This window comes from Anolis sagrei (assembly GCF_037176765.1).
Source record: "Anolis sagrei isolate rAnoSag1 chromosome 6 unlocalized genomic scaffold, rAnoSag1.mat SUPER_6_unloc_1, whole genome shotgun sequence".
Lineage (NCBI taxonomy): Eukaryota > Metazoa > Chordata > Lepidosauria > Squamata > Dactyloidae > Anolis > Anolis sagrei.
The window spans coordinates 625286-876708 of NW_027118836.1; the positions used below are offsets into that span (position 1 = coordinate 625286).

A 251423-nucleotide genomic window follows, 5' to 3' on the forward strand; every position below is an offset into this window, starting at 1 on the left:
ATGGGCACTTCCCTGGCGTTTTTTTTTTTTACTTTGTTGTGGATCATTTTATTTGTTTCCTTTATTATTCTTTTCCAATAGACTTGCACCAGTTCACAAGACCACCATACAGGAAAGAAAGTCACTTTCTTTGCTTTGCACCTCCAACAGGAACCTGATTTTGAGTTGTCCATTTTGGCTAGGAGGGCTGGGGTCATGTAGCATCTGTAGAACATTTGATATACATTGTCTCGAATTGAAGCTGCCACTGTCAATTTAAAGCCATTGTTCCACAGGTTTTCCCAGATGTCCAAATCTATGCTTCCCCCTAAATCTTTTGCCCATGAGATCATGGAAGTTTTAACACGATTATCTTCCAAGTTGGAATGTAGGATATATTTGTACAGTCTGGCTATTAAGCCTTTGTCCCCTTTGTCTAATATAGTTTCCAGATCTGATTTTTTTTGAAGAAAATCTCCTCTTCTCGTCTTTTTTAAACTTTTCATATAATTGATGATATCGAAACCAGTCTTTAATACCCAGTTCATCTCTCCCCCTCAGTGCCCATTGACAAATTTGGATTTGTCTTTATTGATTTTGAAAGCTGAAACCTCTCCATACAATTTGATTACCTCTAATAATTTTGGAAGGCTCTGTGTTGGATTAGATAGGATACAAACCATATCGTCTGCATATGTTCTGGTTTTGATTTCCTAGCCTCTTTCTTTGAACCCTTCAATTTCAGTGTCCTAATTCTTATTCTCAAAATTTCCAATCCCAGAATGAATAGTAATGGTGAAAGAGGGCAGCCTTGTCCACTCCCTTTCTGTATATCTATAGCTCTTGTCAGCTGTCCATTTATTTTTATCTTAGCGGATTGCTTAAAATGTATTGCCCCCACTGGTTATGATAGAAATGAATGGCAAAATGGAGCTTGGCAGCCCCTGGGGTTCCCAAAGCAGCTAGGAAGTGGCCATGGGGCTTGGGGCAGTTATGAGGGGCTATCCGGTGGAAGACGTCACGAATTGGCCCTGTCCCAGGGCTTTGGAGGGCTGTGGAGGGCCGCAGAGGGCCCTGGGCCATGTGGCCCGGTCCGTTGCCAGCACAGCTGAGGAATGCTGAAGTGAAGGAGAAAGGCCCATGGAGGTGAACGGAGACACAGAGAGTCAAAAGATAAGGATAACTTCATTTTATTAGTGTTAAAAAGTAAGAAAAGTGTCTTCTCCAGGTGCTGGTGGCTGCTGCAGGATCTCTTGACATTTAGAAATGGTAATGTTCCTTCGTTTTTTTTTTTCCAAGGTAAATTGGAAGATGTGTGGGTAGATGTTGTTGATGTGGGCCAGGAACTTGTTTGGTTTTTCTTCCCCACGGCTCCAAATGATGAAGGTATCATGCACATATCAGAACTATAGATGGGCTCTTTGGTGCTTCTTTCTAGGACTTGTTTCTCCAAGCGTTCCATGGAAAATTAGCATGACAGGCTTAAGAGGGCTCCCTGTGTCTACCCCATCTTTCTGTTCAAAGAATTCATCATCCCACTGGAAGTAGCTTGTGGTGAGGCGGTTTTGAAGCAGGGCTGTGAGGTCTTTTGGGAATTTCCCGTGAATGAGCGTGATGGTAAATAGAGAAACCACATCAAGGCTTGGTTTTTCTGGTGCTTTGGTTGGTTGGGTGCTTTTTCAGTTTTCTGTATGTTGTGGGATCCAGGAGTTCTGATTTTTTCTCCCTCTTTGTATTGTTCTGTTTTCATGATTACCGTGGCATTCCTCTTGCCTGCTGGGAGAAGGATGATTTCTGGATCTGAACTGAGGTCTTTGATGGCTTTGCGTTCTTTTCTTCTTTTGTTGCTGGAGGGAAGTTTTGCTTCCTCAGGATCCTCACTTTTCCCCTCTAACTTCTGCCGCTTCTTCCTAGGCGGATGATCAACCACTCATGCAAGATTGGCAGTGATGTTTTCTATTGGAATCATGCTGGTAACAGCAAAATTGCCTCCTTTTGCTAAGATGGATATATCGCCACCAAAGAGTTGCCTCTCGGTCAGAGCGGTCAGGGTCCGCCACATTTCTCTTTCAGATCACCGTTGGTAGACGGCGAGGCCAGGGCACTGCAGGAAGGCAGGGCTTCAAAGTTTTTGCCGGAGGAAGCTGTGGATCTGCTCGAGGTAGGGGAATACCTTTCCCTGGGCTCCAGTCTTCTCTTTGGAGGGTTGTGGAGGGCCGCAGTGGGCCGTGGGCCATGAGGAATGCTGAAATGAAGGAAAAAGGCCCATGGAGGTGAACGGAGACACAGAGAGGCAAAAGATAAGGGTAACTTCATTTTATTAGAGTTGAAAAGGAAGAAAAGGGTCTCCTCCAGGTGCCGGTGGCTGCTGCAGGATCTCTCCACACCTCCAGATGCTTGCACAATTCTTCTTGACATCTAGAAATGGTAATGTTCCTTCGTTTTCTTTTTCCAAGGTAAATTGGAAGATGTTTGGGTAGACGTTGTTGATGTGGGAAAGGAACTTGTTCGGTTTTTTTTCCCCCACGGGTCCAAATGGTGAAGGTACCATGCACATATCAGAACTACAGATGGTCTCTTTGGTGCTTCTTTCCAGGACTTGTTTCTCCAAGTGTTCCATGGAAAATTAGCATGACAGGCTTAAGAGGGCTCCCTGTGTCTACCCCATTTTTCTGTTCAAAGAATTCATCGTCCCACTGGAAGTAGCTTGTGGTGAGGCGGTGTTGAAGCAGGGCTGTGAGGTCCTTTGGGAAATTCCCGTGAATGAGCGTGATGGTGAATAGAGACACCACATCAAGGCTTGGTTTTTCTGGTGCTTTTTTCTGGTTGGGTGCTTTTCAGTTTTCTGTATGTTGTGGGATCCAGTTCTGATTTTTTTCCTCTTTGTATTGTTCTGTTTTCATGATTACCGTGGCATTCCTCTTGCCTGCTGGGAGAAGGATGATTTCTGGATCTGAACTGAGGTCTTTGATGGCTTTGAGTTCTTTTCCTCTTTTGTTGCTGGAGGGAAGTTTTGCTTCCTCAGGATCCTCACTTTTCCCCTCTAACTTCTGCCGCTTCTTCCTAGGGGGATGATCAACCACTCATGGAAGATGGGCAGTGTTGTTTTCTATTGGGATCGTGCTGGTAATAGCAAAATTGCCTCCTTTTGCTATGTTGCATCTCGGTCAGAGCGGTCAAGGTCCGCAACGTCTCTCTTTCAGATCTTTGGTAGACGGCGAGGCTGGGGCACTGCAGGAATGCAGGGCTTGAAAGTTTTTGCCGGAGGAAGCCGTGGACCTGCTCGAGGCAGGGGAATAGCTTTCCCTGGGCTCCAGTCTTCAACATTCAGCTTCGGCAGGAAGGACTGCTGCCTCCTCAGTTCAGCCTCTTCGATCTTGGCTGGCCGGTGAGCAAATCCAGCATAGCGAAGCTTCTCCTCTGTGGACTGGGGCCGTGGGGGTGAGGAATGCTGGCTCTTCTGCCTTGGTAGGACGAGGGGCTCCTGCTGTGGCCGCCTGCGGACCTTCTTTTCCTGGACCTTTGTCCTCTGAAGTTCTGCTTCTGCGGCTTTGGGAGGAGCCATTTCCCGCAAGGGGCGCCTCTGCCTGCTTGGCTGCTGCTGCTGCTGCCGCTGCCGAATTGGTGGAACTGGCCACGTGACGGGCACTTCTTGAGATTCGGGGGCCCTTAAATAAATGACCCAAATCTCAGGAAGCACCATGCCAAAATTCAATAGGTCGTATGCATCCATTGCACTTCCCAAACGCCCCCCCCCCCAAAAAAAACAAAAATAAAAAATACAACCAAACAACCGAAACCTGAAGTAAAGGAAAGAGTGTCAACAAAATAAAAAATATATAACAATACAAAGAAACAAAAAAGGAAAAAAATACAATAAATATATTCTATATTTTAGAAACTAAGAAAAATAATAAATATCTAAATCTCTAACTAACCTAATAAGAAGAAGAATAAACAACTAACACTATTAATATATATATATTCAAACACCAACACACTCAATAACAAACACTCTGCACACTAAACACTAAACTATTATAAAAACAAATAAGAAAAACAACAACAACAACAACTACTACTACTACTACTACTACTACTCTTACTACTACTATAATAAGTAAACCAATCAACACAAACCAAACACAACAACCGGGAGGCGCAAGTGGATGTAAGGACCGAGGCAAAGGCAGGGCAGGGCAGGGCAGCGAAGAGGCAGGGACTGAGGGCAGAAGGGGACTGAGAGGCAGCAACAGTTCAGTCGCCGGGGGAGCCATTGTGACCTCAGAAGGAGTCAGAGGAGGAGGGAGGGGCACCGTGACATCACCGGGGGGGGGGGGTAGGAGGACTCTTGGCGGGGGGGGGGATGCCCTGGGGAGATGATGGTGGAAAAGGAGAAGAGTGGAACGGGGGGGGGGGGGGGGATGCTGGGAGGCTTCTTAAGAGGAAGGTTGCCATCTTTGCCTTCTTCTGAATCGGAGAGTGGGACTTTGCCCCGGGGGCTTCATCTTCATGATCAAGCCAGTTTCAGAGTATGTCTTGATATTACATCAATAAAAAAAAAAACAAGAATGGGAGCAGGCAACAAAGTACTCTCTTATGTCAAGAGCTTTCTGACTATTTTACTGTTCCCTCAAGTTGAAGCAGGATATGTTTTATTTATTTATTTGTCTTTTTAAGTCCCTTCGGCTGTGTTTTCCAGTATTTTTAGGAGTGATGGTCACTCATTGGCCTGAGAGGGGTCTTGTGTCCAAATTTGGTGTCAATTTGCCCAGTGGTTTTTGAGTTCTTTTAATCCCACAAACGAACCCTTGCAGATGATCTGGAGGTGTAGACTCAGTGTAGATCGTGGAAAACAGGGCAGTGTAGATCCAGCCTACGACAACCAGAAACTACATTGATCTGAAATCTACCAATCCCCATGAGAGTCTACTGTATATCTTTCATTTCTACTTTCAGGGCAACTCTTTCTTGTATACAACAAAGCTTCCAGATTTGAGGCCAGTGACATTCATGCACATTTCCTTTTTCCTCCCCAGTTTACAACACCAGTGGTGTCATGCTGCCCTGCAGAATTCTCCCCAGATACCGGCGGAAAGAAGGAAAGACTACAAGAATACCATGCCGTTCTGGAAGACACAACTCTTTTCCCAGAAGGTGAAGGACAGGTCACATTTATTGTTCTTGCTCAGATTTAGGATGGAATGTGTTCAGTGAGCTGTAACGTAACAATAACAACAATAACAACAACAACAACAACAATAACAACAACCCATATTTTCTCTTGAGGTGGGATGCAACATGGCTAAAACAGAGACGATAAATACAAAACTATTGAAATACATATGACAAGATGCACACAGTTAAAATGCAGGTTAAAATTCACTGATGAAATGCAGATTAAAATTCACAAGTTAAAACTGAGACGATATATATTTCTTAATGCATTAATTGGGGTTCACAGTGAGCTGTGTTTGAAACCAAGGTCCCATCTACACTGCCATATCATGCAGTCTACACTGACTATATGATGAATGAGTCTACACTTACTTACTTAGGCGATCCCTCGTTGGACGAGTAAGATGGTCTTCCATTATGGATTTCCTTGTGGGTCCGTATGTGGCTGTGGAGCCCTATTCTTGCTCTGCATCTTCTTCCGCAGTGAGGGCACTGGTTTCCAGGTGGAAGGCGGTCTCGGTCGGGGTTGGCTTGACGCGCCTTCCTCCTGGCACGTTTCACTCTTTCACCCTCCACTCGTGCCTCCTCAAATTCTGCAGCACTGCTGGTCACAGCTGTCCTCCAGCTGGAGCGCTCAAGGGCCAGGGCTTCCCAGTTCTCAGTGTCTATGCCAGAGCTTTTAAGGTTGGCTTTGAGCCCATCTTTAAATCTCTTTTCCTGTCCACCAACGTTCCGTTTTCCATTCTTAAGTTCGGAGTAGAGCAACTGCTTTGGGAGACGGTGGTCAGGCATCCGGACAACGTGGCCGGCCCAGCGGAGTTGATGTTGGAGTACCATCGCTTCAGTGCTGGTGGTCTTTGCTTCTTCCAGCACACTGACGTTTGTCCGCTCGTCTTCCCAGGAGATTTGCAGGATTTTCCGGAGGCAGCGCTGATGGAAACGTTCCAGGAGCTGCATGTGACGTCTGTAGACAGTCCACGTCTCACAGGCATAGAGCAGGGTTGGGAGGACAATAGCTTTATAGACAAGCACCTTGGTCTCCCTGCGGATGTCCCGGTCCTCAAACACTCTCTGCTTCATTCTGGAAAATGCTTCACTTGCAGAGCTCAGGCGGTGTTGTATTTCGGTGTCGATGTTGACTTTGGTGGAGAGGTGGCTGCCAAGGTAGCGGAAATGATCAACATTTTCTAATGCTACACCATTAAGCTGTATCACTGGCATTGGAGAGGGGTTGGCTGGTGCCTGCTGGAAAAGCACCTTGGTTTTTTCAATGTTCAATGACAGGCCGAGCTTCTCGTACGCTTCTGCGAAGGTGTTTAGAGTGGCTTGTAGATCTTCTTCTGAATGCGCACAGACGACATTGTCATCAGCATACTGGAGTTCTATAACAGATGTTGTTGTAACCTTGGTTTTGGCTTTCAGTCTGCTGAGGTTGAATAGCTTGCCATCTGTCCGATAGATTATTTCCACTCCGGTGGGAAGCTTCCCATCAACAAGGTGAAGTATGATAGCGATGAAGATGGAGAATAGAGTTGGGGCAATAACACATCCCTGTTTGACACCGGATTCCACTTTAAATGGGTCACTTTGGGAGCCACTGCTGTCCAGGACTGTTGCCATCATGTCATCATGGAGGAGCCGCAGGATGTCCACAAATTTGTTTGGGCACCCGATTTTTTGGAGGATGGTCCAGAGAGTGCTGCGATTCACTGTGTCAAATGCCTTTGCAAGGTCGATGAATGCCATGTACAGAGATTGGTTTTGTTCCCTGCGTTTTTCTTGGAGCTGTCGTGCAGTGAAGATCATGTCCACGGTTCCTCTGGAGGGGCGGAAGCCATTCTGGGATTCTGGGAGGGTGTCTTCTGAGAGGGGCAGAAGGCGGTTTGCAAGGATTCTTGCGAGGATTTTCCCAGCAGAGGTTAGAAGGGAGATACCTCGATAGTTTCCGCAGTCTGTTCTTTCCCCTTTTTTGAAGAGGGTGATGATGGTGGCATCCTTGAAGTCTGCTGGGATTTTCTCGGTCACCCACACTTTTTCTATGAGCTGGTGGAGTTGGTGTGTCAGCTCAGGTCCTCCCACTTTAAAGATTTCAGCAGGGATCCCGTCTGGTCCACTGGCTTTGTTATTCTTCTGTTGGCTGATGGCATTGCTGACTTCTTCCAAACTAGGCAGTGCTGCAAGCTCATCCCTGGTTTGTTGTTGTGGGATTTGTGAGAGGACCTCTTCGGCCACATTGGAGCTGCGGTTCAGGAGGCTTTGGTAGTGTTCTTTCCAACGTAGTGCAATTGAGTTTTGGTCCTTCAGGAGTTTGGTTCCATCTGATGAGCGTAGAGGCTGTATGCCATGGTTTCTTGGTCCGTAGATGACCTTTGTGGCTTTGAAAAATCCCTGAGCATTATGGGTATCTGCCAGGTGTTGGATTTCTTCGGCCTTCTTTGTCCACCAGATGTTCTTGAGCTCTCTTGTCCTTCTTTGGACCTCAGCTTTTGCACTGGCATAGATCTTTTTCTTAGCAGCACAGTTGATGTCTCTCTGCCATGCTTGGAAGGCTTTCCTTTTCTTGTCAATTAGCTGTTGGATCTCGATGTCATTTTCATCAAACCAGTCTTGATGTTTCTTGGCTTGGTATCCAATAGTTTCTTCGCAGGCTTGGATGATGGAGGTCTTCAGTTTGTTCCAATGTTCCTCAACATTTTCGGGGTGTACTGTGGGTAGATGGTTCTTGAGTGCTGTTTGGAGATGGGCTCGTCTGGAGGGCTCCTGAAGGGCTTGGGTGTTCATTTTGCGCCTTGTCTTCCTTCCTTGGAGTCTGCGCTTGGGAGCGATCTTGATAGCCATCGAGGATCGAATTAGCCTGTGGTCAGTCCAGCAGTCGTCAGCACCTGTCATGGCTCTTGTGAGGAGCACGTCACGGCGGTCTCTGGCGCGTGTGATTACATAGTCTAAGAGGTGCCAATGCTTTGACCGGGGATGCTTCCATGATGTCTTGAACTTGTTTTTCTGGCGGAAGAGCGTGTTGGTGATGACAAGGTTGTGCTCCGCACATTTGGTGAGAAGCAGGATGCCATTTGAGTTGCTGTTTCCAACCCCGTCTTTTCCTATGGTCCCTGGCCACAGGCCGAAGTCTCGCCCGACTCTTGCATTGAAGTCCCCCAGGAGGATGATTTTGTCCTCCTTAGGTATCCCCGATAGGACGGTATCCAGCTGACAGTAGAATTTCTCCTTGATGTCTTCGTCAGCATCTAGTGTTGGTGCATAGGCACTTATGATGGTTGCCCGTTGGTTTTTGGCAAGATCGATTCGGAGGGTTGAGAGTCGTTCGTTGATGCCAGTGGGTGCTTCGGACAGATGTTTCATCAGATCATTTCTGATGGCGAAGCCAACTCCGTGCATTCTTTGGTCTTTTTCGGGCAGTCCCTTCCAGAAGAAGGTGTAGCCTCCTTTTTCTTCCTTCAGCTGTCCCTCTCCTGCTCTCCGGGTCTCCTGAAGGGCTGCTATGTCGATGTTAAAGCATCCCAGCTCCCTTGCAATGATGGCAGTTCTGCGTTCGGGGCGTTCACTGCCGCTGTTGTCCATCAGAGTCCGTACGTTCCACGTACCGAAGTTCATTTTTCTTTTTTGGCCGCAGGGTGGTGACCCCACTGGACGCGGCAGTCCAGTCAGGGATAAGTGAGGCAGACTATGTTTAGGGCACCTTTTCTAGCCCCCTCCCCATGTGGGGTGAGCAGAGTGGGTCCTAAAAAGGGCTGCTCAGTCGCGGATACAGCTGCCGAACTACTCAACTGCCTCGGACCTTGAGGTAGAACGACTGAGTCCGTACCCACCGCCCATGTGCCAGTCTGTGACTAGGGGCTTCCAGATTTCACAGTCCTGCCCCCGTCGCCACTCGCTGATCGCCATGGGGCTTTGGTTGCTTGGTTTTTATTTTCTTTGGAAGACGCCTGTTCGTGGGTTTTTTTAATGTGTGGAGGTCAGTGCACAACTGATCAACACACAGACTTCACAGAGTGAGGTTCCACTGGTGATGTAGTTTAACACAATGACCGTGGCTTCTCAGTCTGTTGCAGCCTTCTTCCGCCTTCGCAGCCGTTGTAACATGTACCATGTTATCCTCCGCCTGCTCCGCCGTTGAGGTCTTTGGGTCTTCGGACTGTGCTTGGTCTGGGACCTCCCCCGCAGCCACTCCTGGGAGTGCACGACTCCAGTTGTTGTGCCTACAGGTTCATCGGAACGCGCAAGCCCCCTCACCACGACAAGGTGACAGTCCATCGAGGGGGGAGTCTACACTAACCATATGATGAATCTTCTAATTGCATGATATGGCAGTGTAGATGGTCATTGCTCATCTGGTGGTTCTGAAGATCTGAGTTCGTGTTCCTTATATTTAATATCTATCAGTGTTATTTCCATTCCATATGTTTAAGTGTGCCATTGTAAACCTATTTCCTACGAGGGAACCAACTCTTCTGAATACATGAATATGATTGGACTATATCACTCTGAATCCCTTTGGATATTTTATTACACAAATATATACACCCACAAAACATATATACACAAAATGCGTGGCAGGGGACAACTCGTAAATAAATGAATTTTGCATATTATAACCAAGATGGATATGCTAAATTCCCAAAAATAGGCTGCGGCGATCGCTCTTCTGGACTGTAGAGGCTTAACTTGCTGGCATGGACCTGTTTGGCAGGATCGAACTGCGAGGAGGGCTTTGTTTTGCCTTTACCTGGAAGGAAAGGGGTTTTATTTATTTATCGTGTCAGGAGCAACCAAACAATTGTATTACCTTTTTAACAAACAAATAAAACATAACGTTTGCAAGCTTGGTAGTTGATTAAATGTCCTTTGACCAGTAGCTGGCCACTTGGAGTGCCTCTGGTGTTACTATAAGAAGGTCCTCCATTGTGCATGTAGCAAGGCTCAGGTTGCATTGCAGCCAGTGGTCTGTAGTTTGCTCTTCTCCACACTCGCATGTCGTGGATTCCACTTTGTAGCCCCATTTCCTAAGGTTGGCTCTGCATCTCGTGGTGCCAGAGCGCAGTCTGTTCAGCGCCTACCAAGTTGACCAGTTTTCTGTGTGCTCGGGGGGAGTCTCTCATTTGGTTTCAGCCATTGATTGAGGATCTGGGTTTGAGCCTGCCACATTTGGACTCTCGCTTGCTGAGGTGTTCCAGCGAGTGTCTCTGTAGATCTTAGAAAACTATTTCTTGATTTAGGTCGTCGACATGCTCGCTGATACCCAAACAAGGGATGAGCTGGAGATGTCACTGCCTTGGTCCTTTCACGATTGGCTGCTACTTCCCGGCGGATGTCAGGTGGTGCAATACCGGCTAAACAGTGTAATTTCTCCAGTGGTGAAGGGTGCAGACACCCCGTGATAATGCGGCATGTCTCATTAAGAGCCACAGCCACTGTTTTAGCATGGTGAGATGTGTTCCACACTGGGCATGCATACTCAGCAGCAGAGTAGCATAGCACAAGGACAGATGCCTTCACTGTGTCTGCTTGTGACCCCCAGATTGTGCCAGTCAGCTTTCGTATGATATTGTTTCTAGCACCCACTTTTTGCTTGATGTTCAGGCAGTGCTTCTGGTAGGTCAGAGCACAGTCCAGAGTGACTCCCAGGTATTTGGGTGTGTTACAATGCTCCAGTGGGATTCCTTCCCAGGTAATCCTTAGAACTCGGGATGTTGCCTATTCTTAAGGTGAAAAGCACATGTCTGTGTTTTAGATGGGTTAGGGATCTCTCTGGTTGTTCTAATCTATCTCTGAATATCCCTAATAGGCACTTCCCTGGCGTTTTTTTTTTTTACTTTGTTGTGGATCATTTTATTTGTTTCCTTTATTATTCTTTTCCAATAGACTTGCACCAGTTCACAAGACCACCATACATGAAAGAAAGTCACTTTCTTTGCTTTGCACCTCCAACAGGAACCTGATTTTGAGTTGTCCATTTTGGCTAGGAGGGCTGGGGTCATGTAGCATCTGTAGAACATTTGATATACATTGTCTCGAATTGAAGCTGCCACTGTAAATTTAAAGCCATTGTCACTCAGAGTTTCCCAGATGTCCAAATCTATGCTTCCCCCTAAATCTTTTGCCCATGAGATCATGGAAGTTTTAACACGATTATCTTCCAAGTTGGAATGTAGGATATATTTGTACAGTTTGGCTATTAAGCCTTTGTCCCCTTTGTCTAATATAGTTTCCAGATCTGATTTTTTTTTTTGAAGAAAATCCCATCTTCTCGTCTTTTTTAAACCTTTCATATAATTGATGATATCGAAACCAGTCTTTAATACCCAGTTCATCTCTCCCCCTCAGTGCCCATTGACAAATTTGGATTTGTCTTTATTGATTTTGAAAGCTGAAACCTCTCCATACAATTTGATTACCTCTAATAATTTTGGAAGGCTCTGTGTTGGATTAGATAGGATACAAACCATATCGTCTGCATATGTTCTGGTTTTGATTTCCTAGCCTCTTTCTTTGAACCCTTCAATTTCAGTGTCCTAATTCTTATTCTCAAAATTTCCAATCTCAGAATGAATAGTAATGGTGAAAGAGGGAAGCCTTGTCCACTCCCTTTCTGGATATCTATAGCTCTTGTCAGCTGTCCATTTATTTTTATCTTAGCGGATTGCTTAAAATGTATTGCCCCCACTGGTTATGATAGAAATGAATGGCAAAATGGAGCTTGGCAGCCTGCTGGGGTTCCCAAAGCAGCTAGGAAGTGGCCATGGGGCTTGGGGCAGTTCTGAGGGGCTATCCGGTGGAAGACGTCACGAATTGGCCCTGTCCCAGGGCTTTGGAGGGCTGTGGAGGGCCGCAGAGGGCCCTGGGCCATGTGGCCCGGTCCGTTGCCAGCACAGCTGAGGAATGCTGAAGTGAAGGAGAAAGGCCCATGGAGGTGAACGGAGACACAAAGAGGCAAAGGATAAGGATAACTTCATTTTATTAGTGTTAAAAAGTAAGAAAAGTGTCTTCTCCAGGTGCCGGTGGCTGCTGCAGGATCTCTTGACATTTAGAAATGGTAATGTTCCTTCGGTTTTTTTTCCCCCAAGGTAAATTGGAAGATGTGTGGGTAGATGTTGTTGATGTGGGCCAGGAACTTGTTTGGTTTTTCTTCCCCACGGCTCCAAATGATGAAGGTATCATGCACATATCAAAACTATAGATGGGCTCTTTGGTGCTTCTTTCTAGGACTTGTTTCTCCAAGTGTTCCATGGAAAATTAGCATGACAGGCTTAAGAGGGCTCCCTGTGTCTACCCCATCTTTCTGTTCAAAGAATTCATCATCCCACTGGAAGTAGCTTGTGGTGAGGCGGTTTTGAAGCCGGGCTGTGAGGTCTTTTGGGAATTTCCCGTGAATGAGCGTGATGGTGAATAGAGAAACCACATCAAGGCTTGGTTTTTCTGGTGCTTTGGTTGGTTGGGTGCTTTTTCAGTTTTCTGTATGTTGTGGGATCCAGGAGTTCTGATTTTTTCCTCTCTCTTTGTATTGTTCTGTTTTCATGATTACCGTGGCATTCCTCTTGCCTGCTGGGAGAAGGATGATTTCTGGATCTGAACTGAGGTCTTTGATGGCTTTGCGTTCTTTTCTTCTTTTGTTGCTGGAGGGAGGTTTTGCTTCCTCAGGATCCTCACTTTTCCCTTCTAACTTCTGCCGCTTCTTCCTAGGCGGATGATCAACCACTCATGCAAGATTGGCAGTGATGTTTTCTATTGGAATCATGCTGGTAACAGCAAAATTGCCTCCTTTTGCTAAGATGGATATATCGCCACTAAAGAGTTGCCTCTCGGTCAGAGCGGTCAGGGTCCGCCACATTTCTCTTTCAAATCACCGTTGGTAGACGGTGAGGCCGGGGCACTGCAGGAAGGCAGGGCTTCAAAGTTTTTGCCGGAGGAAGCTGTGGATCTGCTCGAGGTAGGGGAATACCTTTCCCTGGGCTCCAATCTTCTCTTTGGAGGGTTGTGGAGGGCCGCAGTGGGCCGTGGGCCATGAGGAATGCTGAAGTGAAGAAAAAAGGCCCATGGAGGTGAACGGAGACACAGAGAGGCAAAAGATAAGGGTAACTTCATTTTATTAGAGTTGAAAAGGAAGAAAAGGGTCTCCTCCAGGTGCCGGTGGCTGCTGCAGGATCTCTCCACACCTCCAGATGCTTGCACAATTCTTCTTGACATCTAGAAATGGTAATGTTCCTTCGTTTTCTTTTTCCAAGGTAAATTGGAAGATGTTTGGGTAGACGTTGTTGATGTGGGAAAGGAACTTGTTCGGTTTTTTTTCCCCACGGGTCCAAATGGTGAAGGTACCATGCACATATCAGAACTACAGATGGTCTCTTTGGTGCTTCTTTCCAGGACTTGTTTCTCCAAGCGTTCCATGGAAAATTAGCGTGACAGGCTTAAGAGGGCTCCCTGTGTCTACCCCATCTTTCTGTTCAAAGAATTCATCGTCCCACTGGAAGTAGCTTGTGGTGAGGCGGTGTTGAAGCAGGGCTGTGAGGTCCTTTGGGAAATTCCCGAGAATGAGCGTGATGGTGAATAGAGACACCACATCAAGGCTTGGTTTTTCTGGTGCTTTTTTCTGGTTGGGTGCTTTTTCAGTTTTCTGTATGTTGTGGGATCCAGTTCTGATTTTTTTTCTCTTTGTATTGTTCTGTTTTCATGATTACCGTGGCATTCCTCTTGCCTGCTGGGAGAAGGATGATTTCTGGATCTGAACTGAGGTCTTTGATGGCTTTGCGTTCTTTTCCTCTTTTGTTGCTGGAGGGAAGTTTTGCTTTCTCAGGATCCTCACTTTTCCCCTCTAACTTCTGCCGCTTCTTCCTAGGGGGATGATCAACCACTCATGCAAGATGGGCAGTGTTGTTTTCTATTGGGATTGTGCTGGTAATAGCAAAATTGCCTCCTTTTGCTATGTTGCATCTCGGTCAGAGCGGTCAAGGTCCGCAACGTCTCTCTTTCAGATCTTTGGTAGACGGCGAGGCTGGGGCACTGCAGGAATGCAGGGCTTGAAAGTTTTTGCCGGAGGAAGCCGTGGACCTGCTCGAGGCAGGGGAATAGCTTTCCCTGGGCTCCAGTCTTCAACATTCAGCTTCGGCAGGAAGGACTGCTGCCTCCTCAGTTCAGCCTCTTCGACCTTGGCCGGCCGGTCAGCAAATCCAGCATAGCGAAGCTTCTCCTCTGTGGACTGGGGCCGTGGGGGTGAGGAATGCTGGCTCTTCTGCCTTGGTAGGACGAGGGGCTCCTGCTGTGGCCGCCTGCGGAGCTTCTTTTCCTGGACCTTTGTCCTCTGAAGTTCTGGTTCTGCGGCTTTGGGAGGAGCCATTTCCCGCAAGGGGCGCCTCTGCCTGCTTGGCTGCTGCTGCTGCTGCCGCTGCCGAATTGGTGGAACTGGCCACGTGACGGGAACTTCTTGGGATTCGGGGGCCCTTAAATAAATGACCCGAATCTCAGGAAGGACCATGCCAAAATTCAATAGGTCGTATGCATCCATTGCACTTCCCAAAAAATAAAAAAGATAAAAATAAAAAATACAAGCAGACAACAAAAACCTGAAGTAAATCCAACAAAAAAACAACCAAACTCTAAATCAAAGAGTGTCAACAAAATAAAAAATATATAACAATACAAAGAAACAAAAAAAGGAAAAATAATACAATAAATATATTCTATATTTTAGAAACTAAGAAAAATAATAAATATCTAAAGCCCTAACTAACCTAATAAGAAGAAGAATAAACAACTAACACTATTAATATATATATATTCAAACACCAACACACTCAATAACAAACACTCTGCACACTAAACTCTAAACTATTATAAAAACAAATAAGAAAAACAATAACAACAACAACAACAACAACTACTACTACTCTTACTACTACTATAATAAGTAAACCAATCAACTCAAACCGAACACAACAACCGGGAGGCGCAAGTGGAGGTAAGGACCGAGGCAAAGGCAGGGCAGGGCAGGGCAGCGAAGAGGCAGGGACTGAGGGCAGAAGGGGACTGAGAGGCAGCAACAGTTCAGTCGCCGGGGGAGACATTGTGACCTCAGAAGGAGGCAGAGGAGGAGGGAGGGGCACCGTGACATCACCGGGGGGGGGGGGGTAGGAGGACTCTTGGCGGGAGGGGGGGATGCCCTGGGGAGATGATGGTGGAAAAGGAGAAAAGTGGGGCCGGGGGGGGGGATGCTGGGAGGCTTCTTAAGAGGAAGGTTGCCATCTTTGCCTTCTTCTGAATCGGAGAGTGGGACTTTGCCCCGTGGGCTTCCGGTGGTAGAATATCACATCTCAGACCTTGTTTAGTTTGTAAAATTGATCATTGGCAACCATTCAAAAGCCCACAGGTGCATCCCAATCAGAGATACAGGTAGAAACGCAGGACCAGTACGGCTCCCCTCCTCCAGATATCCAAACTGGTCTGAAATTCAAAACAGTTCATGTGGTGGGCTGAGGGAGTGGCACCTTTACTTTCCCAGGGTTCACAAACTTTGTTTTTTGGAGTTTTCTTGAACAGATTTCTGCTTTTTTTATCTTAAATATTTTTTTATTTAAATATTTGACACAATCTCATATATAATCAGGAAATATCCATTCAGAAATAATTAAACATGTCTAGATCTGTATGTAGACGTCAACTTGTACAAAGTAAATATAACATATTATACCATTCACTCGAGTTTAAGTCACTTTTAAAGGAAAATCCATGCAGACTATTCCTAACTAGAACTGTTTCCATCTAGCTAACAGCAATAGTGCCATCAGCTACTCCCCCCCCCCCCATATCATATGCAAAAAAACTTAAAAAAATGATTCCTTACAAGGCAAGAAATACATCTTCATGATCAAGACAGTTTCACAGTATGTCTTGATATTACATCAATAAAAAAAAAACAAGAATGGGAGCAGGCAACAAAGTACTCTCTTATGTCAAGAGCTTTCTGACTATTTTACTGTTCCCTCAAGATGAAGCAGGATATGTTTTATTTATTTATTTGTCTTTTTAAGTCCCTTCGGCTGTGTTTTCCAGTATTTTTAGGAGTGATGGTCACTCATTGGCCTGAGAGGGGTCTTGTGTCCAAATTTGGTGTCAATTTACCCAGTGGTTTTTGAGTTCTTTTAATCCCACAAACGAACATGACATGTTTATTTCTCGAGAAAGAAAGATCGAGATCCACTCTTTGGAGCTTTGCCCCTTTGGTGAAGTGAAGGAAAGGCAGCTGGCCAATTCTGCCCCTCACCGGCCCCCGTAAGACTGGACGGAAGAAGCCAAGCGGCGTTGCTATTGGCCTTTGCGGACACTGGACTCGCCGGGCAATTCTTCCCATTGGAATCCTGGCGTTCAAGTGGCAGAGGGATTGCTGGCTCCAGCAGGTGCGGAAAGAAGGGAGCGAGGACCCTGATTGCCACTGTGAGGAGATGCCCGCCCAATAGAGAAACGATGGGCTGTGCCAGAAGGAGGAAGGAGGGAGCATAGCATGTGGCATAGTAATAGCCTGGATCTACACTGCCCTATATCCCAGGATCTGATCCCAGATCTTCTGCTTTGAACTGGAGGATATGAGCCTACACTGCCAGATAATCTGGGATAAGAAATTAATCTAGGATCAGATCCTGAAATATAGGTCAGGGTGGAAGGGACCCTAGTTAGGTCCCTTCTGCACTTCCATATAATCCAGATTATCAAAGGCGATAGCCCATATTAACTGCTTTGAACTGGATTATCTAAGGTCCTTTCCACACATCTGAATAAAATCCTACATTCTCTGCTTTGAACTGGGATATATGGCAGTGGACTCAAGGCCCTTCCACATAGCCATGTTACCCAGGAAATCAAGGCAGAAATCTCACAATATCTGCTTTGAACTGGGAAATCTGAGTCCACAGTTCAAAGCAGATAATATAGGATTTTAATCAGCTGTGCGGAAGGGGCCTCAGATAACCCAGTTCAAAGCCAATACTGTGGGCTATTTTGCCTTGATATTGTGAGTTAATATGGCTGTGTGGAAGGGTTCTGAGTCTGCACTGCCATATAATCCAGTTCAAAGCAGTTCATCTGTGTTTTCTATGGCAGTGTATTTTTAATACTGACTCTCAGGCTGGAGCTACGCTGCTCTATATCCCAGGATCTGATCCGAGATGATCTGCTTCTTGCAGATGATCTGGCAGTGTAGACTCAGTGTAGATCCTGGAATACAGGGCAGAGTAGATCCAGCCTACGACAACCAGAAACTACATTGATCTGAAATCTACCAATCCCCATGAGAGTCTACTGTTTATCTTTCATTTCTACTTTCAGGGCAACTCTTTCTTGTATACAAGAAGGCTTCCAGATTTGAGGCCAGTGACATTCATGCACATGTCCTTTTTCCTCCCCAGTTTACAACACGAGTGGTGTCATGCTGCCCTTCAGAATTCTCCCCAGAAACCGGCGGAAAGAAGGAAAGACTACAAGAATACCATGCCATTCTGGAAGACCCAATTCTTTTCCCAGAAGGTGGAGGTCAGGTAACATATATTGTTTTTGCTCAGATTTAGGATGGAATGTGTTCAATGAGCTGTAACATCATCATAATAATAGCAATAATAATAATAACAACAACAACAAGAACCCATATGTTCTCTTGAGGTGGGATGCAACATGGCTAAAACAGAGACGATAAATACAAGACTATTGAAATACATATGACAAGATGCACACAGTTAAAATGCAGGTTAAATTCACTGATGAAATGCAGATTAAAATTCACAAGTTCCAACTGAGACGATGTATATTTCTTAATGCATTAATTGGGGTTCACAGTGAGCCATGTTTGAAACCAAGGTCCCATCTACACTGCCATATCATGCAGTCTACACTGACTATATGATGAATAACTCTACGCTAACCATATGATGAATCTTCTAATTGCATGATATGGCAGTGTAGATGGTCATTGATCATCTGGTGGTTCTGAAGATCTGAGTTCGTGTTCCTTATATTTAATATCTATCTGTGCTATTTCCATTCCATATGTTTCAGTGTGCCATTGTAAACCTATTTTCTACGAGGGAATCAACTCTTCTGAATACATGAATATGATTGGACTATATCACTCTGAATCCCTTTGGATATTTTATATTATTATTATTATTATTATTATTATTATTATTATGTTTGGTCTATCTGGGGTAATTTTTTTTAGGTGTTGTGGTGGCAGTTTGAAAAAGTTTTGGTTCTAGGACCCTCCTTCAGAATGCAAAGAATGAGGAAGTACTTCATCAGTGTCACAAACGGAGGGTGAAGTGACAGCTCCCCTGGTGGCCAGAAGCTGGAATGTTAAATAGCCTCTGAGTGTCTGTCTATATATGTTGTTTGTCTATGGCTTTAAATGTTTGCCATGTATATGTACATCGTAATCCACCCTGAGTCCCCTGCGGGGTGAGAAGGGTGGAATAGAAATTCTGTTAATAAATAAATAAATAAACACCAGAGTCAATGGAGATCAAAACCCATTAGATACAATCATGTCTCTTCTATAAAACGGAAATATCAAGTTGTGGTTTTGGGATGACAAGACAGTCAGTCGCAAGGCCGAGCAGGGCATAGGGTTACAGCCTGTGCTAGATGGGGTCGCACTCCCCTTGAAGGCGCAGGTTCGCAGCTTGGGTGTGATCCTGGATTCATCGTTGAGCCTGGATCCCCAGGTTTCAGCGGTGACCAGGGGAGCATTTGCACAGCTTAGGCTCGTGCGCCAGCTGCGCCCGTACCTTGGGAAGTCTGACTTGGCCACGGTGGTACACGCTCTGGTCACATCCCGCCTCGACTACTGCAACGCTCTCTACGTGGGGCTGCCCTTGAAGACGGCCCGGAAGCTTCAGCTAGTCCAGCGCGCGGCAGCCATCTTACTAACAGGAGCAGGACGCAGGGAGCATACAACGCCCTTGTTGTCCCAGCTCCACTGGCTGCCGATTTGCTACCGGGCCCAATTTAAGGTGCTGCTGTTATCCTACAAAGCCCTAAACGGTTCTGGCCCAAAATACCTTTCGGACCGCATCTCGGCCTATGAGCCCACGAGGACCTTGAGATCGTCTGGGGAGGCCCTTCTCTCGATCCCGCCTGCCTCACAGGCACGCCTGGCGGCGACGAGGGAGAGGGCCTTCTCAGTGGTGGCCCCCCGGCTGTGGAACACCCTCCCTGTTGACATCAGACAGGCGCCCTCCCTTATGTCCTTCCGGAAGAGCCTGAAGACGTGGCTATTCGAGAAGGCCTTTAACTAAATGCTATAGTAACTGGAAATGACAACTGGAACGGAATGTAGACTACGAGATTGGTTATGATTCTATGACAAGAAGAAGTGGATTATTTTAATGTAATTAGATGATAGTGTACTAGTGACAGGTTGTTTTTGTTGTTGTAGTTTATTGTGAAATGTGTTTTTTACATGTTGTACACCGCCGCGAGTCACCCTAGGGCTGAGAGCGGTGGTTAACAAATGCAGCAAATAAATAAATAAATAAATAAATGTTGTATTTATATAGTGTCTAGATGTAAGGAAATCATAGCCCCACTCTATTCTGCTTTGGTCAGACCTCATCTGGAATACCGTGCCAAGTTCTGGGCACCACAATTCAAGAAGGATATTGACTTTTATTTTGGGGGTAATATTTTTAAGTCATGGGTAGTTGAATCTGTATATACAGAATCTGTTGATAAGGGGGGCTAACTGTATTTATACAATACAACGGAGTTCAGCTTGTCTTTCTCACTCATGTTTTTGATTGGTGCAACTGTATAATATTCCCTAGAAGTTGGGGTAGTAACATTGAGCCCTTGTCTTCAGCCAGATGACCGGGGACTCATGAATGGCATCCCAGTGCTTAGAGGCACCTGACAAGGCCCTGATGCTCTGCACTTCATCCAGACACCCCTTGAGCCTGGGAGCGAAGTGCAACTAGAGTTGGATTGGGACCGACGGTTTGATCACATGAGGCAGCGTTCAGGTAAACAACTGTTGATTGTGGCTACACTCCCAATCAATGCAGTTTGAACTGCATGATATGGTCAGCATAGACCATATGCACTTCAGATTGCATGATTTGGCAGTGTAGATCCAGGCTGTGGCACAGTTTGCATGGAACCCCCTGCTATGCCAGCTCCACTGGCTGCCCGTCCATCTCCGAGCCCAATTCAAAGTGCTGGTTTTGACCTATAAAGCTCTATACGGTTGTGGCCCAGCTTTCTTGTCAAAAACGCGTCCACCCCTTCGTCCCACCTCGTAATCTAAGATTATTCGGGGAGGCCCTGCTCATTTTGCTATAGTTTTTCTATGAATATCTCATTGAGTCTCAACCCATTCAACTTAGTTTGTGACAGGCAGAAAATGAAGTTTCTGGAGTATAACAATGACTTTCAAAGTGAGGAATGCACAATTAAACAGGAAATAACACTTTCAAGCCAGGAACAGAATAGTTCTCCAATTTTGTTATATAATTTAATTGTGCCATAAAATTGTGGTAGGATAAGGACGGCCTTGGTCTCCCAGCGCCTGGTGGTGCTGGGAGACTTTAACATCCACGCCGAGACCACTTTATCTGGCGCAGCTCAGGACTTTATGGCCACCATGACGGCCATAGGACTGTCACAGATAATATCTGGCCCCACGCATCAAGCTGGGCACACTCTCGACCTTGTCTTTGTGGCGGACGATGAATTGATCAGAGTGGAAGATCAAAACATCCTTCCAGTGTCATGGTCTGACCATCATCTGGTCACATTTCGACTTACTGCGACCCTAAACCTCCGCAGGGGTGGAGGACAAATTAAGATGGTCCGCCCTAGGAGACTGATGGATCCGGACGGATTCCTGAGGAATCTTAGGGTTCTTCCTGCCTTGGAGCCCGGCGATTCTATCGACGCCTTGGTAACTCTCTATAACGGGGAGATGGCCAGGGCGTTAGATACGATCGCACCCGAACGCCCCATCTCGTTGCGTCGTGACAGGCCATCTCCTTGGTTCACCGAGGAGCTGGCTGTGATGAAGCACACGAGAAGGGGGCTAGAGCGCAAATGGAGGAAATCTCGAGATGTATCTGATCGAACACGGGCTAGAGCCTCTCTTAAGGCATACTCCGTGGCCATACGGGCGGCCAGGAAGTCATTCACGACCGCTCGTATAGCATCTGCAGCAAATAGATCATCGGAGCTGTTTCGGGTCGTGGGAGAACTCCTCCACCCACCTGCGGTGGAGGATGTCCCTGACGACCCCGCAGCTCGGTGTCGCGATTTCGCACACCATTTTGCAGATAAAGTCGCCCAGATACGCCTCGAGCTCGACTCCAATTCCATCGCAGTGCCTGAAGAGGTGACGGAGGTACCTGCTTGTCCAATTTTGTGGGATTCTTTTAGGCATGTTCTTCCTGAAACCGTGGAGGAGATTCTTGGGGCTGTGAGAGCGACCACCTCATCTCTAGACCCATGCCCATCTTGGCTCATTAAATCAGCCAGGGAGGGGTTGGTTGACTGGTTTGTATTGATTATTAAGGCATCGTTGGAGCAAGGGATTTTTCCATCTGGTTTGAAACAGGCAGTGGTTCGTCCACTCCTCAAAAAAGCTTCCCTTGACTCCACGGTGCTGAGTAACTACAGACCGATCTCCAACCTCCCCTTTCTGGGCAAGGTGCTGCAGCGGGTGGTCGCCTCGCAGCTCCAGGGCTTCCTAGACGATACCAACTACCTAGATCAGGCACAGTCTGGTTTCAGGCCTGGCCATGGCACCGAGACAGCCTTGGTCGCCTTGGTGGATGACCTCCGCAGAGAGCTGGACAGGGGGAGTGTGACCCTGTTGGTTCTCCTGGACATCTCAGCGGCTTTCGATACCATCGATCATGGTATCCTTCTGGGTCGTCTCTCCGGGATGGGCCTTGGGGGCACGGTTCTGTCGTGGCTCCGGTCCTTCCTGGGGGGACGCACCCAGATGGTGAAGCTGGGAGACGCCTGCTCGGACCCCTGGCCTTTGACCTGTGGGGTCCCGCAAGGATCTATCTTGTCGCCCATGCTCTTCAACATCTACATGAAACCGCTGGGAGAGGTCATCCGGAGTTTTGGAGTTGGGTGCCATCTCTACGCGGATGACGCACAACTCTACTACTCCTTTCCACCTAATTCCAAGGAGGCTTCTCGGGTGCTGGACGAGTGCCTGGCCGCTGTGTCGATCTGGATGAGGAAGAACAAGCTGAAGATCAATCCCGACAAGACAGAGGTCCTCCTGGTCGATCGTAAACCGGATCGGGGTATAGGGTGGCAACCTGTGTTGGATGGGGTTACACTCCCCCTGAAGCCACAGGTCCGCAGTTTGGGTGTCCTCCTGGATTCTTCGCTTACACTTGAGGCTCAGGTGTCGGCGGTATCCGGGAGGGCCTTTGCACAACTGAGACTTGTGCGCCAGCTGCGACCGTACCTCGTGAAGGCAGATCTGGCCGGGGTGGTCCACGCCTTGGTCACCTCTAGAATGGACTACTGCAATGCGCTCTACGTGGGGCTGCCCTTGAAGACGGCTCGGAAACTACAATTGGTCCAGCGGGCAGCAGCCAGGATGCTAACTGGAGCTCATTATCAAGAGAGGTCAACCCTCTTGTTCAAGGAGCTCCACTGGCTGCCATTTATTTTCCGGGCCCAATTCAAGGTGCAGGTGCTCACCTACAAAGCCCTGAACGGTTTGGGACCACCCTACCTGCGTGACCGCATTTCCATCTACGAACCCACACGCTCACTCCGGTCATCTGGGGAGGCCCTGCTCGTGATCCCACCTACGTCGCAAGCACGCTTGGTGGGGACGCGAGACAGGGCCTTCTCTGTGGCGGCCCCCCGACTTTGGAATGCCCTTCCAAAAGAGCTTCGTCAGGCCCCTACTCTGGCAGTTTTCAGAAGGAACCTAAAAACTTGGCTGTTCCGATGTGCCTTCGCAGATTAGGAATCCCCATCCCAAGTCCTAGATGCACTTTAGCACAACTAATGTTGCTGCACACCGCACCTAATCCCACGTTCCTCCTGCCATCTCAGCACTTTTAACCCTGTACCCCATTGCGCTGGCCGAACCAATTTTAATAGTGTCTTGTTGTATTGTCATTGTGGTTATTTTGCTTAATTGTTTGATTTGCTTGTTTATTGTTGTGTTATGTTTTCTATTGTATTGTGTTTTGTGGCTTCGGCCCATGTAAGCCGCATCGAGTCCTGCGGGAGATGCTAGCGGGGTACAAATAAAGTTAATAATAATAATAATAATAATAATAATAATAATAATAATAATAACAGAGTACTTGCCGGTTTTTCACACTGGTAAAAATCCTCTGCTTCACAAAGTACCGCAGAGGTAGTTCTTTGGGAATTGAGAATCTTGGCACCGACTTTCTTCTCACTTTTCTAATCTAGCCTTTTTTCGTGTCAGGAGCAACCTGAGAAACTGCAGGCCGCTTCTGGTGTGAGAGAATTGGCCGTCTGCAAGGACGTTGCCCAGGGGACACCCGGATGTTTTACCATCCTGCGGGATGCTTTTCACATATCCCCACATGAGAAGCTGGAGCTGACAGATGGGAGCTCACCCCACTCCCTGGATTTGAACTGTCGGCCGTTCGGTCAGCACTCCTGCCAGCACAAGGGTTCAACCATTGTGCCACCAGGGGCTCCAATGTAGCCTCGAAAGACTAATTTCTGTTTCGATCTTGCTAACGATTCCCTGTCTGCTCTTGATTGGTTATGGGAAGAAAATGGATAATTCTTCCATGCCGTTATTTCTTTCTCTTTCAGAACAACTTGAACCTATTGAGGGACTTGGCTGTCCTTACTGCACAGAGCTTCAAAGACAACATGGCTCAGGAGCTAGTGTTTGTACTGCACAGGTGAGGAAAAAGGTCACTCACTGCTAAGTACACATGAATATGGGATAAGCAAATTTGAGATACTTGCAAAAAGGGGGAACCCCCTTAAACTTTTCTCCCACAAAAGACTGCACTGATTAAGCATGTTGCTTCAAGAGGCATGTAACTTGACAGCGATCCTATGGATTTTCTTGGGTTTCTGTAGGCATGGCACATTCAGAGGTGGTTTGCCATTAGTTTCCTCTGAATATAACCTTCAGCATCTGATATTCCTTGGCAGTTGCTCATCCAAGGAATTAATAGGCCTGATGCTGTTTAGCTTCCAAGACAGGCAGGATCTGGTGCTTTGAGGATCTGCTGGACCTATCAGCAGCCTTCGATACCGTCGACCATGGTATCCCTCTGGGATGCCTCGCGGGAATGGGCCTTGGAGATACTGTCTTACAGTGATTCCGGTCCTTTCTGGGAGATAGCTGTTCAACCTCACAACCGTTGTCTTGTGGAGTTCCGCAAGACTCAATATTGTCCCCTATGTTGTTTAGCATCTACATGAAGCCACTGGGGACGATTGTCTGGAGTTTCAGGGTGAGGTGTAACCCATATGTAGATGACGTCCAACTCTGTCACTCCTTCCCACCTGCTACTAAGGAGGCTGTTCCAGTCCTGAACCAATGCTTGGCCACTGTGACGATCTGGATGAGGGAGAACAAATGGAAATTGGATCCAGACAAGACAGAGATACTCCTGGTCAGTTGAAAAGCCGAGCAAGGCATAGGGTTACAGCCTAGGTTGGACAGGGTGACACTCCCCCTGAAGACGCAGGTTTTCAGCTTGGGTGGGATCCTAGACTCATCCCTGAGCTTGGAACCCCAAGTTTCGGGGGTGACCAGGGGAGCATTTGAACAGTTAAAACTACTTGTGCACCAGCTGTGCCCGTACCTTGAGAAGTCTGACTTGGCCACGGTGGTCCATGCTCTTGCTACATCATGAATGCATTACTACAATGCGCACTATGTGGGGTTGCCTTTGAAGACTGTTCGGAAGTATTGTCGAAGGCTTTCATGTCTGAAATCACTCAGTTCTTCTGGGTTTTTTCGGGCTATATGGCCATGTTCTAGAGGCATTTTTCCTGACGTTTCGCCATAGATGCAGGTGAAACGTCAGGAGAAATGCCTCTAGAACATATTCATATAGCCCGAAAAAACCCACAAGAACTGACTGTTCGGTAGCTTCAAATGATCTAAAGGGCATCAGCTCCACTGGCTGCCAATTTGCTGCCGAGCACAATTCAAGGTGCTGGCTTTAGCGTATAAAGCCATAAACGATTATGACCCAACTTACCTGTCCGAACGTATCTACTCCTATGAACCATCTAGGAGCTTAAGAATGTCTGAGGAGACCCTGCTCTTGATCCGACCTGCTTCGCATGTGCAATTGGCAGAGACGAAGGACAGGACATTTTTAAAGTGTAACCACCCATATGTGTATATGTATATGTATATGTATATGTATATGTATATGTATATGTATATGTATATGTATATGTATATGTATATGTATGCAAGCTTTGAATAACATGGGGGAAGGTTAACACTCTTGTAGTGTTTTTTTTTTTTTTTTTTTGCTGTCTGCGCCCCTGCTCAGAAGATTTCATCTCACTTTCTGTCCATGTGATAATTGGATTTTGAAAAATGTGGCTTGTTGTGGAAACAAGGATTGTGATAAAAGCTTAAGTGGAGACAGCTTTTCCCCCATGAGAACTCTTTCAGGGGTGAATTTCCCTTCCGAGGGGTAGATTTCTCTCACTTCCTGTTGTCTCATCCCCATTTGTACCTCTTGAGCCATTTGTAAGTTGGATTTCTGTAACCCGAGGACTGTCTGTACTTGAATTGTGCCAAGTCACCACTGCGTAGGCTAGCTACTCCTGAAATAGTGATCAGGTGCAACTAGATCAGTGTTTCTCAACCTTCCTAATGCCGTGATCCCTTAATAAAGTTTCTCATGTTGTGGTGATCCCCAACCATAACATTATTTTCGTTGCTACTTCATAACTGTAATTTTGCTACTGTTATGAATCGTAATGTAAATATCTAATATGGAGGACATATTTTCATTCACTGGACCAAATTTGGCACAAATACCCAATACGCCCAAATTTTTTCTTTTGTCATTTGGGATTTGTAGTTCCTGGGATTTATACTCAGTCTACAATCAAAGAGCATTCTGAATCCCACCGACGATGGAATTGAACCAAACTTGGTGCACAGCACTCCCATGGCCAATAGAAAACACTGGAAGGATTTGGTGGGCATTGACCTTGTGTTTTGGAGTTGTAGTTCACCTACATCCAGAGAGCACTGTAGAGCAAACTTGGCACGAGGCTGGCAAAAAGGCGTTGTGTCAATATGGACCCACTCTGGCCGTTCACACCACTTGTGGGCCTTCTCCAGTGTCCACAGGAGGTGTGCACCCAGCAACTTGAGCAGCAAGTAAAAGCCCAGGGCAAAGCCAAACAGGAAGAAGGTTGTATTCATGTATTGCCGCAGGTTTGCATTGTAGATGGAACGGACATGCTCAAAAACCTCTGCCACCAACATCCCTGGTAAGTGGGGAAATCACATGATATTGACAAGTAATGCTTCTTCAGTGTCACCACTTGAGATTTGGAAGTAGACGTCCAAACTCTAGTCTTCTCAATTCCATTCGAACACTGAGACCATGCTGGTTCTCCAGTTGTCAAATAATGTAGTCTAAATCCTGCAAGTAGCCCCAACTAGAGGGGACTCACTGAATCAACGGGACCTTCGTCAATATTGATATGGAAAGTAAACATGTTCTATGTCAATACTTAGGAATGGTTCACTGACTTGTTGGATCATGAATGCATTACTGCTCAATGGGACACCCTTTTAAATCTTGAAACATTCTCATGTTCCCTCTCTACCTCCCTTTCTCCCAGCTAAACATCCCCCAGGAGGAAAGGAGGAAGGAAAAAGAGAAGAGAGGAAGGAAGGAAGAGAGGGGGAATCAGGGAGGAAAAAGGGAAGGATGAAAGAGTGGAAGGAAAGGAGGGATGGAGAAAGAGGGAAGGGAGAGTGGGAAGGAGGAAACAAAAAGAAGAAAGGAAAAGATGGCGAGAGAGAAGAGGGCCTGAGAAAAGACTCCTGGGTTTACTCATACCTGGTCTAAATCCTACCCAGTTAGCACTCCAACTAATTTACGTTAATTGTTCACTTAACATTCATAACTGATATAGTGGTTTCTGTGTATATTGTTGTTTATGCTTTGATGTTTTACATTTTAATGTTATGTTGTTTATTTTACTGCAACTTGTATGGTTGTATTTTAATTTGCCCACCTGAGCCTAGAACCCTCTGAAAGCGAGTTACTGATGTAGATGTAAAATACACAATATATGTCTTCTTAATGTATATATAAAAAACTACTTGGAATGGTCAAGGGAGGACTTCTGTAAGAGAGGTTTTATCACCACCCGCTTAAGGCATGACGGAAATTTCCCCTGGCCCAATGAAGCATTTATTATCGCAACAAACCATTCCAACATCCCCTCTCTGGCCAGCTTAACTAGCCAGGACGGGCAAGCATCCAGAGCGCAAGTGGTGGCTCTCACAAAAGGTGAGTTATAAACATCCAGAGTTACCATTCACAACATCTGGATGGCCACAAACCGCCTACCCCTTCCTTCCATTATTGGTTTGATGCCCTTAGTGTGAGTTATCTTTTGTGTATCCTAAAACAGGAATAAACCCTTTCCGTTTCTTTTGTTCTAGGCTCACATGATGAACTTCAATCTCCTTCCGCCTGCCTGGTTGTCGAGAAAGTTGTCAAGGGCTTGTTGAACTCAAACAACTCAAATCGTCTGTTCCTGAGACTATTATTATTATTATTATTATTATTAACTTTATTTGTACCCCGCTAGCATCTCCCGAAGGACTCGATGCGGCTTACAAAGGCCAAGGCCTCAACACAACATAACAATACAAACCTAAAGCAAAGTTGGTTTATTTTGAGAAATAAACATGCTGCTTTTGGATTTTTGTTTTCTACTCTTTGAATGGAAATACTTCCAGGTGACTTTGAATATGTGAATCACCTGTGCCTTGGGATCTTCGGGGATTTATTTAAACAATGTATGTGAATTTGTGTCCCAGCATTGAATGTTTGCTGTCTATATGCTGTGCTCCGCCCTGAGTCCCCTTCGGGGTGAGAAGGGCGGAATATCAATGTTTTAAATAAATAACAAACAAATAAATAAATAACAATCGATATCTTGTGTTCTTCCTGTTCCTTCTTTTGTGACCATTGGGTTTCCGGATGAAGCCGTCCCAGCTGATACAGTGAAATTAGAAGAAGTGTGTCTGGATGGTTGGCACGTGCCCACAAACAAGTCAAGCCTAAATACAACTGCTGATCCTCAAGGCTTGCCTGTTGAATCACATAAGGAACATCAGAGTTTTTTACATTATTCCAACTTGATGATCTGCATTTTGGGGCTTAGAAAGAAATACAACATTTTCAAATGATCCTTGGCCCTAAATGCTCCTAAGTGGGTTTGGGTATCCATTAAAAAAAAACTGCCAAGGCTCCATTAAACAAAATGGGAACAAAATAAGTTGGCTTCTGCAGCACAAATGATGCAAATTTAGATGGTCATCTTGTGCCTAATTTACACAGTTTATTTTTTCTAGTAGGGAGGCAGGCAGCAATACAGTGAATATTGAAAAGTCATCTACTTGAATTGACAAGACAGGGCTGGCAAACACTCATTCAAAAGAGCCTCAACTCACCTCTTCACAAAGGAAAAAGTCTAAAGTCATTGACTAGGTGGTGAATGGCTTTAGGAATCCAAAGGACTACATAGTTCAAAGATGGCCCTGCTCCAATGTCTCTTGTTCCATGTGGCCTGGGGTATGGATCACAATGGCTGGGTGATTTAGTCCATTGTTTATCAAGATGTAGCTCAGGGAGGTGGCTTGGAGGTGTCTCTGAGTGAAGACATGCCAACGGGAAAGATCACCATGATGGCTGGTTCACCAAAGTTTTACCTATATCTATCTCTATCTTTATCTCTATATCAATAAAATCGTAATGTTTGTTTGTGGGTTTAACATAACTCAAAAACCACTGGATAAATTGATACCAAATTTGGACATAAGATGCCAATCGGGCCAACGAGTGACCAACACTCATAAAAACATTGGAAAGCACAATGGAGGGGCTTCAAAAGCTAATTTTTTAATAAAAAAATACATTACAACGCATGCGTAAAACCACATATATACACAAACACACATATATACACATACACAAAGCAGATATACACAGACTGGGCCACAGCAAAGTGTGGCAGGGGACGGCTAGCATATATAATATTATAATATAATAACAATAATAATCTTCTATATATATAAAAATGCTCTGGTCATAATGAGTACCTTAAAAACAAAAGAACCAGTGAACAAAATCACACCAAATTTGGCAACAAACATCTCAAAACACAAGGAGTGACCATCACTCAGAACTCCCATGGTACACAGAACTCCCATGACCCACAGAAAATACTGAAAGTGTTTGGTGGGCATTGACCTTCAGTTTTGGAATTGTAGTTCACCTCCATCCAGAGAACGCTGTGGACTCAAACAATGATGGATCTGGACCAAACTCGGCACGAATATTCCATAGCCCCAAATATGAACACAGATGGAGTTTAAGGGAAATAACCTTGACATTTGGGAATTGTAGTTGCTGGGATTTTTCGTTCACCTACAATCAAAGAGCATTCTGAACTCCACCAATGATGGAATTGAACCAAACATGGCATACAGGACTTCCATGACCAACAGAACACACTGGAAGGGTTTGGTGGGCATTGACCTTGAGTTTGGGAGTTGTAGTTCACCTACATCCAGAGAGCACTGTGGACTCAAACAATGATGGATGTGGACCAAACTTGACACAAAAATTCCATATGCCCAAATATGAACACAGATGGAGTTTGGAGGAAATAGACCTTGATATTTGGGATTTGTAAAAAAAAGGTTGTCCCCTGACATTAAGTCCAGTCATGTCTGACTCTGGGGTGTGGTGCTCATCTCCATTTCTAAGCAGAAGAGCCGGCGTTGTCCATAGACACCTCCAAGGTCATGTGGCCGGGATTTGTAGTTACTGGGATTTATAGTTCACTACAATTAAAGAGCATTCTGAAACCCACAAACGACAGAAATGGGGCAAACTTCCCACACAGAACCCCCATGACCAACAGAAAATACTTAAGGCCATCCAGTCCAACTCTCTTCACCAGGGCAAGAAAATGTAATCAGAGCCCTCCTGACAAAGAGCCATCCAGTCATAAATATAGATAGATAGATATGATTCTCTCCCACACACACAGATGGTGTCGACAGCCCCCGCCCAGTAATTGCTCCGCACTGCAGTGGAGAGTTCCGCAGTTCCTGGTAGCCAAAATTGGGAAAAGTGGTGTAATGTGACCCAACAGGCAGCTCTGGCTGCGAATGCACTCAGCCTCCGTTACCTTCCCTCCGGCACTGACTTTGTATGTATTTTCGAATAGAGGCACTTCAGCTTTGCAACTTTTAACTTTTCCACTTGATACATTGTATCTTCCCCTGCCTCAAACTAACTCAAACCTGAACTAAAATCCTTTCTGGGCTCCGGGCAGCCGTGAGCCCGCCTGGGATGCTTTCTGGGCCACATTTGGACATAAGATACCAATCGGGCCAATGAGTGACCAACACTCATAAAAACAAAGAAAAACACAATGGAAGGGGCTTAAAAAGCAAAAATATATATATTAAAAATACATTACAACGCATGCGCAAAACCACATATATACACAAACACACATATATACACATACACAGAGCACATATACACAGACTGGGGCACAGCAAAGTGTGGCAGGGGACGGCTAGTATATATTATATTATAATAAAATAATAATAATATATATAAATAAAAGCGCAATGGTTGTTTGTGGCATTAACATAACTCAAAAACCACTGGACGAATTGACATCAAATTTGGACATAAGATACCAATCAGGCCAACAAGTGACCATCATTTATAAAAACACTAAAAATCTCAGCTGAAGACACTTAAAAGCAAAAACAATAACAACATTACAATGCATGCACAAAGCCACATTATATATTATAATTATACTATAAATATATATATTATACAACTATAATATTATTATAATTATGATTATTATATATACTATATAATAGTTATAATCATATGTAATTATATTATTATTATTATTACTACTACTACTACCTTTTTGCACCATTTTGATTCTTTGGTGGGATCCTTGACATGGAAGATGGGCAACAACAACAACAAATTATTATTATTATTATTATTATTATTATTATTATTATTATACACAAATATATACAACCACAAAACATATATACACAAACTGGGCCACAAAATGCGTGGCAGGGGACAACTCGTAAATAAATGAATTTTGCATATTATAACCAAGATGGATATGCTAAATTCCCAATAATAGGCTGCGGCGATCGCTCTTCTGGACTGTAGAGGCTTAACTTGCTGGCATGGACCTCTTTGGCAGGATCGAACTGCGAGGAGAGCTTTGTTTTGCCTTTACCTGGAAGGAAAGGGGTTTTATTTATTTATCGTGTCAGGAGCAACCAAACAATTGTATTACCTTTTTAAGAAACAAATAAAACATAACGTTTGCAAGCTTGGTAGTTGATTACATGTCCTTTGACCAGTAGCTGGCCACTTGGAGTGCCTCTGGTGTTACTATAAGAAGGTCCTCCATTGTGCATGTAGCAACGCTCAGGTTGCATTGCAGCCAGTGGTCTGCAGTTTGCTCTTTTCCACACTCGCATGTCATGGATTCCACTTTGTAGCCCCATTTCCTAAGGTTGGCTCTGCATCTCGTGGCTGATACCCAAACAAGGGATGAGCTGGAGATGTCACTGCCTTGGTCCTTTCACTATTGGCTGCTACTTCCCGGCGGATGTCAGGTGGTGCAATACCGGCTAAACAGTGTAATTTCTCCAGTGGTAAAGGGTGCAGACACCCCGTGATAATGCGGCATGTCTCATTAAGAGCCACGTCCACTGTTTTAGCATGGTGAGATGTGTTCCACACTGGGCATGCATACTCAGCAGCAGAGTAGCATAGCACAAGGACAGATGCCTTCACTGTGTCTGGTCGTGACCCCCAGATTGTGCCAGTCAGCTTTCGTATGATATTGTTTCTAGCACCCACTTTTTGCTTGATGTTCAGGCAGTGCTTCTGGTAGGTCAGAGCACAGTCCAGAGTGACTCCCAGGTATTTGGGTGTGTTACAATGCTCCCTCCAGCAAAGGATCGCCGCCTTGTCGGGGCGCTGGAGCTTGAGCACCTCAATGATGTCATGAGCGAAACCGTGAAGGGCCACCCAAGACGGGACGGTTGTGGCAGAGAGGTCAGACCAAGCGTGATCCCTGGGGAAGGCAATGGCAAACCACTCCAGTATCCTTGCCAAGAAAACTAAATGGACCAGTACAACCAGAGATATGTCGGTATGCCATTGGAAGATGGGACTCCCAGGTCGGAAGATGGCCAAAATGCTAACTGACCTTGAGGGAGCTGGGGGTGGTAACGGCCGACAGGGAGCTCTGGCGTAGGCTGGTCCATGAGGTCACGAAGAGTCAGAGACGACTGAACGAATGAACAACAACAACAACACAATGCTCCAGTGGGATTCCTTCCCAGGTAATCCTTAAAACTCGGGATGTTGCCTATTCTTAAGGTGAAAAGCACATGTCTGTGTTTTAGATGGGTTAGGGATCTCTCTGGTTGTTCTAATCTATTTCTGAATATCCCTAATAGGCACTTCCCTGGCGTTTTTTTTTTTTTTACTTTGTTGTGGATCATTTTATTTGTTTCCTTTATTATTCTTTTCCAATAGGCCTGCACCAGTTCACAAGACCACCATACATGAAAGAAAGTCACTTTCTTTGCTTTGCACCTCCAACAGGAACCTGATTTTGAGTTGTCCATTTTGGCTAGGAGGGCTGGGGTCATGTAGCATCTGTAGATCATTTGATATACATTGTCTCGAATTGAAGCTGCCACTGTCAATTTAAAGCCATTGTCACTCAGGTTTTCCCAGATGTCCAAATCTATGCTTCCCCCTAAATCTTTTGCCCATGAGATCATGGAAGTTTTAACACGATTATCTTCCAAGTTGGAATGTAGGATGTATTTGTACAGTCTGGCTATTAAGCCTTTGTCCCCTTTGTCTAATATAGTTTCCAGATCTGATTTTTTTTGAAGAAAATCCCATCTTCTCGTCTTTTTTAAACCTTTCATATAATTGATGATATCGAAACCAGTCTTTAATACCCAGTTCATCTCTCCCCCTCAGTGCACATTGACAAATTTGGATTTGTCTTTATTGATTTTGAAAGCTGAAACCTCTCCATACAATTTGATTACCTCTAATAATTTTGGAAGGCTCTGTGTTGGATTAGATAGGATACAAACCATATCGTCTGCAAATGTTCTGGTTTTGATTTCCTAGCCTCTTTCTTTGAACCCTTCAATTTCAGTGTCCTAATTCTTATTCTCAAAATTTCCAATCCCAGAATGAATAGTAATGGTGGAAGAGGGCAGCCTTGTCCACTCCCTTTCTGTATATCTATAGCTCTTGTCAGCTGTCCATTTATTTTTATCTTAGCGGATTGCTTAAAATGTATTGCCCCCACTGGTTATGATAGAAATGAATGGCAAAATGGAGCTTGGCAGCCTGCTGGGGTCCCCAAAGCGGCTAGGAAATGGCCATGGGGCTTGGGGCAGTTATGAGGGGCTATCCGGTGGAAGACGTCACGAATTGGCCCTGTCCCAGGGCTTTGGAGGGCTGTGGAGGGCCGCAGAGGGCCCTGGGCCATGTGGCCCGGTCCGTTGCCAGCACAGCTGAGGAATGCTGAAGTGAAGGAGAAAGGCCCATGGAGGTGAACGGAGACACAAAGAGGCAAAGGATAAGGATAACTTCATTTTATTAGTGTTAAAGAGTAAGAAAAGTGTCTTCTCCAGGTGCCGGTGGCTGCTGCAGGATCTCTTGACATTTAGAAATGGTAATGTTCCTTCGGTTTTTTTCCCCCAAGGTAAATTGGAAGATGTGTGGGTAGATGTTGTTGATGTGGGCCAGGAACTTGTTTGGTTTTTCTTCCCCACGGCTCCAAATGATGAAGGTATCATGCACATATCAGAACTATAGATGGGCTCTTTGGTGCTTCTTTCTAGGACTTGTTTCTCCAAGCGTTCCATGGAAAATTAGCATGACAGGCTTAAGAGGGCTCCCTGTGTCTACCCCATCTTTCTGTTCAAAGAATTCATCATCCCACTGGAAGTAGCTTGTGGTGAGGCGGTTTTGAAGCAGGGCTGTGAGGTCTTTTGGGAATTTCCCGTGAATGAGCGTGATGGTGAATAGAGAAACCACATCAAGGCTTGGTTTTTCTGGTGCTTTGGTTGGTTGGGTGCTTTTTCAGTTTTCTGTATGTTGTGGGATCCAGGAGTTCTGATTTTTTCTCTCTCTTTGTATTGTTCTGTTTTCATGATTACCGTGGCATTCCTCTTCCCTGCTGGGAGAAGGATGATTTCTGGATCTGAACTGAGGTCTTTGATGGCTTTGCGTTCTTTTCCTCTTTTGTTGCTGGAGGGAAGTTTTGCTTCCTCAGGATCCTCACTTTTCCCCTCTAACTTCTGCCGCTTCTTCCTAGGGGGATGATCAACCACTCATGGAAGATGGGCAGTGTTGTTTTCTATTGAGATCGTGCTGGTAATAGCAAAATTGCCTCCTTTTGCTATGTTGCCTCTCGGTCAGAGCGGTCAAGGTCCGCAACGTCTCTCTTTCAGATCTTTGGTAGACGGCGAGGCTGGGGCACTGCAGGAATGCAGGGCTTGAAAGTTTTTGCCGGAGGAAGCCGTGGACCTGCTCGAGGCAGGGGAATAGCTTTCCCTGGGCTCCAGTCTTCAACATTCAGCTTCGGCAGGAAGGACTGCTGCCTCCTCAGTTCAGCCTCTTCGACCTTGGCCGGCCGGTCAGCAAATCCAGCATAGCGAAGCTTCTCCTCTGTGGACTGGGGCCGTGGGGGTGAGGAATGCTGGCTCTTCTGCCTTGGTAGGACGAGGGGCTCCTGCTGTGGCCGCCTGCGGAGCTTCTTTTCCTGGACCTTTGTCCTCTGAAGTTCTGGTTCTGCGGCTTTGGGAGGAGCCATTTCCCGCAAGGGGCGCCTCTGCCTGCTTGGCTGCTGCTGCTGCTGCCGCTGCCGAATTGGTGGAACTGGCCACGTGACGGGAACTTCTTGGGATTCGGGGGCCCTTAAATAAATGACCCGAATCTCAGGAAGGACCATGCCAAAATTCAATAGGTCGTATGCATCCATTGCACTTCCCAAAAAATAAAAAAGATAAAAATAAAAAATACAAGCAGACAACAAAAACCTGAAGTAAATCCAACAAAAAAACAACCAAACTCTAAATCAAAGAGTGTCAACAAAATAAAAAATATATAACAATACAAAGAAACAAAAAAAGGAAAAATAATACAATAAATATATTCTATATTTTAGAAACTAAGAAAAATAATAAATATCTAAAGCCCTAACTAACCTAATAAGAAGAAGAATAAACAACTAACACTATTAATATATATATATTCAAACACCAACACACTCAATAACAAACACTCTGCACACTAAACTCTAAACTATTATAAAAACAAATAAGAAAAACAATAACAACAACAACAACAACTACTACTACTACTCTTACTACTACTATAATAAGTAAACCAATCAACTCAAACCGAACACAACAACCGGGAGGCGCAAGTGGAGGTAAGGACCGAGGCAAAGGCAGGGCAGGGCAGGGCAGCGAAGAGGCAGGGACTGAGGGCAGAAGGGGACTGAGAGGCAGCAACAGTTCAGTCGCCGGGGGAGACATTGTGACCTCAGAAGGAGGCAGAGGAGGAGGGAGGGGGACCGTGACATCACCGGGGGGGGGGGGTAGGAGGACTCTTGGCGGGAGGGGGGGATGCCCTGGGGAGATGATGGTGGAAAAGGAGAAGAGTGGGGCGGGGGGGGGGGGATGCTGGGAGGCTTCTTAAGAGGAAGGTTGCCATCTTTACCTTCTTCTGAATCGGAGAGTGGGACTTTGCCCCGGGGGCTTCCGGTGGTAGAATATCACATCTCAGACCTTGTTTAGTTTGTAAAATTGATCATTTGCAACCATTCAAAAGCCCACAGGTGCATCCCAATCAGAGATACAGGTAGAAACGCAGGACCAGTACGGCTCCCCTCCTCCAGATATCCAAACTGGTCTGAAATTCAAAACAGTTCATGTGGTGGGCTGAGGGAGTGGCACCTTTACTTTCCCAGGGTTCACAAACTTTGTTTTTTGGAGTTTTCTTGAACAGATTTCTGCTTTTTTATCTTAAATATTTTTTTATTTAAATATTTGACACAATCTCATATATAATCAGGAAATATCCATTCAGAAATAATTAAACATGTCTAGATCTGTATGTAGACGTCAACTTGTACAAAGTAAATATAACATATTATACCATTCACTCGAGTTTAAGTCACTTTTAAAGGAAAATCCATGCAGACTATTCCTAACTAGAACTGTTTCCATCTAGCTAACAGCAATAGTGCCATCAGCTACTCCCCCCCCCCATATCATATGCAAAAAAACTTAAAAAAATGATTCCTTACAAGGCAAGAAATACATCTTCATGATCAAGACAGTTTCACAGTATGTCTTGATATTACATCAATAAAAAAAAAACAAGAATGGGAGCAGGCAACAAAGTACTCTCTTATGTCAAGAGCTTTCTGACTATTTTACTGTTCCCTCAAGATGAAGCAGGATATGTTTTATTTATTTATTTGTCTTTTTAAGTCCCTTCGGCTGTGTTTTCCAGTATTTTTAGGAGTGATGGTCACTCATTGGCCTGAGAGGGGTCTTGTGTCCAAATTTGGTGTCAATTTGCCCAGTGGTTTTTGAGTTCTTTTAATCCCACAAACGAACATGACATGTTTATTTCTCGAGAAAGAAAGATCGAGATCCACTCTTTGGAGCTTTGCCCCTTTGGTGAAGTGAAGGAAAGGCAGCTGGCCAATTCTGCCCCTCACCGGCCCCCGTAAGACTGGACGGAAGAAGCCAAGCGGCGTTGCTATTGGCCTTTGCGGACACTGGACTCGCCGGGCAATTCTTCCCATTGGAATCCTGGCGTTCAAGTGGCAGAGGGATTGCTGGCTCCAGCAGGTGCGGAAAGAAGGGAGCGAGGACCCTGATTGCCACTGTGAGGAGATGCCCGCCCAATAGAGAAACGATGGGCTGTGCCAGAAGGAGGAAGGAGGGAGCATAGCATGTGGCATAGTAATAGCCTGGATCTACACTGCCCTATATCCCAGGATCTGATCCCAGATCTTCTGCTTTGAACTGGAGGATATGAGCCTACACTGCCAGATAATCTGGGATAAGAAATTAATCTAGGATGAGATCCTGAAATATAGGTCAGGGTGGAAGGGACCCTAGTTAGGTCCCTTCTGCACTTCCATATAATCCAGATTATCAAAGGCGATAGCCCATATTAACTGCTTTGAACTGGATTATCTAAGGTCCTTTCCACACATCTGAATAAAATCCTACATTCTCTGCTTTGAACTGGGATATATGGCAGTGGACTCAAGGCCCTTCCACATAGCCATGTTACCCAGGAAATCAAGGCAGAAATCTCACAATATCTGCTTTGAACTGGGAGATCTGAGTCCACACTACAAAGCAGATAATATAGGATTTTAATCAGCTGTGTGGAAGGGGGCTCAGATAAACCAGTTCAAAGCCAATATTGTGGGCTATTTTGCCTTGATATTCTGGGTTAATATGGCTGTGTGGAAGGGTCCTGAGTCTGCACTGCCATATAATCCAGTTCAAAGCAGTTCATCTGAGTTTTCTATGGCAGTGTATTTTTAATACTGACTCTCAGGCTGGAGCTACGCTGCTCTATATCCCAGGATCTGATCCGAGATGATCTGCTTCTTGCAGATGATCTGGCAGTGTAGACTCAGTGTAGATCCTGGAATACAGGGCAGAGTAGATCCAGCCTACGACAACCAGAAACTACATTGATCTGAAATCTACCAATCCCCATGAGAGTCTACTGTATATCTTTCATTTCTACTTTCAGGGCAAGTCTTTCTTGTATACAACAAGGCTTCCAGATTTGAGGCCAGTGACATTCATGCACATGTCCTTTTTCCTCCCCAGTTTACAACACGAGTGGTGTCATGCTGTCCTGCAGAATTCTCCCCAGAAACCGGCGGAAAGAAGGAAAGACTACAAGAATACCATGCCATTCTGGAAGACCCAATTCTTTTCCCAGAAGGTGGAGGTCAGGTAACATATATTGTTTTTGCTCAGATTTAGGATGGAATGTGTTCAATGAGCTGTAACATCATCATAATAATAGTAATAATAATAATAATAACAACAACAACAACCCATATGTTCTCTTGAGGTGGGATGCAACATGGCTAAAACAGAGACGATAAATACAAGACTATTGAAATACATATGACAAGATGCACACAGTTAAAATGCAGGTTAAAAATTCACTGATGAAATGCAGATTAAAATTCACAAGTTCCAACTGAGACGATGTATATTTCTTAATGCATTAATTGGGGTTCACAGTGAGCTGTGTTTGAAACCAAGGTCCCATCTACACTGCCATATCATGCAGTCTACACTGACTATATGATGAATAACTCTACGCTAACCATATGATGAATCTTCTAATTGCATGATATGGCAGTGTAGATGGTCATTGATCATCTGGTGGTTCTGAAGATCTGAGTTCGTGTTCCTTATATTTAATATCTATCTGTGCTATTTCCATTCCATATGTTTCAGTGTGCCATTGTAAACCTATTTCCTACGAGGGAACCAACTCTTCTGAATACATGAATATGATTGGACTATATCACTCTGAATCCCTTTGGGTATTTTATATTATTATTATTATTATTATTATTATTATTATTATTATTATACGTTTGGTAAATCTGGGGTAATTTTTTAGGTGTTGTGGTGGCAGTTTGAGAAAGTTTTGGTTCTAGGACCCTCCTTCAGAATGCAAAGAATGAGGAAGTACTTCATCAGTGTCACAAACGGACGGTGAAGTGACAGCTCCCCTGGTGGCCAGAAGCTGGAATGTTAAATAGCCTCTGAGTGTCTGTCTATATATGTTGTTTGTCTATGGCTTTGAATGTTTGCCATGTATATGTACATCGTAATCCACCCTGAGTCCCCTGCGGGGTGAGAAGGGTGGAATAGAAATTCTGTTAATAAATAAATAAATAAACACCAGAGTCAATGGAGATCAAAACCCATTAGATACAATCATGTCTCTTCTATAAAACGGAAATATCAAGTTGTGGTTTTGGGATGACAAGACAGTCAGTCGCAAGGCCAAGCAGGGTATAGGGTTACAGCCTGTGCTGGATGGGGTCGCACTCCCCTTGAAGGCGCAGGTTCGCAGCTTGGGTGTGATCCTGGATTCATCGTTGAGCCTGGATCCCCAGGTTTCAGCGGTGACCAGGAGAGCATTTGCACAGCTTAGGCTCGTGCGCCAGCTTAGGCTCGTGTATAATATTCCCTAGAAGTTGGGGTAGTAACATTGAGCCCTTGTCTTCAGCCAGATGACTGGGGACTCATGAATGGCATCCCAGTGCTTAGAGGCACCTAACAAGGCCCTGAGGCTCTGCACTTCATCCAGACACCCCTTGAGCCTGGGAGCGAAGTGCAACTAGAGTTGGATTGGGACCGACGGTTTGATCACATGAGGCAGCGTTCAGGTAAACAACTGTTGATTGTGGCTACACTCCCAATCAATGCAGTTTGAACTGCATGATATGGTCAGCGTAGACCATATGCACTTCAGATTGCATTATTTGGCAGTGTAGATCCAGGCTGTGGCACAGTTTGCATGGAACCCCCCTGCTATGCCAGCTCCACTGGCTGCCGGTCCATCTCCGAGCCCAATTCAAAGTGCTGGTTTTGACCTATAAAGCTCTATACGGTTGTGGCCCAGCTTTCTTGTCAAAAACGTGTCCACCCCTTCGTCCCACCTCGTAATCTAAGATCATTCGGGGAGGCCCTGCTCATTTTGCTATAGTTTTTCTATGATTATTTCATTGAGTCTCAACCCATTCAACTTAGTTTGTGACAGGCAGAAAATGAAGTTTCTGGAGTATAACAATGACTTTCAAAGTAAGGAATGCACAGTTAAACAGGAAATAACACTTTCAAGCCAGGAACAGAATAGTTCTCCAATTTTGTTATATAGTTCAATTGTGCCATAAAATTGTGGTAGGATAAGGAACAGAGTACTTGCCGGTTTTTCACACTGGTAAAAATCCTCTGCTTCACAAAGTACCCCAGAGGTAGTTCTTTGGGAATTGAGAATCTTGGCACCGACTTTCTTCTCACTTTTCTAATCTAGCCTTTTTTCGTGTCAGGAGCAACCTGAGAAACTGCAGGCCGCTTCTGGTGTGAGAGAATTGGCCGTCTGCAAGGACGTTGCCCAGGGGACACCCCGATGTTTTACCATCCTGCGGGAGGCTTTTCACATATCCCCACATGAGAAGCTGGAGCTGACAGATGGGAGCTCACTCTACTCCCTGGATTTGAACTGTCGACCTTTCGGTCAGCACTCCCATTGTGCTACCAGGGGCTCCAATGGAGCCTCGAAAGACTAATTTCTGTTTCGATCTTGCTAACGATTCCCTGTCTGCTCTTGATTGGTTATGGGAAGAAAATGGATAATTCTTCCATGCCGTTATTTCTTTCTCTTTCAGAACAACTTGAACTTATTGAGGGACTTGGCTGTCCTTACTGCACAGAGCTTCAAAGACAACATGGTTCAGGAGCTAGTGTTTGTATTACACAGGTGAGGAAAAAGGTCACTCACTGCTAAGTACACATGAATATGGGATAAGCAAATTTGAGATACTTGCAAAAAGGGGGAACCCCCTTAAATTTTTCTCCCACAAAAGACTGCACTGATTAAGCATGTTGCTTCAAGAGGCATGTAACTTGACAGCGATCCCATGGATTTTCTTGGGTTTCTGTAGGCATGGCACATTCAGAGGTGGTTTGCCATTAGTTTCCTCTGAATATAACCTTCAGCATCTGATATTCCTTGGCAGTTGTTCATCCAAGGAATTAATAGGCCTGATGCTGTTTAGCTTCCAAGACAGGCAGGATCTGGTGCTTTGAGGATCTGCTGGACCTATCAGCAGCCTTCGATACCGTCGACCATGGTATCCCTCTGGGATGCCTCGCAGGAATGGGCCTTGGAGATACTGTCTTACAGTGATTCCGGTCCTTTCTTGGAGACACCTGTTCAACCACACAACCGTTGTCTTGTGGAGTTCTGCAAGGCTCAATATTGTCCCCTATGTTGTTTAGCATCTACATGAAGCCATTGGGGAAGATCGTCCGGAGTGTCACCCGTATGTAGATGACGTCCATCTCTGTCACTCCTTCCCAGTCCACCTGCTACTAAGGAGGCTGTTCCAGTCCTGAACCAATGCTTGGCCTCTGTGACGATCTAGATGAGGGAGAACAAATTGAAATTGGTTTCAGACAAGACAGAGATACTCCTGGTCAGTTGAAAAGCCGAGCAAGGCATAGGGTTACAGCCTAGGTTGGACAGGATGACACTCCCCCTGAAGACGCAGGTTTTCAGCTTGGGTGGGATCCTAGACTCATCCCTGAGCTTGGAACACCAAGTTTCGGGGGTGACCAGGGGAGCATTTGAACAGTTAAAACAACTTGTGCACCAGCTGTGCCCGTACCTTGAGAAGTCTGACTTGGCCACGGTGGTCCATGCTCTTGTTACATCTTGAATGCATTACTGCAACGTGCACTACGTGGGGTTGACTTTGAAGATTGTTCGGAAGCTTCAAATGGTCCAAAGGGCATCAGCTCCACTGGTTGCCAATTTTCTACCGAGCACAATTCAAGGTGCTGGCTTTAGCCTATAAAGCCATAAACTATTACGGCCCAACTTACCTGTCCGAACGTATCTACTCCTATGAACGATCTAGGAGCTTAAGAATGTCTGAGGAGACCCTGCTCTCAATCCGACCTGCTTCGCATGTGCAATTGGCAGAGTCGAAGGACAGGACGTTTTTAAATTGTAACCACCCATATGTGTATATGTATATGTATATGTATATGTATGCAAGCTTTGAATAACATGGGGGAAGGTTAACACTCTTGTAGTGTTTGTTTTGCTGTCTGCGCCCCTGCTCAGAAGATTTCATCTCACTTTCTGTCCATGTGATAATTGGATTTTGAAAAATGTGGCTTGTAGTGGAAACAAGGATTGTGATAAAAGTTTAAGTGGAGACAGCTTTTCCCCCATGAGAACTCTTTCAGGGGTGAATTTCCCTTCCGAGGGGTAGATTTCTCTCACTTCCTGTTGTCTCATCCCCATTTGTACCTCTTGAGCCATTTGTAAGTTGGATTTCTGTAACCCGAGGACTGTCTGTACTTGAGTTGTGCCAAGTCACCACTGCGTAGGCTAGCTACTCTTGAAATAGTGATCAGGTGCAACTAGATCAGTGTTTCTCAACCTTCCTAATGCCACGACCCCTTAATAAAGTTTCTCATGTTGTGGTGATCCCCAACCATAACATTATTTTCGTTGCTACTTCATAACTGTAATTTTGCTACTGTTATGAATCCTAATGTAAATATCTAATATGCAGGACATATTTTCATTCACTGGACCAAATTTGGAACAAATACCCAATACGCCCAATTTTTTTTGTCATTTGGGATGTGTAGTTCCTGGGATTTATACTCAGTCTACAATCAAAGAGCATTCTGAATTCCACCGACGTTGGAATTGAACCAAACTTGGTGCACAGCACTCCCATGGCCAATAGAAAACACTGGAAGGATTTGGTGGGCATTGACCTTGTGCTTTGGAGTTGTAGTTCACCTACATCCAGAGAGCACTGTGGACTCAAGCAATGATGGATGTAGAGCAAACTTGGCATGAGGCTGGCAAAAGGCGTTGTGTCAATATGGACCCACTCTGGCCGTTCACACCACTTGTGGGCCTTCTCCAGTGTCCACAGGAGGTGTGCACCCAGCAACTTGAGCAGCAAGTAAAAGCCCAGGGCAAAGCCAAACAGGAAGAAGGTTGTATTCATGTATTGCCGCAGGTTTGCATTGTAGATGGAACGGACATGCTCAAAAACCTCTCCCACCAACATCCCTGGTAAGTGGGGAAATCACATGAAATTGACATGTTATGCTTCTTCAGTATCACCACTTGAGCTTTGGAAGTAGACGTCCAAACTCTAGTCTTCTCAATCCCATTCCAACACTGAGACCATGCTGGTTCTCCAGTTGTCAAATAATGTAGTCTAAATCCTGCAAGTAGCCCCAACTAGAGGGGACTCACTGAATCAACGGGACCTTTGTCAATATTGATATGGAAAGTAAACATGTTCTATGTCAATACTTAGGAATGGTTCACTGACTTGTTAGATCATGAATGCATTACTGCTCAATGGGACACCCTTTTAAATCTTGAAACATTCTCATGTTCCCTCTCTACCTCCCTTTCTCCCAGCTAAACATCCCCCAGGAGGAAAGGAGGAAGGAAAAAGAGAAGGAAGGAAGGAAGGAAGGAAGGGTGAAAGGGAATTGGTGGAGGAAAGAGAGAAGGAAGGAAAGACCAAAGGGAAGGAAGGGAGGAAGGAGAGAGGGGGAAGGAGGGAGGAAAAAGGAAAGGATGAAAGGGTGGAAGGAAAGGAGGGATGGAGAAAGAGGGAAGGGAGAGAGGGAAGGAGGAAACAAAGAGAAGGAAGGAAAAGATGGCGAAAGAGAAGACGGCCTGAGAAAAGAGCCCTGGGTTTACTCATACCTGGTCTAAATCCTACTCAATTAGCAGTCCACCTAATTTACGTTAAGTGTTCACTTAACATTCATAACTGATATAGTGGTTTCTGTGTATATTGTTGTTTATGCTTTGATGTTATACATTTTAATGTTATGTTGTTTATTTTACTGCAACTTGTATTGGTGTATTGTAATTTGTTGCTCGGGCTTGGTCCCATGTAATCCGCTCCGAGTCCCCGTTGGGGAGATGGTGGCGGGGTATAAATTGTTATTATTTCCCATAGTAGATAATCTCAATCATATTGCAAATCTCTCTCCCTGGACCCTTATGTGAAGTACCATGAAATATTCAGTACCGTATATTCCGGCATATAAGACGACTGGGCGTATAAGACGACCCCCAACTTTTCCAGTTAAAATATAGAGTTTGGGATATACTCGCCGTATAAGACCACCCCTCTTCCAATGCACACCAAATAAAAATTTTAAAAAATCAGATTTGAATTCAATGTGGTAATTTGAATTCAAATGCTTATGACATGCAGGCTCCTATGAGAGGGGCATTGTACCTTATATTGGACATTATAGTTGCTCTTCCTCCCTTGAATTTCATTTACGCTCTGGGTCATTTACATCATGCTGGCAAGTATGAAAGCAGACTTTAAATGGTTCAGATTACATGTATGTTGGCATAGAAGCTTGCACGCAAATAGAAGTCAGGCTTTGTAGGATGAGTACTGAGGTGAAGGCAAAGCATTTGTAGAATTTTTATCTATAAGCAGTCTTTAGAAATCAGGACCTCCTATCAGAAGAGAGGGGCAGATTGGACCCTCATCCTTCAGAAATGTAGCATTTGGCATGGCACATGTTTACTGGGTCACATCTTGACATGTCTTCATCCTTAAATCACCGTGACAGCTTGAATTGTTTTAGACTTTCTCAAGGACACAGCCAGGTGATGTTTAATTGTTAGAAGGGGAAAAGAGATCAGAAAAGAGGAAGGGGGACCCTGGGTCAAGAAGAGCTTTCCAGTTTGACTTCTGTCAAAAATGAAATGCAAAGATACAGGATGGGGGACGCGTGGCTTGAGAGCGGTATGTGTGAAAAAGATCTTGGGGTCCTTGTGGACAGCAAGTTAAACATGAGCCAACAATGTCATGCTGTGGGAAAAAAACAAAACAAAACAAAACAAAAAACCAATAGGATTTTGGCCTGCATCAATAGGAGCATAGTGTCTAGATCCAGGGAAGTCATGCTCCACATGCTCTATTCTGCCTTGGTTATACCAAACCTGGAACTACATTGTGTCCAATTCTGGGCACCACAACTGAAGGGAGATGTTGACAAGCTGGTATGTGTCCAGTGGAAGAGGGTGACTAAAATGATCAAGGGTCTGGAGAAAAAGCCCTATGAGGAGTGGCTTAAAGAGCTGGGTATGTTTACCTTGAAGAAGAGAAGGCTGAGAGGAGATATGATGAGACCTTGTGTAAATATGTGAGAGGAAGTCATAGGGAGGAGAGAGCAGATCAAAGGTCTGGAGAACAAGCCCTATGAGGAGTGGCTTAAAGAGCTGGATATGTTTAGTCTGAAGAAGAGAAGGCTGAGAGGAGACATGATGAGAGCCGTGTATAAATATGTGAGAAGAAGTCATAGGGAGGAGAGAGCAGATCAAGGGTCTGGAGAACAAGCCCTATGAGGAGCGGCTTAAAGAGCTGGATATGTTTAGCTTGAAGAAGAGAAGGCTGAGAGGAGACATGATGAGAGCCATGTATAAATATGTGAGAGGGAGGCATAGGGAGGAGAGAGCAGATCAAGGGTCGGGAGAACAAGCCCTATGAGGAGTGGCTTAAAGAGCTGGATATGTTTAGTCTGAAGAAGAGAAGGCTGAGAGGAGACATGATGAGAGCCATGTATAAATATGTGAGAGGAAGTCATAGGGAGGAGAGAGCAGATCAAGGGTCTGGAGAACAAGCCCTATGAGGAGTGGCTTAAAGAGCTGGATATGTTTAGTCTGAAGAAGAGAAGGCTGAGAGGAGACATGATGAGAGCCATGTATAAATATGTGAGAAGAAGTCATAGGGAGGAGAGAGCAGATCAAGGGTCTGGAGAACAAGCCCTATGAGGAGCGGCTTAAAGAGCTGGGTATGTTTAGTCTGAAGAAGAGAAGGCTGAGAGGAGACATGATGAGAGCCATGTATAAATATGTGAGAAGAAGTCATAGGGAGGAGAGAGCAGATCAAGGGTCTGGAGAACAAGCCCTATGAGGAGTGGCTTAAAGAGCTGGGTATGTTTAGCTTGAAGAAGAGAAGGCTGAGAGGAGACATGATGAGAGCCATGTATAAATATGTGAGAAGAAGTCATAGGGAGGAGAGAGCAGATCAAGGGTCTGGAGAACAAGCCCTATGAGGAGTGGCTTAAAGAGCTGGGTATGTTTACCTTGAAGAAGAGAAGGCTGAGAGGGGACATGATGAGAGCCATGTATAAATATGTGAGAGGGAGTCATAGGGAGGAGAGAGCAGATCAAGGGTCTGGAGAACAAGCCCTATGAGGAGCGGCTTAAAGAGCTGGGTATGTTTAGTCTGAAGAAGAGAAGGCTGAGAGGAGACATGATGAGAGCCATGTATAAATATGTGAGAGGAAGTCATAGGGAGGAGAGAGCAGATCAAGGGTCTGGAGAACAAGCCCTATGAGGAGTGGCTTAAAGAGCAGGGTATGTTTAGTCTGAAGAAGAGAAGGTTGAGAGGAGACATGATGAGAGCCATGTATAAATATGTGAGAGGAAGTCATAGGGAGGAGAGAGCAGATCAAGGGTCTGGAGAACAAGCCCTATGAGGAGTGGCTTAAAGAGCTGGGTATGTTTAGTCTGAAGAAGAGAAGGCTGAGAGGAGACATGATGAGAGCCATGTATAAATATGTGAGAAGGAGTCATAGGGAGGAGAGAGCAGATCAAGGGTCTGGAGAACAAGCCCTATGAGGAGTGCCTTAAAGAGCTGGGTATGTTTAGTCTGAAGAAGAGAAGGCTGAGAGGAGACATGATGAGAGCCATGTATAAATATGTGAGAAGAAGTCATAGGGAGGAGAGAGCAGATCAAGGGTCTGGAGAACAAGCCCTATGAGGAGTGCCTTAAAGAGCTGGATATGTTTAGCTTGAAGAAGAGAAGGCTGAGAGGAGACACGATGAGAGCCATGTATAAATATGTGAGAGGAAGTCATAGGGAGGAGAGAGCAGATCAAGGGTCTGGAGAACAAGCCCTATGAGGAGTGGCTTAAAGAGCTGGGTATGTATATCTTGAAGAAGAGAAGGCTGAGAGGAGATATGATGAGACCCTGTGTAAATATGTGAGAGGAAGTCATAGGGAGGAGAGAGCAGATAAAGGGTCTGGAGAACAAGCCCTATGAGGAGTGGTTTAAAGAGCTGGGTATGTTTAGCTTGAAGAAGAGAAGGCTGAGAGGAGACGTGATGAGAGCCATGTATAAATATGTGAGAGGAAGTCATAGGGAGGAGAGAGCAGATCAAGGATCTGGAGAACAAGCCCTATGAGGAGTGGCTTAAAGAGCTGGGTATGTTTAGCTTGAAGAAGAGAAGGCTGAGAGGAGACATGATGAGAGCCATGTATAAATATGTGAGAGGAAGTCATAGGGAGGAGAGAGCAGATCAAGGGTCTGGAGAACAAGCCCTATGAGGAGCGGCTTAAAGAGCTGGGTATGTTTAGTCTGAAGAAGAGAAGGCTGAGAGGAGACATGATGAGAGCCATGTATAAATATGTAAGAAGAAGTCATTGGGAGGAGAGAGCAGATCAAGGGTCTGGAGAACAAGCCCTATGAGGAGTGGCTTAAAGAGCTGGGTATGTTTACCTTGAAGAAGAGAAGGCTGAGAGGGGACATGATGAGAGCCATGTATAAATATGTGAGAGGAAGTCATAGGGAGGAGAGAGCAGATCAAGGGTCTGGAGAACAAGCCCTATGAGGAGCGGCTTAAAGAGCTGGGTATGTTTAGTCTGAAGAAGAGAAGGCTGAGAGGAGACATGATGAGAGCCATGTATGAATATGTGAGAGGAAGTCATAGGGAGGAGAGAGCAGATCAAGGGTCTGGAGAACAAGCCCTATGAGGAGTGGCTTAAAGAGCAGGGTATGTTTAGTCTGAAGAAGAGAAGGCTGAGAGGAGACATGATGAGAGCCATGTATAAATATGTGAAAAGAAGTCATAGGGAGGAGAGAGCAGATCAAGGGTCTGGAGAACAAGCCCTATGAGGAGTGGCTTAAAGAGCTGGGTATGTTTAGTCTGAAGAAGAGAAGGCTGAGAGGAGACATGATGAGAGCCATGTATAAATATGTGAGAAGGAGTCATAGGGAGGAGAGAGCAGATCAAGGGTCTGGAGAACAAGCCCTATGAGGAGTGCCTTAAAGAGCTGGATATGTTTAGCTTGAAGAAGAGAAGGCTGAGAGGAGACACGATGAGAGCCATGTATAAATATGTGAGAGGAAGTCATAGGGAGGAGAGAGCAGATCAAGGGTCTGGAGAACAAGCCCTATGAGGAGTGGCTTAAAGAGCTGGGTATGTATACCTTGAAGAAGAGAAGGCTGAGAGGAGATATGATGAGACCGTGTGTAAATATGTGAGAGGAAGTCATAGGGAGGAGAGAGCAGATCAAGGGTCTGGAGAACAAGCCCTATGAGGAGTGGCTTAAAGAGCTGGGTATGTTTAGCTTGAAGAAGAGAAGGCTGAGAGGAGACACGATGAGAGCCATGTATAAATATGTGAGAGGAAGTCATAGGGAGGAGAGAGCAGATCAAGGGTCTGGAGAACAAGCCCTATGAGGAGTGGCTTAAAGAGCTGGGTATGTTTAGCTTGAAGAAAAGAAGGCTGAGAGGAGATATGATGAGACCCTGTGTAAATATGTGAGAGGAAGTCATAGGGAGGAGAGAGCAGATCAAGGGTCTGGAGAACAAGCCCTATGAGGAGTGGCTTAAAGAGCTGGGTATGTATACCTTGAAGAAGAGGAGGCTGAGAGGAGATATGATGAGACCCTGTGTAAATATGTGAGAGGAAGTCATAGGGAGGAGAGAGCAGATCAGGGGTCTGGAGAACAAGCCCTATGAGGAGTGGCTTAAAGAGCTGGGTATGTTTAGCTTGAAGAAGAGAAGGCTGAGAGGAGATATGATGAGACCCTGTGTAAATATGTGAGAGGAAGTCATAGGGAGGAGAGAGCAGATCAAGGGTCTGGAGAACAAGCCCTATGAGGAGTGGCTTAAAGAGCTGGGTATGTTTAGCTTGAAGAAGAGAAGGCTGAGAGGAGACATGATGAGAGCCATGTATAAATATGGGAGAGGAAGTCATAGGGAGGAGAGAGCAGATCAAGGATCTGGAGAACTAGCCCTATGAGGAGTGGCTTAAAGAGCTGGGTATGTTTAGCTTGAAGAAGAGAAGGCTGAGAGGAAACATGATGAGAGCCATGTATTAATATGTGAGAGGAAGTCATAGGGAGGAGAGAGCAGATCAAGGGTCTGGAGAACAACCCCTATGAGGAGCGGCTTAAAGAGCTGGGTATGTTTACCTTGAAGAAGAGAATGCTGAGAGGAGATATGATGAGACCCTGTGTAAATATGTGAGAGGAAGTCATAGGGAGGAGAGAGCAGATCAAGGGTCTGGAGAACAAGCCCTATGAGGAGTGGCTTAAAGAGCTGGGTATGTTTAGCTTGAAGAAGAGAAGGCTGAGAGGAGATATGATGATGACCCTGTGTAAATATGTGAGAGGAAGTCATAGGAAGGAGAGAGCAGATCAAGGGTCTGGAGAACAAGCCCTATGAGGAGTGGCTTAAAGAGCTGGGTATGTTTAGCTTGAAGAAGAGAAGGCTGAGAGGAGATATGATGAGAGCCATGTATAAATATGTGAGAGGAAATCATAGGGAGGAGAGAGCATATCAAGGGTCTGGAGAACAAGCCCTATGAGGAGTGGCTTAAAGAGCTGGGTATGTTTAGCTTGAAGAAGAGAAGGCTGAGAGGAGACATGATGAGAGCCATGTATAAATATGTGAGAGGAAGTCATAGGGAGGAGAGAGCAGATCAAGGGTCTGGAGAACAAGCCCTATGAGGAGCGGCTTAAAGAGCTGGGTATGTTTACCTTGAAGAAGAGAAGGCTGAGAGAAGATATGATGAGACCCTGTGTAAATATGTGAGAGGAAGTCATAGGGAGGAGAGAGCAGATCAAGGGTCTGGAGAACAAGCCCTATGAGGAGTGGCTTAAAGAGCAGGGTATGTTTAGCTTGAAGAAGAGAAGGCTGAGAGGAGAAGTGATGAGAGCCATGTATAAATATGTGAGAGGAAGTCATAGGGAGGAGAGAGCAGATCAAGGATCTGGAGAACAAGCCCTATGAGGAGTGGCTTAAAGAGCTGGGTATGTTTAGCTTGAAGAAGAGAAGGCTGAGAGGAGACATGATGAGAGCCATGTATAAATATGTGAGAAGAAGTCATAGGGAGGAGAGAGCAGATCAAGGGTCTGGAGAACAAGCCCTATGAGGAGTGGCTTAAAGAGCTGGGTATGTTTACCTTGAAGAAGAGAAGGCTGAGAGGGGACATGATGAGAGCCATGTATAAATATGTGAGAGGGAGTCATAGGGAGGAGAGAGCAGATCAAGGGTCTGGAGAACAAGCCCTATGAGGAGCGGCTTAAAGAGCTGGGTATGTTTAGTCTGAAGAAGAGAAGGCTGAGAGGAGACATGATGAGAGCGATGTATAAATATGTGAGAAGAAGTCATAGGGAGGAGAGAGCAGATCAAGGGTCTGGAGAACAAGCCCTATGAGGAGTGGCTTAAAGAGCAGGGTATGTTTAGTCTGAAGAAGAGAAGGCTGAGAGGAGACATGATGAGAGCCATGTATAAATATGTGAAAAGAAGTCATAGGGAGGAGAGAGCAGATCAAGGGTCTGGAGAACAAGCCCTATGAGGAGTGGCTTAAAGAGCTGGGTATGTTTAGTCTGAAGAAGAGAAGGCTGAGAGGAGACATGATGAGAGCCATGTATAAATATGTGAGAAGGAGTCATAGGGAGGAGAGAGCAGATCAAGGGTCTGGAGAACAAGCCCTATGAGGAGTGCCTTAAAGAGCTGGATATGTTTAGCTTGAAGAAGAGAAGGCTGAGAGGAGACACGATCAGAGCCATGTATAAATATGTGAGAGGAAGTCATAGGGAGGAGAGAGCAGATCAAGGGTCTGGAGAACAAGCCCTATGAGGAGTGGCTTAAAGAGCTGGGTATGTATACCTTGAAGAAGAGAAGGCTGAGAGGAGATATGATGAGACCCTGTGTAAATATGTGAGAGGAAGTCATAGGGAGGAGAGAGCAGATCAAGGGTCTGGAGAACAAGCCCTATGAGGAGTGGCTTAAAGAGCTGGGTATGTTTAGCTTGAAGAAGAGAAGGCTGAGAGGAGATATGATGAGACCCTGTGTAAATATGTGAGAGGAAGTCATAGGGAGGAGAGAGCAGAGCAAGGGTCTGGAGAACAAGCCCTATGAGGAGTGGCTTAAAGAGCTGGGTATGTTTAGTCTGAAGAAGAGAAGGCTGAGAGGAGATATGATGAGACCCTGTGTAAATATGTGAGAGGAAGTCATAGGGAGGAGAGAGCAGATCAAGGGTCTGGAGAACAAGCCCTATGAGGAGTGGCTTAAAGAGCTGGGTATGTTTAGCTTGAAGAAGAGAAGGCTGAGAGGAGACATGATGAGAGCCAAGTATAAATATGTGAGAGGAAGTCATAGGGAGGAGAGAGCAGATCAGGGATCTGGAGAACAAGCCCTATGAGGAGTGGCTTAAAGAGCTGGGTATGTTTAGCTTGAAGAAGAGAAGGCTGAGAGGAAACATGATGAGACCCTGTATTAATATGTGAGAGGAAGTCATAGGGAGGAGAGAGCAGATCAAGGGTCTGGAGAACAAGCCCTATGAGGAGCGGCTTAAAGAGCTGGGTATGTTTACCTTGAAGAAGAGAAGGCTGAGAGGAGATATGATGAGACCCTGGGTAAATATGTGAGAGGAAGTCATAGGGAGGAGAGAGCAGATCAAGGGTCTGGAGAACAAGCCCTATGAGGAGTGGCTTAAAGAGCTGGGTATGTTTAGCTTGAAGAAGAGAAGGCTGAGAGGATATATGATGATGACCCTGTGTAAATATGTGAGAGGAAGTCATAGGGAGGAGAGAGCAGATCAAGGGTCTGGAGAACAAGCCCTATGAGGAGTGGCTTAAAGAGCTGGGTATGTTTAGCTTGAAGAAGAGAAGGCTGAGAGGAGACATGATGAGAGCCATGTATAAATATGTGAGAGGAAGTCATAGGGAGGAGAGAGCAGATAAAGGGTCTGGAGAACAAGCCCTATGAGGAGTGTCTTAAAGAGCTGGGTATGTTTAGCTTGAAGAAGAGAAGGCTGAGAGGAGATATGATGAGAGCCATGTATAAATATGTGAGAGGAAATCATAGGGAGGAGAGAGCAGATCAGGGGTCTGGAGAACAAGCCCTATGAGGAGTGGTTTAAAGAGCTGGGTATGTTTAGCTTGAAGAAGAGAAGGCTGAGAGGAGACATGATGAGAGCCATGTATAAATATGTGAGAGGAAGTCATAGGGAGGAGAGAGCAGATCAAGGGTCTGGAGAACAAGCCCTATGAGGAGCGGCTTAAAGAGCTGGGTATGTTTAGCTTGAAGAAGAGAAGGCTGAGAGGAGACGTGATGAGAGCCATGTATAAATATGTGAGAGGAAGTCATAGGGAGGAGAGAGCAGATCAAGGATCTGGAGAACAAGCCCTATGAGGAGTGGCTTAAAGAGCTGGGTATGTTTAGCTTGAAGAAGAGAAGGCTGAGAGGAGATATGATGAGACCCTGTGTAAATATGTGAGAGGAAGTCATAGGGAGGAGAGAGCAGATCAAGGGTCTGGAGAACAAGCCCTATGAGGAGTGGCTTAAAGAGCTGGGTATGTTTAGCTTGAAGAAGAGAAGGCTGAGAGGAGACGTGATGAGAGCCATGTATAAATATGTGAGAGGAAGTCATAGGGAGGAGAGAGCAGATCAAGGATCTGGAGAACAAGCCCTATGAGGAGTGGCTTAAAGAGCTGGGTATGTTTAGCTTGAAGAAGAGAAGGCTGAGAGGAGATATGATGAGACCCTGTGTAAATATGTGAGAGGAAGTCATAGGGAGGAGAGAGTAGATCAAGGGTCTGGAGAACAAGCCCTATGAGGAGTGGTTTAAAGAGCTGGGTATGTTTAGCTTGAAGAAGAGAAGGCTGAGAGGAGATATGATGATGACCCTGTGTAAATATGTGAGAGGAAGTCATAGGGAGGAGAGAGCAGATCAAGGGTCTGGAGAACAAGCCCTATGAGGAGTGGCTTAAAGAGCTGGGTATGTTTAGCTTGAAGAAGAGAAGGCTGAGAGGAGACATGATGAGAGCCATGTATAAATATGGGAGAGGAAGTCATAGGGAGGAGAGAGCAGATCAAGGGTCTGGAGAACAAGCCCTATGAGGAGTGACTTAAAGAGCTGGGTATGTTTAGCTTGAAGAAGAGAAGGCTGAGAGGAGACATGATGAGAGCCATGTATAAATATGTGAGAGGAAGTCATAGGGAGGAGAGAGCAGATAAAGGGTCTGGAGAACAAGCCCTATGAGGAGTGGCTTAAAGAGCTGGGTATGTTTAGCTTGAAGAAGAGAAGGCTGAGAGGAGATATGATGAGAGCCATGTATAAATATGTGAGAGGAAGTCATAGGGAGGAGAGAGCAGATAAAGGGTCTGGAGAACAAGCCCTATGAGGAGTGGCTTAAAGAGCTGGGTATGTTTAGCTTGAAGAAGAGAAGGCTGAGAGGAGATATGATGAGAGCCATGTATAAATATGTGAGAGGAAGTCATAGGGAGGAGAGAGCAGATCAAGGGTCTGGAGAACAAGCCCTATGAGGAGTGGCTTAAAGAGCTGGGTATGTTTAGCTTGAAGAAGAGAAGGCTGAGAGGAGACGTGATGAGAGCCATGTATAAATATGTGAGAGGAAGTCATAGGGAGGAGAGAGCAGATCAAGGATCTGGAGAACAAGCCCTATGAGGAGTGGCTTAAAGAGCTGGGTATGTTTAGCTTGAAGAAGAGAAGGCTGAGAGGAGACATGATGAGAGCCATGTATAAATATGTGAGAGGAAGTCATAGGGAGGAGAGAGCAGATCAAGCGTCTGGAGAACAAGCCCTATGAGGAGTGGCTTAAAGAGCTGGGTATGTTTAGCTTGAAGAAGAGAAGGCTGAGAGGAGACGTGATGAGAGCCATGTATAAATATGTGAGAGGAAGTCATAGGGAGGAGAGAGCAGATAAAGGATCTGGAGAACAAGCCCTATGAGGAGTGGCTTAAAGAGCTGGGTATGTTTAGCTTGAAGAAGAGAAGGCTGAGAGGAGACATGATGAGAGCCATGTATAAATATGTGAGAGGAAGTCATAGGGAGGAGAGAGCAGATCAAGGGTCTAGAGAACAAGCCCTATGAGGAGCGGCTTAAAGAGCTGGGTATGTTTACCTTGAAGAAGAGAAGGCTGAGAGGAGATATGATGAGACCCTGTGTAAATATGTGAGAGGAAGTCATAGGGAGGAGAGAGCAGATCAAGGGTCTGGAGAACAAGCCCTATGAGGAGTGGCTTAAAGAGCTGGGTATGTTTAGCTTGAAGAAGAGAAGGCTGAGAGGAGATATGATGAGACCCTGTGTAAATATGTGAGAGGAAGTCATAGGGAGGAGAGAGCAGATCAAGGGTCTGGAGAACAAGCCCTATGAGGAGTGGCTTAAAGAGCTGGGTATGTTTAGCTTGAAGAAGAGAAGGCTGAGAGGAGATATGATGAGACCCTGTGTAAATATGTGAGAGGAAGTCATAGGGACGAGAGAGCAGATCAAGGGTCTGGAGAACAAGCCCTATGAGGAGTGGCTTAAAGAGCTTGGTATGTTTAGCTTGAAGAAGAGAAGGCTGAGAGGAGATATGATGAGACCCTGTGTAAATATGTGAGAGGAAGTCATAGGGAGGAGAGAGCAGATCAAGGGTCTGGAGGACAAGCCCTATGAGGAGTGGCTTAAAGAGCTGGGTATGTTTAGCTTGAAGAAGAGAAGGCTGAGAGGAGACATGATGAGAGCCATGTATAAATATGTGAGAGGAAGTCATAGGGAGGAGAGAGCAGATCAAGGGTCTGGAGAACAAGCCCTATGAGGAGTGGCTTAAAGAGCTGGGTATGTTTACGTTGAAGAAGAGAAGGCTGAGAGGAGATATGATGAGACCCTGTGTAGATATGTGAGAGGAAGTCATAGGGAGGAGAGAGCAGATCAAGGGTCTGGAGAACAAGCCCTATGAGGAGTGGCTTAAAGAGCTGGGCATATTTAGCCTGAAGAAGAGAAGGCTGAGAGGAGACATGATGAGAGCCATGTATAAATATGTGAGAGGAAGTCATAGGGAGGAGAGAGCAGATCAAGGGTCTGGAGAACAAGCCCTATGAGGAGTGGCTTAAAGAGCTGGGTATGTTTAGCTTGAAGAAGAGAAGGCTGAGAGGAGATATGATGAGACCCTGTGTAAATATGTGAGAGGAAGTCATAGGGAGGAGAGAGCAGATCAAGGGTCTGGAGAACAAGCCCTATGAGGAGTGGCTTAAAGAGCTGGGTATGTTTACGTTGAAGAAGAGAAGGCTGAGAGGAGATATGATGAGACCCTGTGTAAATATGTGAGAGGAAGTCATAGGGAGGAGAGAGCAGATCAAGGGTCTGGAGAACAAGCCCTATGAGGAGTGGCTTAAAGAGCTGGGCATATTTAGCCTGAAGAAGAGAAGTCTGAGAGGAGATATGATGAGACCCTGTGTAAATATGTGAGAGGAAGTCATAGGGAGGAGAGAGCAGATCAAGGGTCTGGAGAACAAGCCCTATGAGGAGTGGCTTAAAGAGCTGGGTATGTTTAGCTTGAAGAAGAGAAGGCTGAGAGGAGATATGATGAGAGCCATGTATAAATATGTGAGAGGAAGTCATAGGGAGGAGAGAGCAGATCAAGGGTCTGGAGAACAAGCCCTATGAGGAGTGACTTAAAGAGCTGGGTATGTTTAGCTTGAAGAAGAGAAGGCTGAGAGGAGACATGATGAGAGCCATGTATAAATATGTGAGAGGAAGTCATAGGGAGGAGAGAGCAGATCAAGGATCTGGAGAACAAGCCCTATGGGGAGTGGCTTAAAGAGCTGGGTATGTTTAGCTTGAAGAAGAGAAGGCTGAGAGGAGACATGATGAGAGCCATGTATAAATATGTGAGAGGAAGTCATAGGGAGGAGAGAGCAGATCAAGGGTCTGGAGAACAAGCCCTATGAGGAGTGGCTTAAAGAGCTGGGTATGTTTAGCTTGAAGAAGAGAAGGCTGAGAGGAGATATGATGAGAGCCATGTATAAATATGTGAGAGGAAGTCATAGGGAGGAGAGAGCAGATCAAGGGTCTGGAGAACAAGCCCTATGAGGAGTGGCTTAAAGAGCTGGGTATGTTTAGCTTGAAGAAGAGAAGGCTGAGAGGAGACGTGATGAGAGCCATGTATAAATATGTGAGAGGAAGTCATAGGGAGGAGAGAGCAGATCAAGGATCTGGAGAACAAGCCCTATGAGGAGTGGCTTAAAGAGCTGGGTATGTTTAGCTTGAAGAAGAGAAGGCTGAGAGGAGACATGATGAGAGCCATGTATAAATATGTGAGAGGAAGTCATAGGGAGGAGAGAGCAGATCAAGCGTCTGGAGAACAAGCCCTATGAGGAGTGGCTTAAAGAGCTGGGTATGTTTAGCTTGAAGAAGAGAAGGCTGAGAGGAGACGTGATGAGAGCCATGTATAAATATGTGAGAGGAAGTCATAGGGAGGAGAGAGCAGATAAAGGATCTGGAGAACAAGCCCTATGAGGAGTGGCTTAAAGAGCTGGGTATGTTTAGCTTGAAGAAGAGAAGGCTGAGAGGAGACATGATTAGAGCCATGTATGAATATGTGAGAGGAAGTCATAGGGAGGAGAGAGCAGATCAAGGGTCTAGAGAACAAGCCCTATGAGGAGCGGCTTAAAGAGCTGGGTATGTTTACCTTGAAGAAGAGAAGGCTGAGAGGAGATATGATGAGACCCTGTGTAAATATGTGAGAGGAAGTCATAGGGAGGAGAGAGCAGATCAAGGGTCTGGAGAACAAGCCCTATGAGGAGTGGCTTAAAGAGCTGGGTATGTTTAGCTTGAAGAAGAGAAGGCTGAGAGGAGATATGATGAGACCCTGTGTAAATATGTGAGAGGAAGTCATAGGGAGGAGAGAGCAGATCAAGGGTCTGGAGAACAAGCCCTATGAGGAGTGGCTTAAAGAGCTGGGTATGTTTAGCTTGAAGAAGAGAAGGCTGAGAGGAGATATGATGAGAGCCATGTATAAATATGTGAGAGGAAGTCATAGGGAGGAGAGAGCAGATCAAGGATCTGGAGAACAAGCCCTATGAGGAGTGGCTTAAAGAGCTGGGTATGTTTAGCTTGAAGAAGAGAAGGCTGAGAGGAGACATGATGAGAGCCATGTATAAATATGTGAGAGGAAGTCATAGGGAGGAGAGAGCAGATCAAGCGTCTGGAGAACAAGCCCTATGAGGAGTGGCTTAAAGAGCTGGGAAAGTTTAGCTTGAAGAAGAGAAGGCTGAGAGGAGACGTGATGAGAGCCATGTATAAATATGTGAGAGGAAGTCATAGGGAGGAGAGAGCAGATAAAGGATCTGGAGAACAAGCCCTATGAGGAGTGGCTTAAAGAGCTGGGTATGTTTAGCTTGAAGAAGAGAAGGCTGAGAGGAGACATGATGAGAGCCATGTATAAATATGTGAGAGGAAGTCATAGGGAGGAGAGAGCAGATCAAGGGTCTAGAGAACAAGCCCTATGAGGAGCGGCTTAAAGAGCTGGGTATGTTTACCTTGAAGAAGAGAAGGCTGAGAGGAGATATGATGAGACCCTGTGTAAATATGTGAGAGGAAGTCATAGGGAGGAGAGAGCAGATCAAGGGTCTGGAGAACAAGCCCTATGAGGAGTGGCTTAAAGAGCTGGGGATGTTTAGCTTGAAGAAGAGAAGGCTGAGAGGAGATATGATGAGACCCTGTGTAAATATGTGAGAGGAAGTCATAGGGAGGAGAGAGCAGATCAAGGGTCTGGAGAACAAGCCCTATGAGGAGTGGCTTAAAGAGCTGGGTATGTTTAGCTTGAAGAAGAGAAGGCTGAGAGGAGATATGATGAGACCCTGTGTAAATATGTGAGAGGAAGTCATAGGGAGGAGAGAGCAGATCAAGGGTCTGGAGAACAAGCCCTATGAGGAGTGGCTTAAAGAGCTTGGTATGTTTAGCTTGAAGAAGAGAAGGCTGAGAGGAGATATGATGAGACCCTGTGTAAATATGTGAGAGGAAGTCATAGGGAGGAGAGAGCAGATCAAGGGTCTGGAGAACAAGCCCTATGAGGAGTGGCTTAAAGAGCTGGGTATGTTTAGCTTGAAGAAGAGAAGGCTGAGAGGAGACATGATGAGAGCCATGTATAAATATGTGAGAGGAAGTCATAGGGAGGAGAGAGCAGATCAAGGGTCTGGAGAACAAGCCCTATGAGGAGTGGCTTAAAGAGCTGGGTATGTTTAGCTTGAAGAAGAGAAGGCTGAAAGGAGACATGATGAGAGCCATGTATAAATATGTGAGAGGAAGTCATAGGGAGGAGAGAGCAGATCAAGGGTCTGGAGAACAAGCCCTATGAGGAGTGGCTTAAAGAGCTGGGTATGTTTAGCTTGAAGAAGAGAAGGCTGAGAGGAGATATGATGAGACCCTGTGTAAATATGTGAGAGGAAGTCATAGGGAGGAGAGAGCAGATCAAGGGTCTGGAGAACAAGCCCTATGAGGAGTGGCTTAAAGAGCTGGGTATGTTTAGCTTGAAGACGAGAAGGCTGAGAGGAGACATGATGAGAGCCATGTATAAATATGTGAGAGGAAGTCATAGGGAGGAGAGAGCAGATCAAGGGTCTGGAGAACAAGCCCTATGAGGAGTGGCTTAAAGAGCTGGGTATGTTTAGCTTGAAGAAGAGAAGGCTGAGAGGAGATATGATGAGACCCTGTGTAAATATGTGAGAGGAAGTCATAGGGAGGAGAGAGCAGATCAAGGCTCTGGAGAACAAGCCCTATGAGGAGTGGCTTAAAGAGCTGGGTATGTTTAGCTTGAAGAAGAGAAGGCTGAGAGGAGATATGATGAGACCCTGTGTAAATATGTGAGAGGAAGTCATAGGGAGGAGAGAGCAGATCAAGGGTCTGGAGAACAAGCCCTATGAGGAGTGGCTTAAAGAGCTGGGTATGTTTAGCTTGAAGAAGAGAAGGCTGAGAGGAGATATGATGAGACCCTGTGTAAATATGTGAGAGGAAGTCACAGGGAGGAGAGAGCAGATCAAGGGTCTGGAGAACAAGCCCTATGAGGAGTGGCTTAAAGAGCTGGGTATGTTTAGCTTGAAGAAGAGAAGGCTGAGAGGAGATATGATGAGACCCTGTGTAAATATGTGAGAGGAAGTCATAGGGAGGAGAGAGCAGATCAAGGCTCTGGAGAACAAGCCCTATGAGGAGTGGCTTAAAGAGCTGGGTATGTTTAGCTTGAAGAAGAGAAGGCTGAGAGGAGATATGATGAGACCCTGTGTAAATATGTGAGAGGAAGTCATAGGGAGGAGAGAGCAGATCAAGGGTCTGGAGAACAAGCCCTATGAGGAGTGGCTTAAAGAGCTGGGTATGTTTAGCTTGAAGAAGAGAAGGCTGAGAGGAGATATGATGAGACCCTGTGTAAATATGTGAGAGGAAGTCATAGGGAGGAGAGAGCAGATCAAGGGTCTGGAGAACAAGCCCTATGAGGAGTGGCTTAAAGAGCTGGGTATGTTTAGCTTGAAGAAGAGAAGGCTGAGAGGAGATATGATGAGACCCTGTGTAAATATGTGAGAGGAAGTCATAGGGAGGAGAGAGCAGATCAAGGGTCTGGAGAACAAGCCCTATCAGGAGTGGCTTAAAGAGCTGCGTATGTTTAGCTTGAAGAAGAGAAGACTGAGAGGAGATATGATGAGACCCTGTGTAAATATGTGAGAGGAAGTCACAGGGAGGAGAGAGCAGATCAAGGGTCTAGAGAACAAGCCCTATGAGGAGTGGCTTAAAGAGCTGGGTATGTTTAGCTTGAAGAAGAGAAGGCTGAGAGGAGATATGATGAGACCCTGTGTAAATATGTGAGAGGAAGTCATAGGGAGGAGAGAGCAGATCAAGGGTCTGGAGAACAAGCCCTATGAGGAGTGGCTTAAAGAGCTGGTTATGTTTAGCTTGAAGAAGAGAAGGCTGAGAGGAGACATGATGAGAGCCATGTATAAATTTGTGAGAGGAAGTCATAGGGAGGAGAGAGCAGATCAAGGGTCTGGAGAACAAGCCCTATGAGGAGTGGCTTAAAGAGCTGGGTATGTTTAGCTTGAAGAAGAGAAGGCTGAGAGGAGACATGATGAGAGCCATGTATAAATATGTGAGAGGAAGTCATAGGGAGGAGAGAGCAGATCAACGGTCTGGAGAACAAGCCCTATGAGGAGTGGCTTAAAGAGCTGGGTATGTTTAGCTTGAAGAAGAGAAGGCTGAGAGGAGACATGATGAGAGCCATGTATAAATATGTGAGAGGAAGTCATAGGGAGGAGAGAGCAGATCAAGGGTCTGGAGAACAAGCCCTATGAGGAGTGGCTTAAAGAGCTGGGTATGTTTAGCTTGAAGAAGAGAAGGCTGAGAGGAGACATGCTGAGAGCCATGTATAAATATGTGAGAGGAAGTCATAGGGAGGAGAGAGCAGATCAAGGGTCTGGAGAACAAGCCCTATGAGGAGTGGCTTAAAGAGCTGGGTATGTTTAGCTTGAAGAAGAGAAGGCTGAGAGGAGACATGATGAGAGCCATGTATAAATATGTGAGAGGAAGTCATAGGGAGGAGAGAGCAGATCAAGGGTCTGGAGAACAAGCCCTATGAGGAGTGGCTTAAAGAGCTGGGTATGTTTAGCTTGCAGAAGAGAAGGCTGAGAGGAGATATGATGAGACCCTGTGTAAATATGTGAGAGGAAGTCATAGGGAGGAGAGAGCAGATCAAGGGTCTGGAGAACAAGCCCTATGAGGAGTGGCTTAAAGAGCTGGGTATGTTTAGCTTGAAGAAGAGAAGGCTGAGAGGAGATATGATGAGACCCTGTGTAAATATGTGAGAGGAAGTCATAGGGAGGAGAGAGCAGATCAAGGGTCTGGAGAACAAGCCCTATGAGGAGTGGTTTAAAGAGCTGGGTATGTTTAGCTTGAAGAAGAGAAGGCTGAGAGGAGATATGATGAGACCCTGTGTAAATATGCGAGAGGAAGTCATAGGGAGGAGAGAGCAGATCAAGGGTCTGGAGAACAAGCCCTATGAGGAGTGGCTTAAAGAGCTGGGTATGTTTAGCTTGAAGAAGAGAAGGCTGAGAGGAGACATGATGAGAGCCATGTATAAGTATGTGAGAGGAAGTCATAGGGAGGAGAGAGCAGATCAAGGGTCTGGAGAACAAGCCCTATGAGGAGTGGCTTAAAGAGCTGGGTATGTTTAGTTTGAAGAAGAGAAGGCTGAGAGGAGACATGATGAGAGCCATGTATAAATATGTGAGAGGAAGTCATAGGGAGGAGAGAGCAGATCAAGGGTCTGGAGAACAAGCCCTATGAGGAGTGGCTTAAAGAGCTGGGTATGTTTAGCTTGAAGAAGAGAAGGCTGAGAGGAGATATGATGAGACCCTGTGTAAATATGTGAGAGGAAGTCATAGGGAGGAGAGAGCAGATCAAGAGTCTGGAGAACAAGCCCTATGAGGAGTGGCTTAAAGAGCTGGGTATGTTTAAGTTGAAGAAGAGAAGGCTGAGAGGAGACATGATGAGAGCCATGTATAAATATGTGAGAGGAAGTCATAGGGAGGAGAGAGAAGATCAAGGGTCTGGAGAACAAGGCCTATGAGGAGTGGCTTAAAGAGCTGGGTATGTTTAGCTTGAAGAAGAGAAGGCTGAGAGGAGATATGATGAGACCCTGTGTAAATATGTGAGAGGAAGTCATAGGGATGAGAGAGCAGATCAAGGGTCTGGAGAACAAGCCCTATGAGGAGTGGCTTAAAGAGCTGGGTATGTTTAGCTTGAAGAAGAGAAGGCTGAGAGGAGACATGATGAGAGCCATGTATAAATATGTGAGAGGAAGTCATAGGGAGGAGAGAGCAGATCAAGGGTCTGGAGAACAAGCCCTATGAGGAGTGGCTTAAAGAGCTGGGTATGTTTAGCTTGAAGAAGAGAAGGCTGAGAGGAGATATGATGAGACCCTGTGTAAATATGTGAGAGGAAGTCATAGGGAGGAGAGAGCAGATCAAGGGTCTGGAGAACAAGCCCTATGAGGAGTGGCTTAAAGAGCTGGGTATGTTTACCTTGAAGAAGAGAAGGCTGAGAGGAGACATGATGAGAGCCATGTATAAATATGTGAGAGGAAGTCACAGGGAGGAGAGAGCAGATCAAGGGTCTGGAGAACAAGCCCTATGAGGAGTGGCTTAAAGAGCTGGGTATGTTTAGCTTGAAGAAGAGAAGGCTGAGAGGAGATATGATGAGACCCTGTGTAAATATGTGAGAGGAAGTCATAGGGAGGGGAGAGCAGATCAAGGGTCTGGAGAACAAACCCTATGAGGAGTGGCTTAAAGAGCTGGGTATGTTTACCTTGAAGAAGAGAAGTCTGAGAGGAGACATGATGAGAGCCATGTATAAATATGTGAGAGGAAGTCATAGGGAGGAGAGAGCAGATCAAGGGTCTGGAGAACAAGCCCTATGAGGAGTGGCTTAAAGAGCTGGGTATGTTTAGCTTGAAGAAGAGAAGGCTGAGAGGAGATATGATGAGACCCTGTGTAAATATGTGAGAGGAAGTCATAGGGAGGAGAGAGCAGATCAAGGGTCTGGAGAACAAGCCCTATGAGGAGTGGCTTAAAGAGCTGGGTATGTTTAGCTTGAAGAAGAGAAGGCTGAGAGGAGACATGATGAGAGCCATGTATAAATATGTGAGAGGAAGTCATAGGGAGGAGAGAGCAGATCAAGGGTCTGGAGAACAAGCCCTATGAGGAGTGGCTTAAAGAGCTGGGTATGTTTAGCTTGAAGAAGAGAAGGCTGAGAGGAGATATGATGAGACCCTGTGTAAATATGTGAGAGGAAGTCATAGGGAGGGCGCAGGGAGGGAGGGGGCGAAGAGGAGGAGTGGCAGCCTTTGCTACCATTCTGTCAGCATGGTAGCCTACTGGGCTGTCTTCACCCTCGCAGGCATTGAGTTGGCTCCGCCTCCGGCCTCCATCTCAGAGCAGCTGCTGCAGGAGGGAGCCAAAGCCAGAGGGGCGGGGCCTCTGGCTGCTCCGCCCCGCCTCCGCAGAGGGCCCCGCCCCCCGCTTCCGCCCACCCCGCTCCGTCTTCAACTCCTGCTGCTTTACCAGGCCGGCGGGGGTGTTTGCATGCTATGCTGTGCTGTCCCCTCCGCCACTGGTCTGCTGCTAGCTCTGCCTCTGGCCTCAAAGTTCAGAGCAATTGCCGAGGGGACCAAAACCGGAGCGTGGGCGGGGCCGCGAGGGGCGGGGTCCTCTTCTCCCACTGCCTCCCTGCTCTGGGTTTGGTCCCCTCGGCAGTTGCTCTGGCTTTGAGGCCAGAGGCAGAGCTAGCAGCAAACCAGTGGCGGAGGGGACAGCACAGCATAGCATGCAAACACCCCCGCCGGCCTGGTAAAGCAGCAGGAGTTGAAGAAGGACGGGGGGGGGGACCGGGAGCGGGACCCTCCGTGGGGGGTTGGGCTGGAGTAGCCAGAGGCCCCGCCCCCACCCCTCCGGCATTGGCTCCTGCAGCACCTTTTCTGGGATTAGAGGGCGGAGGCGGAGCCCACTGAATGCCGGCGAGGATGAGGACAGCCCAGTAGGCTCCCATGCTGCCAGCTTGGTAGCGAAGCCTGCCTCTGCTCCTCCTCGCCCCTCCCTCCCTCCCTCCGCCCTCCCTCCCTCCCTCCCTCCGCCCTCCCTCCCTCCCTCCGCCCTCCCTCCTCCTCCTCAGGCTCCACCACGCGGGAACGCCAAGGGCGAGGGAGACGAGGGCAAAATGATCCAAAAAAAATTATGCCCGGGTACAAGACGACTCCCCACTTTTGAGATGATTTTCCGGGCTTAGAAAGTCGTCTTGTACCCCGGAATATACGGTAATTCTTTAACTCATCCTAGCAAACCATCACATAATTTCTGTATGGAATTTTTAAAATCTCATTTGCCCACCTGAGCCTAGAAGCCTCTGAAAGTGAGTTATTGATGTAGATGTAAAATACACAATATATGTCTTCTTGATGTATATAAAAAAAAACTACTTGGAATGGTCAAGGGAGGACTTAAGAGAGGTTTTATCACCACCCGCTTAAGGCATGACGGAAATTTCCCCTGGCCCAATGAAGCATTTATTATCGCAACAAACCATTCCAACATCCCCTCTCTGGCCAGCTTAACTAGCCAGGACGGGCAAGCATCCAGAGCGCAAGTGGTGGCTCTCACAAAAGGTGAGTTATAAACATCCAGAGTTACCATTCACAACATCTGGATGGCCACAAACCGCCTACCCCTTCCCTCCATTATTGATGGGATGCCCTTAGTGTGAGTTATCTTTTGTGTATCCTAAAACAAGAATAAACCCTTTCCGTTTCTTTTGTTCTAGGCTCACATGATGAACTTCAATCTCCTTCCGCCTGCCTGGTTGTCGAGAAAGTTGTCAAGGGCTTGTTGAACTCAAACAAGCCCTTCAATCGTCTGTTCCTGAGACTATTATTATTATTATTATTATTATTATCTTTATTTGTACCCCGCTAGCATCTCCTGAAGGACTCGATGCAGCTTACAAAGGCCAAGGCCTCAACACAACATAACAATACATAACAATACAAACCTAAAGCAAAGTTGGTTTATTTGGAGAAATAAACATGCTGCTTTTGGATTTTTGTTTTCTACTCTTTGAATGGAAATACTTCCCGGTGACTTTGAATATGTGAATCACCTGTGCCTTGGGATCTTCGGGGATTTATTTAAACAATGTATGTGAATTTGTGTCCCAGCATTGAATGTTTGCTGTGTATATGCTGTGCTCCGCCCTGAGTCCCCTTCGGGGTGAGAAGGGCAGAATATCAATGTTTTAAATAAATAACAAACAAATAAATAAATAACAATCGATATCTTGTGTTCTTCCTGTTCCTTCTTTTGTGACCAGTGGGTTTCCGGATGAAGCCGTCCCAGCTGATACAGTGAAATTAGAAGAAGTGTGTCTGGATGGTTGGCACGTGCCCACAAACAAGTCAAGCCTAAATACAACTGCTGATCCTCAAGGCTTGCCTGTTGAGTCACATAAGGAACATCAAAGTTTTTTACATTATTCCAACTTGATGATCTGCATTTTGGGGCTTAGAAAGAAATACAACATTTTCAAGTGATCCTTGGCCCTAAATGCTCCTAAGTGGGTTTGGGTATCCATTAAAAAAAACTGCCAAGGCTCCATTAAACAAAATGGGAACAAAATAAGTTGGCTTCTGCAGCACAAATGATGCAAATTTAGATGGTCATCTTGTGCCTAATTTACACAGTTTATTTTTTCTAGTAGGGAGGCAGGCAGCAATACAGTGAATATTGAAAAGTCATCGACTTGAATTGACAAGACAGGGCTGGCAAACACTCATTCAAAAGAGCCTCAACTCACCTCTTCACAAAGGAAAAAGTCTAAAGTCATTGACTGGGTGGTGAATGGCTTTAGGAATCCAAAGGACTACATAGTTCAAAGATGGCCCTGCTCCAATGTCTCTTGTTCCATGTGGCCTGGGGTATGGATCACAATGGCTGGGTGATTTAGTCCATTGTTTATCAAGATGTAGCTCAGGGAGGTGGCTTGGAGGTGTCTCTGAGTGAAGACATGCCAATTGGAAAGATCACCATGATGGCTGGTTCACCAAAGTTTTACCTATATCTATCTCTATCTTTATCTCTATATCAATAAAATCGTAATGTTTGTTTGTGGGTTTAACATAACTCAAAAACCACTGGATGAATTGATACCAAATTTGGACATAAGATGCCAATCGGGCCAACGAGTGACCAACACTCATAAAAACATTGAAAAGCACAATGGAGGGCCTTCAAAAGCTAATTTTTTAATAAAAAAATACATTACAACGCATGCGTAAAACCACATATATACACAAACACACATATATACACATACACAAAGCAGATATACACAGACTGGGCCACAGCAAAGTGTGGCAGGGGACGGCTAGCATATATAATATTATAATATAATAACAATAATAATCTTCTATATATATAAAAATGCTCTGGTCATAATGAGTACCTTAAAAACAAAAGAACCAGTGAACAAAATCACACCAAATTTGGCAACAAAACATCTCACAACACAAGAGTGACCATCACTCAGAACTCCCATGGTACACAGAACTCCCATGACCCACAGAAAATACTGAAAGTGTTTGGTGGGCATTGACCTTCAGTTTTGGAATTGTAGTTCGCCTCCATCCAGAGAACGCTGTGGACTCAAACAATGATGGATCTGGACCAAACTCGGCACGAATATTCCATAGCCCCAAATATGAACACAGATGGAGTTTAAGGGAAATAACCTTGACATTTGGGAGTTGTAGTTGCTGGGATTTTTAGTTCACCTACAATCAAAGAGCATTCTGAACTCCACCAATGATGGAATTGAACCAAACATGGCATACAGGACTTCCATGACCAACAGAACACACTGGAAGGGTTTGGTGGGCATTGACCTTGAGTTTGGGAGTTGTAGTTCACCTACATCCAGAGCACTGTGGACTCAAACAATGATGGATGTGGACCAAACTTGACACAAAAATTCCATATGCCCAAATATGAACACAGATGGAGTTTGGAGGAAATAGACCTTGATATTTGGGATTTGTAAAAAAAGGTTGTCCCCTGACATTAAGTCCAGTCATGTCTGACTCTGGGGTGTGGTGCTCATCTCCATTTCTAAGCAGAAGAGCCGGCGTTGTCCATAGACACCTCCAAGGTCATGTGACCGGGATTTGTAGTTACTGGGATTTATAGTTCACTACAATTAAAGAGCATTCTGAAACCCACAAACGACAGAAATGGGGCAAACTTCCCACACAGAACCCCCATGACCAACAGAAAATACTTAAAGTCATCCAGTCCAACTCTCTTCACCAGGGCAAGAAAATGTAATCAGAGCCCTCCTGACAAAGAGCCATCCAGTCATAAATATAGATAGATAGATATGATTCTCTCTCACACACACAGATGGTGTCGACAGCCCCCGCCCAGTAATTGCTCCGCACTGCAGCGGAGAGTTCCGCAGTTCCTGGTAGCCAAAATTGGAAAAAGTGGTGTAATGTGACCCAACAGGCAGCTCTGGCTGCGAATGCACTCAGCCTCTGTTACCCTCCCTCCGGCACTGACTTTGTATCTATTTTCGAATAGAGGCACTTCAGCTTGGCAACTTTTAACTTTTCCGCTTGATACATTGTATCTTCCCCTGCCTCAAACTAACTCAAACCTGAAATAAACTTCTTTCTGGGCTCTGGGCAGCCGTGAGGTGTTCCAGGACTGTCTCTGTAGATCTTAGAAAACTATTTCTTGATTTAGGTCGTTGACGTGCTGGCCGATACCCAAACAAGGGATGAGCTGGAGATGTCACTGCCTTGGTCCTTTCACTATTGGCTGCTACTTCCCGGCGGATGTCAGGTGGTGCAATACCGGCTAAACAGTGTAATTTCTCCAGTGGTGAAGGGTGCAGACACCCCGTGATAATGCGGCATGTCTCATTAAGAGCCACGTCCACTGTTTTAGCGTGGTGAAATGTGTTCCACACTGGGCATGCATACTCAGCAGCAGAGTAGCATAGCGCAAGGGCAGATGCCTTCACTGTGTCTGGTTGTGATCCCCAGATTGTGCCAGTCAGCTTTCGTATGATATTGTTTCTAGCACCCACTTTTTGCTTGATGTTCAGGCAGTGCTTCTGGTAGGTCAGAGCACGGTCCAGAGTGACTCCCAGGTATTTGGGTGCGCTGCAATGCTCCAGTGGGATTCCTTCCCAGGTAATCCTTAGAACTCGGGATGTTGCCTATTCTTAAGGTGAAAAGCACATGTCTGTGTTTTAGATGGGTAGGGATCTCTCTGGTTGTTCTAATCTATCTCTGAATATCCCTAATGGGCACTTCCCTGGTGTTTTTTTTTTTTAACTTTGTTGTGGATCATTTTATTTGTTTCCTTTATTATTCTTTTCCAATAGACCTGCACCAGTTCACAAGACCACCATACATGAAAGAAAGTCACTTTCTTTGCTTTGCACCTCCAACAGGAACCTGATTTTGAGTTGTCCATTTTGGCTAGGAGGGCTGGGGTCATGTAGCATCTGTAGATCATTTGATATACATTGTCTCGAATTGAAGCTGCCACTGTCAATTTAAAGCCATTGTTCCACAGGTTTTCCCAGATGTCCAAATCTATGCTTCCCCCTAAATCTTTTGCCCATGAGATCATGGAAGTTTTAACACGATTATCTTCCAAGTTGGAATGTAGGATATATTTGTACAGTCTGGCTATTAAGCCTTTTCCCCCTTTGTCTAATATAGTTTCCAGATCTGATTTTTTTTTGAAGAAAATCAAATCTTCTCATCTTTTTTAAACCTTTCATAGAATTGATGATATCGAAACCAGTCTTTAATACCCAGTTCATCTCTCCCCCTCAGTGCCCATTGGCCATTGAACCTGCTAAGGAGTTCCTTCTATGTTCTGACGTCATCTTTACAGGTAGGTCTCCCAATAGCTTCCATTGGCCTCAGCCACAGGGGTGTTTTTGGTTCCATCCCTAACTTGTATCTTTTCCAAACGTCTATTAGGCTTCCTCTAATTATTATATCTTTCTTAAACGCCTTATTTAATTTCTCTCCTTCATACCAAAGGTATGCATGCCATCCATATCTGATTCCATGTTCTTCTAAATTCAGTAGATTTATGTTCTGGAATTGAATCCAATCTCTGAGCCAGCTCATGCAGGCGGCTTCATAGCAGGTGTTTAAATCTGGTAAATTTAGCCCCCTCCCCGCTTCTTCTATTTTCCTAGTAATTTTGATGTCTATATTTTTTGTAATAAATTTGGATTTGTCTTTTTTGATTTTGAAAGCCGAAAGCTCTCCATACAATTTGATTACCTCTAATAATTTTGGAAGGCTCTGTGTTGGATTAGACAGGATACAAACCATATCGTTTGCATATGTTCTGGTTTTGATTTCCTAGCCTCTTTCTTTGAACCCTTCAATTTCAGTGTCCTAATTCTTATTCTCAAAATTTCCAATCCCAGAATGAATAGTAATGGTGAAAGAGGGCAGCCTTGTCCACTCCCTTTCTGTATATCTATAGCTCTTGTCAGCTGTCCATTTATTTTGATCTTAGCGGATTGCTTAAAATGTATTGCCCCCACTGGTTATGATAGAAATGAATGGCAAAATGGAGCTTGGCAGCCTGCTGGGGTCCCCAAAGCGGCTAGGAAGTGGCCATGGGGCTTGGGGCAGTTATGAGGGGCTATTCGGTGGAAGACGTCACGAATTGGCCCTGTCCCAGGGCTTTGGAGGGCTGTGGAGGGCCGCAGAGGGCCCTGGGCCATGTGGCCCGGTCCGTTGCCAGCACAGCTGAGGAATGCTGAAGTGAAGGAGAAAGGCCCATGGAGGTGAACGGAGACACAAAGAGGCAAAGGATAAGGATAACTTCATTTTATTAGTGTTAAAAAGTAAGAAAAGGGTCTTCTCCAGGTGCCGGTGGCTGCTGCAGGATCTCTTGACATTTAGAAATGGTAATGTTCCTTTGTTTTTTTTTTTCCAAGGTAAATTGGAAGATGTTTGGGAAGATGTTGTTGATGTGGGCCAGGAACTTGTTTGGTTTTCTTCCCCCCGGCTCCAAATGATGAAGGTATCATGCACATATCAGAACTATAGATGGGCTCTTTGGTGCTTCTTTCTAGGACTTGTTTCTCCAAGCGTTCCATGGAAAATTAGCGTGACAGGCTTAAGAGGGCTCCCTGTGTCTACCCCATTTTTCTGTTCAAAGAATTCATCGTCCCACTGGAAGTAGCTTGTGGTGAGGCGGTGTTGAAGCAGGGCTGTGAGGTCTTTTGGGAAATTCCCGAGAATGAGCGTGATGGTGAATAGAGACACCACATCAAGGCTTGGTTTTTCTGGTGCTTTTTTCTGGTTGGGTGCTTTTTCAGTTTTCTGTATGTTGTGGGATCCAGTTCTGATTTTTTTTCTCTTTGTATTGTTCTTTTTTCATGATTACCGTGGCATTCCTCTTGCCTGCTGGGAGAAGGATGATTTCTGGATCTGAACTGAGGTCTTTGATGGCTTTGAGTTCTTTTCCTCTTTTGTTGCTGGAGGGAAGTTTTGCTTCCTCAGGATCCTCACTTTTCCCCACTAACTTCTGCCGCTTCTTCCTAGGGGGATGATCAACCACTCATGGAAGATGGGCAGTGTTGTTTTCTATTGAGATCGAGCTGGTAACAGCAAAATTGCCTCCTTTTGCTATGTTGCCTCTCGGTCAGAGCGGTCAAGGTCCACAACGTCTCTCTTTCAGATCTTTGGTAGACGGCGAGGCTGGGGCACTGCCGGAATGCAGGGCTTGAAAGTTTTTGCCGGAGGAAGCCGTGGACCTGCTCGAGGCAGGGGAATAGCTTTCCCTGGGCTCCAGTCTTCAACATTCAGCTTCGGCAGGAAGGACTGCTGCCTCCTCAGTTCAGCCTCTTCGACCTTGGCCGGCCGGTGAGCAGATCCAGCATGGCGAAGCTTCTCCTCTGTGGACTGGGGCCGTGGGGGTGAGGAATGCTGGCTCTTCTGCTTTGGTAGGACGAGGGGCTCCTGCTGTGGCCGCCTGCGAAGCTTCTTTTCCTGGACCTTTGTCCTTTGAAGTTCTGGTTCTGCGGCTTTGGGAGGAGCCATTTCCCGCAAGGGGCGCCTCTGCCTGCTTGGCTGCTGCTGCTGCTGCCGCTGCCGAATTGGTGGAACTGGCCACGTGACGGGAACTTCTTGGGATTCGGGGGCCCTTAAATAAATGACCCGAATCTCAGGAAGCACCATGCCAAAATTCAATAGGTCGTATGCATCCATTGCACTTCCCAAAAAATAAAAAAAATAAAAATAAAAAATACAACCAGACAACAAAAACCTGAAGTAAATCCAACAAAAAAACAACCAAACTCTAAATCAAAGAGTGTCAACAAAATAAAAAAATATATAACAATACAAAGAAACAAAAAAGGAAAAATAATACAATAAATATATTCTATATTTTAGAAACTAAGAAAAATAATAAATATCTAAAGCCCTAACTAACCTAATAAGAAGAATAAACAACTAACACTATTAATATATATATATTCAAACACCAACACACTCAATAACAAACACTCTACACACTAAACACTAAACTATTATAAAAACAAATACGAAAGACAACAACAACTACTACTACTACTACAACTACTACTACTCTTACTACTAGTATAATAAGTAAACCAATCAACACAAACCGAACACAACAACCGGGAGGCGCAAGTCGAGGTAAGGACCGAGGCAAAGGCAGGGCAGGGCAGGGCAGCGAAGAGGCAGGGACTGAGGGCAGAAGGGGACTGAGAGGCAGCAACAGTTCAGTCGCCGGGGGGGAGACATTGTGACCTCAGAAGGAGGCAGGGGAGGGGGAGGGGGAGGGAGGGGGCACCGTGACATATAAAACAATACAAAGAAACAAAAAAAGGAAAAATAATACAATAAATATATTCTATATTTTAGAAACTAAGAAAAATAATAAATATCTAAAGCTCTGTCCTGGGGAGATGATGGCGGAAAAGGAGAAGAGTGGGGCGGAGGGGGGGGGGGGGATGCTGGGAGGCTTCTTAAGAGGAAGGTTGCCATCTTTGCCTTCCTCTGAATCGGAGAGTGGGACTTTGCCCCGGGGGCTTCCGGTGGTAGAATATCACATCTCAGACCTTGTTTAGTTTGTAAAATTGATCATTTGCAACCATTCAAAAGCCCACAGGTGCATCCCAATCATAGAAACGCAGGACCAGTACAGCTCCCCTCCTCCAGATATCCAAACTGGTCCGAAATTCAAAACAGTTCATGTGGTGGGCTGAGGGAGTGGCACCTTTACTTTCCCAGGGTTCACTAACTTTGTTTTTTGGAGTTTTCTTGGCCAGATTTCTGCTTTTTTTATCTTAAATATTTTTTTATTTAAATATTTGACACAATATCATATATAATCAGGAAATATCCGTTGAGAAATAATGAAACATGTCTAGATCTGTATGTAGACGTCAACTTGTACAAAGTAAATATAACATATTATAGCATTCACTCGAGTTTAAGTCACTTTTAAAGGAAAATCCATGCAGACTATTCCTAACTAGAACTGTTTCTATCTAGCTAACAGCAATAGTTCCATCAGCTACTCCCCCCCCCATATCATATGCAAAAAAAAAAAAAAAAACTTTAAAAAAAAGATTCCTTACAAGGCAAGAAATATATATTCATGATCAAGACAGTTTCACAGTATGTCTTGATATTACATCAATAAAAAAAAACAAGAATGGGAGCAGGCAACAAAGTACTCTCTTATGTCAAGAGCTTTCTGACTATTTTACTGTTCCCTCAAGTTGAAGCAGGATATTTTTTATTTATTTATTTGTCTTTTTAAGTCCCTTCGGCTGTGTTTTCCAGTATTTTTAGGAGTGATGGTCACTCATTGGCCTGAGAGGGGTCTTGTGTCCAAATTTGGTGTCAATTTGCCCAGTGGTTTTTGAGTTCTTTTAATCCCACAAACGAACATGACATGTTTATTTCTCGAGAAAGAAAGATCGAGATCCACTCTTTGGAGCTTGGCCCCTTTGGTGAAGTGAAAGAAAGGCGGACCCTGACCGCTCTGACCGAGAGGCAACTCTTTGGTGGCGATGTATCCATCTTAGCAAAAGGAGGCAATTTTGCTGTTACCAGCACGATTCCAATAGAAAACATCACTGCCAATCTTGCATGAGTGGTTGATCATCCCCCTAGGAAGAAGCGGCAGAAGTTAGAGGGGAAAAGTGAGGATCCTGAGGAAGCAAAACTTCCCTCCAGCAACAAAAGAGGAAAAGAACTCAAAGCCATCAAAGACCTCAGTTCAGATCCAGAAATCATCCTTCTCCCAGCAGGCAAGAGGAATGCCACGGTAATCATGAAAACAGAACAATACAAAGAGAAAAAAAATCAGAACTGGATCCCACAACATACAGAAAACTGAAAAAGCACCCAACCAACCAAAGCACCAGAAAAACCAAGCCTTGATGTGGTGTCTCTATTCACCATCACGCTCATTCACGGGAATTTCCCAAAAGACCTCACAGCCCTGCTTCAACACCGCCTCACCACAAGCTACTTCCAGTGGGACGATGAATTCTTTGAACAGAAAGATGGGGTAGACACAGGGAGCCCTCTTAAGCCTGTCATGCTAATTTTCCATGGAACGCTTGGAGAAACAAGTCCTGGAAAGAAGCACCAAAGAGCCCATCTATAGTTCTGATATGTGCATCACACCTTCATCATTTGGAGCCGTGGGGAAGAAAAACCGAACAAGTTCCTGGCCCACATCAACAACATCTACCCAAACATCTTCCAATTTACCTTGGGAAAAAAAAAACCGAAGGAACATTACCATTTCTAAATGTCAAGAGATCCTGCAGCAGCCACCGGCACCTGGAGAAGACCCTTTTCTTCCTTTTCAACACTAATAAAGTGAAGTTATCCTTATCCTTTGCCTCTTTGTGTCTCCGTTCACCTCCATGGGCCTTTCTCCTTCACTTCAGCATTCCTCAGCTGTGCTGGCAACGGACCGGGCCACATGGCCCAGGGCCCTCTGCGGCCCTCCACAGCCCTCCAAAGCCCTGGGACAGGGCCAATTCGTGACGTCTTCCACCGGATAGCCCCTCATAACTGCCCCAAGCCCCATGGCCACTTCCTAGCTGCTTTGGGAACCCCAGCAGGCTGCCAAGCTCCATTTTGCCATTCATTTCTATCATAACCAGTGGGGGCAATACATTCTAAGCAATCCGCTAAGATAAAAATAAATGGACAGCTGACAAAAGCTATAGATATACAGAAAGGGAGTGGACAAGGCTGCCCTCTTTCGCCATTACTATTCATTCTGGGACTGGAAATTTTGAGAACAAGAATTAGGACACTGAAATTGAAGGGTTCAAAGTAAGAGGCCAGGAAATCAAAACCAGAACATATGCAGACTATATGGTTTGTATCTTATGTAATCTAATGCTAACAAAAGCATCATACGATGCTAGCATCATAGTACAATCAAAATATCAAAAAATGAAACAACAATTTAAACAATTAATTAAGCACATCCATTAAAATCGAAATACAAAAACCAGTCCGGGTCAATTCATTGCCATAAGTTGTGTGATCTTCTTCCACTTGCTGCTCACTGATCAAATGCTTGGTCTCATAACCAGGTCTTGATTTTCCTTCTAAAAGACAAGGGGGAGGTGGCCAATCTGATATCTCTAGAGAGGGCATTCCATAGGCGGGGGGCCACTGCTGAGAAGTCCCTGTCACTAGTCCCCATCAATCGTGTGTGCGATAGTGGTGGGATCGAGAGCAGGGCCTCTCCTGAAGATCTTAAATTTTGTGATGGTTCGTGGCAGGAGATACGTTCGGACAGGTAGTCTGCTTGCTCCATCCATGTTCAACATTTACACAAATGACCAGTCACTGCCAGAAGGGACGGAGAGCTTCATCTATGCTGATGATCGTGCCATTACTTCTCAAGCAGGGAGCTTTGAGATGGTTGAACAGAAGCTCTCCGAAGCTCTAGGTGCTCTTACTACCTACTACAGGGAAAACCAGCTGATCCCCAACCCATCTAAAACACAGACATGTGCTTTTCACCTTAAGAACAGACAAACATCCCGAGCTCTGAGGATTACCTGGGAAGGAATCCCACTGGAGCACTGCAGCGCACCCAAATATCTGGGAGTCACTCTGGACCGTGCTCTGACCTATCCCTAAAATACCAACTCCAGGACTCACCCTCAATATTACAGAAGATTACAACAGATATCAAAAATATGTATAAATGAAACAACCTGGGATTTTCTAAACTGTGTTTTAAATAATGCTGGTAATCTTCAGAATAGTGTAAGAAAGAGTCTCTGTTGAATTAATTAATGCTTAAAAATTAAATAGCAGAGTCCTTCTTGGGATTTCTTATGTATAGAGAGGTTTTCAATTCAATCTTGATATTTTAGGTCACAAATCAATCCGAAATTTAAAACTCTCATTGAAATCTTAAGGACGTGGCATCATTTTTAGTTACAATTCTTAAGATCACTGAAACCTATGACAAGTTGAAAGTAGGTACCAAAATGTTTCAGAAGCTGCATATATTTCATGAGACTGTGAAATATCGAATTCTCTGGGGTGTAGCACAGATATGTCAAACTCGCAACATAAGATCTCTGAATACTTTTTTATTGTATGTGCTCTTTTATTATCAAAATAAATACAATGCCACAGTTGTCATTGTTCAGTAGATTCACATGAAGGATAAATCTTTCATCATGTTTCAGTCACCTAGGTCTATATCACATATCTTCTCACGTTCAAGTTCAAGTTCACTTTATTAGGGTCAATGACCAGCTCATGAGAAGAGGGACACAGTCCCACATATCTTCTCAACATCTAAGTAATTTACTTGAAGAAATATTTTACGTAGAAAGCAGAAACAATATCCCTGTAAGGAGTGTCTGAATCAGATTTGGTCCGAGGAATATGGCACAATCTACGGAAAGCAGGGGAGCGTAGCAGAAGGTTGTGTGAAAGGCCCATGAAACTTGATGATACCCAGTACAAAGCTATGGCCTGCAATAAAAAAGAATGAAATATTACTTTAAACAAAACCAAGATGTTGTTATGAAATAACATATCCCTCAGTAAATGGGTGTCGCCATTCTTTATTAGGAATATTCAATGTGAACATATGAATTTGCTCAATTATATTTTAGTCATTTTATCCCATCGGCCAAAGGATGTCAAGGTATTATATACGTTTGTTTCCCTCCATTTTATTCTAAAAACAAAGTCAGGTAGGCATAGGAGATTGTCACCCAACTCTGGTGGCCCAAGGAACATGTGAATCTGAATCTTAGTCAAGCACTAAAACTAAACACCTTATCTCAAAGCTAATATTCACACTGAAATGCACTGAAATGCTGTTAATTCATACCGGACCCCGAATGCCCCCCCCCCCCCCGTTACGTGTTTTTAATAATAATAATAATTATTATTATTATTATTATTATTATTATTATTATTTCTGGTATTTCTACCCCGTTCCTTCTCAACCCCCGAAGGGGGACTCAGGACGGCTTACATTTGGCAGCAATTCTATGCCACTACATATAACAAAGCAATATAATACATAGAACATTCATTACAAGCAATAAAACAGTAAAAACAGTTAAATATCATCATTCCAGTAGAATTCCATATCCAAAGTGCTATTTATGCCTGCTATCCAAAAGCCTGGTCCCAAAACTACGACTTCAATTTCTTGCGAAAAGGCAGGAGGGATGAAGCCGAACTTACTTCTGTGGGAAGTGAGTTCCATAGGCGGGGAGCCACAGGCAAGAAGGCTCTGTCTCTTGTCCCCGCCAGCCGCATTTGTGACGCTGGCGGGAGCGAGAGCAGGGCCTCCCCGGACAATCTTAAACTGCGAGCTGGGACGTAGAGGGAGATGTGTTTGGACACGTAAATACGAAAATGTACTTTATAAATAGCAAATAATGTATAAATGCATATTCACATGGAACAATAACAAAGAAAGAACAACTTTAGAAGCACAAAGATATGGTAGGGAAGCACAAAGAACAAAGTGAAGAGGCAGAATCACCTCCCCAAAAGAAACAGCACAGATACGGAAAATACTGTTGTGCATGCAGCATTCTGTCTTGAAAGGAAACTGTTTTACAGAGGCAATTTCAGACTCTCTGGAACAAAACTAAGGGTTTATTTCCAATGCATTTTCTGGTACACACCACAATTAAAAGACTTTCACGTTATTGTCCTGAATTACTTACTGAAGGCACCGTTGCAGCAACTGGGATCATAAATATAGATACCCCACGGAAGAAGTTTCTGGCATATCTCTGAAATCTGGAGGATTCTGTTTTGCATAAAGCAAAAATCTAGGGAGATAAATGTCACTTTTAAGAACTACAGGAAACAGACTGCTGTGAGGTCATGCAAATATGAGATTCGTAACAGGAACATTCAAGCCAAATAAATTAATAAGTTATGCAAGCAGTTCCCAGGTTACAAACAAGATAGGTTCTAAAGGTTGCTTCTAAATTGAATTTGTATGGAAGTCAGAACAGGTACATTTTTAAGTGTAACTCTAGCCAAACACACACACACACACAAGTTTTGGGTAGCATGGAGGTGGGTGGGTTTAACAGCACTGCAACATTTATTTCGCTAATTTTGCCCCTGTTCAAATTTTACCTCATTTTCTCTCCCTGTGACAATTGGATTTTGAAAAGTTTGCATTGTTGTGGAAAGAAACACTGGTGGTAAGCTTCAGTGGACACACATTTTTTCCATGATAACTTTTACAGGGGTGAATTTCCCTTCCTAGGGATAGATTTCCGTTCACTTCCCGTTGCCTTAACCTCCTTTGTAACTAAGAGTTGTATGTAACTCGGGGACTGCTTGTACCATATTTACACTTCATTGCATGTATGTATCTTCTCCAGTGTATATGTTAATGATTGGTGGGGATGAGAGACAGGGCCTTCTCGGTGATTGCTCCCCGGCTATGGAACTCCCTCCTTGGTGAGATCAGGTCAGCCCCCTCCCTCCTGTCCTTTAGAAGGATGGTAAAAACTTGGCCGTGGGACCAAGCTTTCGGGACAGGGCAATAAAACGGCAATAGGAAAGATGACCACGCCAATTAGACTTGACACGGATGACTAGGACGGTTTTAAATGGTGTATTTTAATATTTTGATAAATGTTTTTTTTTAATATTTAGTATGTGTATGTGAATTTGTGTCCTGGCATTGAATGTTTGCTGTATATATGCTGTGCTCCGCCCTGAGTCCACTTTGGAGTGAGAAGGGTGGAATATAAATATGATAAATAAATAAATAAATAAATATATAAATAAGCAATTTGCAGATACCCTGGCCTTTAGTTGGAAATTATTATGTGCTAGATCTGGGATTAACCTCACCTTTCGTTGGGCAGATGTACACTGATCTCTGATCCCAGGGCTTATGTGGCATGTTATCTAGGAGGCTGTAGAGACAGGTGGAAGTCCTGACCATTTAGCAGTACTGAGTCTAGTTTGGTGCTGCCACCTTTAGCATCCCTCCCTTTCTCTTGTCACAGTGGTCTCTGGGTGCGACATAGGTCCTGTCGGTCACTCATCACCTGGAATAACATGGGCCAGGGCACCAGAGCAATGGGAGAGGGAGGCCAGGAAGAATCGCCCCCTCTGTTCCTCCCTCTCTTCTCCAATCACTTCCTTGCTCCACCTGACATCATGGCAGGCAATAAGTGACCAGCAGGACCTATGTCACACCTGGAGTCAGCCACTATAAGGAGAATAGGAGGGCCATCTCATGTTCCTGGGCTACTTGAGCTCCTGGAACACGAGATGGCCATGGAAACAGTTGTGGCTGATTCCATCTCAGAACTAATTCAACTGGTTACATGGGCCAATCTTTGGTTAATACAGGTCAAGGCCAAGTTAAACTGAACCCATTCAGTTTGTAATTAGGCTGTCACAGTGTTTATTCAGATGTCCTTGTGCTAAACCTACGGGCTAAGAAAGGCGGTATACAAATACAATAAATAAATCTATATAAATAAAAATCTAATGTTCGTTTGTGGTATTCACAGAACTCAAAAACCACTGGAGGAATTGACACCAAATTTGGACACAAGACACCTAACAACCCAATATATGTCCTTCACTCAAAAAAAATTGATTTTGTCATTTGGGAGTTGTAGTTCCTGGGATTTATAGTTCACCTACAATCAAAGAGCATTCTGAACTCAACCAATGATGGAATTGAATTAAACTTGGCACACAGGACTCCCATGACCAACAGAAAACACTTGAAGGGTTTGGTGGGCAATGGTGTTGAGTTTGGGAGTTGTAGTTCACCTACATCCAGAGAACACTGTGGACACAAACAATGATGGATCTGGACCAAACGCTACACGAATACCCAATATGCCCAAATGTGAACACTGGTGGAGTTTGGGGAAAATAGAATCTTGACATTTGGGAGTTGCGGTTCCTGAGATTTATAGTTCACCTAAAATAACAGAACATTCTGAACCCCACCAACGATAGAATTGGGCCAAACCTCCCACACAGAACCCCCATGACCACCAAAGTGGGCCACAGCAACGCGTGGAAGGACGGCTAGTAAATAAATAAATAAATAAATGCATGGTGAGTGCTGATGTGCTCCCTGTCTCCTTGATGGGTAACTGCTTCCAAAAAAAAAGTGGTGGAAGTTTTCATTGTACTTATGAGATGATTTAGCACATCATCTATAACTGTGCTAGCAAGGCTGTAAAACCTATTCTGCTCCTGGCAGCATTTTTTCAGAAATTATCAGAAGCAAGCCAAGTTCACTATTTCCAAAATGAAGGCTACCTGGGCACTTGTAATATTATCACAAGAATGGCAACTGTTCATTTTCATCCATCTCTACTGCGGAATTGCTCTGCTATTTGCAATATAATTGCTGCAGCAAAATTTTGAATTTTTAAAAAACTTTCAAATACAGAAAACCAATCAGTTTTTAATTTGGCATTCTGAAGAAGGGAGGAAAAAACATGACAAATAGTTTCCTAAGGTAAAGGTTTTTTCCCCCCTAAGGGTACAGTGATTTGAACAACAATTTATGACTGCAAGTATTTACATAAAAACTCTGTTGATTTGCAATGAAATACAGCATTACATCATCATAAAACAGTAGATGTGGCCCTTAATGAGACATGCCGCATTATCACGGGGTGTCTGCGCCCTACACCACTGTCTAGCCGGTACTGCATCACCTGACATCTGCCGAGGAGTAGCAGCCAATAGTGAAAGGACCAAGGCAGTGACATCTCCAGCTCATCCCCTGTTTGGATATCATCCAGCACGTCAATGACTTAAATCAAGAAATAGTTTTCTAAGATCTACAGAGACACTTGCTGGAACACCTCAGCAAGCAAGAGTCCAAAAGTGGCAGGCTCAAACCCAAAACCTCAATCAATGGCTGATATCAAATGAGAGACTCCCTCCTGGGCACACAGAAAACTGGGCAACTTGGAAGGCACTGAGCAGACTGCGCTCTGGCACCACGGGATGCAGAGCCAACCTTAAGAAATGGGGCTACAAAATGGAATCCACGACATGCGAGTGTGGAGAAGAGCAAACCACAGACCACCTGCTGCAATGCAACCTGAGCCCTGCTACATGCACAATGGAGGACCTTCTTATAGTAACACCAGAGGCACTCCAAGTGGCCAGCTACTGGTCAAAGGACATCTAATAAATTACCAAGCTTGCAAACTTTGTGTTTTGTTTGTTTGTTAAAAAATGCAAAACAACTGTTTTGTTTGCTCCTGACACGATAAATAAATAAATCATCATAAAACAACCCCCAATATACATATTCATCAGGAATAATCCAGATAACAGGAAATTAACACAAAATTAGGTGCGAATATTTCGATGTAATAAGGACTGTTTCAGTTGGGGTTTTTTTCTAACTGCTTCTGTATCAGGCACAAGAAGGAATATCTCATCAGATGTTCTTCCACATTCCTTTGCTCATAAAGCTCTACTTTTCTAATTGCTTTGACAGATTGAGAAAACAGCTTGTCTTCTCTTTGTCCTTTAAAAAAAGATCTGTAAGTAGATATGGTGTGATCTATAAATACCTCCACTACCAGCAAATTGAGGACTTCAAGTGTGATTGGCATGATCTAAGTGGGGTCAGGTACAGTAAGATCTGGAAACCAAAGCAGGCCACCGGTGGAAAGTTGCTCCTGAATGAAAAGCCCTGTGGAAAACATACACATAAAAATAAAAGTGGCACATTTTATTACCTAGAAGGAGTATGAACATGTTTAGCAGAAGTGAGCACTGAATCAAGACCAAGGGAAATCACTGGTACATCCTTGGCCAACAGTTGGCAGCTGCCAAATTTTGGGCCCTCCCTAAGTGATTCAGTCTTGCAGCTTTTAAAAGTCAGCTGTAGCTCATGCTGATTTTTAAAAGCTGGAAACTTTCCAGGTTACATAATCCCAATGAGGGTTCCATAAACTACAGCAGTCTTAAATATTTTTCAACTACATAGAATGCTGCTAGATTCCTGCAGATTCAACTGGCTTGTTTAGAAGTCATCCCTTTATCTAATACTTCGTTTCAATGATTGAGATTAAGAAGCAGCTCTGAACTGTAAGATCCCAAATTTTCAAAGTCCAACAGCGACACCTACAAGAGACTTTGTGTAGCCAGAGTGTTGATTCGGGGGGGGGGGGGGGGGGGTCTGAGTCTGAGTGAAAGAGGGTCTATCCTAGCAAACTTTTTGTATCGTTACCCCAATACCCCCATGCATATGGGATATATATTGAGCATGGTGATCAGACCATGATATGAATAAACATAACAGTTTAAATAATGTACCAGTAAGGCTTACTCGCGGACCACCATGAGAATTTCGGGGGGGGAGGGGCTGAAGCCCCTCAAGCCCCCCCCCCCCCCCCCCGGCTACATGCCTGGCACTATGTGTCACTCAACTGTAGAGGATTCTGTCCCCTTTATTTTTCTTAAATAAATGCCTGGTTTGCACTAAATGTCACCTCTGTCCTCGGGAGTTTTTTTTGCAAAGAGACCGGGGTCTGAGTGACCACAATTTCCCCGCTGGAAGGAGAAAAATGGAGCATATGACTCAAATATTTTGCGTGGGGTTTGGGAAGGAACCCACTCACATAAACCTTCTGTCGTTTCAGACTTAAGTTGACACTGAGCGAGGACTGGGTAAATGACTTTGGAGAGCAGTATCCGTCCCCAGGGCCTTAGTTTAAGGACTCCTACTCTAATCACAAAAAGAGTCTATCATATAGCATGCTACTTTGCTTATGTCTATTTTGGGAACTCAAGAAGTGCTCAGACACGAATCAGGGAACATGAAAGGCACTGTGACTAATTCAACCAGAGAAGTCTGCTATAGTGGAGCACTTGATGAATCAACCTGAACACAGAATATTATTTGAGAACACAATTCTAGACCACTCTGGCAGACATTATGTCAGATTACACAGAGAAGCCATTGAAATCCACAAGCACCTGGGCAATTTCAACAGAAAGGAGGGAACCATGAAAATGAACAAAATCTGGTTACCATTATTAAAAAAAACCCAAAACACCAGAATCAAGACAGTAAATAAAGAACAAGACCCAGAAACAGGAAAACTCCAGACAGCAAACCATCATGTGCCGGTTAATACCTCCCAAACAGTGCCGGTTAACACCTCCAGGCAACAAAGCCCAGGTTACTGCTATGCAGATACTCTCACTGATTGACTTTACATGCTATTGAGCTTGCTAATTTGTAACAGCCACACTTTCTTTAACAGGCAAGGATTCTATCTCGCACCCCGACAGAATTTATTTATTTATTTATTTAAAACTTTTCTATCCCGATCTTCTCTACCTCCGTAGAGGGACTCAGACCAGCTAACAGCAAAAAGTCAATGCTAACAGTCAAAATCTAAAACATCATACAACAACAGTGAGTTAACAAATACATAAAGGATAAAATACATAAAAGCCATTCGTCAAGATAAAATCATCATGTCCAATTCAGTCCGTATATTGTGGTCAATACATTTGGTCAATTACTGACCTCAGCCATCATTCTGCAAAAGCCTTGTTCCAAATTGTATAGATGTTACAGGGGCAGGCAATTGGATATTATCAGGCCAAAGATTGCTGAATGTTGACTTTGTCCCCAGGATTTTTCTGCAAAGGGTCGGAGTGACCACAATTTCCCCACTTGACCCTAGAAGGAGAGAAATTTAGCATGTCAGTCAAATGTTAATTATTATCTCAAATCGGTAATAAAACAACATCCTCATAAACTTACCTTTAAATAAACTTACCTTTAAAGATACTCAAGATGAGCCAAATCCCTGCCCTGCCCTGCCCTGGCTTTGCCTCGGTCCTTACCTCCACTTGCGCCTCTGAGTGACCACAATTTCCCCACTTGACCCTAGAAGGAGAGAAATTAAGCATGTCAGTCAAATGTTAATTATTATCTCAAATTGGTAATAAAACAACATCCTCATAAACTTACCTTTAAATAAACTTACCTTTAAAGATACTCAAGATGAGCCAAATCCCTGCCCTGCCCTGCCCTGGCTTTGCCTCGGTCCTTACCTCCACTTGCGCCTCTGAGTGACCACAATTTCCCCACTTGACCCTAGAAGGAGAGAAATTAAGCATGTCAGCCAAATGTTAATTATTATCTCAAATTGGTAATAAAACAACATCCTCATAAACTTACCTTTAAATAAACTTACCTTTAAATAAACTTACCTTTAAAGATATTTTTGTTTTGTTTTTTGTTTTTGGGAAGTGAAATGGGTGAATACGACATATTGAATTTTGGCATGTTGCTTCCTAAGATTTGGGTCATTTATTTAAGAGCCCCCAAATCACAAGAAGCACTTGTCACCTGGCCAGTTCCACAAATTCGGCAGTGGCATCGGCAGCAGCCAAGCAGGCAGAGGCGACTCTTTCAGGAAATGGCTCCGCACAAAGCCTCAGAACCAGAACTTCAAAGGACAAAGGTCCAGGAAAAGAAGCTCCACAGGCGGCCACAGCAGGAGCCTCTGGTCCTACCAAGGCAGAAGAGCCAGCATTCCTCACCCCCATGGCCCAAGTCCACAGAGGAGAAGCTTCGCCATGTTGGATTTGCTCACCAGCTGGCCAAGGTTGAAGAGGCTGAACTGAGGAGGCAGCAGTCCTTCCTGCCGAAGCTGCCTCTGAATGTTGAAGACTGGAGCCCAGGGAAAGCTATTCCCCTGCCTCGAGCAGGTCCACGGCTTCCTCCAGCAAAAACTTTGAAGCCCTGCCTTCCTGCAGTGCCGCGGCCTCGCCGTCTACCAACGGTGATCTGAAAGAGATACATTGCGGACCGTGACGGCTCTGACCGATAGGCAACTCTTTGGTGGACGATGTATCCATCTTAGCAAAAGGAGGCAATTTTGCTGTTACCAGCACAATCCCAATAAAAAACATCACTGCCAATCTTGCATGAGTGGTTGATCATCCCCCTAGGAAGAAGCGGCAGAAGTTAGAGGGTAAAAGCCGCAGAACCCAGGACCCTCCCCAACAGACACCCTCCCCCTCTGATATCACTATGCCTACCTCCCCCTCCCTCCCCCTTCTCCTCCTCTGCTTCCTTCTGATGTTGCAATGTCTCCCCGGGCGACTGAACTGTTACTGCCTCTCAGCTTCATCAGTGCTTTCTCAGGCCTCCTTGTGCCCTCAGTCTCTGCCTCATCACTGCCCTGCCCTGCCCTTCCTTTTGCCTCTGTCCTTGCCTCCACTTGCGCTTCCTGGTATTTGTGTTCAGTTTTTGTTTATTGGTTTGCATTTTCTAGTAGTAGTATTTCTTATTTGTTTTTTATTGTTAGATTTGTTTGCATCTTTTATAGAACGTTTGTTCGTTGTTCTTGTTATTGAGTGTGTTGCTTTTTGTGGAAACCTGAAAAAATATTATTTATTTATAATTTTTTTGGTTTGTTTATATATTTTATTGAGTGTTTGTTAATTGTTTTTGTTATTAAGTGTGTTGTATTTTGAATCTATTTATTGATAGTGTATGTTATTTATTCTTATTATTAAGTTTGTTATTTTGAATATTAATTATTTTTGTTTTGTTTCTGAAATACAGACTAAACCACCCCCATGGCCCAAGGCCATGGAGAAGAAGCATCTTCATGTTGGGTTTGCCCACCGGCTGGCCAAGGTGGAAGAAGCCGAAGTAAGGAGGCACCACTCTTTCCTGCAAAAGCTGCCTCCAAATGGAGAGCAGTGGATCCCAGGAAAGACGATTCCCCTGCCTCCAGCTAAGCCAGTGACACAGCCTTGCCTTGTATTTATTATTTATTTTTATAATTGTTTGGTTTATTTGTATCTTTTATAGAGTATTTGTTAATTGTTTCTGTTATTGAGTGTGTTGTTTTTTAAAAAAAAATATTGGCTGATAGTGTTTGTGATTAATTAGAAATGGCATTTTCCTTCTCCCAATTTTGGAAAATTCCTGAAAAACAGATCGGGACAGAATTTTCCCGAATTGCACACCCCTAACATAAACCCATGTTGGAAAGCATGATCTCTGACATTGTATATGTTGTGGAAATTCAATAAAATACTTCTGTTAAAAAGGAAAAAGTGGAAAAAATAAAAACGGAAAGAGAAAAACGTCTCTTTTAAAATGTGTATTTATTAGAACTCTTTCAAAATAACATAAAAACAGGGGGAACATATCAGTGTATAGGAAAGTAGGAGATATAGGTGGGAAGTGGTTGCAGGGAGGTATAGGGAGTAGGTAAGGGAGGGTAGGATGGGGGTAGGATTGGAGCAAAGGATTGGATTTGGGTTGGGAAGGTTAGGGTGATGAGGGGCTTAGGTTGGGGTAGGAAAGTCTGGTTTGTCTTCCAGAGAATTGATCAATTTTCTTATTTTTTAGTATTTCTTAGGTGTTGTTGGAAGGTGTCATAAAAAAGGGCTAGTAGCAAATCCCAAGACCAGTGGAGGTAAAGAGAAAGATCCACAGCAGGAGCCCCCCACCAACCCAAGACTGAAAAGCCAAAGGTCACCATGCCCATGGCCCCAATCCATGGAGAATAGGGATCTTTGTGCTGGGTTTGCCTACCGGTTGGCCAAGGTAGAAGAGACCGAAGTAAGGAGGCAGCAGTCCTTCCTGCAGAAACTGCCTCCAAATGGAGAGCAGTGGATCCCAGGAAAGACGATTCCCCTGCCTCCAGCTAAGCCAGTGACACAGCCTTGCCTTGTATTTATTATTTATTTTTATAATTGTTTGGTTTATTTGTATCTTTTATAGAGTATTTGTTAATTGTTTCTGTTATTGAGTGTGTTGTTTTTTAAAAAAATATATTGGCTGATAGTGTTTGTTATTTATTCTTATTAAGTGTGTTAGAGTTTTGAATATTTATTTTTATTTTGTTTCTGAAATACAGACTAAACCACCCCCATGGCCCCAGGCCATGGAGAAGAAGCATCTTCATGCTGGGTTTGCGCACCGGCTGGCCAAGGTGGAAGAAGCCGAAGTAAGGAGGCACCAGTCTTTCCTGCAAAAGCTGTCTCCCAAAGGAGAGCAGTGGATCCCATGAAAGATGATTCCCCTGCCTCCTGTTGTCAAACACTAGGAACCCAAAACTCATGACTGAGGGGTCCTGATGGATGATCACGAAGGATCCCATAAACCAAAATCAAATAATAATTGTTTTCCCTTTCCCAGCCCTGTTCATGTCCCTTACACACTCACTCCTCTCCTCCTGGCTGGTTGCATCCTAAATAACGATGGCCTGGGACCCAACCCTTCTGCCCAATAATGAATCAATCTCCTCCTGCCTGAGAGCCCATCAAGACAGACACCTATGGCAGTGTCTTTGGACTTCATCAGAAAGAGCTGGGGGAAATGGCGGAAAGTGGGGCAAATTGTGTTCTTTGCATGTAGAATCATCTTCTTCATGTGGGCTTCTGTAACATACTGGCCTACTGTGCAGGCCTGGTGTTTGGTTCCTTAACAGCCAAAAACCAAGCAGCCATTTTCTTAGCTCAGAGCTGAAGGAGCGGAGCCAGCAGGCAGCCTTTAGGGTATATGGTGCCACCTGATTGGTCAATAGCCTTGGAGGAAGAAAGTGGGCGGAGCTAAGACAAGACGAGTAGACGAATTAAACATTTTAAGTCAGTTAGGATTTTGGATTTTGAAACTGTAGGAAGAAGGAAGGTTTGGGTTAGAAGTAAAAGTTCAGCTTGTGTTATATTCTTAAATAGTTACTTTGAGGAAGAACGATTGTTTTAAACAGACAGGAATCTGACATTTCACCGTCGGAAGCCCCTGGGGCAAAGTCCCACTCTCAGATTAAAAGGAAGGCAAAGATAGCAGTCTCCCTTTAAAGAAGCCTCCTGGCATGCCAGCCCCATGTCCCTTTCCACCATTCTCTCCCCAGGACACACCCCCCCAACAGACCCTCCTCCCCTTCTGATGTCACGATTTCTCCCCCTCCACCCCCTTTTGCCTCCTGATGTCACAATGTCTTCCCAGGGGACAAAACTTGCCTCCTTCCGACCTCAGCCTCTACCTCATCGCTGCCTTTCCCTTTTCTTGAATTTATTAATTGGTAGAGTTTGTTATTTATGCATATTCTCATTATTATGCTGGCTTGAGGGTCCCCAAACCAGCTTTTCTCTATGAATTGCTTCTCTTCAGTATCAAGCTTCAACCTGCATTATATTTCTTGTGTAGTACCATCGAATTGTGCCGTTTTGTAAACTGCCATGAGTCGCCCTCGGGCTGAGAATGGCGGTATAGAAGCGTAGTAAATAAATAAACAAATAAATACCACCTTCAATAATATTTTGGATAAATTATTAGGGGAAGTTAAGATTAACATTAATAAAATGGAAGATAGAGAATGGCATGAAAAATGAACAAAATCTGGTTACCAGTATTAAAAAACAAAACACCAAAGTCAAGACAGTAAATAAAGAACAACGCTCAGAAACATCAGACAGCAAACCATCAAGTGCCGATTAACACCTCCCAAACAGAGGATGCCTCCATGCAACAAAGCCATGTTACCTCTATGTAGATACTCTCACTGATTGACTTTACATGATATGGAGCTTGCTAATTTGTAATATTCACACTTGCTTTAACGGAAAAGGGTTTCATCTCCTGCACTGACAGAACCTTTGCAGATGCCTGCTACAGATGCAGTGGAAACATCAGGAGAGAATGCAACTGGGACATGGCCATACAGGCCAAAAAACTCATAGCAACACAGTGATTCCAGCCATGAAAGCTTTCTACAACACATTACACTTCTAGTGCCATATATCCCTGTTGCAAAGAGTAGGTGACATGACTAGCCTATCCTTGTGCAAGCATCACTTTTTTGTCACAGGAACAATGGTTTCTGGAATTTGTATGGATGTTACAGGGGCAGGCAATTGGATATCATCAGGCCAAAGACTGCATTTTTCAGTTCTTTGGACTCAGGCTTTTTTTGTTTTGTTTTGAAGGGATTTATACAAATCCTCATCTGATCAAATAGGACAGATGGCAAATGGGCTTGAAATGGCAACTGTGTACCCTAGAGATGGGGTCTAGGGGGTATTCACGGAAGACTATTGTTATCTCGAGGAGGCAAGCTAGGTGGGGTACACGGTCCTCCCATTTTTCTATACCCATTGCCCCTTTAAAAAAAATCCCTAAAGGAACGAAATCTGCTTTACAGGGAACATTGAAATTTTTCTTCCTTTCTTATGCCTACTTTCATTGTTAAGAGTGAATTGGGATGGAATTAGAGGGCGTACAGCTGGCTGATGTAAAACGGATGTGATTAATTAGAAATGGCATTTTCCTTCTCCCAATTTTGGAAAATTCCTGAAAAACAGATCGGGACAGAATTTTCCCGAATTGCACACCCCTAACATAAACCCATGTTGGAAAGCATGATCTCTGACATTGTATATGTTGTGGAAATTCAATAAAATACTTCTGTTAAAAAGGAAAAAGTGGAAAAAATAAAAACGGAAAGAGAAAAACGTCTCTTTTAAAATGTGTATTTATTAGAACTCTTTCAAAATAACATAAAAACAGAGGGAACATATCCGTGTATAGGAAAGTAGGAAATATAGGTGGGAAGTGGTTGCAGGGAGGAATAGGGAGTAGGTAAGGGAGGGTAGGATGGGGGTAGGATTGGAGCAAAGGATTGGATTTGGGTTGGGAAGGTTAGGGTGATGAGGGGCTTAGGTTGGGGTAGGAAAGTTTGGTTTGTCTTCCAAAGAATTGATCAATTTTCTTATTTTTTAGTATTTCTTAGGTGTTGTTGGAAGGTGTCATAAAAAAGGGCTAGTAGCAAATCCCAAGACCAGTGGAGGTAAAGAGAAAGATCCACAGCAGGAGCCCCCCACCAACCCAAGACTGAAAAGCCAAAGGTCACCACGCCCATGGCCCCAATCCATAGAGAATAGGGATCTCTGTGCTGGATTTGCCTACCGGTTGGCCAAGGTAGAAGAGACATAAAAGTAAGGAGGCAGCAGTCCTTCCTGCAGAAACTGCCTTCAAGTGCTGAGCAATGGAGCCCAGCAAAGATTATTTCCCCTTTAAAATATATTTATTGATAGTGTTTGTTATTTCTTCTTATTCTCATTATTATTTTTGTCTATTTTTAGAAATTCTAAGGAGAAAGGTCCAACCAGCGGAGGAAAAGAAAAAGATCCACAGCAGGAGCCCCCCACCAACTCAAGACTGAAAAACCAAAGGTCACCACCCCCACGGCCCCAGTCCATGGAGAATAGGGATCTCCGTACTGTGTTTTGACACCAGCTGGCCAAGGCTGAAGAGCCCGAAGTAAGAAGGCAACAGTCTTTCCTGCTTAAGCTGCCTCCGAGTGGAGCCCAGCAAAGATTATTCCCTTTTTTGAATATATTATGTTTGTTATTGATTCTTATTCTCATTATTATTTTTGTCTATTTTTAGTAAATTGATTTTTAGTATTTGTAGAGTTTTGAATATTCATTGTTTTGATTTATTTAAGGGGCCTTGAATGGGAAGACACCTCCATCCCCTGGCCAGTGTGGCCCATCCATCTGCAACACCAGTGACCGAGCAGACAGTGGTATCCCATGTGGGAAGTCGCTGCACACAAAGCTGCACAAGAAGAAATTCTAAGGAGAAAGGTCCAAGACCAGCGGAGGAAAAGAGGAAGATCCACAGCAGGAGCCCTCCACCAACTCAAGACTGAAAAGCCAATGGTCACCACCCCCACGGCCCTAGTCCATGGAGAATAGGGATTTCCGTAGTGTGTTTGCACACTGGCTGGCCAAGGTTGAAGAGCCCGAAGTAAGGAGGCAGCAGCCTTCCTGCTTAAGCTGCCTCCGAGTGGTGCCCAGCGAAGATTATTCCCTTTTTTGAATATATTATGTTTGTTATAGATTCTTATTCCCATTATTATTTTTGTCTGTTTTTAGTAAATTTATTTGTAGTATTTGTTAGAGTTTTGAATATTCATTGTTTTCTTTTGTTTCTGAAATATAGAATACATTTATTTCATTTTTTTTAGTTTTATTCATTTTTTGTATTTATTAAATTAAATATAAATATAATAAACTGAAGGTATGTATGTGTCAATGTCTGTGGTTCCCACTTCCAGAGATGCCCCTGACCCCCACTGATTATAGATCAGGACCAGGTTTGACACAGACCCCATATGACCAACAGAAAATACTAGAGAGGTGTTTTTTTTGGGGGGGGGGGGGCTTGACATGTTCTTTGAGAAGTATCAAGGATGTCAACTGACCTTTGCAAATTTCCAACTGAACATTGCTTGACAAACTCTCCCTCTTACCTGGAATCGGGGGGGGGGGGGGGGAGGTAAAGGAAACACTGAGCAGAATGTTGGGCTGATTATCTAGCTCCTGAGCTGCCAGTCAATGAAATCCCACAAGGGGCTAATAAACTCTGTAAGTAAATTGTGAAAATGTGTTGGGCACCAGCAAGAAATTACATCAGACTGCTTAGAAAAACAACCCTGTACTGAATATTCCTTTGTCATCAGCCCTCCAAAATATTTTATCTACTTGCTTTTTTAAAAAAGTGAAAATATGCCTGCACAGTCTTGGCCTAGTATAATGTTGTGGGTGGATAGTTTGACATGGGAGGTTGTCCACTATTTCGGACAGGCTTGTGTGTCAAGGTGTCTTTCCACTTCTTTGTACAAACTTGCTGTTTTAACTATTACTACTGTGAAGGAGTAGAATTTTCATTATGATTTGATGAGCTAACAGTGTTAACAAGGACATTTGTTAAGGGAATGAACAAAACTATCTAGTAGAAGTTTTTTCCTCCCTCTTGGATGCATGCTATGTGCCTTCAAGTTGTCTGTTGACTTACGGTGACCCCATGAATTTCACAAGGTTTTCTTAGGAAAGGAATACTCAGAGGTGATTTTGCCAGTTCCTACCTCTGGAATATAGCTGAACTTCAAACTTTTTAGCATTCATATTAAATATAGCTTCACTTTAACCTTTTTATAATCCACATTTTATCCCATGATATCACGATTGTGCCATATTCGTCATAATCACCACTATCCTCATCACCACCTAACATCTTCACTATCACAGATGCAAGGTTGTTGGCTTCAAAGCAGGCTGTGACTTCCATGTGCATTTACTATGGTCTAAAGTCATACCAGGGAGTCCCCGGTGGTGCAATGGGTTAAACCGCTGAGCTGTTGAGCTTGTCGACCGAAAGGTCGCAGGTTTGAATCCGGGGAGCGGCGTGAGCTTCTGCTGTCAGCCCCAGCCTTTGCCAACCTAGCAGTTTGAAAACATGCAAATGTGAGTAGATCAATAGGTACCTCTCAGGTGGGAAGTTAATGGCGCTCCATGCAGTCATGCTGGCCACATGACCTTGGAGGTGTCTAAGGACAATGCCGGCCTCTTCGGCTTAGAAATGGAGATGAGCACCACACTCCAGAGTCGGACATGACTGGACTTAATGTCAGGGGAAAACCTTGACCTTTACCCTTAAAGTCATACCAACAATTAAAATAAAACAACAATCAGGACCCAGATATGGTAACATAGTCCAAATATAAATTTGTAAATATAAGCCCCTTTTATAACACTGGAACAAGGGTCATTAGTCCCAAAACAATTTGCCAACTTCTAGACAGGTTTTTGTACAGAAGTGTATCACTGTGGGAAGAGTGCCACGGTCATGATTCTCTTGCCTCTGCTCTTCCAGGCGGCCGCCGCAGCGCTCAAGACCCTCTTCCTCTTCCTCTGAGGAAGAAGAAGAAAGGGGAGATGAGAAGAAGGGGAAAGTGGGAGAGACTGAAACAGGGAGAAAGAGAAAGAGCTTGAGTGGGAGACAGACAGAACAAAAGGAGCTCTGCGTTAGCAGCTAAGACTGATTCCACTGAGAGGGAGGTCTCCTCCTTGGCAGGCCAGATAAATGCCCTCAGCGGGCCACATCTAGCCCCCAGGCTGCAGTTTGAGGACCCCTGTTCTCATGGGAGCATTCCTAAAAAAAGAAAGGCAAAGGCTTACTTCTTGTAATAAACAGCATTACAAATCACCTAACCTGGGCATTGCAGTTATTGGTTTAGAAAGTATCTCTTTGGGTTTGGAGACCGCCATTTTTCCTGGGGTTGAGATCTCCATTTTGGAATCTCCCCTGCCTCCTTCAGTAGAGAAAAGAGCCTCAGATGTGCTGTTGGTCAGGCAGGTAGCTCTGAAAAACCATTGTGAAAACAATTGAGTTATAGATAGGTTAATTGAGAATTGAGTAACTGAATTATATAGATAGAAAGATAGAAGCATATTGAGATAATATTGAGTACTGAGATATAGAGAAGCCTATTGAGATACTATAGATATTGAGAAAAGAAATTGAGTTATTGAGAAATAGAGAGAAATAGTTATTGAGTACTATTGAGCATTACTTCATCTCCAACGCTAACCTTGAGCTTAGATAGTGGAAGACCTGTTCTTTCTAACCATAGCAGCTCAGGGTTAGGGTGAAAGTCCCAGGATTTTTTCTACCATTTGGGTAAAAGTTGCCTCAGTAACTGAAGGAAAAGGAAAGAAAGATCATCTCTATGGTTTCTCAGATTGACTGTTTGTGTTGTAACTTCTTCAAGCTGTGCCAAGTCCGCTAAGGACTTGGGAAATAAATATTCTGTTTGATGTTCCAAACCTGAAGTGGCCTCAGTTGCTGAGAATTTTTGAGCCTCTAAAGAAAGACCCCCCCCCCCCCCCGCAGTCCTTCCAGATAAAGAGAGAAGCACATCTTTGTTTTAATTTTATAGTGTCTAGGTGTGACGGCACAACCTGAGCTAGACAAAAAAGGAACAAAATGGTTTAAAAGCTAGCATAGCATAGTTTTTGGAAGATGTCATTTCACAAGGACTTTAGCCTCCTCTACCAAGGAGCGCTGGTACATGTGAAATGAAAAATCTATTGAAATGGCTTAGTCCTCGTAATGAAGGCTGTTTTTCCCTATGGTTCTTTCTCTCTCTATTATTGTCATTTGGGTTAAAGCCTTTATAGTCCTGAGTATTTCCTCTTCATCTTCCTTGAAGTATTCTACACATATTAATAAAATTATGTTTATATCCATGGAATGATTTTCTTCTCCACTAGCCAAGAAGCGGTCATTTGTGACAATGAGAGGATCATGATTAAGAAAAATAAATTTCCAATTATTACAAGTCCCAGAATCCATGTCTATAGAGAAAACCTTGCTTGCCAAGGACTGCTGCTGCAAGAGAAAGAATGATTATTCTCTGCGTTCCTTGTTCAGTCAGACAAGCAGGTGCACTCCCTCACTCCCTAAAATTCTTTCAGCCATGGGTAAGCAAACTTGCAGATAGATAAGCCACAGCTCAGGGTCAGACATTTCAACAGAATCATTCATAGGCTTTGACGTTAGAAACAGAAGAACCAACCAGAAGTTGCTTACGTGTTGTTTTTACCAGTTTGATATAAAAACTTGTTAAGTGCGCCACAAAGGGGGGGGGGGCAGTTCTTTGTTCTTTGACCTGGATGGTCAAGGAATGTTCATCTCAATGTTGACCAACTTGAAAAAAAGCCTTGTTGAAAAACCAAATCGGAATCTCATCTCCTGCCTGCCCTCTGGGCCCGTCACCCTAGATTCCCAGTCTCTAACAACAACACCGAGAAGGTCATTACTTCAAGGGTTTCTTGTGAAGTCAAATGTGGTTAGATTTCTTTTGAGAAGTGAAAACGAAAACCTTCCCCAAATTAAGGAGGTCCCCAATCTTCATTCCTCTTTTGAGTTCGTTTATGGAACTAATGGACTCGTAGGGTTTGACCAGCTGAAATGTTGGGACGGGTCCTGCAGAGAGGCTAAAATGGCAATCTGAGCTGCTTGTCTTCTCTGTGCCCACTACACCCTTCTGGATTCATGAAACACTAAGAGAAAATGTGGATAATTCATTGCTTTCTTTTCTTCCTAGCTGAATTTATGCTGGCTTGAGGGTTTTCTCTAGGAATTGCTTCTCTTCGGTATCAAGCTTTAACCTGCATTATAGTTCCTGTGTAGAACCGCCTTCAGTGAAATTTTGGATAAATAATTAGGAGAAATTAAGATTAATATTATTATTATGAAAAATAGAGTAGAGGATAATTTATTAGTGAAATAATTACATGGAGGTATTGTGTAAACCTCTGTGTCTTGAAGATTGGAGGGAGGGTGAATGGGACAAAGCAAGATTGTGAATTGCGATTTGCTGCTGTACTGTGACATGGTACAAAATCTGGAAGTTCAATAAATATTACTATTGAAAAATAAAAGTAAAAAAGAAAGACAGGATTCTTCCTAAGTGACTATGGCCTGGCATCCAACCCTTCTGTTCAATAATGAATTATTCTCCTCCTGCCTGAGGGCCCATCAAGACAGGCACCTATGGCAGTGTCTTTGGACTACATCAGAAAGAGTTGGGGAAAATGGGGGAAATTGTGTTCTTTGCATGTAGAATCATCTTCTTTGTGTGGGCTTCTGTAACCTACTGGCCTACTGTGCAGGGCTGTAGTTTGGTTCCTTAAAGGCCAAAAGCCAAGCAGCCATTTTCTTAGCTCAGAGCTGAGGGAGCAGAGCCAGCAGGCAGCCTTTAGGGTATGTGGCGCCACCTGATTGGTCAATAGCCTTGGACGAAGAAAGTGGGTGAAACTAAGACAAGGCCAGGAGAAAAAGGAACAATTTTAAGTCAATTAGGCAGCGTGTATTAAACTTTAAGAAAAATAAAGGGGACAGAATCCTCTACAGTTGAGTGACACATAGTGCCAGGCATGTAGCGGGGGGGGGGGGGGGGGCTTGTGGGGCTTCAGCCCCCCCCCCCCCCCCAAGATTCTCATGGTGATCCGCGAGAAGGCCTTACTGGTACATGATTTAAACTGTTATGTTTATTCATATCATGATCTGATCACCATTCTCAATATATCCCTTATGTATGGGGGCATTGGGGTAACGATATAAAAGGGTAGACCCTCTTTCACTCAGACTCAGCCCCCCCGAACCAAACTCAGCCGCCCCCCCCCAAAAAAAAAAAACAAAATCCTGGCTATGAGCCTGCATAGCGCGCTATTCCTAACAGCTATTAGGGTAACTGTTACGGCTTCCATCTTTAAAGAAGATGGAGAATTTATTTACCCCCATCACACACGGTCACCTCTTCTTGCCTCTAGCTCAGCTATCCATCCCAAAGCATCATTCTTAAGACAGACACCACTCTTTTAACTTTCTTCTCAATCCTGTTACACTAGAGGAGATCCAAGGCACCATTCTAACTTTCTAAATATTACATTAAATATAAATATAATAAAAGTGAATGTATGCATCTATGTATGTATGTGACAATGTCTGTGGTTCCCACTTCCAGAGATGACCGTGACTCCCACCGATTATGGATCAGGACCAGGTTTGGCACACAGAACCCACACGACCAACAGAAAATATTAGAGGGGTTTTTTGGGGGGAGAGGGGATTGACCTTGATTTTGGGGAGTTGTAATTCAACCGCATCCAGAGAGCACTGAACCCAGCCACTGACAGATCTGGACCAAACTTGGCACACAGACCCAATGTGGCCAACTGTGAATCCTGATATTGGATAATCACTGGTCACATCACCAAGTGGAGGATTATGAGTTGTTAGGATCATAACCTATTGCATTAGGACCAATTGGGAAAACCACAATCTTTCAATCTTTTGAGAAAAGAAATGGTGTCCACATGGTTTATGCTTGGCAAATGGTTTTGAACTCTTGGATTGATTTCCTAGTGACTCGTAACAATTAACAATGAACGGCGCTCCATGTAGTCATGCCGACCACATGACCTTGGAGGTGTCTACGGACAATGCTGGCTCTTCAGTTCTTCAGTTTAGAAATGGAGATGAGCACTACACCCCAGAGTCAGACATGACTGGACTTAATGTCACCTTTACCTTTACCTTAACAATTAGGAACAGAGAATATGCCAATACACAAAGCATATATATATATATATATATATATATATATATAGTAGATCTGCAGAAGTATTATATAATACTCAAAATATATCTAATCTCCCATAAATGTCTTGTACCTATTTCATGCTCTCAGAAGACAAAATTCAAGTTAGATTTCTTTAAAATAGCTTGTTTTATTCACAACTTAGAATCATAGACTTGGAAGAGACCTCATGGGCCATCCAGTCAAACCCCCTGCCAAGAAACAGGAAAACTGCATTCAAAGCACCCCCCCCCCCCCCACAGATAGCCTCTGTTTAAAAGCTTCCAAAGAAGGAGCCTCCACCATACTCCGGGGCAGAGAGTTCCACTGTTGAACAGCTCTCACAGTCTTCCTAATGTTCAGATGGAATCTCCTTTCTTGTAGAACCGCCGTCAGTGAAATTTTGGATAAATAATTAGGGGAATTCAAGATTAACATTAATATTATGAAAAATAGAGTAGAGGATAATTCATTAGAGGTAATTACATGGAAGTATTGTGTAAACCTCTGTGTCTTGAAGATTGGAGGGAGGGTGGATGGGACAAAGCAAGATTGTGGATTGCGATTTGTTGCTGTACTGTGACATGGTACAAAATCTGGAAGTCCAATAAATATTACTATTGAAAAATAAAAGTAAAAGAGAAAGACAAGTTTCTTCCTAAGTGACTATGGCCTGGCATCCAACCCTTCTGTTCAGTAATGAATTAATCTCCTCCTGCCTGAGGGCCCATCAAGACAGGCACCTATGGCAGTGTCTTTGGACTACATCAGAAAGAGTTGGGGAGAATGGGGGAAATTGTGTTCTTTGCATGTAGAGTCATCTTCTTTGTGTGGGCTTCTGTAACCTACTGGCCTACTGTGCAGGGCTGTAGTTTGGTTCCTTAAAGGCCAAAAGCCAAGCAGCCATTTTCTTAGCTCAGAGCTGAGGGAGCAGAGCCAGCAGGCAGCCTTTAGGGTATGTGGCGCCACCTGATTGGTCAATAGCCTTGGAGGAAGAAAGTGGGTGAAACTAAGACAAGGCCAGGAGAAAAAGGAACAATTTTAAGTCAATTAGGCAGCGTGTATTAAACTTTAAGAAAAATAAAGGGGACAGAATCCTCTACAGTTGAGTGACACATAGTGCCAGGCATGTAGCCGGGGGGGGGGGCTTGTGGGGCTTCAGCCCCCCCCCCCCCCCGCCCCCCGAAATTCTCATGGTGGTCCGCGAGAAGGCCTTACTGGTACATGATTTAAACTGTTATGTTTATTCATATCATGATCTGATCACCATTCTCAATATATCCCTTATGTATGGGGGTATTGGGGTAACGATACAAAAGGGTAGACCCTCTTTCACTCAGACTCAGCCCCCCCGAACCAAACTCAGCCCCCCCCCCCAAAAAAAACAAAACAAAATCCTGGCTATGAGCCTGCATAGTGCGCTATTCCTAACAGCTATTAGGGTAACTGTTACGGCTTCCATCTTTAAAGAAGATGGAGAATTTATTTACCCCCATCACACACGGTCACCTCTTCCTGCCTCTAGCTCAGCTATCCATCCCAAAGCACCGTTCTTAAGACAGACACCACTCTTTTAACTTTCTTCTCAATCCTGTTACACTAGAGGAGATCCAAGGCACCATTCTAACTTTCTAAATATTACGTTAAATATAATAAAAGTGAATGTATGCATCTATGTATGTATGTGACAATGTCTGTGGTTCCCACTTCCAGAGATGACCGTGACTCCCACCGATTATGGATCAGGACCAGATTTGGCACACAGAACCCACATGACCAACAGAAAATATTAGAGGGGTTTTTTTGGGGAGAGGGGATTGACCTTGATTTTGGGGAGTTGTAATTCAACCGCATCCAGAGAGCACTGAACCCAGCCACTGACAGATCTGGACCAAACTTGACACACAGACCCAATTTGGCCAACTGTGAATCCTGATATTGGATAATCACTGGTCACATCACCAAGTGGAGGATTATGAGTTGTTAGGATCATAACCTATTGCATTAGGACCAATTGGGAAAACCACAACCTTTCAATCTTTTAAGAAAAGAAATGGTGTCCACATGGTTTATGCTTGGCAAATGGTTTTGAACTCTTGGACTGATTTCCTAGTGACTCTTAACAATTAACAATGAACGGCGCTCCATGCAGTCATGCCGACCACATGACCTTGGAGGTGTCTACGGACAATGCTGGCTCTTCAGTTTAGAAATGGAGATGAGCACTACACCCCAGAGTCAAACATGACTGGACTTAATGTCACCTTTACCTTTACCTTAACAATTAGGAACAGAGAATATGCCAATACACAAAGCATATATATATATATATATATATAGTAGATCTGCAGAAGTATTATATAATACTTAAAATATATCTAATCTCCCATAAATGTCTTGTACCTATTTAATGCTCTCAGAAGACAAAATTCAAGTTAGATTTCTTTAAAATAGCTTGTTTTATTCACAACTTAGAATCATAGACTTGGAAGAGACCTCATGGGCCATCCAGTCCAACCCCCTGCCAAGAAACAGGAAAACTGCATTCAAAGCATCTCCCACAGATAGCCGTTCAGCCTCTGTTTAAAAGCTTCCAAAGAAGGAGCCTCCACCATACTCCGGGGCAGAGAGTTCCACTGTTGAACAGCTCTCACAGTCTTCCTAATGTTCAGATGGAATCTCCTTTCTTGTAGAACCGCCGTCAGTGAAATTTTGGATAAATAATTAGGGGAATTCAAGATTAACATTAATATTATGAAAAATAGAGTAGAGGATAATTCATTAGAGGTAATTACATGGAAGTATTGTGTAAACCTCTGTGTCTTGAAGATTGGAGGGAGGGTGGATGGGACAAAGCAAGATTGTGGATTGCGATTTGTTGCTGTACTGTGACATGGTACAAAATCTGGAAGTCCAATAAATATTACTATTGAAAAATAAAAGTAAAAGAGAAAGACAAGTTTCTTCCTAAGTGACTATGGCCTGGCATCCAACCCTTCTGTTCAGTAATGAATTAATCTCCTCCTGCCTGAGGGCCCATCAAGACAGGCACCTATGGCAGTGTCTTTGGACTACATCAGAAAGAGTTGGGGAGAATGGGGGAAATTGTGTTCTTTGCATGTAGAGTCATCTTCTTTGTGTGGGCTTCTGTAACCTACTGGCCTACTGTGCAGGGCTGTAGTTTGGTTCCTTAAAGGCCAAAAGCCAAGCAGCCATTTTCTTAGCTCAGAGCTGAGGGAGCAGAGCCAGCAGGCAGCCTTTAGGGTATGTGGCGCCACCTGATTGGTCAATAGCCTTGGAGGAAGAAAGTGGGTGAAACTAAGACAAGGCCAGGAGAAAAAGGAACAATTTTAAGTCAATTAGGCAGCGTGTATTAAACTTTAAGAAAAATAAAGGGGACAGAATCCTCTACAGTTGAGTGACACATAGTGCCAGGCATGTAGCCGGGGGGGGGGGGCTTGTGGGGCTTCAGCCCCCCCCCCCCCCCCGCCCCCCGAAATTCTCATGGTGGTCCGCGAGAAGGCCTTACTGGTACATGATTTAAACTGTTATGTTTATTCATATCATGATCTGATCACCATTCTCAATATATCCCTTATGTATGGGGGTATTGGGGTAACGATACAAAAGGGTAGACCCTCTTTCACTCAGACTCAGCCCCCCCGAACCAAACTCAGCCCCCCCCCCCAAAAAAACAAAACAAAATCCTGGCTATGAGCCTGCATAGTGCGCTATTCCTAACAGCTATTAGGGTAACTGTTACGGCTTCCATCTTTAAAGAAGATGGAGAATTTATTTACCCCCATCACACACGGTCACCTCTTCCTGCCTCTAGCTCAGCTATCCATCCCAAAGCACCGTTCTTAAGACAGACACCACTCTTTTAACTTTCTTCTCAATCCTGTTACACTAGAGGAGATCCAAGGCACCATTCTAACTTTCTAAATATTACGTTAAATATAATAAAAGTGAATGTATGCATCTATGTATGTATGTGACAATGTCTGTGGTTCCCACTTCCAGAGATGACCGTGACTCCCACCGATTATGGATCAGGACCAGATTTGGCACACAGAACCCACATGACCAACAGAAAATATTAGAGGGGTTTTTTTGGGGAGAGGGGATTGACCTTGATTTTGGGGAGTTGTAATTCAACCGCATCCAGAGAGCACTGAACCCAGCCACTGACAGATCTGGACCAAACTTGACACACAGACCCAATTTGGCCAACTGTGAATCCTGATATTGGATAATCACTGGTCACATCACCAAGTGGAGGATTATGAGTTGTTAGGATCATAACCTATTGCATTAGGACCAATTGGGAAAACCACAACCTTTCAATCTTTTAAGAAAAGAAATGGTGTCCACATGGTTTATGCTTGGCAAATGGTTTTGAACTCTTGGACTGATTTCCTAGTGACTCTTAACAATTAACAATGAACGGCGCTCCATGCAGTCATGCCGACCACATGACCTTGGAGGTGTCTACGGACAATGCTGGCTCTTCAGTTTAGAAATGGAGATGAGCACTACACCCCAGAGTCAAACATGACTGGACTTAATGTCACCTTTACCTTTACCTTAACAATTAGGAACAGAGAATATGCCAATACACAAAGCATATATATATATATATATATATAGTAGATCTGCAGAAGTATTATATAATACTTAAAATATATCTAATCTCCCATAAATGTCTTGTACCTATTTAATGCTCTCAGAAGACAAAATTCAAGTTAGATTTCTTTAAAATAGCTTGTTTTATTCACAACTTAGAATCATAGACTTGGAAGAGACCTCATGGGCCATCCAGTCCAACCCCCTGCCAAGAAACAGGAAAACTGCATTCAAAGCATCTCCCACAGATAGCCGTTCAGCCTCTGTTTAAAAGCTTCCAAAGAAGGAGCCTCCACCATACTCCGGGGCAGAGAGTTCCACTGTTGAACAGCTCTCACAGTCTTCCTAATGTTCAGATGGAATCTCCTTTCTTGTAGAACCGCCTTCAGTGAAATTTTGGATAAATAATTAGGGGAATTCAAGATTAACATTAATATTATGAAAAATAGAGTAGAGGATAATTCATTAGAGGTAATTACATGGAGGTATTGTGTAAACCTCTGTGTCTTGAAGATTGGAGGGAGGGTGGATGGGACAAAGCAAGATTGTGGATTGCGATTTGTTGCTGTACTGTGACATGATACAAAATCTGGAAGTCCAATAAATATTACTATTGAAAAATAAAAGTAAAAGAGAAAGACAAGATTCTTCCTAAGTGACTATGGCCTGGCATCCAACCCTTCTGTTCAGTAATGAATTAATCTCCTCCTGCCTGAGGGCCCATCAAGACAGGCACCTATGGCAGTGTCTTTGGAATACATCAGAAAGAATTGGGGAAAAAGGGGGAAATTGTGTTCTTTGCATGTAGAATCATCTTCTTTGTGTGGGCTTCTGTAACCTACTGGCCTACTGTGCAGGGCTGTAGTTTGGTTCCTTAAAGGCCAAAAGCCAAGCAGCCATTTTCTTAGCTCAGAGCTGAGGGAGCAGAGCCAGCAGGCAGCCTTTAGGGTATGTGGCGCCACCTGATTGGTCAATAGCCCTGGAGGAAGAAAGTGGGTGAAACTAAGACAAGGCCAGGAGAAAAAGGAACAATTTTAAGTCAGTTAGGCAGCGTGTATTAAACTTTAAGAAAAATAAAGGGGACAGAATCCTCTACAGTTGAGTGACACATAGTGCCAGGCATGTAGCCGGGAGGGGGGGGGGCTTGTGGGGCTTCAGCCCCCCCCCCCCCGAAATCCTTATGGTGGTCCGCGAGAAGGCCTTACTGGTACATTATTTAAACTGTTATGTTTATTCATATCATGATCTGATCACCATTCTCAATATATCCCTTATGTATGGGGGTATTGGGGTAACGATACAAAAGGGTAGACCCTCTTTCACTCAGACTCAGCCCCCCCCCCCCGAACCAAACTCAAAAAACACCCCAGAGTCAGACATGACTGGACTTAATGTCACCTTTACCTTTACCTTAACAATTAGGAATAGAGAATATCCCAATACACAAAGCATATATATATGGCAGATCTTCAGAAGTATTATATAATACTCAAAATATATCTAATCTCCCGTAAATGTCTTGTACCTATTTCATGCTCTCAGAAGACAAAATTCAAGTTAGATTTCTTTAAAATAGCTTGTTTTATTCACAACTTAGAATCATAGACTTGGAAAAGACCTCATGGGCCATCCAGTCCAACCCCCTGCCAAGAATCAGGAAAATTGCATTCAAAGCATCCCCAACAGATAGCCGTTCAGCCTCTGTTTAAAAGCTTCCAAAGAAGGAGCCTCCACCACACTCCGGGGCAGAGAGTTCCACTGTTGAACAGCTCTCACAGTCTTCCTAATGTTCAGATGGAATCTCCTTTCTTGTAGTTTGAGGCCATTGTTCCACATCCTAGTCTCCAGGGCAGCAGAAAACAAACTTGCTCCCTCTTCCCTATGACTTCTTCTCATGTATGTATACATGGCTATCATGTCTCCTCTCAGCCTTCTCTTCTTCAGGCTAAACATACTTCATGCACTTAAATATACAGGCACATTTCTTGTGAGTTTAAACTTTAAAACATTCTGATTTGTGTCTTTAACTTTCAGTCTTTATCAGTCTCTTTAACACGATACAGCTCTGTACAACTCTCTTCTATAACTGTTTTCAACTGTCAACTTCAATGGTCACTCCTGAACTGTCAACTTTCAAACTGTGTTCTAGGCAGTCCCTGACCTGGTCACATGGTCTGGAGCTCCTTGCACAACGTCAAGAACATACAGTTAGGAAAAGACTGCATGCCAAACAACACATATACACCTCAGTGCATAAAACCACATATTATATACAGACAGGAGGCTTGAGAAGGTTCCCTATTGCCAACAACTGGTGGGGTTCGACGAGGATTGACGCACAATTTTGGAAATTGTAGTTCACCGATAGCATAGTTTTTGGGAGATGTCATTTCACAAGGACTTTAGCCTCCTCTGCCAAAGAATGCGGGTGCATAAAAAATGAAAAAAAATATTATAATGGCTTATTCCTCGTAATGAAGGCTGTTTTTCCTGATGGTTCTTTCTTTGGGTTGTTTTGGGTTTTTTGGGCTATATGGCCATGTGCTAGAAGCATTCTCTCCTGACGTTTTGCCTGCATCTATGGCAAGCATCCTCAGAGGTTGTGAGGTCTTGTGAGGTTCTTTCTTCATTATTCTCATCTAGATTAAAGCCTTTATAATCCTGAGTATTTCCTCTTCGTCTTCCTTGAAGTATCCCACAAATATTAATAAAAATATTTTTACATCCATAGATTGATTTTCTTCTCCACAAGCTAAGAGGCAGTCATTTGTGACAACACAGAAAAGGTTTTTATTTCAAGAGCTCCTTCATAAGTTTGATTTATTTTGAGAAGTGAAAATGAAAACCTTCCCCAAATTAAGGAGGTCCCCAATCTTCATTCTACCTTTTTGATCATTTATGGAGCTAATGGACTCTTAGGGCCTGACCAGCTGAAATGTTGGGACGGGTTCTGCAGAGAGGCTAAAACGGCAATCTGAGCTGCTTGTCTTCTCTGTGCCCACTACACCCTTCTGGATTCATGAAACACTAAGAGAAAATGTGGATAATTCATTGCTTTCTTTTCTTCCTAGCTGACTTTATGCTGGCTTGAGGGTTTTCTCTAGGAATTGCTTCTCTTCCGTATCAAGCTTTAACCTGCATTATAGTTTCTGTGTAGAACCGCCTTCAGTGAAATTTTGGATAAATAATTAGGGGAATTCAAGATTAACATTAATATTATGAAAAATAGAGTAGAGGATAATTCATTAGAGGTAATTACATGGAAGTATTGTGTAAACCTCTGTGTCTTGAAGATTGGAGGGAGGGTGGATGGGACAAAGCAAGATTGTGGATTGCGATTTGTTGCTGTACTGTGACATGGTACAAAATCTGGAAGTCCAATAAATATTACTATTGAAAAATAAAAGTAAAAAAGAAAGACAAGATTCTTCCTAAGTGACTATGGCCTGGCATCCAACCCTTCTGTTCAATAATGAATTAATCTCCTCCTGCCTGAGGGCCCATCAAGACAGGCACCTATGGCAGTGTCTTTGGACTACATCAGAAAGAGTTGGGGAAAATGGGGGAAATTGTGTTCTTTGCATGTAGAATCATCTTCTTTGTGTGGGCTTCTGTAACCTACTGGCCTACTGTGCAGGGCTGTAGTTTGGTTCCTTAAAGGCCAAAAGCCAAGCAGCCATTTTCTTAGCTCAGAGCTGAGGGAGCAGAGCCAGCAGGCAGCCTTTAGGGTATGTGGCGCCACCTGATTGGTCAATAGCCTTGGAGGAAGAAAGTGGGTGAAACTAAGAGAAGGCCAGGAGGGAAAAAAACAATTTTAAGTCAGTTAGTAGTTTGCATTTTGAAAATGTAGGAATAAGGAGGGTTTGGGTTAAAAGTGGAAGCTCAGCTTGTGTCATATTTTTAAATAATTACTTCGAGGAAGAACTGTTGTTTTTACCAGACCCTGGTGATTGGGCTGTTTGTAGTTAAGGAACTGTTTTATGGAAGGCTCAAAGTTTCTTGGGTATTATTATTATTATTATTAAACTTTATTTGTATCCTGCTAGCATCTCCCGAAGGATTCGATGTGGCTTACAACAAGGCCTCAATACACAACATAACAATACACCTAAAGCAAAATAAAACATTTAAAGCAGTATTAAAACAACAAAACCACAAGCAATAAACAATACATCAAACAGGATAAAACTAGGCCGGGCCAGAGTAAAGGGTACAGGATCAAAAATTGCTGATGTGACAGGTGATATGTAAGGATTATAGGGCAAGTGCAGTGCGTAGTGTTCGGCAATCTTAATTCTAATAAAGCGCTTCTGGGACTTGGTATTGGAGACTTGGTATTGGTATTTAAAGTTTTTGACTGGAACCTGCCATTCAAGCTCTGAAGTACTTCTGAAGCCTCAATGCTCTGTACCAATATTACTACAACCATAAACTTTGGTGCCTATTCTAAATAAGTAAATAAACATCTTTCTTTGTTTATACCAAACAAAAGTCTCTGAGTGTCACATACAAGCTACACATATTAGGAGGTAGCCTATTGAAATGTTCTGTATTTGATGGCAGTGTGTATTAAAACTAAAGAAAAATAAAGGGAAGTGAATCCTCATCAGTGAGTAACACATTGTGCGATATTCCTAACAGCTATTAGGGCATCAGTTACAGCTTCCATCTTTAAAGAAGATGGAGAATTTATGTACCTCCATCACACAGGATCACCTCTTCCTGCCTCTAGCTCAGCTATCCATCCCAAAGCACCATTATGAAGACAGACTCCACTCTTTTACTTTTCTTCTCCATCCTGTTACACTAGAGGAGATCCAAGGCACCATTCTAACTTTGGACTAAATTGGACTAAATTCTCAGACATGTTAGATGACATGATCACCAGATTGGACTAAATTCTCAGACATGTTAGATGACATGATCACCAGATTGGACTAAATTCTCAGACATGTTAGATGACATGATCACATCGGTCCGCCAATCCCTGAGGAATACAAGCATTTTATTGAAATAGTGAAAACCCGCATACCCACCCAAAAGACCCCCTTCCCCTCTGATGTCACAATGCCTCCCCCTCCCTTCTTCTCCTCTTCCTCCTTCTGATGTTGCAATGACTCCCCAGGCAACTGAACTGTTTCTGCCTCTCAGCCTCTTCAGTGCTTTCTCTTGCCTCCCTCTGCCCTCAGTCTCTGCCTCATCGTTGCCCTGCCTTTCGTCTCTGTCCTTATCTCATCTTGCGCTTCTCGGTATTTGTGTTCAGTTTTTGTTTATTGGTATACTTTTATATATATATATATATATATATATATATAATTTTATTAGATTTTCCATAATACAATGAAAGTCTGGGAACAATAGCAATATAGAAAGAGAGGAAAAAGAGAAAAAAAGAGAAAAAAAGAATGAAAATTAGAAATAAAAAATGACAAATGACAAAAATGAAAAATAATGAAAAATACAAAAATACAAAAAAGAAAAAGTAAAAAAGAAAATTGACTTCCATTCCATCATCTTGGTTAGTGTCCTTTTATTATTAAAAATATTCCTTGAAAAATAAATGTCTATTGCAGTGGTTCTCAACCTGGGGGTCGGGACCCCTGAAGAGGTCACGAGGGGGTGTCAGAGGGGTCGCCAAAGACCATCACAGACAATAGTTTCTGTTGGTCATGGGACTTCTGTCTGGCCTAATTCTATTGTTGGTGGGCGTCAGAATGCTCTTTGGTAGTAGGTGAACTATAAATCCCAGCAACTGCAACTCCCAAATGTCAAGGTCTATGTTCCCTGAACCACCCCAGTGTTCACATTTGGGCATTTTGAATATTCGTGCCAAGTTTGATCCAGATCCATCATTGAGTCCACAGTGCTCTCTGGATGTAGGCAAACTCTAAAACCCAAGGTCAATGCCCACCAAACCCTTCCAGTATTTTCTGTTGGTCATGGCAGTTCTGTGTTGCAAGATTGGTTCAAGTCCATTGTTGGTGTAGTTCAGAATGCTCTTTGAATGTAGGTGAACTATAAATCCCAGCAACTACAACTCCCAAATGACAAAATCAATCCTCCCATCCCAGCCCCACCAGCATTCAAATTTAGGCATATTGGGTGTTTGTGCCAAATTTGGTCCAGTGCATGAGAATACATCCTGCATATCAGATATTTACATAACGATTCATAACAGTAGCAAAATTACAATTATGAAGTAGCAATGAAAATAATTTAATAGCTGGGGGTCACCACAACATGAGGAACTGTATTAAGGGGTCGTGGCATTTTCGCAATTTCGCAATTTCTCCAGGTAGCTGTGGAGAGGGTCCCAATTTGTTCTTTTTAAAGTATTGCCTGTATTTTTCTTCAGCAAAAAAGTCAATTCATCCATGTCCATAATTTCCCTGATTTTCTCTATCCACTCTTCTATAGGTGGATTTAATTCTTGCTTCCATTCTCTTGCAAAGATAATTCTGGTGGCATTTGTAATAAATGTAAAAAGGTTATCTTCTTGTTCATTTAATTGTAGGTCTAAATCTGTAAACCTAATAAATAATACTCCGTTTTTTTGTGAACTTTATTTTTAAAATCTTCTGTACTTCTTTGTGTATTTCCGTCCAAAACTTGGATGCTACTTTACATGTCCACCACATATGGAAAAAAGAGCTAAGTTGCTCATGGCATTTCCAACACTTATCTGAGACTGTTTTATACATTTTAGCTCATTGTTTAGGCGTCGTATACCATCTGTGGAATATTTTTATCCAATTTTCTTTTAAATCCATTGCATATGTGTATTTCAGTTTTTTTATTTCACATTTGTTCCCATTCTCTCATTTGAATTGATCTTCTTACATTTTAGCCCATTTAATCATGCAGTTTTTCACCTGTTCTTTTTCGGTTAGCCAAGTAAGTAATATATTATAAATATTGGATATCACTTTCTTTTCCAATTTTAAAATCTTGTCCCAGGTCCCTTCTTCCCAATTGAAGCCCAACTTTTTATCTTGGTTATAATAATTTTAATCTGCATATAATGTGGCCATGTGATATGAGAGAATGTCTGTTTCAGCTCCTCATAAAGTTTTATATTATTCGTATTTATGTTTAACAAATCTCTATAAATTGGCCATCTTCGCCATCCCAAGAGTCTTCTCTGATGTGCTTCCATTGGGGAGACCCATAAAGGTGTTTTGCTATAAAAATATCTTTTGTATTTTTGCCAGACTCTTAACAGAGACGCTCTGACAAAGTGATTTCCAAAATTCTTTTCCTTCATTTCTCTTTCATACCACACGTAGGCATGCCAGCCTACTCTTAGGTCATTCCTTTCTATATTTAAAAAGTCTTCTTTATTCAGTAGAATCCAGTCCTTAATCCATAGCAAAGCTCATGCATCGTGGTAGGCTTTAAAATCAGGAAGCCCCAAGCCACCTCTAGTTTTCTTATCAATTAAATTATCGTATTTTATTCTTGGTCTTTTCCCAGCCCAGATAAATTTTAATATCTCTTTCTTCCATTTTATAAAAATTATTTGACTTCTAATCACTGGTAAATTTTGAAAGAGAAACACCAATTTTGGTAGTAATTTTGGGCGAACAAACTGAAATTAAATCCAGACAAGACAGAGGTACTCCTGGTCAGTCGCAAGGCCGAGCAGGGTATAGGGTTACAGCCTGTGCTGGATGGGGTCGCACTCCCCTTGAAGGCGCAGGTTCGCAGCTTGGGTGTGACCCTGGATTCATCGTTGAGCCAGGATCCCCAGGTTTCAGCGGTGACCAGGGGAGCATTTGCACAGCTTAGGCTCGTGCGCCAGCTGCGCCCGTACCTTGGGAAGTCTGACTTGGCCACGGTGGTACACGCTCTGGTCACATCCCGCCTTGACTACTGCAACGCTCTCTACGTGGGGCTGCCCTTGAAGACGGCCCGGAAGCTTCAGCTAGTCCAGCGCGCGGCAGCCATGCTACTAACAGGAGCGGGGCGCAGGGAGCATACAACGCCCTTGTTGCTCCAGCTCCACTGGCTGCCGATATGCTACCGGGCCCAATTTAAGGTGCTGGTGTTATCCTACAAAGCCCTAAACGGTTCCGGCCCAAAATACCTTTCGGACCGCATCTCGGCCTATGAGCCCACGAGGGCCTTGAGATCGTCTGGGGAGGCCCTTCTCTTGATCCCGCCTGCTTCACAGGCACGTCTGGCGGGGACGAGAGAGAGGGCCTTCTCGGTGGTGGCCCCCCGGCTGTGGAACACCCTCCCTGTTGACATCAGGCAGGCGCCCTCCCTTATGTCTTTTCGTAAGAGCCTAAAGACATGGCTATTTGAGAAGGCATTTAACTGAGTATACATCATCTGATAATGACAACTGAAACGGAATATGGATTACAAGTTTGGTTATGATTTACGATAAGACGAAGCGGATCATTTTTAGTGTAATTATTGTAGTGTGTATTAGTGAGATGTTGTTTTTTCGATGTGCTTTATTGTAAACTGTTTTTTATATATGTTGTACACCGCCATGAGTCGCCCTAGGGCTGAGAATGGCGGTTAATAAATGCAGGAAATAAATAAATAAATAAATAATATATTCACCTTAACTAAAGAAATACGACCTAATAATGCTATATCTTCAGATATTTCCATTTTTGTAAATCCTTTTGTATTTTTTCCACACCACTTCGTAGTTATTCTTTAATAATTGTCCATTCTTAGTCATGATCCATACTCCTAGATAGTTTTTGTTTTTTTTTTACAATTTCCAGACCTGTTGGTCCCTTAATCATGTCCCGTTTCTTCTTCTCCGCTCAAAACTTCCTTCTCTTTTCTGTTCATCTACCCACAAGGTAGATGAACAGATTTTAGTTGCTGTTATTCGAATCACACACAAGCAAGTAGAAAGGAAGAAATCAGAGACGCATCCTGCTCACCATGATGTTGTCTTGAATCCAGACATCAGATCTGCGAGTGCTGTCCTGAAAGAGACAATTATAAAGTACCTAGTGTTGGATTAGGATTGACCAAATGCTTTATTCTATAAGGTTCTTCTGCTCTTTCAGACAGATATTTTTAATTTTTAATGTGTTTTCTGTAATATTTATTTATTTATTTATTTATTTATAGTATTTATATACCGCCTTTCTCACCCCTGGGGGGGGGGGGGGGACTCAAAGCGGTTGGCAGATAAATAATGGCAAGATTCAATGCCTTACGTTGGGCACCGATACGATGCCAATACAAACAATTACAATAGTAAAACCACAATTAAACATAAATCACAATTAAAACAATACATCAACAAGTATTAAAACAATGAAACAGTCTCGTCAGTCGAATCGCCGTTCCAGTCAATGTCCCTCTAAAATGCTACATACATCAACTGTTCGAAGGCCTGGTCCCAGAACCATGATTTTATTTTTTTTCTAAAAGCCTGGAGGGAGGGAGCAGATCTTACCTCATTTGGGAGTGTGTTCCATAGGCGGGGGGCCACAGCCGAGAAGGCCCTGTCTCTCGTCCCCGCCAGACGCATTTGTGCTGTTGACGGGAGCGAAAGCAGGGCCTCTCCAAATGATCTTAGATTACGAGGTGGGATGTACGGGTGGATGCGTTCGGACAAGTAAGCTAGGCCACAACCGTATAGAGCAGTGGTTCTCAACCTTTCTAATGCCGTGACCCCTAAATAAAATTCCTCATGTTGTGGTGACCCCCAACCACATTTTCGTTGCTACTTCATAAGAGTAATTTTGCTACTGTTATGAAATGTAATGTAAATCAATAGGAGCATAGTGTCTAGATCTAAGGAAGTAATGCTACCCCTCTATTCTGCTTTGGTTAGACCACATCTGGAATATTGTGTCCAATTCTGGGCACCACAATTCAAGAGAGATATTGACAAGCTGGAAAGTGTCCAGAGGAGGGCGACTAAAATGATCAAGGGTCTGGAGAACAAGCCCTATGAGGAGCGGCTTAGGGAACTGGGCATGTTTAGCCTGAAGAAGAGAAGGCTGAGAGGAGATATGATAGCCATGTATAAATATGTGAGAGGAAGCCACAGGGAGGAGGGAGCTAGCTTGTTTTCTGCTTCCTTGGAGACTAGGACACGGAACAATGGCTTCAAACTACAAGAAAGGAGATTCCATCTGAACATTAGGAAGAACTTCCTGACTGTGAGAGCCGTTCAGCAGTGGAACTCTCTGCCCCGGAGTGTGGTGGAGGCTCCTTCCTTGGAAGCTTTTAAACAGAGGCTGGATGGCCATCTGTCAGGGGTGATTTGAATGCAATATTCCTGCTTCTTGGCAGGGGGTTGGACTGGATGGCCCATGAGGTCTCTTCCAACTCTTTGATTCTATGATTCTATGATTCTATGAAATGTCTGATATGAAGGATGTATTTCCATTGTTACAAATTGAACATAATTAAAGCATAGTGATTAATCACAAAAACAATATGTTTGGGGGAGTGTGGGCAACGGATGATGGGATGTGAAGTACCTTCAACCAATACAGCTCTGACTTCCAGAGACCACAGAGACACACCCCCCCCCCCCCCAAATACAGACCTGGACCAAACTTGGCCCATAGAACCCTAATGGCCAATAGAAAATACTGGAGGGGGTTGGGGGCAATTGATAGTGAATTATGGGAGAGATAGTCCACCTACATCCAGAGAGCACAGTGAACCCAAATTACTATGGATCTGGACAGAACTTGGCACAAATACTCAGTATGCCCAAATCTGAAGACTGGTGGAGTTTGGGGGAAATAGACCTTGGCATTTGGGACTTGTTGGGGTGTTTAGTTCCCCAGCCATCAAAGAACATTCTGAAATCCAATCACAATTAAATTGGACCAAACTTGAGATGTGTGGAAGGGGCCTGGGTTATCTGGGTCCCCTTCCATACAGCTGCATAAAATACCCACTGAAGTGGATTATCTGGCTGTGTAGACTCAGATAATCCAGTTCAAAGCAGACAATGTGGGATTTCATTCAGCTGTGTGGAAGGGGACTGGGTTATCTGGGGCACCTTCCATACAGCTGCATAAAATACCCACTGAAGTGGATTATCTGACTGTGTGGACACAGATAATCCAGTTCAAAGCAGACAATGTGGGATTTCATTCAGCCATGTGGAAGGGGACTGGGTTATCTGGGTCCCCTTCCATACAGCTGCATAAAATACCCACTGAAGTGGATTATCTGGCTGTGTAGACTCAGATAATCCAGTTCAAAGCAGACAATGTGGGATTTCATTCAGCTGTGTGGAAGGGGACTGGGTTATCTGGGGCACCTTCCATACAGCTGCATAAAATACCCACTGAAGTGGATTATCTGACTGTGTGGACACAGATAATCCAGTTCAAAGCAGACAATGTGGGATTTCATTCAGCCATGTGGAAGGGGACTGGGTTATCTGGGGCACCTTCCATACAGCTGCATAAAATACACACTGAAGTGGATTATCTGACTGTGTGGACACAGATAATCCAGTTCAAAGCAGACAATGTGGGATTTCATTCAGCTGTGTGGAAGGGAACTCTGCAATCAAAGAGCATTCTGAAACCCCAACAGCCATGAAATTGGACTAAACTTGGCACAGAGAACACCCATGAACACAAAGAGAATACTGGGGGCTCTGGGGAAAACAGACCTTGGAGATTGGGAGCTCCCTGGGATTTATAGTTCTCTGCAATCAAAGAGCATTCTGAAACCCCAACAGCCATGAAATTGGACTAAACTTGGCACAGAGAACACCCATGAACACAAAGAGAATACTGGGGGCTCTGGGGAAAACAGACCTTGGAGATTGGGAGCTGCCTGGGATTTATAGTTCTCTGCAATCAAAGAGCATTCTGAAACCCCAACAGCCATGAAATTGGACTAAACTTGGCACAGAGAACACCCATGAACACAAAGAGAATACTGGGGGCTCTGGGGAAAACAGACCTTGGAGATTGGGAGCTGCCTGGGATTTATAGTTCTCTGCAATCAAAGAGCATTCTGAAACCCCAACAGCCATGAAATTGGACTAAACTTGGCACAGAGAACACCCATGAACACAAAGAGAATACTGGGGGCTCTGGGGAAAACAGACCTTGGAGATTGGGAGCTGCCTGGGATTTATAGTTCTCTGCAATCAAAGAGCATTCTGAAACCCCAACAGCCATGAAATTGGACTAAACTTGGCACAGAGAACACCCATGAACACAAAGAGAATACTGGGGGCTCTGGGGAAAACAGACCTTGGAGATTGGGAGCTCCCTGGGATTTATAGTTCTCTGCAATCAAAGAGCATTCTGAAACCCCAACAGCCATGAAATTGGACTAAACTTGGCACAGAGAACACCCATGAACACAAAGAGAATACTGGGGGCTCTGGGGAAAACAGACCTTGGAGATTGGGAGCTCCCTGGGATTTATAGTTCTCTGCAATCAAAGAGCATTCTGAAACCCCAACAGCCATGAAATTGGACTAAACTTGGCACAGAGAACACCCACGAACACAAAGAGAATACTGGGGGCTCTGGGGAAAACAGACCTTGGAGATTGGGAGCTCCCTGGGATTTATAGTTCTCTGCAATCAAAGAGCATTCTGAAACTCCAACAGCCATGAAATTGGACTAAACTTGGCACAGAGAACACCCATGAACACAAAGAGAATACTGGGGGCTCTGGGGAAAACAGACCTTGGAGATTGGGAGCTCCCTGGGATTTATAGTTCTCTGCAATCAAAGAGCATTCTGAAACCCCAACAGCCATGAAATTGGACTAAACTTGGCACAGAGAACACCCATGAACACAAAGAGAATACTGGGGGCTCTGGGGAAAACAGACCTTGGAGATTGGGAGCTGCCTGGGATTTATAGTTCTCTGCAATCAAAGAGCATTCTGAAACCCCAACAGCCATGAAATTGGACTAAACTTGGCACAGAGAACACCCATGAACACAAAGAGAATACTGGGGGCTCTGGGGAAAACAGACCTTGGAGATTGGGAGCTGCCTGGGATTTATAGTTCTCTGCAATCAGAGAGCATTGTGAAACCCCAACAGCCATGGAATTGCACTAAACTTGGCACAGAGAACACCCATGAACACAAAGAGAATACTGGGGGCTCTGGGGAAAACAGACCTTGGAGATTGGGAGCTGCCTGGGATTTATAGTTCTCTGCAATCAGAGAGCATTGTGAAACCCCAACAGCCATGGAATTGCACTAAACTTGGCACAGAGAACACCCATGAACACAAAGAGAATACTGGGGGCTCTGGGGAAAACAGACCTTGGAGATTGGGAGCTGCCTGGGATTTATAGTTCTCTGCAATCAAAGAGCATTCTGAAACCCCAACAGCCATGGAATTGGACTAAACTTGGCACAGAGAACACCCACGAACACAAAGAGAATACTGGGGGCTCTGGGGAAAACAGACCTTGGAGATTGGGAGCTGCCTGGGATTTATAGTTCTCTGCAATCAAAGAGCATTGTGAAACCCCAACAGCCATGGAATTGCACTAAACTTGGCACAGAGAACACCCATGAACACAAAGAGAATACTGGGGGCTTTGGGGAAAACAGACCTTGGAGATTGGGAGCTGCCTGGGATTTATAGTTCTCTGCAATCAAAGAGAATTCTAAAACCCCAACAGCCATGGAATTGCACTAAACTTGGCACAGAGAACACCCGTGAACACAAAGAGAATACTGGGGGCTCTGGGGAAAACAGACCTTGGAGATTGGGAGCTGCCTGGGATTTATAGTTCTCTGCAATCAAAGAGCATTGTGAAACCCCAACAGCCATGGAATTGGACTAAACTTGGCACAGAGAACACCCACGAACATAAAGAGAATACTGGGGGCTCTGGGGAAAACTGACCTTGGAGATTGGGAGCTGCCTGGGATTTATAGTTCTCTGCAATCAAAGAGCATTCTGAAACCCCAACGGCCATGAAATTGGACTAAACTTGGCACAGAGAACACACACGAACACAAAGAGAATACTGGGGGCTCTGGGGAAAACAGACCTTGGAGATTGGGAGCTCCCTGGGATTTATAGTTCTCTGCAATCAGAGAGCATTCTGAAACCCCAACAGCCATGGAATTGCACTAAACTTGGCACAGAGAACACCCATGAACACAAAGAGAATACTGGGGGCTCTGGGGAAAACAGACCTTGGAGATTGGAAGCTGCCTGGGATTTATAGTTCTCTGCAATCAGAGAGCATTGTGAAACCCCAACGGCCATGAAATTGGACTAAACTTGGCACAGAGAACACACACGAACACAAAGAGAATACTGGGGGCTCTGGGGAAAACAGACCTTGGAGATTGGGAGCTCCCTGGGATTTATAGTTCTCTGCAATCAGAGAGCATTCTGAAACCCCAACAGCCATGGAATTGCACTAAACTTGGCACAGAGAACACCCACGAACACAAAGAGAATACTGGGGGCTCTGGGGAAAACTGACCTTGGAGATTGGGAGCTGCCTAGGATTTATAGTTCTCTGCAATCAAAGAGCATTCTGAAACCCCAACAGCCATGGAATTGCACTAAACTTGGCACAGAGAACACCCATGAACACAAAGAGAATACTGGGGGCTCTGGGGAAAACAGACCTTGGAGATTGGGAGCTGCCTGGGATTTATAGTTCTCTGCAATCAGAGAGCATTGTGAAACCCCAACAGCCATGGAATTGCACTAAACTTGGCACAGAGAACACCCACGAACATAAAGAGAATACTGGGGGCTCTGGGGAAAACAGACCTTGGAGATTGGGAGCTGCCTGGGATTTATAGTTCTCTGCAATCAGAGAGCATTGTGAAACCCCAACAGCCGTGGAATTGCACTAAACTTGGCACAGAGAACACCCATGAACACAAAGAGAATACTGGGGGCTCTGGGGAAAACTGACCTTGGAGATTGGGAGCTGCCTGGGATTTATAGTTCTCTGCAATCAAAGAGCATTCTGAAACCCCAACAGCCATGGAATTGCACTAAACTTGGCACAGAGAACACCCATGAACACAAAGAGAATACTGGGGGCTCTGGGGAAAACAGACCTTGGAGATTGGGAGCTGCCTGGGATTTATAGTTCTCTGCAATCAAAGAGCATTCTGAAACCCCAACGGCCATGGAATTGGACTAAACTTGGCACAGAGAACACCCACGAACATAAAGAGAATACTGGGGGCTCTGGGGAAAACAGACCTTGGAGATTGGGAGCTGCCTGGGATTTATAGTTCTCTGCAATCAAAGAGAATTCTAAAACCCCAACAGCCATGGAATTGCACTAACCTTGGCACAGAGAACACCCACGAACATAAAGAGAATACTGGGGGCTCTGGGGAAAACAGACCTTGGAGATTGGGAGCTGCCTGGGATTTATAGTTCTCTGCAATCAGAGAGCATTGTGAAACCCCAACAGCCATGGAATTGGACTAAACTTGGCACAGAGAACACCCATGAACACAAAGAGAATACTGGGGGCTCTGGGGAAAACAGACCTTGGAGATTGGGAGCTGCCTGGGATTTATAGTTCTCTGCAATCAGAGAGCATTGTGAAACCCCAACAGCCATGGAATTGCACTAAACTTGGCACAGAGAACACCCATGAACACAAAGAGAATACTGGGGGCTCTGGGGAAAACAGACCTTGGAGATTGGGAGCTGCCTGGGATTTATAGTTCTCTGCAATCAAAGAGCATTCTGAAACCCCAACAGCCATGGAATTGGACTAAACTTGGCACAGAGAACACCCACGAACACAAAGAGAATACTGGGGGCTCTGGGGAAAACAGACCTTGGAGATTGGGAGCTGCCTGGGATTTATAGTTCTCTGCAATCAAAGAGCATTGTGAAACCCCAACAGCCATGGAATTGCACTAAACTTGGCACAGAGGACACCCATGAACATAAGGAGAATACTGGGGGCTCTGGGGAAAACAGACCTTGGAGATTGGGAGCTGCCTGGGATTTATAGTTCTCTGCAATCAGAGAGCTTTCTGAAACCCCAACAGCCATGGAATTGCACTAAACTTGGCACAGAGAACACCCATGAACACAAAGAGAATACTGGGGGCTTTGGGGAAAACAGACCTTGGAGATTGGGAGCTGCCTGGGATTTATAGTTCTCTGCAATCAAAGAGCATTCTGAAACCCCAACGGCCATGAAATTGGACTAAACTTGGCACAGAGAACACCCACGAACACAAAGAGAATACTGGGGTCTCTGGGGAAAACAGACCTTGGAGATTGGGAGCTGCCTGGGATTTATAGTTCTCTGCAATCAAAGAGAATTCTAAAACCCCAACAGCCATGGAATTGCACTAAACTTGGCACAGAGAACACCCGTGAACACAAAGAGAATACTGGGGGCTCTGGGGAAAACAGACCTTGGAGATTAGGAGCTGCCTGGGATTTATAGTTCTCTGCAATCAAAGAGCATTGTGAAACCCCAACAGCCATGGAATTGGACTAAACTTGGCACAGAGAACACCCACGAACATAAAGAGAATACTGGGGGCTCTGGGGAAAACTGACCTTGGAGATTGGGAGCTGCCTGGGATTTATAGTTCTCTGCAATCAAAGAGCATTCTGAAACCCCAACGGCCATGAAATTGGACTAAACTTGGCACAGAGAACACACACGAACACAAAGAGAATACTGGGGGCTCTGGGGAAAACAGACCTTGGAGATTGGGAGCTCCCTGGGATTTATAGTTCTCTGCAATCAAAGAGCATTGTGAAACCCCAACAGCCATGGAATTGCACTAAACTTGGCACAGAGAACACCCATGAACACAAAGAGAATACTGGGGGCTCTGGGGAAAACAGACCTTGGAGATTGGGAGCTGCCTGGGATTTATAGTTCTCTGCAATCAAAGAGCATTGTGAAACCCCAACAGCCGTGGAATTGCACTAAACTTGGCACAGAGAACACCCATGAACACAAAGAGAATACTGGGGGCTCTGGGGAAAACTGACCTTGGAGATTGGGAGCTGCCTGGGATTTATAGTTCTCTGCAATCAAAGAGCATTCTGAAACCCCAACAGCCATGGAATTGCACTAAACTTGGCACAGAGAACACCCATGAACACAAAGAGAATACTGGGGGCTCTGGGGAAAACAGACCTTGGAGATTGGGAGCTGCCTGGGATTTATAGTTCTCTGCAATCAAAGAGCATTCTGAAACCCCAACGGCCATGGAATTGGACTAAACTTGGCACAGAGAACACCCACGAACATAAAGAGAATACTGGGGGCTCTGGGGAAAACAGACCTTGGAGATTGGGAGCTGCCTGGGATTTATAGTTCTCTGCAATCAAAGAGAATTCTAAAACCCCAACAGCCATGGAATTGCACTAACCTTGGCACAGAGAACACCCACGAACATAAAGAGAATACTGGGGGCTCTGGGGAAAACAGACCTTGGAGATTGGGAGCTGCCTGGGATTTATAGTTCTCTGCAATCAGAGAGCATTGTGAAACCCCAACAGCCATGGAATTGCACTAAACTTGGCACAGAGAACACCCATGAACATAAAGAGAATACTGGGGGCTCTGGGGAAAACAGACCTTGGAGATTGGGAGCTGCCTGGGATTTATAGTTCTCTGCAATCAGAGAGCATTGTGAAACCCCAACAGCCATGGAATTGCACTAAACTTGGCACAGAGAACACCCACGAACACAAAGAGAATACTGGGGGCTCTGGGGAAAACAGACCTTGGAGATTGGGAGCTGCCTGGGATTTATAGTTCTCTGCAATCAGAGAGCATTGTGAAACCCCAACAGCCGTGGAATTGCACTAAACTTGGCACAGAGAACACCCATGAACACAAAGAGAATACTGGGGGCTCTGGGGAAAACTGACCTTGGAGATTGGGAGCTGCCTGGGATTTATAGTTCTCTGCAATCAGAGAGCATTGTGAAACCCCAACAGCCATGGAATTGCACTAAACTTGGCACAGAGAACACCCACGAACACAAAGAGAATACTGGGGGCTCTGGGGAAAACAGACCTTGGAGATTGGGAGCTGCCTGGGATTTATAGTTCTCTGCAATCAGAGAGCATTGTGAAACCCCAACAGCCGTGGAATTGCACTAAACTTGGCACAGAGAACACCCATGAACACAAAGAGAATACTGGGGGCTCTGGGGAAAACTGACCTTGGAGATTGGGAGCTGCCTGGGATTTATAGTTCTCTGCAATCAAAGAGCATTCTGAAACCCCAACAGCCATGGAATTGCACTAAACTTGGCACAGAGAACACCCATGAACACAAAGAGAATACTGGGGGCTCTGGGGAAAACAGACCTTGGAGATTGGGAGCTGCCTGGGATTTATAGTTCTCTGCAATCAGAGAGCATTGTGAAACCCCAACAGCCATGGAATTGCACTAAACTTGGCACAGAGAACACCCACGAACATAAAGAGAATACTGGGGGCTCTGGGGAAAACAGACCTTGGAGATTGGGAGCTGCCTGGGATTTATAGTTCTCTGCAATCAGAGAGCATTGTGAAACCCCAACAGCCGTGGAATTGCACTAAACTTGGCACAGAGAACACCCATGAACACAAAGAGAATACTGGGGGCTCTGGGGAAAACTGACCTTGGAGATTGGGAGCTGCCTGGGATTTATAGTTCTCTGCAATCAAAGAGCATTCTGAAACCCCAACAGCCATGGAATTGCACTAAACTTGGCACAGAGAACACCCATGAACACAAAGAGAATACTGGGGGCTCTGGGGAAAACAGACCTTGGAGATTGGGAGCTGCCTGGGATTTATAGTTCTCTGCAATCAAAGAGCATTCTGAAACCCCAACGGCCATGGAATTGGACTAAACTTGGCACAGAGAACACCCACGAACATAAAGAGAATACTGGGGGCTCTGGGGAAAACAGACCTTGGAGATTGGGAGCTGCCTGGGATTTATAGTTCTCTGCAATCAAAGAGAATTCTAAAACCCCAACAGCCATGGAATTGCACTAACCTTGGCACAGAGAACACCCACGAACATAAAGAGAATACTGGGGGCTCTGGGGAAAACAGACCTTGGAGATTGGGAGCTGCCTGGGATTTATAGTTCTCTGCAATCAGAGAGCATTGTGAAACCCCAACAGCCATGGAATTGGACTAAACTTGGCACAGAGAACACCCATGAACACAAAGAGAATACTGGGGGCTCTGGGGAAAACAGACCTTGGAGATTGGGAGCTGCCTGGGATTTATAGTTCTCTGCAATCAGAGAGCATTGTGAAACCCCAACAGCCATGGAATTGCACTAAACTTGGCACAGAGAACACCCATGAACACAAAGAGAATACTGGGGGCTCTGGGGAAAACAGACCTTGGAGATTGGGAGCTGCCTGGGATTTATAGTTCTCTGCAATCAAAGAGCATTCTGAAACCCCAACAGCCATGGAATTGGACTAAACTTGGCACAGAGAACACCCACGAACACAAAGAGAATACTGGGGGCTCTGGGGAAAACAGACCTTGGAGATTGGGAGCTGCCTGGGATTTATAGTTCTCTGCAATCAAAGAGCATTGTGAAACCCCAACAGCCATGGAATTGCACTAAACTTGGCACAGAGGACACCCATGAACATAAGGAGAATACTGGGGGCTCTGGGGAAAACAGACCTTGGAGATTGGGAGCTGCCTGGGATTTATAGTTCTCTGCAATCAGAGAGCTTTCTGAAACCCCAACAGCCATGGAATTGCACTAAACTTGGCACAGAGAACACCCATGAACACAAAGAGAATACTGGGGGCTTTGGGGAAAACAGACCTTGGAGATTGGGAGCTGCCTGGGATTTATAGTTCTCTGCAATCAAAGAGCATTCTGAAACCCCAACGGCCATGAAATTGGACTAAACTTGGCACAGAGAACACCCACGAACACAAAGAGAATACTGGGGTCTCTGGGGAAAACAGACCTTGGAGATTGGGAGCTGCCTGGGATTTATAGTTCTCTGCAATCAAAGAGAATTCTAAAACCCCAACAGCCATGGAATTGCACTAAACTTGGCACAGAGAACACCCGTGAACACAAAGAGAATACTGGGGGCTCTGGGGAAAACAGACCTTGGAGATTAGGAGCTGCCTGGGATTTATAGTTCTCTGCAATCAAAGAGCATTGTGAAACCCCAACAGCCATGGAATTGGACTAAACTTGGCACAGAGAACACCCACGAACATAAAGAGAATACTGGGGGCTCTGGGGAAAACTGACCTTGGAGATTGGGAGCTGCCTGGGATTTATAGTTCTCTGCAATCAAAGAGCATTCTGAAACCCCAACGGCCATGAAATTGGACTAAACTTGGCACAGAGAACACACACGAACACAAAGAGAATACTGGGGGCTCTGGGGAAAACAGACCTTGGAGATTGGGAGCTCCCTGGGATTTATAGTTCTCTGCAATCAAAGAGCATTGTGAAACCCCAACAGCCATGGAATTGCACTAAACTTGGCACAGAGAACACCCATGAACACAAAGAGAATACTGGGGGCTCTGGGGAAAACAGACCTTGGAGATTGGGAGCTGCCTGGGATTTATAGTTCTCTGCAATCAAAGAGCATTGTGAAACCCCAACAGCCGTGGAATTGCACTAAACTTGGCACAGAGAACACCCATGAACACAAAGAGAATACTGGGGGCTCTGGGGAAAACTGACCTTGGAGATTGGGAGCTGCCTGGGATTTATAGTTCTCTGCAATCAAAGAGCATTCTGAAACCCCAACAGCCATGGAATTGCACTAAACTTGGCACAGAGAACACCCATGAACACAAAGAGAATACTGGGGGCTCTGGGGAAAACAGACCTTGGAGATTGGGAGCTGCCTGGGATTTATAGTTCTCTGCAATCAAAGAGCATTCTGAAACCCCAACGGCCATGGAATTGGACTAAACTTGGCACAGAGAACACCCACGAACATAAAGAGAATACTGGGGGCTCTGGGGAAAACAGACCTTGGAGATTGGGAGCTGCCTGGGATTTATAGTTCTCTGCAATCAAAGAGAATTCTAAAACCCCAACAGCCATGGAATTGCACTAACCTTGGCACAGAGAACACCCACGAACATAAAGAGAATACTGGGGGCTCTGGGGAAAACAGACCTTGGAGATTGGGAGCTGCCTGGGATTTATAGTTCTCTGCAATCAGAGAGCATTGTGAAACCCCAACAGCCATGGAATTGCACTAAACTTGGCACAGAGAACACCCATGAACATAAAGAGAATACTGGGGGCTCTGGGGAAAACAGACCTTGGAGATTGGGAGCTGCCTGGGATTTATAGTTCTCTGCAATCAGAGAGCATTGTGAAACCCCAACAGCCATGGAATTGCACTAAACTTGGCACAGAGAACACCCACGAACACAAAGAGAATACTGGGGGCTCTGGGGAAAACAGACCTTGGAGATTGGGAGCTGCCTGGGATTTATAGTTCTCTGCAATCAGAGAGCATTGTGAAACCCCAACAGCCGTGGAATTGCACTAAACTTGGCACAGAGAACACCCATGAACACAAAGAGAATACTGGGGGCTCTGGGGAAAACTGACCTTGGAGATTGGGAGCTGCCTGGGATTTATAGTTCTCTGCAATCAGAGAGCATTGTGAAACCCCAACAGCCATGGAATTGCACTAAACTTGGCACAGAGAACACCCACGAACACAAAGAGAATACTGGGGGCTCTGGGGAAAACAGACCTTGGAGATTGGGAGCTGCCTGGGATTTATAGTTCTCTGCAATCAGAGAGCATTGTGAAACCCCAACAGCCGTGGAATTGCACTAAACTTGGCACAGAGAACACCCATGAACACAAAGAGAATACTGGGGGCTCTGGGGAAAACTGACCTTGGAGATTGGGAGCTGCCTGGGATTTATAGTTCTCTGCAATCAAAGAGCATTCTGAAACCCCAACAGCCATGGAATTGCACTAAACTTGGCACAGAGAACACCCATGAACACAAAGAGAATACTGGGGGCTCTGGGGAAAACAGACCTTGGAGATTGGGAGCTGCCTGGGATTTATAGTTCTCTGCAATCAAAGAGCATTCTGAAACCCCAACGGCCATGGAATTGGACTAAACTTGGCACAGAGAACACCCACGAACATAAAGAGAATACTGGGGGCTCTGGGGAAAACAGACCTTGGAGATTGGGAGCTGCCTGGGATTTATAGTTCTCTGCAATCAAAGAGAATTCTAAAACCCCAACAGCCATGGAATTGCACTAACCTTGGCACAGAGAACACCCACGAACATAAAGAGAATACTGGGGGCTCTGGGGAAAACAGACCTTGGAGATTGGGAGCTGCCTGGGATTTATAGCTCTCTGCAATCAAAGAGCATTCTGAAACCCCAACGGCCATGGAATTGGACTAAACTTGGCACAGAGAACACCCACGAACATAAAGAGAATACTGGGGGCTCTGGGGAAAACAGACCTTGGAGATTGGGAGCTGCCTGGGATTTATAGTTCTCTGCAATCAAAGAGCATTCTGAAACCCCAACGGCCATGGAATTGCACTAACCTTGGCACAGAGAACACCCACGAACATAAAGAGAATACTGGGGGCTCTGGGGAAAACAGACCTTGGAGATTGGGAGCTGCCTGGGATTTATAGTTCTCTGCAATCAAAGAGCATTGTGAAACCCCAACAGCCATGGAATTGGACTAAACTTGGCACAGAGAACACCCACGAACATAAAGAGAATGCTGGGGGCTCTGGGGAAAACTGACCTTGGAGATTGGGAGCTGACTGGGATTTATAGTTCTCTGCAATCAAAGAGCATTCTGAAACCCCAACGGCCATGAAATTGGACTAAACTTGGCACAGAGAACACACACGAACACAAAGAGAATACTGGGGGCTCTGGGGAAAACAGACCTTGGAGATTGGGAGCTCCCTGGGATTTATAGTTCTCTGCAATCAAAGAGCATTGTGAAACCCCAACAGCCATGGAATTGCACTAAACTTGGCACAGAGAACACCCATGAACACAAAGAGAATACTGGGGGCTCTGGGGAAAACTGACCTTGGAGATTGGGAGCTGCCTGGGATTTATAGTTCTCTGCAATCAAAGAGCATTCTGAAACCCCAACAGCCATGGAATTGCACTAAACTTGGCACAGAGAACACCCATGAACACAAAGAGAATACTGGGGGCTCTGGGGAAAACAGACCTTGGAGATTGGGAGCTGCCTGGGATTTATAGTTCTCTGCAATCAAAGAGCATTCTGAAACCCCAACGGCCATGGAATTGGACTAAACTTGGCACAGAGAACACCCACGAACATAAAGAGAATACTGGGGGCTCTGGGGAAAACAGACCTTGGAGATTGGGAGCTGCCTGGGATTTATAGTTCTCTGCAATCAAAGAGCATTCTGAAACCCCAACAGCCATGGAATTGCACTAAACTTGGCACAGAGAACACCCACGAACACAAAGAGAATACTGGGGGCTCTGGGGAAAACAGACCTTGGAGATTGGGAGCTGCCTGGGATTTATAGTTCTCTGCAATCAAAGAGCATTCTGAAACCCCAACAGCCATGAAATTGGACTAAACTTGGCACAGAGAACACCCATGAACACAAAGAGAATACTGGGGGCTCTGGGGAAAACAGACCTTGGAGATTGGGAGCTCCCTGGGATTTATAGTTCTCTGCAATCAAAGAGCATTCTGAAACCCCAACAGCCATGAAATTGGACTAAACTTGGCACAGAGAACACCCACGAACACAAAGAGAATACTGGGGGCTCTGGGGAAAACAGACCTTGGAGATTGGGAGCTCCCTGGGATTTATAGTTCTCTGCAATCAAAGAGCATTCTGAAACCCCAACAGCCATGAAATTGGACTAAACTTGGCACAGAGAACACCCATGAACACAAAGAGAATACTGGGGGCTCTGGGGAAAACAGACCTTGGAGATTGGGAGCTGCCTGGGATTTATAGTTCTCTGCAATCAGAGAGCATTGTGAAACCCCAACAGCCATGGAATTGGACTAAACTTGGCACAGAGAACACCCATGAACACAAAGAGAATACTGGGGGCTCTGGGGAAAACAGACCTTGGAGATTGGGAGCTGCCTGGGATTTATAGTTCTCTGCAATCAGAGAGCATTGTGAAACCCCAACAGCCATGGAATTGCACTAAACTTGGCACAGAGAACACCCACGAACACAAAGAGAATACTGGGGGCTCTGGGGAAAACAGACCTTGGAGATTGGGAGCTGCCTGGGATTTATAGTTCTCTGCAATCAAAGAGCATTCTGAAACCCCAACAGCCATGAAATTGGACTAAACTTGGCACAGAGAACACCCATGAACACAAAGAGAATACTGGGGGCTCTGGGGAAAACAGACCTTGGAGATTGGGAGCTCCCTGGGATTTATAGTTCTCTGCAATCAAAGAGCATTCTGAAACCCCAACAGCCATGAAATTGGACTAAACTTGGCACAGAGAACACCCACGAACACAAAGAGAATACTGGGGGCTCTGGGGAAAACAGACCTTGGAGATTGGGAGCTCCCTGGGATTTATAGTTCTCTGCAATCAAAGAGCATTCTGAAACCCCAACAGCCATGAAATTGGACTAAACTTGGCACAGAGAACACCCACGAACACAAAGAGAATACTGGGGGCTCTGGGGAAAACAGACCTTGGAGATTGGGAGCTCCCTGGGATTTATAGTTCTCTGCAATCAAAGAGCATTCTGAAACCCCAACAGCCATGAAATTGGACTAAACTTGGCACAGAGAACACCCATGAACACAAAGAGAATACTGGGGGCTCTGGGGAAAACAGACCTTGGAGATTGGGAGCTGCCTGGGATTTATAGTTCTCTGCAATCAAAGAGCATTCTGAAACCCCAACAGCCATGAAATTGGACTAAACTTGGCACAGAGAACACCCATGAACACAAAGAGAATACTGGGGGCTCTGGGGAAAACAGACCTTGGAGATTGGGAGCTGCCTGGGATTTATAGTTCTCTGCAATCAGAGAGCATTGTGAAACCCCAACAGCCATGGAATTGGACTAAACTTGGCACAGAGAACACCCATGAACACAAAGAGAATACTGGGGGCTCTGGGGAAAACAGACCTTGGAGATTGGGAGCTGCCTGGGATTTATAGTTCTCTGCAATCAGAGAGCATTGTGAAACCCCAACAGCCATGGAATTGCACTAAACTTGGCACAGAGAACACCCATGAACACAAAGAGAATACTGGGGGCTCTGGGGAAAACAGACCTTGGAGATTGGGAGCTGCCTGGGATTTATAGTTCTCTGCAATCAGAGAGCATTGTGAAACCCCAACAGCCATGGAATTGCACTAAACTTGGCACAGAGAACACCCATGAACACAAAGAGAATACTGGGGGCTCTGGGGAAAACAGACCTTGGAGATTGGGAGCTGCCTGGGATTTATAGTTCTCTGCAATCATAGAGCATTCTGAAACCCCAACAGCCATGGAATTGGACTAAACTTGGCACAGAGAACACCCACGAACACAAAGAGAATACTGGGGGCTCTGGGGAAAACAGACCTTGGAGATTGGGAGCTGCCTGGGATTTATAGTTCTCTGCAATCAAAGAGCATTGTGAAACCCCAACAGCCATGGAATTGCACTAAACTTGGCACAGAGGACACCCGTGAACATAAGGAGAATACTGGGGGCTCTGGGGAAAACAGACCTTGGAGATTGGGAGCTGCCTGGGATTTATAGTTCTCTGCAATCAGAGAGCTTTCTGAAACCCCAACAGCCATGGAATTGCACTAAACTTGGCACAGAGAACACCCATGAACACAAAGAGAATACTGGGGGCTCTGGGGAAAACAGACCTTGGAGATTGGGAGCTGCCTGGGATTTATAGTTCTCTGCAATCAAAGAGAATTCTAAAACCCCAACAGCCATGGAATTGCACTAAACTTGGCACAGAGAACACCCATGAACACAAAGAGAATACTGGGGGCTCTGGGGAAAACAGACCTTGGAGATTGGGAGCTGCCTGGGATTTATAGTTCTCTGCAATCAAAGAGAATTCTAAAACCCCAACTGCCATGGAATTGCACTAAACTTGGCACAGAGAACACCCACGAACACAAAGAGAATACTGGGGGCTCTGGGGAAAACAGACCTTGGAGATTGGGAGCTGCCTGGGATTTATAGTTCTCTGCAATCAAAGAGCATTCTGAAACCCCAACAGCCATGAAATTGGACTAAACTTGGCACAGAGAACACCCATGAACACAAAGAGAATACTGGGGGCTCTGGGGAAAACAGACCTTGGAGATTGGGAGCTGCCTGGGATTTATAGTTCTCTGCAATCAAAGAGCATTCTGAAACCCCAACAGCCATGAAATTGGACTAAACTTGGCAGAGAGAACACCCATGAACACAAAGAGAATACTGGGGGCTCTGGGGAAAACAGACCTTGGAGATTGGGAGCTCCCTGGGATTTATAGTTCTCTGCAATCAAAGAGCATTCTGAAACCCCAACAGCCATGAAATTGGACTAAACTTGGCACAGAGAACACCCACGAACACAAAGAGAATACTGGGGGCTCTGGGGAAAACAGACCTTGGAGATTGGGAGCTCCCTGGGATTTATAGTTCTCTGCAATCAAAGAGCATTCTGAAACCCCAACAGCCATGAAATTGGACTAAACTTGGCAGAGAGAACACCCATGAACACAAAGAGAATACTGGGGGCTCTGGGGAAAACAGACCTTGGAGATTGGGAGCTCCCTGGGATTTATAGTTCTCTGCAATCAAAGAGCATTCTGAAACCCCAACAGCCATGAAATTGGACTAAACTTGGCACAGAGAACACCCACGAACACAAAGAGAATACTGGGGGCTCTGGGGAAAACAGACCTTGGAGATTGGGAGCTGCCTGGGATTTATAGTTCTCTGCAATCAAAGAGCATTCTGAAACCCCAACAGCCATGGAATTGCACTAAACTTGGCACAGAGAACACCCATGAACACAAAGAGAATACTGGGGGCTCTGGGGAAAACAGACCTTGGAGATTGGGAGCTGCCTGGGATTTATAGTTCTCTGCAATCAAAGAGCATTCTGAAACCCCAACAGCCATGGAATTGGACTAAACTTGGCACAGAGAACACCCATGAACACAAAGAGAATACTGGGGGCTCTGGGGAAAACAGACCTTGGAGATTGGGAGCTGCCTGGGATTTATAGTTCTCTGCAATCAAAGAGCATTGTGAAACCCCAACAGCCATGAAATTGGACTAAACTTGGCAGAGAGAACACCCATGAACACAAAGAGAATACTGGGGGCTCTGGGGAAAACAGACCTTGGAGATTGGGAGCTCCCTGGGATTTATAGTTCTCTGCAATCAAAGAGCATTCTGAAACCCCAACAGCCATGAAATTGGACTAAACTTGGCACAGAGAACACCCACGAACACAAAGAGAATACTGGGGGCTCTGGGGAAAACAGACCTTGGAGATTGGGAGCTCCCTGGGATTTATAGTTCTCTGCAATCAAAGAGCATTCTGAAACCCCAACAGCCATGAAATTGGACTAAACTTGGCAGAGAGAACACCCATGAACACAAAGAGAATACTGGGGGCTCTGGGGAAAACAGACCTTGGAGATTGGGAGCTCCCTGGGATTTATAGTTCTCTGCAATCAAAGAGCATTCTGAAACCCCAACAGCCATGAAATTGGACTAAACTTGGCACAGAGAACACCCACGAACACAAAGAGAATACTGGGGGCTCTGGGGAAAACAGACCTTGGAGATTGGGAGCTGCCTGGGATTTATAGTTCTCTGCAATCAAAGAGCATTCTGAAACCCCAACAGCCATGGAATTGCACTAAACTTGGCACAGAGAACACCCATGAACACAAAGAGAATACTGGGGGCTCTGGGGAAAACAGACCTTGGAGATTGGGAGCTGCCTGGGATTTATAGTTCTCTGCAATCAGAGAGCATTGTGAAACCCCAACAGCCATGGAATTGGACTAAACTTGGCACAGAGAACACCCATGAACACAAAGAGAATACTGGGGGCTCTGGGGAAAACAGACCTTGGAGATTGGGAGCTGCCTGGGATTTATAGTTCTCTGCAATCAGAGAGCATTGTGAAACCCCAACAGCCATGGAATTGCACTAAACTTGGCACAGAGAACACCCATGAACACAAAGAGAATACTGGGGGCTCTGGGGAAAACAGACCTTGGAGATTGGGAGCTGCCTGGGATTTATAGTTCTCTGCAATCAAAGAGCATTCTGAAACCCCAACAGCCATGAAATTGGACTAAACTTGGCACAGAGAACACCCATGAACACAAAGAGAATACTGGGGGCTCTGGGGAAAACAGACCTTGGAGATTGGGAGCTGCCTGGGATTTATAGTTCTCTGCAATCAAAGAGCATTGTGAAACCCCAACAGCCATGGAATTGCACTAAACTTGGCACAGAGAACACCCATGAACACAAAGAGAATACTGGGGGCTCTGGGGAAAACAGACCTTGGAGATTGGGAGCTGCCTGGGATTTATAGTTCTCTGCAATCAAAGAGCATTCTGAAACCCCAACAGCCATGGAATTGCACTAAACTTGGCACAGAGAACACCCATGAACACAAAGAGAATACTGGGGGCTTTGGGGAAAACAGACCTTGGAGATTGGGAGCTGCCTGGGATTTATAGTTCTCTGCAATCAAAGAGAATTCTAAAACCCCAACAGCCATGGAATTGCACTAAACTTGGCACAGAGAACACCCGTGAACACAAAGAGAATACTGGGGGCTCTGGGGAAAACAGACCTTGGAGATTGGGAGCTGCCTGGGATTTATAGTTCTCTGCAATCAAAGAGCATTGTGAAACCCCAACAGCCATGGAATTGGACTAAACTTGGCACAGAGAACACCCACGAACATAAAGAGAATACTGGGGGCTCTGGGGAAAACTGACCTTGGAGATTGGGAGCTGCCTGGGATTTATAGTTCTCTGCAATCAAAGAGCATTGTGAAACCCCAACAGCCATGGAATTGGACTAAACTTGGCACAGAGAACACCCACGAACATAAAGAGAATACTGGGGGCTCTGGGGAAAACAGACCTTGGTGATTGGGAGCTGCCTGGGATTTATAGTTCTCTGCAATCAGAGAGCATTCTGAAACCCCAACAGCCATGGAATTGCACTAAACTTGGCACAGAGAACACCCATGAACACAAAGAGAATACTGGGGTCTCTGGGGAAAACAGACCTTGGAGATTGGGAGCTGCCTGGGATTTATAGTTCTCTGCAATCAAAGAGCATTCTGAAACCCCAACAGCCATGGAATTGGACTAAACTTGGCACAGAGAACACCCACGAACATAAAGAGAATACTGGGGGCTCTGGGGAAAACAGACCTTGGTGATTGGGAGCTGCCTGGGATTTATAGTTCTCTGCAATCAGAGAGCATTCTGAAACCCCAACAGCCATGGAATAGCACTAAACTTGGCACAGAGAACACCCATGAACACAAAGAGAATACTGGGGGCTCTGGGGAAAACAGACCTTGGAGATTGGGAGCTGCCTGGGATTTATAGTTCTCTGCAATCAGAGAGCATTCTGAAACCCCAACAGCCATGGAATTGCACTAAACTTGGCACAGAGAACACCCACGAACATAAAGAGAATACTGGGGGCTCTGGGGAAAACAGACCTTGGTGATTGGGAGCTGCCTGGGATTTATAGTTCTCTGCAATCAGAGAGCATTCTGAAACCCCAACAGCCATGGAATTGCACTAAACTTGGCACAGAGAACACCCATGAACACAAAGAGAATACTGGGGGCTCTGGGGAAAACAGACCTTGGAGATTGGGAGCTGCCTGGGATTTATAGTTCTCTGCAATCAGAGAGCACTGTGAAACCCCAACAGCCATGGAATTGCACTAAACTTGGCACAGAGAACACCCACGAACATAAAGAGAATACTGGGGGCTCTGGGGAAAACAGACCTTGGAGATTGGGAGCTGCCTGGGATTTATAGTTCTCTGCAATCAGAGAGCATTCTGAAACCCCAACAGCCATGGAATTGCACTAAACTTGGCACAGAGAACACCCATGAACATAAAGAGAATACTGGGCGCTCTGGGGAAAACAGACCTTGGAGATTGGGAGCTGCCTGGGATTTATAGTTCTCTGCAATCAAAGAGCATTCTGAAACCCCAACAGCCATGGAATTGCACTAAACTTGGCACAGAGAACACCCACGAACACAAAGAGAATACTGGGGGCTCTGGGGAAAACAGACCTTGGAGATTGGGAGCTGCCTGGGATTTATAGTTCTCTGCAATCAGAGAGCATTCTGAAACCCCAACAGCCATGGAATTGCACTAAACTTGGCACAGAGAACACCCATGAACATAAAGAGAATACTGGGCGCTCTGGGGAAAACAGACCTTGGAGATTGGGAGCTGCCTGGGATTTATAGTTCTCTGCAATCAAAGAGCATTCTGAAACCCCAACAGCCATGGAATTGCACTAAACTTGGCACAGAGAACACCCACGAACACAAAGAGAATACTAGGGGCTCTGGGGAAAACAGACCTTGGAGATTGGGAGCTGCCTGGGATTTATAGTTCTCTGCAATCAGAGAGCATTCTGAAACCCCAACAGCCATGGAATTGCACTAAACTTGGCACAGAGAACACCCATGAACATAAAGAGAATACTGGGCGCTCTGGGGAAAACAGACCTTGGAGATTGGGAGCTCCCTGGGATTTATAGTTCTCTGCAATCAAAGAGCATTCTGAAACCCCAACAGCCATGGAATTGCACTAAACTTGGCACAGAGAACACCCATGAACACAAAGAGAATACTGGGGGCTTTGGGGAAAACAGACCTTGGAGATTGGGAGCTGCCTGGGATTTATAGTTCTCTGCAATCAAAGAGAATTCTAAAACCCCAACAGCCATGGAATTGCACTAAACTTGGCACAGAGAACACCCGTGAACACAAAGAGAATACTGGGGGCTCTGGGGAAAACTGACCTTGGAGATTGGGAGCTGCCTGGGATTTATAGTTCTCTGCAATCAAAGAGAATTCTAAAACCCCAACAGCCATGGAATTGCACTAAACTTGGCACAGAGAACACCCACGAACACAAAGAGAATACTAGGGGCTCTGGGGAAAACAGACCTTGGAGATTGGGAGCTGCCTGGGATTTATAGTTCTCTGCAATCAGAGAGCATTCTGAAACCCCAACAGCCATGGAATTGCACTAAACTTGGCACAGAGAACACCCATGAACATAAAGAGAATACTGGGCGCTCTGGGGAAAACAGACCTTGGAGATTGGGAGCTCCCTGGGATTTATAGTTCTCTGCAATCAAAGAGCATTCTGAAACCCCAACAGCCATGGAATTGCACTAAACTTGGCACAGAGAACACCCATGAACACAAAGAGAATACTGGGGGCTCTGGGGAAAACAGACCTTGGAGATTGGGAGCTGCCTGGGATTTATAGTTCTCTGCAATCAAAGAGCATTGTGAAACCCCAACAGCCATGGAATTGGACTAAACTTGGCACAGAGAACACCCACGAACATAAAGAGAATACTGGGGGCTCTGGGGAAAACTGACCTTGGAGATTGGGAGCTGCCTGGGATTTATAGTTCTCTGCAATCAAAGAGCATTGTGAAACCCCAACAGCCATGGAATTGGACTAAACTTGGCACAGAGAACACCCACGAACATAAAGAGAATACTGGGGGCTCTGGGGAAAACAGACCTTGGTGATTGGGAGCTGCCTGGGATTTATAGTTCTCTGCAATCAGAGAGCATTCTGAAACCCCAACAGCCATGGAATTGCACTAAACTTGGCACAGAGAACACCCATGAACACAAAGAGAATACTGGGGTCTCTGGGGAAAACAGACCTTGGAGATTGGGAGCTGCCTGGGATTTATAGTTCTCTGCAATCAAAGAGCATTCTGAAACCCCAACAGCCATGGAATTGGACTAAACTTGGCACAGAGAACACCCACGAACATAAAGAGAATACTGGGGGCTCTGGGGAAAACAGACCTTGGTGATTGGGAGCTGCCTGGGATTTATAGTTCTCTGCAATCAGAGAGCATTCTGAAACCCCAACAGCCATGGAATAGCACTAAACTTGGCACAGAGAACACCCATGAACACAAAGAGAATACTGGGGGCTCTGGGGAAAACAGACCTTGGAGATTGGGAGCTGCCTGGGATTTATAGTTCTCTGCAATCAGAGAGCATTCTGAAACCCCAACAGCCATGGAATTGCACTAAACTTGGCACAGAGAACACCCACGAACATAAAGAGAATACTGGGGGCTCTGGGGAAAACAGACCTTGGTGATTGGGAGCTGCCTGGGATTTATAGTTCTCTGCAATCAGAGAGCATTCTGAAACCCCAACAGCCATGGAATTGCACTAAACTTGGCACAGAGAACACCCATGAACACAAAGAGAATACTGGGGGCTCTGGGGAAAACAGACCTTGGAGATTGGGAGCTGCCTGGGATTTATAGTTCTCTGCAATCAGAGAGCACTGTGAAACCCCAACAGCCATGGAATTGCACTAAACTTGGCACAGAGAACACCCACGAACATAAAGAGAATACTGGGGGCTCTGGGGAAAACAGACCTTGGAGATTGGGAGCTGCCTGGGATTTATAGTTCTCTGCAATCAGAGAGCATTCTGAAACCCCAACAGCCATGGAATTGCACTAAACTTGGCACAGAGAACACCCATGAACATAAAGAGAATACTGGGCGCTCTGGGGAAAACAGACCTTGGAGATTGGGAGCTGCCTGGGATTTATAGTTCTCTGCAATCAAAGAGCATTCTGAAACCCCAACAGCCATGGAATTGCACTAAACTTGGCACAGAGAACACCCACGAACACAAAGAGAATACTGGGGGCTCTGGGGAAAACAGACCTTGGAGATTGGGAGCTGCCTGGGATTTATAGTTCTCTGCAATCAGAGAGCATTCTGAAACCCCAACAGCCATGGAATTGCACTAAACTTGGCACAGAGAACACCCATGAACATAAAGAGAATACTGGGCGCTCTGGGGAAAACAGACCTTGGAGATTGGGAGCTGCCTGGGATTTATAGTTCTCTGCAATCAAAGAGCATTCTGAAACCCCAACAGCCATGGAATTGCACTAAACTTGGCACAGAGAACACCCACGAACACAAAGAGAATACTAGGGGCTCTGGGGAAAACAGACCTTGGAGATTGGGAGCTGCCTGGGATTTATAGTTCTCTGCAATCAGAGAGCATTCTGAAACCCCAACAGCCATGGAATTGCACTAAACTTGGCACAGAGAACACCCATGAACATAAAGAGAATACTGGGCGCTCTGGGGAAAACAGACCTTGGAGATTGGGAGCTCCCTGGGATTTATAGTTCTCTGCAATCAAAGAGCATTCTGAAACCCCAACAGCCATGGAATTGCACTAAACTTGGCACAGAGAACACCCATGAACACAAAGAGAATACTGGGGGCTCTGGGGAAAACAGACCTTGGAGACTGGGAGCTGCCTGGGATTTATAGTTCTCTGCAATCAGAGAGCATTCTGAAACCCCAACAGCCATGGAATTGCACTAAACTTGGCATAGAGAACACCCATGAACACAAAGAGAATACTGGGGGCTCTGGGGAAAACAGACCTTGGAGATTGGGAGCTGCCTGGGATTTATAGTTCTCTGCAATCAAAGAGAATTCTAAAACCCCAACAGCCATGGAATTGCACTAAACTTGGCACAGAGAACACCCACGAACATAAGGAGAATACTGGGGGCTCTGGGGAAAACAGACATTGGAGACTGGGAGCTGCCTGGGATTTATAGTTCTCTGCAATCAAAGAGAATTCTGAAACCCCAACAGCCATGGAATTGCACTAAACTTGGCACAGAGAACACCCATGAACACAAAGAGAATACTGGGGGCTCTGGGGAAAACAGACCTTGGAGATTGGGAGCTGCCTGGGATTTATAGTTCTCTGCAATCAAAGAGAATTCTAAAACCCCAACAGCTATGGAATTGCACTAAACTTGGCACAGAGAACACCCATGAACACAAAGAGAATACTGGGGGCTCTGGGGAAAACAGACCTTGGAGATTGGGAGCTGCCTGGGATTTATAGTTCTCTGCAATCAAAGAGAATTCTAAAACCCCAACAGCCATGGAATTGCACTAAACTTGGCACAGAGAACACCCATGAACACAAAGAGAATACTGGGGGCTCTGGGGAAAACAGACCTTGGAGATTGGGAGCTGCCTGGGATTTATAGTTCTCTGCAATCAAAGAGAATTCTAAAACCCCAACAGCCATGGAATTGCACTAAACTTGGCACAGAGAACACCCACGAACACAAAGAGAATACTGGGGTCTCTGGGGAAAACGGACCTTGGAGATTGGGAGCTGCCTGGGATGTATAGTTCTCTGCAATCAAAGAGAATTCTAAAACCCCAACAGCCATGGAATTGCACTAAACTTGGCACAGAGAACACCCATGAACACAAAGAGAATACTGGGGGCTCTGGGGAAAACAGACCTTGGAGATTGGGAGCTGCCTGGGATTTATAGTTTTCTGCAAGCAAACAGCATTGTGAAACCCCAACAGCCATGGAATTGCACTAAACTTGGCACAGAGAACACCCATGAACACAAAGAGAATACTGGAGGATCTGGGGAAAACAGACCTTGGAGATTGGGAGCTCCCTGGGATTTATAGTTCTCTGCAATCAAAGAGAATTCTAAAACCCCAACAGCCATGGAATTGCACTAAACTTGGCACAGAGAACACCCATGAACACAAAGAGAATACTGGGGGCTCTGGGGAAAACAGACCTTGGAGATTGGGAGCTGCCTGTGATTTATAGTTCTCTGCAATCAAAGAGAATTCTAAAACCCCAACAGCCATGGAATTGCACTAAACTTGGCACAGAGAACACCCATGAACACAAAGAGAATACTGGGGGCTCTGGGGAAAACTGACCTTGGAGATTGGGAGCTGCCTGGGATTTATAGTTCTCTGCAATCAAAGAGAATTCTAAAACCCCAACAGCCATGGAATTGCACTAAACTTGGCACAGAGAACACCCATGAACACAAAGAGAATACTGGGGGCTCTGGGGAAAACAGACCTTGGAGATTGGGAGCTGCCTGGGATTTATAGTTCTCTGCAATCAAAGAGAATTCTAAAACCCCAACAGCCATGGAATTGCACTAAACTTGGCACAGAGAACACCCATGAACACAAAGAGAATACTGGGGGCTCTGGGGAAAACAGACCTTGGAGATTGGGAGCTGCCTGGGATTTTTAGTTCTCTGCAATCAAAGAGAATTCTAAAACCCCAACAGCCATGGAATTGCACTAAACTTGGCACAGAGAACACCCACGAACATAAGGAGAATACTGGGGGCTCTGGGGAAAACAGACATTGGAGACTGGGAGCTGCCTGGGATTTATAGTTCTCTGCAATCAGAGAGCATTCTAAAACCCCAACAGCCATGGAATTGCACTAAACTTGGCACAGAGAACACCCACGAACATAAAGAGAATACTGGGGGCTCTGGGGAAAACAGACCTTGGAGATTGGGAGCTGCCTGGGATTTATAGTTCTCTGCAATCAAAGAGCATTCTGAAACGCCAACAGCCATGGAATTGCACTAAACTTGGCACAGAGAACACCCATGAACACAAAGAGAATACTGGGGGCTCTGGGGAAAACAGACCTTGGAGACTGGGAGCTGCCTGGGATTTATAGTTCTCTGCAATCAAAGAGAATTCTAAAACCCCAACAGCCATGGAATTGCACTAAACTTGGCACAGAGAACACCCATGAACACAAAGAGAATACTGGGGGCTCTGGGGAAAACAGACCTTGGAGATTGGGAGCTGCCTGGGATTTATAGTTGTCTGCAATCAAAGAGAATTCTAAAACCCCAACAGCCATGGAATTGCACTAAACTTGGCACAGAGAACACCCATGAACACAAAGAGAATACTGGGGGCTCTGGGGAAAACAGACCTTGGAGATTGGGAGCTGCCTGGGATTTATAGTTTTCTGCAAGCAAACAGCATTGTGAAACCCCAACAGCCATGGAATTGCACTAAACTTGGCACAGAGAACACCCATGAACACAAAGAGAATACTGGGGGCTCTGGGGAAAACAGACCTTGGAGATTGGGAGCTGCCTGGGATTTATAGTTCTCTGCAATCAAAGAGAATTCTAAAACCCCAACAGCCATGGAATTGCACTAAACTTGGCACAGAGAACACCCATGAACACAAAGAGAATACTGGGGGCTCTGGGGAAAACAGACCTTGGAGATTGGGAGCTGCCTGGGATGTATAGTTCTCTGCAATCAAAGAGAATTCTAAAACCCCAACAGCCATGGAATTGCACTAAACTTGGCACAGAGAACACCCATGAACACAAAGAGAATACTGGGGGCTCTGGGGAAAACAGACCTTGGAGATTGGGAGCTGCCTGGGATTTATAGTTTTCTGCAAGCAAACAGCATTGTGAAACCCCAACAGCCATGGAATTGCACTAAACTTGGCACAGAGAACACCCATGAACACAAAGAGAATACTGGAGGATCTGGGGAAAACAGACCTTGGAGATTGGGAGCTCCCTGGGATTTATAGTTCTCTGCAATCAAAGAGAATTCTAAAACCCCAACAGCCATGGAATTGCACTAAACTTGGCACAGAGAACACCCATGAACACAAAGAGAATACTGGGGGCTCTGGGGAAAACTGACCTTGGAGATTGGGAGCTGCCTGGGATTTATAGTTCTCTGCAATCAAAGAGAATTCTAAAACCCCAACAGCCATGGAATTGCACTAAACTTGGCACAGAGAACACCCATGAACACAAAGAGAATACTGGGGGCTCTGGGGAAAACAGACCTTGGAGATTGGGAGCTGCCTGGGATTTATAGTTCTCTGCAATCAAAGAGAATTCTAAAACCCCAACAGCCATGGAATTGCACTAAACTTGGCACAGAGAACACCCATGAACACAAAGAGAATACTGGGGGCTCTGGGGAAAACAGACCTTGGAGATTGGGAGCTGCCTGGGATTTTTAGTTCTCTGCAATCAAAGAGAATTCTAAAACCCCAACAGCCATGGAATTGCACTAAACTTGGCACAGAGAACACCCACGAACATAAGGAGAATACTGGGGGCTCTGGGGAAAACAGACATTGGAGACTGGGAGCTGCCTGGGATTTATAGTTCTCTGCAATCAGAGAGCATTCTAAAACCCCAACAGCCATGGAATTGCACTAAACTTGGCACAGAGAACACCCACGAACACAAAGAGAATACTGGGGTCTCTGGGGAAAACAGACCTTGGAGATTGGGAGCTGCCTGGGATTTATAGTTCTCTGCAATCAAAGAGCATTCTGAAACGCCAACAGCCATGGAATTGCACTAAACTTGGCACAGAGAACACCCATGAACACAAAGAGAATACTGGGGGCTCTGGGGAAAACAGACCTTGGAGACTGGGAGCTGCCTGGGATTTATAGTTCTCTGCAATCAAAGAGAATTCTAAAACCCCAACAGCCATGGAATTGCACTAAACTTGGCACAGAGAACACCCATGAACACAAAGAGAATACTGGGGTCTCTGGGGAAAACAGACCTTGGAGATTGGGAGCTGCCTGGGATTTATAGTTGTCTGCAATCAAAGAGAATTCTAAAACCCCAACAGCCATGGAATTGCACTAAACTTGGCACAGAGAACACCCATGAACACAAAGAGAATACTGGGGGCTCTGGGGAAAACAGACCTTGGAGATTGGGAGCTGCCTGGGATTTATAGTTTTCTGCAAGCAAACAGCATTGTGAAACCCCAACAGCCATGGAATTGCACTAAACTTGGCACAGAGAACACCCATGAACACAAAGAGAATACTGGGGGCTCTGGGGAAAACAGACCTTGGAGATTGGGAGCTGCCTGGGATTTATAGTTCTCTGCAATCAAAGAGAATTCTAAAACCCCAACAGCCATGGAATTGCACTAAACTTGGCACAGAGAACACCCACGAACACAAAGAGAATACTGGGGGCTCTGGGGAAAACAGACCTTGGAGATTGGGAGCTGCCTGGGATTTATAGTTCTCTGCAATCAAAGAGCATTCTGAAACGCCAACAGCCATGGAATTGCACTAAACTTGGCACAGAGAACACCCATGAACACAAAGAGAATACTGGGGGCTCTGGGGAAAACAGACCTTGGAGACTGGGAGCTGCCTGGGATTTATAGTTCTCTGCAATCAAAGAGAATTCTAAAACCCCAACAGCCATGGAATTGCACTAAACTTGGCACAGAGAACACCCACGAACACAAAGAGAATACTGGGGTCTCTGGGGAAAACAGACCTTGGAGATTGGGAGCTGCCTGGGATTTATAGTTGTCTGCAATCAAAGAGAATTCTAAAACCCCAACAGCCATGGAATTGCACTAAACTTGGCACAGAGAACACCCATGAACACAAAGAGAATACTGGGGGCTCTGGGGAAAACAGACCTTGGAGATTGGGAGCTGCCTGGGATTTATAGTTTTCTGCAAGCAAACAGCATTGTGAAACCCCAACAGCCATGGAATTGCACTAAACTTGGCACAGAGAACACCCATGAACACAAAGAGAATACTGGGGGCTCTGGGGAAAACAGACCTTGGAGATTGGGAGCTGCCTGGGATTTATAGTTCTCTGCAATCAAAGAGAATTCTAAAACCCCAACAGCCATGGAATTGCACTAAACTTGGCACAGAGAACACCCATGAACACAAAGAGAATACTGGGGGCTCTGGGGAAAACAGACCTTGGAGATTGGGAGCTGCCTGGGATTTATAGTTCTCTGCAATCAAAGAGAATTCTAAAACCCCAACAGCCATGGAATTGCACTAAACTTGGCACAGAGAACACCCACGAACACAAAGAGAATACTGGGGTCTCTGGGGAAAACGGACCTTGGAGATTGGGAGCTGCCTGGGATTTATAGTTCTCTGCAATCAAAGAGAATTCTAAAACCCCAACAGCCATGGAATTGCACTAAACTTGGCACAGAGAACACCCATGAACACAAAGAGAATACTGGGGGCTCTGGGGAAAACAGACCTTGGAGATTGGGAGCTGCCTGGGATTTATAGTTCTCTGCAATCAAAGAGAATTCTAAAACCCCAACAGCCATGGAATTGCACTAAACTTGGCACAGAGAACACCCATGAACACAAAGAGAATACTGGGGGCTCTGGGGAAAACAGACCTTGGAGATTGGGAGCTGCCTGGGATTTATAGTTCTCTGCAATCAAAGAGAATTCTAAAACCCCAACAGCCATGGAATTGCACTAAACTTGGCACAGAGAACACCCACGAACACAAAGAGAATACTGGGGGCTCTGGGGAAAACAGACCTTGGAGATTGGGAGCTGCCTGGGATTTATAGTTCTCTGCAATCAAAGAGAATTCTAAAACCCCAACAGCCATGGAATTGCACTAAACTTGGCACAGAGAACACCCATGAACACAAAGAGAATACTGGGGGCTCTGGGGAAAACAGACCTTGGAGATTGGGAGCTGCCTGGGATTTATAGTTTTCTGCAAGCAAACAGCATTGTGAAACCCCAACAGCCATGGAATTGCACTAAACTTGGCACAGAGAACACCCATGAACACCAAGAGAATACTGGGGGCTCTGGGGAAAACAGACCTTGGAGATTGGGAGCTGCCTGGGATTTATAGTTCTCTGCAATCAGAGAGCATTCTGAAACCCCAACAGCCATGGAATTGCACTAAACTTGGCACAGAGAACACCCACGAACATAAAGAGAATACTGGGGGCTCTGGGGAAAACAGACCTTGGTGATTGGGAGCTGCCTGGGATTTATAGTTCTCTGCAATCAGAGAGCATTCTGAAACCCCAACAGCCATGGAATTGCACTAAACTTGGCACAGAGAACACCCATGAACACAAAGAGAATACTGGGGGCTCTGGGGAAAACAGACCTTGGAGATTGGGAGCTGCCTGGGATTTATAGTTCTCTGCAATCAGAGAGCATTCTGAAACCCCAACAGCCATGGAATTGCACTAAACTTGGCACAGAGAACACCCATGAACACAAAGAGAATACTGGGGGCTCTGGGGAAAACAGACCTTGGAGATTGGGAGCTGCCTGGGATTTATAGTTCTCTGCAATCAGAGAGCACTGTGAAACCCCAACAGCCATGGAATTGCACTAAACTTGGCACAGAGAACACCCACGAACATAAAGAGAATACTGGGGGCTCTGGGGAAAACAGACCTTGGAGATTGGGAGCTGCCTGGGATTTATAGTTCTCTGCAATCAAAGAGAATTCTAAAACCCCAACAGCCATGGAATTGCACTAAACTTGGCACAGAGAACACCCATGAACACAAAGAGAATACTGGGGGCTCTGGGGAAAACAGACCTTGGAGATTGGGAGCTGCCTGGGATTTATAGTTCTCTGCAATCAAAGAGAATTCTAAAACCCCAACAGCCATGGAATTGCACTAAACTTGGCACAGAGAACACCCACGAACACAAAGAGAATACTGGGGTCTCTGGGGAAAACGGACCTTGGAGATTGGGAGCTGCCTGGGATTTATAGTTCTCTGCAATCAAAGAGAATTCTAAAACCCCAACAGCCATGGAATTGCACTAAACTTGGCACAGAGAACACCCATGAACACAAAGAGAATACTGGGGGCTCTGGGGAAAACAGACCTTGGAGATTGGGAGCTGCCTGGGATTTATAGTTCTCTGCAATCAAAGAGAATTCTAAAACCCCAACAGCCATGGAATTGCACTAAACTTGGCACAGAGAACACCCATGAACACAAAGAGAATACTGGGGGCTCTGGGGAAAACAGACCTTGGAGATTGGGAGCTGCCTGGGATTTATAGTTCTCTGCAATCAAAGAGAATTCTAAAACCCCAACAGCCATGGAATTGCACTAAACTTGGCACAGAGAACACCCACGAACACAAAGAGAATACTGGGGGCTCTGGGGAAAACAGACCTTGGAGATTGGGAGCTGCCTGGGATTTATAGTTCTCTGCAATCAAAGAGAATTCTAAAACCCCAACAGCCATGGAATTGCACTAAACTTGGCACAGAGAACACCCATGAACACAAAGAGAATACTGGGGGCTCTGGGGAAAACAGACCTTGGAGATTGGGAGCTGCCTGGGATTTATAGTTTTCTGCAAGCAAACAGCATTGTGAAACCCCAACAGCCATGGAATTGCACTAAACTTGGCACAGAGAACACCCACGAACACAAAGAGAATACTGGGGGCTCTGGGGAAAACAGACCTTGGAGATTGGGAGCTGCCTGGGATTTATAGTTCTCTGCAATCAAAGAGAATTCTAAAACCCCAACAGCCATGGAATTGCACTAAACTTGGCACAGAGAACACCCATGAACACAAAGAGAATACTGGGGGCTCTGGGGAAAACAGACCTTGGAGATTGGGAGCTGCCTGGGATTTATAGTTTTCTGCAAGCAAACAGCATTGTGAAACCCCAACAGCCATGGAATTGCACTAAACTTGGCACAGAGAACACCCATGAACACCAAGAGAATACTGGGGGCTCTGGGGAAAACAGACCTTGGAGATTGGGAGCTGCCTGGGATTTATAGTTCTCTGCAATCAAAGAGAATTCTAAAACCCCAACAGCCATGGAATTGCACTAAACTTGGCACAGAGAACACCCACGAACACAAAGAGAATACTGGGGTCTCTGGGGAAAACGGACCTTGGAGATTGGGAGCTGCCTGGGATTTATAGTTCTCTGCAATCAAAGAGAATTCTAAAACCCCAACAGCCATGGAATTGCACTAAACTTGGCACAGAGAACACCCATGAACACAAAGAGAATACTGGGGGCTCTGGGGAAAACAGACCTTGGAGATTGGGAGCTGCCTGGGATTTATAGTTCTCTGCAATCAAAGAGAATTCTAAAACCCCAACAGCCATGGAATTGCACTAAACTTGGCACAGAGAACACCCATGAACACAAAGAGAATACTGGGGGCTCTGGGGAAAACAGACCTTGGAGATTGGGAGCTGCCTGGGATTTATAGTTTTCTGCAAGCAAACAGCATTGTGAAACCCCAACAGCCATGGAATTGCACTAAACTTGGCACAGAGAACACCCATGAACACAAAGAGAATACTGGGGTCTCTGGGGAAAACAGACCTTGGAGATTGGGAGCTGCCTGGGATTTATAGTTCTCTGCAATCAAAGAGCATTCTGAAACCCCAACAGCCATGGAATTGCACTAAACTTGGCACAGAGAACACCCATGAACACAAAGAGAATACTGGGGGCTCTGGGGAAAACAGACCTTGGAGATTGGGAGCTGCCTGGGATTTATAGTTCTCTGCAATCAGAGAGCACTGTGAAACCCCAACAGCCATGGAATTGCACTAAACTTGGCACAGAGAACACCCATGAACATAAAGAGAATACTGGGCGCTCTGGGGAAAACAGACCTTGGAGATTGGGAGCTGCCTGGGATTTATAGTTCTCTGCAATCAAAGAGCATTCTGAAACCCCAACAGCCATGGAATTGCACTAAACTTGGCACAGAGAACACCCACGAACACAAAGAGAATACTGGGGGCTCTGGGGAAAACAGACCTTGGAGATTGGGAGCTGCCTGGGATTTATAGTTCTCTGCAATCAGAGAGCATTCTGAAACCCCAACAGCCATGGAATTGCACTAAACTTGGCACAGAGAACACCCATGAACATAAAGAGAATACTGGGCGCTCTGGGGAAAACAGACCTTGGAGATTGGGAGCTGCCTGGGATTTATAGTTCTCTGCAATCAAAGAGCATTCTGAAACCCCAACAGCCATGGAATTGCACTAAACTTGGCACAGAGAACACCCACGAACACAAAGAGAATACTAGGGGCTCTGGGGAAAACAGACCTTGGAGATTGGGAGCTGCCTGGGATTTATAGTTCTCTGCAATCAGAGAGCATTCTGAAACCCCAACAGCCATGGAATTGCACTAAACTTGGCACAGAGAACACCCATGAACACAAAGAGAATACTGGGGTCTCTGGGGAAAACAGACCTTGGAGATTGGGAGCTGCCTGGGATTTATAGTTCTCTGCAATCAAAGAGAATTCTAAAACCCCAACAGCCATGGAATTGCACTAAACTTGGCACAGAGAACACCCATGAACACAAAGAGAATACTGGGGGCTCTGGGGAAAACAGACCTTGGAGATTGGGAGCTGCCTGGGATTTATAGTTCTCTGCAATCAAAGAGCATTCTGAAACCCCAACAGCCATGAAATTGCACTAAACTTGGCACAGAGAACACCCATGAACACAAAGAGAATACTGGGGGCTCTGGGGAAAACAGTCCTTGGAGATTGGGAGCTGCCTGGGATTTATAGTTCTCTGCAATCAAAGAGAATTCTGAAACCCCAACAGCCATGAAATTGCACTAAACTTGGCACAGAGAACACCCATGAACACAAAGAGAATACTGGGGTCTCTGGGGAAAACAGACCTTGGAGATTGGGAGCTGCCTGGGATTTATAGTTCTCTGCATTCAGAGAGCATTCTGAAACCCCAACAGCCATGAAATTGCACTAAACTTGGCACAGAGAACACCCATGAACACAAAGAGAATACTGGGGGCTCTGGGGAAAACAGACCTTGGAGATTGGGAGCTGCCTGGGATTTATAGTTCTCTGCAATCAAAGAGCATTCTGAAACCCCAACAGCCATGGAATTGGACTAAACTTGGCACAGAGAACACCCACGAACATAAAGAGAATACTGGGGGCTCTGGGGAAAACAGACCTTGGTGATTGGGAGCTGCCTGGGATTTATAGTTCTCTGCAATCAAAGAGCATTCTGAAACCCCAACAGCCATGGAATTGCACTAAACTTGGCACAGAGAACACCCACGAACACAAAGAGAATACTGGGGGCTCTGGGGAAAACAGACCTTGGAGATTGGGAGCTGCCTGGGATTTATAGTTCTCTGCAATCAGAGAGCATTCTGAAACCCCAACAGCCATGGAATTGCACTAAACTTGGCACAGAGAACACCCATGAACATAAAGAGAATACTGGGCGCTCTGGGGAAAACAGACCTTGGAGATTGGGAGCTGCCTGGGATTTATAGTTCTCTGCAATCAAAGAGCATTCTGAAACCCCAACAGCCATGGAATTGCACTAAACTTGGCACAGAGAACACCCACGAACACAAAGAGAATACTAGGGGCTCTGGGGAAAACAGACCTTGGAGATTGGGAGCTGCCTGGGATTTATAGTTCTCTGCAATCAGAGAGCATTCTGAAACCCCAACAGCCATGGAATTGCACTAAACTTGGCACAGAGAACACCCATGAACACAAAGAGAATACTGGGGTCTCTGGGGAAAACAGACCTTGGAGATTGGGAGCTGCCTGGGATTTATAGTTCTCTGCAATCAAAGAGAATTCTAAAACCCCAACAGCCATGGAATTGCACTAAACTTGGCACAGAGAACACCCATGAACACAAAGAGAATACTGGGGGCTCTGGGGAAAACAGTCCTTGGAGATTGGGAGCTGCCTGGGATTTATAGTTCTCTGCAATCAAAGAGAATTCTGAAACCCCAACAGCCATGAAATTGCACTAAACTTGGCACAGAGAACACCCATGAACACAAAGAGAATACTGGGGTCTCTGGGGAAAACAGACCTTGGAGATTGGGAGCTGCCTGGGATTTATAGTTCTCTGCATTCAGAGAGCATTCTGAAACCCCAACAGCCATGAAATTGCACTAAACTTGGCACAGAGAACACCCATGAACACAAAGAGAATACTGGGGGCTCTGGGGAAAACAGACCTTGGAGATTGGGAGCTGCCTGGGATTTATAGTTCTCTGCAATCAAAGAGCATTCTGAAACCCCAACAGCCATGGAATTGGACTAAACTTGGCACAGAGAACACCCACGAACATAAAGAGAATACTGGGGGCTCTGGGGAAAACAGACCTTGGTGATTGGGAGCTGCCTGGGATTTATAGTTCTCTGCAATCAGAGAGCATTCTGAAACCCCAACAGCCATGGAATTGCACTAAACTTGGCACAGAGAACACCCATGAACACAAAGAGAATACTGGGGGCTCTGGGGAAAACAGACCTTGGAGATTGGGAGCTGCCTGGGATTTATAGTTCTCTGCAATCAGAGAGCATTCTGAAACCCCAACAGCCATGGAATAGCACTAAACTTAGCACAGAGAACACCCATGAACACAAAGAGAATACTGGGGGCTCTGGGGAAAACAGACCTTGGAGATTGGGAGCTGCCTGGGATTTATAGTTCTCTGCAATCAGAGAGCATTCTGAAACCCCAACAGCCATGGAATTGCACTAAACTTGGCACAGAGAACACCCACGAACATAAAGAGAATACTGGGGGCTCTGGGGAAAACAGACCTTGGTGATTGGAAGCTGCCTGGGATTTATAGTTCTCTGCAATCAGAGAGCATTCTGAAACCCCAACAGCCATGGAATTGCACTAAACTTGGCACAGAGAACACCCATGAACACAAAGAGAATACTGGGGGCTCTGGGGAAAACAGACCTTGGAGATTGGGAGCTGCTTGGGATTTATAGTTCTCTGCAATCAGAGAGCATTCTGAAACCCCAACAGCCATGGAATTGCACTAAACTTGGCACAGAGAACACCCATGAACACAAAGAGAATACTGGGGGCTCTGGGGAAAACAGACCTTGGAGATTGGGAGCTGCCTGGGATTTATAGTTCTCTGCAATCAGAGAGCACTGTGAAACCCCAACAGCCATGGAATTGCACTAAACTTGGCACAGAGAACACCCACGAACATAAAGAGAATACTGGGGGCTCTGGGGAAAACAGACCTTGGAGATTGGGAGCTGCCTGGGATTTATAGTTCTCTGCAATCAGAGAGCATTCTGAAACCCCAACAGCCATGGAATTGCACTAAACTTGGCACAGAGAACACCCATGGACATAAAGAGAATACTGGGCGCTCTGGGGAAAACAGACCTTGGAGATTGGGAGCTGCCTGGGATTTATAGTTCTCTGCAATCAAAGAGCATTCTGAAACCCCAACAGCCATGGAATTGCACTAAACTTGGCACAGAGAACACCCACGAACACAAAGAGAATACTGGGGGCTCTGGGGAAAACAGACCTTGGAGATTGGGAGCTGCCTGGGATTTATAGTTCTCTGCAATCAGAGAGCATTCTGAAACCCCAACAGCCATGGAATTGCACTAAACTTGGCACAGAGAACACCCATGAACATAAAGAGAATACTGGGCGCTCTGGGGAAAACAGACCTTGGAGATTGGGAGCTGCCTGGGATTTATAGTTCTCTGCAATCAAAGAGCATTCTGAAACCCCAACAGCCATGGAATTGCACTAAACTTGGCACAGAGAACACCCACGAACACAAAGAGAATACTAGGGGCTCTGGGGAAAACAGACCTTGGAGATTGGGAGCTGCCTGGGATTTATAGTTCTCTGCAATCAGAGAGCATTCTGAAACCCCAACAGCCATGGAATTGCACTAAACTTGGCACAGAGAACACCCATGAACACAAAGAGAATACTGGGGGCTCTGGGGAAAACAGACCTTGGAGATTGGGAGCTGCCTGGGATTTATAGTTCTCTGCAATCAAAGAGAATTCTAAAACCCCAACAGCCATGGAATTGCACTAAACTTGGCACAGAGAACACCCATGAACACAAAGAGAATACTGGGGGCTCTGGGGAAAACAGACCTTGGAGATTGGGAGCTGCCTGGGATTTATAGTTCTCTGCAATCAAAGAGCATTCTGAAACCCCAACAGCCATGAAATTGCACTAAACTTGGCACAGAGAACACCCATGAACACAAAGAGAATACTGGGGGCTCTGGGGAAAACAGTCCTTGGAGATTGGGAGCTGCCTGGGATTTATAGTTCTCTGCAATCAAAGAGAATTCTGAAACCCCAACAGCCATGAAATTGCACTAAACTTGGCACAGAGAACACCCATGAACACAAAGAGAATACTGGGGGCTCTGGGGAAAACAGACCTTGGAGATTGGGAGCTGCCTGGGATTTATAGTTCTCTGCAATCAAAGAGAATTCTGAAACCCCAACAGCCATGGAATTGGACTAAACTTGGCACAGAGAACACCCATGAACACAAAGGGAATACTGGGGGCTCTGGGGAAAACAGACCTTGGAGATTGGGAGCTGCCTGGGATTTATAGTTCTCTGCAATCAGAGAGCATTCTGAAACCCCAACAGCCATGGAATTGCACTAAACTTGGCACAGAGAACACCCATGAACACAAAGAGAATACTGGGGGCTCTGGGGAAAACAGACCTTGGAGATTGGGAGCTGCCTGGGATTTATAGTTCTCTGCAATCAAATAGCATTCTGAAATCCCAACAGCCATGGAATTGCACTAAACTTGGCACAGAGAACACCCACGGACACAAAGAGAATACTGGGGGCTCTGGGGAAAACTGACCTTGGAGATTGGGAGCTGCCTGGGATTTATAGTTCTCTGCAATCAAAGAACATTCTGAAACCCCAACGGCCATGAAATTGGACTAAACTTGGCACAGAGAACACCCACGAACACAAAGAGAATACTGGGGGCTCTGGCGAAAACAGACCTTGGAGATTGGGAGCTGCCTGGGATTTATAGTTCTCTGCAATCAAAGAGCATTCTAAAACCCCAACAGCCATGGAATTGCACTAAACCTGGAACAGAGAACACCCACGAACACAAAGAGAATACTGGGGGCTCTGGGGAAAACAGACCTTGGAGATTGGGAGCTGCCTGGGATTTATAGTTCTCTGCAATTAAAGAGAATTCTAAAACCCCAACAGCCATGGAATTGCACTAAACTTGGCACAGAGAACACCCATGAACACAAAGAGAATACTGGGGGCTCTGGGGAAAACAGACCTTGGAGATTGGGAGCTGCCTGGGATTTATAGTTCTCTGCAATCAAAGAGAATTCTAAAACCCCAACAGCCATGGAATTGCACTAAACTTGGCACAGAGAACACCCACGAACACAAAGAGAATACTGGGGGCTCTGGGGAAAACAGACCTTGGAGATTGGGAGCTGCCTGGGATTTATAGTTCTCTGCAATCAAAGAGCATTCTAAAACCCCAACAGCCATGAAATTGGACTAAACTTGGCACAGAGAACACCCACGAACACAAAGAGAATACTGGGGGCTCTGGGGAAAACAGACCTTGGAGATTGGGAGCTGCCTGGGATTTATAGTTCTCTGCAATCAAAGAGAATTCTAAAACCCCAACAGCCATGGAATTGCACTAAACTTGGCACAGAGAACACCCACGAACACAAAGAGAATACTGGGGGCTCTGGGGAAAACAGACCTTGGAGATTGGGAGCTGCCTGGGATTTATAGTTCTCTGCAATCAAAGAGAATTCTAAAACCCCAACAGCCATGGAATTGCACTAAACTTGGCACAGAGAACACCCATGAACACAAAGAGAATACTGGGGGCTCTGGGGAAAACAGACCTTGGAGATTGGGAGCTGCCTGGGATTTATAGTTCTCTGCAATCAAAGAGAATTCTAAAACCCCAACAGCCATGGAATTGCACTAAACTTGGCACAGAGAACACCCACGAACACAAAGAGAATATTGGGGTCTCTGGGGAAAACAGACCTTGGAGATTGGGAGCTGCCTGGGATTTATAGTTCTCTGCAATCAAAGAGAATTCTAAAACCCCAACAGCCATGGAATTGCACTAAACTTGGCACAGAGAACACCCACGAACACAAAGAGAATACTGGGGGCTCTGGGGAAAACAGACCTTGGAGATTGGGAGCTGCCTGGGATTTATAGTTCTCTGCAATCAAAGAGAATTCTAAAACCCCAACAGCCATGGAATTGCACTAAACTTGGCACAGAGAACACCCATGAACACAAAGAGAATACTGGGGGCTCTGGGGAAAACAGACCTTGGAGATTGGGAGCTGCCTGGGATTTATAGTTCTCTGCAATCAAAGAGAATTCTAAAACCCCAACAGCCATGGAATTGCACTAAACTTGGCACAGAGAACACCCACGAACACAAAGAGAATACTGGGGGCTCTGGGGAAAACAGACCTTGGAGATTGGGAGCTGCCTGGGATTTATAGTTCTCTGCAATCAAAGAGCATTCTAAAACCCCAACAGCCATGGAATTGCACTAAACCTGGCACAGAGAACACCCACGAACACAAAGAGAATACTGGGGTCTCTGGGGAAAACAGACCTTGGAGATTGGGAGCTGCCTGGGATTTATAGTTCTCTGCAATCAAAGAGAATTCTAAAACCCCAACAGCCATGGAATTGCACTAAACTTGGCACAGAGAACACCCACGAACACAAAGAGAATACTGGGGGCTCTGGGGAAAACAGATCTTGGAGATTGGGAGCTGCCTGGGATTTATAGTTCTCTGCAATCAAAGAGCATTCTGAAACCCCAACAGCCATGAAATTGGACTAAACTTGGCACAGAGAACACCCATGAACACAAAGAGAATACTGGGGGCTCTGGGGAAAACTGACCTTGGAGATTGGGAGCTGCCTGGGATTTATAGTTCTCTGAAATCAAAGAGAATTCTAAAACCCCAACAGCCATGGAATTGCACTAAACTTGGCACAGAGAACACCCATGAACACAAAGAGAATACTGGGGGCTCTGGGGAAAACAGACCTTGGAGATTGGGAGCTGCCTGGGATTTATAGTTCTCTGCAATCAAAGAGCATTCTGAAACCCCAACAGCCATGAAATTGGACTAAACTTGGCACAGAGAACACCCATGAACACAAAGAGAATACTGGGGGCTCTGGGGAAAACAGACCTTGGAGATTGGGAGCTGCCTGGGATTTATAGTTCTCTGCAATCAAAGAGCATTCTGAAATCCCAATAGCCATGGAATTGCACTAAACTTGGCACAGAGAACACCCACGAACACAAAGAGAATACTGGGGGCTCTGGGGAAAACTGACCTTGGAGATTGGGAGCTGCCTGGGATTTATAGTTCTCTGCAATCAAAGAACATTCTGAAACCCCAACGGCCATGAAATTGGACTAAACTTGGCACAGAGAACACCCACGAACACAAAGAGAATACTGGGGGCTCTGGGGAAAACAGATCTTGGAGATTGGGAGCTGCCTGGGATTTATAGTTCTCTGCAATCAAAGAGCATTCTGAAACCCCAACAGCCATGAAATTGGACTAAACTTGGCACAGAGAACACCCATGAACACAAAGAGAATACTGGGGGCTCTGGGGAAAACAGACCTTGGAGATTGGGAGCTGCCTGGGATTTATAGTTCTCTGAAATCAAAGAGAATTCTAAAACCCCAACAGCCATGGAATTGCACTAAACTTGGCACAGAGAACACCCATGAACACAAAGAGAATACTGGGGGCTCTGGGGAAAACAGACCTTGGAGATTGGGAGCTGCCTGGGATTTATAGTTCTCTGCAATCAAAGAGCATTCTGAAACCCCAACAGCCATGAAATTGGACTAAACTTGGCACAGAGAACACCCATGAACACAAAGAGAATACTGGGGGCTCTGGGGAAAACAGACCTTGGAGATTGGGAGCTGCCTGGGATTTATAGTTCTCTGCAATCAAAGAGCATTCTGAAACCCCAACAGCCATGAAATTGGACTAAACTTGGCACAGAGAACACCCATGAACACAAAGAGAATACTGGGGGCTCTGGGGAAAACAGACCTTGGAGATTGGGAGCTGCCTGGGATTTATAGTTCTCTGCAATCAAAGAGCATTCTGAAATCCCAATAGCCATGGAATTGCACTAAACTTGGCACAGAGAACACCCACGAACACAAAGAGAATACTGGGGGCTCTGGGGAAAACTGACCTTGGAGATTGGGAGCTGCCTGGGATTTATAGTTCTCTGCAATCAAAGAACATTCTGAAACCCCAATGGCCATGAAATTGGACTAAACTTGGCACAGAGAACACCCACGAACACAAAGAGAATACTGGGGGCTCTGGGGAAAACAGATCTTGGAGATTGGGAGCTGCCTGGGATTTATAGTTCTCTGCAATCAAAGAGCATTCTGAAACCCCAACAGCCATGAAATTGGACTAAACTTGGCACAGAGAACACCCATGAACACAAAGAGAATACTGGGGGCTCTGGGGAAAACAGACCTTGGAGATTGGGAGCTGCCTGGGATTTATAGTTCTCTGAAATCAAAGAGAATTCTAAAACCCCAACAGCCATGGAATTGCACTAAACTTGGCACAGAGAACACCCATGAACACAAAGAGAATACTGGGGGCTCTGGGGAAAACAGACCTTGGAGATTGGGAGCTGCCTGGGATTTATAGTTCCCTGCAATCAAAGAGCATTCTGAAACCCCAACAGCCATGAAATTGGACTAAACTTGGCACAGAGAACACCCATGAACACAAATAGAATACTGGGGGCTCTGGGGAAAACAGACCTTGGAGATTGGGAGCTGCCTGGGATTTATAGTTCTCTGCAATCAAAGAGCATTCTGAAACCCCAACAGCCATGAAATTGGACTAAACTTGGCACAGAGAACACCCATGAACACAAAGAGAATACTGGGGGCTCTGGGGAAAACAGACCTTGGAGATTGGGAGCTGCCTGGGATTTATAGTTCTCTGCAATCAAAGAGCATTCTGAAATCCCAACAGCCATGAAATTGGACTAAACTTGGCACAGAGAACACCCATGAACACAAAGAGAATACTGGGGGCTCTGGGGAAAACAGACCTTGGAGATTGGGAGCTGCCTGGGATTTATAGTTCTCTGCAATCAAAGAGCATTCTGAAACCCCAACAGCCATGAAATTGGACTAAACTTGGCACAGAGAACACCCATGAACACAAAGAGAATACTGGGGGCTCTGGGGAAAACAGACCTTGGAGATTGGGAGCTGCCTGGGATTTATAGTTCTCTGCAATCAAAGAGCATTCTGAAACCCCAACAGCCATGAAATTGGACTAAACTTGGCACAGAGAACACCCATGAACACAAATAGAATACTGGGGGCTCTGGGGAAAACAGACCTTGGAGATTGGGAGCTGCCTGGGATTTATAGTTCTCTGCAATCAAAGAGCATTCTGAAATCCCAACAGCCATGGAATTGCACTAAACTTGGCACAAAGAACACCCACGAACACAAAGAGAATACTGGGGGCTCTGGGGAAAACAGACCTTGGAGATTGGGACCTGCCTGGGATTTATAGTTCTCTGCAATCAAAGAGCATTCTAAAACCCCAACAGCCATGGAATTGCACTAAACTTGGAACAGAGAACACCCACGAACACAAAGAGAATACTGGGGGCTCTGGGGAAAACAGACCTTGGAGATTGGGAGTTGCCTGGGATTTATAGTTCTCTGCAATCAAAGAGAATTCTAAAACCCCAACAGCCATGAAATTGGACTAAACTTGGCACAGAGAACACCCACGAACACAAAGAGAATACTGGGGGCTCTGGGGAAAACAGACCTTGGAGATTGGGAGCTGCCTGGGATTTATAGTTCTCTGCAATCAAAGAGAATTCTAAAACCCAAACAGCCATGGAATTGCACTAAACTTGGCACAGAGAACACCCACGAACACAAAGAGAATACTGGGGGCTCTGGGGAAAACAGACCTTGGAGATTGGGAGCTGCCTGGGATTTATAGTTCTCTGCAATCAAAGAGAATTCTAAAACCCCAACAGCCATGGAATTGCACTAAACTTGGCACAGAGAACACCCATGAACACAAAGAGAATACTGGGGGCTCTGGGGAAAACAGACCTTGGAGATTGGGAGCTGCCTGGGATTTATAGTTCTCTGCAATCAAAGAGAATTCTAAAACCCCAACAGCCATGGAATTGCACTAAACTTGGCACAGAGAACACCCATGAACACAAAGAGAATACTGGGGGCTCTGGGGAAAACAGACCTTGGAGATTGGGAGCTGCCTGGGATTTATAGTTCTCTGCAATCAAAGAGAATTCTAAAACCCCAACAGCCATGGAATTGCACTAAACTTGGCACAGAGAACACCCACGAACACAAAGAGAATACTGGGGTCTCTGGGGAAAACAGACCTTGGAGATTGGGAGCTGCCTGGGATTTATAGTTCTCTGCAATCAAAGAGCATTCTGAAACCCCAACAGCCATGAAATTGGACTAAACTTGGCACAGAGAACACCCATGAACACAAAGAGAATACTGGGGGCTCTGTGGAAAACAGACCTTGGAGATTGGGAGCTGCCTGGGATTTATAGTTCTCTGAAATCAAAGAGAATTCTAAAACCCCAACAGCCATGGAATTGCACTAAACTTGGCACAGAGAACACCCATGAACACAAAGAGAATACTGGGGGCTCTGGGGAAAACAGACCTTGGAGATTGGGAGCTGCCTGGGATTTATAGTTCTCTGCAATCAAAGAGCATTCTGAAACCCCAACAGCCATGAAATTGGACTAAACTTGGCACAGAGAACACCCATGAACACAAAGAGAATACTGGGGGCTCTGGGGAAAACAGATCTTGGAGATTGGGAGCTGCCTGGGATTTATAGTTCTCTGCAATCAAAGAGCATTCTGAAACCCCAACAGCCATGAAATTGGACTAAACTTGGCACAGAGAACACCCATGAACACAAAGAGAATACTGGGGGCTCTGGGGAAAACAGATCTTGGAGATTGGGAGCTGCCTGGGATTTATAGTTCTCTGCAATCAAAGAGCATTCTGAAACCCCAACAGCCATGAAATTGGACTAAACTTGGCACAGAGAACACCCATGAACACAAAGAGAATACTGGGGGCTCTGGGGAAAACAGATCTTGGAGATTGGGAGCTGCCTGGGATTTATAGTTCTCTGCAATCAAAGAGCATTCTGAAACCCCAACAGCCATGAAATTGGACTAAACTTGGCACAGAGAACACCCATGAACACAAAGAGAATACTGGGGGCTCTGGGGAAAACAGATCTTGGAGATTGGGAGCTGCCTGGGATTTATAGTTCTCTGCAATCAAAGAGCATTCTGAAACCCCAACAGCCATGAAATTGGACTAAACTTGGCACAGAGAACACCCATGAACACAAAGAGAATACTGGGGGCTCTGGGGAAAACAGACCTTGGAGATTGGGAGCTGCCTGGGATTTATATTTCTCTGAAATCAAAGAGAATTCTAAAACCCCAACAGCCATGGAATTGCACTAAACTTGGCACAGAGAACACCCATGAACACAAAGAGAATACTGGGGGCTCTGGGGAAAACAGACCTTGGAGATTGGGAGCTGCCTGGGATTTATAGTTCCCTGCAATCAAAGAGCATTCTGAAACCCCAACAGCCATGAAATTGGACTAAACTTGGCACAGAGAACACCCATGAACACAAATAGAATACTGGGGGCTCTGGGGAAAACAGACCTTGGAGATTGGGAGCTGCCTGGGATTTATAGTTCTCTGCAATCAAAGAGCATTCTGAAACCCCAACAGCCATGAAATTGGACTAAACTTGGCACAGAGAACACCCATGAACACAAAGAGAATACTGGGGGCTCTGGGGAAAACAGATCTTGGAGATTGGGAGCTGCCTGGGATTTATAGTTCTCTGCAATCAAAGAGCATTCTGAAACCCCAACAGCCATGAAATTGGACTAAACTTGGCACAGAGAACACCCATGAACACAAAGAGAATACTGGGGGCTCTGGGGAAAACAGACCTTGGAGATTGGGAGCTGCCTGGGATTTATATTTCTCTGAAATCAAAGAGAATTCTAAAACCCCAACAGCCATGGAATTGCACTAAACTTGGCACAGAGAACACCCATGAACACAAAGAGAATACTGGGGGCTCTGGGGAAAACAGACCTTGGAGATTGGGAGCTGCCTGGGATTTATAGTTCCCTGCAATCAAAGAGCATTCTGAAACCCCAACAGCCATGAAATTGGACTAAACTTGGCACAGAGAACACCCATGAACACAAATAGAATACTGGGGGCTCTGGGGAAAACAGACCTTGGAGATTGGGAGCTGCCTGGGATTTATAGTTCTCTGCAATCAAAGAGCATTCTGAAACCCCAACAGCCATGAAATTGGACTAAACTTGGCACAGAGAACACCCATGAACACAAAGAGAATACTGGGGGCTCTGGGGAAAACAGACCTTGGAGATTGGGAGCTGCCTGGGATTTATAGTTCTCTGCAATCAAAGAGCATTCTGAAACCCCAACAGCCATGAAATTGGACTAAACTTGGCACAGAGAACACCCATGAACACAAAGAGAATACTGGGGGCTCTGGGGAAAACAGATCTTGGAGATTGGGAGCTGCCTGGGATTTATAGTTCTCTGCAATCAAAGAGCATTCTGAAACCCCAACAGCCATGAAATTGGACTAAACTTGGCACAGAGAACACCCATGAACACAAAGAGAATACTGGGGGCTCTGGGGAAAACAGATCTTGGAGATTGGGAGCTGCCTGGGATTTATAGTTCTCTGCAATCAAAGAGCATTCTGAAACCCCAACAGCCATGAAATTGGACTAAACTTGGCACAGAGAACACCCATGAACACAAAGAGAATACTGGGGGCTCTGGGGAAAACAGATCTTGGAGATTGGGAGCTGCCTGGGATTTATAGTTCTCTGCAATCAAAGAGCATTCTGAAACCCCAACAGCCATGAAATTGGACTAAACTTGGCACAGAGAACACCCATGAACACAAAGAGAATACTGGGGGCTCTGGGGAAAACAGATCTTGGAGATTGGGAGCTGCCTGGGATTTATAGTTCTCTGCAATCAAAGAGCATTCTGAAACCCCAACAGCCATGAAATTGGACTAAACTTGGCACAGAGAACACCCATGAACACAAAGAGAATACTGGGGGCTCTGGGGAAAACAGACCTTGGAGATTGGGAGCTGCCTGGGATTTATATTTCTCTGAAATCAAAGAGAATTCTAAAACCCCAACAGCCATGGAATTGCACTAAACTTGGCACAGAGAACACCCATGAACACAAAGAGAATACTGGGGGCTCTGGGGAAAACAGACCTTGGAGATTGGGAGCTGCCTGGGATTTATAGTTCCCTGCAATCAAAGAGCATTCTGAAACCCCAACAGCCATGAAATTGGACTAAACTTGGCACAGAGAACACCCATGAACACAAATAGAATACTGGGGGCTCTGGGGAAAACAGACCTTGGAGATTGGGAGCTGCCTGGGATTTATAGTTCTCTGCAATCAAAGAGCATTCTGAAACCCCAACAGCCATGAAATTGGACTAAACTTGGCACAGAGAACACCCATGAACACAAAGAGAATACTGGGGGCTCTGGGGAAAACAGATCTTGGAGATTGGGAGCTGCCTGGGATTTATAGTTCTCTGCAATCAAAGAGCATTCTGAAACCCCAACAGCCATGAAATTGGACTAAACTTGGCACAGAGAACACCCATGAACACAAAGAGAATACTGGGGGCTCTGGGGAAAACAGACCTTGGAGATTGGGAGCTGCCTGGGATTTATATTTCTCTGAAATCAAAGAGAATTCTAAAACCCCAACAGCCATGGAATTGCACTAAACTTGGCACAGAGAACACCCATGAACACAAAGAGAATACTGGGGGCTCTGGGGAAAACAGACCTTGGAGATTGGGAGCTGCCTGGGATTTATAGTTCCCTGCAATCAAAGAGCATTCTGAAACCCCAACAGCCATGAAATTGGACTAAACTTGGCACAGAGAACACCCATGAACACAAATAGAATACTGGGGGCTCTGGGGAAAACAGACCTTGGAGATTGGGAGCTGCCTGGGATTTATAGTTCTCTGCAATCAAAGAGCATTCTGAAACCCCAACAGCCATGAAATTGGACTAAACTTGGCACAGAGAACACCCATGAACACAAAGAGAATACTGGGGGCTCTGGGGAAAACAGACCTTGGAGATTGGGAGCTGCCTGGGATTTATAGTTCTCTGCAATCAAAGAGCATTCTGAAATCCCAACAGCCATGGAATTGCACTAAACTTGGCACAAAGAACACCCACGAACACAAAGAGAATACTGGGGGCTCTGGGGAAAACTGACCTTGGAGATTGGGAGCTGCCTGGGATTTATAGTTCTCTGCAATCAAAGAGAATTCTAAAACCCCAACAGCCATGAAATTGGACTAAACTTGGCACAGAGAACACCCACGAACACAAAGAGAATACTGGGGGCTCTGGGGAAAACAGACCTTGGAGATTGGGAGCTGCCTGGGATTTATAGTTCTCTGCAATCAAAGAGAATTCTAAAACCCCAACAGCCATGGAATTGCACTAAACTTGGCACAGAGAACACCCACGAACACAAAGAGAATACTGGGGGCTCTGGGGAAAACAGACCTTGGAGATTGGGAGCTGCCTGGGATTTATAGTTCTCTGCAATCAAAGAGAATTCTAAAACCCCAACAGCCATGAAATTGGACTAAACTTGGAACAGAGAACACCCACGAACACAAAGAGAATACTGGGGGCTCTGGGGAAAACAGACCTTGGAGATTGGGAGTTGCCTGGGATTTATAGTTCTCTGCAATCAAAGAGAATTCTAAAACCCCAACAGCCATGAAATTGGACTAAACTTGGCACAGAGAACACCCACGAACACAAAGAGAATACTGGGGGCTCTGGGGAAAACAGACCTTGGAGATTGGGAGCTGCCTGGGATTTATAGTTCTCTGCAATCAAAGAGAATTCTAAAACCCCAACAGCCATGGAATTGCACTAAACTTGGCACAGAGAACACCCACGAACACAAAGAGAATACTGGGGGCTCTGGGGAAAACAGACCTTGGAGATTGGGAGCTGCCTGGGATTTATAGTTCTCTGCAATCAAAGAGAATTCTAAAACCCCAACAGCCATGGAATTGCACTAAACTTGGCACAGAGAACACCCATGAACACAAAGAGAATACTGGGGGCTCTGGGGAAAACAGACCTTGGAGATTGGGAGCTGCCTGGGATTTATAGTTCTCTGCAATCAAAGAGAATTCTAAAACCCCAACAGCCATGGAATTGCACTAAACTTGGCACAGAGAACACCCACGAACACAAAGAGAATACTGGGGTCTCTGGGGAAAACAGACCTTGGAGAATGGGAGCTGCCTGGGATTTATAGTTCTCTGCAATCAAAGAGAATTCTAAAACCCCAACAGCCATGGAATTGCACTAAACTTGGCACAGAGAACACCCACGAACACAAAGAGAATACTGGGGGCTCTGGGGAAAACAGACCTTGGAGATTGGGAGCTCCCTGGGATTTATAGTTCTCTGCAATCAGAGAGCATTCTGAAACCCCAACAGCCATGAAATTGGACTAAACTTGGCACAGAGAACACCCATGAACACAAAGAGAATACTGGGGGCTCTGGGGAAAACAGACCTTGGAGATTGGGAGCTCCCTGGGATTTATAGTTCTCTGCAATCAGAGAGCATTCTGAAACCCCAACAGCCATGGAATTGCACTAAACTTGGCACAGAGAACACCCACGAACACAAAGAGAATACTGGGGGCTCTGGGGAAAACTGACCTTGGAGATTGGGAGCTGCCTGGGATTTATAGTTCTCTGCAATCAGAGAGCATTGTGAAACCCCAACAGCCATGGAATTGCACTAAACTAGGCACAGAGAACACCCACGAACACAAAGAGAATACTGGGGGCTCTGGGGAAAACAGACCTTGGAGATTGGGAGCTGCCTGGGATTTATAGTTCTCTGCAATCAGAGAGCATTCTGAAACCCCAACAGCCATGGAATTGCACTAAACTTGGCACAGAGAATACTGGGGGCTCTGGGGAAAACTGACCTTGGATATTGGGAGCTGCCTGGGATTTCCTTCCTGCCACAGCTATCCCCTGGGAGGCGCCTGCAAACGCTGCTGCAACAACTCAGGCGCCGTTTGCAGCAGGGAGCTTCTCCGTTTGCAGCTTCTCCGTTGGCCTGGGGATGGCTCTCCTCCTTTCCTGGGCCCGCCTACAGGAGCGGCTGCAGCCCAGCACGTGCTGCTCCAGGGAGGATGATGCTGACAGCTGGCGCTTCCGGTAGCCCAGCTTTTACTTTAATCTGAACCGCAGCAGGGAGTTCCGCAGTTCCTGGGCCGAACTTTGGGGCCAGCAGATGGAATGTGCCTCAGCCGCCAGCTCCAAGACCAGGAATGCCTGCAAACCTCAGCTAACTTTCCCTTCTCCTTACTTTGTATCATTCCCTAATAAACCACTTGAAACTTGAAACTTTTTGTCTTCCCGCATGATACTTTTGTATCCCCTCCTGGCTCAGCACTCCATAAACCTTGCCATAAACTCCTTTCTGGGCTCCGGAGAGCCGTGAGCCCGCGGGGGGCGCCTCCAGGTGCTCCCCGGACCCCGAATCTGCGTTCGGCCAAAACGCGGATAAGGAAACCGCCATCTCGGACCCCGCTATCCACTAAACATTTAACATGGCGGATCGCCGCCGTTCCAATTTTGCCTTGTTCAGTGACTAATTCTAAGTCTATCCGCCACCCCAGTTTCTCTGTTTTGGGCTGCTCCTCCCGGGAAGAAATTAGTTTTGTTTTTAGAACTTCTGTCTTGCAGAGAAACAGCTGACTGCCAAACCGGGGCTCCCCGCTTCTCCGCGGCAGCCCTCGCTCCACATGGACTCAGGCCGCCTGGGACCTGCAGCAGCCGATTGCAGCGGCCCCGGGGAGGGAGGCCAGATGAGTCCCGGGTCTTGGTTGGGAGATACAGTTCTCCAAAGGGCATTGGCCCGCCTGCCACCACTCACAGATTCTTTTACGGACTTTTTCTGCCTTCTCTGACTGACTTGGTGCCCTAGCGCCACGGGCTTCCTCTATGAACTCCAAACCAGCCGCTTGCGAAGCATGGCCCCCGCTTGTGGGTGCATGGCCTTGTTGCAAAGGATCATACCTCAGGAACTCTGCCTTTATTAATTGCTGTGGGGTTTCCAAATAAACTTTGCTGGGATGGGGATCTTTCCTATGAAAACTATGAATTATGATGAACTGAAAAGAATGTATGTATGGAGTATGTGTAATATGAAATGAAATAAGATGTACCTTCGCCTCCCCCCTCCCTTGTCTTTCCCCTCTTGAACTTTACCCTATAAAGGAGTATGCGACCAGGAGATTACAGTTAAGGAAGTTCAATTTCCTTGGAAGGAACTCCATCCATATTGACATTGCATGAAAAATACTGGCAAATCTGTGGCTTTGTTTTTCAGAGTTCAGACAAACAAAAGCCAGAGATTTGATCAGCCAGAAGCCGGAAAACCAGACTGATTGCATCAATCACGGTGTTTGTGCATGCTCCCTTGTGACAAAGGACCCTTTTGCCTGCAAGGTTGAAGATCCAGACATCGCCCATAGCCACCCTCTTTTGCCTATACACATCCTTTATCGGACCCAGGAAATCCTTTGTTCCCCTAGCCGTCTCCCCTGCTGTGGGGAGACAATAGGTGTTCAATCAGCTGGCGAACGCCTCCCGGGCGTTCCGCCCTCCTGTGCTGTCAAACCAGAGCCCGCCTCCCGGCCGCTGATTGGACAATCTCTGGAGGCGCTCTGAGGGCTCTGATTGGCCCTTTAGAGGCGACAGCGGCCGGCGATTGGAGGGAGGGTGGGACCGGCGGCCAAGCCTCCTCCCAGCTGTTCCGGAGCCGGCCAACCAGGACAAGGGAAACTGACAGGAGGCGGGCGGGAGATTCAAACCAGGATTTCTTTGTTCTGACTGTATAAATATGCCTGAAAATCACTGCACTGTATGCTTACTTGAGGATTCATCCCTGTAACGCATCCTTTTCAGCTGAATCGCAAAAATAAACGCTTCGGTCGCAGATCTCCTCTTCAGCCTTGGTGAGATTGATTTCCAACGTTTTTGCGTCTTTTTGAATTGGCCTCCGCTGGTCGCTTGCCAAGGTCAGAACCCCATTTGCGGTTCTTTGGGTCTCCCCTCGCCGGGAGAACCCCCCAAAAGAGCTCGATATCATTTGGCTTTACCACGAAGGGACTGCTGCTTGAGGTTCCAGACCAAATTATAGCCTAAATTCTCAAGCAGGTGCCTTGGACTGATTCTTTGGGCCAGTGGCGGCGGAGGAGCGGCTCGGGAAAAGAGGCGCCTCTCCCAATTTGGACTTCCATTTGACCAGCTAACCAAAACTACAAATTCTCCCGCAGCCACCTCCTCCTAAGCCCTGACCTGGGGTTTCAGCACAAAGGAGCGCCAGGGAAGCCTTGATCTAAGGACTTCCAGGAAGAGGAGCGACCGACGCGAGAAGGGGGGAAGAAAACGTCCGGACGGGTAAGAAGCCAACCGCGGGCTGCCTTTGACTGCCAGGTGGGAGGGGACCCTAGGCTTTCTGAACCAGCTTCGGAGTCGGCCCACTGGGGAGGGATTCTCTGGGTCTCGGTAACAAATTCCTGGCGGGAGGTAGCGAACATCCACGTTTGAGGTCCAGAATAGCAACTCAGCTCGCTTTTGCGGCCTTGGCTGGAGCTACGCTGGAGAGGGAGCCCTTCCCTTTCGGACTGCCTAGCTGCCAAGGGCTGATCGCCTCGGGCTCTCTTGCTAGGGGACCGTTCAGGCTCTAGCCTACCAGCGGTTGGGGGGGCTACCCTGATTAGCCACTTCAGTGTGGGGCTATCAAGAGAGATGGGCGCATGTTATTCAGGGGTCAATCGTACTGTTCCATCAGAAACACCTTTGGGAAGGATACTGGCGGAATGGGACAGTGTCGCGTCACGGTCGCTGACGCAGGCCAGTATGGTGAAATTTAGCATGAGGAAGTGGCCCACCAGGCCCTTGGAAGGCGGAGTCTCGTGGCCCCCTCACGGCAGCACTGACCCGGAGCTCATCTTGAAGCTCCAGCAGGACTGTTGTGCCAGGGCCAAATGGGCCGAGCTAGCCTATGCCTCATGCTTTTTCGCCCTGCACCGGAAGGAGGCGGAAGGGGGCAGTCGTGTCCAGCTCCTCCCATGCAAGGAGAAGGGAACGAAGCCCCAGCCCCCGGGAAGCCTCCCTCCAGACCCTTTGCCTCCTCCCGAGGAGGACCTCCTTGACACACTTGCTTATCCCCCTCCTTATCGCCCCAGCCTTCCCTTCTCCCCTCCTGTAACTTCTCCTGAGCCCTCCTCTGCAACCCCTCCTTCAGAATCTCTCCTCCCAGGGATTCCTGCCCTCTTGTCCTCCCCAGCTCAGGCACCCAGCCAGCCCCGATCTTCCCCAGCAGGGACATCTCCCTCTACAAAGTCTGGGCCCTCTATCCAGAGCGCCTCCACCCCCTTGTACCCTCCACTGCCATCTGCCCCCCTCTGCAGCCCCACTCCTACCCCATCCTCACCCCCAAGCTCCTCCAGGACCCCCTCGCTGAGCCTCAGCTGCCCGCCCTCCTCCTCCTCTTCCTCTTTCGCCCCGGCCAGACACAGCACCCCTCTTGATCCTCTCCCGCCTCCCGCTCAGACCCCCAAAAGGTGCCCCAGCCCGCGGCTGGAGCCCCTTTCCCTGAGGGAACTTGACCCCCTCGCCCCCTGTCTCGCTCCCCAACCCAGGCTCCCTGCCATCTGTGCCCCAGCCCCTTCCCATTCCCCTTGTTGCCACCAAGGCACTCCCAGGGCCCCTTCCCCTCCTGAGCAGCCCCTGATCCCTTCCCCTGCCCCACCTGCAGCTCATCCGAGGGTCCCCACAGACCCTCAGGATCCCTTTGAGCCCTTGATCACCAAGGGCAGCCTGCGCAGCCACCCGGCCCACATCCAGGCCCCCCTAAGGGAGACTGTGGGCCCAGGGGGCACTTCCTTCCTCGTGCATGTTCCTTTCACTACCTCAGACCTCATCAATTGGAAGAGGAACACAGCTCCTCTCTCCCAGGACCCCACTGAAATGTATGAGCTACTCAAAACCATTTTCCTAACCCATCGCCCCACTTGGGGGGATGTCATGACCCTTCTGGGTTCACTCCTCACCCAGGAAGAGAAGCGCCGCCTGCTGGCCGCTGCTCAGGCTGAAGCCATGAAGGGGGAGGTGGACGAAGGTGAGGACAGGGAGGCTGTTTTCCCCATCAAGGAAGATCCTGGGTGGAACTTCAATACTGAGGATGGCAGGAAAGCCTTGAAGGCCTTCCATCGCCATATCTTGGTAGGTGTGCCTTTGGTATACCCTCGCCCCTTGAACCTCTCCAAACTTCTTGACATTCAACAGAAGCCGGACGAGAGTCCTTCGGACTTCTACGACCGGATGTGTCGAATGGCCAAGAACTGGACCAACATTGACCCCACTGACCCCGACAGCCAGCGCATGCTGAACACCCTCTTCATTGGGAAGTCCACCAGGGACATCAAACTCAAGCTCCAGAAGATAGAGGGAGGGGAGGCAATGCCCATCTCCCAGCTCATCAACATAGCTTTTAAGGTCTTCCACAACCGGGAAGACGCTGCTGCACAAAAGGAGGAGGATGACAGGAAGGCACAGGCTGAGGTTCAGGCCACTTGCATGTTGGCTGCTCTGGCAGACAGGGACAGGGGCAGGGATGGAGGGAGGGACCACAGGGACCACAGGGACAGACAGAATGGGGGAAGTCGGAACCAGGGGAGGCAGAGGGACTACAGGGATGTCCAATGTTATGGGTGCAAAAAGACAGGACACATCAGAAGGGACTGCCCAGAGGGAAGGGAAAGGGGGGCCCACGAGAGGGTCCTGTGACTAGGAAGAAGGATCTCCCTGGCACCCTCTGACCCCATTGTGCCATTGAAGTTTGGAAGGAGGACTGTCGACTTCCTCCTGGACTGTGGGGCCACCCACTCAGTGCTCACAGAGGGGTTCAGGGGAACAGAATTGGGGAACAGGAAGGCTCAGGTAGTTGGGGTCTCGGGGAAAGAGGCAGAGCGTTCCTTCATGAAGCCCATGGAGTGTGAAGTGGGGGGGAGGACCTTGTCTCACGAGTTCTTATATATGCCAGAGTGTCCTGTCCCCCTTCTGGGCAGGGATATCCTTTGTAAAATCAGGGCCCAAGTTGCCTTTGGGCCAGAAAAGATCATCCTAGCAGTGCCTGAGGAAGAAGGATGGAGAGCTCAGGCCTTCCTTCTCCATCAGCCCAATCCAGAGGCTGATCTGATTCCTCTGGCAGTCCTACAGCAGGTGGATCCCATAGTTTGGGCAGATGGGGTCCCGGGAAGAGCTAAGAACATTGCCCCTGTCTCAATCACCCTCAAACCAGACATCACTCCCCCTAGGATCCCTCAGTATAGGATTCCCATGGAGGCTAGGAAAGGCCTCCAGCCCATTATTGATAATTTCTTAAAGCACTCTCTGCTGAGAGAATGTGCCTCTCCATTCAACTCCCCAGTCCTCCCAGTACGAAAAGGTGATGGTTCTGAATATCGTTTTGTTCAGGACCTGAGGGCCATCAATGCTGTAGTGGTGGATCTGCACCCTGTGGTGCCCAATCCTTACACTCTACTCTCTACTATTCCTCCTTCCTGCTCTTGCTTTACTGTTTTGGATTTAAAGGATGCCTTTTTCTCGATCCCTATTCACAAGGATAGCCAGGAGATCTTTGCATTCGAGTGGGAGCATGTGGGCACTGCCAGGCGGGTGCAACTTTGCTGGCAGGTTCTGCCCCAGGGCTTCACGTCGAGCCCCACCATCTTCAGCCAAAGCCTCGCCTCTGAGTTGGAGAAGTGGCCTGATCGCGACCAGGGGGTCCTGCTGCAGTATATTGACGACCTGCTGCTTTGTTGTGGGGACAAGGATACCTGTGAACGTCTCACCATCAACCTCCTCAACTTCCTGGGGGAAGCCGGCTTCAAGGTATCCAAGAAGAAGGCCCAGATCTGTAAGGACACTGTGAGGTACCTGGGGTTTGACGTCAGCCAAGGGCAGAGGGCATTGGGACCAGAGAGGAAGGAGGCCATCTGCAGGGTCAAGGAGCCTAGGACGAAGAAACAGCTGAGGGGCTTCTTGGGCATGGCTTCATTTTGTAGAATCTGGGTTCCAGGCTTTGGACTGATTGCCAAGCCCCTGTATGAGGCGACGTCGGGGCCAGAGACGTTTCTAGTCTGGTCAGCTGAGTGCAGGACAGCCTTTGAAGCCATCAAGAAAGCCCTGATGTCGGCCCCTGCCTTGGGACTTCCTGACATGACCAAGCCCTTCTTCCTCTATGTCCATGAACGCCAGGGGGTGGCAGCGGGGGTACTTACCCAGCCCCTGGGCAGCACCAAGAGACCAGTTGCCTACTTTTCCAAGCGCCTAGACAACACCAGCCTTGGATGGCCTGCCTGCCTGAGAGCCGTGGCTGCAACTGCCCTGATTGCTGAGGAGGCCAGGAAGCTGACGTTGGGCCAACCGACGACCGTCTACGTTCCCCACAGCGTCTTGGCAGTCCTGGATGCCAAGGGGACCAACTGGCTGTCCGCCGGCCGGCTCACGCGCTACCAGGCCCTGCTCATCGACCAAGGAGACCTCACCCTGGCCACCACCAACTGTCTCAACCCTGCCACCCTGATGCCCATCGACCTGGCTGAAGGAGACGACCAGGAGCCCCATGACTGCATTGCCACCATCGAAGAAGTCTACTCCAGCCGCCCTGACCTCAAGGACCAGCCCCTTCCTGATGCTGAGCTTGAGTTCTTCACCGACGGCAGCAGCAGCTGTCATCAGGGCGAGAGGAGAGCCGGGTATGCTGTGGTCACTCTCTGGGACACCATCGAGGCTGAACCACTCCCTCCTGGCACCTCCGCCCAGAAGGCAGAGCTCATCGCCCTCACCAGAGCCCTGGAGCTGGCCGAGGGAAAGACCGCCAACATCTACACGGACTCTAAGTTTGCCTTCCATGTGCTCCACGCTCACGGGGCTATTTGGAAGGAGAGGGGGCTGCTGACAACAGCTGGCAGCCCCGTGAAGCATCAGGCTGAGATTCTGAGACTCTTGGAGGCTGTCTGCAAGCCTGCTGCAGTGGCCGTCATCCACTGCAGGGGGCACCAGGCCGGGGACCAGGACACAGCTAAGGGGAATCGAAGAGCGGACGCTGCAGCCAAGGCGGCTGCCAATCGAGAGCCCATCTTCCTTGGTGCTTTGATCCCAGACACCACTGTGACCTCCCTCCCTGTGTATGGAGCCATGGATGATGAGTTCGCGAAGGGAGAGGGTCTGAAGCAGGAGGAGGGCTGGTGGAAGGACAACCAAGGCCGTCTGTTGCTGACTGATCCCCTTATGCGTGAAGTGGCCCTGCGCCTCCACAAGAGCACCCATTGGGGCCATGATGCTATGCTGGAGCATCTCAGGACTCTCTTCATCGGCCCTCGCATGGCCCAGCAGTCCATTTGGGCTTGCCGTCGGTGTCTCCTCTGTCTTAAGAACAACCCCAAGATCCAGAAGCGGCCAGAAGTGGGGCATCTCAAGGCGGGCCTCCAACCAGGGCAAGTGTGGCAAGTGGACTTCGCAGAGCTGCCCTCTAGCCGGAAGTACAAATATCTGTTGGTGTTTGTGGACTGTTATAGCGGGTGGCCTGAGGCCTTCCCTTGCTACACCTGTGCTGCCAAGGAGGTGAGCCATGCCCTGCTCAATCACATCATCCCCCGTTTCGGATTGCCCATCTGCCTCTCCTCAGATAACGGAGCATCTTTCGTCTCCAAAGTCACCCAGCAGGTCGCCCAGGCTCTCCAGATCCAGTGGAACCTGCATACCAGCTGGCACCCTGAAGCAAGCGGGAAGGTCGAGCGAATGAACCAGACCATCAAAAGACAATTGGCTAAGATCTGTCAGCAGGCGAGCCTGCCCTGGCCAGATGCTCTCCCACTAGCTCTCACTCGAATCAGGGCCGCTCCTAGGAAGGGCTTGAAGCTGAGCCCTTTTGAGATCCTCTATGGTAGGCCTTTCCCTTCCTCCCGGGTCCCCCTCAAGGCTGAGCACTTGCATGAGGTGGGATCCGAGAGTATCAGGGAGAGACTGTCTCTTCTCACTTCTATCCTCTCTTCTATGAATAGGTACCTGCTTTCTCACCTTCCTGTTCCTTTGGATGCTCCTGTCCACAACTTCTCTATCGGCGACTGGGTCCTGGTTCGTACGTACCGACCGGAGGCATTGACCGAAAAGTGGGTCGGGCCCCACCAGATCCTCCTCACCACCCACACTGCGGCTAAGGTAGCGGGTATCCGGTCCTGGGTCCACCATTCCAGGCTGAAGCTCGCCCCAGAGCCACAAGTGGGGACCACGGAGGGAGGAGGTGACGACGAACAGTGGGCCGTAGAGCCAGGGGAGGATCTGCGGCTTCTATTCCGGAGGTTGCCGCCGAAAGACTCTTCGGCTCCTGAGCCCACCGGTCCACCCCCTTCCAGAACAGCCAGGAGGAGGAGACGGCGTGCCTCTGGTCGAGGAGGGCCCCCAAAGGATCCCCACCAAGTTTCAAGCCGATAGCCCCACGGGAAGCCTCCTTTTCCGCCTACTTCCGGGTTCAGAAGTTCCACTGACAGCTCCTGACAGCTGTCAAACTCACCACCAGCTGATTTTGACAAGCGCGTTTGAGACATCTCTGCCGCTTTTTGCCTCTCCATCGCTCTATCGAGACCGCTGGGAGCTGTCCAGCAATTCAGCACTCTCTGCAAACAGTAAGTCTATTCGGCCACTAGGGGGAGGAGCTGTCCAACACCTTTCAGCATGATCTATCCCTTATTATTTTGCCTGCTTTTCCCTTCCCAATGCATGACTTCCAGCCCTGTACTGTATGAGTGGTTGTCAACTAAGGTTAACTTTTGGCAACAGTTGGCATACCGAGTCTTAAATGTTTCCGATTTCTGCCTGACTAGTGGGGCCTCAGCCACTGATATCTTCTCTTCCTGCCTAATAGGGGTTCCAGAGCCCCTGGAGATTTTTCGAAATTTTACAGTTTTCCAAAATATCCCATCGAAGGCCATGTCCTATAGAGACATTTCTGTATGGGGCAGGGCCGTCAGGGAAAGGGAGCCGGGCATGGTGGTCATTAAATTGGCACACCAGCCACATGCCCATCACTGCTTCCAAATCCCCAAGTGTGTGGGGAGGTGCCATGATTTGCCTAGAGAAAATCTTTTAAATTGTTCCTCCGTTGAAGTGCTGCCTTACATGAATGCCCATTTGGTGTTGCCCCCTGGATGGTTCTTCCTGTGCGGGCAGACAGCCTATAGCTACCTCCCAGCCAATTCCACCATTGGGAATTGTGCCTTGGGCAGGCTGTCTATCTTTTTGCCTTCCAAAAGCGATCTGGAGCTGGCACACTCCCTGGATCGAGAGGCTAGGTCCATACAAAACTTGGACCCAAATTGTGATCCCTCTATGGTAGTCAAGGGCATTCCTCAATTTGTGGCAGCGGCCCTGTTTACCCCTGGGGTTGCAGCGGCAATGAACTACAGGGCCATTAAACATCTGGCCTGTGCTCTGGTCAAGAACATCAATTACACCTCACAAGCCTTGGCCTCCATAGCTACTGAGATGCATGAGCTAAGGGAGGCCGTGTTGGACAATCGGGCTGCCATTGATTTTCTTTTGTTGAAGAACCACTACGGCTGTGAGAGTGTGCGACACATGTGTTGCTTTAATTTGACAGACCGGACCCCTGTAGTCAGAAAAGCCATAGAGGGCCTGAATGATTTGGCGGCGGGGATAAAAGAATCAGTAGGCTTTGACCTCGGTTTTCTGACAGATTGGCTTCCTTCGCTAGCATGGCTCAGAAAGGGCTTTCTAGTTTTCCTGGGTCTTGTTGTTCTTTTGTTGGTCTTGAGCTGCTGCTGGTCGCACATTCCCTCTCTGTTCAAAACTTGCCAAAAAAGGGGGCGTGTAGATCCGTCTAGACAGATGGCCATGCTGCCGTTAGTGGGCTACCGTGCGTGGGCGGAGGCTGTAGGAGGCCGCCTCCTGCGGACTCCAGCGCCTCCGAGTGGGGATTTGACAGCTGGCGCTTCCGGTAGCCCAGCTTTTACTTTAATCTGAACCGCAGCAGGGAGTTCCGCAGTTCCTGGGCCGAACTTTGGGGCCAGCAGATGGAATGTGCCTCAGCCGCCAGCTCCAAGACCAGGAATGCCTGCAAACCTCAGCTAACTTTCCCTTCTCCTTACTTTGTATCATTCCCTAATAAACCACTTGAAACTTGAAACTTTTTGTCTTCCCGCATGATACTTTTGTATCCCCTCCTGGCTCAGCACTCCATAAACCTTGCCATAAACTCCTTTCTGGGCTCCGGAGAGCCGTGAGCCCGCGGGGGGCGCCTCCAGGTGCTCCCCGGACCCCGAATCTGCGTTCGGCCAAAACGCGGATAAGGAAACCGCCATCTCGGACCCCGCTATCCACTAAACATTTAACATGGCGGATCGCCGCCGTTCCAATTTTGCCTTGTTCAGTGACTAATTCTAAGTCTATCCGCCACCCCAGTTTCTCTGTTTTGGGCTGCTCCTCCCGGGAAGAAATTAGTTTTGTTTTTAGAACTTCTGTCTTGCAGAGAAACAGCTGACTGCCAAACCGGGGCTCCCCGCTTCTCCGCGGCAGCCCTCGCTCCACATGGACTCAGGCCGCCTGGGACCTGCAGCAGCCGATTGCAGCGGCCCCGGGGAGGGAGGCCAGATGAGTCCCGGGTCTTGGTTGGGAGATACAGTTCTCCAAAGGGCATTGGCCCGCCTGCCACCACTCACAGATTCTTTTACGGACTTTTTCTGCCTTCTCTGACTGACTTGGTGCCCTAGCGCCACGGGCTTCCTCTATGAACTCCAAACCAGCCGCTTGCGAAGCATGGCCCCCGCTTGTGGGTGCATGGCCTTGTTGCAAAGGATCATACCTCAGGAACTCTGCCTTTATTAATTGCTGTGGGGTTTCCAAATAAACTTTGCTGGGATGGGGATCTTTCCTATGAAAACTATGAATTATGATGAACTGAAAAGAATGTATGTATGGAGTATGTGTAATATGAAATGAAATAAGATGTACCTTCGCCTCCCCCCTCCCTTGTCTTTCCCCTCTTGAACTTTACCCTATAAAGGAGTATGCGACCAGGAGATTACAGTTAAGGAAGTTCAATTTCCTTGGAAGGAACTCCATCCATATTGACATTGCATGAAAAATACTGGCAAATCTGTGGCTTTGTTTTTCAGAGTTCAGACAAACAAAAGCCAGAGATTTGATCAGCCAGAAGCCGGAAAACCAGACTGATTGCATCAATCACGGTGTTTGTGCATGCTCCCTTGTGACAAAGGACCCTTTTGCCTGCAAGGTTGAAGATCCAGACATCGCCCATAGCCACCCTCTTTTGCCTATACACATCCTTTATCGGACCCAGGAAATCCTTTGTTCCCCTAGCCGTCTCCCCTGCTGTGGGGAGACAATAGGTGTTCAATCAGCTGGCGAACGCCTCCCGGGCGTTCCGCCCTCCTGTGCTGTCAAACCAGAGCCCGCCTCCCGGCCGCTGATTGGACAATCTCTGGAGGCGCTCTGAGGGCTCTGATTGGCCCTTTAGAGGCGACAGCGGCCGGCGATTGGAGGGAGGGTGGGACCGGCGGCCAAGCCTCCTCCCAGCTGTTCCGGAGCCGGCCAACCAGGACAAGGGAAACTGACAGGAGGCGGGCGGGAGATTCAAACCAGGATTTCTTTGTTCTGACTGTATAAATATGCCTGAAAATCACTGCACTGTATGCTTACTTGAGGATTCATCCCTGTAACGCATCCTTTTCAGCTGAATCGCAAAAATAAACGCTTCGGTCGCAGATCTCCTCTTCAGCCTTGGTGAGATTGATTTCCAACGTTTTTGCGTCTTTTTGAATTGGCCTCCGCTGGTCGCTTGCCAAGGTCAGAACCCCATTTGCGGTTCTTTGGGTCTCCCCTCGCCGGGAGAACCCCCCAAAAGAGCTCGATATCAATGCCAGGCAGGTGTGGGGCTGAAAGAAGGGCATCCATTCTCTGCATAGCAACCCCGTTGTCTTTTCCTCCTCTTTCCTTGCCCCTTTCTTTCCTCTGCTCTTTCTGCCTGCACACCTTTCCCTCCTTCTCCCTTGCCCCAGACCCGTTGATTTTCTTCTTCCTCGCCCCGTGTGCCCTTTTTTCTCCCTCTCCCTTGCCATGTGCGTGCCCTTTTCTCCTCCCTTGACCCTCGTTCACCTTTCTTCTCCCTCACCCTGCGTGGACCCTTTTTCCCTTCTCCCTCACCCCATGTGTGCCTTTCCACCCCCCTCCCTTGCCCCCGTGTGCCTTTCTCTCCTTCTCTCTCATCAAACTACAAGAGAGGAGATTCCACCTGAACATGAGGAAGAACTTCCTGACTGTGAGAGCCGTTCAGCAGTGGAACTCTCTGCCCCGGAGTGTGGTGGAGGCTCCCTCTTTGGAAGCTTTTAAGCAGAGGCTGGATGGCCATCTGTCAGGGGTGATTTGAATGCAATATTCCTGCTTCTTGGCAGGGGGTTGGACTGGATGGCCCATGAGGTCTCTTCCAACTCTTTGATTCTATGATTCTATGATCTTGTGCGTGCTTTTCCTTTTTTCTCCCTCACTCCGTGGGCACCTTTCCTTTCCTTCGCCCTTTCCCTGCGTACCCATTATTATTATTATTATTATTATTATTATTATTATTATTATTAACTTTATTTGTACCCCGCTAGCATCTCCCGCAGGACTCGACGCGGCTTACACAGGCCGAAGCCTCAAAACACAATACAATAAAACATAACACAATAATAAGCAAAGCAAATCAAACAATTAAGCAAAATAACAACAATAACTACATCAAGACACTATTCAAACTGGTTCGGCCGGCGCAATGGGGTACAGGGGTTAAAGTGCTGAAATGGCAGGAGGAACGTAGGATTAGAGGTATGGTGTGCAGTAACATCGGTTGTGCTAAACTGCTTCTAGGACTTGGGATGGGGGATTCCTAATCTGAAAAGGCACATCGGAACAGCCAGGTTTTTAGGTTCCTTCTGAAAACTGCTAGAGTAGGGGCCTGTCGGAGATCTTTTGGAAGGGCATTCCAAAGTCGGGGGGCCGCCACAGAGAAGGCCCTGTCCCGTGTCCCCACCAAGCGCGCTTGCGGCGTGGGTGGGATCACGAGCAGGGCCTCCCCAGATGACCGGAGTGAGCGTGTGGGTTCGTAGATGGAGATGCGGTCACGCAGGTAGGGTGGTCCCAAACCGTTCAGGGCTTTGTAGGTGAGCACCTGCACCTTGAATTGGGCTCGGAAAATAAATGGCAGCCAGTGGAGCTCCTTAAACAGAGGGGTAGACCTCTCTTGATAATGAGCCCCGGTTAGCATCCTGGCTGCTGCCCGCTGGACCAATTGAAGTTTCCGAGCCGACTTCAAGGGCAGCCCCACGTAGAGTGCATTGCAGTAATCCATTCTAGAGGTGACCAAGGCGTGGACCACCCCGGCCAGATCTGCCTTCACGAGGTACGGCCGCAGCTGGCGCACCCTTTATCTTCCTCTCTCCCTAGCTGGGTTGCTCTGCCGAGAGAGAGAGAGAGAGAGAGAGCGGAGGAAAGGCCTCCTCTCCCAGTTTTCCAGGAGCCATTCGCAGGCAGGGGAGGACTTCCATCAGCCTCCGTCGAGCTGCTGCTGCTGGGTTGCAGCTGCTCCTCTAGGCCTGCAGCAGCAGCTCGACGATGGAGGTGTTCAGAGGTAGGACGCCGCTGCCTCCGCCGCTCCGGGAAGGCATGCGATTATTGCTGGGCTGGGAAAGGGCTGCCACTATCCCTATCAGGAGTGCCATTGGCTTGTGGGTCGGCCGCCATTTTGGAGGGGGCGTGGCTAGCCAATGCAGCTTGGCGACCCCCAGAAAATGGCCAAAGGACCCCCCGGGGGTCGAGACCCCCAGGTTGAGAACCGCTGGTATAGAGCTTTATAGGTCAAAACCAACACTTTGAATTGGGATCGGAGATGGACCGGCAGCCAGGGGAGCTGGCATAGCGGGAGGGGGGGGGGGTTCCATGAAAACTGCGTCACAGCCTAGATCTACACTGCCAAATAATGCAATCTGAAGTGCATATGGTCTACGCTGACTATATCATGCAGTTCAAACTGCATTGATTGGGAGTGTAACCACAATCAACAGTCGGTCCCAATCCAACTCTAGTTGCACTTCGCTCCCTGGCTCAAGGGGTGTCTGGATGAAGTGCAGAGCCTCAGGGCCTTGTCAGGTGCCTCTAAGCACTGGGATGCCATTCATGAGTCCCCGGTCATCTGGCTGAAGACAAGGGCTCAATGTTACTACCCCAACTTCTAGGGAATATTATACAGTTGCACCACTCAAAAAATGAGTGAGAAAGACAAGTTGAACTCCGTTGTATTGTATAAATACAGTTAGCCCTCCTTACCAACAGATTCGGTATATACAGATTCAACTACCCATGACTTAAAAATATTCCCCCCAAAATAAAAAGTCAATATCCTTCTTGAATTGTGGTGCCCAGAACTTGGCACGGTATTCCAGATGAGGTCTGACCAAAGCAGAATAGAGTGGGGCTATGATTTCCTTACATCTAGACACTATATAAATACAACATCCCAAAACCATGACTTGATATTTCCGTTTTATAGAAGAGACATGATTGTATCTAATGGGGTTTGATCTCCATTGACTTTGGTGTTTATTTATGTATTTATTTATTTACAGTATTTCTATTCCACCCTTCTGACCCCGCAGGGGACTCAGGGTGGATTACAATGTACATATACATGGCAAACATCCAAAGCCATAGACAAGCAACATATATAGACAGACACTCAGAGGCTATTTAACATTCCAGCTTCTGGCCACCAGGGGAGCTGTCACTTCACCGTCCATTTGTGACACTGATGAAGCACTTCCTCATTCTTTGCATACTTCCTGGAGATTTTTATGGCCTCGTAAATCAGTTTAATTGGTATTCTGAAGGAGGGTCCTAGAACCAAAACTTTTTCGAACTGCCACCACAACACCTAAAAAATTATCCCAGATTTACCAAACGTATAATAATAATTATAAAAAAATAAAACTTTGTAACCCACCCTCTCTCACCAAAGGGACTCAGAGTGGTATAGTCCAATCCTATTCATGTATTCAGAAGAGTTGATTCCCTCGTAGGAAATAGGTTTACAATGGCAAACTTAAACATATGGAATGGAAATAGCACAGATAGATATTAAATATAAGGAACACGAACTCAGATCTTCAGAACCACCAGATGATCAATGGCCATCTACACTGCCATATCATGCAATTAGAAGATTCATCATATGGGTAGTGTAGAGTCATTCATCATATAGTCAGTGTAGACTGCATGATATGGCAGTGTAGATGGGACCTTGGTTTCAAAAACTGCTCACTGTGAACCCCAATTAATGCATTAAGAAATATACATCATCTCAGTTTTAACTTGTGAATTTTAATCTGCATTTAATCAGTGCATTTTAACCTGCATTTTAACTGTGTGCATCTTGTCATATGTATTTCAATAGTCTTGTATTTGACGTCTCTGTTTTAGCCATGTTGCATCCCACCTCAAAGGAAGATGTGGGTTGTTGTTGTTGTTTTGTTACAGCTCACTGAACACATTCCATCCTAAATCTGAGCAAGAACAATGCATGTTACTGTCCTCCACCTTCTGGGAAAAGCATGGTGCCTTCCAGAATGACATGGTATCCTTGTAGACCTTCCTTCTTTCTGCTGGTTTCTGGGGAGAATTCTGCAGGGCAGCATGACACCACTCATGTTGTAAACTGGGGAGGAAAAAGGACATGTGCATGAATGTCACTGGACTTGATGGGGGGGGGGGGGGGAGAGTTTGATTCGGGGGGGGGGGGCTGAGTCTGAGTGAAAGAGGGTTTACCCTAGCAAACCTTTTGTATCGTTACCCCAAGACCCCCATGCATATGAGATAAATATATTTCATATGGTGATCAGATCAAGATATGAATAAACATAACAGTTGAAATAATGTACCAGTAAGGCCACCATGAGAATTTCGGGGTATATGCCTGGACACAGCCCATCGTTTCTCTATTGGGCAGGCATCTGCTCACAGTGGCAATCAGGGTCCTCGCTCCTTTCTCCTTTCTTTCCTTTTGGAGCCAGCAATCCCTCTGCCACTTGAACACCAGGATTCCAATGGGAAGAATTGCCCGGTGAGTCCAGTGTCCGCAAAGGCCAATAGCAACGCCGCTTGGCTTCTTCCGCCCAGCATACTGGGGCCGGTGAGGGGAGGAATTGACCAGCTGCCTTTCTTTTGCTTCACCAAAGGGGCAAAGCTCCAAAGAGTGGATCTCAATCTTTCTTTCTCTAGAAATAAACATGTAATGTTTGTTTGTGGGATTAACAGAACTCAAAAACCACTGGGCGAATTGACACCAAATTTGAACACAAGACCCCTTTCAGGCCAATGAGTGACCATCACTCCTAGTAATACTGGAAAACACAGCAGAAGGGACTTAAAAAGACAAATAAATAAATAAACCAAATCCTGTTTCAATTTGGGGGAGAAATGCTGGAGCTTTTTGAAAGAGGAATGGATTGCAATGGGCTGGGCGGGGCTGGACAGTTTCTGGGATGCCCCCAAACTGTAGGATTTTGTGAAATGGAGCAATGGAGTCGATGGAAGAGAAAGGGCAGTCCAGATAAATATGGAAACCCAGGGATGGCCTTAGACACGTCATACACTCTCAGCCCAAGAGGGAAGCAAAGGCACACTCCCTCAGAAGCAGGAATCTGGCCAAGAAAACCCAAAAAAACCAAAGTTTGTGAACCTGGGAAAGCAAAGGTGCCACTCCCTCAGCCCACCACGTGGACTTTTTTGAATTTCGGACCAGTTTGGATATCTGGAGGAGGGGAGCCGTACTGGTCCTGTGTTTCTATCTGTATCTCTGATTGGGATGCAGCTGTGGGCTTTTGAATGGTTGCAAATGATCAATTTTAGAAACTAAACAAGGTCTGAGATGTGACATTCTACCACCAGAAGCCCCCGGGGCAAAGTCCCACTCTCCGATTCAGAGGAAGGCAAAGATGGCAGCCTTCCTCTTAAGAAGCCTCCCAGCATGCCCCCTCCCACTCTTCTCCTTTTCTGCCATCATCTCCCCAGGACCCCACCCCTGCCAAGAGACCTCCTCCCCCCCGTGATGTCACGGTGCCCCCTCCTTCCCCCTCCCCCCCTGCCTCCATCTGAGGTCACATTGTCTCCCCCAGCGACTGAACTATTGCTGCCTCTCAGCCCCCTTCTGCCCTCAGTCTCTGGCTCTTCCCTGCCTGCCCTGCCTTTGCCTCGGTCCTTACCTCCACTTGCGCCTCTGGGTTGTTGTGTTCAATTTGTGATTATCGGTTTGGTTATTATAGTAGTAGTAGTAGTTGTTGTTGTTGTTTTTCTTATTTGTTTTTATAATCGTTTAGTGTTTAGTGTGTATAGAGTGTTTGTTATTGGGTGTGTTGGTTTTTGAATATCTTTATTGATAGCGTTAGTTATTTATTCTTCTTATTAAGTTAGTTAGAGCTTTGAATATTAATTATTTTTATTAGTTTCCAAAATATAGAATACATTTATTTTATTATTTTCCTTTTTTATTTCTTTGTATTGTTTTATATTTTTTATTTTGTTGGCACTCTTTGCTTTAGAGTTTGGTTGTTTTTTTTGCTGGTTTTGCTTCAGGTTTTGTTGTTTTTTTGGTTTTTGTTTTTGTTTTTTGGGAAGTGCAATGCATGTATACGACATACTAAATTTTGGCATGGTGCTTCCTGAGATTTGGGTCATTTATTTAAGGGCCCTCGAATCACAAGAAGCGTCCGTCACCTGGCCAGTTCCACCAATTCGGCAGCGGCAGATACAGCCAAGCAGACAGAGGTGAAGTCAGACTAGACTTTAGGGGGGTAAACTCCAAGGGGAGATGACCCTTTGTTCCCACCAAAGAGGGAACGCTACCTTGGCGAGCCGTCAGAGAAGCCTGATTCAAGCAATTTTATTAATATTAATAATTGAAATGAGACTCTTGCCATGGCGAAGAAGTGGCACTGAGGTTTATTGTGCGATTCATCTGAGTCGGATGCAAATGCGGGGATAGCTCACCCACAAGCATACCAGTACATTGATCAGAGGCATATTTATAGCAAATTCAAAGTTGCAGGGTTCAAACTCCCCGCCCTGGCTTCCCTGTTGTTCCCTGCCATGATTGGGCGATGGGCAAACAGTTGGGAGGTGGCCCTCCCGCCCCCGGTGCCTCTGGACCAATCAGGAAGCTCCAGTGGTCCATAGGAACCAATGGGGAGACCTCTGTCACCTGGTGGCGAAGGCCAATCAGGAGAGATGGAGGTGGGATGAGGGAGCACAAAGGAATCTGGGAAAGGAGTAAACAAAGGAAATGCCATGTGACCGGCGAAACAAAGGGGAAATCTCAAGCCAGCCTGATCTATCAACATGTGTAGACTGGGGTGATTGTTTCTTGGTGGAGATAGCTGAGTTAATCAGAGCGAAGGCTAAAGGTTTTTCGAGGACCTTTTGTCCTTCAGGAGGAAATATGATTAAGATTTTTGCCAAAGGGGCAAGCTGAGGGCTGGGCAATTCCTCCGAGGGCCACCAGCTGCCCAGGCTATTGTTCATGCAAAAGGAAGTTGTGGATAAAAAAATATGGGAATATTTGGGGCTTTGTAGTCCCTTTTGTTGAGTTTCTTCATGTATATAGGGCAGCGATGGGCAACCTTTTGTGTGTCAATTTTTGCCAAAACATCAAGCATAACTCGGGTGGTGTGTCACTTTAAGGAAACAAAACATAATTTTGTGATATTTATACTTTAAATAACAAAAATGTATAATTGTAATATATAACTGTATTTAATAAACCAAAAACTAATTATTTAACTTACTTGCTTTAACTGATGCTTTTTTTTTGGTCTTTTATGATATTTCTACTGAGAGGCAACTCAGATATTCTCTTAGTAATTGCATCTTTATTCTGCATATCATGAAATAGAACTGGTTCACATCTTAGGAGAGTTTCTTTAATAAATTCTACCTCACTGAGTGCTTTTCCATGCTGAACTATGGAGTGAGCAATGCTCAAACTTGCAGATGTTAAATTTATAGAGCCTTTTACAAATTTAAGGATGGAATTAGATTGGCTCTTAAAGGTGTAGCTGCATCAAATGTATTCTTTCCTTTAATCCTCATTTTTTTCAAGAGCTGGGAATGATTAGTTTCAAAATGTCTATTTATATTCCACGTTCTGCTTACTACAGTTTCAGTACATAGAACGCAAAATGATCTGCCATTTTTTCTATAATGCCATACATTTTGGTCCATGTCTCTTGAAAGGGTCGGCTACTGCTACTACCACTACCTTTACTTAACTTTGTTTTTTTATGGGGGGGGGTTCTCCATCAGGGGGGCAGTGACAGAGGATAGAATTATAGATAGCCTGTTAGTCCTGCAGGCAATTAGGGGTTAACTAGCCTGACTAAAAGATGGCACAGTAACTGTCCTGTAGGAAACCCTGCAATTAATAAGCAGAAATAGGGGTTAATAAGTAATAGTAATAGTGTTGAAATGGAGTCTGCACTATGCTGCAAGATGGCGTTCCTTATGTAAATTAAGATGGCTGCATTCCGTTGCTCCCTGCTCCGCTGGCTGAAAGTGAAGTCGAAGATCCCCTAACGGCTTCACTGGAAGTCACACTAGACACTCTGTGCTGGAGTTCTGTTGTTTTGACCGACAGACCTCCGGTACAGAGTGTCTACACTACACTACAGCAAATGTTTCATCCTCAGATATTGCACCTGACTGTGCAGGAGCCAAGGATGAAATGTCCTTCTCGGCATGTGGCCCCATACTTCTCTATATGTGGTTGTATGTGGCTGCGTGTCATAGAAAATGGCTAGGCATGTCAGTGCTGACACGCATGTCATAGGTTCACCATCATGGATATAGGGGAAACAAAGGTCAGAAGAAAAGGGGAAAGGCTTCTGCCACACAAAGAAACCAGAAAACATATTTCATACATCTAAAGTTCATAAAAGGCGAGATTTCATAAGGTTTGTCCATGTGGGGGGGAAAGAGTGTTCATAGGGGATGGCTAAAACGCAAGGGTGTTGCACAAAGGTCCTGGCAGGAGTTCTTGAGTGGCCCAAATGAACCTGGTATCTCTGGAAACAAGCTTTGCTCCCCATCCTTGGAGACCTACAGCTCCTGAGAGAGGCAGAGACCCCAAGGTCTAGCTATTCCTGAAGTTTCATGGGTTCCTCATTGTTGTTAAGGCATTGGCAAATAGACCAAGACTTAACCCCTATTGTGCAGTCTGATACCTTTGTCCTTTGCAGAACTATAAGTCACCATCCCCTGTTAGGGGGGAGGGCGTGCTCGACGTCATTGGCGCCCCTTGCGGGAAATGGCGCCGCACAAAGCTGCAGAACCAGAACTGCAAAGACAAAGGTCCAGGAAAAGAAGCTCCGCAGGCGGCCACAGCAGGAGCCCCTCGTCCTACCAAGGCAGAAGAGCCAGCATTCCTCACCCCCACGGCCCCAGTCCACAGAGGAGAAGCTACGCCATGCTGGATTTGGTCACCGGCCGGCCAAGGTCGAAGAGGCTGAACTGAGGAGGCAGCAGTCCTTCCTGCCGAAGATGCCTCTGAATTTTGAAGAATGGAGCCCAGGGAAGGCTATTCCCCTGCCTCGAGCAGGTCTACGGCTTCCTCCGGCAAAAACTTTGAAGCCCTGCCTTCCTGCAGTGCCCCGGCCTCGCCGTCTACCAACGGTGATCTGAAAGAGATACATTGAGGACCTTTACCGCTCTGACCAAGAGGCAACTCTTTGGTAGCAATGTATCCATCTTAGCAAAAGGAGGCAATTTTGCTGTTACCAGCACGATCCCAATAGAAAACATCACTGCCAGTCTTGCATGAGTGCTTGATCATCCTCCTAGGAAGAAGCGGCAGAAATTAGAGGGGAAAAGTGAGGATCCTGAGGAAGCAAAACTGAAAAGAATGCAAAAAATGCAACAAAAGAAAAAAAAGAACACATAGCCATCAAAGAAATCATCCTTCACCCAGCAGGCAAGAGGAATACCACGGTAATCATGAAAACAGAACAATTCAAAGAGAAAAAAACCAATCAGAACTCCTGGATCCCACAACATACAGAAAACTGAAAAAGCACCCAACCAACCAAAACACCAGAAAAACCAACCCTGGATGTGGTGTCTCTATTCACCATCACGCTCATTAATGGGAATTTCCCAGAAGACCACACAGCTTCAATACCGCCTCACCACAAGGTACTTCCAGTGGGACAATGAATTCTTTGAACAGAGAGATGGAGTAGCCACAGGGAACCTTCTTAAGCCTGTCATCGTTAATTTTCCATGGAACACTTGGAGAAACAAGTCCTGGAAAGAAGCACCAAAGAGCCCATCTATAGTTCTGATATGTGCATGATAACGTCACCATTTGGAGCCATGGAGAAGAAAAACTGAACAAGTTCCTGGTTCTGCGGCTTTGTGCGGAGCCATTTCCCGCAAGGGGCGCCTCTGCCTGCTTGGCTGCTGCTGCTGCCACTCCCAAATTGGTGGAACTGGCCACGTGACGGGCGCTTCTTGGGATTCGGGGGCCCTTAAATAAATGACCCGAATCTCAGGAACTAGCCAGCTTAACTAGCCAGGACGGGCAAGCATCCAGAGCGCAAGTGGTGGCTCTCACAAAAGGTGAGTTATAAACATCCAGAGTTACCATTAACAACATCTGGATGGCCACAAACCGCCTACCCCTTCCCTCCATTATTGATGGGATGCCTTTAGTGTGAGCTATCTTTTGTATATCCTAAAACATAAATAAATCCTTTCCATTTCTTTTGTTCTAGGCTCACATGATGAACTTCAATCTCCTTCCACCTGCCTGGTTGTCGGGAAAGTTGTCAAGGGAGGAACTGGCTTGCTTGAACCCAAACAAGCCCTTCAACCATCTGTTCCTGAGCCTTTTAAAGGTGGTTTATTTTGAGAAAAAAATATCCTGCTTCTGGATTTTTGTTTTCTAATCTTAGAATGGAAATACTTCCAGGTGACTTAGAATGGAAATACTTCCAGGTGACTTAGAATGGAAATACTTCCAGGTGACTTAGAATGGAAATACTTCCAGGTGACTTGTGCGGAGCCATTTCCCGCAAGGGGCGCCTCTGCCTGCTTGGCTGCTGCTGCTGCCACACCCAAATTGGTGGAACTGGCCACGTGACGGGCGCTTCTTGGGATTCGGGGGCCCTTAAATAAATGACCCAAATCTCAGGAACTAGCCAGCTTAACTAGCCAGGACGGGCAAGCATCCAGAGCGCAAGTGGTGGCTCTCACAAAAGGTGAGTTATAAACATCCAGAGTTACCATTAACAACATCTGGATGGTCACAAACCGCCTACCCCTTCTCTCCATTATTGATGGGATGCCTTTAGTGTGAGCTATCTTTTGTATATCCTAAAACATAAATAAACCCTTTCCATTTCTTTTGTTCTAGGCTCACATGATGAACTTCAATCTCCTTCCACCTGCCTGGTTGTCGGGAAAGTTGTCAACGGAGGAACTGGCTGGCTGGAACCCAAACAAGCACTTCAACCATGTGTTCCTGAGCCTTTTAAAGGTGGTTTATTTTGAGAAAAAAACATCCTGCTTCTGGATTTTTGTTTTCTAATCTTAGAATGGAAATACTTCCAGGTGACTTAGAATGGAAATACTTCCAGGTGACTGAGAATGGAAATACTTCCAGGTGACTTGTGCGGAGCCGTTTCCCGCAAGGGGCGCCTCTGCCTGCTTGGCTGCTGCTGCTGCCGCTCCCAAATTGGTGGAACTGGCCACGTGACGGGCGCTTCTTGGGATTCGGGGGCCGTTAAATAAAAGACCCGAATCTCAGGAATTAGCCAGCTTAATTAGCCAGGACGGGCAAGCATCCAGAGCGCAAGTGGTGGCTCTCACAAAAGGTGAGTTATAAACATCCAGAGTTACCATTAACAACATCTGGATGGCCACAAACCGCCTACCCCTTCCCTCCATTATTGATGGGATGCCTTTAGTGTGAGCTATCTTTTGTATATCCTAAAACATAAATAAACCCTTTCCATTTCTTTTGTTCTAGGCTCACATGATGAACTTCAATCTCCTTCCACCTGCCTGGTTGTCGGGAAAGTTGTCAAGGGAGGAACTGGCTTGCTTGAACCCAAACAAGCCCTTCAATCATCTGTTCCTGAGCCTTTTAAAGGTGGTTTATTTTGAGAAAAAAACATCCTGCTTCTGGATTTTTGTTTTCTAATCTTAGAATGGAAATACTTCCAGGTGACTTAGAATGGAAATACTTCCAGGTGACTTAGAATGGAAATACTTCCAGGTGACTTGTGCGGAGCCATTTCCCGCAAGGGGCGCCTCTGCCTGCTTGGCTGCTGCTGCTGCTGCCGCTTCCAAATTAGTGGAACTGGCCACGTGACGGGCGCTTCTTGGGATTCGGGGGCCCTTAAATAAATGACCCGAATCTCAGGAACTAGCCAGCTTAACTAGCCAGGACGGGCAAGCATCCAGAGCGCAAGTGGTGGCTCTCACAAAAGGTGAGTTATAAACATCCAGAGTTGCCATTAACAACATCTGGATGGCCACAAACTGCCTACCCCTTCTCTCCATTATTGATGGGATGCCTTTAGTGTGAGCTATCTTTTGTATATCCTAAAACATCAATAAATCCTTTCCATTTCTTTTGTTCTAGGCTCACATGATGAACTTCAATCTCCTTCCACCTGCCTGGTTGTCGGGAAAGTTGTCAAGGGAGGAACTGGCTTGCTTGAACCCAAACAAGCCCTTCAATCATCTGTTCCTGAGACTTTTAAAGGTGGTTTATTTTGAGAAAAAAACATGCTGCTTCTGAATTTTTGTTTTCTAATCTTAGAATGGAAATACTTCCAGGTGACTTAGAATGGAAATACTTCCAGGTGACTTAGAATGGAAATACTTCCAGGTGACTTAGAATGGAAATACTTCCAGGTGACTTAGAATGGAAATACTTCCAGGTGACTTGTGCGGAGCCATTTCCCGCAAGGGGCGCCTCTGCCTGCTTGGCTGCTGCTGCTGCCGCTCCCCAATTGGTGGAACTGGCCACGTGACGGGCGCTTCTTGGGATTCGGGGGCCCTTAAATAAATGACCCGAATCTCAGGAACTAGCCAGCTTAACTAGCCAGGACGGGCAAGCATCCAGAGCGCAAGTGGTGGCTCTCACAAAAGGTGAGTTAGAAACATCCAGAGTTACCATTAACAACATCTGGATGGCCACAAACCACCTACCCCTTCTCTCCATTATTGATGGGATGCCTTTAGTGTGAGCTATCTTTTGTATATCCTAAAACATAAATAAACCCGTTCCATTTCTTTTGTTCTAGGCTCACATGATGAACTTCAATCTCCTTCCACCTGCCTGGTTGTCGGAAAAGTTGTCAAGGGAGGAACTGGCTTGCTTGAACTCAAACAAGCCCTTCAATCATCTGTTCCTGAGACTTTTAAAGGTGGTTTATTTTGAGAAAAAAACATCCTGCTTCTGGATTTTTGTTTTCTAATCTTAGAATGGAAATACTTCCAGGTGACTTAGAATGGAAATACTTCCAGGTGACTTAGAATGGAAATACTTCCAGGTGACTTGTGCGGAGCCATTTCCCGCAAGGGGCGCCTCTGCCTGCTTGGCTGCTGCTGCTGCTGCCGCTCCCAAATTAGTGGAACTGGCCACGTGACGGGCGCTTCTTGGGATTCGGGGGCCCTTAAATAAATGACCCGAATCTCAGGAACTAGCCAGCTTAACTAGCCAGGACGGGCAAGCATCCAGAGCGCAAGTGGTGGCTCTCACAAAAGGTGAGTTATAAACATCCAGAGTTGCCATTAACAACATCTGGATGGCCACAAACCGCCTACCCCTTCTCTCCATTATTGATGGGATGCCTTTAGTGTGAGCTATCTTTTGTATATCCTAAAACATAAATAAACCCTTTCCATTTCTTTTGTTCTAGGCTCACATGATGAACTTCAATCTCCTTCCACCTGCCTGGTTGTCGGGAAAGTTGTCAAGGGAGGAACTGGCTTGCTTGAACCCAAACAAGCCCTTCAATCATCTGTTCCTGAGACTTTTAAAGGTGGTTTATTTTGAGAAAAAAACATGCTGCTTCTGAATTTTTGTTTTCTAATCTTAGAATGGAAATACTTCCAGGTGACTTTGAATAGGTTAATCACCTGTGCCTTGGGATCTTCGGGGATTTATTTAAACAATCGATATCTTGTGTTCTTCCTGTTCCTTCTTTTGTGACCATTGGGTTTCCGGATGAAGCCGTCCCAGTTGAAACCGTGAAATTAGAAGAAGTGTGTCTGGATTGTTGGCACGTGCCCAAAAGGTATACACAAACAAGTCAAGCCTAAACGCCAACTGCTGATCCTCAAGGCTTGCCTGTTGAGTCACATAAGGAACATCAAAGTTTTTTACATTATTCCAACTTGATGAGTTGCATTTTGGGGCCTAGAAAGAAATACAACATTTTCAAGTTATTCTTGGCCCTAAATGCTCCTAAGTGGGTTTGGATATCCATTAAAAGAAAAACTGCCAAGGCTCCATTAAACAAAATGTTAAAAAAATAAGTTGGCTTCTGCAGGACAAATGATACAAATTTAGATGGTCATCTTGTGCCTAATTTACACAGTTTATTTTTTCTAGTAGGGAGGCAGGCAGCAATACAGTGAATATTGAAAAGTCATCGACTTGAATTGACAAGACAGGGCTGGCAAACACTCATCCAAAAGAGCCTCAACTCACCTCTTTAGAAAGAAAAAAGCCTAAAGTCATTGACTAGGTGGTGAATGGCTTTAGGAATCCAAAGGGCTACATAGTTCACAGATGGCCCTGCTCCAATGTCTCTTGTTCCATGTGGCCTGGGGTATGGATCACAATGACTGGGTGATTTAGTCCATTGTTTATCAAGATGTAGCTCAGGGAGGTGGCTTGGAGGTGTCTCTGAGTGAAGACATGCCAATTTGAAAGATCACCATGATGGCTGGTTCGCCAAAGTTTACCTATATCTATCTCTATCTTTATCTCTATATCAATAAAAACGTAATGTTTGTTTGTGGGATTAACATAACTCAAAAACCACTGGACAAATGGACACCAAATTTGGACATAAGATACCAATCAGGCCAACGAGTGACCAACACTCATAAAAACATTGAAAGACAACAGAAGGGGCTTAAAAAGCCAAAAATGTTTTACAAATATATTAGAATGCATGCGTAAAACCACACATATACACATACACAAAGCACATATACACAGACTGGGCCACAGCAAAGTGTGGCAAGGGACGGCTAGTATATATTATATTATAATATTATAATAATAATCTATATAAATAAATGTGCAATGTTTGTTTGTGGCATTAACATAACTCAAATACCACTGGACGAATTGACACAAAATTTGGACTCAAGATACCTCTCAGGCCAACGAGTGACCATCATTTATAAAAACACTTAAAAAACTCAGCAGAAGTTAGATTTTTAACAAACAAATAAAACATAACGTTTGCAAGCTTGGTAGTTGATTTTTTTAAAAAATAGATTTTATTTACATACAATAACAACTTACAGTGTAAACAACACACAAAACAGTGAAGTATCCTTTCCTTAACCCTGTATTCATAAATCAACCATTAATCAAATGTCATATCCAAAATTCCTGACCAACAAAGTTCTGTTGTTTTCGCTCTCTAAGGCATATTTAATGAAGACCGACCAGTATACCTCAAAATCTGATCTGTTAATTTCCCCCTTAAATACCCTCATTTCCATTGTTAATTTATCATTTAAGGCTACGTTCCATACCTCCTTATGCCATGCTTCTGGTGTTAGATTAGTTATTATTTTCCAGTTCTTTGCTCTTATAATTTTTCCCATTGGGAGTAAAATAATCCCCAATTCTTTCTTACTTGTTTCTAAATTCAGCTTCGTGGTGTCCATTAATAATGCTAACCTAGCATCTGGCGTAATATTTGATCCTATCATGTTGTTTATTTCGATAAATATATCCTTCCAAAAACTCTTCACTTGGGGGCATTCCCACCATAAATGAAAATATGTCCCTTTGTGTTTGCCACATCTCCAGCAGAGGTTACTTTGCTTGCTATCCATCTGATGTTGTTTGACTGGTGTGGTATACCATCTCCATATAACTTTGTATACATTTTCTTTTAATCTTATTGATAGGTTCTTGGCCACTCTCCACTTCAGGACCCTTTTCCAATCGAAATCTCTGAGAGGCCCTAGGTCTCCTTCCCATAATTTTTCTAACAGCTTCAGCCCTATTTCTTCGCCAATTAATCCATTATATATTTTCCCAATTAATCCTTTTCCCATTCTTTCTTGGTTTTTAAGCTTACTTAGCCATTCCTCATATTTATTCAGTGCTCTACATCTGGGATTTTTACTTAACCAGTCCTTTTTCCAATTATACAGCTGTTGTCTCTCAAACCAATTCAGGGTACCTTGTTCTTCTAACTTATTAAAATTCCCCCTTGAGTTTTGTATCCATTCCTTCCAGGAAAAAGCAGTTTCCTCCTCCACTAATTTTTTATGTTTAAGTTTAATTCTCAGGTTTTCTGGAAAACTTTCCAGTAAAACTATTGGGTTTAGGGTGGAAACTCCTGGAAATATTTTATTTTTTAACTTAACCCATGTCTCCATAACATCTTTAGCCAGATTATTTTTACACCCCTTAATTTCTTTGCCTATCTTTGACCTAAAAACATTTCCCCATAATCTCTATGCCAGCATTTTCCTTCCAGTTCCCGCCAGATTAATTTAGGTTTCCTGTCGTAGTCAACTGTGAATCGCACCTTATGGTCAATAGTAATGGCGAAAGAGGGCAGCCTTGTCCGCTCCCTTTCTGTATATCTATAGCTTTTGTCAGCTGTCCATTTATTTTTATCTTAGCAGATTACTAAGACTATATTGCCCCCACTGGTTATGATAGAAATGAATGGCAAAATGGGGTTTGGCAGCCTACTGGGGTTCCCAAAGCGGCTAAGAAGTGGCCATGGTGCTTGGGGCGGTTATGAGGTGCTATCCGATAAAAGAGGTCACAAATTGGCCCTGTCCCACGGTTTTGGAGGGCAGTGGAGGGCCGCAGAGGGCCCTGGGCCATGTGGCCCAGTCTGTTGCCAGCACAGCTGAGGAATGCTGAAGTGCAGGAGAAAGGCCCATGGAGGTGAACGGAGACACAGAGAGGCAAAAGATAAGGATAGCTTCACTCTATTAGAATTGAAAAGGAAGAAAAGGGTCTTCTCCAGGTGCTGGTGGCTGCTGCAGGATCTCTCCACACCTCCAGATGCTTGCACAATTCTTCTTGACATCTAGAAATGGTAATGTTCCTTCGTTTTCTTTTTCCAAGATAAATTGGAAGATGTTTGGGTAGACATTGTTGATGTGGGCCAGGAACTTGTTGGGTTTTTCTTCTCCACGGTTCCAAATGGTGAAGGTATGCACATATCAGAATTATAGATGGAGTCTTTGGTGCTTCTTTCTAGGACTTGTTTCTCCAAGTGTTCCATGCAAAATTAGCAATGACAGGCTTAAGAGGGCTCCCTGTGACTATACCATCATTCTGTTCAAAGAATTCATTGTCCCACTGGAAGTACCTTGTGGTGAGGCGGTGTTGAAGCAGGGCTGTGAGGTCTTCTGGGAAATTCTGGTTAATGAGCGTGATGGTGAACAGAGACACCACATCCAGGGTTGGTTTTTCTGGTGATTTGGTTGTTTGGGTGCTTTTTCAGTTTTCTGTATGTTGTGGGATCCAGGAGTTCTGATTTTTTTTTGTCTGTTTGTATTGTTCTGTTTACATGATTACCGTGGCATTCCTCTTGCCTGCTGGGAGAAGGATGATTTCTGGATCTGAACTGAGGTCTTTGATGGCTTTGCATTCTTTTTTTATTTTGTTGCTGGAGGGAAGTTTTGCTTCCTCAGGATCCACACTTTCCCCCTCTAACTTCTGCCGCTTCTTCCTAGGGGGATGATCAACAACTCATGCAAGATTGGCAGTGTTCTTTTCTATTGGAATCGTGCTAGTAACAGCAAAATTGCCTCCTTTTGCTAAGATGGATACATCGCCACCAAAGAGTTGCCTCTCGGTCAGAGCGGTTAAGGTCCTCAATGTATCTCTTTCAGATCACCGTTGGTAGACGGCGAGGCCGGGGCACTGCAGGAAGGCAGGGCTTCAAAGTTTTTGCTGGAGGAAGCTGTGGACCTGCTCGAGGTAGGGGAATAGCTTTCCCTGGGCTCCAGTCTTCAACATTCAGAGGCAGCTTCGGCAGGAAGGACTGTTGCCTCCTCAGTTCAGCCTCTTAGACCTTGGCCGGCCGGCGAGCAAATCCAGCATGGCGAAGCTTCTCCTCTGTGGACTGGGGCCGTGGTGGTGAGGAATGCTGGCTCTTCTGCCTTGGTAGGACGAGGGGCTCCTGCTGTGGCCGCCTGCGGAGCTTCTTTTCCTGGACCTTTGTCCTCTGAAGTTCTGGTTCTGCGGCTTTGTGAACATTACATGTTTTTTTTATATATAAATTTATTTATTAGAATTTTCTGACACAAATATCATACCATCACATCCGCTCATTGTTAGAAATTCAGTTACTAAATTACATTCTGGAAACATATCACATACCATATAACACATATCACATTATAATTACCTAGTGCTCTTATCTGTCTCCCCTTCACCTTACCCTTGTGTCTTACGATTTTTCACCCCTCCTCCCCCCTCCCCCACCCTTCAGGGAACAGTAAATACCTTAATTCAGAACTTAATTTAAGTGAACAATTGTATAGAGAGAATGGTTTAGCACCTTGTATCTTTCATTTCCTTCCACTTTTTCTATCAGTCTTTCCCATTTCTGCATCCAAGTTTTCTTAAGTCGGCTTGTTGAGTATTTGCTTCTTTTTTCGTAGATGTACTCGTGGAGCATATATTCTGCTAAATACTCGTACCATTTTTTAACCTCCCATTTTCTATAATCTTTCCACCCCAACGCTACAGTTGCTTGGGCAGCTAATATCATGTATTTTATAATTTCCTCCCAGTCTTTGCAATTATCTTTTTTGTCTAATTTCTTTGTAAAAAGTTCTATTTTATTCAAGGCCAGTTTATAACCTATTATTTCTTCCATTTCCTTCATTACCTTGCTATAGAACTCTTGTACTCTATCACATTCCCACCACATGTGGGAATAAGAGCCAATTTTCCCACATCCATGCCAACAAAGTTTTGTGGTGTTTTTTGTCATCTGGGCTATTTTAATTGGGGTTCTGTACCATCTAGTCAATAATTTCCTTTGCGTTTCTCTGATCTTTATATGCTTAAGACTTTTAATTGAGTCAATCCAATTTTCTATTTCTAAAACTTTATTATTTAAATCTTCTTTCCATATTTCTATCAAGGCTTGTTTCAAGTTATATTGTATTCCAATTAATTTCTTATAAATAAACCCCATCAGCCCTTGCTCCTTTTCTATTTTCCATTTTAGAATTTGGTCTAGGGCTGTTTCAGGGCCTTCTTTCTTCTTCTCTTTAATGATCCTTTGTTTTAATCCATTCCAAAGAAGCCAGTTACCTTCACCGCATTTACCCTTTATTGTCTCCCAGTCCTTAATTGTCCCATCTGAGTTCAAGAGGTCTTTTATCAGATTCATTCCATTCTGTTTCAACTTTGTTATAACCTTACCAAATGTCTGCTCTTTTCTATTGTCTAGGAACCCTATTGGGAGTATATCTACCCTATTAATTTGTAGTTTGTTTTGCCATTTTTTCCAACATTCCAAAGATGAGACCAATGGTCCCCCTTTAGTTTCTGTTAAGATTTTTTTATCAACCCGTCCTTTTAAACATAAACAGTAGTTCCATCCATTTATTGCTTTTTCAATTCTAGCCCATCTTCTTGATTCATCAAAATCTAGTTCTATCAGTCTTGTTAATTGGCAGACGTCGAAATAATTCTGTAAATTAGGGGCACCCCATCCTCCATTCTCTTCTAAGGAATAAAATACTGATTTGGGAATACGATTTTTATTTGTTCCTTCTATCCAATTTTTAATCGAAGAATCCCATTTTTGAATAATTTTGATGGGGATACTACATGGGAGTGCTTGGAACAGGAATAAAAATTTGGGGAGAATCACCATTTTAACCATTTTAATTTTGCTTGATATATCCCAATTTTGTTTTTTCCAACTACCCATCTGTTTGTTTATTTTTTTCCATAAGCTATTATAATTAGATTGGATTATATTGTTAAGGTTTTTGGGAATATATACACCCAAATATTTTATCTTCTTCTCTCCTAGTTTTATCCCTGTAATACTCTGGATTTCTTTTAACTCTTTAGGAGTCAAATTTTTGTGTAGTATTTCCGATTTTTGTATATTAATGGCCAATCCTGATAATTTCTCGAATTTCTTTATCGTATTTGTAACTACCTTTATAGAGTCCTCTGGTGACCCTAATAACACCATGGCGTCGTCTGCAAAAAGGTTGATTTTCATTACTTCTGTCCCTATTTTTATACCTTCAATATTAACATTGTTTCTAATTAGATTAGCTAGGGGTTCTATTGCCAGCGCAAATAGGATGGGGGAAAGAGGGCATCCTTGCTTTGTTCCACTATTAATCTTAATAATTCTTGTTTTGGTCCCATTAATCAATATTTGTGTTTGGTTATCTTTATAGAGTTCCTTTATTATTTCGCAGAATTGTTTTCCCAAATTAAAGTCTTCGCAAACTTTATGCAAATATTGGTGATTGACCGTATCGAATGCTTTATACACGTCTAGTTTTAGTAACAAAAGTTTCTCTTTTTCCCTGGTAGCATGATTAATTATATTTAGGATATTTCTTATAGGATCAGCTATTCTTCTATTTTTGATAAACCCATATTGGTCTTCACCTATTAAATTTGGAATTATATCAGCCAATCTATTTGCAAGAAGTTTTGTAAAAATTTTATAATCTACATTGCACAGAGTAATTGGTCTATATGAGTTTGGGTTGGTTTCATCTTTGCTAGGTTTCAGAATTGTAATTATTTCAGATTTCTTCCATGTTCCTGGGATAATTTTATTTTTTAATATCTCATTGAATAAAATTTCTAAATGAGGGGTAATTTCTAAATTAAATATTTTATAAAAGTTAGACGTAAAGCCATCCGGTCCAGGAGAGGAGTTTGGTTTAAGATTGTTAATGACCTCTTCGATTTCCTTACTAGTGATAGGTCTATTCAGTTTTGATTGTGCTTGGAGGTCTAATTTTCTCGTGATAATTCCCTCAGCTTTCTCAATTTCTTTATCCGAATATAAATTTTCATAATAACTAGCCATTATTTCTCTCAAATCCTCCTCTTTGGTTTTCATTTGTCCTTTTGCATCTTTTAATTTTACTATCGTATTCCTTCCTTTCCTTGATTTAAGGTAGCTAGCTAATCTTTTAGTGTTATTTATGGAGTTAATTTGGAAATCATTTTTTACAAACAGGTATTTTTTTGTTAATTCAATTTTCTCTAACTCTTCTATTATCTTCCTATTCTCCTTCCATCTTTCCTTATTTTGATCTGTTGGGTTTTTTTTTAAATTTTGAAATAGTTTATCCCCTTTCTGTTTTACCTCCTCTTTTTTTTGTTTTAATTTTTTTTAATACCTATTTCCATTGTGATACATTTCCCTCTAATAACGGCTTTGAATGCATCCCAAATTATATTTTCTTTTAAAACAGGGGATCTATTAATTTCAAAAAATTGCTTGATTTCCGCTTTTAGCTCTTGTTTATCCTGTTCCTTGGCTGTTACTAGTGGATTAAATCTCCATTTATATTCCTTTCTCCTACTTATGTTACCCACTCTAAGAAAAAGAGGGGCATGATCTCCTGGCCACCTATTCCCAACTGATGTCTCCACAATGGGTAACACATTATTATTACCAATAAGGAAATAGTCTAGAGTGGAAAAGGAATTATGCCTAGCAGAGTAATATGTGGGGGTGTCGACTTTTTGTCCTAATCTTTCATTAACATCACGAAGATTCCATTTTTTAAGGTTAATTTTATTTTCTCCCCTCATTTTCCCAGTCTTCTTATTGATCCTCCCCTTATAGAGATCTAAATTCAGATCACCACCTATAATTATATCTCCCTCTGCCTCTCGTTCTATTTTTTTAAAGATTTTATTAATAAATCTTTTTTGCCCCTTATTGGGCCCATAGACACTAATAATAGAAAGTTTACAATCATTTAATTTTCCACATACCATTATGAATCTCCCCTCCTCATCTGTAATACATTTCTCTGTTACGAAAGAAAGATCATTTTTAATTATAATAGCAACTCCCCGAGAATTGTTTGTACCCTTAGACTCATATTGAACATCTCAATTAGCTAAATTTAACAGTTTTAATCTCCCAACATGATGAGTCTCCTGTAGACACACGATTGCTACCTGATTCTCTGATATTAATTTACGTAATCTATCATTTTTAACTTCCGATTTCAGACCATTAATGTTGACTGACATCAAGTGGATAGAATCTGATGGAGCCATTACATTTAATTAATTCACTTTGTAGGTCTTTGTGCTTTCCATTCCCCTTATATCATATTTTTGGACCACTGTTCCCTCGCATCCCCAACCCTGCCTTTACATGTTTATTCCTCGAGAAAGAAAGATTGAGATCCACTCTTTGGAGCTTTGCCCCTTTGGTGAAGCGAAAGAAAGGCAGCTGGCCAATTTCGCCCCTCACCGGCCCCCGTAGGTTGGGCAGAAGAAGCCCAGCGGCGTTGCGGACACTGGACTCGCAAGGCAATTCTTCCCATTGGAATCCTGGCGTTCAAGTGGCAGAGGGATTGCGGGCTCCAGCAGGTGTGTGCCAGAAGGAGGAAGGAGGGAGCATAGCATGTGGCATAGTAATAGCCTTGATCTACACTGCCCTATATCCCAGGATCTGATCCCAGATATTCTGCTTTGAACTGGAGTATGTGAGCCTACACTGCCAGATAATGTGGGATAAGAAATTAATCTAGGATCAGATCCTGAAATATAGGTCAGGGTGGAAGGGACCCTAGTTAGACCTAGGTCCCTTCTGCACTTCCATATAATCCAGATGATCAAAGCCGATAACCCATATTAGCTGCTTTGAACTGGATTATCTAAGGTCCCTTCCACACATCTGAATAAAATCCTACATTCTCTGCTTTGAACTGGGATATATGGCAGTGGACTCAAGGCCCTTCCACATAGCCATGTTACCCAGAAAATCAAGGCAGAAATCTCACAATATCTGCTTTGAACTGGGAGATCTGAGTCCACAGTACAAAGCAGATAATATAGGATTTTAATCAGCTGTGCGGAAGGGGCCTCAGATAACCCAGTTCAAAGCCAATACTGTGGGCTATTTTGCCTTGATATTCTGGGTTAATATGGCTGTGTGGAAGGGTCCTGAGTCTGCACTGCCATATAATCCAGTTCAAAGCAGTTCATCTGAGTTTTCTATGGCAGTGTATTTTTAATACTGACTCTCAGGCTGGAGTTACGCTGCTCTATATCCCAGGATCTGATCCCAGATGATCTGCTTCTTGCAGATGATCTGGCAGTGTAGACTCAGTGTAGATCCTGGAATACAGGGCAGAGTAGATCCAGCTACGACAACCAGAAACTACATTGATCTGAAATCTACCAATCCCCATGAGAGTCTATTGTATATCTTTCATTTCTACTTTCAGGGCAACTCTTTCTTCTATACAAGAAGGCTTTCAGATTTGAGTCCAGTGACATTCATGCACATGTCCTTTTTCCTCCCCAGTTTACAACACGAGTGGTGTCATGCTGCCCTTCAGAATTCTCCCCAGAAACCGGCGGAAAGAAGGAAAGACGACAAGGATACCATGCCATTCTGGAAGACCCAATTCTTTTCCCAGAAGGTGGAGGTCAGGTAACACTTATTGTTCCTGCTCAGATTTAGGATGGAATGTGTTAAGTGAGCTGTAACATAATAATAATAATAATAATAATAATAATAATAATAATAATAACAACAACAACAACAACAACAACAACCCACATCTTCTCTTGAGGTGGGATGCAACATGGCTAAAACAGAGACGTTAAATACGAGACTATTGAAATACATATGACAAGATGCACACAGTTGACATTCACTGATGAAATGCAGATTGAAAATCACAAGTTAAAACTGAGACGATGTATATTTCTTAATGCATTAATTGGGGTTCACAGTGAGCTGTGTTTGAAACCAAGGTCCCATCTACACTGCCATATCATGCAGTCTACACTGACTATATGATGAATGAGTCTACACTAACCATATGATGCATGGTTATCATATACATGGTTATCATATAGGATACACTAGCCTAATTGCATGATATGGCAGTGTAGATGGTCATTGATCATCTGGTGGTTCTGAAGATCTGAGTTCATGTTCCTGTTCCTTACATTTAGTATCTATCTGTGCTATTTCCATTCCATATGTTTAAGTTTGCCATTGTAAACCTATTTCCTATGAGGGAACAAACTCTTCTGAATACAGGAATAGCATTGCACTATATCACTCTGAATCCCTTTGGGGAGAGAGGGTGGGTTACAAAGTATTATTATTATTATTATTATTATTATTATTATTATTATTATATGTTTGGTAAATCTGGGGTAATTTTTTAGGTGTTGTGGTGGCAGTTTGAAAATGTTTTGGTTCTAGGACCCTCCTTCAGAATGCAAAGAATGAGGAAGTACTTCATCAGTGTCACAAACGGACAGTGAAGTGACAGCTCCCCTGGTGGCCAGAAGCTGGAATGTTAAATAGCCTCTGAGTGTCTGTCTATATATGTTGTTTGTCTATGGCTTTGAATGTTTGCCATGTATATGTACATTGTAATCCACCCTGAGTCCCCTGCGGGGTGAGAAGGGTGGAATAGAAATTCTGTTAATAAATAAATAAATAAACACCAGAGTCAATGGAGATCAAACACTATTAGATATAATCATGTCTCTTCTATAAAACGAAAATATCAAGTTGTGGTTTTGGGATGTTGTATTTATATAGTGTCTAGATGTAAGGAAATCATAGCCCCACTCTATTCTGCTTTGGTCAGACCTCATCTGGAATACCGTGCCAAGTTGTGGGCACCACAATTCAAGAAGGACATTGACTTTTATTTTGGGGGTAATATTTTTAAGTCATGGATAGTTGAATCTGTATATACAGAATCTGTTGATAAGGGGGGCTAACTGTATTTATACAATACAACGGAGTTCAGCTTGTCTTTCTCACTCATGTTTTTGATTGGTGCAACTCTATAATATTCCCTAGAAGTTGGGGTAGTAACATTGAGCCCTTGTCTTCAGCCAGATGACCGGGGACTCATGAATGGCATCCCAGTGCTTAGAGGCACCTGACAAGGCCCTGAGGCTCTGCACTTCATCCAGACACCCCTTGAGCCTGGGAGCGAAGTGCAACTAGAGTTGGATTGGGACCGACGGTTTGATCACATGAGGCAGCGTTCAGGTAAACAACTGTTGATTGTGGCTACACTCCCAACCAATGCAGTTTGAACTGCATGATATGGTCAGCATAGACCATATGCACTTCAGATTGCATTATTTGGCAGTGTAGATCCAGGCTGTGGCACAGTTTGCATGGAACCCCCCTGCTATGCCAGCTCCACTGGCTGCCGGTCCATCTCCGAGCCCAATTCAAAGTGCTGGTTTTGACCTATACAGCTCTATACGGTTGTGGCCCAGCTTTCTTGTCAAAAACACGTCCACCCTTTCGTCCCACCTCGTAATCTAAGATCGTTCGGGGAGGCCCTGCTCATTTTGCTATAGTTTTTCAATGAATATCTCATTGAGTCTCAACCCATTCAACTTAGTTTGTGACAGGCAGAAAATGAAGTTTCCGGAGTATAACAACGACTTTCAAAATAAGGAATGCACAATTAAACAGGAAATAACACTTTCAAACCAGGAACAGAATAGTTCTCCAATTTTGTTATATAGTTCAATTGTGCCATAAAATTGTGGTAGGATAAGGAACAGAGTACTTGCCGGTTTTTCACACTGGTAAAAACCCTCTGCTTCACAAAGTACCCCAAGAGGTAGTTCTTTGGGAATTGAGAATTTTGGCACCGACTTTCTTCTCACTTTTTTAATCTAGCCTTTTTTTGTGTCAGGAGCAACCTGAAAAACTGCAGGCCGCTTCTGGTGTGAGAGAATTGGCCGTCTGCAAGGACGTTGCCCAGGGGACACCCGGGTGTTTTACCATCCTGCGGGAGGCTTTTCACATATCCCCACATGAGAAGCTGGAGCTGACAGGTGGGAGCTCACCCCGCTCCCTGGATTTGAACTGTCGGCCTCTCGGTCAGCACTCCTGCCAGCACAAGGGTTCAACCCATTGTGCCACCAGGGGCTCCAATGGAGCCTTGAAAGACTAATTTCTGTTTCGATCTTGCTAACGATTCCCTGTCTGCTCTTGATTGGTTATGGGAAGAAAATGGATAATTCCTCCATGCCGTTATTTCTTTCTCTTTCAGAACAACTTGAACCTATTGAGGGACTTGGCTGTCCTTACTGCACAGAGCTTCAAAGACAACATGGCTCAGGAGTTAGTGTTTGTATTACACAGGTGAGGAAAAAGGTCACTCACTGCTAAGTACACATGAATATGGGATAAGCAAATTTGAGATACTTCCAAAAAGGGGGAACCCCCTTAAACTTTTCTCCCACAAAAGACTGCACTGATTGAACTACTGGAAAATATCAGGATTTGGGTGAGTGACCACAATCACCCCATACCCAAAAATGTGAAATATGCATTCTTATTGATTTTTTAAAAAAATGGATCAAGAAGTTTCAGTGTTTAATAATAATTAAAAATTAAGCATGTGCTTCTAGAAGCATGTAATTTGACAGCGATCCTATGGATTTTCTTGGGTTTCTGTAGGCATGGCACATTCAGAGGTGGTTTACCATTAGTTTCCTCTGAATATAACCTTCAGCATCTGATATTCCTTGGCAGTTGCTCATCCAAGGAATTAATAGGCCTGATGCTGTTTAGCTTCCAAGACAGGCAGGATCTGGTGCTTTGAGGATCTGCTGGACCTATCAGCAGCCTTCAATACCGTTGACCATGGTATCCCTCTGGGATGCCTTGCGGGAATGGGCCTTGGAGATACTGTCTTTCAGTGATTCCGGTCCTTTCTGGGAGACACCTGTTCAACCCCACAACCGTTGTCTTGTGGAGTTCCGCAAGGCTCAATATTGTCCCCTATGTTGTTTAGCATCTACATGAAGCCACTGGGGGAGATCATCCGGAGTTTCGGGGTGAGGTGTCACCCGTATGTAGATGACGTCCAACTCTGTCACTCCTTCCCACCTCCTACTAAGGAGGCTGTTCCAGTCCTGAACCAATGCTTGGCCGCTGTGACGATCTGGATGAGGGAGAACAAATTGAAATTGATTCCAGACAAGACAGAGATACTCCTGGTCAGTTGAAAAGCCGACCAAGGCATAGGGTTACAGCCTAGGTTGGACAGGGTGACACTCCCCCTGAAGACGCAGGTTTTCAGCTTGGGTGGGATCCTAGACTCATCCCTGAGCTTGGAACCCCAAGTTTCAGGTGTGACCAGGGGAGCATTTGAACAGTTAAAACAACTTGTGCACCAGCTGTGCCCGTACCTTGAGAAGTCTGACTTGGCCACGGTGGTCCATGCTCTTGTTACATCTTGAATGCATTACTGCAACGCGCACTACGTGGGGTTGCCTTTGAAGACTGTTCAGAAGCTTCCAATGGTCCAAAGGGCATCAGCTCCACTGGCTGCCAATTTGCTACCGAGCACAATTCAAGGTGCTGGCTTTAGCCTATAAAGCCATAAACGATTACGGCCCAATTTACCTGTCCGAATGTATCTCCTCCTATGAACCATATAGCTTAAGAATGTCTGAGGAGACCCTGCTCACGATCCGACCTGCCTCGCATGTGCAATTGGCAGAGACGAAGGACAGGATGTTTTTAAAGTGTAACCACCCATATGTGTATATGTATATGTATATACGTATGCAAGCTTTGAATAACATGGGGGAAGGTTAACACACTTGTAGTGTTTGTTTTCCTGTCTGCGCCCCTGCTCAGAAGATTTCATCTCACTTTCTGTCCATGTGATAATTGGATTTTGAAAAATGTGGCTTGTTGTGGAAACAAGGATTGTGATAAAAGCTTAAGTGGAGACACCTTTTCCCCATGAGAACTCTTTCAGGGGTGAATTTCCCTTCCGAGGGGTAGATTTCTCTCACTTCCTGTTGTCTCATCCCCATTTGTACCTCTTGAGCCATTTGTAAGTTGGATTTCTGTAACCCGAGGACTGTCTGTACTTGAGTTGTGCCAAGTCACCACTGCGTAGGCTAGCTACTCTTGAAATAGTGATCAGGTGCAACTAGATCAGTGTTTCTCAATCTTCCTAATGCCACGACCCCTTAATAAAGTTTCTCATGTTGTGGTGATCCCCAACCATAACATTATTTTCGTTGCTACTTCATAACTGTAATTTTGCTACTGTTATGAATCGTAATGTAAATATCTAATATGGAGGACATATTTTCATTCACTGGACCAAATTTGGCACAAATACCCAATACGCCCAAATTTTTTCTTTTGTCATTTGGGATTTGTAGTTCCTGGGATTTATACTCAGTCTACAATCAAAGAGCATTCTGAATTCCACTGACGATGGAATTGAACCAAACTTGGTGCACAGCACTCCCATGGCCAATAGAAAACACTGGAAGGATTTGGTGGGCATTGACCTTGTGCTTTGGAGTTGTAGTTCACCTACATCCAGAGAGCACTGCGGACTCAAGCAATGATGGATGTGTAGGAAACTTGGCACGAGGCTGGCAAAAGGCGTTGTGTCAATATGGACCCACTCTGGCCGTTCACACCACTTGTGGGCCTTCTCCAGTGTCCACAGGAGGTGCGAACCCAGCAACTTGAGCAGCAAGTAAAAGCCCAGGGCAAAGCCAAACAGGAAGAAGGTTGTATTCATGTATTGCCACAGGTTTGCATTGTAGATGGAACGGACATGCTCAAAAACCTCTGCCACCCTGCTAATTGGGGAAATCACATGAAATTGACATGTAATGCTTCTTCATTGTCACCACTTGAGCTTTGGAAGTAGACGTCCAAACTCTAGTATTCTCAATCCCTTTCCAACACAGAGACCATGCTGGTTTTCTGCAAGTAGCCCCAACTAGAGTGAACTCACTGAATCAACGGGACCTTCGTCAATAGTGATATGGAAAGTAAACATGTTCTATGTCAATACTTAGGAATGGTACACTGACTCAATAGGTCAGTCCTCCACTCCCCCTCCTCAATGGGACACCCTTTTAAATCTTGAAACATTCTCATGTTCCCTCTCTACCTCCCCTTCTAGCAAACCATCACATAATTTCTGTATGGAATTTTAAAAATCTCATTTGCCCACCTGAGTCTAGAAGCCCATGAAAGCGAATTATTGATGTAGATGTAAAATGCACAATACATGTCTTCTTATTGTATATACAAAAAACTACTTGGAATGGTCAAACGGAGGACTTCTGTAAGAGAGGTTTTATCACCACCCGCTTAACGCATGACGGAAATTTCCCCTGGCCCAATGAAGCATTTATTATCGCAACAAACCATTCCAACATCCCCTCTCTGGCCAGCTTAACTAGCCAGGACGGGCAAGCATCCAGAGCGCAAGTGGTGGCTCTCACAAAAGGTGAGTTATAAATATCCAGAGTTACCATTCACAACATCTGGATGGCCACAAACCGTCTACTCCTTCCCTCCATTATTGATGGGATGCCCTTAGTGTGAGTTATCTTTTGTGTATCCTAAAACAAGAATAAACCCTTTCCGTTTCTTTTGTTCTAGGCTCACATGATGAACTTCAATCTCCTTCCGCCTGCCTGGTTGTCGGGAAAGTTGTCAAGGGCTTGTTGAACTCAAACAAGCTCTTCAATCGTCTGTTCCTGAGACATTTATTATTATAATTATTATTATTATTATTATTATTATTATTATTAACTTTATTTGTACCCCGCTAGCATCTCCCGAAGGACTCGATGCGGCTTACAAAGGCCAAGGCCTCAACACAACATAACAATACAAACCTAAAGCAAAGTTGGTTTATTTGGAGAAATAAACATGCTGCTTTTGGATTTTTGTTTTCTACTCTTTGAATGGAAATACTTCCAGGTGACTTTGAATATGTGAATCACCTGTGCCTTGGGATCTTCGGGGATTTATTTAAACAATGTATGTGAATTTGTGTCCCAGCATTGGATGTTTGCTGTGTATATGCTGTGCTCCGCCCTGAGTCCCCTTCGGGGTGAGAAGGGCAGAATATCAATGTTTTAAATAAATAACAAACAAATAAATAAATAACAATCGATATCTTGTGTTCTTCCTGTTCCTTCTTTTGTGACCATTGGGTTTCCGGATGAAGCCGTCCCAGCTGATACAGTGAAATTAGAAGAAGTGTGTCTGGATGGTTGGCAAGTGCCCACAAACAAGTCAAGCCTAAATACAAATGCTGATCCTCAAGGCTTGCCTGTTGAGTCACATAAGGAACATCAAAGTTTTTTACATTATTCCAACTTGATGAGCTGCATTTTGGGGCTTAGAAAGAAATACAACATTTTCAAGTGATCCTTGGCCCTAAATGCTCCTAAGTGGGTTTGGGTATCCATTAAAAAAAACTGCCAAGGCTCCATTAAACAAAATGGGAACAAAATAAGTTGGCTTCTGCGGCACAAATGATGCAAATCTAGATGGTCATCTTGTGCCTAATTTATACAATTTATTTTTTCTAGTAGGGAGGCAGGCAGCAATACAGTGAATATTGAAAAGTCATCGACTTGAATTGACAAGACAGGGCTGGCAAACACTCATTCAAAAGAGCCTCAACTCACCTCTTCACAAAGGAAAAAGCCTAAAGCCACTGACTAGGTGGTGAATGACTTTAGGAATCCAAAGGGCTACATAGTTCACAGATGGCCCTGCTCCAATGTCTGTTGTTCCATGTAGCCGGGGGTATGGATGACAATGGCTAGGTGATTTAGTCCATTGTTTATCAAGATGTAGCTCAGGGAGGTGGCTTGGAGGTGTCTCTGAGTGAAGACATGCCAATTGGAAAGATCACCATGATGGCTGGTTCGCCAAAGTTTTACCTATATCTATCTCTGTCTTTACCTCTACATCAATAAAAACGTAATGTTTATTTGTGGGATTAACATAACTCAAAAACCGCTCTCTACGTGGGGTTGCCCTTGAAGACGGCTCGGAAGCTCCAACTGGTCCAACGTGCGGCAGCCATGATACTAACAGTAGCGGGGCGCAGGGAGCATACAACCCCCCTGCTGTACCAGCTCCACTGGCTGCCGATCTGCTAGCGGGCTCAATTCAAGGTGCTGGCATTGGCCTATAAAGCCCTAAATGGTTCCGGCCCAAGATACCTAACTGACCGCCTCTCGGCCTATGAGCCCACGAGGACTTTGAGATCTTCCGGGGAGGCCCTGCTCTCGATCCCGCCTGCGTCACAGGCACGGCTGGCAGGGACGAGAGATAGGTGCTTCTCGGTGGTGGCTCCTCGGCTGTGGAACACTCTTCCCGTAGACATCAGTCTAGCCCCCTCCCTGTTGATATTCCGCAGGAAGCTAAAGACCTGGTTGTTTAAGAAGGCATTTGAATAGAAGTGCAATGACTGGTAACTTGACCATAGGAATGGAACAATGGAAATGGTATTGGATTGTGAATTTGACAATGAGACGACTCGGAATGGCTTGTAGTAATGTTGATGTTTTTGATGAGATGTTTTGATAATGATGTACTGTGGATTATTTTATTTTATGTTGTATTTTGCACCTGTCTTTCAATGTTGTACACCGCAATGAGTCGCCATTAGGCTGAGAATTGCGGTATATAAGCGAAGTAAATAACTAAATAAATAAATAAATTGACAAATTGACACCAAATTTGGACATAAGATACCAATCTGGCACACGAGTGACCAACACTCATAAAATCATTGAAAAACACAACGGAAGGGGCTTAAGAAGTATGCGCAAAACCACATATATACACAAACACACATATATACACATACACAGAGCACATATACACAGACTGGGGCACAGCAAAGTGTGGCAGGGGACGGCTAGTATATTTTATATTATAATATACTAATAATAATCTATATAAATAAAAGCGCAATGTTTGTTTGTGGCATTAACGTAACTCAAATACCACTGGACGAATTGACACAAAATTTGGACTCAAGATACCTCTCAGGCCAAAGAGTGACCATCTATACATATAAATTTGTTAGGGGCATCCAACGAGGAAACAAAACTCAAAAACCCCCCAACGAAACTGTACCAAAATTGCCATGCCCATAACACAACCCACAAGGTACAAACATATCTACTCAAAATGAAAAACAACACAACAACACACTCACAAAACGGCAAAACAACAAAACTCAAAAAACCCCAACGAAACTTAACCAAAATTGCCATGCCTATAACACAACCCACAAGGTACAAACATATCTACTCAAAATGAAAAACAACACAACAACACACTCACAAAACGGCAAAACAACAAAACTAAAAAAAAACCAACGAAACTTAACCAAAATTGCCATGCCCATAACACAACCCACAAGGTACAAACATATCTACTCAAAATGAAAAACAACACAACAACACACTCACAAAACGGCAAAACAACAAAACTCAAAAAACCCCAACGAAAATTAACCAAAATTGCCATGCCCATAACACAACCCACAAGGTACAAACATATCTACTCAAAATGAAAAACAACACAACAACACACTCACAAAACGGCAAAACAACAAAACTCAAAAAAAACCAACGAAACTTAACCAAAATTGCCATGCCCATAACACAACCCACAAGGTACAAACATATCTACTCAAAATGAAAAACAACACAACAACACACTCACAAAACGGCAAATCAACAAAACTCACAAACCCCCCAACGAAACTTAACCAAAATTCCCATGCCCATAACACAACCCATAAGGTACAAACATATCTACTCAAAATGAAAAACAACACAACAACACACAAAACGGCAAAACAACTGAGCATGCACATTGGTGCCCAGCCGCAAGTTCCCTGGCGCGCGCACACAGTTCCCTCTGCGGAAGCCATGCCCACTCCAAGCCCCGCCACGCTGCTTCCCGCACACACACCCCCCCCCGCCGCACGCACACACACAACCCCACGCTCCATCACTCCCCCCGCCGCACACAGACACGCAACCCCACTCTCCATCACTCCCCCACAGCCACACACACACGCGCAACCCCACTCCCCCCCCGCTGCCGCACACACACACGCAACCCCACGCTCCATCACTCCCCCCGCTGCCGCACACACACACACAACCTCACGCTCCATCACTCGCCTGCCCCAATCTTACCTCCTTTTACTTCACGCCACCTCCAAACCCCACCGCACCCCTTCCCGCCCTGTCAAAATCCAGGAAAGACAGGAAGGAAGGAAAGAAGGAAGAAAGAGAAAGGGAGATAAAGAAAAGGGGGAAGGAAGGAAAGTTAGAGAAAGAAGGAAGAAGAAAAGGAAAGAAAAGGAAAGATGGAAGGAAAGAAAAGAGAGACAGCAGAAGAGAAAGAAAAAGGGGGAAGGAAGGAAAGAGGTAGAGAAGGAAGAAATGAGAGACAGAGGGAGGGAAAGAAAAAGGGGGAAGGAAGGAAGGAGAGAAGGAAAGAAAAAAGGGAATGAAAGTAGGAAAGAGGGAGTGAAGGAAGGGGGAAGATGTAGAGAAAGAGGGAGGGAAGGAAAGAAGGAAAGAGAGAAGGAAGAAAAGAGACCAGAAGAGAAAGAAAAAGGGGGAAGGAAGGAAGGAGAGAAGGAAAGAAAAAAAGGAATGAAGGAAGGAAAGAGGGAGTGAAGGAAGGGGGAAGATGTAGAGAAAGAGGGAGGGAAGGAAAGAGAGAAGGAAGGAAAGAGACCAGAAGAGAAAGAAAAAGGGGGAAGGAAGGAGATAGAGAAGGAAGAGGAGAAGGAAAGATGGGAGGGAAGGAAGGAAGGAGGGAAAGAAGGAGAGAAAGAGGGAAGGTTGGTCACAGCAATGCGTGGCGGGTAAAGGTTGTTATTTCTATGATTATTATGATGCTATTATTCCTATGAGACCCTTTTAGGGGGAATGGGAGAGGTGTCAGGTCCCGGAGGCAATGCATTGCATTATTGTTATTGTTATGATGGTGGTGAAATAAAAGGAAATAAAAAGCGAAAGAAGGAAGCAAACAGGGAGGGAAGAAAGGCAAAGGAAGAAAGGGGGAGGGAATGAAGGAAAGAGAGAAGGATGAAACCAAGTAGTGAAAGAAGGAAAGAAAGAAAGAGGTAGAGAAGGAAGAAAGGACAGAAAGGGGGAAGGAATAGGTAGGTACCTCTCTTTCATAATAGTCCAGATATCTACCTCAACTTTGATAAGTTTTACTAGAGGCCACAGCAACGCGTGGCAGGGCACAGCTAGTCATTTATAAAAACACTAAAGAACTCAGCTGAAGACACTTAAAAGCAAAAAATCAACAACATTACAATGCATGCACAAAAGCACATTATATATTATAATTATAATTATATATATTATACAACTATATTATTATTATTATTATTATTATATACTATATATTAATTATTATCATTAATAATTATATTATTATTATTATTATTATTATTATTATTATTACTACTACCTATTTGCACCATTTTGATTCTTTGGTGGGAACCTTGACATGGAAGATGGGGAACAACAACAACAATAATTTATTATTATTATTATTATTATTATTATTATTATACACAAATATACACACACACAAAACATATACACAAACTGGGCCACAGAAATGCGTGGCAGGGGACAACTAGTAAATAAATGAATTTTGCATATTATAACCAAGATAAATATGCTAAATTCCCAAAAATAGGCTGCGGCGATCGCTCTTCTGGACTGTAGAGGCTTAACTTGCCGGCATGGACCTGTTTGGCAGGATCGAACTGCGACGAGGGCTTTGTTTTGCCTTTACCTGGAAGGAAAGGGGTTTTATTTATTTATCGTGTCAGGAGCAACCAAAGAATTGTATTACATTTTTAACAAACAAATAAAACATAATGTTTGCAAGCTTAGTAGTTGATTAAATGTCCTTTGACCAGTAGCTGGCCACTTGGAGTGCCTCTGGTGTTACTATAAGAAGGTCCTCCATTGTGCATGTAGCAAGGCTCAGGTTGCATTGCAGCCAGTGGTCTGTAGTTTGCTCTTCTCCACACTCGTGTGTCGTGGATTCCACTTTGTAGCCCCATTTCCTAAGGTTGGCTCTGCATCTCGTGGTGCCAGAGCGCAATCTGTTCAGCGCCTACCAAGTCGCCCAGTGTGCCCAGGGGGAAGTCTCTCATTTGGTATCAGTCATTGACTGAGGATCTGGGTTTGAGCCTGCCACTTTTGGACTCTCGCTTGCTGAGGTGTTCCAGCGAGATGTAGCATCTGCATCTGTAGAACATTTGATATACATTGTCTCTAACTGAAGCTGCCACTGTAAATTTAAAGCCATTGTCACTCAGGTTTTCCCAGATGTCCAAATCTATGCTTCCCCCTAAATCCTTTGCCCATGAGATCATGGAAGTTTTAACACGATTATCTTCCAAGTTGGAATGTAGGATATATTTGTACAGTCTGGCTATTAAGCCTTTGTCCCCTTTGTCTAATATAGTTTCCAGATCTGATTTTTTTTTGAAGAAAATCCCATCTTCTCGTCTTTTTTAAACCTTTCATATAATTGATGATATCGAAACCAGTCTTTAATACCCAGTTCATCTCTCCCCCTCAGTGCCCATTGGCCATTGAACCTGCTAAGGAGTTCCTTCTATGTTCTGACGTCATCTTTACAGGTAGGTCTCCCAATAGCTTCCATTGGCCTCAGCCACAGGGGTGTTTTTGGTTCCATCCCTAACTTGTATCTTTTCCAAACGTCTATTAGGCTTCCTCTAATTATTATATCTTTATTAAACGCCTTATTTAATTTCTCTCCTTCATACCAAAGGTATGCATGCCATCCATATCTGATTCCATGTTCTTCTAAATTTAGTAGATTTATGTTCTGGAATTGAATCCAATCTCTGAGCCAGCTCATGCAGGCGGCTTCATAGCAGGTGTTTAAATCTGGTAAATTTAGCCCCCTCCCCCTCTCTTTGGTATCAATTAAATGTTTGTAAGCAATCCTGGCTTTTTTCCCTGTCCAAATGAAATTCGCGATATCCCTCTTCGACAAATTAAAGATTTTAGTCCCTTTAATGATAGGTATGTTTTGAAATAAGAAAAGCATTTTGGAGAGTCTCGTCATCTTAATAATTGTAATCCTGCCCAGTCATGTTAATGGTAGCTTCTGCCAATTACTCAAATTTCCTTTGATCTCCGACCCCATCTTCACATAATTATTTTGAAACAAGTCGATGTTTTTACTTGTGATCGTGATTCCCAGATATTTTGTCTTCGGGACTACTTTACAGTTAGCCGCTTCTTCTATTTTCCTAGTAATTTTGATATCTATATTTTTTGTAATAAATTTGGATTTGTCTTTATTGATTTTGAAAGCCGAAACCTCTCCATACAATTTGATTACCTCTAATAATTTTGGAAGGCTTTGTGTTGGATTAGATAGGATACAAACCATATCGTCTGCATATGTTCTGGTTTTGATTTTCTGGCCTCTTACTTTGAACCCTTCAATTTCAGTGTCCTCTCTAATTCTTATTCTCAAAATTTCCAAACCCAGAATGAATAGTAATGGTGAAAGAGGGCAGCCTTGTCCACTCCCTTTCTGTATATCTATAGCTCTTGTCAGCTGTCCATTTATTTTTATCTTAGCGGATTACTTAGAATGTATTGCCCCCACTGGTTATGATAGAAATGAATGGCAAAATGGAGCTTGGCAGCCTGCTGGGGTCCCCAAAGCGGCTAGGAAGTGGCCATGGGGCTTGGGGCAGTTATGAGGGGCTATCCGGTGGAAGACGTCACGAATTGGCCCTGTCCTAGGGCTTTGGAGGGCTGTGGAGGGCCGCAGAGGGCCCTGGGCCATGTGGCCCGGTCCGTTGCCAGCACAGCTGAGGAATGCTGAAGTGAAGGAGAAAGGCCCATGGAGGTGAATGGAGACACAGAGAGTCAAAAGATAAGGATAACTTCATTTTATTAGTGTTGAAAAGTAAGAAAAGTGTCTTCTCCAGGTGCCGGTGGCTGCTGCAGGATCTCTCCACACCTCCAGATGCTTGCACAATTCTTCTTGACATTTAAAAATGGTAATGTTCCTTTGTTTTCTTTTTTGCAAGGTAAATTGGAAGGTGTTTGGGTAGACGTTGTTGATGTGGGCCAGGAACTTGTTCGGTTTTTTTTCCCCACGGGTCCAAATGGTGAAGGTATCATGCACATATCAAAACTATAGATGGGCTCTTTGGTGCTTCTTTCCGGGACTTGTTTCTCCAAGTGTTCCATGGAAAATTAGCGTGACAGGCTTAAGAGGGCTCCCTGTGGCTACCCCATCTTTCTGTTCAAAGAATTCATCGTCCCACTGGAAGTAGCTTGTGGTTGAAGCAGGGCTGTGAGGTCTTTTGGGAAATTCCTGTGAATGAGTGTGATGGTGAATAGAGAAACCACATCAATGGTAGGTTTTTCTGGTGCTTTGGTTGGTTGGGTGCTTTTTCAGTTTTCTGCATGTTGTGGGATCCAGGAGTTCTGATTTTTTTTCTCTTTGTATTGTTCTGTTTTCATGATTACCGTGGCATTCCTCTTGCCTGCTGGGAGAAGGATGATTTCTGGATCTGAACTGAGGTCTTTGATGGCTTTGCGTTCTTTTCTTCTTTTGTTGCTAGAGGGAAGTTTTGCTTCCTCAGGATCCTCACTTTTCCCCTCTAACTTCTGCCGCTTCTTCCAAGGGGGATGATCAACCACTCATGCAAGATTGGCAGTGATGTTTTCTATTGGAATTCTGCTGGTAACAGCAAAATGGCCTCCTTTTTCTAAGATGGATACATCGCCACCAAAGAGTTGTCTCTCGGTCAGAGCGGTCAAGGTCCGCCACGTTTCTCTTTCAGATCACCGTTGGTAGATGGCGAGTCCGGGGCACTGCAAGAAGGCTTCAAAGTTTTTGCCGGAGGAAGCTGTGGATCTGCTCGAGGCAGGGGAATAGCTTTCCCTGGGCTCCAGTCTTCTCTTTGGAGGGCTGAGGAGGGCCGCAGTGGGCCGTGGGCCATGAGGAATGCTGAAGGAAAAAGGCCCATGGAGATGAACGGAGACACAGAGAGGCAAAAGATAAGGATAACTTCATTTTATTAGTGTTGAAAAGGAAGAAAAGGGTCTTCTCCAGGTGCCGGTGGCTGCTGCAGGATCTCTCCACACCTCCAGATGCTTTCACAATTCTTTTTGACATCTAGAAATGGTAATGTTCCTTGGTTTTCTTTTTCCTAGGTAAATTGGAAGACGTTTGGGTAGACGTTGTTGATGTGGGAAAGGAACTTGTTCGGTTTTTCCTCCCCACGGCTCCAAAGGGTGAAGGTACCATGCACATATCAGAACTACAGATGAGATCTTTGGTGCTTCTTTCCAGGACTTGTTTCTCCAAGCGTTCCATGGAAAATTAGCATGACAGGCTTAAGAGGGCTGCCTGTGGCTACCCCATGTTTCTGTTCAAAGAATTCATCGTCCTACTGGAAGTAGCTTGTGGTGAGGCGTTGTTGAAGCAGGGCTGTGAGGTCTTTTGGGAAATTGCCATTAATGAGCGTGATGGTGAATAGAGACACCACATCAAGGCTTGGTTTTTCTGGTGCTTTGGTTGGTTGGGTGCTTTTTCAGTTTTCTGTATGTTGTGGGATCCAGGAGTTCTGCTTTTTTTTCTCTTTGTATTGTTCTGTTTTCATGATTACCGTGGCATTCCTCTTGCCTGCTGGGAGAAGGATGATTTCTGGATCTGAACTGAGGTCTTTGATGGCTTTACGTTCTTTTCCTCTTTTGTTACTGGAGGGAAGTTTTGCTTCCTCAGGATCCTCACTTTTCCCCTCTAACTTCTGCCGCTTCTTCCTAGGGGGATGATCAACCACTCATGCAAGACTGGCAGTCTTGTTTTCTATTGGGATCGTGCTGGTAACAGCAAAATTGCCTCCTTTTGCTATGTTGCCTCTCGGTCAGAGCGGTCAAGGTCCGCAATGTCTCTCTTTCAGATCTTTGGTAGACGGCGAGGCTGGGGCACTGCAGGAATGCAGGGCTTGAAAGTTTTTGCCGGAGGAGGCCGTGGACCTGCTCGAGGCAGGGGAATAGCTTTCCCTGGGCTCCAGTCTTCAACATTCAGCTTCGGCAGGAAGGACTGCTGCCTCCTCAGTTCAGCCTCTTCGATCTTGGCCGGCCGGTGAGCAAAACCAGCATGGCGAAGCTTCTCCTCTGTGGACTGGGGCCGTGGGGGTGAGGAATGCTGGCTCTTCTGCCTTGGTAGGACGAGGGGCTCCTGCTGTGGCCGCCTGCGGAGCTTCTTTTCCTGGACCTTTGTCCTCTGAAGTTCTGGTTCTGCGGCTTTGGGAGGAGCCATTTCCCGCAAGGGGCGCCTCTGCCTGCTTGGCTGCTGCTGCTGCTGCCGCTGCCGAATTGGTGGAACTGGCCACGTGACGGGCACTTCTTGAGATTCGGGGGCCCTTAAATAAATGACCCGAATCTCAGGAAGCACCATGCCAAAATTCAATAGGTCGTATGCATCCATTGCACTTCCCAACCCACCCCCCCCCCAAAAAAAAACAAAAATAAAAAATACAACCAAACAACCGAAACCTGAAGTAAAGGAAAGAATGTCAACAAAATAAAAAATATATAACAATACAAAGAAACAAAAAAAGGAAAAATAATACAATAAATATATTCTATATTTTAGAAACTAAGAAAAATAATAAATATCTAAATCTCTAACTAACCTAATAAGAAGAAGAATAAACAACTAACACTCTTAATATATATATATTCAAACACCAACACACTCAATAACAAACACTCTGCACACTAAACACTAAACTATTATAAAAACAAATAAGAAAAACAACTACTACTACTACTACTACTACTACTACTACTACTACTACTCTTACTACTACTATAATAAGTAAACCAATCAACTCAAACCGAACACAACAACCGGGAGGCGCAAGTGGAGGTAAGGACCGAGGCAAAGGCAGGGCAGGGCAGGGCAGCGAAGAGGCAGGGACTGAGGGCAGAAGGGGACTGAGAGGCAGCAACAGTTCAGTCGCCGGGGGAGACATTGTGACCTCAGAAGGAGTCAGAGGAGGAGGGAGGGGCACCGTGACATCACCGGGGGGGGGGGGTAGGAGGACTCTTGGCGGGAGAGGGGGATGCCCTGGGGAGATGATGGTGGAAAAGGAGAAGAGTGGGGCGGGGGGGGGGGGGGGGATGCTGGTAGGCTTCTTAAGAGGAAGGTTGCCATCTTTGCCTTCTTCTGAATCGGAGAGTGGGACTTTGCCCCGGGGGCTTCCGGTGGTAGAATATCACATCTCAGACCTTGTTTAGTTTGTAAAATTGATCATTTGCAACCATTCAAAAGCCCACAGGTGCATCCCAATCATAGAAACGCAGGACCCCCCCCCCCCCATATCATATGCAAAAAAACTTTTAAAAAAAGATTCCTTACAAGGCAAGAAATACATCTTCATGATCAAGACAGTTTCACAGTATGTCTTGATATTACATCAATAAAAAAAAACAAAATAAGAATGGAAGCAGGCAACCAAGTACTCTCTTATGACAAGAGCTTTCTGACTATTTTACTGTTCCCTCAAGTTGAAGCAGGATATGTTTTATTTATTTATTTGTCTTTTTAAGTCCCTTCGGCTGTGTTTTCCAGTATTTTTAGGAGTGATGGTCACTCATTGGCCTGAGAAGGGTCTTGTGTCCAAATTTGGTGTCAATTTGCCCAGTAGTTTTTGAGTTCTGTTAATCCCGCAAACGAACATGACATGTTTATTTCTAGAGAAAGAGAGATTGAGATCCACTCTTTGGAGCTTGGCCCCTTTGGTGAAGTGAAGGAAAGGCAGCTGGCCAATTCTGCCCCTCACCGGCCCCCGTAGACTGGATGGAAGAAGCCAAGCGGAATTGCTATTGGCCTTTGCGGACACTGGACTCGCCGGGCAATCCTTCCCATTGGAATCCTGGCGTTCAAGTGGCAGAGAGATTGCTGGCTCCAGCAGGTGCGGAAAGAAGGGAGCGAGGACCCTGATTGCCACTGTGAGGAGATGCCCGGCCAATAGAGAAAGGATGGGCTGTGCCAGAAGAAGGAAGGAGGGAAATAGCATGTGGCATAGTAATAGCCTGGATCTACACTACCCTATCTCCCAGGATCTGATCCCAGATATTCTGCTTTGAACTGGAGGGTATGAGCCTACATTGCCAGATAATCTGGGATAAGAAATTAATCTAGGATGAGATCCTGAAATATAGGTCAGGGTGGAAGGGACCCTAGTTAGGTCCCTTCTGCACTTCCATATAATCCAGATTATCAAAGCCGATAACCCATATTAGCTGCTTTGAACTGGATTATCTAAGGCCCCTTCCACACAACTGAATAAAATCCTACTTTATCTGCTTTGAACTGGGATATATGGCAGTGGACTCAAGGCCCTTCCACATAGCCATGTTACCCAGGAAATCAAGGCAGAAATCTCACAATATCTGCTTTGAACTGGGAAATCTGAGTCCACAGTTCAAAGCAGATAATATAGGATTTTAATCAGCTGTGCGGAAGGGGCCTCAGATAACCCAGTTCAAAGCCAATATTGTGGGCTATTTTGCCTTGATATTCTGGGTTAATATGGCTGTGTGGAAGGGTTCTGAGTCTGCACTGCCATATAATCCAGTTCAAAGCAGTTCACCTGTGTTTTCTATGGCAGTGTATTTTTAATACTGACTCTCAGGCTGGAGCTACGCTGCTCTATATCCCAGGATCTGATCCCAGATGATCTGCTTCTTGCAGATGATCTGGCAGTGTAGACTCAGTGTAGATCCTGGAATACAGGGCAGTGTAGATCCAGCCTACGACAACCAGAAACTACATTGATCTGAAATCTACCAATCCCCATGAGAGTCTACTGTATATCTTTCATTTCTACTTTCAGGGCAAGTCTTTCTTGTATACAACAAGGCTTCCAGATTTGAGGCCAGTGACATTCATGCACATGTCCTTTTTCCTCCCCAGTTTACAACACGAGTGGTGTCATGCTGCCCTTCAGAATTCTCCCCAGAAACCGGCGGAAAGAAGGAAAGACTACAAGAATACCATGCCATTCTGGAAGACCCAATTCTTTTCCCAGAAGGTGGAGGTCAGGTAACATATATTGTTTTTGCTCAGATTTAGGATGGAATGTGTTCAATGAGCTGTAACATCATCATAATAATAGCAATAATAATAACAACAACAACAACAACAACAACAACAACCCATATGTTCTCTTGAGGTGGGATGCAACATGGCTAAAACAGAGACGATAAATACAAGACTATTGAAATACATATGACAAGATGCACACAGTTAAAATGCAGGTTAAATTCACTGATGAAATGCAGATTAAAATTCACAAGTTCCAACTGAGACGATGTATATTTCTTAATGCATTAATTGGGGTTCACAGTGAGCTGTGTTTGAAACCAAGGTCCCATCTATACTGCCATATCATGCAGTCTACACTGACTATATGATGAATAACTCTACGCTAACCATATGATGAATCTTCTAATTGCATGATATGGCAGTGTAGATGGTCATTGATCATCTGGTGGTTCTGAAGATCTGAGTTCGTGTTCCTTATATTTAATATCTATCTGTGCTATTTCCATTCCAAATGTTTCAGTGTGCCATTGTAAACCTATTTCCTACGAGGGAACCAACTCTTCTGAATACATGAATATGATTGGACTATATCACTCTGAATCCCTTTGGATATTTTATATTATTATTATTATTATTATTATTATTATTATTATTATTATTATATGTTTGGTAAATCTGGGGTAATTTTTTAGGTGTTGTGGTGGCAGTTTGAGAAAGTTTTGGTTCTAGGACCCTCCTTCAGAATGCAAAGAATGAGGAAGTACTTCATCAGTGTCACAAACGGACGGTGAAGTGACAGCTCCCCTGGTGGCCAGAAGCTGGAATGTTAAATAGCCTCTGAGTGTCTGTCTATATATGTTGTTTGTCTATGGCTTTGAATGTTTGCCATGTATATGTACATTGTGATCCACCCTGAGTCCCCTGCGGGGTCAGAAGGGTGGAATAGAAATTCTGTTAATTAATAAATAAATAAACACCAGAGTCAATGGAGATCAAACCCCATTAGATACAATCACGTCTCTTCTATAAAACAGAAATATCAAGTTGTGGTTTTGGGATGTTGTATTTATATAGTGTCTAGATGTAAGGAAATCATAGCCCCACTCTATTCTGCTTTGGTCAGACCTCATCTGGAATACCGTGCCAAGTTGTGGGCACCACAATTCAAGAAGGATATTGACTTTTATTTTGGGGGTAATATTTTTAAGTCATGGGTAGTTGAATCTGTATATACAGAATCTGTTGATAAGGGGGGCTAACTGTATTTATACAATACAACGGAGTTCAGCTTGTCTTTCTCACTCATGTTTTTGATTGGTGCAACTGTATAATATTCCCTAGAAGTTGGGGTAGTAACATTGAGCCCTTGTCTTCAGCCAGATGACCGGGGACTCATGAATGGCATCCCAGTGCTTAGAGGCACCTGACAAGGCCCTGAGGCTCTGCACTTCATCCAGACACCCCTTGAGCCTGGGAGCGAAGTGCAACTAGAGTTGGATTGGGACCGACGGTTTGATCACATGAGGCAGCGTTCAGGTAAACAACTGTTGATTGTGGCTACACTCCCAATCAATGCAGTTTGAACTGCATGATATGGTCAGCATAGACCATATGCACTTCAGATTGCATGATTTGGCAGTGTAGATCCAGGCTGTGGCACAGTTTGCATGGAACCCCCCTGCTATGCCAGCTCCACTGGCTGCCGGTCCATCTCCGAGCCCAATTCAAAGTGCTGGTTTTGACCTATAAAGCTCTATACGGTGGTGGCCCAGCTTTCTTGTCAAAAACGCGTCCACCCCTTCGTCCCACCTCGTAATCTAAGATCATTCGGGGAGGCCCTGCTCATTTTGTTATAGTTTTTCTATAAATATCTCATTGAGTCTCAACCCATTCAACTTAGTTTGAGACAGGCAGAAAATGAAGTTTCCGGAGTATAACAATGACTTTCAAAGTAAGGAATGCACAATTAAACAGGAAATAACACTTTCAAACCAGGAACAGAATAGTTCTCCAATTTTGTTATATAGTTTAATTGTGCCATAAAATTGTGGTAGGATAAGGAACAGAGTACTTGCCGGTTTTTCACACTGGTAAAAACCCTCTGCTTCACAAAGTACCGCAGAGGTAGTTCTTTGGGAATTGAGAATCTTGCCACCGACTTTCTTCTCACTTTTCTAATCTAGCCTTTTTTCGTGTCAGGAGCAACCTGAGAAACTACAGGCCGCTTCTGGTGTGAGAGAATTGGCCGTCTGCAAGGACGTTGCCCAGGGGACACCCCGATGTTTTACCATCCTGCGGGAGGCTTTTCACATATCCCCACATGAGAAGCTGGAGCTGACAGATGGGAGCTCACTCTACTCCCTGGATTTGAACTGTCGACCTTTCGGTCAGCACTCCCATTGTGCTACCAGGGGCTCCAATGGAGCCTCGAAAGACTAATTTCTGTTTCGATCTTGCTAACGATTTCCTGTCTGCTCTTGATTGGTTATGGGAAGAAAATGGATAATTCTTCCATGCCGTTATTTCTCTCTCTTTCAGAACAACTTGAACTTATTGAGGGACTTGGCTGTCCTTACTGCACAGAGCTTCAAAGACAACATGGTTCAGGAGCTAGTGTTTGTATTACACAGGTGAGGAAAAAGGTCACTCACTGCTAAGTACACATGAATATGGGATAAGCAAATTTGAGATACTTGCAAAAAGGGGGAACCCCCTTAAACTTTTCTCCCACAAAAGACTGCACTGATTAAGCATGTGCCTTCAAGAAGCATGTAACTTGACAGCGATCCTATGGATTTTCTTGGGTTTCTGTAGGCATGGCACATTCAGAGGTGGTTTGCCATTACTTTCCTCTGAATATAACCTTCAGCATCTGATATTCCTTGGCAGTTGTTCATCCAAGGAATTAATAGGCCTGATGCTGTTTTGCTTCCAAGACAGGCAGGATCTGGTGCTTTGAGGATCTGCTGGACCTATCAGCAGCCTTCGATACCGTCGACCATGGTATCCCTCTGGGATGCCTCGCAGGAATGGGCCTTGGAGATACTGTCTTACAGTGATTCCGGTCCTTTCTGGGAGACACCTGTTCAACCACACAACCGTTGTCTTGTGGAGTTCTGCAAGGCTCAATATTGTCCCCTATGTTGTTTAGCATCTACATGAAGCCATTGGGGAAGATCGTCCGGAATGTCACCCGTATGTAGATGACGTCCATCTCTGTCACTCCTTCCCAGTCCACCTGCTACTAAGGAGGCTGTTCCAGTCCTGAACCAATGATTGGCCTCTGTGATGATCTAGATGAGGGAGAACAAATTGAAATTGGTTTCAGACAAGACAGAGATACTCCTGGTCAGTTGAAAAGCCGAGCAAGTCATAGGGTTACAGCCTAGGTTGGACAGGGTGACACTCCCCCTGAAGACGCAGATTTTCAGCTTGGGTGGGATCCTAGACTCATCCCTGAGCTTGGAACACCAAGTTTCGGGTGTGACCAGGGGAGCATTTGAACAGTTAAAACAACTTGTGCACCAGCTGTGCCCGTACCTTGAGAAGTCTGACTTGGCCACGGTGGTCCATGCTCTTGTTACATCTTGAATGCATTACTGCAACGTGCACTACGTGGGGTTGACTTTGAAGACTGTTCGGAAGCTTCAAATGGTCCAAAGGGCATCAGCTCCACTGGCTGCCAATTTTCTACCGAGCACAATTCAAGGTGCTGGCTTTAGCCTATAAAGCCATAAACTATTATGGCCCAACTTACCTGTCCGAACGTATCTACTCCTATGAACGATCTAGGAGCTTAAGAATGTCTGAGGAGACCCTGCTCTCAATCCGACCTGCTTCGCATGTGCAATTGGCAGAGTCGAAGGACAGGACGTTTTTAAATTGTAACCACCCATATGTGTATATGTATATGTATATGTATATGTATATGTATATGTACGCAAGCTTTGAATAACATGGGGGAAGGTTAACACTCTTGCAGTGTTTGTTTTGCTGTCTGCGCCCCTGCTCAGAAGATTTCATCTCACTTTCTGTCCATGTGATAATTGGATTTTGAAAAATGTGGCTTGTTGTGGAAACAAGGATTGTGATAAAAGCTTAAGTGGAGACAGCTTTTCCCCCATGAGAACTCTTTCAGGGGTGAATTTCCCTTCCGAGGGGTAGATTTCTCTCACTTCCTGTTGTCTCATCCCCATTTGTACCTCTTGAGCCATTTGTAAGTTGGATTTCTGTAACCCGAGGACTGTCTGTACTTGAGTTGTGCCAAGTCACCACTGCGTAGGCTAGCTACTCTTGAAATAGTGATCAGGTGCAACTAGATCAGTGTTTCTCAACCGTCCTAATGCCGCGACCCCTTAATAAAGTTTCTCATGTTGTGGTGAACCCCAACCATAACATTATTTTTGTTGCTACTTCATAACTGCAATTTTGCTACTGTTATGAATCCTAATGTAAATATCTAATATGCAGGACATATTTTCATTCACTGGACCAAATTTGGCACAAATACCCAATACGCCCAAGGCGTTGTGTCAATATGGACCCACTCTGGCCGTTCACACCACTTGTGGGCCTTCTCCAGTGTCCACAGGAGGTGTGCACCCAGCAACTTGAGCAGCAAGTAAAAGCCCAGGGCAAAGCCAAACAGGAAGAAGGTTGTATTCATGTATTGCCGCAGGTTTGCATTGTAGATGGAACGGACATGCTCAAAAACCTCTCCCACCAACATCCCTGGTAAGTGGGGAAATCACATGAAATTGACATGTAATGCTTCTTCAGTGTCACCACTTGAGCTTTGGAAGTAGACGTCCAAACTCTAGTCTTCTCAATCCCATTCCAACACTGAGACCATGTTGGTTCTCCAGTTGTCAAATAATGTAGTCTAAATCCTGCAAGTAGCCCCAACTAGAGGGGACTCACTGAATCAACGGGACCTTTGTCAATATTGATATAAAAAGTAAACATGTTCTATGTCAATACTTTGGAATGGTTCACTGACTTGTTACATCATGAATGCATTACTGCTCAATGGGACACCCTTTTAAATCTTGAAACATTCTCATGTTCCCTCTCTACCTCCCTTTCTCCAAGCTAAACATCCCCCAGGAGGAAAGGAGGAAGGAAAAAGAGAAGGAAGGAAGGAAGGAAGGGTGAAAGGGAATTGGTGGAGGAAAGAGAGAAGGAAGGAAAGACCAAAGGGAAGGAAGGGAGGAAGGAGAAAGGGGGAAGGAGGGAGGAAAAAGGGAAGGATGAAAGGGTGGAAGGAAAGGAGGGATGGAGAAAGAGGGAAGGGAGAGAGGGAAGGAGGAAACAAAGAGAAGGAAGGAAAAGATGGCGAAAGAGAAGACGGCCTGAGAAAAGAGCCCTGGGTTTACTCATACCTGGTCTAAATCCTACTCAATTAGCAGTCCAACTAATTTACGCTAAGTGTTCACTTAACATTCATAACTGATATAGTGGTTTCTGTGTATATTGTTGTTTATGCTTTGATGTTATACATTTTAATGTTATGTTGTTTATTTTACTGCAACTTGTATTGGTGTATTGTAATTTGTTGCTCGGGCTTGGTCCCATGTAATCCGCTCCGAGTCCCCGTTGGGGAGATGGTGGCTGGGTATAAATTGTTATTATTTCCCATAGTAGATAATCTCAATCATATTGCAAATCTCTCTCCCTGGACCCTTATGTGAAGTACCATGAAATATTCAGTAATTCTTTAACTCATCCTAGCAAACCATCACATAATTTCTGTATGGAATTTTTAAAATCTCATTTGCCCACCTGAGTCCAGAACCCTCTGAAAGCGAGTTATTGATGTAGATGTAAAATACACAATATATGTCTTCTTAATGTATATATAAAAAACTACTTGGAATGGTCAAGGGAGGACTTCTGTAAGAGAGGTTTTATCACCACCCGCTTAAGGCATGAGGGAAATTTCCCCTGGCCCAATGAAGCATTTATTATCGCAACGAATCATTCCAACATCCCCTCTCTGGCCAGCTTAACTAGCCAGGACGGGCAAGCATCCAGAGCGCAAGTGGTGGCTCTCACAAAAGGTGAGTTATAAACATCCAGAGTTACCATTCACAACATCTGGATGGCCACAAACCGCCTACCCCTTCCCTCCATTATTGATGGGATGCCCTTAGTGTGAGTTATCTTTTGTGTATCCTAAAACAAGAATAAACCCTTTCCGTTTCTTTTGTTCTAGGCTCACATGATGAACTTCAATCTCCTTCCGCCTGCCTGGTTGTCGAGAAAGTTGTCAAGGGCTTGTTGAACTCAAACAAGCCCTTCAATCGTCTGTTCCTGAGACTATTATTATTATTATTATTATTATTATTATTATTAACTTTATTTGTACCCCGCTAGCATCTCCCGAAGGACTCGATGCGGCTTACAAAGGCCAAGGCCTCAACACAACATAACAATACAAACCTAAAGCAAAGTTGGTTTATTTTGAGAAATGAACATGCTGCTTTTGGATTTTTGTTTTCTACTCTTTGAATGGAAATACTTCCAGGTGACTTTGAATATGTGAATCACCTGTGCCTTGGGATCTTCGTGGATTTATTTAAACAATGTATGTGAATTTGTGTCCCAGCATTGGATGTTTGCTGTGTATATGCTGTGCTCCGCCCTGAGTCCCCTTCGGGGTGAGAAGGGCGGAATATCAATGTTTTAAATAAATAACAAACAAATAAATAAATAACAATCGATATCTTGTGTTCTTCCTGTTCCTTCTTCTGTGACCATTGGGTTTCCGGATGAAGCCGTCCCAGTTGATACAGTGAAATTAGAAGAAGTGTGTCTGGATGGTTGGCACGTGCCCACAAACAAGTCAAGCCTAAACACAACTGCTGATCCTCAAGGCTTGCCTGTTGAGTCACATAAGGAACATCAAAGTTTTTTACATTATTCCAACTTGATGAGCTGCATTTTGGGGCTTAGAAAGAAATACAACATTTTCAAGTGATCCTTGGCCCTAAATGCTCCTAAGTGGGTTTGGGTATCCATTAAAAAAAACTGCCAAGGCTCCATTAAACAAAATGGGAACAAAATAAGTTGGCTTCTGCAGCACAAATGATGCAAATTTAGATGGTCATCTTGTGCCTAATTTACACAGTTTATTTTTTCTAGTAGGGAGGCAGGCAGCAATACAGTGAATATTGAAAAGTCATCTACTTGAATTGACAAGACAGGGCTGGCAAACACTCATTCAAAAGAGCCTCAACTCACCTCTTCACAAAGGAAAAAGTCTAAAGTCATTGACTAGGTGGTGAATGGCTTTAGGAATCCAAAGGACTACATAGTTCAAAGATGGCCCTGCTCCAATGTCTCTTGTTCCATGTGGCCTGGGGTATGGATGACAATGGCTGGGTGATTTAGTCCATTGTTTATCAAGATGTAGCTCAGGGAGGTGGCTTGGAGGTGTCTCTGAGTGAAGACATGCCAACTGGAAAGATCACCATGATGGCTGGTTCACCAAAGTTTTACCTATATCTATCTCTATCTTTATCTCTATATCAATAAAATCGTAATGTTTGTTTGTGGGTTTAACATAACTCAAAAACCACTGGATAAATTGATACCAAATTTGGACATAAGATGCCAATCGGGCCAACGAGTGACCAACACTCATAAAAACATTGAAAAGCACAATGGAGGGGCTTCAAAAGCTAATTTTTTAATAAAAAAATACATTACAACGCATGCGTAAAACCACATATATACACAAACACACATATATACACATACACAAAGCAGATATACACAGACTGGGCCACAGCAAAGTGTGGCAGGGGACGGCTAGCATATATAATATTATAATATAATAACAATAATAATCTTCTATATATATAAAAATGCTCTGGTCATAATGAGTACCTTAAAAACAAAAGAACCAGTGAACAAAATCACACCAAATTTGGCAACAAAACATCTCACAACACAAGAGTGACCATCACTCAGAACTCCCATGGTACACAGAACTCCCATGACCCACAGAAAATACTGAAAGTGTTTGGTGGGCATTGACCTTCAGTTTTGGAATTGTAGTTCGCCTCCATCCAGAGAACGCTGTGGACTCAAACAATGATGGATCTGGACCAAACTCGGCACGAATATTCCATAGCCCCAAATATGAACACAGATGGAGTTTAAGGGAAATAACCTTGACATTTGGGAGTTGTAGTTGCTGGGATTTTTAGTTCACCTACAATCAAAGAGCATTCTGAACTCCACCAATGATGGAATTGAACCAAACATGGCATACAGGACTTCCATGACCAACAGAACACACTGGAAGGGTTTGGTGGGCATTGACCTTGAGTTTGGGAGTTGTAGTTCACCTACATCCAGAGCACTGTGGACTCAAACAATGATGGATGTGGACCAAACTTGACACAAAAATTCCATATGCCCAAATATGAACACAGATGGAGTTTGGAGGAAATAGACCTTGATATTTGGGATTTGTAAAAAAAGGTTGTCCCCTGACATTAAGTCCAGTCATGTCTGACTCTGGGGTGTGGTGCTCATCTCCATTTCTAAGCAGAAGAGCCGGCGTTGTCCATAGACACCTCCAAGGTCATGTGACCGGGATTTGTAGTTACTGGGATTTATAGTTCACTACAATTAAAGAGCATTCTGAAACCCACAAACGACAGAAATGGGGCAAACTTCCCACACAGAACCCCCATGACCAACAGAAAATACTTAAAGTCATCCAGTCCAACTCTCTTCACCAGGGCAAGAAAATGTAATCAGAGCCCTCCTGACAAAGAGCCATCCAGTCATAAATATAGATAGATAGATATGATTCTCTCTCACACACACAGATGGTGTCGACAGCCCCCGCCCAGTAATTGCTCCGCACTGCAGCGGAGAGTTCCGCAGTTCCTGGTAGCCAAAATTGGAAAAAGTGGTGTAATGTGACCCAACAGGCAGCTCTGGCTGCGAATGCACTCAGCCTCTGTTACCCTCCCTCCGGCACTGACTTTGTATCTATTTTCGAATAGAGGCACTTCAGCTTGGCAACTTTTAACTTTTCCGCTTGATACATTGTATCTTCCCCTGCCTCAAACTAACTCAAACCTGAAATAAACTTCTTTCTGGGCTCTGGGCAGCCGTGAGGTGTTCCAGGACTGTCTCTGTAGATCTTAGAAAACTATTTCTTGATTTAGGTCGTTGACGTGCTGGCCGATACCCAAACAAGGGATGAGCTGGAGATGTCACTGCCTTGGTCCTTTCACTATTGGCTGCTACTTCCCGGCGGATGTCAGGTGGTGCAATACCGGCTAAACAGTGTAATTTCTCCAGTGGTGAAGGGTGCAGACACCCCGTGATAATGCGGCATGTCTCATTAAGAGCCACGTCCACTGTTTTAGCGTGGTGAAATGTGTTCCACACTGGGCATGCATACTCAGCAGCAGAGTAGCATAGCGCAAGGGCAGATGCCTTCACTGTGTCTGGTTGTGATCCCCAGATTGTGCCAGTCAGCTTTCGTATGATATTGTTTCTAGCACCCACTTTTTGCTTGATGTTCAGGCAGTGCTTCTGGTAGGTCAGAGCACGGTCCAGAGTGACTCCCAGGTATTTGGGTGCGCTGCAATGCTCCAGTGGGATTCCTTCCCAGGTAATCCTTAGAACTCGGGATGTTGCCTATTCTTAAGGTGAAAAGCACATGTCTGTGTTTTAGATGGGTAGGGATCTCTCTGGTTGTTCTAATCTATCTCTGAATATCCCTAATGGGCACTTCCCTGGTGTTTTTTTTTTTTAACTTTGTTGTGGATCATTTTATTTGTTTCCTTTATTATTCTTTTCCAATAGACCTGCACCAGTTCACAAGACCACCATACATGAAAGAAAGTCACTTTCTTTGCTTTGCACCTCCAACAGGAACCTGATTTTGAGTTGTCCATTTTGGCTAGGAGGGCTGGGGTCATGTAGCATCTGTAGATCATTTGATATACATTGTCTCGAATTGAAGCTGCCACTGTCAATTTAAAGCCATTGTTCCACAGGTTTTCCCAGATGTCCAAATCTATGCTTCCCCCTAAATCTTTTGCCCATGAGATCATGGAAGTTTTAACACGATTATCTTCCAAGTTGGAATGTAGGATATATTTGTACAGTCTGGCTATTAAGCCTTTTCCCCCTTTGTCTAATATAGTTTCCAGATCTGATTTTTTTTTGAAGAAAATCAAATCTTCTCATCTTTTTTAAACCTTTCATAGAATTGATGATATCGAAACCAGTCTTTAATACCCAGTTCATCTCTCCCCCTCAGTGCCCATTGGCCATTGAACCTGCTAAGGAGTTCCTTCTATGTTCTGACGTCATCTTTACAGGTAGGTCTCCCAATAGCTTCCATTGGCCTCAGCCACAGGGGTGTTTTTGGTTCCATCCCTAACTTGTATCTTTTCCAAACGTCTATTAGGCTTCCTCTAATTATTATATCTTTCTTAAACGCCTTATTTAATTTCTCTCCTTCATACCAAAGGTATGCATGCCATCCATATCTGATTCCATGTTCTTCTAAATTCAGTAGATTTATGTTCTGGAATTGAATCCAATCTCTGAGCCAGCTCATGCAGGCGGCTTCATAGCAGGTGTTTAAATCTGGTAAATTTAGCCCCCTCCCCGCTTCTTCTATTTTCCTAGTAATTTTGATGTCTATATTTTTTGTAATAAATTTGGATTTGTCTTTTTTGATTTTGAAAGCCGAAAGCTCTCCATACAATTTGATTACCTCTAATAATTTTGGAAGGCTCTGTGTTGGATTAGACAGGATACAAACCATATCGTTTGCATATGTTCTGGTTTTGATTTCCTAGCCTCTTTCTTTGAACCCTTCAATTTCAGTGTCCTAATTCTTATTCTCAAAATTTCCAATCCCAGAATGAATAGTAATGGTGAAAGAGGGCAGCCTTGTCCACTCCCTTTCTGTATATCTATAGCTCTTGTCAGCTGTCCATTTATTTTGATCTTAGCGGATTGCTTAAAATGTATTGCCCCCACTGGTTATGATAGAAATGAATGGCAAAATGGAGCTTGGCAGCCTGCTGGGGTCCCCAAAGCGGCTAGGAAGTGGCCATGGGGCTTGGGGCAGTTATGAGGGGCTATTCGGTGGAAGACGTCACGAATTGGCCCTGTCCCAGGGCTTTGGAGGGCTGTGGAGGGCCGCAGAGGGCCCTGGGCCATGTGGCCCGGTCCGTTGCCAGCACAGCTGAGGAATGCTGAAGTGAAGGAGAAAGGCCCATGGAGGTGAACGGAGACACAAAGAGGCAAAGGATAAGGATAACTTCATTTTATTAGTGTTAAAAAGTAAGAAAAGGGTCTTCTCCAGGTGCCGGTGGCTGCTGCAGGATCTCTTGACATTTAGAAATGGTAATGTTCCTTTGTTTTTTTTTTTCCAAGGTAAATTGGAAGATGTTTGGGAAGATGTTGTTGATGTGGGCCAGGAACTTGTTTGGTTTTCTTCCCCCCGGCTCCAAATGATGAAGGTATCATGCACATATCAGAACTATAGATGGGCTCTTTGGTGCTTCTTTCTAGGACTTGTTTCTCCAAGCGTTCCATGGAAAATTAGCGTGACAGGCTTAAGAGGGCTCCCTGTGGCTACCCCATTTTTCTGTTCAAAGAATTCATCGTCCCACTGGAAGTAGCTTGTGGTGAGGCGGTGTTGAAGCAGGGCTGTGAGGTCTTTTGGGAAATTCCCGAGAATGAGCGTGATGGTGAATAGAGACACCACATCAAGGCTTGGTTTTTCTGGTGCTTTTTTCTGGTTGGGTGCTTTTTCAGTTTTCTGTATGTTGTGGGATCCAGTTCTGATTTTTTTTCTCTTTGTATTGTTCTTTTTTCATGATTACCGTGGCATTCCTCTTGCCTGCTGGGAGAAGGATGATTTCTGGATCTGAACTGAGGTCTTTGATGGCTTTGAGTTCTTTTCCTCTTTTGTTGCTGGAGGGAAGTTTTGCTTCCTCAGGATCCTCACTTTTCCCCACTAACTTCTGCCGCTTCTTCCTAGGGGGATGATCAACCACTCATGGAAGATGGGCAGTGTTGTTTTCTATTGAGATCGAGCTGGTAACAGCAAAATTGCCTCCTTTTGCTATGTTGCCTCTCGGTCAGAGCGGTCAAGGTCCACAACGTCTCTCTTTCAGATCTTTGGTAGACGGCGAGGCTGGGGCACTGCCGGAATGCAGGGCTTGAAAGTTTTTGCCGGAGGAAGCCGTGGACCTGCTCGAGGCAGGGGAATAGCTTTCCCTGGGCTCCAGTCTTCAACATTCAGCTTCGGCAGGAAGGACTGCTGCCTCCTCAGTTCAGCCTCTTCGACCTTGGCCGGCCGGTGAGCAGATCCAGCATGGCGAAGCTTCTCCTCTGTGGACTGGGGCCGTGGGGGTGAGGAATGCTGGCTCTTCTGCTTTGGTAGGACGAGGGGCTCCTGCTGTGGCCGCCTGCGAAGCTTCTTTTCCTGGACCTTTGTCCTTTGAAGTTCTGGTTCTGCGGCTTTGGGAGGAGCCATTTCCCGCAAGGGGCGCCTCTGCCTGCTTGGCTGCTGCTGCTGCTGCCGCTGCCGAATTGGTGGAACTGGCCACGTGACGGGAACTTCTTGGGATTCGGGGGCCCTTAAATAAATGACCCGAATCTCAGGAAGCACCATGCCAAAATTCAATAGGTCGTATGCATCCATTGCACTTCCCAAAAAATAAAAAAAATAAAAATAAAAAATACAACCAGACAACAAAAACCTGAAGTAAATCCAACAAAAAAACAACCAAACTCTAAATCAAAGAGTGTCAACAAAATAAAAAAATATATAACAATACAAAGAAACAAAAAAGGAAAAATAATACAATAAATATATTCTATATTTTAGAAACTAAGAAAAATAATAAATATCTAAAGCCCTAACTAACCTAATAAGAAGAATAAACAACTAACACTATTAATATATATATATTCAAACACCAACACACTCAATAACAAACACTCTACACACTAAACACTAAACTATTATAAAAACAAATACGAAAGACAACAACAACTACTACTACTACTACAACTACTACTACTCTTACTACTAGTATAATAAGTAAACCAATCAACACAAACCGAACACAACAACCGGGAGGCGCAAGTCGAGGTAAGGACCGAGGCAAAGGCAGGGCAGGGCAGGGCAGCGAAGAGGCAGGGACTGAGGGCAGAAGGGGACTGAGAGGCAGCAACAGTTCAGTCGCCGGGGGGGAGACATTGTGACCTCAGAAGGAGGCAGGGGAGGGGGAGGGGGAGGGAGGGGGCACCGTGACATATAAAACAATACAAAGAAACAAAAAAAGGAAAAATAATACAATAAATATATTCTATATTTTAGAAACTAAGAAAAATAATAAATATCTAAAGCTCTGTCCTGGGGAGATGATGGCGGAAAAGGAGAAGAGTGGGGCGGAGGGGGGGGGGGATGCTGGGAGGCTTCTTAAGAGGAAGGTTGCCATCTTTGCCTTCCTCTGAATCGGAGAGTGGGACTTTGCCCCGGGGGCTTCCGGTGGTAGAATATCACATCTCAGACCTTGTTTAGTTTGTAAAATTGATCATTTGCAACCATTCAAAAGCCCACAGGTGCATCCCAATCATAGAAACGCAGGACCAGTACAGCTCCCCTCCTCCAGATATCCAAACTGGTCCGAAATTCAAAACAGTTCATGTGGTGGGCTGAGGGAGTGGCACCTTTACTTTCCCAGGGTTCACTAACTTTGTTTTTTGGAGTTTTCTTGGCCAGATTTCTGCTTTTTTTATCTTAAATATTTTTTTATTTAAATATTTGACACAATATCATATATAATCAGGAAATATCCGTTGAGAAATAATGAAACATGTCTAGATCTGTATGTAGACGTCAACTTGTACAAAGTAAATATAACATATTATAGCATTCACTCGAGTTTAAGTCACTTTTAAAGGAAAATCCATGCAGACTATTCCTAACTAGAACTGTTTCTATCTAGCTAACAGCAATAGTTCCATCAGCTACTCCCCCCCCCATATCATATGCAAAAAAAAAAAAAAAAACTTTAAAAAAAAGATTCCTTACAAGGCAAGAAATATATATTCATGATCAAGACAGTTTCACAGTATGTCTTGATATTACATCAATAAAAAAAAACAAGAATGGGAGCAGGCAACAAAGTACTCTCTTATGTCAAGAGCTTTCTGACTATTTTACTGTTCCCTCAAGTTGAAGCAGGATATTTTTTATTTATTTATTTGTCTTTTTAAGTCCCTTCGGCTGTGTTTTCCAGTATTTTTAGGAGTGATGGTCACTCATTGGCCTGAGAGGGGTCTTGTGTCCAAATTTGGTGTCAATTTGCCCAGTGGTTTTTGAGTTCTTTTAATCCCACAAACGAACATGACATGTTTATTTCTCGAGAAAGAAAGATCGAGATCCACTCTTTGGAGCTTGGCCCCTTTGGTGAAGTGAAAGAAAGGCGGACCCTGACCGCTCTGACCGAGAGGCAACTCTTTGGTGGCGATGTATCCATCTTAGCAAAAGGAGGCAATTTTGCTGTTACCAGCACGATTCCAATAGAAAACATCACTGCCAATCTTGCATGAGTGGTTGATCATCCCCCTAGGAAGAAGCGGCAGAAGTTAGAGGGGAAAAGTGAGGATCCTGAGGAAGCAAAACTTCCCTCCAGCAACAAAAGAGGAAAAGAACTCAAAGCCATCAAAGACCTCAGTTCAGATCCAGAAATCATCCTTCTCCCAGCAGGCAAGAGGAATGCCACGGTAATCATGAAAACAGAACAATACAAAGAGAAAAAAAATCAGAACTGGATCCCACAACATACAGAAAACTGAAAAAGCACCCAACCAACCAAAGCACCAGAAAAACCAAGCCTTGATGTGGTGTCTCTATTCACCATCACGCTCATTCACGGGAATTTCCCAAAAGACCTCACAGCCCTGCTTCAACACCGCCTCACCACAAGCTACTTCCAGTGGGACGATGAATTCTTTGAACAGAAAGATGGGGTAGACACAGGGAGCCCTCTTAAGCCTGTCATGCTAATTTTCCATGGAACGCTTGGAGAAACAAGTCCTGGAAAGAAGCACCAAAGAGCCCATCTATAGTTCTGATATGTGCATCACACCTTCATCATTTGGAGCCGTGGGGAAGAAAAACCGAACAAGTTCCTGGCCCACATCAACAACATCTACCCAAACATCTTCCAATTTACCTTGGGAAAAAAAAAACCGAAGGAACATTACCATTTCTAAATGTCAAGAGATCCTGCAGCAGCCACCGGCACCTGGAGAAGACCCTTTTCTTCCTTTTCAACACTAATAAAGTGAAGTTATCCTTATCCTTTGCCTCTTTGTGTCTCCGTTCACCTCCATGGGCCTTTCTCCTTCACTTCAGCATTCCTCAGCTGTGCTGGCAACGGACCGGGCCACATGGCCCAGGGCCCTCTGCGGCCCTCCACAGCCCTCCAAAGCCCTGGGACAGGGCCAATTCGTGACGTCTTCCACCGGATAGCCCCTCATAACTGCCCCAAGCCCCATGGCCACTTCCTAGCTGCTTTGGGAACCCCAGCAGGCTGCCAAGCTCCATTTTGCCATTCATTTCTATCATAACCAGTGGGGGCAATACATTCTAAGCAATCCGCTAAGATAAAAATAAATGGACAGCTGACAAAAGCTATAGATATACAGAAAGGGAGTGGACAAGGCTGCCCTCTTTCGCCATTACTATTCATTCTGGGACTGGAAATTTTGAGAACAAGAATTAGGACACTGAAATTGAAGGGTTCAAAGTAAGAGGCCAGGAAATCAAAACCAGAACATATGCAGACTATATGGTTTGTATCTTATGTAATCTAATGCTAACAAAAGCATCATACGATGCTAGCATCATAGTACAATCAAAATATCAAAAAATGAAACAACAATTTAAACAATTAATTAAGCACATCCATTAAAATCGAAATACAAAAACCAGTCCGGGTCAATTCATTGCCATAAGTTGTGTGATCTTCTTCCACTTGCTGCTCACTGATCAAATGCTTGGTCTCATAACCAGGTCTTGATTTTCCTTCTAAAAGACAAGGGGGAGGTGGCCAATCTGATATCTCTAGAGAGGGCATTCCATAGGCGGGGGGCCACTGCTGAGAAGTCCCTGTCACTAGTCCCCATCAATCGTGTGTGCGATAGTGGTGGGATCGAGAGCAGGGCCTCTCCTGAAGATCTTAAATTTTGTGATGGTTCGTGGCAGGAGATACGTTCGGACAGGTAGTCTGCTTGCTCCATCCATGTTCAACATTTACACAAATGACCAGTCACTGCCAGAAGGGACGGAGAGCTTCATCTATGCTGATGATCGTGCCATTACTTCTCAAGCAGGGAGCTTTGAGATGGTTGAACAGAAGCTCTCCGAAGCTCTAGGTGCTCTTACTACCTACTACAGGGAAAACCAGCTGATCCCCAACCCATCTAAAACACAGACATGTGCTTTTCACCTTAAGAACAGACAAACATCCCGAGCTCTGAGGATTACCTGGGAAGGAATCCCACTGGAGCACTGCAGCGCACCCAAATATCTGGGAGTCACTCTGGACCGTGCTCTGACCTATCCCTAAAATACCAACTCCAGGACTCACCCTCAATATTACAGAAGATTACAACAGATATCAAAAATATGTATAAATGAAACAACCTGGGATTTTCTAAACTGTGTTTTAAATAATGCTGGTAATCTTCAGAATAGTGTAAGAAAGAGTCTCTGTTGAATTAATTAATGCTTAAAAATTAAATAGCAGAGTCCTTCTTGGGATTTCTTATGTATAGAGAGGTTTTCAATTCAATCTTGATATTTTAGGTCACAAATCAATCCGAAATTTAAAACTCTCATTGAAATCTTAAGGACGTGGCATCATTTTTAGTTACAATTCTTAAGATCACTGAAACCTATGACAAGTTGAAAGTAGGTACCAAAATGTTTCAGAAGCTGCATATATTTCATGAGACTGTGAAATATCGAATTCTCTGGGGTGTAGCACAGATATGTCAAACTCGCAACATAAGATCTCTGAATACTTTTTTATTGTATGTGCTCTTTTATTATCAAAATAAATACAATGCCACAGTTGTCATTGTTCAGTAGATTCACATGAAGGATAAATCTTTCATCATGTTTCAGTCACCTAGGTCTATATCACATATCTTCTCACGTTCAAGTTCAAGTTCACTTTATTAGGGTCAATGACCAGCTCATGAGAAGAGGGACACAGTCCCACATATCTTCTCAACATCTAAGTAATTTACTTGAAGAAATATTTTACGTAGAAAGCAGAAACAATATCCCTGTAAGGAGTGTCTGAATCAGATTTGGTCCGAGGAATATGGCACAATCTACGGAAAGCAGGGGAGCGTAGCAGAAGGTTGTGTGAAAGGCCCATGAAACTTGATGATACCCAGTACAAAGCTATGGCCTGCAATAAAAAAGAATGAAATATTACTTTAAACAAAACCAAGATGTTGTTATGAAATAACATATCCCTCAGTAAATGGGTGTCGCCATTCTTTATTAGGAATATTCAATGTGAACATATGAATTTGCTCAATTATATTTTAGTCATTTTATCCCATCGGCCAAAGGATGTCAAGGTATTATATACGTTTGTTTCCCTCCATTTTATTCTAAAAACAAAGTCAGGTAGGCATAGGAGATTGTCACCCAACTCTGGTGGCCCAAGGAACATGTGAATCTGAATCTTAGTCAAGCACTAAAACTAAACACCTTATCTCAAAGCTAATATTCACACTGAAATGCACTGAAATGCTGTTAATTCATACCGGACCCCGAATGCCCCCCCCCCCGTTACGTGTTTTTAATAATAATAATAATAATAATAATTATTATTATTATTATTATTATTATTTCTGGTATTTCTACCCCGTTCCTTCTCAACCCCCGAAGGGGGACTCAGGACGGCTTACATTTGGCAGCAATTCTATGCCACTACATATAACAAAGCAATATAATACATAGAACATTCATTACAAGCAATAAAACAGTAAAAACAGTTAAATATCATCATTCCAGTAGAATTCCATATCCAAAGTGCTATTTATGCCTGCTATCCAAAAGCCTGGTCCCAAAACTACGACTTCAATTTCTTGCGAAAAGGCAGGAGGGATGAAGCCGAACTTACTTCTGTGGGAAGTGAGTTCCATAGGCGGGGAGCCACAGGCAAGAAGGCTCTGTCTCTTGTCCCCGCCAGCCGCATTTGTGACGCTGGCGGGAGCGAGAGCAGGGCCTCCCCGGACAATCTTAAACTGCGAGCTGGGACGTAGAGGGAGATGTGTTTGGACACGTAAATACGAAAATGTACTTTATAAATAGCAAATAATGTATAAATGCATATTCACATGGAACAATAACAAAGAAAGAACAACTTTAGAAGCACAAAGATATGGTAGGGAAGCACAAAGAACAAAGTGAAGAGGCAGAATCACCTCCCCAAAAGAAACAGCACAGATACGGAAAATACTGTTGTGCATGCAGCATTCTGTCTTGAAAGGAAACTGTTTTACAGAGGCAATTTCAGACTCTCTGGAACAAAACTAAGGGTTTATTTCCAATGCATTTTCTGGTACACACCACAATTAAAAGACTTTCACGTTATTGTCCTGAATTACTTACTGAAGGCACCGTTGCAGCAACTGGGATCATAAATATAGATACCCCACGGAAGAAGTTTCTGGCATATCTCTGAAATCTGGAGGATTCTGTTTTGCATAAAGCAAAAATCTAGGGAGATAAATGTCACTTTTAAGAACTACAGGAAACAGACTGCTGTGAGGTCATGCAAATATGAGATTCGTAACAGGAACATTCAAGCCAAATAAATTAATAAGTTATGCAAGCAGTTCCCAGGTTACAAACAAGATAGGTTCTAAAGGTTGCTTCTAAATTGAATTTGTATGGAAGTCAGAACAGGTACATTTTTAAGTGTAACTCTAGCCAAACACACACACACACACAAGTTTTGGGTAGCATGGAGGTGGGTGGGTTTAACAGCACTGCAACATTTATTTCGCTAATTTTGCCCCTGTTCAAATTTTACCTCATTTTCTCTCCCTGTGACAATTGGATTTTGAAAAGTTTGCATTGTTGTGGAAAGAAACACTGGTGGTAAGCTTCAGTGGACACACATTTTTTCCATGATAACTTTTACAGGGGTGAATTTCCCTTCCTAGGGATAGATTTCCGTTCACTTCCCGTTGCCTTAACCTCCTTTGTAACTAAGAGTTGTATGTAACTCGGGGACTGCTTGTACCATATTTACACTTCATTGCATGTATGTATCTTCTCCAGTGTATATGTTAATGATTGGTGGGGATGAGAGACAGGGCCTTCTCGGTGATTGCTCCCCGGCTATGGAACTCCCTCCTTGGTGAGATCAGGTCAGCCCCCTCCCTCCTGTCCTTTAGAAGGATGGTAAAAACTTGGCCGTGGGACCAAGCTTTCGGGACAGGGCAATAAAACGGCAATAGGAAAGATGACCACGCCAATTAGACTTGACACGGATGACTAGGACGGTTTTAAATGGTGTATTTTAATATTTTGATAAATGTTTTTTTTTAATATTTAGTATGTGTATGTGAATTTGTGTCCTGGCATTGAATGTTTGCTGTATATATGCTGTGCTCCGCCCTGAGTCCACTTTGGAGTGAGAAGGGTGGAATATAAATATGATAAATAAATAAATAAATAAATATATAAATAAGCAATTTGCAGATACCCTGGCCTTTAGTTGGAAATTATTATGTGCTAGATCTGGGATTAACCTCACCTTTCGTTGGGCAGATGTACACTGATCTCTGATCCCAGGGCTTATGTGGCATGTTATCTAGGAGGCTGTAGAGACAGGTGGAAGTCCTGACCATTTAGCAGTACTGAGTCTAGTTTGGTGCTGCCACCTTTAGCATCCCTCCCTTTCTCTTGTCACAGTGGTCTCTGGGTGCGACATAGGTCCTGTCGGTCACTCATCACCTGGAATAACATGGGCCAGGGCACCAGAGCAATGGGAGAGGGAGGCCAGGAAGAATCGCCCCCTCTGTTCCTCCCTCTCTTCTCCAATCACTTCCTTGCTCCACCTGACATCATGGCAGGCAATAAGTGACCAGCAGGACCTATGTCACACCTGGAGTCAGCCACTATAAGGAGAATAGGAGGGCCATCTCATGTTCCTGGGCTACTTGAGCTCCTGGAACACGAGATGGCCATGGAAACAGTTGTGGCTGATTCCATCTCAGAACTAATTCAACTGGTTACATGGGCCAATCTTTGGTTAATACAGGTCAAGGCCAAGTTAAACTGAACCCATTCAGTTTGTAATTAGGCTGTCACAGTGTTTATTCAGATGTCCTTGTGCTAAACCTACGGGCTAAGAAAGGCGGTATACAAATACAATAAATAAATCTATATAAATAAAAATCTAATGTTCGTTTGTGGTATTCACAGAACTCAAAAACCACTGGAGGAATTGACACCAAATTTGGACACAAGACACCTAACAACCCAATATATGTCCTTCACTCAAAAAAAATTGATTTTGTCATTTGGGAGTTGTAGTTCCTGGGATTTATAGTTCACCTACAATCAAAGAGCATTCTGAACTCAACCAATGATGGAATTGAATTAAACTTGGCACACAGGACTCCCATGACCAACAGAAAACACTTGAAGGGTTTGGTGGGCAATGGTGTTGAGTTTGGGAGTTGTAGTTCACCTACATCCAGAGAACACTGTGGACACAAACAATGATGGATCTGGACCAAACGCTACACGAATACCCAATATGCCCAAATGTGAACACTGGTGGAGTTTGGGGAAAATAGAATCTTGACATTTGGGAGTTGCGGTTCCTGAGATTTATAGTTCACCTAAAATAACAGAACATTCTGAACCCCACCAACGATAGAATTGGGCCAAACCTCCCACACAGAACCCCCATGACCACCAAAGTGGGCCACAGCAACGCGTGGAAGGACGGCTAGTAAATAAATAAATAAATAAATGCATGGTGAGTGCTGATGTGCTCCCTGTCTCCTTGATGGGTAACTGCTTCCAAAAAAAAAGTGGTGGAAGTTTTCATTGTACTTATGAGATGATTTAGCACATCATCTATAACTGTGCTAGCAAGGCTGTAAAACCTATTCTGCTCCTGGCAGCATTTTTTCAGAAATTATCAGAAGCAAGCCAAGTTCACTATTTCCAAAATGAAGGCTACCTGGGCACTTGTAATATTATCACAAGAATGGCAACTGTTCATTTTCATCCATCTCTACTGCGGAATTGCTCTGCTATTTGCAATATAATTGCTGCAGCAAAATTTTGAATTTTTAAAAAACTTTCAAATACAGAAAACCAATCAGTTTTTAATTTGGCATTCTGAAGAAGGGAGGAAAAAACATGACAAATAGTTTCCTAAGGTAAAGGTTTTTTCCCCCCTAAGGGTACAGTGATTTGAACAACAATTTATGACTGCAAGTATTTACATAAAAACTCTGTTGATTTGCAATGAAATACAGCATTACATCATCATAAAACAGTAGATGTGGCCCTTAATGAGACATGCCGCATTATCACGGGGTGTCTGCGCCCTACACCACTGTCTAGCCGGTACTGCATCACCTGACATCTGCCGAGGAGTAGCAGCCAATAGTGAAAGGACCAAGGCAGTGACATCTCCAGCTCATCCCCTGTTTGGATATCATCCAGCACGTCAATGACTTAAATCAAGAAATAGTTTTCTAAGATCTACAGAGACACTTGCTGGAACACCTCAGCAAGCAAGAGTCCAAAAGTGGCAGGCTCAAACCCAAAACCTCAATCAATGGCTGATATCAAATGAGAGACTCCCTCCTGGGCACACAGAAAACTGGGCAACTTGGAAGGCACTGAGCAGACTGCGCTCTGGCACCACGGGATGCAGAGCCAACCTTAAGAAATGGGGCTACAAAATGGAATCCACGACATGCGAGTGTGGAGAAGAGCAAACCACAGACCACCTGCTGCAATGCAACCTGAGCCCTGCTACATGCACAATGGAGGACCTTCTTATAGTAACACCAGAGGCACTCCAAGTGGCCAGCTACTGGTCAAAGGACATCTAATAAATTACCAAGCTTGCAAACTTTGTGTTTTGTTTGTTTGTTAAAAAATGCAAAACAACTGTTTTGTTTGCTCCTGACACGATAAATAAATAAATCATCATAAAACAACCCCCAATATACATATTCATCAGGAATAATCCAGATAACAGGAAATTAACACAAAATTAGGTGCGAATATTTCGATGTAATAAGGACTGTTTCAGTTGGGGTTTTTTTCTAACTGCTTCTGTATCAGGCACAAGAAGGAATATCTCATCAGATGTTCTTCCACATTCCTTTGCTCATAAAGCTCTACTTTTCTAATTGCTTTGACAGATTGAGAAAACAGCTTGTCTTCTCTTTGTCCTTTAAAAAAAGATCTGTAAGTAGATATGGTGTGATCTATAAATACCTCCACTACCAGCAAATTGAGGACTTCAAGTGTGATTGGCATGATCTAAGTGGGGTCAGGTACAGTAAGATCTGGAAACCAAAGCAGGCCACCGGTGGAAAGTTGCTCCTGAATGAAAAGCCCTGTGGAAAACATACACATAAAAATAAAAGTGGCACATTTTATTACCTAGAAGGAGTATGAACATGTTTAGCAGAAGTGAGCACTGAATCAAGACCAAGGGAAATCACTGGTACATCCTTGGCCAACAGTTGGCAGCTGCCAAATTTTGGGCCCTCCCTAAGTGATTCAGTCTTGCAGCTTTTAAAAGTCAGCTGTAGCTCATGCTGATTTTTAAAAGCTGGAAACTTTCCAGGTTACATAATCCCAATGAGGGTTCCATAAACTACAGCAGTCTTAAATATTTTTCAACTACATAGAATGCTGCTAGATTCCTGCAGATTCAACTGGCTTGTTTAGAAGTCATCCCTTTATCTAATACTTCGTTTCAATGATTGAGATTAAGAAGCAGCTCTGAACTGTAAGATCCCAAATTTTCAAAGTCCAACAGCGACACCTACAAGAGACTTTGTGTAGCCAGAGTGTTGATTCGGGGGGGGGGGGGGGGGGGGTCTGAGTCTGAGTGAAAGAGGGTCTATCCTAGCAAACTTTTTGTATCGTTACCCCAATACCCCCATGCATATGGGATATATATTGAGCATGGTGATCAGACCATGATATGAATAAACATAACAGTTTAAATAATGTACCAGTAAGGCTTACTCGCGGACCACCATGAGAATTTCGGGGGGGGAGGGGCTGAAGCCCCTCAAGCCCCCCCCCCCCCCCCCCGGCTACATGCCTGGCACTATGTGTCACTCAACTGTAGAGGATTCTGTCCCCTTTATTTTTCTTAAATAAATGCCTGGTTTGCACTAAATGTCACCTCTGTCCTCGGGAGTTTTTTTTGCAAAGAGACCGGGGTCTGAGTGACCACAATTTCCCCGCTGGAAGGAGAAAAATGGAGCATATGACTCAAATATTTTGCGTGGGGTTTGGGAAGGAACCCACTCACATAAACCTTCTGTCGTTTCAGACTTAAGTTGACACTGAGCGAGGACTGGGTAAATGACTTTGGAGAGCAGTATCCGTCCCCAGGGCCTTAGTTTAAGGACTCCTACTCTAATCACAAAAAGAGTCTATCATATAGCATGCTACTTTGCTTATGTCTATTTTGGGAACTCAAGAAGTGCTCAGACACGAATCAGGGAACATGAAAGGCACTGTGACTAATTCAACCAGAGAAGTCTGCTATAGTGGAGCACTTGATGAATCAACCTGAACACAGAATATTATTTGAGAACACAATTCTAGACCACTCTGGCAGACATTATGTCAGATTACACAGAGAAGCCATTGAAATCCACAAGCACCTGGGCAATTTCAACAGAAAGGAGGGAACCATGAAAATGAACAAAATCTGGTTACCATTATTAAAAAAAACCCAAAACACCAGAATCAAGACAGTAAATAAAGAACAAGACCCAGAAACAGGAAAACTCCAGACAGCAAACCATCATGTGCCGGTTAATACCTCCCAAACAGTGCCGGTTAACACCTCCAGGCAACAAAGCCCAGGTTACTGCTATGCAGATACTCTCACTGATTGACTTTACATGCTATTGAGCTTGCTAATTTGTAACAGCCACACTTTCTTTAACAGGCAAGGATTCTATCTCGCACCCCGACAGAATTTATTTATTTATTTATTTAAAACTTTTCTATCCCGATCTTCTCTACCTCCGTAGAGGGACTCAGACCAGCTAACAGCAAAAAGTCAATGCTAACAGTCAAAATCTAAAACATCATACAACAACAGTGAGTTAACAAATACATAAAGGATAAAATACATAAAAGCCATTCGTCAAGATAAAATCATCATGTCCAATTCAGTCCGTATATTGTGGTCAATACATTTGGTCAATTACTGACCTCAGCCATCATTCTGCAAAAGCCTTGTTCCAAATTGTATAGATGTTACAGGGGCAGGCAATTGGATATTATCAGGCCAAAGATTGCTGAATGTTGACTTTGTCCCCAGGATTTTTCTGCAAAGGGTCGGAGTGACCACAATTTCCCCACTTGACCCTAGAAGGAGAGAAATTTAGCATGTCAGTCAAATGTTAATTATTATCTCAAATCGGTAATAAAACAACATCCTCATAAACTTACCTTTAAATAAACTTACCTTTAAAGATACTCAAGATGAGCCAAATCCCTGCCCTGCCCTGCCCTGGCTTTGCCTCGGTCCTTACCTCCACTTGCGCCTCTGAGTGACCACAATTTCCCCACTTGACCCTAGAAGGAGAGAAATTAAGCATGTCAGTCAAATGTTAATTATTATCTCAAATTGGTAATAAAACAACATCCTCATAAACTTACCTTTAAATAAACTTACCTTTAAAGATACTCAAGATGAGCCAAATCCCTGCCCTGCCCTGCCCTGGCTTTGCCTCGGTCCTTACCTCCACTTGCGCCTCTGAGTGACCACAATTTCCCCACTTGACCCTAGAAGGAGAGAAATTAAGCATGTCAGCCAAATGTTAATTATTATCTCAAATTGGTAATAAAACAACATCCTCATAAACTTACCTTTAAATAAACTTACCTTTAAATAAACTTACCTTTAAAGATATTTTTGTTTTGTTTTTTGTTTTTGGGAAGTGAAATGGGTGAATACGACATATTGAATTTTGGCATGTTGCTTCCTAAGATTTGGGTCATTTATTTAAGAGCCCCCAAATCACAAGAAGCACTTGTCACCTGGCCAGTTCCACAAATTCGGCAGTGGCATCGGCAGCAGCCAAGCAGGCAGAGGCGACTCTTTCAGGAAATGGCTCCGCACAAAGCCTCAGAACCAGAACTTCAAAGGACAAAGGTCCAGGAAAAGAAGCTCCACAGGCGGCCACAGCAGGAGCCTCTGGTCCTACCAAGGCAGAAGAGCCAGCATTCCTCACCCCCATGGCCCAAGTCCACAGAGGAGAAGCTTCGCCATGTTGGATTTGCTCACCAGCTGGCCAAGGTTGAAGAGGCTGAACTGAGGAGGCAGCAGTCCTTCCTGCCGAAGCTGCCTCTGAATGTTGAAGACTGGAGCCCAGGGAAAGCTATTCCCCTGCCTCGAGCAGGTCCACGGCTTCCTCCAGCAAAAACTTTGAAGCCCTGCCTTCCTGCAGTGCCGCGGCCTCGCCGTCTACCAACGGTGATCTGAAAGAGATACATTGCGGACCGTGACGGCTCTGACCGATAGGCAACTCTTTGGTGGACGATGTATCCATCTTAGCAAAAGGAGGCAATTTTGCTGTTACCAGCACAATCCCAATAAAAAACATCACTGCCAATCTTGCATGAGTGGTTGATCATCCCCCTAGGAAGAAGCGGCAGAAGTTAGAGGGTAAAAGCCGCAGAACCCAGGACCCTCCCCAACAGACACCCTCCCCCTCTGATATCACTATGCCTACCTCCCCCTCCCTCCCCCTTCTCCTCCTCTGCTTCCTTCTGATGTTGCAATGTCTCCCCGGGCGACTGAACTGTTACTGCCTCTCAGCTTCATCAGTGCTTTCTCAGGCCTCCTTGTGCCCTCAGTCTCTGCCTCATCACTGCCCTGCCCTGCCCTTCCTTTTGCCTCTGTCCTTGCCTCCACTTGCGCTTCCTGGTATTTGTGTTCAGTTTTTGTTTATTGGTTTGCATTTTCTAGTAGTAGTATTTCTTATTTGTTTTTTATTGTTAGATTTGTTTGCATCTTTTATAGAACGTTTGTTCGTTGTTCTTGTTATTGAGTGTGTTGCTTTTTGTGGAAACCTGAAAAAATATTATTTATTTATAATTTTTTTGGTTTGTTTATATATTTTATTGAGTGTTTGTTAATTGTTTTTGTTATTAAGTGTGTTGTATTTTGAATCTATTTATTGATAGTGTATGTTATTTATTCTTATTATTAAGTTTGTTATTTTGAATATTAATTATTTTTGTTTTGTTTCTGAAATACAGACTAAACCACCCCCATGGCCCAAGGCCATGGAGAAGAAGCATCTTCATGTTGGGTTTGCCCACCGGCTGGCCAAGGTGGAAGAAGCCGAAGTAAGGAGGCACCACTCTTTCCTGCAAAAGCTGCCTCCAAATGGAGAGCAGTGGATCCCAGGAAAGACGATTCCCCTGCCTCCAGCTAAGCCAGTGACACAGCCTTGCCTTGTATTTATTATTTATTTTTATAATTGTTTGGTTTATTTGTATCTTTTATAGAGTATTTGTTAATTGTTTCTGTTATTGAGTGTGTTGTTTTTTTAAAAAAAATATTGGCTGATAGTGTTTGTGATTAATTAGAAATGGCATTTTCCTTCTCCCAATTTTGGAAAATTCCTGAAAAACAGATCGGGACAGAATTTTCCCGAATTGCACACCCCTAACATAAACCCATGTTGGAAAGCATGATCTCTGACATTGTATATGTTGTGGAAATTCAATAAAATACTTCTGTTAAAAAGGAAAAAGTGGAAAAAATAAAAACGGAAAGAGAAAAACGTCTCTTTTAAAATGTGTATTTATTAGAACTCTTTCAAAATAACATAAAAACAGGGGGAACATATCAGTGTATAGGAAAGTAGGAGATATAGGTGGGAAGTGGTTGCAGGGAGGTATAGGGAGTAGGTAAGGGAGGGTAGGATGGGGGTAGGATTGGAGCAAAGGATTGGATTTGGGTTGGGAAGGTTAGGGTGATGAGGGGCTTAGGTTGGGGTAGGAAAGTCTGGTTTGTCTTCCAGAGAATTGATCAATTTTCTTATTTTTTAGTATTTCTTAGGTGTTGTTGGAAGGTGTCATAAAAAAGGGCTAGTAGCAAATCCCAAGACCAGTGGAGGTAAAGAGAAAGATCCACAGCAGGAGCCCCCCACCAACCCAAGACTGAAAAGCCAAAGGTCACCATGCCCATGGCCCCAATCCATGGAGAATAGGGATCTTTGTGCTGGGTTTGCCTACCGGTTGGCCAAGGTAGAAGAGACCGAAGTAAGGAGGCAGCAGTCCTTCCTGCAGAAACTGCCTCCAAATGGAGAGCAGTGGATCCCAGGAAAGACGATTCCCCTGCCTCCAGCTAAGCCAGTGACACAGCCTTGCCTTGTATTTATTATTTATTTTTATAATTGTTTGGTTTATTTGTATCTTTTATAGAGTATTTGTTAATTGTTTCTGTTATTGAGTGTGTTGTTTTTTAAAAAAATATATTGGCTGATAGTGTTTGTTATTTATTCTTATTAAGTGTGTTAGAGTTTTGAATATTTATTTTTATTTTGTTTCTGAAATACAGACTAAACCACCCCCATGGCCCCAGGCCATGGAGAAGAAGCATCTTCATGCTGGGTTTGCGCACCGGCTGGCCAAGGTGGAAGAAGCCGAAGTAAGGAGGCACCAGTCTTTCCTGCAAAAGCTGTCTCCCAAAGGAGAGCAGTGGATCCCATGAAAGATGATTCCCCTGCCTCCTGTTGTCAAACACTAGGAACCCAAAACTCATGACTGAGGGGTCCTGATGGATGATCACGAAGGATCCCATAAACCAAAATCAAATAATAATTGTTTTCCCTTTCCCAGCCCTGTTCATGTCCCTTACACACTCACTCCTCTCCTCCTGGCTGGTTGCATCCTAAATAACGATGGCCTGGGACCCAACCCTTCTGCCCAATAATGAATCAATCTCCTCCTGCCTGAGAGCCCATCAAGACAGACACCTATGGCAGTGTCTTTGGACTTCATCAGAAAGAGCTGGGGGAAATGGCGGAAAGTGGGGCAAATTGTGTTCTTTGCATGTAGAATCATCTTCTTCATGTGGGCTTCTGTAACATACTGGCCTACTGTGCAGGCCTGGTGTTTGGTTCCTTAACAGCCAAAAACCAAGCAGCCATTTTCTTAGCTCAGAGCTGAAGGAGCGGAGCCAGCAGGCAGCCTTTAGGGTATATGGTGCCACCTGATTGGTCAATAGCCTTGGAGGAAGAAAGTGGGCGGAGCTAAGACAAGACGAGTAGACGAATTAAACATTTTAAGTCAGTTAGGATTTTGGATTTTGAAACTGTAGGAAGAAGGAAGGTTTGGGTTAGAAGTAAAAGTTCAGCTTGTGTTATATTCTTAAATAGTTACTTTGAGGAAGAACGATTGTTTTAAACAGACAGGAATCTGACATTTCACCGTCGGAAGCCCCTGGGGCAAAGTCCCACTCTCAGATTAAAAGGAAGGCAAAGATAGCAGTCTCCCTTTAAAGAAGCCTCCTGGCATGCCAGCCCCATGTCCCTTTCCACCATTCTCTCCCCAGGACACACCCCCCCAACAGACCCTCCTCCCCTTCTGATGTCACGATTTCTCCCCCTCCACCCCCTTTTGCCTCCTGATGTCACAATGTCTTCCCAGGGGACAAAACTTGCCTCCTTCCGACCTCAGCCTCTACCTCATCGCTGCCTTTCCCTTTTCTTGAATTTATTAATTGGTAGAGTTTGTTATTTATGCATATTCTCATTATTATGCTGGCTTGAGGGTCCCCAAACCAGCTTTTCTCTATGAATTGCTTCTCTTCAGTATCAAGCTTCAACCTGCATTATATTTCTTGTGTAGTACCATCGAATTGTGCCGTTTTGTAAACTGCCATGAGTCGCCCTCGGGCTGAGAATGGCGGTATAGAAGCGTAGTAAATAAATAAACAAATAAATACCACCTTCAATAATATTTTGGATAAATTATTAGGGGAAGTTAAGATTAACATTAATAAAATGGAAGATAGAGAATGGCATGAAAAATGAACAAAATCTGGTTACCAGTATTAAAAAACAAAACACCAAAGTCAAGACAGTAAATAAAGAACAACGCTCAGAAACATCAGACAGCAAACCATCAAGTGCCGATTAACACCTCCCAAACAGAGGATGCCTCCATGCAACAAAGCCATGTTACCTCTATGTAGATACTCTCACTGATTGACTTTACATGATATGGAGCTTGCTAATTTGTAATATTCACACTTGCTTTAACGGAAAAGGGTTTCATCTCCTGCACTGACAGAACCTTTGCAGATGCCTGCTACAGATGCAGTGGAAACATCAGGAGAGAATGCAACTGGGACATGGCCATACAGGCCAAAAAACTCATAGCAACACAGTGATTCCAGCCATGAAAGCTTTCTACAACACATTACACTTCTAGTGCCATATATCCCTGTTGCAAAGAGTAGGTGACATGACTAGCCTATCCTTGTGCAAGCATCACTTTTTTGTCACAGGAACAATGGTTTCTGGAATTTGTATGGATGTTACAGGGGCAGGCAATTGGATATCATCAGGCCAAAGACTGCATTTTTCAGTTCTTTGGACTCAGGCTTTTTTTGTTTTGTTTTGAAGGGATTTATACAAATCCTCATCTGATCAAATAGGACAGATGGCAAATGGGCTTGAAATGGCAACTGTGTACCCTAGAGATGGGGTCTAGGGGGTATTCACGGAAGACTATTGTTATCTCGAGGAGGCAAGCTAGGTGGGGTACACGGTCCTCCCATTTTTCTATACCCATTGCCCCTTTAAAAAAAATCCCTAAAGGAACGAAATCTGCTTTACAGGGAACATTGAAATTTTTCTTCCTTTCTTATGCCTACTTTCATTGTTAAGAGTGAATTGGGATGGAATTAGAGGGCGTACAGCTGGCTGATGTAAAACGGATGTGATTAATTAGAAATGGCATTTTCCTTCTCCCAATTTTGGAAAATTCCTGAAAAACAGATCGGGACAGAATTTTCCCGAATTGCACACCCCTAACATAAACCCATGTTGGAAAGCATGATCTCTGACATTGTATATGTTGTGGAAATTCAATAAAATACTTCTGTTAAAAAGGAAAAAGTGGAAAAAATAAAAACGGAAAGAGAAAAACGTCTCTTTTAAAATGTGTATTTATTAGAACTCTTTCAAAATAACATAAAAACAGAGGGAACATATCAGTGTATAGGAAAGTAGGAAATATAGGTGGGAAGTGGTTGCAGGGAGGAATAGGGAGTAGGTAAGGGAGGGTAGGATGGGGGTAGGATTGGAGCAAAGGATTGGATTTGGGTTGGGAAGGTTAGGGTGATGAGGGGCTTAGGTTGGGGTAGGAAAGTTTGGTTTGTCTTCCAAAGAATTGATCAATTTTCTTATTTTTTAGTATTTCTTAGGTGTTGTTGGAAGGTGTCATAAAAAAGGGCTAGTAGCAAATCCCAAGACCAGTGGAGGTAAAGAGAAAGATCCACAGCAGGAGCCCCCCACCAACCCAAGACTGAAAAGCCAAAGGTCACCACGCCCATGGCCCCAATCCATAGAGAATAGGGATCTCTGTGCTGGATTTGCCTACCGGTTGGCCAAGGTAGAAGAGACATAAAAGTAAGGAGGCAGCAGTCCTTCCTGCAGAAACTGCCTTCAAGTGCTGAGCAATGGAGCCCAGCAAAGATTATTTCCCCTTTAAAATATATTTATTGATAGTGTTTGTTATTTCTTCTTATTCTCATTATTATTTTTGTCTATTTTTAGAAATTCTAAGGAGAAAGGTCCAACCAGCGGAGGAAAAGAAAAAGATCCACAGCAGGAGCCCCCCACCAACTCAAGACTGAAAAACCAAAGGTCACCACCCCCACGGCCCCAGTCCATGGAGAATAGGGATCTCCGTACTGTGTTTTGACACCAGCTGGCCAAGGCTGAAGAGCCCGAAGTAAGAAGGCAACAGTCTTTCCTGCTTAAGCTGCCTCCGAGTGGAGCCCAGCAAAGATTATTCCCTTTTTTGAATATATTATGTTTGTTATTGATTCTTATTCTCATTATTATTTTTGTCTATTTTTAGTAAATTGATTTTTAGTATTTGTAGAGTTTTGAATATTCATTGTTTTGATTTATTTAAGGGGCCTTGAATGGGAAGACACCTCCATCCCCTGGCCAGTGTGGCCCATCCATCTGCAACACCAGTGACCGAGCAGACAGTGGTATCCCATGTGGGAAGTCGCTGCACACAAAGCTGCACAAGAAGAAATTCTAAGGAGAAAGGTCCAAGACCAGCGGAGGAAAAGAGGAAGATCCACAGCAGGAGCCCTCCACCAACTCAAGACTGAAAAGCCAATGGTCACCACCCCCACGGCCCTAGTCCATGGAGAATAGGGATTTCCGTAGTGTGTTTGCACACTGGCTGGCCAAGGTTGAAGAGCCCGAAGTAAGGAGGCAGCAGCCTTCCTGCTTAAGCTGCCTCCGAGTGGTGCCCAGCGAAGATTATTCCCTTTTTTGAATATATTATGTTTGTTATAGATTCTTATTCCCATTATTATTTTTGTCTGTTTTTAGTAAATTTATTTGTAGTATTTGTTAGAGTTTTGAATATTCATTGTTTTCTTTTGTTTCTGAAATATAGAATACATTTATTTCATTTTTTTTAGTTTTATTCATTTTTTGTATTTATTAAATTAAATATAAATATAATAAACTGAAGGTATGTATGTGTCAATGTCTGTGGTTCCCACTTCCAGAGATGCCCCTGACCCCCACTGATTATAGATCAGGACCAGGTTTGACACAGACCCCATATGACCAACAGAAAATACTAGAGAGGTGTTTTTTTTGGGGGGGGGGGGCTTGACATGTTCTTTGAGAAGTATCAAGGATGTCAACTGACCTTTGCAAATTTCCAACTGAACATTGCTTGACAAACTCTCCCTCTTACCTGGAATCGGGGGGGGGGGGGGGAGGTAAAGGAAACACTGAGCAGAATGTTGGGCTGATTATCTAGCTCCTGAGCTGCCAGTCAATGAAATCCCACAAGGGGCTAATAAACTCTGTAAGTAAATTGTGAAAATGTGTTTGGACACCAGCAAGAAGGCAAGAAGTTACATCAGACTGCTTAGAAAAACAACCCTGTACTGAATATTCCTTTGTCATCAGCCCTCCAAAATATTTTATCTACTTGCTTTTTTAAAAAAGTGAAAATATGCCTGCACAGTCTTGGCCTAGTATAATGTTGTGGGTGGATAGTTTGACATGGGAGGTTGTCCACTATTTCGGACAGGCTTGTGTGTCAAGGTGTCTTTCCACTTCTTTGTACAAACTTGCTGTTTTAACTATTACTACTGTGAAGGAGTAGAATTTTCATTATGATTTGATGAGCTAACAGTGTTAACAAGGACATTTGTTAAGGGAATGAACAAAACTATCTAGTAGAAGTTTTTTCCTCCCTCTTGGATGCATGCTATGTGCCTTCAAGTTGTCTGTTGACTTACGGTGACCCCATGAATTTCACAAGGTTTTCTTAGGAAAGGAATACTCAGAGGTGATTTTGCCAGTTCCTACCTCTGGAATATAGCTGAACTTCAAACTTTTTAGCATTCATATTAAATATAGCTTCACTTTAACCTTTTTATAATCCACATTTTATCCCATGATATCACGATTGTGCCATATTCGTCATAATCACCACTATCCTCATCACCACCTAACATCTTCACTATCACAGATGCAAGGTTGTTGGCTTCAAAGCAGGCTGTGACTTCCATGTGCATTTACTATGGTCTAAAGTCATACCAGGGAGTCCCCGGTGGTGCAATGGGTTAAACCGCTGAGCTGTTGAGCTTGTCGACCGAAAGGTCGCAGGTTTGAATCCGGGGAGCGGCGTGAGCTTCTGCTGTCAGCCCCAGCCTTTGCCAACCTAGCAGTTTGAAAACATGCAAATGTGAGTAGATCAATAGGTACCTCTCAGGTGGGAAGTTAATGGCGCTCCATGCAGTCATGCTGGCCACATGACCTTGGAGGTGTCTAAGGACAATGCCGGCCTCTTCGGCTTAGAAATGGAGATGAGCACCACACTCCAGAGTCGGACATGACTGGACTTAATGTCAGGGGAAAACCTTGACCTTTACCCTTAAAGTCATACCAACAATTAAAATAAAACAACAATCAGGACCCAGATATGGTAACATAGTCCAAATATAAATTTGTAAATATAAGCCCCTTTTATAACACTGGAACAAGGGTCATTAGTCCCAAAACAATTTGCCAACTTCTAGACAGGTTTTTGTACAGAAGTGTATCACTGTGGGAAGAGTGCCACGGTCATGATTCTCTTGCCTCTGCTCTTCCAGGCGGCCGCCGCAGCGCTCAAGACCCTCTTCCTCTTCCTCTGAGGAAGAAGAAGAAAGGGGAGATGAGAAGAAGGGGAAAGTGGGAGAGACTGAAACAGGGAGAAAGAGAAAGAGCTTGAGTGGGAGACAGACAGAACAAAAGGAGCTCTGCGTTAGCAGCTAAGACTGATTCCACTGAGAGGGAGGTCTCCTCCTTGGCAGGCCAGATAAATGCCCTCAGCGGGCCACATCTAGCCCCCAGGCTGCAGTTTGAGGACCCCTGTTCTCATGGGAGCATTCCTAAAAAAAGAAAGGCAAAGGCTTACTTCTTGTAATAAACAGCATTACAAATCACCTAACCTGGGCATTGCAGTTATTGGTTTAGAAAGTATCTCTTTGGGTTTGGAGACCGCCATTTTTCCTGGGGTTGAGATCTCCATTTTGGAATCTCCCCTGCCTCCTTCAGTAGAGAAAAGAGCCTCAGATGTGCTGTTGGTCAGGCAGGTAGCTCTGAAAAACCATTGTGAAAACAATTGAGTTATAGATAGGTTAATTGAGAATTGAGTAACTGAATTATATAGATAGAAAGATAGAAGCATATTGAGATAATATTGAGTACTGAGATATAGAGAAGCCTATTGAGATACTATAGATATTGAGAAAAGAAATTGAGTTATTGAGAAATAGAGAGAAATAGTTATTGAGTACTATTGAGCATTACTTCATCTCCAACGCTAACCTTGAGCTTAGATAGTGGAAGACCTGTTCTTTCTAACCATAGCAGCTCAGGGTTAGGGTGAAAGTCCCAGGATTTTTTCTACCATTTGGGTAAAAGTTGCCTCAGTAACTGAAGGAAAAGGAAAGAAAGATCATCTCTATGGTTTCTCAGATTGACTGTTTGTGTTGTAACTTCTTCAAGCTGTGCCAAGTCCGCTAAGGACTTGGGAAATAAATATTCTGTTTGATGTTCCAAACCTGAAGTGGCCTCAGTTGCTGAGAATTTTTGAGCCTCTAAAGAAAGACCCCCCCCCCCCCCGCAGTCCTTCCAGATAAAGAGAGAAGCACATCTTTGTTTTAATTTTATAGTGTCTAGGTGTGACGGCACAACCTGAGCTAGACAAAAAAGGAACAAAATGGTTTAAAAGCTAGCATAGCATAGTTTTTGGAAGATGTCATTTCACAAGGACTTTAGCCTCCTCTACCAAGGAGCGCTGGTACATGTGAAATGAAAAATCTATTGAAATGGCTTAGTCCTCGTAATGAAGGCTGTTTTTCCCTATGGTTCTTTCTCTCTCTATTATTGTCATTTGGGTTAAAGCCTTTATAGTCCTGAGTATTTCCTCTTCATCTTCCTTGAAGTATTCTACACATATTAATAAAATTATGTTTATATCCATGGAATGATTTTCTTCTCCACTAGCCAAGAAGCGGTCATTTGTGACAATGAGAGGATCATGATTAAGAAAAATAAATTTCCAATTATTACAAGTCCCAGAATCCATGTCTATAGAGAAAACCTTGCTTGCCAAGGACTGCTGCTGCAAGAGAAAGAATGATTATTCTCTGCGTTCCTTGTTCAGTCAGACAAGCAGGTGCACTCCCTCACTCCCTAAAATTCTTTCAGCCATGGGTAAGCAAACTTGCAGATAGATAAGCCACAGCTCAGGGTCAGACATTTCAACAGAATCATTCATAGGCTTTGACGTTAGAAACAGAAGAACCAACCAGAAGTTGCTTACGTGTTGTTTTTACCAGTTTGATATAAAAACTTGTTAAGTGCGCCACAAAGGGGGGGGGGGCAGTTCTTTGTTCTTTGACCTGGATGGTCAAGGAATGTTCATCTCAATGTTGACCAACTTGAAAAAAAGCCTTGTTGAAAAACCAAATCGGAATCTCATCTCCTGCCTGCCCTCTGGGCCCGTCACCCTAGATTCCCAGTCTCTAACAACAACACCGAGAAGGTCATTACTTCAAGGGTTTCTTGTGAAGTCAAATGTGGTTAGATTTCTTTTGAGAAGTGAAAACGAAAACCTTCCCCAAATTAAGGAGGTCCCCAATCTTCATTCCTCTTTTGAGTTCGTTTATGGAACTAATGGACTCGTAGGGTTTGACCAGCTGAAATGTTGGGACGGGTCCTGCAGAGAGGCTAAAATGGCAATCTGAGCTGCTTGTCTTCTCTGTGCCCACTACACCCTTCTGGATTCATGAAACACTAAGAGAAAATGTGGATAATTCATTGCTTTCTTTTCTTCCTAGCTGAATTTATGCTGGCTTGAGGGTTTTCTCTAGGAATTGCTTCTCTTCGGTATCAAGCTTTAACCTGCATTATAGTTCCTGTGTAGAACCGCCTTCAGTGAAATTTTGGATAAATAATTAGGAGAAATTAAGATTAATATTATTATTATGAAAAATAGAGTAGAGGATAATTTATTAGTGAAATAATTACATGGAGGTATTGTGTAAACCTCTGTGTCTTGAAGATTGGAGGGAGGGTGAATGGGACAAAGCAAGATTGTGAATTGCGATTTGCTGCTGTACTGTGACATGGTACAAAATCTGGAAGTTCAATAAATATTACTATTGAAAAATAAAAGTAAAAAAGAAAGACAGGATTCTTCCTAAGTGACTATGGCCTGGCATCCAACCCTTCTGTTCAATAATGAATTATTCTCCTCCTGCCTGAGGGCCCATCAAGACAGGCACCTATGGCAGTGTCTTTGGACTACATCAGAAAGAGTTGGGGAAAATGGGGGAAATTGTGTTCTTTGCATGTAGAATCATCTTCTTTGTGTGGGCTTCTGTAACCTACTGGCCTACTGTGCAGGGCTGTAGTTTGGTTCCTTAAAGGCCAAAAGCCAAGCAGCCATTTTCTTAGCTCAGAGCTGAGGGAGCAGAGCCAGCAGGCAGCCTTTAGGGTATGTGGCGCCACCTGATTGGTCAATAGCCTTGGACGAAGAAAGTGGGTGAAACTAAGACAAGGCCAGGAGAAAAAGGAACAATTTTAAGTCAATTAGGCAGCGTGTATTAAACTTTAAGAAAAATAAAGGGGACAGAATCCTCTACAGTTGAGTGACACATAGTGCCAGGCATGTAGCGGGGGGGGGGGGGGGGGCTTGTGGGGCTTCAGCCCCCCCCCCCCCCAAGATTCTCATGGTGATCCGCGAGAAGGCCTTACTGGTACATGATTTAAACTGTTATGTTTATTCATATCATGATCTGATCACCATTCTCAATATATCCCTTATGTATGGGGGCATTGGGGTAACGATATAAAAGGGTAGACCCTCTTTCACTCAGACTCAGCCCCCCCGAACCAAACTCAGCCGCCCCCCCCCAAAAAAAAAAAACAAAATCCTGGCTATGAGCCTGCATAGCGCGCTATTCCTAACAGCTATTAGGGTAACTGTTACGGCTTCCATCTTTAAAGAAGATGGAGAATTTATTTACCCCCATCACACACGGTCACCTCTTCTTGCCTCTAGCTCAGCTATCCATCCCAAAGCATCATTCTTAAGACAGACACCACTCTTTTAACTTTCTTCTCAATCCTGTTACACTAGAGGAGATCCAAGGCACCATTCTAACTTTCTAAATATTACATTAAATATAAATATAATAAAAGTGAATGTATGCATCTATGTATGTATGTGACAATGTCTGTGGTTCCCACTTCCAGAGATGACCGTGACTCCCACCGATTATGGATCAGGACCAGGTTTGGCACACAGAACCCACACGACCAACAGAAAATATTAGAGGGGTTTTTTGGGGGGAGAGGGGATTGACCTTGATTTTGGGGAGTTGTAATTCAACCGCATCCAGAGAGCACTGAACCCAGCCACTGACAGATCTGGACCAAACTTGGCACACAGACCCAATGTGGCCAACTGTGAATCCTGATATT

General features: G+C 44.8%; 3 long non-coding RNA genes across 4 annotated transcripts; all 3 read right to left on the bottom strand.

Annotated features, from left to right (window-relative positions):
• Window positions 1-75639: 75639 nt before the first annotated feature.
• Window positions 75640-77354, bottom strand: LOC137095775 (uncharacterized). Its single transcript, XR_010908911.1, has 2 exons — window positions 77268-77354; window positions 75640-76050 (listed from the first exon to the last, which is right to left on the bottom strand). It is a non-coding gene; the product is annotated as an uncharacterized lncRNA (long non-coding RNA).
• Window positions 77355-81169: 3815 nt separating this feature from the next.
• Window positions 81170-239745, bottom strand: LOC137095774 (uncharacterized). Of its 2 annotated transcripts, XR_010908910.1 has the most exons (4): window positions 239444-239745; window positions 238606-238941; window positions 83108-83783; window positions 81170-81259 (listed from the first exon to the last, which is right to left on the bottom strand). It is a non-coding gene; the product is annotated as an uncharacterized lncRNA (long non-coding RNA). The 2 variants fall into 2 exon arrangements; XR_010908909.1 differs by lacking the exon at window positions 239444-239745 and having other exon boundaries at window positions 238606-239072.
• Window positions 230900-232611, bottom strand: LOC137095776 (uncharacterized). Its single transcript, XR_010908912.1, has 2 exons — window positions 232525-232611; window positions 230900-231310 (listed from the first exon to the last, which is right to left on the bottom strand). It is a non-coding gene; the product is annotated as an uncharacterized lncRNA (long non-coding RNA).
• Window positions 239746-251423: the final 11678 nt, after the last annotated feature.